This window comes from Acartia tonsa, chromosome 11 (assembly GCF_053477335.1).
Source record: "Acartia tonsa isolate MP-2025a chromosome 11, ASM5347733v1, whole genome shotgun sequence".
NCBI classification, from domain to species: Eukaryota; Metazoa; Arthropoda; class Copepoda; order Calanoida; family Acartiidae; genus Acartia; species Acartia tonsa.
This window is the reverse complement of record NC_137270.1, coordinates 38841185-39051804: the sequence shown is the minus strand read 5'-3', so window position 1 is coordinate 39051804 and position 210620 is coordinate 38841185. Positions and strand designations below refer to the sequence as shown.

Genomic DNA, 210620 nt, shown 5'->3' with positions numbered 1-210620 from the left:
TATGACCTGTATTCCCTAATGAGTAATCCCATTACAGAGTAATGATATATTATTATTATTCATATGTAATACAATATTCAAGATTTAGTAATATTATCATATCATTATTGTCCTATCAGCAGGGAGGGACGGAACATTGGACTTTATATTTCACTGGTACTCAAAGTTATCTTATTCGTTAAGTCAAAACCTTTGGGTACTTGAAATAAGTTTTGATGCGTTGAATCTAAATTAAGTATTTCCAAACTTTTCAACCAATAATTTAGATCTATATATGGGGTAATTTTGTTTATAATCATTGTGTATGTTCATTAATTTATCGTCCATTGCCTTATCCTATAAGCTCACTGCCATTAGCCTGTTCAAAAATGTTAAAACCTTCTCTGAAAAAGAGTCGTCTTGAAGAGTGTGTGTGTGAGGGGGGGGGGGGAGGGAGAGTAGAACCCTCCCAATTACAATTTTATTTTTAGTTTTAAAAATGAACAATAGAAAAAAACTTGGTGAAGATTTCCTTATTTCTAGGGGCAGTTTTTTCTTGGGAGGACAGTGGTACCCTCCTCCCAAAAAATAGTTATTAACCTAGTTTCCAGGAGCTGTGAAAAATTATTTTGTTAAGGAGAACCAAATCGGCCTCGAGATCCTTCGGTACACACAGACAGAAGAAAGACAATCATGCTGTTACTTTGATATGAAGATTAATTCAATAACATATTAGTGTTTACTTATAACTTTCTATGACTACATTTTTTTGTGTGAAACTTTTTGAGCCATGCTATTGTTTATATGATGTTGTCATAACACAGTGATTATTATTAATTTTATAGCACTCAGGGATCTTAATGGATACGTCAATAGAAGATAAATTGATCATACCCCCAGTTATAAATAACAAAAGTTACCCCTTCTGTACATTGAAATTAGTGGTGATACGATTTGACACTGCTAGTATGTACAAACCAATCGAGATTCTTAAAGTCTTTAGGGGCACTCGATTTTCAATTTTAGTTTTAAAAAGAACAAGTTAAAAAATATGCAGGGAGGGGGAGGGTAATTATTTTCTTGGGGTGATATCTCTTTGGAGGATAGATAGACATCCTGTTACTTTTTATATAAGGATAGATACAATACTTCTCGATAAAGGTTTATTATGCATCAATTCCATTACAAACTAGCCAAGACTATAGAGTTGTAGAGCTGCTACGCTTCTTAAATCAGGAAAAAACAATTTATTTTACACTTCATAAAGCTAAGAAAAATTAATTAATATTCCAGTATGGATTCGAAACCGATTAATAACCGCTGGATTAGAACCGGTTCTCATCCATATTAAAAAAATCATGTATAGCATCATATTACAATAATTTTCCACAAATATTCAAATAAAAATCATAATTATACTAGTTTTGTTAGCCCGTGCCTTTGGCCCCTCGGGACTAAGAAAACTGATTTTAATTTTATAATTTTTCATTTCAATATCCGCGGAAAGCTGTTTATAATACGGTGCGATAAATAACTATTCTTATGTTGTCAATAATAAGATATTAATTTATTGACAATATACAAATAAATATTCATTTATTTTTTCAACACGCAATTTTAAGTTCTTTTTCCATTTGGTTCCCTAACTCAATGATTTATTTCTTTACATTCTGTAGGAAAAATCGTCTGCTAATAAATAACTTATATAAAAGTTACAGCATGTCTGTCTGCATGGAAAGATCTCGCTAACTTCTGGAAGATGTCACCCAGTTTTGGTAGCCCCAAGGGCTGAATTCCCGGGCTAATAAAACTGGTTTTAATTAATAAGGGTGGAGATTTAACTCACCTAATCACTATTGTATTATCCCTAAATCGCAGCTTTCATTGAAAAAATATACATTTTCTTCGATTGTGTCTTTTATTGATTCCAAATTCATTTTGACAAAATGACCTTTTTTGGCCTTGTATATATGGTTCACATAACTTAACTATTGTTTTGCTTTAGAACCAATAATTGATATGCAGTTGTATTTATTATGTACAAATAAAACTACTGATATATTATTGAAAACAACGTTGTTAACTTTCTAGGGTTTATTTAGTCTATACAATTTTTTAAAACACTTTAGAAGCGATGAAAAGTGTCATAAAATACGTCGAAAAAGGAGGCATGAGAGGAGAATTGGGATAGGAAACCCACAAAAGAGATGAATTTAGACTTATTTTTATGATGTCACACATGGCACTTTCCAGCGTTTCAAACTTTTGAGTGAGTTTATTTATTTGATTCGTGTTATACATTTTTTTAAAATCACTATTTATTTTAAAACTTTGCTACTGAATATTCCTTATTTGGCTTTAAAATGACCTGTCACTACATAAAAACTGTTAAATTTTTTTTCCTTAGTGGACAGAGGGTTCCTCACCTCTTACCCAATCACACTTCAATTTTTATTGAGTAATTTTGTTGCATCTTTAAAATACGTTTTCTTAAATTTTTATGCAAGGATGACAACCTTAATTGAATGCGAAGCTAAAAAAATCAGAAATAAGGACAAATAGACACTTATATTCTTGATTATTTTGTGCTTCGCTAATAATGAGTTTTGTCATCTTTGTTTTTATCATATTGGCTCATTATACTCGAAGATGCTCGAATGAAATATTGGTAACTGAAGAATCATTGAAAATCGAATCCGTAACTGAAGGGGTAATTTTGCATATCATTACAATTATGTACATCAATTTATCGGCCATTGTCTTATCCCTTTGGATTCCTAGGTGTGATGGAATGGGTGTCAAAATCGTAAAATAAGGAATTTTGACGATTAAACCCTTGAGGACCCAATTTCCTTTTTAATATTCATAAATTTTGGACCAGACTCGAGCTAGTAAAAATGGACACGTTAGTCAAAGACATGGATAGAACATCATAAGAAAAAAACATTAGGTTAATACTTCTATAATGTTTTCCACAAAATTAGTAGTAAGGGATTAGTTTTATCATTGTTCTAAAGGAATAAGATAATTGCCGATAAATTGATGTGCATCCCCAATGATGATACACAAAATTAACTTTTAGTAAGTTAAAATTATTGGTTGAAGCGTTTGGACACTCAACCCTGAACCAAGTTATCAAAATTTTAAAAAGTCTCAAAGTTGATAAGCTAACGAATAAGAAAATTTGGGGACTAGTGTAATAAACATGTCCCATTGCACATTAACTACATTCTGATTTCTTCGCTCCTAAAACAAAATTCATGAGTTAATGTTTTCTTTTTGAGGTAGGGTTAAAGTTTACTTTGAGGAAATAGCCTAAACATTAGTAGCTTTATAAAAATTGCATATTTATTAAGTAAAAAGCATGTAGGAAGCACTACATAAGCACTTTAGCATTCCAAAAGTATCCCGTATTTCTCTAAAAACTAGAAATCTAAAGTGATAAGACAATGGCCATTTAATTGATATTCATCTCCAATGATGATACACAAAATTGCCCCATCTTTAGATTACAATTAGTGGTTGAAAGGTTTGGATACTCAATTTAATGAACTAACTAATCAAAATTTAATAAAATTCCCTAAATATATAAAGACATTGAATAAGAGAACGTTATCTAAAACCTTGGGGACTGGTGTAAAAAACAGCCCAATAGCCCCTCCCTCCCTGCTAAAATCGCATGCATGCCTTGACAGACGGACAAGCACACAAACTAGCAGGGCAGCTTCGCTACACAAGATACTACGCATTTAAAACGCATGTCCTTTTTCTCATGGCCTGTTTATATATTCTTATAAGCACAATAAATCTCTTGGGGAACTTTTACAAAACAGCAACAAATATACAATACTCCAAATAATCTAAAGAATAATGAATCAATATTTTTATATTTTCTCAGCTAATATCTAATATCTAATTATGACTGTTATCGTTAATTTAGGCATTCTATAATTAGATTTCAAATTTGGCATGATGATTTCCGTAATAATAGAGTAAAATTAAGAAAGCAATTCTATAAACATTACCAGAAAGTCAACATTAACATGATTATTTTTGCTTTTTAAAAATATAAGATAGGAATTATCTGAAATGAAAATAATAAGTTAGATTTGCTGTTCATCAAGTTGCCATATGATATGCCTTATCAAAATAACATATGACTTAAAATAGCTTTTAAAATGTTTTGTACATTGACGTCCAAGGGTGGACGTAAGGAAGTTTGCCCCGTCAAACTTAAAAACCACTCATTTTGCCCCCCTAGAAATTTTGATAATAATTTTAAAAACACCCCCTCAAAACGTCTCTAGACGCATAGAAAAGATTTGCTTCTTTTCAAAATATTTTTACTGATAACTTTTTCGTTGTTTCGTATTCACGTAGATCTCATGGTTTTCTAACCTCCGTGTGTTGTCCCCTTTTCTTCTTAGGCGTGATGTTCCCCTTGTATTATCCACTTTTTTTCTCCTGTCTTTTTATCACATTTCTTCCATTTTCCTCCTCAGACATTTTCTCCCCCAACTTTATATTTACCTCAATTGTTCTCCTTTTTCTCTCTCTCTCTATGTCGATTTTCCTTTCCCCCCCCCCCCTTATCCCTTCCATTTTTCTGGGAATTTCTATCTCAATGTTTGTTTTTTCGTCCCACTTCCAGGTTCAAACCTCTGCCATTTTCCCATTGGGTTTAAACATCCCACCTAGAACTTTAAGACTAACTCATGTAAAGAAGGTGAATTTTAAGTCTAAAGGGATAAGACAGTGGCAAATAAATACATGCAGATTATAAATGATGATTTACAATATTATCCCTTTTATAGATTACAATTAGTGGTTTAAATTTTTGGACACCAAAATTCAATATAAGTCTCCAAAGTTGTTAAGCCAACAAATAAGAAAACTTTATTTTCAAACTTTGGGGACCAGTGTAATAAACAACCCATTGTTCTCTCCCACCCTCAATTATATAGCTAATTTACTCTGTCCTTCTGTCAGATTGTTTGAACCGAATTAGGGAAAACATGAATTTCTCGGTTGCTGTTGAAGACACATGGCTGAATTTTTATATTTTGATTTCCTGTACCAATGATCAGTCAGTATATGCAATTCTTGGTCTGTCGGTCATGCTACATGCATTAAATCCTTTTATATTTTATTTTAAAAGGTTTCGTGATGTTTTACTCTCTATGTATAATTCATTTTTTGACACTGTAGCTATCATAGACATCCAAGGAAATAAAAGGAATCAGTACTTTAAAAATAAGATCAATCAGATACTTATATTGCTATCAGCTTATATAGGCCTAACACCCATACTACTTTGACAAATAAAGAGCAACTTGACCAATTTTTTAATTGTTTGTATGAACACTTGGAAACCCTTTCTAAATATTCAATTTCCATTTATTTTTTTACTGATAGCAATATTGATCTTTTAAAATACAATAATGATGAAAATTCTACTTTATTTACAGATTTACTTTCATCTTTTGGATTTCATCAAATTATTAGTAAAGCTACTCGTATTAGTGGAGAATCCCACACATTAATTGATCATATTTTTACCTCAGATAATTGTAATGATATTACAAGCTCTGGAATTTTTATTGATAGTATTTCAGATCATTTTCATCCTTTCAATGACATCAATCTCAAAAAGGGTCCTAAGAAAAAAAATATTCCTCGTCATTATAGAGACTTTTCTTTGGCAAATAAAGAAGTGTTCAAAGCAAAATTGCAAGAACAAACATGGAATAATGTACTTCAATCTAATGATCCCAATATTGCAGCAAATAATTTTCATCACACTTTTAGCGAAATTTTCAATATTTGCTTTCCATTAAAAGTTGAAAAAGTCAATAGTAGATACAAACCAATCAATAAATTTATGACACTGGGATTATTAAAAAGTAGAAGGAGGAAGATTAAGCTTGCTAACAAAGCTAAACTCCGCCCTACTGAGGAAAATAAAAATAAGTATAAAAAATATAGAAATGTTTATATATCTTTGATTAGGATATCAAAACAACTTCTTTATAATAACAAAATTTCGGCAGCAAATGGAGACATGAATAGTGTTTCCAACCAGAACTCTATAGGACCAATTTTAGTAAACGATCAGTTAATCACAGAAAACAAAGAAATGGCAAATCACTTTAATTTACACTTTTCTAATGTAGGCAAAAAAGTCGCTGAAAAAATACCAGAGTCTTCAACTCATTTTTCTAATTACCTCCCCCCTCCCATAAGTAACTCATTTTTTCTTGGACCTATAACTAGTCTTGATGTCATATATTATATTTTTATGTTAAAAAAGAAAAAGTCTCAAGATATGAATGAAATTTCTACCGAATTATTACAATTCATTGCTTGTCCTATAGCTGCTGCATTGAGTCATATTTTTACACTTTCAGCTCAAACTGGTATTTATCCAGAAATATTTAAAATGTCTAAAATTATACCAATCTTTAAGTCTGGTGATATGAAAGATATGTCATGTCACCGTGGCGTAACAATAACGGATAATATTTCAAAAGTCTTTGAGAAAATTGTAAATGACAGATTAACAAATTTTCTTGATAAAAATAATTTTTTCTACTCCCATCAATATGGATTTTTAAAACATAGATCAACAAATCATGCAGTCATTGATTTTATTAACCACATTTCTGATAATTTAAACAAAGGAAATATAGCCTTAGGGCTATTCATGGATGTAGAAAAATGTTTTGATTGTATATCTCATCCTATTTTATTTAAGAAACTAGAAAATGCAGGTGTGCCTGGCATTGCATTATCTTGGTTTAAAAGGTTTTTTTTCTAATCGTACACTAAAAGTAAAAATTGGGGATGAATTTTCTGAAAATACTTGTAATATAGATATTTCTACTTTCCAGGGAAGTGTATTAGGGGTATTAATGTTTATTATATTTGTTAATGATGTAAACAATTGTACAGATGCATTTGCAGATTTGTTTGCAGATGATTTTTCTACCATCACTGTAGCAAAAAATTCAAAGGATCTTATGATCAAAGCAAACAAAGACTTAGATAATCTCTCTAATTGGTATAAAGCAAATAAGCTTTCTATACACCCTAACAAATCTTATTTTATGATCTTCAGTTCAAACAGAAATATTCTTTCCGATCTTCCTGTTCATGATAAATACTAATGCACCAGGAGAATCTAACATAACTAAAATTTCTCGTGTACAAATGGTACCTAATAAAGATACTAAATCAATTAGAATGTTGGGTGTCTATCTTGATGGCAACTTGAATTTATCAGAACATTGTAAACATATCCATGGAAAAATTTCTAGATCCTTGTATAGTCTTAATTTAGTTAAAAACATTTTGAACAAAGATTGCATGAAATTAGTTTTTAATGCTCATGTCCAATCACACCTTGAATATTGCTGTAATATTTTAGGCATGGCACCTGAAAAATATTTAAAACCATTAAAAATTGTTCAAAAAAAAGCCATACGCATTATTAGTGGAGCTTCATACAATGAACACACTCCACCCTTGTTTAAAGAAAATAAAATTCTTCCTCTAGCTGAACTTATTAATTATAATATATTCAAATTTATGCTTGATTTTAAATTAGAAAGACTCCCAATTTCTTTTTCTGGCACATGGATTCAAAACAGTCAACGTGGAGCCTATGCTCTGCGCAATGCAGAAGATTTCTATATCCCCAATGTTCGATGTATTTCATTTTTTAAACACCCTTTGTTTAATTTCCCTTGTGTTTATAACGAGTTACCTAATGATTTTAAGAATCTTGAAACTAATAGAATTCTAAACTTAAAAAAAGTGAAGGATTACCTGTTAAATTCGATATAGATTTTTGTACTTTAGTTAAAGATAGAGAACACCATACTAAATTATTTACCAACAAATATTAATATTTACATCATACGTGACTTCTATAATTTAATACTTCTATACCTGAACCAACCCACCTTGTCCTGCTTGGGCCACCACCGAGCCACCACTCCTGACAACAACATCACCAATTTACTATTAATATTAATTACTCTATTCCGGAACCAGCTTTACAGGCAAGCTTTCCTTGTGACAGTGGATAGCTTACATGCCTTCTTGGAATCTGGATCACATGGATCTTACCTTTTATGAACTCAACCAAAATCATCATGATTTACAATATACAACAATAGTAATAATTAATAAAAATATTTTATTTGTAAACATATTGTCAATTTGATCTCATGTAATAAATATTTTAGCATTTAGCATTTTAGCATTTAGCATATATCTTACAAAAAGTTGTTGTCAAAAAAATTTAAAAATCAGCAGGTTTTAAATGAATGTACTGACTTTCTGGGAACAATTCGATTTTGGAGCAGCTACGCTTTCTAAGTTTTAACTAACTATTATAGAAATCATCATGCAACGTTTTAAATTGATAGGACAATTCAAACATGTCTAAATAAATGAAAACAGCTAACCATTACATACAGACGGATGGACCAACCCTAATTAAAGAAAAGCTTGGCTTTTTAAAATTTTGTCCCCACCAATTTCATTAACTTAATGCAGATTATAGAATCTAAAGCATCTAAAAATAAAATAAAAATCAATTGGATCTTAGAAAGAAGACGAAGTATGTGGATTTGCCGTAATTTCACTTTAGCTCTTCTCTTATTTCTAGCGGGGCAATCATTAACATTTACCTAATCTAAAATAACCTTTCAAAATCTACTGTGAAAATACAAAGAAACACGCTACTTCGTTTTCTTTCCATGATCCAATTAATTTGTTATACTTACATCAAATGCTTTGTTAGAATCAAACTGAACAAAATATAAAGAAACATAATTAAACAAATATCTTACAAATAAAATTGATTATGTCATTTATTACTGTCTTATAGTCGGAATGTATTTTTTAAACTGGTAATTCATAAAAAAATATTTACAGCCATCTAGCTCTATCAGAAGCTGAGATAATAGTAAGGTCAAAACAGGTGTATTAGGTTTTTCATTTGATTATATTAAAAAAAAAATTTAATTTTTGTTAAAGAATAGAGATCTAAAGGGGGTTTTGAGGGTCATGAACATAATCAGGGGAGGAAACTACTATCCCACCCTCCTTCTCCACAGAATTAACCGGCCGCCGCCCCTTTCCCCCCAGCATCTCCCTTCCTATTTTCCACTCCTTATTACACCCCTCTCCTCACCTCCCTGTTTCAAACTTGCGAAGTCATTGTTTAAAATTATATAAGACCAAGTCTGGGCCCATAAAACCAAGGTTTATAAATTGCAAGTTGGGAAAAATTATAACATATTCTTGCACTAGTAATTTTATCAAATAACTAATAAATTTCATGAAAGAATGTTTTCAATGCAAAATTTAAACATCGTTTTTGAAATATTCATAGCACTGAGGTACGTAGTAATTATGAACTTTTGTTTATAATTATTTGGTATGTACTAATATACAATATATGATGACGGCGGCTCCTCTTTTCAATTTTAGATTTAAAAAGAAAAGTGAAAAAAAAGTTCTTGGGTAGATATCTCTCGGGAGGGTGGTATCCTTCCTCAAAATAGTTATTAACCTTCCTAGGATATATGGAAAGCTACATTCTAAAAGAAAACCATATCAGCGGTTAGCTTGATTCTTCAGTACAAACTGTCAGACAGAAAGACATCCTGTTCCTTTTATATAAGGATCACTTTCAAAAAAAAAGCTAAGCTCTGGCGATTACTACTCCAGCAGGTTTTTTTTTACTTGAGAGCAAAAATAAACATGGAAATACGCCTTTTTTCTTGGAAAAGTTCGTTTGTGGTGTATTATAAAATTTAAGCCTGAAATCGCACCTGCAAGAATTTTTTTTTATACATTTTTTTTTATATTTAAGATAGGCCCATAATAATTAAGCCAATTTTTAAGAGAAGGGATACACTTTAATGCAAAATTTAACATTTTTTTCAATGAAATGTTTGAACACCAAATTTCAGCATTTTCTTCAAAGTTTAAGAAGATTATCCTTGCTTACAGATGTACATATACATATTTGTATAACCTTATATAAACTTATCTTGTACTATATAAGTCACATATCTTTATTATGTCCAAAATAAACCAAAATTTTTGTTATAAAATCTAAATATTTTTGGTAGTAATTAATATTCATTTTTATTAAATGCTTTTTTTGATAAAAGAAGTATTTAAATATAATCCTATGACCTCCTTCAAACCTCCCTACCCCTTAATTCACTCCCCCCCCCCCATCTGAACAAATTCTCTATCTCTTTTAGCCGGCTTAGTATTGCCCTTTCCCTTTTTAACTTTTCTTCTATATTTTCTTTTTTTCTTTCTCCGAATAAAGTGTCTAAACAACTAAGCTAAAATAATTCGTAAGATATTTAATCCTACTATCCTTTTATATAAAGTAGTAAGGTATTTTTGTCTGAAGCTTAAGATCTCAATAACTGCTATTCCGATTGGGTTCTCTATTTTTAGGTAAGATTGACATAGGTCCTGTTATGGTTTTATGTTATTTTATTTTCAGATTTAGGTTCTGGGATGGTTTTAAGCTATTTTTTCTAGCCCCTAGATACTAGAAGCGTTATATAATATCCAACAAAAATCATACATAGATTTATTGGAGTTTAGAAAGAATAGCAAAAATTTGATTATTGTCGAATCTTTTTTTTCTTTTCTTTTTTGCAAATAGCTATTTAAAAAATTTGTGACTTTATATTAACATACATCAACTTGTGCGTAGTCTGTGAGAGAGAACAAGAATATCCATGTGCCAATTTTATGGTGTCCATATAGTGCTACACAACTTGTGTATAGTCTGTGAGAGAGAACAAGAATATCCATGTACCAATATTATGGTGTCCATACAGTGTTACACAACTTATGTATAGTATGTGAGAGAGAACAAGAATATCCATGTGCCAATATTATGGTGTCCATACAGTGCTACACAACTTGTGTATGGTATGTGAAAGAGAACAAGAATATCCATGCGCCAATATTATGGTGTCCATATAGTGCTACACAACTTGTGTATTGTCTGTGAGAGAGAACAAGAATATCCATGTGCCAATATTATGGTGTCCATACAGTGCTACAAAACCTGTGCATAGTCTGTAGATAGAGAACAAGAATATCCATGTGCCAATATTATGGTGTTTATACAGTGCTACACAACTTGTGTATAGTATGTGAGAGAGAACAAGAATATCCATGTGCCAATATTATGGTGTCCATACAGTGCTACACAACTTATGTATAGTATGTGAGAGAGAACAAGAATATCCATGTGCCAATATTATGGTGTCCATACAGTGCTACACAACTTGTGTATGGTATGTGAAAGAGAACAAGAATATCCATGCGCCAATATTATGGTGTCCATATAGTGCTACACAACTTGTGTATTGTCTGTGAGAGAGAACAAGAATATCCATGTGCCAATATTATGGTGTCCATACAGTGCTACAAAACCTGTGCATAGTCTGTAGATAGAGAACAAGAATATCCATGTGCCAATATTATGGTGTTTATACAGTGCTACACAACTTGTGTATAGTATGTGAGAGAGAGCAAGAATATCAATGTGCCAATATTACAGTGTCCATACAGTGCTACACAACTTGTGTATAGTATGTGAGAGAGAACAAGAATATCCATGCGCCAATATTATGGTGTCCATACAGTGCTACACAACTTGTGCATAGTCTGTAGATAGAGAACAAGAATATCCATGTGCCAATATTATGGTGTCCATACAGTGCTACATAACCTGTGTATTGTCTGTGAGAGAGAACAAGAATATCCATGTGCCAATATTATGGTGTCCATACAGTGCTACACAACTTGTGTATAGTCTGTGAGAGAGAACAAGAATATCCATGTGCCAATATTATGGTGTCCATACAGTGCTACACAACTTGTGTATGGTATGTGAGTGAGAACAAGAATATCCATGTGCCAATATTATGGTGTCCATACAATGCTACACAACTTGTATACAGTGCTACACAACTTGTGTAAAGTATGTGAGAGAGAACAAGAATATCCATGTGCCAATATTATGGTGTCCATACAGTGCTACACAACTTGTGCATAGTCTATGAGAGAGAACAAGAATATCCATGTGCCAATATTATGGTATCCATACAGTGCTATACAACTTGTGTATAGTCTGTGAGAGAGAACAAGAATATCCATGTGCCAATATTATGGTGTCCATATAGTGCTACACAACTTGTGTATAGTCTATGAGAGAGAACAAGAATATCCATGTGCCAATATTATGGTATCCATACAGTGCTATACAACTTGTGTATAGTCTGTAGAGAGACAAAAATAAAAATTCCAAGTGCCAATATTATGGTGTCCATACAGTGCTACACAACTTCTGTATAGTCTGTGAGAGAGAACCAGAATATCCATGGGCTAATATTATGGTGTCCATTCAGTGCTACACAATTTCTGTAAAATCTGTGAGAGAGAACAAGAATAACCATGTGCAAACATTAAAGGGCGAATATAGGTTTGATATAATATGAGCTTATTTCAAAGGTGCCATTATATAGATTATAAATAACTTAAGGATATTGACATATCTAATTGTATAAGTCTGTTTATAGCTTAAAACCTTTCTAACTCAAGATAATATTATGTAATAAGTGTGGTTCCCTAAGAACTCAATTACCCTAGCATCACACAAGGCTTCGTAGCAAGGTTGAATTAAAAAGTTTCGTTAAAAAGTAGTCGTAATAACGTGGAAACCAATTAATCAGGGGTAAATATACCCATCTTACCTTAATACAAATTATATAAAGTAAAATATTTAAAAGTTTAAAAAAACATCAAATAATGTAAAAAGTAAAAAAAAAATAATTGATAAAATTTTCTTGGAGGAAGAATGATTTCAAATCCCTGTTTTTTTAAGGTTCGTGTGTGTGTGTGTTAAAATTGCGTACATCAGGGTTTTTATATTTTCCAGAATTAACCAATGATCTTTGTACAGAAAATAAACTTTAAGACGTATTATTTACCCTAGTCAAAACTATTGGAGAACTTTTACGCAAATTATTTCTACGCTTTTTAAAAATTGAATTAAAGAGTATATAATCTAAAATAATAAACATTTAAATTATCATTTAAGATGCGTGCCATTGTAATAGTCAATCAAACTTAAGCAAAATAGTCAAAAAAAGTCTTGTAAAGGGCTAAAATAAACCGTTTGTTGTCAATCTCATTTATCATATGTTCAATTGAAACAGAAAATGGCAAAATCTACTTAAGGATTTTTTTGAATTTTTAAATTTGGCATAGATATTCTTAAAGTATGAAATGGCACCTTTCATATAAGCTCATATCATATCGAACCTATATTCGCCCTTTAAATACTAATACGAAGCCACTTGATGTCAGAGGCACAGCTGCTAGTATAAGAAATAAAATTGTTGATTTTGTCCGTCTGTCTGTTGATCATGCTTTAAAAGACATTAAAGTTATTCTTAAAAGGTTTTGTGATTTACTTTGAGTTCTTGCGAGTACTCTCTCTTTTTTTCTTTGTTATGATAATTGAATATCTGCTTACTTTGTCCGTTTGTCCAGTCCAAAATTATTTGTGTGCTTCGCAACTTATGGAGTACTTGTTGTCATCCTTGTTATTTACCTTCTAACTAAAACTCATCATCCATTATGTTGTAACTAGCGGGTACGCCCTTAGAGGCCTCTAGATGCACTTGTGAAGGGAGGATTCGAATTTGATAACCTAATTTCTTATTTTAGATTTTAAAAGAAAAAGTAACACTAATTTTTTTTTTTTTTTGGGGGGGGGGGTTGCCCCCCCCCCCCCTCATTTTTCATTTTAGTTTAAAAAATTTTTGGGGTGGGGGGTATTTTTCATTTTTTTTTTGGGGGGGGGTTGGAGGTGTCCCACCCCCCAAGAAAATAGTTATAAACCTTCCCAGGACCTATGAGAAGCTACCCTGTTAAGGAGAACCCGATCGGTTCAGCGGATAGCGACATCCTTCGGTACAAACACATAGACAAACAAACATCCTGTTACTTTAGTATAAGGATTAGAATGTAAAATTATAGTCAAAATATGAATTTTTTAGGCTGCTATTAAAGATAAAGGTATTTCTGGAAAAAAAGATTATTTCAAATAAGATAGGTCCAAATTTTCTGTTCGTCTCGGTAGTTACTTTTATTTTCTTATTTAAATTTATGTTAAGTAATTTTGAGTTTAAAAAGTTTTTAAATCACCAAAAAGTCATGTTTTTAATATAAATATAAAGCTTTTTTTCTCAGAAAAATGGAAAGGAGGGGGTCTTGGGGAGGTGGAGGGGAAGTATGGGGCTTTTTTTTATCCCGGCATTAATTCAAATTGGGGATGAAAAAGAAATAAAAAGACCAAACAAATGTAGAGGGGGAGGGGGGGAGTTAAGATTATTGGGACAGAGTGTCTGAGCCAGGGAAAGGATATATATTCTGAAGAAAAATTATTAATATTTCAATAATAACTATCTGGTTAAACTTTATTAATTCACATAGGTATGATAACATAATACAAAATAACTGGATGTTTGTCTGTTTATGAAATTTCCTCTAGGGGCGTGGTGGTAGATATATTTAATGTCAAATGAATTCAACTTATAATATTTGACATTTGACACCCCCTTCAACCCAAATCGAGGAATGTGTAGTGGGGGTTGTATGCTCTATGGGGGTAAATAAACCCATCTTGAACAATACACTCTTGCTTTAACTCCTTTTGGACCTTTGTAAAGCTTACCTATAATGGAAATTTTGAGGTCTACAGTAAAAACTACATTTTATAATAGTATATACTAGTTATGACGTAATAAAATTAAACATTCAAAATAAACCATAAGCAATGCTTATAAAAGATATTATCTGCCCTTTTTAACTTTTGATTTTTAAGAGTAAATATCCAAATCTTCTGTTATGAACGAGAGGCTTCAAAGTTTAGTGGTTGTAGATGTAAAGAGAAAGATTGAGAGGGGAAGGGGGGGGGGGGGGCAAAACACCTGAATCCTCCAAGTTAAGAGCGAGGCCTAAAGTTTTCACGGATTTCTTGACATAATAGCTGGAAAAAATCCTCCAAACCTATTGTGAATTGTTAATGATAAGACTCTGGAAATCATATTAGATCGAGACAATTATTTGGGGAGGGAGACTGTAGGGAAGGGGGGGGGGGATGGTTTTGGCCGAAGGGAATGGGTTGTACAGAGAAAACGAAAAAAAAGAAAGAAGGCCTCCTATGTTTGTGTGTGTGTGTGTGTGTGTGTGTGTGTGTGTACTGTGTAAGTGTGATTACAAATGTGTCTGTGTGTGTGTTTTAAGGGATGTTTTTATGTGTTTGTGTGTTTGATATTGTGTTTCAATGTTCAGTAGGACTACACCAGCTGACCTTACTGGTTGCAAACAACAAGCGGACAACCTGCCACCGAGCAGAATATTAAATCCTACAGTTTTTCTATAAAAAAACTTAATATTTCCTACTGACAGTGCTAATAACGTTAATAAAACATAAAATTTTATATAACAAAAATTTTATTGTTAAAAATATCAAGATTTTAAATAACTTTATCGCAAACTGAGCTCTTGAGCCAAAAAGTTTTGAAAGTTATATTGTAACCTACATATGTAAATATACATTTGTGTTTTTTACATATATTATTTAAATACAAATCAAGTTTAAAGCGGAGATAAATTAAAAAGGCGAGTGCAGCGTATTTTCAAGTTTGCTGACAAACCAAAAAGACCATCCTATTATTCAAACAGGTAAATTTCATTTTATTTTTTTAATGTAAAACCACAACGTTTTATGAGTCAGTGATAATTGAATTAAATAAATAATTTGGTTAAAATTCATGAATATTTTAAGTATAAAAACTATGTACTATGGAAGGAATTTGGTGATTTAAAAAATTTTATTCGTCAATTTTTTTTTATTATATAAATATATGTTTTTGTTTGTTTTGTTTTGATTTCTCATATAATGTTAATATTTTGTATTGGCATTTTCTAATCTAATGATATAGCCATCGCTAACATATTATCGGCATGCAGTCATTTTAGTTACATAATTTACGTCGGCAATGTAGCATTATCTTAAAGTACTCTTAATTGACTTATTGTCAACGCAAATTAAACTATATTAGAGTTGTCATAGATCATATATCATCGATGTCGCATATTTGCAATGTAATTATGATATTATGATACTAGCGGCTACGCCCCTAGAAGCCTCTAGGGGCACTTAAGGTAGGGGGGGGGGGAAAGTGGAATCCATCCCATTTTGAATTTGAGTTTCAAAAGAGTAAAAAAATTTTTTTTGGGGGGGGCGAGGTGGTTGAAGACACCCTCTCCAAAAACAGTTTAAAACCTTCCCAGGACTTATAAGAAGCTTCACTGTAAAGGAGAACAATATCGATTCAGCGGTTAGCGAGATCCTTCGGGACGGACAAAAAACGCTTACTACTTTATATAATAGGATAATAATAACAAAGTAATGTTAACTCTGGGTAAAACTAATTTTGAGATGTGACCAAATGGAAGTGGGTATGAAAATGAGAAAGGAAACAATAATATATTAATTAATATCATAAAATTAATACCAGTTTTGTCTAATCTTATAGTTTACATTTTAATATCCACGTAAAGCTGTTTTTAATACGATGCGATAAAATACTGTTATAATGTTTGTGAATTAATAGCAGCTAGACTTTAGAGAAGCATTTGATATAATTATTTAAAGCTAATAATAGGGTCTGTCCGTATGTCCGCAACAGATAGCTCTGATCTTTGATTTAGGTATTTTGTTTTTTTCATTTCGATTATTCATCAGGCCTTCTTTTAAAAACAAGGATGACAACATCCATAAAAGCGAAGCTCTGAAATGGAAGGACAAACGAACATTAACACTTGTAGATTGGCAGAACTGAATTATCAGAATATTAAATGCGTCAGTACAAACAATATTATAAGAAAATTTGTTGAAAACCTGCATAAATAGATAATACTGTTTAAGGACATGCTTAATTTTTTTTTACTTGTTTATAGAGATGCTTCGCTTATAACATTGTACCTTGTTGGAATAGGAATCAGTTTTCAAAAAATCAGAAGAATCGGATGATTTTAACATACAAAAATTTGGAACACAGTAATAGTGTCTGACTGATTATGACGTAACAATTAGCTAATGAGAGGTCGTTATTGACCAATGGTAAAATTTATGGTGGCCTCTCATTGGCTAATTTTTTTTGTTACGTCATAATCAGTCAGACACTATTACTGTGTTCAAAAATTTGTTGTCAAATAAGTTTCAAATGGACGTACGGACATTCTTGATTATAGAGTTGCTACCGTTTCTAAATTGTACCTAACTACTACAGGAATCACCCTGCAAAATTTTAAATCGATAGGACAATTCTAACCTATTTAAATTAACGAAAAGAGCTATCTCTCTGTGACGGACGGACGGGCATACGGACGGATGGATCGAACCTAATTATAGAAAGCTTCGCTTTAAAAAAATAATTATTTGATTATAAAGAAGCTTTTGGCATATTTATGATTCATGAATAAAAGACAAAAAAATATGAAGAGTTTCATGTGGATAACTTTCTCCATTTTCACTTGGGACAAATCAATGACACGGACAATTTTATGAAAAATTTGTTGTATATTCTAATATTTATATAAACAAGGATGACAACATCCATAAAAGCGAAGCTCTAAAACAGTAGGACAAACTAACATTTACAATTGTAGAGTCAGATCTTAATAAGCAGAACATTGTCATAAAAGTCTATTTAAAATTGTATCTATTGCAAAATTAATTAAATACAGGATATTGTTTAAGGGGACATGCTTACATTTTTAGGACTTCATAACAGAGATGCTTCGCTTACAACTTTATACTTTGTTGTCTTAAGGATCTTTATTCCAAAAAACAGATAAATAAATAAAATTATATCATTGTAGTAAAAAATAAATGTTTTAAATGAACATATTGACACTCGGGTAACTAATGTAGAGTTGCTACGCTTTTAAATCGTAACTAATTTTTATAGGAATCATTAACCCCTTACAGTCGGGCCCCTTGCCGCACCTTAATCGGTCGGGGGGTGGGGGGAGCGTTCAACGCCCCCCTCATTATCTCAGTTCCTATTAGAGCTAGAGGGCTAATTTTTTTTGTGCAAGTCCCCTGTTTGATAATGAATTTCCGACCTTTTATAAGTCTAAGTCAATTTTCGCTTCCTTCACCCTTTTATTTAACAACCTTTGTTTTTAGGTATTTTTTACTTAAAAATTTAAACGGCTGTAATTTTCTTATTTTTCAAGCTAGACGAAAATTTTTTTTCCAGAAAATGTTTATCTTTATGTAAATTTTACATTAGAAATATCAAAATATAAATTTCAGCGGCCGCAGCTGTACTTGGCAGCTGCCAGCCGCCGCAGTCAGCGGTCGGCGGGAAAACGGCGGCGGATCTTCATGAAATTTTAATACGCCATGTAGACATGTAAGAAAAGCTTAAGTTAAAATTTAAAGTCTCTAAGTAAAAAATTGCGGCCACAGGAGCCTTTTAAAGATTTCTGGAGACCTGGAGGATCAGGACCTGCAGGATCATACCTGGAACCTGAAAGTGACTTAAACACCTGTATTTCATATAAGGATGTACTACTAGAGGATTTTTTAGTATTTTGGTATGAAAAAATGCTTTGTTTTAGTCAAAAAATATTTTTGCTCTTTACCTGGATGACCCTGCCAGGTTTGCTGGCATCCTGTGCCCGCCAGGATGGAGATATTAAAAAAATTCTAACGCTCAGTTATGTGTCATACCCATACTTAAAAAGTCAAGCAGTTTGGGCTCTTTATCTTTCACACACAGAAAATGAGATAGAAAAAACCGGATGGGGGGGCGTTCAACGCCCCCCCCCCCCCGACCATTAAGGGTTAAGTTTAAAATTAATAGGACAATTCTAAATGCCAAAATTTATGAGAAGCTTCTCTTCAAGAAAATTTAATGTAGACTTTAATTTTCCAAAATCATCCATTACTTATAGAAACCTATATCTACTAATTGCTGATATTTTGATGGTTTCATTATAATATCAGCCCTATGATGATATTATAACGGCCCATTTGCCTTTTTAAAAGCGAAGCTTTTCTATAATTAGGGTCGGTCCGTATGTCCGTCAGTAAGAAACGGATAGCTTTTTTCGTTAATTTAGGCAAGCTAGAATTTTTCTATCGATTCCAAACTTTGAATGATGATTCCTGCAATAGTTAGTTTGATTTAGAAAGCGTAGCAACTCTATAATCGTTACCAGAATGTCCGTACGTCCATTTTAAACATGTTGATTTTTAACTTTTGTTACAACAATTTTTTTGTGTTATGATTATCTGATTGATCTAATTTTTGGAGTACTGATTCCTATTACAATAAGGTACAAGATTACAAGCGAAGCATCTCTATAATCAAGTCCTTAAAATGTTAGCATGTCCTTAAACAGAATTATGTATTTCAAGAAGTTTAGCAACAAATATAATACGCATAATTTTGTCAAAACTTTTATATTTTTATTTTGTAAATTCAGTTCTGACACTCTATAAGAGTTAATGTTTGTCTGTCATACCGTTTCAGAGCTTCGCTTTTTGGATGTTTTCATCCTTGTCATCCTTGAATAGATTATTTGTCCTCTCTCCTCGGGTGGATAGAATTTATTTGGTCTATAATTGAAATTTTATCTCTCTTTACATATATATCATACATTTTCTTTTTTTTCTGTTGCGCAGTTATTATATAACAATGGGTTTGTACATAGTTCGTCTGTTTAAATACTATTGTTGACGAAACCAAAACAAATTAAAAATGTTTAATTACATTTAATATCTGAATTCTTTAACCTAAATCTACATATTTTTTTTACATGTTATATGCTTTAGCAATTATGCTGTTCTATAACTTGCAAATCCGTTGATCAACCCGTAATTTTCCGGTTGCTATAAAATATAGAACACTGAGTGAAATGTCCTTTTAAAAATAAGCAAGTATACATAGACGTCAAAGCTATTTTTTTTGGGAGGGGGGGTAAAATGGCGCGCGAAGCGCGCCGAAATTTTTTTTTACCCCCCCCCAAAATTTTTACCCTGGGGGTAAAATTTGATTGGGGGGGGTAATTACCCCCTCTGAAGTCTGTTGGGGGGGGGGGGGGGAAATTAAGGTAACCCCCCCCAAAAAAATTTACCCCCGGATCTGAGTAATTCTCAACTTTTATATTCATTACTCATACTTAGAATATAATTTAATCTTTTTTAAAAAGCTATGCTATTGTCAAATTTAATTGTTCTTCTTTACTTCTATTCTTTCTGAAATATTCCGAGCTCGGCAGCCGCGTTCTAGCCGCCTGTAAGCCTCAGGGAAATCAACCTTTTACAATTTTAATCACCAGCTGGAAGTCTGGAACCTGATCCAAAAAGGACAATCTCTTTTATATAAAAAAATATTAGAAACTGTTTCAAATTTGAGGCTTGGTTGCGGCTGACGTGCAGCTTCCGAGCCCTGGAAATATTCAATTTATTTCTCTATTTATTTTCTTTTACTGATTTACTTGAATTCAATAGTTTTGACTGTCTTTGCATTTTTTGTTAGTTTCTTTTGTTATCTGTTTGTCTGTTTGTTTGTCTATTTGTTGTCTGTTTGTGATTCTATAACGTAGTCTCTTTGTCTGTCTGTTTTATGCCATTTTAATAAATTAAAAACAAACCATCTTCTCTTTCTTTTTACTAAATTGAAAATAAGGGGGGAGGGGTTAATTTATTTACTATGTCTACCCCTGCTGGGGACTCTAACCTAGCAGGCCCTATACCTACGTCGACCTTACCCTGATGAGCTACCCTGTTCCCATTATAACCTTACACAACCTAACCTGACCTAAAGCAATGAACAAACAAACAAAAAACTGTATTTATTTCAAAATACGGAGGGGGGGGGGGGGTTATCAGTGATAAATAGGGTACGTTGTGTTACATAAAACTAGCGGCCTCTAGGGGCACTGGTAGGAGGGGGAAGAGTTGACCTTTTTGGGGGGGAGGGGAGTGAAGACACCCTCTCCAAAAATAGTTTAAAACCTTACTAGGACCTATAAGAAGCTTCACTGTAAAGGGGAACAATATCAGTTTAGCGGTTAGCGAGATCCTTCGGGACAGACAAAAAACGCTTACTACTTTATATAATAGGATAATATTTAACTATTCTGTTAATAACTAAATCCTATTTTTATTTGTTTGCCTCACAGTGCGCGTTTGACCAGGGATGAAACGTTTGAACACTCAACTTAATGAATCAACCAATCAAAATTCACCAACGTCCCCAAAGTTGTTAAGCCAACGAATAAGAAAACATAATTGAAAACTTTAGGAACTAGTGTAATAAACAGCCAATTGTCCCCTCTCTCTCTGGCGTTTGACGTATTTATAGTACATATTTAATACGTATTTAGTTTAATTATTATCTTTTTTCCAATCAATATTTTTCTTAGAAATAATTTTTTTTTTTATTAATTGGTTGGTCCAAAACTGGCGAAACACCAAAAAGTGACAGGATCTCTGTATGTCTGCCTGTTTGTTTGTCTTTCTGTCTGTACCGAGAGAACTCGCTAACCTCTGAAACGAAATGGTTCTGCTAGCTTCTCATAGGTCCTGGGAGGATTTATACCTATTTTTGGGAAATCGTATAAATCCAAAATAAATATAAAGGTCCTCCTAGCGGAATATTTTGGTAAACAACTGATCTTACATAGTTTAAAAGAAAACATTTTATGTGCACCTAGAGGCCTCTAGTAAAGGATATAGACAAACTATAAAAATGATTTTAAAACTAATAATAATAATTTCTATAAAACATTCAATGTTCATATTTTGATGTAGTAAGTCTTTTTAGATGATCTAATAGATGCAGTAGACTGCTAATAACAGTGAAACGTATGAACTAACAGACGTATTAAAGTATAAGCTTCAAGAGTAGCTGCGCTACAAAAAAAAGTCAAAGAAATTTAGGATTATTGTAATGAAAGATATTATTTGTCACGCGATATCCTTTTTTTCCCCTTCTAATTAATATATAATTTTCGTGCTAATAGTACATTCATTATATCCAATGTCAAGGCTTAATATACATCCTTGGCGGCAAATTTATGATATAAAGTAGTAAAGCTTTTTTTTGTTTTTATCCGTTCAAATCTCGCTAATGACTGAACCGAGTTAGGAATATATATTAGGCTTTACATAATCGTTCCAGGATTGTTTTTAAGCATTTAAAAAATCTAAGTCTTTGGATGTTCTTAGGCTATTCTTGTGTCCTTTTAGGGGCGTATCCGAGATTCAATATAAGAAGTCTTGGGTCTACTGCAGTTCACGGTAAAATATTGCTAGTTACGAATATTGCTAAAAATTTATGAATTTTAAAGGCTGCTAGCTGCCAAACGACTGAACGTACAGATCATGCCCGCACAATGTTTTAAGCGGCATAAGAAGGCCTACAAATAATCTGGAATAGCCATAAATCAATAATGCATAATTATCTCGCAGTGCAGATAAATGCGCGAAAAAGACCTATTTTACGCGGATTTTCTTCAGTGAAGCTTTCCCTGTGCATCATTTGATCTTGGCTATTCCAGATTATTTGTAGGCCTTCTTATGCCGCTTAAAATGGTGTGCGGATATGATCTGTACGTTCAGCCGTTTGGCAGCTAGCAGCCTTTAAAATTCATATTTTTTTAGCAATATTCGTTACCAGCAATATTTTACCGTGAACTGCAGTAGATCCGAAGTCTTTTACTTAAGATAAGACTCTAGGGGGCTAGGTGTTGCTTCGGGTACTAGACCTCTTCTCCACGCACCTTGAAACATACTCCGCTTATGATTGCAGTGTAAAGCGTCCATTCACCCATCAGACAACCAACTCTATGAGATGCACGACCTTTGTCTGAGAAGTCCAAACTGTGCATGGTAACGAGCTGCGCCTGTTTTGGGCTAAGGCATTCCCCCCACTCTAACTATTTACGTCGCGCATCTGACATAGTAGCAGTGGGAACCAATTTTAACGTCTTTAGTTATGACGCGGTGTCGGACCGAGATTCGAACCTATTACCTTCCCGACGACGAGCGGATGCGCTACGTGTTGAGCCACGGTCGCGGGTTAAGTCTTTTACATATGCAGAGAGGGAGCGGACATTGGACACTAAATTATTCTGATACCGAAAGTTTATAAACACGCACTTTTCCGAGCACTGACACTTCTAATTAGTAAAAATGTTTAAGCAGAGCTACTTAAAACCTACTAATCAAGATTTAATTCTCAGCCATTCTCAAAAAATAATGTAAAGCATCGTATTACAGACATTTTCCACGAAAAAAATTAGATTATATATATTGAATTCAGTTTTATTAGCCTTGTCCTTCGGCCCCTCAAGGCTAACAATACTGGTTTTAATCTGATATCCACAGAAAGCAACCTTTCATACGATGCGGTGAATAACTCTTCTTGTATAAAATTGAGTTAGGTATCTAGATTTGGGGCTACAAAAAAATTGTTGTGGACTTATATAGCATTCACATAGAACGTATGCAGATACCCAAAGTATGAAGCAGCTACACACGACACAACAATAAATAGTTAATTTATTGGGAACAATAAATGTTCCCACGTCATCATTTATTGACTCTTTGTACGGGGATAAAGGGATATAAAGCTCCTCTGGAAAGTAATATATAATCTTAGTTTCTAGTCCTTGAGAATCTACACTTTATATTTGAATCTGGTTTATTTTTTGAATCTAAAACCTACTTTAAGGGATCTAAAGGGATACGACAATGGCCAATAAATATATGTACATCCCCATTGATGATAAACAACATCATCCCTTCTCAACTTAATAAACAAACCAAGCAAAATTCAATAAAATTTCATAGTTAAGTTAACTTTATTTTAAAACTTAATGAACAGCCTAATTTCCCCTCCTTCCTATCTTATCTATCAAAACAAATATAGCATACCATTGCACATTGGGGCATATCCGCCAAAAAGGGGATTTAATTATTTAGAGCCCGAATTTCTTGTTCAAAATGTCAAATTATAATGTTTGAGGTCAGGGAATGCATTTCTTAACTTATCAGAGTATTATGGAAATTTTTCAGTAGCGCAGCTACTCTATCACTAGCTTTTTGGGCCCTTTAAAGTGTATCTATGTCAATTGTAGTCCGATTTTAGTGTTCAAAGTGTCAAATTAGGGGTTGTTGGGGCCTGGGAATTTATTTCGGTAGAAGGGGAGGGGATGGTGTAAAGGGGGTGGATGGGAAATCCTTATTTTAGTCAGCTACAAGTTTGTTCAGTGATAATAAATCCATTATAAATGTAGGCATGATTGACATCAATTTTTATAAACTAATATCTATATTTATAATGAAATTATGATTCTTGTTTACTGTTTATCTGTATATTAACCCTTAACAGTTAGGGGGAGGGGATCGTTTCCCCCCCCACCCTCCTCCCCTCCGTTTTTTTCTATCATATTTTCTGTGTGTGAAAGATAGAGGGCTATAAATGAGTGACTTCTTAACTATGGCTATGCCACTTAACTGAGAGTTGGAATTTTTTGAATATCTCCAGCCTGGCGGGCACTGCATGCCAGCAAACCTGACAGGTTCATCCAGATAAAAAGCAAAACATTTTTTCTGACTTAAACAAAGCCTTTTATCTTACTAAAATATCATAAACCCTTATGTAAAATATAGGTATTCAAGTCAATTTTAGATTTTAGGTTCCAGGTATGATCTTGAAGGTCCTGATCCTCCAGGTCTCTAGAAATCTTTAAAAGCCTCCTGTGACCGCAATTTTTTACTTAGAGACTTCAAATTTTAAATTTAAGCTTTTCTTGTATGTCTACATAACGTATTAAAATTTCCTAAAGATCCGCCGCCAATTTCCCGCCACCCGCCAACTGCGGCGGCTGGCAGCTGCCAAGTACAGCTGCAGCCGCCAAAATTTATGTTTTGAGATTTATAATATAAAATTTATATAAAGATAAACATTTTCTGAAAAAATTGTATTTGTAGCTTCAAAAAAAGAAAATAACATCTTTTTGAAATTTTTAAGTAAAAAAGGACCTAAAAACAAAGGTTGTTGAATAAAAGAGCGAAGTAAGCGAAAATTGACTTTGAATCACTTGTAGTCGGAAATTCATTATCAATCAGGGGACCTGCAAAAAGAACCCCCTCCCCCCCGACAGATAAATGTGCGACAAGGGGCCCAACTGTTAAGGGTTAATTAACAAACAGGGATCTAAGGGACAAAACAATGACCGATTAATATATGTATCATTGTATATTGTATATACCTACATAATATTGATACATCAAATTATATTACGAAATTGGTTACTGTAGATGACAATTAGTGATTAAAATATTTCAACACTCTACTTAATGAACCAAGCAATAAAAAATCAATAAAACTTCCTAAAGTTTTTAGGCCAAAAAATATAAAAATTTTATTTTAAAACTTTGGGGACTAGTGTAATAAACAGCCCAATGTCCCCTCCCTTCCTAAATAAAACTGCAGATTTTAAAATGAAGACCAAGTAATTACATAATTTAAAAACAAAGCATTACCAATAGACAGACACATAACACTTGCTAACTCCAATTTCAATTAATTATAAGAACACCACGTTATTTGGATATTAACTTAACCTTTGGGACATTTGGCTGTTTATAACACTAGTCGCAAAAGATTTACAGTTGTGTGTTAAAATGTTTTGAATACTAATTTTTATCTATACAAGAGGTAATTTTGTGTTTTATAATTGGGAATGTACATCAATTATATTGACCTTTGTCTTATCCCTTTAGATCATTGATAATGGTAATAATCCTTAGAAACAATTATTTAGTTACATTAAAACTTCGAACATAAAGAGGTGTTGATTTAGGCTTAGCCCCTCCCCACCATTTAGTGCAATATCTATCATCTATCCATCTATCTAGTGTGGTAAATTGCAAAATCCATCTATCTATCAATCTATCTATCCATCTATCTATTCATTTATATATCCATCTATCTATCCATCTATTTATCCATCTATCAAATCATCTATCTATCTATCCATCTATCCATCATCCAACTATCTATCTATCTCAACCTCTAAGGAAAACAATAAGGATGATACAATTCATAAGTAACGAAGTACAAAAAATCTACTGTGATAAATTGCGAATATGGTCAATTAAAGAGCAAATGCTTAAATTTAATAGTAAATTACATACTGAATAGCTTTTATCTAAACACTCTAAAATAATAGACATAATATACGTGGATATTATAACTGGGTAAATTTTGTTGTCAATTTAGGTTGCTAATTTAGTCCTCATTTATTGGTCAGTTCTTACGTCCAGTATGAGGGGAGGGGATATTGTTATATTAGCATGCTGGAAAGACCGTTTCATTTTAGTTGGAGAAAATATGGTGCAACATGCAAGTAATTGTATATCCCTTATTAAGATTCTAATTTCGGGTTGTTACAATATTGACAGGAAGAATTATCTAATAAATTAGCGCAGCAATATCAAATTTGAAAAAAACCCATATATTTTAGAGGTAAAATAAAGCAGGGATTTAATAAAATAAAACAACTATGTTATTAAACTTTGACTTTAAAATCGCCTTTAAAAGCATTTTCTTACAAAGTTTTTGTGCACCCACCTTCAGAAAACAGGCAAAAAATCCCTACGGGGGCGCGGGGGGGTAAATGAAACCAGTACTGGCGATTATAATATGTCTTTTGGTAATCAAATATCGCTTTTTTAGCCGGTGGCACCCGGTGAAAACATGTTTCCTGATACTGTCTACTTAAATGTTGATTTTAAAACAAACAAAAATAAACTAAAATCTTGACTTCAACTAGAATTATGTAGGACTAATATCTTCAATTTGTGCTTTTTTCTTTTATATTCTCAATATACATGTAATGCATGACTCAACAAAAGTTATTTTGTCTAATTACGTTAATTCTAAGAGATTTTATAATACTTTTAAAATTGTTGGTGAAACACACAAAATATGCCTTTTTCTGTAAGAAATTTTTTGCATTTCTTAACTTCCAGGCATTAGAAAGCTTACTTAAAAAGCGTAATTTTACGATTCCTTTGAAATCTGATGTAATATGGATATAATAATACTCATAGAATGATTAAAACTTGATTTGGGGTTGGTGAATAAAATCCCCTGGTTGCCCGTATGTGCATTGTACATAAAAACATAAAAAATGAAATTTATGTTTTTCACCAGGTGCAATATTCCTGAAGTAACATCTGATGTAGAGTAATACATGGAGGGAGGGGACATTGGGCTGTTTAGTTTTTAGTCCCCAAAGTTTTATAATAATGTTTTCTTATTCGTTTTCTTAACAACTATGTCACTTTTATTGGTTTCTTCATTAAGCAATGTATTTAAATATCAACCACTAATTGTAATCTACAGATGGGGTAATTTTTGTTTCTTATTGGTGATGTATATCAATTTATCAGCCATTGTCTTATCCCTTCAGATCCCTGATCTGATGTAGAGTAATATAATAATTGGATTAACAGAATTTAAGGTTCAGGTTCCAGGGACTTTTCTTCTTCCAAGAATAATATTTATACTTGTTGTTTTAATGATAATATTACATATAAAATATTCATTACAATTTCAAGTGCCATATCGAGAACAGAAACCCCTCTCCCACATATTGAAAAAAAACAAGGATGACAACATCCATAAAAGCGAAGCTCTGAAATTGAAGGACAAACAAACATTAACACTTGTAGAGTGTCACAACCGAATAATCAGAATATAAATGTATAACAGTCGAAACAAAATAGTAAGTCAATTAATTGAAAAACTTAATAAATACAGGATAATGTTTAAGGACATTCTTTTAAATGTTTATTACTTAATTATAGAGATGCTTTTCTTTTAACATTGTACTTTGTTGTCCTAGGAATCAGTGTTCCAAAAATCAGACTAATCGGATAATTATATCACATAAAAGTTTGTTGTTAAAACAGTTAAAAAACAACATGTGTAAAATGTACGTACGGACATTCTGATAACTACTTTAGAGTTGCCATGCTTCCTAAATCGTACCTCCATACTACAGGAATCACCATGCTAAGTTTGAAATCGATAGGACAATTCTAACATGCCTAAATTAACGAAATAAGCTGTCCATCACGGACGGACGGACGTACGGATTGACCTTTATTATAGAAAAGCTTGGCTTTCAAAAATTTATCAAAGTGATAATCGTTGTTAATACTATATACTACTATGTCAGGTGCACCACATTAATAAAAAACTTAGTTTTGATTCCTAAGCCTTTCAATTAAAGTAATCCGCTATTTTTTAACTACATTATTCGATCAAACAACTGTTAAGAATAAAATTCTCTAGAACCCAACCTAAGGTGCTGACTAATCATAAGGTGAATTGTTCACATGAAACCACACAAAAAAACACTTTTGTATTAAACAACGACAAACATGTTTGACATAAATCAGTGATCTAAAGGGATAAGACAGTGGCTGATGAATTGTTTACATACAATCCCAATGATGATACACAAAATTACCCCTTTTATAGATTACAATTAGTGGTTGAAACGTTTGGAAACTCAACTTAATGAACCAACCAATCAAAATTCAATAAAAGTCTCCAAAGTTCTTAGGCTAACGAATAAGAAAACTTTATTATAAAACTTTGGGGACTAGTGTCATAAACATCCCAATCTCCCAGCCCTCTTCTCTGGACATAAATACTTAAAGAATAAAATTAGAAAAAAGAACTTTTCTTCATGCGTCTAACTTAGCAACATGATATCAAAAGTTTTATGATTTTATAATTTGATAAGATATTTGAGCTCTAAACCTCTTTAATTACCAGCGGACATGCGGACATGTTAGAACAATGGATTTATTATTACTTCGATTCTCACCAGATTATCATGTACTCTAATAAAGTGAAACTTGAAAGCTGGCTAAAAGAACTATCCCCTACTGCCTCTCTTTATCCCATTCCCTCCCCTCCGACTGGATGAACAAACTGACCAATAAGAGTTCCATATTCGCAAGTTGTCATAATATCAACGAATATTCTATATCCATTGTTAGAACACCTCCTACAAATTATTTTCACGTGCCAATAAGGGACTTCTAAGGTTTATCAATAAAATAAAATTACAATACAATTTCTCGTCTGCTTTTTACTGTTACTAATTAATTTTAAAGGAATATGCTAATAAACAGAGTTGGTAGGATAGGTATAGAAAAGATAAAAAGACAAGAAGTTTTTCAGCAAAAATGAACAATTGAGCATTATACAGTAAGTTAAAAAAAACTTAATAGATCTAAACTAGATTTTTAAAATCCGTCAATAAAGAGAAAATAAATACAATAAATAGATATAAATCCCCAATTATGATAAACAATCAAGATTAAATAAAGTTCCCAATGTTTTAAGTCAAAGAAAAATTTAGTGTTTTCTTCTTTTGAAGATTCTTTATTCTCTTTTACTGTTTTGAGTCAAGGCATTCCCATATATTTATTTGTTAAGTAACTACTTTATTATACAGAAGTATTGCTTGCTTACAGTTAGAACCAATAATTTGTTATTTATTTACTTTGTGATCTATGATTATTTATCATCCAATGTTCTATCCCTGTATCTCTGGCTTATTATAGGTCACTATACTCTGAATAATTACATGATATAAGATTAATTTATCATCCAATGTTCTATCCCTGTATCTCTGGCTTAGTATAGGTCACTATACTCTGGATAATTACATGATATAAGATTAATTTATCCTCCAATGTTCTATCCCTGTATCTCTGGCTTATTATAGGTCACTATACTCTGGATAATTACATGATATAAGATTAATTTATCATCCAATGTTCTATCCCTGTATCTCTGGCTTATTATAGGTCACTGTACTCTGGATAATTACATGATATAAAATTAATTTATCCTCCAATGTTGTATCCCTGTATCTCTGGCTTATTATAGGTCACTATACTCTGGATAATTATATGATATAAGATTAATTTATCATCCAATGTTTTATCCCTGTATCTCTGGCTTATTATAGGTCACTATAGTCTGGATAATTATATGATATAAGATTAATTTATCATCCAATGTTCTATCCCTGTATCTCTGGCTTATTATAGGTCACTATACTCTGGATAATTATATGATATAAAATTAATTTATCCTCCAATGTTCTATCCCTGTATCTCTGGCTTATTATAGGTCACTATACTCTGAATAATTACATGATATAAGATTAATTTATCCTCCAATGTTCTATCCCTGTATCTCTGGCTTATTATAGGTCACTGTACTCTGGATAATTACATGATATAAGATTAATTTATCCTCCAATGTTCTATCCCTGTATCTCTGGCTTATTATAGGTCACTATACTCTGGATAATTACATGATATAAGATTAATTTATCATCCAATGTTCTATCCCTGTATCTCTGGCTTATTATAGGTCACTATACTCTGTATATTTACATGATATAAGATTAATTTATCATCCAATGTTCTATCCCTGTATCTCTGGCTTATTATAGGTCACTATACTCTGGATAATTACATGATATAAGATTAATTTATCATCTAATGTTCTATCCCTGTATCTCTGGCTTATTATAGGTCACTATACTCTGGATAATTACATGATATAAGATTAATTTATCATCCAATGTTCTATCCCTGTATCTCTGGCTTATTATAGGTCACTATAGTCTGGATAATTACATGATATAAGATTAATTTATTATCCAATGTTCTATCCCTGTATCTCTGGCTTATTATAGGTCACTATACTCTGTATAATTACATGATATAGGATTAATTTATCATTCAATCTTCTATCCCTGTATCTCTGGCTTATTATAGGTCACTATACTCTGTATATTTACATGATATAAGATTAATTTATCATCCAATGTTCTATCCCTGTCTCTCTGGCTTATTATAGGTCACTATACTCTGGATAATTACATGATAAAAAAAACAAAGGTTACAGGTATAAGACAACAATGTATAAATTAATTTTTTGATCTTACACCAGATTTTCATGTTTTCTAATAAAGTGAACCTTGAATCGGGCTAGAATAACTACTGGATAAACTAACGGACTAATTAATGAATTGGAATATAGCATCATAACTTGAAGACAATTTTTTCACTGTCATAATATCCACCTGTATTTTTAATCTTTTAATACAACGAATATTGTTTTTATTCCAAATTATACTATTTATAATAGTCTGTCTTTGTATGCTTTTGAATTTTGCCTTGGAACTGGAATGTAACATACAAACGGATTAGACACCAAGTATGGAATAGGATCCCCCCCCACTTAAAAAAAACTCCTAGGAGGTAGAGACGAAGCCACCAGTTATGTTATCAAGAGCTTAAATGAATACTTAAAAGATTAACTTACCATATTCTTGTATTTGTATTGTTTCCTATTTCAAAATATATAATATAGCATAGCTTCTATACAACCAGGGTATGTCGGTTCTTTATTGTTATTATATGCATCATTATTTCAATCACTCAGTAGACCAAGAATGTACACATGTTCAAAAAGTACAAAGTGAATTATCCACTGAACAAGGATACCAACATCCATAAAAGCAAAGCTCTAAAATTAGACGGTAAAACAAACGAACATTAACACTCTTAGAGTATAGGTTTAAACAAAATTGTATAAACATTTGTCTATCTTAAATACAGGACACTGTTTTGAACGGACTTTCTTTTAATGATTATAGGGTTGTTACGCTCTCTAAATATTATTTGATAATTGTCTGAATTGTTTTTTTTGGCTGCGCTACTTATGGACTAAATTGCCCCCTTCTTTAATAAATTATGTTAATTTTACTTAAATATACAAACATTAAAAAATTTTAAAGTAATATTTAAAATCATTATCTGAAACAAGGGTGACATATAATTGCTAAGCACAGGAATCTAAACGATCAAAATATCAATCAAACATCCTTTTACTATTTGTAGTTATAAAGTTTATTTTAAACTTAAGAATCTTTAAGAGTAATTTACGAAGCCAATCAATCTGTTAAAGACAGCCAGACGGACGATATTATATGTAGAGAAATGCTTATTGCTCATGTAGAAATTAGGAATTACACATTTGTACGGTCCTAGTTGACGACTTTGTGATTCCTTACTTTTGTGCTACAACTGATAATTACTATTTCTATTATATGTATTTAACCATGTTAAAAGAAATGTTTACAAAATATTGTCGAAATGACTGAATTACAGACGGACCGACGATTAAACGATCAAAGCGAGTTAGAGAATAGTTTCTCAAATAAAAAGATATATAGAAAAAAAGTTATCCTCATAAAAGCTATTTTGCCATAAAAATTACCACTCCAAAATGATTTTGATTAAGACGAAACATTGATTTTGTTCTGACGGACGGACAGACAGACAAAGTGAATAATAGAGTAGTTAGCTTTTTAAAACTGACATACTATTATTAACTATAACATATAAATCAAAAACATGATTTCTATTTACATCGTAAATCAAAAAAAAATTTCACCAGGGTTTGCTAACCGCAATCAAACAATTAACCAGCCGTCAAAAAGACTAATAAGGAGGGTGAAAAATACCACCTTCTCTTTCTGCTATTTTTGTCCTTTGTATTATTTTATGACATACTAGAGCTTACTCATAGATATCTCCATTTAAGGATCAATCTTTACAAATTACAAAATGTAAAAATTGCGGCTATCGAACCTTCCTAAAGAATATTCATTTATAAAGTTATTTTTTTCGTATTTTGAATGAATTATAGACATTATAAGTTTTCTTGAATTTACGTATGCAAGTATTGATAGAGAAACATGAATAAGTTTATCCATACGTAGCGCAGCAAAAACAAAACATTAACATTATTAAAGAATAGTATCATTATCTAAAAGAAACAAGATGTTTATCTGTCTGTGTGTCTGTCTGTAGCAAAGGATTTTTTTATCTGCGGGGCCTATATGCTTTTCATAATAGTGAAGCTTTTTGTGGGTCCAGGAAAGTATTTCAATTATTAAAAGCGAAGCTTTTCTATAATTAGTGTCGGTCCGTCCTTAACGGATAGCTTTTTTCGTTAATTTAGGCATGTTAAAATTGTCCTATCGGTTTCAAACTTTGCATGGTGATTCCTGTAGTAGTTAGGTACGATTTATAAAGCGTAGCAACTCTATAATCATTACCAGAATGTCCGTACGTCCATTTTAAACATGATGATTTTTGTACTTTTTTAACAACTAATTTTTATAATCCGATTGATATGATTTTTGATATACCGATTCCTGGGACAACAAAGTACAATATTATAAGCGATGCAACTCTATAATCAAGTCCTAAAAATGTAAGTATGTCCATAAACATTATTCTGTATCAAGCAGTTTTTCAACAAATTTACTTACAATTTTGCTTCGACTCTTCGCTTTTATAGATGTTGTCATCCTTGTTTCAAGATAAATCGCATTTTAAAACCTTTTTCAATTTTAAAGATAGGCGGAGGGTCGATTTACCTCAATCCCATCCTTCTCAACTTTTCCTAGAGGTTTAGAGAGGCGTAGTCAAGTCACAAAACTGGAAAGAATGAAATAATTTTGATTTTAATATCCGCAAAAATTGTCTCTAATACGATGCAAAAAATAACTAATAATGCTCTTTATGATCCTTGAAGTTTATTTTAAACTTAACATTAAAATATTTTAACACCAACGTAAACATTTTTTCTTGGTTTTCAATTAAAAAGTAATTATTGATTTTTAATCAATAATTACTCACCAAAAGATTTTGATTACTTCATTTTTGGTCAACACAGCTAATCTATAACTCAATTTGTACGCCAGTCCACTCGTAATGATGAATAGGAATTGTTGTCTAATAAGTTTTAAAATCTAATAAGTTCTAAATGGACATGCGGACTTTCTGGTAACGATTTTAGAGTTGTTACGCTTTCTAAACCGGGTATCATCAAACCAAGTTTAAAATCAATAGTTCATCAGTTAAAATCAATGATAGATTTTTGGAAGAAACAAATCACGAATTCTTTCTTACTTTTTTTTATAGTTTTTAATATCTATATTTTGTGTGATGACTAACAGACTAACGGTAAAAGTAAATTACATAGGATCTTTGGTATAGGCAATCTGTAAAAAAAATCGGCCTAATATCATGAATAACAACTAAGAAAATTACATTGTCCCCATAGCGATACAGATTGACTGACTGACGGACAGACAAAGTAAATTTATAGAGTAGCTTCGCTACTTTAAAGAGAGCAATTATGCTGAAAAGTGTAGATGTAAATACAGACAACAATCTCCTTTTTTTTTCAAAGACCTCTTGTGCTGCTTCTTAATTATTTTCTGCTACTTGGCTGTGTTAATTTAAGCGGCACCATTGGGTGATTTTCAATGACCCAATAGAAGAGTTGAACAAGGTGGTTGCAATAGGGAGATACAGCTATTTACCCCGTTCTCCCTCTAGTGTTCATAATATGCTGAAGATAAAGTATTAAATGTAAAAAAAATCTATTTTGTTGTACAGAATATTTGTGTATGATTGTCTGATTATGTCAAATGAATGTGAGCTATAATTTTAGATTATCATTTACTTCCTCTCACAAATATCCAGAAATATTCCTTTAAGAATTAATGGAACATTTCACTTCCCCCGCCCTATTCTTAGCCTGAAGATAAAGATGCTTTCTCTCTAATTGCATAGCGAGCACAGAACCCATTCTTTTTTGGAAATAAATTGATAAATCAGGCGGGGGGGGGGAGGGGGGGGTATCCTAACCCTGTTGAACCTATAACCACATTACATTAACCCCATCGGGCTACTCTGTAAAAAAAACATTAGGGGAATGGACACTGTATTCGTATTTTGTGAGAATTTGCCTAATAACCTTTCCTATTTTCATAACATTATTATTTTTATTTTTCATTTGTTGTTCAGTTCATATTATATGATTCCTTGTTTATAAGCGATTTTAAAAACTATAAATAAATTGAATTTCATATTATGAGGAATTGCAGACCCTTTAAATGCTTGACATTGTTTAATTTAAATGCTTCTCAGCAATATTTCCTATCATATTGAGAAATAAGTTTTCTTCTTCTATTTAGCATAAATTCTTATACAATTTAGGTAAGCTTTACATAGGTCCCTATATGGTTTTATGTTATGTTTTTCCCTTTCTTAACTCTTTTAGAATACATCTGAGGTGGATTCTTAAAAAAAATTTGCCCCACTAATCGCTTAGTGGGGCAAAATTGTTTTCGTAAATAAATCCACCAAAATCACATTAAAAATCTACAAAATTTAAACAAAATCATAAAAGGGTTATGTACATTGTACATAAGATTGTATTTAATTTTTTATGTGATTTTGGAGGATTTTTCACGAAAACAATTTTGCCCCACTAAGCGATTAGTGGGGCAAATTTTTTTTAAAGAATCTACCTCTGATATTATATTGCAGTTGTACTATTAAAAAAGCAATAGCACAAGATTCGATCCCATCACCTTATACATTAAACTGATATGCTACAAATTAAGTTAGAGCTGGCGTTCTTAAAATTGTCGGACTGGCGGGGTATGTGAAGTAAAGTGATAGTTACTTAAAGACTTGCATTAAAGACAGCTTTCCGCGAATATTAGAATGGAAACTGGTATTGGTTTTATGATTTTTCAGAGAACCAGTTATAATCCAGCGGATATTATTTGGTTTTGAAGCCATACTGGAAAGTAGATTCGCAACTCTGAAATCAATTTAGATAAACATCCTTTAATAATCGTAAAAATTTTACAATTCTATTATCAAATTTATTGTAATTAAAGAGGAAGAGATTTATGAAAATTTATAGTTATAAAGAAAAATTTATTTAAATCTGCAATAACAAAAAAATGGTTCCTTCCCTAAAAGTGCATAGCTATCACTGAAAACTCCCTGCTTATTTTTAAAGTAATTTCTCGTATTCATTCGAATCCGGTGGATAGGATTCGGTTCTTATCCATACGAAAAAACTATGTCTAGCATCGTATTATCCAGCTTTCTTACGAATATAAAAATGTACAATCATAAGTATAAAACTAGTTTTTTTAGCCAGTGCCTTCGGCACCTCGGGGCTAAAAAACTAGTTTTAATCTTATAATTGTACTTTCTATATCCGCGGAAAGCTTTTATAATACGATGCGAGAAATAACTATAAAAGTTTTTACGGTGCGCTAGCTAATACAGCGTGGCTACTCTGTACCCTATAAAACCTAACCTATTATGGCCTAAAGTAAAAACAAACTCATTAAACCCCATTATTTTCAATTTAATTTGAAATAGGTGGGGGGGGGGGGGGGTAATTGGCTTTTTGAGGAAAACCGCTAAACATTCTTTCAAAAAGCACAGCTAGATCATTTAAATAATTAAAACACTTATTTATCTGATCATCAATAACTCTTAGACGCATAGAGAGAGGGAACAATGGACTGTTTATTACACTAGTTTCCAAGTTTTATGATAACGTTTCTTATTCGTTGGCTTAACAACTTTGGAGACTTAATAAATTTTGATTGGTTGCTTCATTAAGCTGATTGTCCAAACGTTTCAACCACTCATGTTAATCTACAGAAGGGGTAATTTCGTATCTTATCATTGGGGATATATATCAATTTATCGACCATTGTCTTATCCATTTAGATCCCTGTCTTAAACGGCTAAACTGTATACAAACAATCTAATCTAACATCTATTTTTTTTCAGATTGAGATTTGATCAACATGTCAACCACAGAATCTGATTCAGAATCCGAGGTAAATATTTCATTATAGCCACAAAAACTGACAATTAAGCAACTGAGACTGACAAAATACCAATCAGTGTACAGTTGTCTGTTGCTTATTTTCCAGTTTTTTTTTTATTAATGTGTAAAAATGTTTAATTCCATATAGACAATTTGTAAAATTAAAATGACCAAAACTTAAACAATTAAAGCAGTTTTTTAGATACTAAAAACCTTAATGTTCTTTTTGTTATCAAATTTTTCCTCCAAGCAAATATCAAATCATCTATATATATTCTTAACCCTTAACAGTCGGGCCCGCTATATTTCATATTAGAATGAAGTAATACATTTACATCTTAGTAATTTGATAACAAAAAATGCTTTGTTTAAGTAAAAAAATATTTTTGCTATTTACTTGGATATTCATGCCAGGTTTTCTAGCATCCTGTGTCCACCAGGATGGAGATATTCCAAAAAAATTCCAACTCTCAGTTATATGTAATCACCATATCTAAAAAGTCGCCTAGTTATAGTCCTCTTTCGCACACAGAATAAAAATCAACGCCCCCTCCCCCGACCGTTAAGGGTTAACAACAACAGAACATAAAAAGCAACATATTTTATTAATCCTTATTTTATATCATTATTCAAAATTGGCCATGAGTAAAAAAGATAAATGTCCTAAAGCCCCACAGACAGATTGAGTTATTAAAGATTAGTAATATGCTGCATAATATTTATAAAAAAAACATTGTTAAATGGAATAAACAATTTTACAAAATTCATGATTTTATTTTATCTCATTTTCATTATTTCTATTTTTTTCTATGTCACAAAAGTTTTTCGTAAATTAAGCTTAAAAACGCCAAAATAAACATGCTTTTTTGCCAATAAAATAAGCTATAAATTCGCTTTTAAAATGAATAAACTGTTTTAAAATTAAACAATATTTTTATCATAACTAAGCCAGGGTGGGGAGCAATTTAATTGAATTCTTTTTCTTCCCAAAATTTCACATTAAGAATTTAACGCAACGTTTTATTGACAGCTTTCCGCGGATGCTACAAAAAAATTAAAAGATTTAAACCAATTTTGTTAGCGCCGAGGGTCAACAGGCTAACAAAACTGGTATTAATTAAAGGATTTTTACTTTAATATTCATGGAAAATTGTCTGTAATACGATGATATACATGATTTTTCTGAATGGTTGTGAACCGGTTCTAATCCAGCGGATATCAATCGGTTTTAAAGTCATACTGGAATAGTTATTTCTCATATCGTATTATAAACGGCTTTCCGCACCTCGGGGCTAAAAAAACTAGTTTTAATCTTATGATTGTACATTTCTATATTCGTAGAAAACTGGATATAATACGATGCTAGACATAGTTTTTTCGTATGGATGAGAACCGGTTCCTATCCACCGGATTCGAATGAATACGAGAAAGTTTATTATTTCAATTATAATCCATTGCTCTATCCCTGATTTTTACTGACTTGTATAATTATAGTCTTTTAATTCATAAAACATTGTAATAAACAAAATACTTTGAATCCTAATTATTCCCTTTTTTAAATTTTAAAAGAGGATCCTGTAATTAAAAATTGTATTGAAAGAAAACTATAAAAGGTTCTTTATTCTAAATATATCTTATTCCATTTAAAACTAAAAATAATTCCATTTTATGGATAATCGTTATAGAAATCTATAAAAAAAATTAATTCAATTAAAAGGGCAAACTGTTCATTTGAATTAATTCATGTTAACCATTCAAATTTTAAGAACTGATTAATTCAAATTTGATTGCAAACCTATTCTATAATTGTAATAGTTCGTTAGGTCTGTCGTTTTCTAGTCAAACTATAGGCAGCAAAGATTCTCTAAAAATATATACGTTTTTTGTACCCCTTACTTCCTTTTTTGATGTCCTTATTTATCGCATCGTATTATTAACACCTCTAAATGAAAAACGATAAGACTTTAACCAGTTAGTTTTGTTAGCCCCAAAGGGGCCGAATGCCCAAGCTAGCAAAACTGGTGTTAACTTTATTATATTTAATTTATTTATTGAGGAAAATTGTCTGTAATACAATGCTATACATGATTTTTCAATAAAGCTGACATGGTAACTGGTTTAATAATGTAAAGATAAGTCGATATGTCGATTATGTCGATTAGTTGATAAAGACGAGCTATAACATTTTATTTGTTGATAAAATAACTAAGTATTCTACCAAAATTTATATCGACATTCTAAACAGAAATTTAAAGATAAGCTATGTTGCTATGAACATATTCATTCTAGTTATATAAAAATTGAATAATCAGTTTTGAAAATTTAAGTTAACTTAAAGTTAATATAATTTTATTACAGTCATTTATCATCAAAGTTATTATAATGTTTATCATACAAAACCGTAGAAAAAATGTTTTTAAAAATCTTCCAATGAAATAATGAAGAACTTACGAAAAAATATTTTAAAATAGCCTAAAATTGTCCTAATTGAGAATGAAATAACAAACATTTATATCTTTTGTTTAAATTTAGGGATGCTTAAATTGTTTGCTGTATTAGAAAATTGATAGAATTTTTGCTATTTACAAATTTTTACTTTTTTGTATGATCAACATAAAAATGATTTAAAAAGTTATTTTTACACATTTTTTGAACACAATAATGAAAAATGACAATTGATTTTTTTTGTCAAAAGAAAAGGTCTTCATATTAAATAGACTTTATAGGAATTAGAAATAACTTATTAAACATTTGAAGAAATGTAAGCTTTTAAAATTCTCCTTTTTTTATCTACCTTTCTTCTAATTTATAATTTGTATAATATTATCTCATTTTAATATGGTTGATTTATTGAAAATTTTACAATTTATTTTAAGTCAATAATTCAACTATATGTCTTTACTTTCATGGCACAATTTTATAAAAATCTTTCAAAAAGTCAAGTTGGATTTCTTTCACTTTTATTATTTCACGCAATTTTCATATCTTTTTAAAATTTACTTACAGGTGTCCACAAACAAATTGATTTTGAAAGAAGGTGTATCAACTTTTTTTTTATAGCTAGCCGGTTCTTTTAGTAAGTAGTAGATGTAAAATTTTTCATAGAAATCAGATATGCAATCGTTTTTTTTGTAGACCTCTTATTTTTTAAGTAATTTAAGTTTTTAAAAAAAATAATTAAGTCAGTTTTAAGGTACTAAAACGCAACAAAATAAAAGAAGAAAATGGCCAGTAAGAACAAAAATAGTAAGATCTTTAATTTGACACCTTACTTTTAAAATTCAGTTGAGTAATTATTGAAAAAATCTATTTTTTTAACCTCGGTTTAATAAAAACTTTAGACCTAAATATTTTCTCAAACAGACATAAAAAACATGGGTTCATATATACCTTTAGAATCAGAAAAATATTACGAATCCATTGTAAGCAAAATTGAAAAAAAGTAAAAAAATAAAAAAATGGCTAATTGTCTTTTTTGTTCAGCCAACACTATCGTCTTCCCTTTTTTACCCCCTCTTTACCCCCTCTATACCCCCTTCCCATTTTTATACTCAATTCAAAAATTAAGACGTTGCCTGTACAATATAATATGATATTTTCATATAATTCCTTTTATTGTAGTTTATATACTATATTGTAAACTTTTTTTTCAATTTTGCTTACAATGGATTCGTAATATTTTTCTGATTCTAAAGGTATATATGAACCCATATTTTTTTACTTGTGAAATGATAAAATTGAGTTCAAAGTTTTTATTCTCGTGGGTTTAAAAAAATCGATTTTTTCAATAATTACCTGACAGAATTGAAAAAGTAAGGTGTCAAATTAAAGATCTTACTATTTTTGTTCATAATGGCCATTTTCTTTCTTTTTTTTGTTGCATTTTAGTACCTTAAAATCGACTTAATTTTTTTTTAAAACTTAAATTACTTAAAAAATAAGAGGTCTACAAAAAAACCGATTGCATATCTGAATTCTATGAAAAATTTTACATCTACTACTTACTAAAAGAACCGGCTAGCTATAAAAAAAAAAGTTGATACACCTTCTTTAAAAAAATGTAAGAATTTTAAAGTAGTCTTAAACGACAACAAAAAAAATTACATGATTAAAATAAATAAAATAGCTAAATATCTTAGTTTTAGACTTATAATAAAATTAAGACAATTTTTTTGCTGGACACCCTGTAATCGCTCGGCTTGAAACGTTATTCATGACTTGAGATGTTTCGATGTTCAACAGTTATTTATTATTTTGTACAGTATGCAAGTCGATTTTTTGGTATGCTAAAATAAAAATAATTTAAAAATATTAACAAAAATTTAAAATGTTGAAGTCCTGATTTTTACCACGTATACAATTAAACTGAATCTATTGCGCATATTTAAGGGATTTCTTGCTTTCTCATCTTTAGGGGAAAATTTTTTAAAAACTTAGAAATTAAACTTGAGAACTTAAATTTATTAGCGGGCTTTGAATTAAGAGTTAGTTCTATGACAAACTCTTAAAGTGATCTATTGATGCTAAACAAGCTTATAATTTAATTCAATAAATACTGGAACAAAAACAAAAAAATGATGATAACTATTTTAAATATTTTAACTGATCAAAGACTTTTACTAGAACTATCCTCTTAATTTAAAGTTTTATAACATAAAGCAGAATTTTCAGTTTTTACCAATTCCTGATAAAAATCTTACATACTGTCCAATATACATAAATCACTGTTGGTCACCGATATTTTGGTTCTCCAGGCCTAGCAAGGAAAAGCGTACACCCGAGTACAGTACACACACAGTACAGAAAGTACAAGTTTGTACTGCTCGTTGTTACAACCATGATGAATATAACAAAGTTTCTGGTAAGTCTAATTGTCCTGCATGTTCCCTGAGTTGGGGTTTTTAAGACAAAATTTCGTCTGCGTTAAATCAATCAATCAATAATCTAAACTGTTATCGAGTTTTTAATTGATAGATTTTAAAGGCAGACGACCTTTTTGTCTTTAAAAAACCCCAACTCAGTTCAGGAGAGAACTAGCCCGTAACAGGGGCGTCCAAGCTTTTTTTTTGGGGGGGGGGTAAAAAATTTTAGGGGGGGGGGTAAAATGGCGCGCGAAGCGCGCCGAAATTTTTTTTTACCCCCCCCAAAATTTTTACCCCGGGGGTAAAATTTGATTGGGGGGGGTAATTACCCCCCCTAAAGTCTGTTGGGGGGGGGGGTAAATACTCCCCCCAAATCTGTTGGGGGGGGGTAATTACCCCCCCAAACTAATTTACCCCGGGGGTAAAATTTTTGGGGGGGGTAATTTAATTATGTAAAAAAAGCACCTACCTAATCTATTAAGTTAATAAGTACTATCCTATAACATAAAGTAGTAAGTAAGGTTTATTTGACTATAGCTTCAGATTTCATTACTTTTAATACTGAGTTCTCCTTTTTAGGAAAGCTTCACATAGATCCCATGATGGTTCCACACTATTATAGGTCAATCCTTTGAGTGGTTTTAGGCTATTTTTCTCCTCCCTTTTTACCCTTTAGAAAACACGAGTTCTTAGATGCTAAGGGCGCCACTACTATTCAAATATATAGTAGTATCTCATTCTTTAGAACATAAAAATACAATAATTAACTCACTAACCAATGAACCAATATGATTATACTTTAAAGTGAAGCGTCTTATAGGTCCTGGTAAGTTTTATAACTAGTTTTGAGACACCCTGACATCCTCCCAAAAGAAATCGCCTATAGAAATTCTTTTTCATTATTTAATGAAATATTTAAAATATTTAAGGTATCTATTTTATGGAATCTTCAGTGCTTTACAATTACATCATAGATCCCCGGGATGGTTTTAGCCCTTATAAAACCCCAAGCAAATAAAACATGATCAAACTATTAATTTTTTTGTTATCATGGTTAAGAACTGTTTTAACTGGTTGGACTATATTGGGGTATAGTCCCTTTTGTGGCAACGCTCTTCAAGGGGCGTTTCTTCGTTTTTTTACACAAGCTTCTCTCCTATTTCTAGCCCCTGCGGGGGGCCAATTGCTTAACCATGTGGGGCAATCACCTAAACCAATATAACCTATCCTAAAATAAACTATCAGTAAAATTTTTTTTTAAAGAACATTCAATTTGGGGGGGGTAAATACCCCCCCAAAAAAAAATTTTTAAAGAACATTTATTTTGGGGGGGGTAATTACCCCCCCCAAAATGGTTTGGGGGGGGGGTAAATACCCCCCCCCAAATTTTGTGGGTGCCTACGGCACCCCCAAAATCGTTTGGGGGTGCCAAATGGCCCATTACCCCCCCCCTTGGACGCCTATGGCCCGTAATTCATGTAGAAATAACCTCTTTGATAAAATCAAGGGATGGTAAAGGATAAGACAATGAACTCTAAAATGATAATTACTCCCTCTGTAGATCAAATTATTGGTTGAACACTAATTAGTTTGGAACCAAGCAATACAATGTCCCCTACCCCTACCTGAAAAACACCATAACCAAATTTTCATTTAAAAAAAAGTGATTTTTAACCTTGGGACCTTGCTCAAAAATATTTTGTAGATTTTTTATATATCTGTACACTTTAGAAACAATAAGAAAAATATTACCAAGTTAAAAGACAAGTTCAACAAAACTTAATTATCTCCTTAGGGTTTATTTTGACATTATCGAAGAAGTTATTTTTATGAACACCTGGCGTCAAAAAATGACGCCATACAATAAATTTGACCAATGAGAGGCCAGTATACACTGTAATTGACCAATGTTAAAATTTATACTAGCCTCTCATTGGTTATTCTATCGTATGACGTCATTTTTTTGGTGCTATTTTACGCTGTCTCACATCTGGCTATTTCACTCTTGGTTTTGTCTAATTTTCATTTTTCCAGTATATAATTGTTGCTTGTTCGTAGTATGCATGTTCCTTCACATTAGATCACATACATTTACAAATAAAAGGGTATCATGAAATCATTCTCACTTTATCGCCCTATTTTGGGCAGAATTTTCAGTTTTCGATAAATCTTTGTTTTATTTGTAAATATTTCATATAATTTAACTATCTTCATTTTTAAAATAATAACAAAAATATAATAATGTAGTTTTAAGTGTTATAATGTATTTTTGTGTTTTTTTTTATTTATAATATTCGTTAAATGTTTTTAGGTGTAGATAAAAGTATTGACGAAGCATTCATTTTCCCGTTGGCCAATTACAATGTATACTGTCCTATTATTAATCATTTATATTGTATTGCGTCATTTGATATTGGGCACTATAAGCTGCTTCTGTATTGACAAGAACAATTTTGTCCATAATGAACTCTGCAATAAACTGATTTTACACTGTGTAATATAAATTTAAAAACTTAAATTTTTGGAAAATTCATTAATTTTCTTAAAAGCTCAATAGTTATAGAGAAGCTGCAATAAAAAATATGATAAGTTCTTGATTATAACATGATAAGCATGAAATAATTGATAACAAGAATGGGGGGGGGGGGGCAATTATACTGGTACCCAAAGTCATAACACATTATCTACTTTAACTTAAATCTTGATTTTGTAGCATAATTTAGCACAGTCTAAACTTTTCCACTACTAGATTCAATCTATAAAAGTGGTAATCATGTTAATCATGATTGGTCATGTACATTAATCTATCGCTCATTGTTATCTCTACTTCTTGGAGTTTAAATTAGAAATAAAATAAGTTGTTAGAATTTATATATGTCTGTTAAAATTTTACTATATTAACTAGATAATTTATATTGTATATTATATTGTTGCTGATTTTTGTATGTTTTTGTAGTATTAATAGAATTAACAATAAGAAAATTAGATAGAAAAAAAAGTTTAAAGAGTAAATGTGTGTTTTAATGTAGAGTTGTTATATGTACTTGATATTTTAATTATATACATTAGAAAATCATTATTTCTTTTGTTTTACTGGATAGTTGAAATAACTTTGGTATTCTTTTATATTATAACTAGCGGCTTCTCCCCTAGCCTCTAGGGGCTTTGCCCCAAGAGGTGATCAAAAAAAAATTTAGGCGAAATTTGTAAAAGGACCAAGGAAACCTTCTGCATAAAAAAAGGAGCTAGGAAATCTTCTGCAAAAATAAAAGGAGCTAGGAAATCTTCTGCAAAAAAAGGACCAAGGAAATCTTCTGCAAAAAAAAAAAAAAAAAAATTGGGGGGGGAATTTTCATTTTTTGGGGGTTGGGGGTGTCCCACCCCCCAAGAAAATAGCTTAAAACCACCACAGGACCAATTGGTAGATATCCTGAAGAGTAGAATCCGATCGGTTCAGAGGTTACCGAGATCTTAAGGGACGGACAGACAGACGGACAGACATCAAGCTACTTTGTATTATAGATATTTCTTTAAGTATAGAAAATAACTAAATTTTAAAATAACAAATGAATAAATGATATTATGTCTTTGATATACTCAAAGATCTCAGAAAACGCTGAGTAAATAGATTTTTATTCTTTTTACAAATGCTATCTATGAAGTGGAATTAAAGAAAATACTCAAACCTTTCCTACAGGGACGTCCAAGCTTTTTATTTTGAGAGGGGTAAAATAAGGGGTTTCGAGGGTTTGAAGGGGGTAATCTAAAGTATTTTTTTTAAAATTTAATGGGGGTAAACAACACTGTACCCCCCCCCCCACACTTGGACGTCTAAGCTACCCATCAATTTTGATTTTACATGAACACTAACCAAGCAAGTACATATAAGATGGACCTTAATGTGTAAAGTTTAATTTCATGGCTAATCGCTCAGGAAACGGGATAAAATTACAGAAAAAGGAAGTTACAAAACCTGTGTACATGAAAATAAATTAACTAAAGATGTGCTAGGACAAGTATTAAAAAATCAAATCGTTATCTGTCCTGTACAAAATATGTTTATGACAGTGTGTTTTGAAGCAAACTGGTGTTGGCTTTACCTCTTGCCACTAGGGGATTCAACGTAAATGTGGAGGAAAACCCAACCTATGTTTTCGCTTTTAAAGGGGGGTGTCTTACTCCATTCTAAATTGTCTAAACCTTTCCTCGACTAATGGATAACTTTCCTGAAAATTGTAATACTAACGGTTTAAAAGTTTGCAAGATCTTAGTGGACATGCATACCAAACTGTCATCCTGTTACATTTATATAAGTAGGTAAAATTCAGTAAAACAGTGAAAAATTAAGTATACAATTCAATTTTATACTTAAAGAATGTTATATCAAACACTTTGGTAATGTCTAACTGACTAAAATTAATATTTTACAAGTTTTAAGGATGATGACGTTTTTAATAGGAGAAGCACAAACAAACCTTTATTACATTTTTTTTTGTGAAAATACAGTAAAGTGCTACATAGCAAGAATTATAAGACTTACAAAGAAACTTAGTTATTACAGGAAAATAATCTTATGTTTTTTTTCTTTTTTCTCAAAATAAAATATAAAGGCAATAACCTAATAATTATATAATAATAATAAAGGAACTTTTTTTTATAACCAGCTAGCATAAAAAACAAAAGTTTGTTTACCCCTTTCCAGTAACGCAGCAAATCTAATTGTTTCATGTACTTTGAAACACCTTTATATTCTTTGTTTATTGGAGAATTTAAAAAACTAATAAATATGGTTAAAGATATTTAATTTTTTTTAAAGCTATAAAAAAGTTTTTTACCCCTTCTTGCCTTTTTAAAATTTATCCTAGCATTTCGGTTTTGATCTGAAAGTTTCTCTTGTCAAACTTAAAATCATATGTTGTCGTACAATATAAATGACTAGAAGCTTCGCTTTAGATTAATTTAGGGACACCTTCAAGATTAAGTAAAGAGGGGGGGGGGGGCAATTCAAATCAGGGATAAGGGATGGGAAACGTAAGAAAATATTATTCCAAGCCTATTTTCCAACTAGGCCTAAAAAACTAGTTTCGGGATGACGCAGTAAATAGATTTGAAAACTATGAACAATGATGAAATAGCTATTATATGAATGCAAAGAAAAAAAGTATAGAATAGAATTCAGGTAGTTGATTTCACCTATCATAAAATATAATAAAAACTTTTCAAAGAACCAATATGTTAGTGGCTTTAAGTAGAATTCCGTTATTACTTCACCAAACCCCACCCCCCCATTTAAAAAAAAAGTTTTTTTTGAGATGGTTAAATCTGATTTATTTTCAAACATTTTAAGGGGGGATCTACTTCACCCCAAAATTTGTATATAGAAATAAACACCGCTTTAGCTCCCCAGCTTTAATAAATAAATTAAGTAGAATTGAATAAGTACATGGGTAACATTCTATCAACTAATTGTTCCATAGCAAACATATAAATTAAGAATTTAAAAAAAAAAATTTATTTTACGTTAAATATTAACAAAAAAGTTCAATTAAGTGTGCAATAATTTTTACCAAAATTAATGAAATTTTTTTTTTAACAAAACACAGTACACTTTTATTTACATATTGAACTAGTTTTGTATTTGTGATCATTTAGATGGGTTATCAATTCCACATGAAATGTAACTTTTAAATTGTCTAAAGACATGAGTTTTTCACATTGTTCTAAAGTATAAAATGTTGAATCCTACTCAGTCTTCAAAAAACGATCTCTCAATTTATGTTTTGCTATATGGACATTTATTAATGTGTAAATTTAATAATAAGTTGATGTGATTGAACGTCATATATATTGTTGTCATTCTAATAGCAGAAAGTTTCCATTGTTGTCTTTCTAATAGCAGAAATTTATGTTTGGTTGAATTAATTTAGCCAATAATGAACTGGGGGACGCGTTTGTTATTCATTAATTGGTTAATGCTAAAAGCAAGTTTCAGGCTATTGGATATTGGCCTACAGCCAAAGAGGAACTGGGGGAAATGAGTTGATTTTATAGGCAAAAAAGAAAAGTTGCCCCATCACTTTTAAAAGGAGGCTGAGACCTAATTTTCGGTCAGGTTTCCCATCCCTTATCTTTGATTCAAATTTATATTTCAAGTATAGTAAGAAAAAATTGTGGAATTTATTTTTTTCTAGAGGCATACATTCTTGGGAAGTACCCTCCCAAACTGGGACCCTCGGCACCTCCCCTAAAACTAATGGACACTATCAAACAGGGGTTATATATAAAAAATTTAAATAACTTATGATATATAATGTTAATATGACATGGACGAAATAATATTTTACAATAGAAAAAGTAGAAAAGGTTCATTAAATAAATTTTTTCAATCAAATTTACAAGGTAGTCCATTTTCTTTAATTACTAGAAAGGACAGACATAAAGATAGATGTTTGTTATTGTATTTTCTTCTAATATAAATAATATATAAGGTAATACATAATTAAACAATATGCATCTTTAGGGAGAGATTAGAGATAGATTCTTAGATTAATAAGGTAATAGAATATATTGCAGGTTAGATGTTACATCGATTATTAAACTATTAAAATATTATCCTTATATAAGTAACAAGATCTGTATCTGTGTATTGAAGGATCTTGCTACTGAACCGATATGGTTCTCATTTACTGTGTAACTTTTCATAGGTCCTAGGAAGGTTTATAACTATTTTGGGGGAACATACTACCACTCTCCCAAGAGAAATCTCTAAAAAATACCAAAAATTATTTGAAAGGGCCACTAGATAAGAAAAAGTATATCATTATTTACAGAATAAGTGACGTTAATTGGTTTTACTGCTGCTATGTCAGGTACGGGACATTAACAAAAAGGGGAATGCCTCTGCTTATAAAAAAACGTAACTCCTAATGCAAACTATAGAAAATTAGGCCTTCTAGACACAGGTCGTGCAATTGAAGTTTTGTTGTCTTTCGTTCCCTAAGAAAGAAAGGTTTAACTATTTTTAGATAACTTAACCTTTATTCATTTAAAAAGCTTATTTTATTCATTAAAAAGTGCTCGTTTATGTAATATTTACATTTAAGAAAATATATGGCTTTTACTGCGTAGCTGATACATAACTTAAGTAACCGGACGTTTGGCTAAAGATATTTATTAAAATTATGTAATAAGTCATAATTCCATTACAAATGTAATTATTTCCATAAAGATTTTTGGGTGGGGCAGTTGCGGTGTTAAAGATAAAGATTTGCGTGAAAGCACTGATTTACCAGCAAACGAACTAGTTTCTTCAAGTTTTAGTTACTTCCAACTGTTTCTTTGCGTTTTAATATAAGTGTTTTTAAAACTTTATATAAGTAGATCAGAAACCTTATCCTAGAGTATATAGTAATCATAAAAGGTATGATTTTCCACTGAACGATGCTATGATTCTAAGATTTTACTTTAATTTTTTAAAGTTTTTAATTAATAGGATGATGCTATTATGTCAAAACTTTATATTAAAACAGCTGAACGTGCTTTTATCTGCCTTACTGAAGCATTGCTGCAATTTATAGACAAACTGTTTCATATGACAAAATTTGCATTTATTGTTAACTAAAAACTTTAAAATAAATTATCAAAAATATGTTGTTTTTTTTTATTATAAAATCTTCCATTTCATCCTTTAAAAAAAAAAGTTTTAGGATTTTTATAATAGGGATAGAAAACAAATTGTGAAGTTACTGAGTGAAATATGAATAATTGATTGTTGAACTTTTAAGTAAAAACTTTATGTACATTTAGATGATGAATCAAAACTTAAATACATTTCTATATAAATATTTGAAAAATATTACATATACAATAACTATTATTGGCGAAGCTATTTGAAACGACTATACTATAAGAGTAAAACACTAGAGGGAGAAAGGGCAATGAACTTGTGCCAACTCTCAATTGGGTCTTTAAATATCAACCAATTGTAATAGGAATATTAACACAAAAAAGTAGCAGAAAACAATATGCTATCAGACGAAAAGGTCATTAAAATAGGGGGTAAGGTAGTTATTTGTATATACATCTATACTATAGATTATTACTATAATCAATTTAATTCAGATATAACAATTAAACTTGGTGTAAATTTTTTTTAGAATGAAAGGAATGAAATAAAGACAGTAGTTTTGATGAATTATTTGCAAGAGTTTATAGTTTTATAGGTCCTTGTCCTTGCAAACTTACTTGTAGAATAGATTTACTGATATAAATTTTTTTATTAAAAATAGTATTTTTGTCTTTTTCAAAATATATAACTTAAAATGATAGCATACCAAAATTAAGCTTGAAGTACCTTCCTTTCACCTATCCCTCTAGATGTCTGTTTTATTGCTTGTTCTTTTTCCTTATATCATGTAGGGACTAACATTCTTAACAAAAAATAGGTAAGGATACACTTTGTAAGATAGGTATATCTGGCAGAAATACAGTGGATGTTTTTTATCAAAATTGTTTGAATGGATGTAAATTCACTATTCGACAGTAATTTGCTAAATATTGTAGGTTTGCTGACAAATATACATCTAACGCTAGCAATTATACAACCAAATTTCAAGTATGCATCTATTTCTTGCTAAAATTACATCGAAAATTTGTATTGTGTCATAAACACAACCTGTACATTCTAATTAATAATAGAAAGTAGTGAACTGTATAGTAGATATTTATTATCAATACAAGAATATACATATAAAATTATGATTAATTGTTTAAAACCTGTTTTCTATAAAGTTGCAACAATTTGAAATTTGAAAAAATAATCAGATCTTGATAAATTTTACTTTCTTTTTTGGTATGCTAGCCCATTCTGCTGATATTAACAAGCATTCTAAATATTGATGTATAATAGAGGATAAAGGGATAGATAAATGTATTGAAAATTATTCACCCCTTTTTGGATTGATGATTTAAAACCCCTTTAAAGTTACATTGAAAGATATAAACCATTTGCTTGATATAAAAAAGATCTCATTTACCTTGGTAATTATTAGTTATTTCATAATCTGCTGATAATAACATTTAATGTAACTTATTTAGGAAACAGATTTTGGTTTTTTGAAAGATTACTTGATTCTTTACTTTGAAACTAGCAAAGCACAAAAATATCATGGATGAACAAACGTACAAAGTGAGTTAAGTATCCTATGTTAAGTTTTAATAAAAAAAGAAATAGAAAGAAATGCAAAAAAAGAATCATGAACAATTTAAGAATAAGTATTTTTGTCTATATTAAATAACAGACAGTAAAAACAACCAACTAGATGCACAAAGGTCTTATGAATCTCACTAAACATTTCAGCTGTCAATCTTAAATAGCCAATGAAAAAATCTAATTTTCCTCTTAGCATTATAGAGTGACTGGCAGACAGACAAAGTGAATTATAGAGGTTTTTGATACTACAATGCTATTGCAGTGACTATCTTTCACTATAATTTTACTCTTTGCCTATTTCTTTATTGCTGATATATTTGGTAGAGCAATATTATAGGTTTATTGTTATTATGTTGATTTCATTAGATATTTGTATTTACAGGGATATAGGAATTTAAAAATTGTTCAATTTAAACAACAGGGTTAAAAAAAATTTCTTAAGCATGACTAAAAAGTGCATTCAAAATAATTTAAATAATGATACTTCTACCGTACATGGTTCTCTAAGAAATTGTTATGCAAGTTAGTGTTATAAAAAAGATTAAAATCACCAAATTTTTATTGTGCGAGTAAGTTATCTTAAAATTTTATCTTTCTTGCTTACTCTTTTTCCTTATTTGCTTCTAGATTTACAAATATATAAGATATTGTTTTATGTTTGCATATAAGTGTATGCATATGAATTATTAAGTATTGAGTTCTTTACCATGTCTGTTGTTTGTTTACAAATTTTTAGGTACCTAAGCAACATAATTAATAGGTACCTTAAAAAATTTATTAACAATAATAGACACAAATACTTAATTAATTCTTGTTTCTTGTAGTATGAAAATTTTAAGTTAGATTTTATTTAGAGACTGAGACTGTCTTCTAGTAAGACTCATATTCAAATAAAAAAACATGAAGCCATAACTAGTGGAAAATAAGCAAAAATGTGGTATTTAAAATTCTGTATAGCAGACATATTCTCTTTACATAAAAATAATAGTTTGCAGAGGTTGCATGGTATGTAGATATAAAAAAACAAATTCACTCATTTCAGTGTTTAAACTAAATAACAAAATAAAATGAAACTAGAAATTATGAATATTATTTGTTGAAATTGAAAAAAAATGTAGAATAAAGTTTAAAAGTAAAAGTATGTTTATCTGTGTCTGTACCTAAGATCTTGCTTTCTTTTGTATATTGAGTTTTTAATAGGTCCAGGTAATGATTATAACTACTATGGAGGAGAGTAACTTCAGTCTTTGAAAGGAAATCATCCATGGAATAAATAACTTCCCAAATTTTTTTTTTCTTTTTAAAACCTTTAATTAAAAGTGGAGGATTGACTACCCCCCTCCCTTTGTAGTCTGGTGCCTTTGCATAGCTGTTAGTATAACTTTAAACATTGTTTAACAGTTTATTTTGATTACCTAAAGGCCGACAAAAGTTTTATTATCTTTGATATTAAAGTTTATATGAGTGGAAAAGAAAATTATACATGATATATATGAGCAGAGCAAGCCCATTGAATGTTGAACAGGGAAACAAGGAATATGAGTAAAGCAGAGTTTTAAATAGCTAGCCTTGTCTTTTTATAAAAGAAATATTTTTAGTTTTAAGAGTAATCTGTTTTCTTTCTTTTATTAGTTTAGATAGCATAAATGCTTTATTATTTGTCAAGGTGATGAGTTCTGGCTTAATCAGAAATTTAAATCTGTTACTGAGGACAGTAAAAATGGTTTACATAATGCAGCTATATCAGGCTCTAAACAATAGAATTTAGACCCAAAAAGAAGCATAGTTAGTGCTTCCAATAAAGAGTTGCCAAAGCTTTTACTATCATCAAAAGAATTTTTATGCTGATTCTTTGTCGGAAACTGTAAATCTTTAACCTGATTTGTACATCATAATATTACCTAATTTGTAAATATATTAATTTGTACAATAATATTTGATTAGCTATATCCTAACCATCTCTGAAATGTGAGTTGAGGCCATGTAGTAGAGCCTCATGCAATGGTGTCAAAATTAATTGGATTTCAGTTAAATAATGACTTGCCAAATTTATATTCAAGAAAGCACAAACTTTTTTATTTGAATTGATGATTTTTCACATCAAACTTTAATATGCCTGAAGAATTTTAAAATCCAATAATGTTAATAGAAATCTAAGGTAAATACCAAAATAGTTAAAAGAAAACAATTATTCTTACAACTTAAAATTCATGCTATTCTCAATTATACTCAGGAATGTTATCATCCTAGTTACAATCTGAACTATCATGCAGTCAATTTACTTACAGACAACGTATTGTTTAAATAGTTCAATTTTATTACCATTGCTTTGTAGTTTCAACTGAGGATTGGGTAAATGCATATTTATATACTAAGACAATAATTTTGTATGACATCCAATTGTCATGACTTTAATGTATTTTTGACATAAACTTAAACTAAAACACTAACATCCCCTAAAGGCTGTAAGAAATGTTACACAGTAGAAAAATAAAAAAATGTTTAATTATTATTGTCAAGAATGCTTGGTAAGACCAGGACCACTCGACAATAAAGTTTACCATATTTTTCTAGACAAACAATGAATAAATAATTCAAAAGAAGAATAATAACAAAAACTTTTTTTCCTGGAAAACTGATTTTGTGCTGTAAGCAGCCAGCAATGGCAACCAGGGAGAATAGGTTAAATCATTGCAAGTGACATAAGCAAATTAGAAAAGGAAAAGAATATTAAAAAAGTAATTGAGGGGTTAATATGAGTCACACTATTATGAGAAGGAATTAACAAATTGTTACCTGAAGCTAGTGGCATGCACTTGGTTTTTAATTTTGAAGGATGAAAAAGATGTTAGGGCAAGTCCTCCTAATTTCAATTTTAAGGCTGATGTTAACACCCGACTTCCGCATCTGAGGTCTTAGATCTAAACATGTAAAGTATTTGCTTCATTTGATATGTTTTATGATTATTCAAGTATTCCTTTATTCCTGAAGCCACAACTTGTAAAAAAAAGTAAAAGTCATCAAGAAGAAGAGGACTTGATTTTATGCAGAACAAGTTTATGAAGACACTAGTTTGTCTTGATTTACTTCAGAACTTTTCGAATTTAATTTAGTAGATTTTTCTGTAGATTTGAATGGACTGAAATTTGAAAAATATTTAATTATAAAACTATAATGATTTAATTTTTTAAAAATCAGATACTATTAATACTTTGTTTATCTAAAATGACTCAAATCATAGTTTTTATTCGGTACACTTTTTATTTAGTAATTCAAGTAAGATGTATTGTGTATTTAAATAGATGAATATGTAGTTAAAAATATTTTTGTGATAAATTTATATATTAATTGCATGGATAGAATTTGAACTCGTTTTGTAGTAATTTTGCAGCATTGAAAGCATTAAACATATAAAAATATTGCAAATTTTGTGTGTCTGTATCCAGACTTCTATAAACTAAGTATGATTCGATGTTGAAAGTAAATAGAAAAAAAGTAGGACTATTATATCCATAGGTAACAGTTAACAATTTAAGGTAGGAAGGACAAGGTCGTCTTCATTCATTAGTGTTTTGTATCCTACCATCCAAGGACGTCCTAGTCTTTTTTTTTTGAAAATAATTTGGATGAGTTGGGGATGAGGGATTTTAATGACATTATGGATATTTTCTTTCTCTCAAATATATTTTGGGGTGGTAAAAACAATTTTTTAATGGTAAACTGAACTGGTAAATTAAAAGGAACAAAAGATATAAATTAGCTATAGTTAATTATCATTGTTTTAACTTGTATTTTTTTAGGGGCTCTCCTCTGAGAGTGACTGCGAGGGGGGGTTGGGTAGCCCACCCATCCTAACTGAGGCCCCGACACTACCAGCCAATGGAGGGGGAGCCCACAAACAGGACAGGTTAGATCTTTTCCACTTTTTAAATTACTAGCTGCTTCGCCCCTAGCCTCTAGGGGCTTTGCCCCAAGAGGTTTGATCAAACTTATTTAAAAGGAAAAATTTTTAAGGGGGGGGGGTAATTTTTTTTTTTTTTGGGGGGGGGGGGTAATCTACCCCACTATTTTAATTTTAGTTTAAAAAGAAAAAAGAAAGAAAATTGGGAGGGGTGTACCGGGACCTATGAGAAGCTACCCTGTAAAGGAAAACCCGATCGGTTCAGCGGTTAGCAAGATCCTTCGCTACAAACAAACAGACAAACAAACAGACAGACAGACATCGTTCTATATTGTATTATAAATGGTTTAAAATACGTTGGTTACAAAGTTTGAACTCAAGAACCAAAATTCATTAGTACCCAAACTTTTTGAGCAAATATCATAACATTTATATAAAACTTTGGGTACCAGTGTAAACCCACTGGTTTTTACACGAATGTTTCTTGCCCCTGTGGGAAACGCCAACCCTCCGGGGGATCGTTATTCTAGACAGAAGTTTCAATTTATTAAAGTACATGATAATCTTGTGTAAGATCCAAGTAATAATAATATACAGTTAAATAAAATGAAGTTAATTTTCTAACAGTTTTTGACATATCCTAATGAAAGAGTAGCTGCGCTACTATTAAACATGAAACCTTATTCTTTACTCTTTGTATGAAAAGGTGGAATAGAGAATAAAAGAAGGTAGAATACCGCTCAGTGCTTAGTGAACCTACCTCCCCCCCCCCCTTGATTAAAAATAGGATTCCAAAACCTGATTTTTGTGTAGTCCAGATTTGCCTAATCATTCAGACAGTTAACAACAACTAAATTAATTCGCAAAAAACTATGTTTTAATTTTGAAAATAGTTTTCTTTTACTAGGGCTTCGTGATTATTTTTGAATTGTTGGTCATCTTTACATCAAATACGTTTCAGATGTAAATGTAAAGAATTCTAGCCATTTCTAAAAAAATCGTCATATGCTAAAACGTTAAAAACTTTTCTTGGCCAATAAACAGGGCTAGACTAGGCATTGCCATGCACAGTAAGGAGATCCAGATAAAAGTCATGCATTCAAAGGGTTGGTTGTCTGTATGATATTGGATGCAGGTGGGGGGTTGTGTTGTCTACTTATAATTGGAGGGATACTGCCCCTCCACTGGGAGAGATGAGGGTTAATTAGTTATATTCATGTATAATGAATAAGCTCAGCTGAGAAAAATAACATGGATGTAATGGATAATAAAACGACGATGTCATTTATTAACATTTTTATGCCATATGTCGACGATAAATTTTTTAATGGTAAGATAATTACAAATGAACTTTCTAAACTGCATGTCAATGATATGTCAATTTTTACCACCTGAAGGAAACAACAAATTGTCGACATATCAATGAATATATAAGTATAAATATATTAGCCAGATAACTACCTGGATCCAGTATTGGAGATCTTTTTCATCTGCTTGCAAATTGCTTTCTGCTCTTTTGTAGCGACTTTTCTTAACGACGCTATTAGCTAATGTACAAAGACCCATTTGAAAGTCGACCCTTTCGCTCTCTATTGTTTTACTTTAATATAATTGAAGTTGTATAAACTTGTAAGGTCTCTAAAATACGACAACAAATGTTTTTTTTTTAAATGACAATGCTATTGCAAATTTTTTTTGCAGTTGGCATATTACTGATATCTCTGGTATCCCCGGAAAACTTAGAAGATGTAATCAGAAATACAGGGATAGCCCAAAGGAAGATAATTTAAATCCCCCTCCCTCAATTTTTAAAGTCTCTGATTAATTCTTTAGGGGATGCTTGGCAAATATTTAAAGAGCGGTTACGCTCAAATCCAATTAGAATTTAAGGAAACTTATCTGTAAATATGTATTCTTGAAGATTTTTTTTGTCAGGTTAGGTTAAGTTAGAGTTGGAAGATAACCTGAATGGATAGGGCCCAACATACCAGATGTAAGGGACATATTGTATGGGTTTTAGTGGACTATTTAGAGATAAAAGTAAAAGGAACATTTTTAATTATGCATTGCAGACAACCAACACTTTCATGTTAGTACCTTTGACTGGGAGTTCTAATTTGTATGGCAATGAATTGTTAATACTGTTAATATCAATAATAAGAACTGTCGAAATCTTTTTAATTACTTCCTTTTTGTAATTAAAAAAGGGGGTATTTTTTTCGCCTATTTTCCGTAAAGTTGGGTGCAAGCTTCCAATCAAATGCGCTCATTAGGTCAAACTGTCCTTACTATGCGTTTTACGGAAAATAACCCCTTTATAAGAAAATAAATTTTAACTCCAATTGTGCCATACCTGTATTTCTGCAGTGGATAGATAAGAATGGACCAGACATCTTCTAGCAATTTTCTATATTAAATTTGACTATAAAGCAGGCCTCCTTTTCTTATATTATGCCAAGAGTGTGACTTTAGGTCAAAGGACTTAAAATGGAATGGGTTTATTAGGGTATATAAGTCTCTTTTTAATGTGTCATTTTTTACTTAGTCATTAGGTTTTTATTAGCTTAATGTTTAACAGATGCATGTCGAAATAGATATTTATAGCATAGTATTATAGACAGCTTTCCGGAGATATAAAAAATTAAAACCAGATTTCCTAGCACCTAGGGGGCGATGTCCCGGGTTGACCAAACTGGTATAAATTATATGATTTGTATTTTATTATTTGTGTAAAATTGTCTGTAATTAGATGCTATACATTATTTTTGACTATGGCTGAGAACTGTTTTTAAGCCATACTAAATATTTATGTCAACTTAAAGTTAAACTAATGTTTCCTAAAAAGTACTTCTATGTTTGAGGGGGTTGGGGGGAGGGGGGGGGGGCATTATAACCCAAAGGAAACGTTGGCAATTTTCTTTTATCTCTTTATGTCAGATTCAGTTTCATATTTGTATAGAGCTTCATAGGTATGTGTGAGTTTTACACAAATATAATTAGTCCAATAGGACAGACAAATTTAAATGGAGGTCTACTTTTTATAAGAAAGTAACAGGATGTTAGTCTATAACTTAAGACCTCTCAAGCCGCTCGACTTATTTGGTTGTCCTTTACAGTAAATCTTCTTACACTTCCAGAAAAGGTTAATACCTATTTTGGGGAGAGGTTCTGCCATCCTCCAAAGAAAAATCGTCCCTAGAACTCTTAGAGTTTTAGAAATATCCCTATCCATTTGCTGAGCCCCTACAGGCTTGGAGCGAGCCCATAAATTTTGAAAGATAAAAAGTTGATCCTTTTAGTTAGGTTATGTAAGTTAAGATAATGTTGCAAAGTTGAAAAAATGGGTTGGGGGTATTTTTACTTTTTTTGGGAGGAAGACATACCCTCGAAGTGGTATTTAAATCTTATGTTTTAATTTATGCTTTTAAATTTTATTGATTAATATCCAAATCTGTTTAAGAGATTTCAATGGCCTTGAAAAGCTTTCTTGTATATCGTATAATCTACATAAACTAAAACTACGGAATAGGGACTCATTTTCTACAATTTTAATAATTTCATAATTAATATTTAATTGAATTTAAACATTTTCAACTTTTTAAAAATGCATTGCTAAACTTATGATTACAGTAACAGTTAGGTTGGATTTGGAAAGTGTATATAACAACTCTATAATTGTTACCAGAAAGTTCAATCAATCGGTTCAATGGTTAGGGAGATTTTAATGGTGAAACAATAAAACTTACTACTTTATGTAATACTAGCGGCTTCGCCCCTAGCCTCTAGGAGTTTTGCCCCAAGAGCTAATTAAAAAAAAACTAAGTACCTCCACTAAGGTGCCCCCACTATTTTTTTTATTAACAAAATTTAGAGGGATTTTTCTGTTTTTTTAGTGGGGGGGGGGGGGGTTGGGGGTGTCCCACCTTTTAAGAAAATAGCCTAAAACTACAACAGAACCAGTAGTTATATTCCCTAAAGAGTAGAATCCGATCGGTTAAGGGACGGACAGACAGACGGATCATTCTACTTTGTATTATAGATAAAACCTAATTATTCAAGATTAAGATATTTTTTAGATTGTTAGATCCTATCCTTTCTTATGACCTAAGCCATGCTATTAATGCTAACACAAAAACACATTTGCGAACAGAACACACATAAAGACAGACATACAAACACACACACACACACACACACACACACAAACACACACACACACACACACCTTTAACTATGTATATTAGAACACGTTCTTGGCTTGAAACAACAAAATAAATTAATGTTAAAATTAAATTTACCAAACAGAAGAAAGCTTTAGCACAGAATAATTTTGGTATAACGGCGTATCAACTATCACCCAATTTAAGGTAGTTATGGTTTTCTGTCTTAAGCAAAATATCTCGAAAAGTGCATGTCTGATGAGGTTGTGCTTTTCTGGAAAACTTTGTAAATACAAAAGGGTGGTATTAGGCTATCCTTGTCTTCTAAAGTCTAGGGGTTAGTAATGAATATTTTTTTAGCATATTTTGGTAAAACTATAAGTTGAGATGGTGAAAAGTATAATAATTATATTGTTTTTCACGAAAATGCTTAAGGCTTTAATTTGATTATTCTGAGTTTTCTTTCAAAGTTCCTTGTTAAGCACAGGACCCCCTCTCCCCTTATTTTGAAATAAAATTGAAAATAAGAAGTGTTTTGGAGGCAATTTTTTACATTGTTTGTTTATTACTTTAGGTCAGGTTATATTGGGTACTAAGAAGCCCCAAAGGCATAGAAAAAACACTACACCCTTCCGTGTTCGACAAGCACTTTGCGAGAAAGCACCGATTATTCTTTTTTACAATGGCCATTTTATACATCAATAGCAATTTACTGAACGGGTGAGCAGCTATCAAATATATTGTGCCTCTGGTCTAACGAATATTTGTAGGTAAAAAGGTGAAAAAATTTATTGTTGTTCTTATAATTGACTTATAAAATAATGTAGAATTATGTTTACATTGAAGGACAACCTTGAAAAACATGGGTGGGCAGAAAACAAGAAAACTATTTGAGATAGCAACATTTTTAAAAAGTCAGTTGGCCACCCTTGCTTTTTTTAACCACTCTCCCAATTTTGAAAAACGTAGCTTTCTACAATTAGGGCCTATCCGTCCGTTAGTAATAAATAGCTCAAGACGAAAATTTAGGCATCGATTTCAATCTTGCAGATTCCTGATACAACTAAGAAAGCTTAGGAACTATTTATTCTATATCAAAAAGCCCATTGACATTATTTCATGTTGATTTTTCAAGATATTGATCATTACAGAATTTATTACGTTAATTGTCTATGATATTGCCATCATTATTAAGACTAAAAATTAAAGATTTTTAACTGTAAAGGACTTTATAAAACCTTAATAGGCCTAACTTTACCTATAATTATGAATACTTGCATTCTTTGTGCATTATATTTATAACAATCGCTTTAGTATGGCATGTGTTACTCTTAATACAATACTTGCAGATGCGCCCCTAAATTTGAAAGAAATTGAAAGGCAGAAAAAAGCTATGAACCATACCCATTCTTATTATAAAAAATAAAATAGATTAAAACCATCTCAGGACCTGTTGAGGAGAACCACATCAGTTCAACGGTTAGGTAGATCCTTCGCTACAGACAAAAAGCTTTCTACTTTATATAATAGGATAACGAAAGGAAATTGTCTCTTTTTCACAATCTAATTAAGTGGAAGGTCCAATGGAAATTTCCTAGGATATTGCATCACAAACTCTTGTAGAGAGAAACAATTTATTCTAAAACTTACAAATGTACAACATGGCAAATAACAAACACATACACGCACACAGAAATGCACACTTACAACCATAGGACAAACAGTCAGACAGACATACGGACCAACCAGAATGGTAATGGTATCTTTGCTTAATCAACCTATTTAAAAAGTTGTTATTATAATAACATTTTAAAAATCAGTCTGTTTTCTGTGTATAAAACATACCCAGTATGTTAAAGTTAAAAGAAAATTAAACTTGGCATTTTTAGTTAGTCTTACTCCCAAATTTCCCACTAGAACGTGGTCAGCTTTTTTTTTGTCTGTAGCTAACCGCTAACCGATATGGTTCTCTTTTAAAGTGAAGCTTCTTGTAGGCCTAGGGAAGGTTTATAACTATTTGGGGGAGGTTATTTTAACCTTCCTAACAGAAATCACCCAAAGAAAAAATTACCCAGCCAAAAAATAACGTTAGTGTTTGTTTTTAAACTAGAATCGAAAGTGAAAGGTCTATTACTCTACCCAAAATTCCCGAAAGTTTTCTTAGAGGCATCTAGGGGCGTAGCCAATAGCATATGTATAGTCATATCTTGGGTATTAACTGTTTTTACTCTTAAAATAATTTTATAAGGGTCTTAAGCACAGAAAAATTACTAGAGAAAAAAATTCAGTAAAATAAAAAAGTTATCAAATAGAAAATCAACCTTTAAGAAATAGAAGCCAAGATAGTAAAGACTTCCATGACAGACAGTCATCAAAGTACTCTGTATTAATAGAAAATTGTTGTCCCATGTTTGAAGCCTGACTTTACTTTTCAATTACTTTCCTTTGCTGAACTTGACAAAAAATTTGAAAACTTTTCTTGGATGCGAATCTACGCTTCAAGTCCTACAACTCAGAGGCCAATCTGTTTTTTTTGTCCCCTACACATATCATTTTTGGAAAGTAAATACTTTCTTGAAGCCAATCTTAACGAGGAAGGTATTTTTGGAAAGGGGAAAATGTGCAGAAAACACCTATGTAAATTAGAAAATCCGCAGAAATCATTTTCAAAAGTTATTTGCAAACATTTGCAATGTTAATTTGCAAAATTAATTTCATGCCTTAAATGACATATTTTGAAATAAATGTTCTTATGAAAGTTTTTATCTATGAGTTTAGGACATGTTCAAGACATACATTTTATTTTCAGTGTTAGTTTTTCCGCCCCACTATGGGCAAAAAATAGCGATTTTTGTCATTTTTTTCCTGTTATACTTAAGTGGATGAAATATGCACTATTTGTTAGCACATTTCTTCTAGAATGATTCAAACATTTTTAAAAACTTAAAAATATTTTATTTATATAAAAAAAATCAATTTTATTTAATTCTTAAGTTTTGACCATTGACGACGATATTTCAAATTCCATACTTGCCTATGGGTCTGGGGGAAAATTAACAGCTTCAAATATTTCTAGCAGACAAACTTTGTAACAGACAGAATAAGAAACAGGGGATTATATAAGAAAATTTGGGATGGAACTTGACTCGTAAAGTTTCTCAAGTTTGGATTATTTATTCATACTTAAAAGGTGTTAATTCATAAATTGAGCCGCTAATTTCTGAATAATGGGCGGGTTTTATGGGGGGGGGGGGGGTTCTTTAATTAAGATGTGTAATAAAATATTAAAGGCGGCAATTTAAACAGTAATGACAGAAGGGACAAAAGGATGCATTAAACCTATCAGAATTACAGATTAAATTTATTAGGGTATAAGTAATTTTCATTAAACTCAATAGCATATCAATAAAAAAGGTTTTTTTTCAAAGGGCCTTTAATAAATCAACATAAAAATAGACATTACAAAATAGTTATGGCATTGCTAAACTTTCATAATTGTATTTGCTACAGGAATCATCATGCTTAGTTTTAAATGGATAGGACAATTCTAATTTCTAAAGGCCTAAATTAGTTCTAGGAGCTATCCATTACACACGGACGGAGCCTATATGTAGAAAAACTTTAAAATAAAAAAAACATTATTTGTATCCATGAATAAAGATAGTCTATATTAACCTTTTCAACCCTTCCCCTTCCTTAGGACTAATCCTTTAATTGAGGAGTTTTAAACTACAGTTTAGACCTATAATAACCTCTTAAACTACGGTTAACATTATCTAGGAAACTTCGGTGTTCTTGCAAAACAGCATTTTGTAATTTATCATAGATAGGGTAGAAGTCTTGAGTAATCACCAAAAGTAACATAAAAAACAACATTAATCATATGTTTCACAATCAAACTCATTTTACATTTTATATATTCATGTTTTATATATGTTATAGGAAAAGAAAATTGATTATTCACAATATTATGTCATTTAATTTTATTTAAACAATTGCTGTTTTTCAAACTTTGTCACCTTGATTTCAAAATTATCAGTATATGTCAATGTGTAAGCAAAGAAATGGGAATTGAACTTAATAAAGATTAATGATTTTATTTCCTCATCCTTTGTTGTAAAGTGATATAAAGGAATTTATGACCACTCCAGGAGATTAAGAAAGGAAACTAAATAAAGGATGTAGAATTAAGGAAGTAATAATGGCGTTCAATCCAATCTGCAAAAAAATCAATAATACCCAAAGTTTGAAAGCAATAGAATGGTTTATTGGCAATAAAGGTAAAAAACCTTTGCTTTGCTTAAAATTCTGGTCACAATAAGATAACCAGTAAGATTACTTTGTTCCAATAATCATCCCTAAAGTGTACACTTTAAATAATAGTAAAAATACTTAATTCAACAAATACGAGTTTGTATAAGTATTATTATGTATCTACTATATTTATTTGATCTAAAATAATAATTTAACAATACTTACCGAAGTACCTATTCGTGTTGAAAGCAAAAATGTCTATTTTTGGATTTATCATATAATGCAAAAATATTCGTCTTTTTTTAGGAAACATTATAAATGCAATTTTTTTAGTTATATTTTAAGCACATACTCTCAAGTATTTCCCCCCCTTCCCAAATATTATGAGTATTAGTATTCCAAATCCTTATCAAGCTTACATTATATTCCCTCTGAAACAAATGTTGACGGTCATATGAACATATATACATATGCATATATATGTATATATATTTATGTATTACATAGATGTTACGACATACATCGTCTTACTTTTATTTTTCTTACGAAATATATAATTTTAATGAGTATTTTTAGGCACTAATAACTCTGTTAGTCAGCAAAACCGAGAAAAATTCCTTAAGTAAAGTTAATTCCTCATAATCTAAGCTACAAAATGGTGTCAAAATTTTTTTGAGAAAATGTGAGAAAAAAAGTTAATGTTTTTGATTTGCCCATAGTGCGCCCTACGTGTGAAAAAAGGCATTTCTCACATTTTATTATAGAAAATTGCATAAAAACACAAAAATAATTTTTTTCTGCAGTAAACATAATAATTGGTATAAAATCTATCATTTTAAATGCAAAAGTCAGATACTGAATCCTTTTTAGAGCGAATATATTGCAAAAAGTTACCAGGGCATTTTAGCAAAGTATGAATATTTAAAGAAATAAATACTTTTTATTTTTTTTTTTTATTTTTATTATACATATTATATAAATGAATAAAAAGAGAGAGAAAAAAAACTATAAAACAAGGTATATGTTTTTTTCACTCTATCATTGAATAAAATGCACTTTTAGGTTTGATTATAAGCAACGCATCACATAAAAACTCATTTTTTACAGTTATTAAACAAAATCAATGCAATTCTACAATCAAGGTAGTTTTATAAAGCAGTAATCCTTTTTGTAGCTATATTTTTTGCCAAATTTATTCTTTATTTTTATAAATAAACTTAAATAAAACCTAATGATTTGAGATTTCGTAATAAAGAACTTCATATTTTTACTGTTTAGACATATAAATTTCAAAGAAAAAGATTAAATCCTTTAAGTTTGAATAAAACTTTATTCATTTACATAATAAAAACGTTAAAATCATTAAAGAATCTAAAAAAAGAAAAAAATAAGTAATTTTTATAAATGATTTTGTGTCGTCTTTCTAAACTCTTTCCGCTTTTATTATTAGACTGATAGTATTTAAAATTATAAATAACACTTGTTGGGCCTATCCTATTATATAAACTTAGTAAGATATTTTGTCAGTATCTTAAGGTTTGATACTGCTAAACTGATTGAGTTCTCCATTTTAGGGAAACTTTACATTGGTCCCGGTATGGGTTAGAGCTATTTTACGTTCCCTTCTTAACCCTTCAGAAAACAGAGCCCCTAGAGATAAATAAATTTAAATTATTTTAACCTAAACAGTCGGACCCCTTCCAAAGCTTAACCCTTAACAGTTGGGCCTCTTGCCGCACCTTTATCGGCCAGGGGGAGGGGGGGGGGGGGGCGTTCAATGCCTCCCCCCCCCCTATTATCTCACTTCCTATTAGCTAAATTTATGTTTTAAGATTTCCAATACAAAATTTACAAAAGGACATTTTCTGAAAAAATTGTTCTTTTATCTTCAAAAATTAGGAACTTACAGCCGTTTAGTAAAAGGGTCCTTAAACAAAGGTTGTTCATTATTAAACTAACACATAAAATGCTCAAAATATTAACTTATTAACTTTCTATGTTCTAAATCAGAAATGAAATATGTAAATAAAGCTATGCAATTTCCTATAACATAAAGCAGAAGCTTGAAGTCAGCATGAAAGGTATATGCTACCTTGTTTATCTCTGTGAGTTTGAATAAAAGATCAATGTTGAATTAACTCTTTACAATATATCAATGAATCAACATAAACATGTTTAATAGCTATTACCAATTTAAACACATAAAATTCGGCTGCAGAGGGAAAAATATGTAAAATGTAAAAATAAATGTATTATGCAATACCATTTATTTTTATCATATATACAAATACAGGGTGTTTTTTTTAATAGGACAAAAGTATTGCTTACTATAACCCACTTGCCATTGACAGAAAATAATAATCTATATCTTAATTTCTTTATTGGGTTGGGGCAGTTTGTATGAGAAAAAAATATTTAGCGATTTTCTACAAATTATGCTTTAAAAACCGGTTTTTCAAAGTAGCTATTTTTGGAAGATTTTTTGATCATGACCAATTTAAAGTGTGGGCAAAAATGCATGCATTTTTAAAAATCAAATTGCACGGCGTGTGTTAATAGTAAAAAATGTTATGCATACCATTAGAATTGTCATAAACTCTAGTTTTTGGAAATATATGTATCATATTCATGCTATTTGTAGTATAGAAGCTACGTTTGTAAATCTGAGAAAGTTTTGAAAAAGTGGCTGAGGAAAAAGTAACTTTAGAGAAAAATGCTTTTTTAAAATGAAATTGCATGTTTTCTTTTTAATTTCAATACTTTTTATAAATCTTATATAAAGATGTTTCCAAGAAATTTTCTTCATGCTGAAAGCACTTTTTTCACTTGTTCTAAAAGGCATTTTTAGAATAGTGTATAATGCAAAAACACCCTTACACAAAGAAATCCTATAAAACATAGTAGTAGATCAAAAGTTTACATAAACAGAAATCAAACACTTTTTATTTTATTAAAATAGGTTAAAAAATAAAAAAGTTACAGCTAAAAAACTTTTATTAAACATTTAACAATTGGGGAGGGAAATTGGTAATAAGAAAATGCATTCAGTAAAATTTGAAAAGTAGTTTTTTATATGTAAAAGAAATGTTTTTTAATGCAATAAAAAATGCTTTTTTGATGGTCAATCTGTAGAGTTTATGATGATTCTAACAATATGCATAACATTTTTCTGCTATTAACACAAGCCGCGCAATTTGAATTTTAAAAATATATGCATTTTTGCACACTCTTTAAATTGGATCTAAATGATCTAAAAATCTTCCAAAAATAGGTACTTTGGAAAAATTGGTTTTTATGACATAATTTGTTGAAAATCGCCAAGTATTATTTTGTTATACAAATTGCCCTAACCCAATAAAGAAATTAAGATATAGATTATTATTTTCTGTCAATGGCAAGTGGTTTATATTAAACCATTAGTGACGAACCGGGTATTAAAACCCGGTTCCACCTGGTTCTAGAAAATGTTTAAAAAAACGGTTTCCAGTCTTCAAATTGCATCATTCTCAGTATGAATCCCCCCTCTACTACCCTGGTTTTCATTTCCCCCCGGAGCCTGCAGTTTTGCTACTTCCGTTTGCCGGTATAGCTCAACAAAATTTGAAAACCACGAAAATTTTGGTCAATTCAAAATACCCCTTCTAACTTTTTTGTTTTTATAGTAAAGTCGCTAATTTTTTTCGTGAAATCTAATGTTTATTGACAAGTACATCTATTTGTGAATTCGTTTTATTCGAATTATTATTTTTTATATGATTTTTTTATTGTTTTTTTACGCCCTATTATGACCCAGTTTGGCATGGCCATAAATGCCCGACAGTTTTAAAACCCTGCTCGGTTTTGGTTTTATTACCCGGTTTTAACTTTTCAACCATTAAATATTTTTTTATGATTTATTATTCTTGAGCCACCCTAATCAGTATACCCTAGTAATCTCTATATGTGTCCTCCAATATTTTTATGCTTGTTTTCTGATATGTATTACCCAATTTTTATATGTTCTTTTTTTGTAGTGTGTGTGTTTTAAAACTTCAAGAAACGGGTTTTTTAACCGAAAACGGCAGCACCTATAGCCGAAACAATAAATTGGATATAAATCGCTTCGTATATTACTTTTAGCTCTATAGATTACATGAGGTTGTGTAGTTTTCAATTACGGATTGTATCAAAGTTCTAAAAAGTGTTCATCTCACTTTGGGCGTTCAAAAATTACATTTTTCATTTTTTTGCCGTTTTTTTTTGCAACTTTCCTGTGCACGCCACTAGAGCAAAACAAAAAAATATGTTTTCCGTTTTTACCATTATAAAGCTTCCCTGAGATTTTCAGCTCGATCGGCCCATAAAAGTGGCGCTCGGCACTAATGGGTTAAGCAATACTTTTGTCCTATTAAAAAAAACACCCTGTATGATATAAGATAAGATTATTTATCAAAACAGATATTTTCATGGCGCAAGCTAACTGTTTTTCGTTTTTTAAAAATAATTTAGACAATCCTACTTCTTTTTGTCTTAGAATATAATTTGTTTAGAAACACCTAAAAATATTATTTATGTCTTGATACAGGCATTCTTTGGACAAACCCAATGCATTGTTTACTTTAAAGGCCATATGATCCAACAAACTATTACATTGTTTTTATCAGGTGGAACTATATTGTATTCAGAGCCATGATCATGGACATTAAAGCTTTTTTATTTGGGTGGGGGAGATAAAAAGACGAAATTCTTTAAAATCCTATTTTATTTCGGGAAGGGAGGGTAAATACTTCCACCAAAATGGTTGTTGGTAAATTTTTTGGTTGGGGGGGGGGGGGGATGAGTAAAATAACATTTTTTTCTTCTTAAATATACATCGTGCCTATGACATCCCCAAATGCGTTTTGGTTGTGTGTATGTGGGGAGGGGGGTAAACAATAAACACACCCTTGGACATACCTGACAAAACAAAGTATTTTCATTTTTAACCTTTTTAGGGTGTCCAAAAGTGAAAAAAATTATGCATAAATAAGACACAGTTTTAATCAGTAATTAAAGGCCTGTTTTATGTCACTTGGAAACAAAGTAATCAAAAATTAAAAATTCTCAGTACAGAAAAAAAGTTTATCTAACAAGATTTAATACCAAGAAGAAGAATTGGAGAGAGCTAATAAACATACAGACATAGTATACAGTATTGGAGCCATTACAAATAAGCTGCTAAAAAAATTAGAGGCATTTAATTTTCATAACAATGCTTCGCTACTAAATGAATGACTGTCCCACAAAAAAAAACATATTTAATTATTTGGGAATCGTCCCTTTCGTAACATGGCCCCATAAGGGGTGATTCGTCGCATTTTTAAAATGGCTTTTTATAGGTTATTTTAGGTTAGGTTAGGTTATATTTGGTTAGGTGATTTCCCCACAGGGTTAGGTAATTGGCTCCGCAGGGTTAGAGCCCCCCCGCAAGGGCTAGAAATAGGAGATAAGCTACTGTTTTAAATACAAAGAATTGCCCTATAAGGTGCGATGTTACGAAAAGGACTACACCCGATTATTTTTATATTACTATGTCACCTCACTTTTTAATAATTCACTATATTTTTCAAAAACCTTTTTTTCACCCTTATAATTAAAAATTTCTTTTGCCCACAGGGAGAAAATATTCTTTTTTTTCTTTCTAGGTGGTGAACTGAAATTAGTTTCCGAATGTGAACACATTTTCCTAGGTGTTTCCCAATCCTATCTCAATATTTGCTACTAGCTAAAAAACCTTCAAACTTCCAAAAAAAAAAAAAAAATTTGAAAAATTAAAACTTTGAATGTATAATGTATAAATCGTTAATACATTCAAATTTTGATTTTTTTTGAAGTTTGAAGGTTTTTTAGCTAGTAGCAAATATTGAGATAGGATTGGGAAACACCTAGGAAAATGTGTTCACATTCGGAAACTAATTTCAGTTCATCTTCTAGGTATATCAAATGGCTGGATTTTTTAATCATTACGACATGCATGTTTCAATATAAAATAGAGACAATGCGGTTTTTTTTAATGTACAAAAGTAATTTTATTAAAAGAAAAAAAGAGTATCTTTCATTAGAACTAAAAGTAGCTTTTTGTTCATGTTAAAAATCCTTTTTATGTTTCTCAGAAAAGAATATTATAAAATACATGCATGCCTGAAAATTAGTTTTAAATATTCGTATTAAACAGGAAAAAGAAACTAAGTCGTCGTTATATTTATTGTTTGTTCTTTTTGGTGTAAGGTTTTTTTTAATGAAACTTTTTTGGATCTCGTTAATTCGATTTCTGCGGATTTTCTGGTTGCCAGAAATGAAATCTACGCATCTTTTTTAGCTAGATGGCCTTTGTCTGGTTAAGATTGGATAAAAAATTCTTTGGTTGGTTAAATTTAATAAGTGTGCTATGTATTATCAACTAGGGAGGGAGGAGATATTGGGCTGAATATTACACTAGTACCCAAAGTTTTATAATAACATTTTGTTATTCGATGGCTTAACAACTTTAAGGGCTTTTATTGAATTTTGATTGGTTGGTTCCTTAATTTGAGTGTCCCAAATTGTGTATCATCATTATGGATGTACATAAATTTAATGACTACTGTCTTATCACTTTAGATACTTGATTATTAACCATTAAATACCTGATATCTGTATAATTTCTTTGTTGATGACAATTACAACAAATATGTCTTTTACTTTTGTCTATTTTGAAGCTTGTTTGTTTTGAAGGCTTCGCTGCTATAGGACGTAATCTTACTTGGTTCTGTATGTTTTATAATTTCAATTTAAAAACTTGAAAATTGTTTTTGCTTTCAAGTATTGAGTTGTTTATGTGTGAACTTTTCTCAGATAGGTAGATAGATAACGTAATAGATAGATAGATAGATAGATAGATAGATAGATAAAGTGATAAATAGATACATTGACAAATAGATACATATACAGAGCGATGAAGTGATAGATAGATAGATAGATAAAGTATTAGATAGATAGATAGATGGATGGATGGATGGATGGATGGATGGATGGATGGATGGATGGATGGATGGATGGATGGATGGATGGATGGATGGATGGATGGATGGATGGATGGATGGATGGATGGATGGATGGTTGGATGGATGGATGGATGGATGGATGGATGGATGGATGGATGGATGGATGGATGGATGGATGGATGGATGGATAAATGGACAGATAGATAAATAGATAAGAGCGATAGAGAGATAGATATATAATTATCTCTCAGGGGATGGATGGAATTAACATATATAAATAGCTAGCTAGATAGAAAGATTATTGCATAGAGTGCATAGGAACAAAATATAGATATAAACCATTAAAGCCAACAATTATCTTCTTATGCTATTAGAAGATTTATAGCTAGATATCTAGGCAGATAGAAAGATAGAAAGGTTAGAGACAAGATATAGATAGAAACCATTAAGACCTACAATTATCTTCTTATGCTCTCAGTTAAAGCTGTGATGTTTGGGTATTTTTATTAAATCTTTAACAGAAACACTGATCGCCAAAGGTGTTTTTCAGATTTGGGAAAAATTACTTCAGGTTTTTTTATTAATTAGGCTAGTACCATGTATTGGCATGTCAGAAGTATATTAAAAAGCAAAATCCTGACTGTTCCTTCTTGGGAGATAATGCGGGAAAACGTCATTTTTAATGTAATGAAATATAATGTTTTGAAAAAGACCCAAAAATTCCAGCCTGGCCTAGGTTAAAGAAGATAATAGCATAATGAATACTGCTTCAAAATGTAAGACCTTGTATTTTACATTTTGAGACTATTTTACGTTCCTTTATCAGGACATAAAATTACACTTTTATTACTATACACTCCACTACTTCATTCATTCCTAGACATTAAGAAATTAAATACATACTCACATATTGTAGCTGCCTGCTCCTATGTCAGACATATGACACCAATATTAAGATAATGGGGAGCTATAATCATGACAAGTAAGACATATAAGGCCTTCCAGCTAAACCAAGAGTTTATTTCTGGTCTAAAGTGTTTTCAAAGACCACCATATTGTTCTCTTTTTTATGTTATAAATAAAGAAGAAGTAAAACTAAACATTCTTAGAAATAACAACAAAACAAACAACTAGAAGAAATGCAGTTTATACTTGTATTTAATTCTTTAGAGGATTCCAGCACACCAATTCATTTATTACAATTAAGTTACAAAGTTGTACAATATACACAGTATAAATATAGAGAACAAGAAAGCTCATATCTGACAGTAACAAAGCTTTTGGAACATTATTTCAGATTATCCTGAATTTGATTTTTGATCAAATAGCCTCCAAGGAAGCTGAGAAAACAGAAAAAACCTAACTACTTTGTAATAAAGGATAAGACTTCAATATAAATATGTTACAAAAAAGGACTTTATTTTATAAGTATTTATGATATTGAAGTTATGACTTCTATTTAATTTAGCTTTGATAAAATCCTAAGAATTGCTCATCATCAGATTTAATCTGTTGTTTTTTTATTATTGTATATTCTTTCTCAGAATATGCTGTTTAAATTTGTTAGGGCCTCTTGTACATGAAAAATATTCATTAATAATAAATTGATTAAAGACTGATCAACCACCAAAATGACTTGTAGAGTATCTTTGCTTTTCATAAGAAAACATATCTTAAAATAGTCTCTTTTATGTCACAATTATGAATTGTATATCATTTTTATATTCTTTCAGAGATTAAGTGGTTGCTTACAAGAGAAGGCAATCTGTCTCTTTTATTGTGATGGACTACTAAAAGAAAAAATTACAGGGACTCACACAAAAAATCTAAAAATGATTCATGAAAACAATTAAGTATAATCTTTATAACATTTTAAACATGCAAATGTAAAAACATAAAATAAAAAATGTCTAATTTAATAATCTTTTATGATATAACTAGCGGCTACGCCCCTAGAAGCCTCTAGGGGCACTTAAGGTAGGAGGGGGGAAAGTCGACCTCATCCCATTTTAAATTTTAGTTTCAAAAGAGTAAAAAAAATTTTTTTTTTGGGGGGGGGGAGTATGGTGAAGACACCCTCCCAAAAAATAGTTTAAAACCTTCCCAGGACCTATAAGAAGCTTCACTGTAAAGGAGAACAATATCGTTTCAGCGGTTAGCGAGATCCTTCGGGACAGACAAAAAAACGTTTACTACTTTATATAATAGGATAAGACTTTTATAAAATGAAAACAATTATTTACACATTACAAAAACAGGGATTGTAAGCACATAAATTTTTTTTTTGTTAAAATAGATAAGACAATTAAATTCTTAAAAAAGTCAAAAGATATTTTTTGAATTAAAGATTCTATAATAGCTTAACTACAGTAAAGTATAATTCAGAAATAAATAAGAATAAGCCAAAATAGTCTAAAGGGTTAGAAATTAAATACAAGAAAGAATGACACTTTTCTAATGATATACTACAAGCATGAGTAATTGTTTAAGATACTGATAGGTAGAAACACATTTCCATCACCATGGAATGGAAACTTTTGACTTATACTAAATTAGTATTTTAATCAAATTTTCAACTAAATAAATGTCAAAACACTCTGTAATGTATTTGTAAATTGGTGCATAAAGCATAAACATTTTTGTATGTAGACCCTTTAATTTCAATGAAGATAGTAATTATTTTATACTTGACTCCCCTTGACTGCATTAGGGAGTGTATCAGGAAGTTGTTCAACTCCTCTAAATGTTTAGGGAGTGTACCCCTAGGTGGTATATCCACCTCCCTTAACTTTGTCAGCGGAGTGGATACACCCATCCAGCACACTGCTGTTCAAAGTTATATTGGCTTACATACCTTACAAATACAATACAAGTTTTTTTTTGTCAAATAGTAAACAATAACACATAATAACCACTCCTGACTAACTCCAAGGGAAAGAATATTTCTGTAACTTGCATGTGTATGAGCAATTACATGAATGATTAATTGTCAATGTTTCATGAAGGATGGTCTCTGCTTGCATATTCATAATAACATTTCCTATTTGTTTATACCCTTACTTCTTTTTAGAGGTACTAGCGGCTACGCCCCTAGAAGCCTCTAGGTGCACTTAAGGTAGGAGGGGTAAAAGTCGACCTCATCCCATTTTAATTAAGTTTCAAAAGAGTAAAAATAGTTTAAAACCTTCCCAGGGCCTATAAGAAGCATCACTGTAAGGGAGAACAATATAAGTTCAGCGGTTAGCGAGATCCTTCGGGACAGACAAAAAACGCTAACTACTTTATATACTAGGATAGCTTCTCTACAACTAGGGTATATCTAACTATGGGATTGTAGATCATATATTTATTAATTGTCATCATAGATTTGTTTCAGTGTTTCATCTCAAAGCAGGTTATTCTTCAGATTCTCTCATAAATAATCACAAAGTGGTCCTCAAATATTAACAAACATGTTCTTGCAACAGATATAACCTACATTAATGATTAATTCATAATATATAATTGATATAATATTTCAATGCAATTGGTTCTTATTTTCTGTGCCACTTAAGGACAAAATTGTCCTTGTAATAGTAAAACCTCTTCCAATCTTCTTGATTTAGTTGGTTAGTTTGTCAGTTCTTCTGCCAAATCAACAATAATACTCTTGGAACAAATACAATCATATTTACTTCCTCAAATCATTCCCTTCATAACATACTTTTAGTACTTATATTCATGAATACAATGGTCCTTGTTTCCAACTTAGTTTCTTCAGCCCACTCTTTCTTTTTATCCCATTATTGTTCTGAAGTAGAAAATAATGTTTTTGGATAACCTATTGTACCATCTTTTGTATTATTTGATCCCATAAATACAAATGTATATGTATGAACATCTAACCAAATAAAATAATGAGGAAGAATATCTATTCATGTATTTTCTTTCATTCATACATTTTCATATTTTCTCATAGTTCTGTTTAAAGTTTAGAAAATACCTTAATACAGTATGTTCAATTTAAAAAATGTTAATCAAATAATTATATAAGCTAATGTTTGATTAAAACAATTTACAGTGTGATAAATATATGATAAATTAGCTCATGTGCAGCTAAATGAGTACAACAATAGTTTTGCATTATTGGTGTTCCATAATATTCAGTTTATGCAATTCTGTTAATGGTGGCTTATATTGTTTTTGTTATTCACTCTGTTCTTATTCTTGTTTATATATATATTTATCAGGGAACTAAAAGGATAAGACAATGGCCGCTAAATAGATTAACATTCCCACTGATTATACACAATATTACCCCATCTGTAAATTATAATAAGTGGTTTAAACGTTTGGACACTCAACTTAATGAACCAACTGATCAAAAAGTCCTCAAAGGTGTTAAGCCAACGAATAAGAAAACGTTATTATAAAACTTTGAGGACAAATGTACAAAACAGCCCATTGTCCCCTGCCTCCCTGTAAATACATACTATGTATAATGTTGCTAGTTAGTGAGGAAACTAATTGATATTCTCTCTTACAAAGTCATATGCACATTGTACCCAGAGAGAGAGAGGGGAAATGGACTGTGTATTACTCTAGTCCCCAATGTTTTATAATAATGTTTTCTTAATCATTGACTTAACAACTTTGGGGATTTTTATTGAACTTTGATTGGTTGGTTCATCAACTACTAATTGTAATTTACAGAAGTTTAATTTTGTGTATAATCATTGGGAATGTACATCAATTTATTGCCTTTTTGTTATCCCTTTAGCCCCCTGCATTGAACCCCCTTACAGACCATTTAACATAAGTATTTTTTGTCCAAGTTCTTACCCTAATACCTTGTACAAAGATCGTGCAATTAAAGGGTTCATTGTCTGATATGTACTGTAACACGGTTAGGAGGTGAAGGACCAAGCTTTTAGCCTCTGAGTAGACGAAATGACTGTTTAGTCCAGGTACAACTCTCCCATACGACATAATAACTCGTAAAACAATGAAAATTGTTATAATTCACAATATTTCGATGATTGTCTCTAAAAATCCAAGACATATAGATATTTGATATCTATAGGGGTAGATTTAATCTTGTTTGGTTCACCAGGGTAAATGAATGAATCTGTAGGCTTCAGGGCTCTGGGGATAGGTCAATGTAAGATAAATTAATCTTTACTTTAAGTATAAATCTTATAATCTTTACAGCCTTTATTATAAGGGTTTTGGAAGGTTGGGTATAAGATTAATTTATCTCTCATGACATCTCCCTGTATTTCTGTTAGGGATTAAGTATGTGTGTATGATGTTTTCCCAATATTCATTCTTCTTGCAGACGTTGGAAACTTCCTTCCTCCCCCCGCCCCCATTCTTTCAAACAAAAAGGTGTAATATTGGATTTGATACCTTCCTCTTATAGCTCATTGAAAATTTATTTTGTGTCTTTTTAAAACTTTAAAAACTGTCCTAATTTTGGAAAAGAATTTATTATGACATGGATCTTACACCAGATTATCATTTACTCAAATATTGATAAAGTGAAACTTGTAGCGGGCTAAAATAACGACCTCCTCCCACTCTTTTCCTATTTACTCCCCTTTTACATGATTATCGAACTGACCAACAAATGACAGGGGAAATAACAACTTAAATTGATGTCAATTTTCCCTGTCATAATATCCACTTATATTTTACATCCATTCGTCCTTTTTTTTCTCATCCCCTCAAAAATAATTCTTCATATGTCCTTATTCACCACCCCCCACCCCCTCTATTCTATTTCCCTTCATTTATGAATCTGTGTTTTTATGTAGCAAATAACAAATATGCTTATTTACACACACACACACGCACACACACACACACATGCACACATACACACACACACACATGCACACATACACAGATTTGCCAGAGAGAAAAAGATGCGAAAAAAGCAGTTTTGCTAAAAAAGATTTAGAGACAGGTCACAGGCAAAAAAACTGCTCCTTCTTAGTGAAATTCCAAAAGCTAAAAATGGACATACAGACTTTCTGGTAAGGATTATAGAGTTGCTCCGCTGAAATGTCTAAATATATGTAAAGGCTATCCGTTACAGACGGACTGACGGACCTACCCTAACTATAGCGAGAGCATAAGAAGGATAACAAAAAATACAAATGATTTTATTTTAAATTCCAGATTATGTAAAAATATGAAAAGATATATTTCATTCCAGCCCTGAGTACATACAAATACACAGAATTATGCATTTCCGTGGAATGCAGGAATGGTAGAACGAACGATAAATTAGTTTGATAAAAAATGTGAAGTTTTACCTTCGGTGGCACTTAAATTATAGGTTTTCTAAGGACTTTGCTATGGCTTTATAAGTTCAGCCCCTCCACTACCGATTCAAACCGAGTCATAACTAAATATATTTAGAAATTAAACTAATAACTCTTGTATTTTTTATATTATTTTATAGTCCAATGTGATATCCTTGTATTCCTGAGACTAAATACAAATAACATACACAAATATGGTTACCCATCCAAGGACAGGGATGTGGCAACAGAAGAAAAACATTTTTAGCGCCAATTTTAATTAATAAGAATGATAATTATTATAATACAAAGCTCGAAATATATGAGAAAGGATGGTTCGCATGAAAGTGCATAGTCGAGCATAAAACCCCTCCTTATTATATTGATAATTGAATATAAGGGTGTGAAGGCTGGTGTTTAATGTTATATTGGGTAAAGGGTGGCCCCCTTAGGTGTTAGGCATAAATAAAAAAACCCTCACTCATTTTTTACTTTTTAAAAAGAACGATTACATGTAATTTATACTAGTTTTAAATTGTTAGGACGACGATTCTAACATGCCAACTTTTTTTTTTTTACAGGGTACCTTTTTTTTATTTACTATAGCAATGTCTCTGATATACGACTTATATAATCTATACATATTTATATAGAGGTCATATAATATTACATATTTGTAATTAACTTAAGAAATAATAATATTTTCAAATGTGAGGCATCTCTTTATATGTAACAATTGAACTTTAATGATGATTACTTCAATATTTATATTTCTTTTTAGCTTCAAAACTACTCTATAATTTACTTTTTCTGTCTTTCAGTTGGACTATCAATTGGCAACCTTTCTGTCTGTACTGCACTGTAATGCATTAAATTTTCTTCTATCTACCTATTTATCTATCTGTATGTATGTCTGTATATCTATCTATAGATAAAAGTTAGTTGTTTGCTGGCCAGTTTGTAAATAAAGTTTAGCTCCCTTTCTTTTAATCTATCTATCTATATTAATATCATCTATCTATTTTTCTATCTGTCTGTCTGTCTTTATATCTATCAATAGAGAAAAGTTAGTGTTGTTGGCCAGTTTGTAAATAAAACTTAGTTGTATTACTTTCTTTCTATCTATCTATATTTATATTATCTATTTGTCTGTCTGTATATCTATCAATAGAGAAAAGTTAGTGTTGTTGGCCAGTTTGTAATTAAAGTTTAGTTTTATTACTTTCGATCTATCTATCTACTTATATATAGATATACCTATTTATCTATCTGTCTGTCTGTAAATCTATCTATAGAGTAAAGTTGGTGTTGTTGGCCTGTTTGTAGATAAAGTTTAGTTCTCTTTTTCTTAATCTATCTATCTATATTTATGTTAACTATCTATTTTTCTATCTGTCTGTCTGTATATCTATCTATAGAGTAAAGTTAGTTTTGTTGGCCAGTTTGTAAATAAAGTTTAGTTCTCTTTCTCTTAATCTATCCATCTACATATCTATCTACTATTTTATAAATTTGTCTGTCTGTATATCTGTCAATAGAGTAAAGTTAGTTGTTTGTTAACTAAAGTTTAGTTATATTACTTTTGATCTATCTATCTACTTATATATAAATAAACTTACAAAAGTTAGTTTTGTTAGTCAGTTTTTGAAATAAAAACTTATTCTATGTATCAGGTAATGATTTGTCTGACTGAATATTTTTCAATCCAATTCATCTTACTATGTAACTTAAAACTAAAGTTTGTTAAGTTGATCTGTTTGTAAATAAAGTTCTTTTATTATATCTAACTATTTATTTTTCTATCCATCTATCTATCTATCTATCTGTCTGTGTGTATTTATCTATCTAACTTTAGAATAAAGTTAGTTAAGTTGGTCAGTTTGTATAAAAGTTTCTCTTACTTTGTTTTCTAGAATGTGTAAGGAGCAATTAGGCTTTAACACATAAGTATACAAGTTGCTTCACCCCTAGACTATAGGAGAAAGTAGAAGATGTTAGGAAAATAGCGTAAAACCAACCCAAAGAAATTTATAAGGCTTTCCTGAAAGGTATTACTTATTTAGACTTGCATTTTCCGAGATCTTACTTACAAAATAAGCTTACTACATTATATCTTTATAAATTCATAGCTATAAATAAAAAGTAATTTTTGGGGGTGTACAATTACATCAAACACTATGTTAAAGTCAAAGATACATAAATACACAAATACATTTGAATTATACTTATTAAACTTCCTATACTATAAATTAGCAAGGTTTTTGTTTGAAGCTTAAAATCTCTGACATTGATGATCCATATGGGTTATACTATTAAACTGACGGACCAAGTAAATTGATTATCGGTTGCTCTTTATTAAGAAATATATTATTCACAAAAAAATCTGCTTTATATTATTTATATCAGCTAAGAAAATCAACTTTGCCCCAAATCGATTCGGACGGGCTAACGTACAAAATTAATTATAGAGTAGCTTCAACACGAAAAAATATTTAATGAAACTAAAGGTGAAAGGAGAAAGTCGCCCCATCAAAAAAAATCAGACATCATAAAATTGAGGGATGAGTAGAGGAGGAGTGGCAAAGAAAACCCCTAAAAAAAGAGATGGATAAACCCTCATTTTTATGACGTCACATGCTAATTTTTTTGAGCGACTTTCTCCTTTCACCAGCTTAAGTATTCATTTCTTGTAATGTTAAAATTATGTTAATTTAATCTATACCAGGGACGTCCAAGCTTTTGAGAGGGACAAACTGAAGGATTTTCAAAGGTTTGATGGGGGTTATATGGTGTATTTTAAAAAAAACAGGGGGGTTAAACATGCCTTTACCCCAATTTTTGTCTGTCTATGACACTTATTTAATTTCAGTGATGTAATGGGGCCGCCAACAAATGGAGGCGGGCAGATGAAACTAAATCGGCCGAAGCCACCCGCCCTGGCCCACACCATGTCATTACCTGGCAATAATCAAGGTATAAAGATAGATAGATAGATGATTTCGTTGCCTGGCAATAATCAAGGTAAATTTTTAGATAGATAGGTAGATTGCCATATGAAAGAAAGAAACATGGATTTACTAGTTGCTTCGCCCCTTGCTATGGAGAAAGGCTGAATGGATCAGGAAAACAGCCTAAAACTATAGGAAGGAACTTTTGAAGCTTCCCTGAAAAGGTCAACCCTTTCGGACCAACAATTTTCGAGATCTTTATCTTCCCGTTAGGAAGCGGTCTAGTTCCAAAGAAATGGTGCTTCTAAACTTAATATTTCTTAGATGGTGGTTGTCCTGGTAGGAAAGGGTCTGGTTCTATAGACAAGGTGCTTCTAAAATTATTATTTCATAGATGGTGGTTGTCCTGGTAGGAAAGGGTCTGGTTCCATAGTCTAAGTGGTTCTAAACTTATTTATCATTAGATGGTGGTTGTCCTGAAAGGAAGGGGTCTGGTTCCATAGACAAGGTAGAGGATGAGAAACAGCAGAAAAAGGCGGGCTGGACTCCCTTTGGTGCTATAGGTAAAAATTTTAATCAACTAGTTTGAGATAGTCACTTTAAATTTTACTTTTTGGCCCCGTTATTATATTCGTTGGCTCAAAAACTTTGATTTATTTCATAATTATGTTTTCTGACCTTTACCGAGAGATCTTAAGTTGATAATGGACGAAAAAACAGTTTACATCCCCGATTACGACGAACAAAATTCCAACTTCTTTAGATGAAATTATTGATTGAAAACCGTGTTTAAAACCCAAAGTTTTCGAGCTAAAGAATAAGAAAACTTGGTTTTAAATCTTTGGGTGCAACTACAATTTACGGTCCAATGTACCCTCCCTCCCTCTACCATATAAATGTTTCACCCTAATTTTTGGTAGATTTCTAACAGTTTTGTAGAGAAAAATACCAATAGTAGCCAGTTTATAAATCTCACAAAAATCTTTTAATACTTAAAAAACAAATATCCTTTTAAAAATTCTGTTGTGTTTTTAGTAAAACTGATCATTAAAGATGTTATTATAAAGCTGAGATCATAATACCTGATTGTCTGAATGATCATTTTGATGTTTAAGTTTGGAAAAGCTTTAGTATCTACAAATTGTTTAGGGGGGGGGGAGGGGGGGGGGGGGGGGTGAGGGTGAATGAGGGTGAATGAGGGGTCCGATGTTGAATCAAAGCAATTTTACCAAAAGGCCATTTATCATGATATATGCTTTGCACTATAGCACTACAGATTAAAATTGGCCAATCTTAAAAAAAGAATATTGGATCTGGTACAATAATGGATATCTATAATACAAAGTAGAACGATGTCTGTCTGTCTGTCTGTTTGTTTGTAGCGAAGGATCTCGCTAACCACTGAACCGATCGGGTTCTCCTTTACAGGGTAGCTTCTCATAGGTCCCGGGAAGGTTTATAACAATTTTCCTGGGGGGTGGGACACCCCCAACCCCCCCAAAAATTAAAAATGCCCCCCTTAAAAATTTTTAAAACTAAAATTAAAATAATGGGGTCGACACCCCCCCCCCCAAAAAAAAAAATCCCCCCCCCCAATTTTTTTTAAAAATTTTTCTTTTAAATCTAAAATTCGAAAAATTGGTTTTATTTAACCTCTTGGGGCAAAGCCCCTAGAGGCTAGGGGCGAAGCCGCTAGTAATATAGAATACAGGGGAAAATTTGTCAGTTGCTAATATGGACCTCATTTATTAGTCAGTTTGTTCATCTAGTAGGAGGGGTAAAGGGTGATGGGGTAAAGGAGGTAGTATCGTTATTTTATCCAGCTTTAAGTATCACATGAAAATCTGATGCAACATCCAAGACAAGTAATAAAATATCCATTGATATAGTTAAAGGTGAAAATGTTTCTAGTATCGAGCAGTTCTTGAAAATAAGAACTATTAAGGATCATGGCAGCTAAACGGACGAACGCACACGTTATATCCTCACATCGTTAAAGCCATCATTAATAAGCAATAACTTAAAACTTGCACATTGTTATATGTAGAAAAAAATACTTGCCTCGACTTGAACGGGACCTTATTTAAAAATATTAAACCTACCTTATCTTCGTACGTATCATGATCTTAAAATACAATTTTTATTAAGTTTTTTTAACCTATATTAAACCAACTTAAAAAATATTCCTACATTAATTCCATTTTTTTAACGCAAAAAAACGTGTTGCTTTTTTGTTTGTCCTTTAAGACCTCGCTAACCACTGCACAGTATAGATTTAGACTCTTTGGTGCTTAACAAAGATTTGGGTGTTGTTTTAAATTTAAGGTTTGGGATGGTTTTATGCTATTTTTCTGTCCCTTTTACCAAAAATTGACAAAAACGCACCCATTCAATGTAAAAAAAAACAGTGGTTGTAATTTTGGTAGTTGCAAAAATGGCAGAATCCTTGCTTAAACTGACAATAGATTTATTATTACTTGGATCTTAGACAAGCTTATCATGTATTCTAATAAAGTAAAACTTGTAGCTGGCTAAAGTAAGGATCTTCCATCTACCCTCTTTATCCAATACTATCCCCTTCTACAGGATGAACGAACTAACCACTAAAAAATGTTAAAAACTTAGAAGCTTTAATTGACGACAATTTTTTTCCTGTCATAATATCAACGTATATTTTATATCCATTGAACTAAGATATAAAACAATCTGACAAATGGTGATCGCGCTGAAAAAATTTGCAATAATTTGTAAAAACGCAGAAACACCACTTAAAATATGCAGAAAGATAGATAGTGAAGAGAGAAAGAGGGTGTGTTAGATTACTGATATCAACCAGGGATGTAGTGGGGGATAGGGGTACTGCAACTATTCTTTTCATTACGTTTTTTTTGTGGTGAATGTAAAATTAAACTATTTCTTGTAATTTACAGCAAATTTTACTTTTTCTTGTAAAATGCTAGCAAAAGTATAAATATAAATTTGTTTTTAATATCTCTTTTTACATTTAAGTTAATAAAACTTTTCAATATATTTGTAAAACTCATATCATAAAAAGTAAGTGTACAAGATCTGACGCTAAATTGCTTGCCATCAAGTTCAAAACATGATATATAGACAATAACTGCCAAAAAGAACAATATTTGCCCGCGACCGTGACTCAATACGTAGCGCATCCGATCTTTTTCGGGAAGGTTATAGGTTCGAATCTCTGCTTAAAACCGCGTCATAACGTTAAAATGGTGTCTACTGCAGCTATTTCAGTTACGCGACATTAATAGTTAGAGTTGAGGGAATGCCTTGGCCCAAAAAAGTTGCAACTCATTACCAGACACAGCTGGGAATTCCAGACAAAGATCGTGCAATCAAATTGGTGGGTGTTACGTTACTTAACCTAATACCCCGGGTTTTTGGACAGAAAAGGAGAGATTTGTCTTCGCTTAGTTATCGTGGGTTGTTGAAATGTCGCAGCCTCACCCGTAATTGGCAGATAATAATATTTCCCTTTCGCTTCTAAACTGATTAATATCCGCTGGATTAAAACCAGTTGTCAGCCATACTGAAAAATTATGTATAGCATTATATTACAGAAAATTTCCACAAATATTAACATTTAATTTATTAAAATATTATCCCGGGCCTTCGTACCCTCGGGGCTAACTAAACTGGTTGTAATCTTATAATCTTACAATTTAATATCCGCAGAAAGCTGTCTATAATACAAATCGATATATAGCTATTTCTTGTTTCAGGTAAAGCAGTTGGAGGTGGAGTCAACTTTGTCGGCAACGCAACAAAGGAATAGTTTTAACAATTGACAAAGGGTCAGACAGATAATTTAGCAGGGTCATCTAAAAAACGGATGACCTAAAACGCCTACCTCAGATAACGCTTTTTTATAAAGTTTTATAAAATTCCTATAAGCATTCTTTCAAACAGTTTTGTATCTGACATAATGATCCGATTTGATCATTTTTAATTATGATTCATAGGACAACAATATACAATGTTATAATTAAGCATCACTTTCATCATAACCTGAAATTGTTAGTACGTCCTAGAACATGGATTGTCCTTCCACCTGATTTTAGAGCTACTCTTTTGTTTTCATCCTATTTACACTAAAATTAACAAAGTACATCTTTTCTGGGCGTGATATATTTGTTTCTGTGTGTGGATGTGTGTGTGTGCGTGCGTGTGTGTATGTGTGTGTGTGTTTGTAGATATTGTTTAACAGATTCATTTATCATTTCTCCCAGGAAAACAGACAAGAATTAATATATCCACAGGTAAATCTATGCCAGAAAGGTTTTGGGTTCAAGCCCAACCTAAAACAGTTAAAAAGATATATGCTGCAAAAGTTTTAATATTTATATTGAGGGAGGGGACATTGGACTGTAAATTACACTGGTACCCAAAGATTTGGATGCTTTCATTGAATTATGATTTGTTGGTTTAAAACTTATAGTGTGCAAACTTTTCAACCAATAATTTCAATCTACAAAAATGGCAATTTTGTTTATTAACATAGGGGATGTATTTATTGTCCATTTTCATATAATTAGGATATTTCTAAATACGGGGTTTACATACATAGAATAAACCGTGCAGTGGCACCCCTAAAATCGAGAGAAGGGTGGGGGTATTTTTTAAGATAATGTCAATAAACAATTTTTTTCTGTAGGTTTAGACTTTGATAACTACCAAACCATTTAAGTGCTTTATTTCAAGGAAGCTTCGCATATGTCCTGTGATGGTTTTAGGCCATTTTATTTCAGATTTAAGGCTTTTGGTGATTTTAAGCGTATCCGTTAGTATATCAATGAGTAGCTGTCCTCTTAATAAATTTGTTTTTATTCTTATGATAGAAAAAGATGTATGTATACCATTGTGTGGATTTTTCTAATTGATTCAATATTTTTTTTTTAAATGCATACATTTATTACATTCTTTTTTATAATAAAAAGCATATAAGATATGCTTTTTATACAGAATCTGTTCTATTATGTAAAGTAGTAAGGTTTTTGTCTTCATTTTATGGAAGAATCTTAAAAGTTCCTGGATGGTTTTAGGCTTTTTTAATTTTTAAATTTATGTTTGGTTTTAGGCTATTTTCCTACTTTCCTTACTCCATCAAATACAGATATCCTAGATGCTAAGAGCGCAGCCGCTAGTCTATAAATATGGTATTATCCTAATAATAGAATATAAACGTACATTAGAAATACATATTATCATCTGTTAACATGAAATGTTAAAGTACGTAATTTTAATTTTTCATTCGTAAATGTTAAAAACTTAGAAAATATTTCCTCAATTTAAAATTATTTTCACTTTACCCCTTTGAATAAAAATATTACAATTGGTAAAAACAACCATTATAAAGCTGTACTAAAAATAGATAAAAAATCTAATTTCGTTTTTTATGAACTATTAAATAGAGTAAATACGTTTTTTGATCTATTGGGTATTATTTTGTTTATTATAATCGGTATCAATAAGATATTTTATTTTCTATATTAATTATTCGTTTGGTTCTATCTAATTACTGGATCAAATGGGTTCTCATCTCCTAGGAAGCTTCTAAAGTATTCACCTATTAAATTTTTACTAAAAAGATTAAGTCTTGGTTCCCCTTTTCTGCTTAATATGCTTGGGGGGGGGGGGGGAAAGTCTTTAGTTTTAAATATAGCATGTAGTTCTATAAATATTTAAAACATTTATTTCAAAGTATTTTTAGTAGATTAAAATATGAATGAATTTACTATCTTAATGTACAATTTTATTTCTGGAATAAAATGAATTTAATTTAGTAGAAATGCTACTTTTTAAATAATTTGTGGCTGCTCCTAGGGTTGGGCCGGATACTTATTTTGCCGGATAACCAGATATTGAAGCAGCAAAAACAATTTCTTCTTAAAAATCGGCTGTTTAGAAAGGCAATGCTATAATATGGCGTAGTTTTTTTTGCGCTTCTAATGAATTAAATAGTACTTGCATAAAGTATGAATTTATTTTAAGAAAATTTTATAATCAAAAAGTATTTTTAAATAAAATATACCTACGTTTTACTTTTAAATTTAGACATTTAAAGACACACTACTCTGAAAGTAGGATCAACCTCCCCCCCCCCCCCCCCCCACCTCCAATCTTTACTCAATAATGACACACAACGACATTTTTAGCCAACGAATGAGAAAACGTGTGTATAAAACCGGTATGATAAATGTATAAGTATAGATGTTTAATCCAGACAACTACCTGCCCCAAGTACTGGAGACTCTTTTCGTCCACTTGCTTTCCGTACTTTTGTAGGGAATCGTCTCTGTTTATATTTCCGACGCTATTAGACCTATTCCAAAATCGAGACATTGATTCCGCGCTGTGGACTGAGTTACATAAAGCTCATGCCCCCTCTATTCTTTCATTTAATGGATATCTTTTTTTATGGGGGGGGGGGGAGGGGGTGTAACCAAACGCTTCAATCTAAGAATATAGGATAGTACACAAGACACCTCTAAAGTAAAACATTAATCTTGACACTGAAAGACAAAAAGTATTTTCCAAAAATAGGATGCTCAGCTTCCAGGGATGATGGGATAAGGAAAATTAATTGAAACTGGGACATTAGGAAAACTTTTTGGAACAAGAAGAAAAATTGTTCACATAAGAAGCGCAGCAATAACATGCAAGCTAAAACCGGCTTACATAAAATATTTTAATAAATGAATCATTAGATAGCATATTCTTATTAAATCTGAGTTTAGTTTTTAAAACTTGCTTATAAACAAAGAACAAATAATCAACGTTATAAGTTTATTCATACGAAAAGAACAGCAAATAAGTTCGATAAAATATGAAAAAAATGTCTTGGTCTAAAAATGGACTTAATCAATTTTCATATAAACATAGGTCGTGCAATCCAATAGTTGGTTTTCTGTCAAATATTAATTCGTGCAATTCTCCCTTGAGCCATGATGTTTAAAATAGACTCTGCTACGTAGAAAGTAATTTTAAACACAACAGAAATAGAATTTCTTTCATATTGAGTATACATGAACAGAAAACATAAATATTCTTAAAATAAACAGAAAAAAGTGACAGATAAAAATAGCCTTACAATGAAGTAACAGAAGGTCTGTCAGTCTGTTTGTTTGTACCAAAGAATCTCGCTTTCCGCTGAAACGATATGGTTCTCCTTTATAGTGTAGCTTCTCATGGGACAAGGGAAGGTTAATAATTATTTTTTGGGACGGTACCTTCACTTTCCAAAATGAAATTGTCCCTAGAAAAATTTGACTCTCCCAGAATTTAAATAGCATAAAACCATAAGACTTCAATTAAAAAAAAACTAATTGACGGAAACCTTCGATTACATGGTAAGCGGAATCATAACGGACAATCAAAAATCCTTACTACTTTATATAATAGGATACATATCATACCTACTATTCTAGTTTTGTCCAAATTGATGTTATTGGTTATCTTGTTATTGCTTCGCTATTTCTAATATTTTTATTTTATTGTTATGATATGCAAGTACCAAGTTTATTGACATTTAGTTTTATTTTCATTGTAACTGCTATTTTATGAATATAGTAATAATCAGGAATTTAGAAATGGATATAGAATTGACGTGGATAGTATGACAAGGGAAAATTGTCAATTTAGGTTGATAACATGGACATCATTTATTGGTCAGGTTGTTCATCCAGTAGGAAAAGAGGGGATGGGGTAAAGGGGGTAAATGTTGTGGAACGTTATTTTAGCCAGCTCCAAGTTTTACTTTAACATGATAGCCTGGTGTTGGATCCAAGTTTTAGTAAATCCATTATTGTTGGGTTCGAGCCTTTAACACCGTGTTACACTAAAGATGTTAAAATTGTACCTACTATAGCTGTAAGTGGAAATACCTTAGTACATAAACAGGTGCATTTCTTAACATTGCATTGCAAGCCTTTGAATTCCAGCCAAGATTTTTTAATTAAATAGTTAAAACGCAACAAAAATTTAAATAATTATATAAGATTGTTCAAGGCCTGGGATATAAAAATTATGATTTTAATTTTTACATTCGTAGAAAATAGTCTGTAATACGATGCTATACATGATTTTTCATTATGGCTGAAAACCGGTTCTAATTCAGCGGATATTAATCGGCCTTGAAGCCATACCAAAAAATATTTTTCAAATATTCCCTATACCTCTTGAAGAATATTTTATCTAATAGTGGTAAGATAAGAACTTTTTATTATTATTTTATTTATTTTATTATTGTTATTTCATTACATTAAAAGGCAGAATATATGACTATAGTATAACTATCATCTGTAATATAAAGAAGAATGATGTCTGTCCGTCTGTAGCTTAAGATCTCGGAAACAAAATATACATTTCACATAATTATTCAGACATTGCAAATTGTTTTAAGCATGTTTACTATCATCAGATTTCAATGTAAAACTGTAAACATACCGTCTTCAATTAAAAAGATATTTTAGAATACGTATGTGTATGGATTTAGATAATGAAACTTCTCCAAAGTTAAAACGCAGTTAAAAATAGTCCTTATTTGATTGTGTATATTTGGCATGCAAAAAACGAGAATGTTATCTATATATTTCAGGTCTAAAGGGATAAGTCAATCAAGATAAAATATAGTTTTTGCCTATTTCACTGTGTGAAATTATAAGAAGGAAATGTTTTGACAAAGAAAATATGTCTTAGCACAAGTTAGGACATACAAAAAGAACATAAAATCCAACAAATTGAAAATTTACAAATATTCAATGCAAAACTTTAAATTACTGTGATTTTGAATAAAAATAATCTATCTCCCATTTACCTATCTCTGTTTATCTGACTTTTATTGTAGATGCAATCTTTTTCTAAATAAACTATTCCCCATAAATTCTTTACAAACTATCCACATTTTTGTTTGCAGCACAGCCACCTTACAATCATTTTTCTTTGTTTGTCAAACAGATCTATAGTATAGATGTATATACAGACAAATACCTCCTTTCATTTTTCAAAGACCTCTTTCGTCTGGTTCTAAATAATTTTCTTCTACTTAGCTGTGTTAATATAAGCGATACCATTGGTTGATTTTCAATGGCCCAATAGGAAGGTTGCACAAGACGATTGCGATGGGTAGATACAGTTATTTAACCCTTTCCCCTTCTAGTGTTTTACTCTAATGTTTGTCCTGAGTTATGGTGCTTTCCCACAAGTGGCTGATTGAGTACTGATAACTCCCAATTTTAGAAATAAATTGAAAATAAAGAGGGGTAGTTTTTTCCCTTTAAATAACCCCTACGGAGAAGCCTAACCCTGCGTGGCTACCAAGTACCCAGTATAGCCTAACCTAATCTGACCTAAGTAAAAAACCTACAAATAAAAAATAACCTCCCCACCTAATTCTCAATTTAATTAAAAGTATGGTGGCGCGGGGGGGGGGTTATCAGTTCCCAATAGTACACTTTGTGAGAAAAAGAAAGTTGAAACAAACCTAAGGAAAAATCCCTTGACAATTAAAACATTTTTAACTAACTCTCTCTTTGCTAAACATTCAAATTTTCAATTTTTTGATTATTTGTTGGATTTAAATTTCGAAGAAATGGATATATTATTACTTAGTAAAACACTCAGTGTGCTAAAATAGCGATTTCCTCTCCTCTAACCTTTACCCCAACCTCTCCTCTACTACTGAATAACGACCTGACCAATAAATGAATTCCTTGTTAGCAAGATAAATTGTTGTTCATCCTTGTTATACCCATTCTTCCCAATATTGGAGTTTGTCTTACTAAGGAAAAGTTTTGTTTTGTGTCTAATAACAATAAATCTCGTGTCCACATTCTTTCTCCAACCTTTCCACTATAACTTTATCTATACAATGTACACAAATTTGTTAAAAGCAAAGTTTTTCTTTAATTATGGTCGGTCCGTACGTCTGAGACAGATAGCTTTTTTTCGTTAATTTAGGCATATTAGAATTGTCCTATCGATTTCAAACTTTGCAAGGTGATTCCAGTAGTAATTAGGTATGATTTAGAAAGCGTTGCAACTCTATAATCATTACCAGAATGTCCGTACGTCCATTTTAAACATGTTGATTTTTTACTTTTTTAACAACAAAGTTTTATGTGATCTAATTATCCGAATGTTATTATTTTTGGTATACTGATTCATGAGACAACAAAGAACAATATCATAAGCAAAGCAACTCTATAATCAAGTCCTAAAAATGCAAGTATGTTCATAAACATTATACTGTTTATCAAGCAGTTTTTCAACGATTTTACTCACAATTTTGCTTTGACTCTTATTCATTTATATTCTGATTATTCATCTGTCATCCTTGTTTAATAAAATACACACAGTCACAATTTGACATAATAATGGATTTATTATTTCTTGGATCTTAAACCAAATTATCATGTACTATAAGTAAAACTTGAAGCGGGCTAAAATAGTATAAAAAAGATTCAACTTAGATCTATATTAAAACTAGCAGCTACGCCCCTAGAGGCCTTCTTTAGACCAATAAGAAGCTTCACTGTAAGTAAAGCGATAAGTGAGATCTTTTGCTAAACACACACACACACACACTGATAGATATCCTGTTACTTACTTTTACATAAGGATACCATATACTAAAATACAAAAATAATTATTAGTTTTCGAATTTAAAAAAATATCTTTCCTACCAATAAGTCAATAAATAAATGATTTATCAAGTGCAATTCATTCTGTAAAATAGCATTTTATCTCAAAAATGTACAATAATATCTCTAAAATTACTGAAGTATTTAGCAAGTTGTAGAAAATTGCTGCAAAATGCTTTCTTATTTTGAGATAACTTAATAGTTGGGAAAAATTTCCTTTTCTTTATCGAAAAGTAATTTATTTTAAAGATATTTTCATTAAAAACTTACAAATAATATTTCTAAGAAAACAAATTTAATGCGAAATTTATTTATCAATAGAATTATAAATCATACAAATATATCAAGATTCTGGATATATTAATCAACATCGATGGAAATTATTATTACTTGGTTGGAACTAACACCAGATTATCATGTACTCTAATAAAGTGAAACTTGAAGCTGGCTAAAATATCTCCCCCCATCACCTCCCCTCCTACTGGATTAACGAACTGACGAATAAATGATGTCCATGTTAGCAACCTGAATTAACAATAATTTTTCCTCTGTCATAATATCCACACATGTCTTACATCCATTTAAGCACAAGATCTGGTAATTAACAATTAAATATAATTTTAGACTTAAAAAAGTTTTTAGACTTAAAAATTTTTTTTTTCTCAACTAAATTAAAGTAATCATATATTTGGTTTTGGGATTGATCTAATGGATTGAAGGTGGGTAGGGAGGGGACATTGGGCTGTTTATTTAACTAGTCCCCAAAGTTTTAGATAACGATTTCTAATTCATTGGCCTATCATCTTTAGACTCTTTTATTAAATCTTGATAGGTTGGTTCATTAAGTTGAGGGTTTAAACCTAAAAAGGGGTAATCTTGTTTATATTTATTGGGGATGTTTATCAACTTATCGTCCATTGTCTTATCCCTTAAGATCCCTGCTTATTTCTGACAACTCAAGGTAAATACTCCAACAATTCTGTCAAAAAATTATGATACACAATTTGTTAATGTGATAATGTGTACAATATTATGATGCATTTGTGTACAGTACTGTACACAAATCAGGGATCTAAAGGGATAAGACAATGGTCAATAAATGATGTACATCCTTAATGATGATACACAGAATTACCCTTTAAGTAGCGTAAAATTAGTGGTTGAAACGTTTGAAAACTCAACTTAATAAATCAACCTTTATAAATCAAAATTTAAAGTCCTAAATTTATAAGCCAACGAAGAAAATGTTACCATATATCTTTGGGGATTACTGTAATAAACATCCCATTGTCCCCTCTCTCTAATACTCTCCTGAAAAGATTAAAACCTGGTGGATGTAATCTTTATCTAATGTGTAATGCCTATTCAAGATTAATGGGCAACATCCATTATTTGTAAGTAAACCAAAGAGGAACACCCAAATTTCCTCACAATCAGGGAAAAGGGAATGTGATTCTGACAATTAATTTTAAAGGAAAGTTTCCCCGCAACCCCCTTATTACCCACTTCCTTTCAGTTACGTAAATATAACACTCAATCAACCAATAAAAGTCCCCAAGAATTTTTAACCAACGAATAATAAATATTATTATTAGATTTTGGGTACTACTGTAATTAAGAGTCCAATGTCCCCTCCCTCCCTGACTTGTTTGATACCTATCTGTTTCTTCTAGTAGCATTGGACAGTCAGGCTGTCAGATAAATCATCAACAAATTCTTATCACTTCTCAACTTGGTAGCACATCTTTCTTTTCATCTTCTTAACAGGGAAAGAGAAATGTTATGGGTCAAAATACTTGTTATAGAAAAACACCTGTAATGTCTCAAGATGCTTTGTTCATATACCAAAATATGTTTTTCCAGTATGGCTTTGAAACTTATTAATATCTACTGGATCAGAACCGGATTTCAGCCAAAAATTTCTGTAAAAAGCATCGTATTACTGACAATTTTCCATTAATAATAAAATAAAAACATAAAATTGAAATTAGTTTTGTTAGTTCGGGCCATATATTGAAAACTTATACCCAAATAAATCCCATTTTGAACCTGTTTTAAAGAAAATTTCTTTTATGATTATCATTGAAACAAAAAAAGAATGTACCTTTATATCTTGTTCTCATTACCACTTAGAGCAACATAATCAGAATAATCTGGAATCCTGTTGTTTTTAGATGTTTACTTTGGGTAAAATTGTTTTTATAGCAATGAGAAGAATAACATGCCACTATTTATCAGGATCTAACAACATTTAACCCTATATAATTATTCTAAAATATAAAGTATTATGGATTTTTTTGTCTAAAGATAAAAAAACTCTGAATTTGCCTCCCGTTGAGACTAGGAGTCCTGTTACTATATTATAAGGATATTTCATACCAACATATTTTATGATACTCGGGCCAATTACTGCCAACCTTTTCCAGTAATTCATTAATTTATGATTAGTGGTTATGCGCGCGTATAGAAGCCTCTAAAGGCAATTTTATTGGTTTTGGGGGGATTTAACCCCTCCCATATTCAATTTTAGTTTAAAATTTTTTTAATGGGGGTACTTTTTTCTAAGAGCGATTTCTCTAGGGGGGGGGGGGGTTTACCCTACCCAAATATAGTTATTATCCTTGACATGTGTTATTAGAAGCTATATTATTAATGAGAACCATATCGGTCCAATGGTTAACGATATCCATCGGTACAAACAGACACACCCAGATAGACACCTAGACATCATGTTACTTTTAATAAGATTAAGAATAATGAGTTGTGTCTGTTTATAGGCAAAGACATTCTCTACCTACATCATGTTGATAAGCTTGCTTTACTGACCTATTTTAAATTCAACTTATAAAAGTTTTTCCAGAGTTGGATCTTTAAATCATTTTAGTGGTGAGCCAGATCGGGGTGAGCCGAATTTCAGCCAATCACAGCGCGGCATTTCATAAAATGATGTGCTCTCATTGGTGGAAAGTTGGCTCACCCAGATCTGGCTTACCACTAAAATGATTTAAATATCTAGCTCAGTATATCCTCGAAACTGATAAATATCTGCTGGATTTGAGCAGGTTTTTAGCTATACTGAAAAATCTTGTATAGCATTGTATAGTATAAATTTTCTATTGATATTGAAACAAAAATCATAAAATAATACATAAATCATCAGTTTTGTTAGTCTGGGATTTCGGTCCCTTGGGGCTAACAAAACTTTTTAAAAAATTTATTTTAATATTCGCAGAAAGCTGTCTTTACATATCAAGAAGTAATGATTTTTAAAAATAAACAATAAATTTTAGTGCACTTTATAATATTACCAAAAAAGTTTGACAGTATGTAAACATTACTTCCATTAAATTAATAACAGTTTTATCTTTCATAAAATAAGCAGCTAAAATTTAATAAAACAAGGATGACAATATCCATAAAAGCAAAGCTCTGGAACGGTAGGATAATCGAACATTAACACCTATAGAATGTTAGAACTGAATAAGCGGAATATAAATGCATGAGTCTTAACAAAGTTTTATGTAAATTATTATTTTAAATACATGATACTGTTTAAGGACACACCTACCTTTTTAGAACTTTATTATAGAGATGCTTCGCTTACAACATTTTACCTTGTGGTATTAGAAATCAGTATTAAAAAAATCAGATGAATAGGATAATTATAACATACATAAATTTGTTGTCAAAAAAGTTAAAAATCAAGATGTTTAAAATGGACGTATGGACTTTCTGGAATTATAGAAAAGCTTCACTTTATTTTTTTTGTACGCTTTTATGAGGAAAACATTATACAGTTTGTACAATTTATACATATGCTTTTATATGTAAACCATGACACATAAAAGGTTTTCTAAAAATAGAGCTTACTTCCAACATTTTTGGCACCGTGCAGCAGAGTGTGATCCAAAAAGTAACACGATTGGTCTTTCCATGACACTTTTTTTGGGGTAAATTAAACTAGATTGATTTGTTGACATCAAGAAAGTAATATAATACAATTATGGATAATTAATTGATGCCTTATGTTTTGATACAAAGTTTAAAATTCATTTGAGCTGCCTTTAGGGGTCCAAGACAGACCAAAATTGTTTTATTTGTATTAATAACCAACTTAACATGGACATCTGTTTTCATTTTTGTACGGAAGCACATTCTATTATACTAGCAAGTAGCGACTAAACTTTTGGGGGAGGTAGTTTATTAGGGCGGTTTTTCTTTGGAGGGTGGTGGTTTCCTCCCCCAAAAAAGTTTAAACCTGGCCTTGAATTATTAGAAGCTACACGTTGAAGGAGAACCATATTGACACAGACACAGATCCTGTCATTTTTTATATAATTATACTAAATCTTTCTCCTAAAAACTAAGCAAGAAATAGTTATTCCAGAATGTATTCGAAACCGATTAATATCTGCTGGATTATAACTGGTTCTAGGCCATGCTGAAAAAATGATGTATAGCATCATATTACAGGCAATTTTCTACTAATATTAAAACACAAATCATAAAATCAATACCAGTTTTTTCAGATCGGGGCTAACATTGAACAAAACAAGTTTTAATCTTATAATTTGTTATATTAATATCCGCGGAAATAACTATTCTTGTTTATTTATCGGCTACTGTAAGTTAACCTGTATGGTATGGAGTGCTGATGTCAGCAGAAAAAGCTGAGCCAGACTTCCTCAACTCATTTATATATTTATCATCTTCCCTCAGAAGCAGTTTATAGTACCTAATAAAATTGACGTCATAGAATACAAATGACCAAAGATAGGCCAGTATACATTGTAATTGGTATCTAGGAGCTTTATTTTTTAAGGGACAGATATTAGCTAGAAAGTTTATTTATAGGTTATTTTAAAAATACGACGAATCGCCCCTTAAGGGGTGTTGCCACGAAAGAGACTATTCCCCAAACATTTAAAGTCAAGTCAATAAGGAATTTGTAAAATTTTGTATGCTAAAAGTTGAAGGTATCAAAAATATTTTTTTTCTTTTCATTCTTTTATTTTTTTTAAAAACTTTTTTTTGTGCCTTAAATCAATCCGTTTAAATACCTTTTTCCTATACATTTTAATTTTATTCTTTTTCTCTATATCTATTCATTAAAAAGGCTTGATATTTACTTTAATTTCTGTCATAATATAATTACTTTTTATTTTCAAATATCTCTTTCTAACAGATCTATAATATAGATGTATATAAAGACAACTACCTCCCTTCCTTTTTCAAAGAACTCTTTCGTCTGCTTCTAAAGTATTTTCTGCTACTTGGCTGTGTTAATATAAGCGACACTATTGGTTGATTTTCAATGGCCCAATAGAAAGGTTGCACAAGGCAGTTACGATGAGGAGATACAACTTTATTTAACCCTTTCTCCTTCTAGTGTTTTACTCTAATATCCATCTCAATTTCTCTCCCTTTCTTTATCTCTATTTTCTCAGACTTATCTGATTAGCAAGTCAGCATTATTATTGTTTTCATGTTAGGAAGGTCATATTTTCTTGGATAAAAGACAAAAAATCTGCAAAGATTTTGAAAAATATTAGTTTGCATTTATTTACAGAAAAAGTATCAAATAAAAAAATTTTAGGGAGGAGAAGCTAGTAAAAGTGGCTGACTCAGATTATGACGTCAAAAAAAAATAGCCAATGAGAGACCATTATATATACACTGTAATTGACCAATGGTTAAATTTATTGTGGCCTCTCATTGGTTAATTATTTTGACGTCATAATCTGAGTCAGCCACTTTTACTAGCTTCTAGGGAGAACAACATAATAAATAATATGTAAGGTTATCTTGTTAAGGTTATCAACAAAACTGGTTAAGTCATATAATTTTTTATTTTAATACCACAGAAAGCTGTCTTTAATACGATGCAATAAATAATTATTATAACTGTAAAATTTGACGAACCCCAAACTGTCCCACTTTGAGAAAGACGATTCCAGTGACGTCATATACGTTTCGGGAAAGAAAAAGGGAATGGGGGAAGAAAATCTCTTCAAAAGAGATGGGAGAAAAGGTAAGAGATTTTCTTCCCCCCTTCCCTAAACGTATATGACGTCACTGGAATCGTCTTTCTCAAAGTGGGACAGTTTGGGGTTCGTCGTAAAGTTTATATGATTTTAAAGTGATAAAGATATTAGAGCTACTCTAAATTCAATCGTGTCTGTATGCAGGGAGGGATAGGAAATTTGGGACAATTTTTAAATAAACGTTTTCTTAATCGTTGGCTTAAAAACTTTGGGGAATTTTATTCAATTTTGATTGGTAGGTTTATTAAGTTGGTTGTCCGAACGTTTCAACTACTAATTGTAATCTAAATAAGGGATAATTTTGTGTATCAATTTTGGGAATGTACAATGTACATCAATTTATAGGTGATTGTCTTATCCCTTTAGTTCTCTTGTCTGTTGGGAGGTATAATTTCTTTGAGGTATAATTGTTTTTAAGAATATTTATGTTTGTCCTGGTCAATCAATCATTAGGAAATAGAATTTATAATATTCCGGGTATAAAAGTAACTGGTGCTTTCCCATAAACTACCTGTCGAGCACTGAAACCTCTTAACCCTCTTTTTTATTACTAGATTAAAAATAAGATGTTTTTCTTATGCCTAACACATGCGGGGCTAACCAGTAACCAATCCAACCTAAACTGACCTAAAGTAATAAACAATGAAACAACCCCCCCCCCAAAAAAAAAAAAATACATAAGATAAGGGGGGGGGGGGGGGTGGTGATTCTGTACCAAACAAGGCACTTTAAGGTTTAATATACAAGAAACTTTCACTAGTTTGGTGTTATTTTCTAAGTATATTTGCGATAACTTTTATTTAATGAAATCTTCCAATTTTTAACATGTACAAAACGGCCTGCTTAATTGCTTCAAGATCCATGTCAGATCTATATAGGAAATAAATGTCTATAAACAAGCTCAAGTTGTCCAAGGAATATTTGTTCAAAACTCATAGTGCTCCAATAATCCATAATAAACTCTCATTGCCCAGAACGATAAGACCCATTATTTTACTTTATTAAAAATAAATTCCTTTTTTTAATTTCATGTTGCTATTTACCTTATATCAATGTATTTAATTTCTAATCATAAATAAGAAAATTTAGATTTATAATATAATAAATTTAAGAAAACTCTATTTTAAAAGAATTCGATTGTGGCGACACTTTGTGTGTTCAAATATTAAACTAAAATTGTAATCATCATCATTAACCCTTTGGTGATGGTAATGTAAATAAAAAAATATAATTTAAAAAATCTTTTTAAAATCATTTAGATTATTAAATATTTACTTTCTTTTAGATAGTAATGCCGGGTGAGGAAAATAGATTTATTGAGAAATAGATATGCATATAGAAATCTAGCCAATAGGGAGATAATTATATCGAGCCAACTCTAGTCTGCATATACTTGTAATATGTAAGTTTCTAAGTAATCTGAACCTAATAAATTTTAAGGCCTATCATATTAATTAAATACTGCCTCTCTGTCATAACAGGAACCAAATTATTGATTGTTAAAACTAAAATGAATATCTACAGGCTGTTGGATCTAACGTGGTAAAAGGAACACAAGCGGTTGGCTCAGGTAAATATTTCAAAAAGCTTTTCTATAATTATACTCTTATTTTCCTTCATGTACATCTTGTAAACCCGAGTTTACCATTACAAAATATTATAATTTTAGGCAATTTTTAAATTAAAAACGGTGTTAGGTATAATAAATTGCGTTATATCTATGAACCCGTTAAAAAATAATTTATTTTGCGATTTTTGACTTTTTTCTTCTAGTGGAAGAAAAGGGTTAGATAACTGTATTTTCCTTTCTATCTATCTATTTATCTATCTTTCTATATGTAAGTATCTATCTAGGCATAGTAGCAACTGCTAGAAATGTGACCACCGTAATAGTGTCTACCTATCTATCTTTCCCTATCTATGTATCTATCTAGGTATAGTATCAACTGCTGGAACTGTGACAACCGGGATAGTGTCTACCTATCTATCTATCTATATCTAGGCATTGTATCAACTGCTGGAACTGTGACCACCGGAATAGTGTCTACCTATCTATCTATCTATATCTAGGCATTGTATCAACTGCTGGAACTGTGACCACCGGGATAGTGTCTACCGCCGAAACCGTAGGTTCAGGGGTAGTCAGAACCGCCGAAACCGTCGGGACAGGTAGGATAAAATAGGGGAAGTGAAACGTGAAGAAAAAAAAACATTATGATGGAGAGGTTATGGGCGCATATTCCTGTATAATTTTTATTAGAAAAGCTACTCTAAAAATTACTTTGTTCTAAGGATAGAGAGGACATAGGGCTGTTAATTACACTTGTACCCAAAGTTTTATAATCACATAATCTATCTGGAGATTTAGTAGTCTATTTGTTTGTCTGCTAAAATATCGTTAACAACTTGAGAATTTTAAGGGGAGCTTGATAAAAGCCCTGAGAAGGTTTTATCTATACAATGGAGGAGTGGAGATAAACATTCCTATATGAATGTCCCCGTAAAAAAGGAGAGAAGGCGGGTGTGACAGTTTTGGAAACCAAGATCAAAGTCAAAGGATCTAAACTAAAAAAGAGTTACAGGATTGAAATTTGGGATGGCGGTAGATTTTAAGAGGTACAATGAGGAACTGGGATGAAATGGATGTGGAACCGCCGTTTTCGGCTTGTGCGGCGGTTTTGCCGCCGTTTCTTTAAGGTTTAACATTTTACCTCTTAAGAGCTACCACCATGCCAAATTTAATTCAGTTCTGTAAACTCTTTTTTTTTTTGTTGAGTTCCTTTGACTTTTATTTCGGGGTCAAAAAGTGTCACACCCCACAAAGATCTCTCAAAATTATTTTTTTTTCTCGTTTTATTCCTAAATACAAATATTTATATCAATAGAAGATAAAAGATATTTAAAAAAAAAGATATCCAATATTATAAAAACAGTTTGAGTAAAATATGTATAAAGTTTAAAGAAAATTGAAGTTATATAATTTTATTGAATATTTATATGTTTATTGTTCAAATTGTATAAAAAAGAAAATAGCTGGGTATAGGTAAAAAGTCACAAAACATAAAAACAATAATAAATGTAAGTAAGACGTATAACCCAGACAACTACCTGGTTCTAGTAGTGGGTACCTTTTTCGTCTGCTAGCAAATTGCTTTCTGCTCTGTTATCGCTTCTTGGCAGTGTTAATATTTCCTATGATATTGGCTGATATTCAAAGACCCAATTGAAAGTTGACACAGGTTATTTAACCCCTGTATCTCTATTCTTTTACTTTGATTCCGTAAGAAGCAAAGTGCCAAAAAATCTTAAATGGACAAACGGACAAAGTGGGAAAATGGACGATTTTTTATAGTTAAATAGCAGGACCAGATTGAAATAACAAGGATATAATAGAAACATATGGGAGGGGTCAAAGGACTGTAAATTACAATAGTATCCAAGTATTTGTTGGGTCAAAAACTTTGGGTACTTTTTTGAACATTTGATTGGTTGGTTTTACTATTAATGTCCAAATTTTTCAACCAATTAGTATAATCTACAGAAGGGATTTTTTGTTTGTTTTGGGGATGTATATCAATTTATCATCCATTGTCTTATCTCTTAAGTTTCCTGAAAGGTTAACAAGAGTATTTTTGCAAACAGAAAATTAAATAGTTATTTCACTGTACCTTTATTCATGTAGAATATAGCTAGAGTAGACAATATTGATTGCAAAATTGTCACACATTACAATTTAATCAAATTTACATTACATTTTGGCACAATTGTCATCAAGTTCTTCAGGTTTTTGTTCCTTTTTTGGAGTTATATCAATGGATAAGACAATGAAAGATTTATATAACGAAGCAGCTTATAGTGCCTAATCAAAGATGACGACATACAATTTAAATGACCAGTGATAGGCCAATACAAAAACTAAATTACCAATGGCAAGCCAGTATAATTTTAATTAACCTATGTTAGGCCAGTATGACCCCACAGGATTTGTTTGTTTTTGAGTCCATCAAAGCAATGTTCAAGTAAAATTCGATTTCTGCTTTGTAAAATTTTTAAAGTTTTTGCCTGATTTTTAACTCATAGCGTCAATTTGTAGGTATATTTAGTACTATGTCGTATTGTAATAAAGGTATTGCATGTTTTTGAACCCATAGAGTCAATGTAAAAAGTCTGTATTTTTATCGATACTAAATTTTAATGCTTGAATTAATTAGTAAAAAGTGTGTGTGTTTATCAATTGCAAATACAATATTAGATAATCTCTTCTTGCTTCAGAGTTCAAAACAAACATTTCAAAAACTAAACAAGAACAAATTTTCACAAAAAAAGCACAACAACGAATTTGTTATTTTAAGTAAATAACTTGTTTCTACTGTGTTACAGTTTTAAATAAATTGTTTACCCTTGTTATCTTTACTAGCGGCTGCGCCCCCAGCATCTAGGCTCTGTTTTGAAAGGGGCAGATATGGGCTAGAAAATAGCTTAAAACCATCCCATGACTAAAATCTCAAAATAGCCTTAAAACTATCAAGTTCCCTTTGTGAAGCCTTTCTAAAATAGAAAACCCAATAAAAATAGTAGTTACTGCAATCTTAAGCTACAGAGAAACCCTTACTACTTTATATAATAGGATATCTTGCTTTGACAGTGTATTTTTATAACTGTACCGTGTCAGGGATAGGTTAATAGACGATAAATTAATCCTGAATAAAATTGTGACATAAATAGTTTTAAATTTGGAGGCGCGGGGATTGGTTCGGGAGATTTATGTGCGGATTTTTTTCTGCCAGTATCCTTTCCCTCCCAGATGTACTTGTATAAAATTTAAAATGGCCCTTTGTGCAATTTTAAAAAGGGATAAAGACATATGAACATTTGCTTAAAACATGTTAAATACTAGCGGCTACTTTGAAATATTTTTCTGGTATATTTCCTAAAGCGATTTTTCTCGAAGATGGCTATCCCGAAAATAATTATAAATCCTCTAAGGACCTCTTAGAAGCTTCGCTGTAAAGGAGAACCATATTGGTCCAACGTTTTATATTAAATTTTAAGCCAGATATTGGTACGCTACTTATTAACTTTAAATTGTGCAGCCCTGTATCCCTGGCTTTCTTTTAGAATTGTATTTATGGATGTCTTTAGTTTGGCTTCTATATGCATACTCTCTCTAGATCTAAATAGATAGATAGGTAGATAGTTAGTTTTATAGATAGGAGGATGGATGAAAACAAGGATGACAACATCCGTAAAAGCGAAGCACTGAAACGGTAGGCCAAACGGACATTAACACTTGTAAAGTGTCAGAACTAAATGATCAGAATATAAGTGTAAAGAGTCGAAGCAAATTTGTAAGAAAATTTGTTGAAAAACTGCTTGATACAGGATAAAGTTTATGAACATACTTACATTTTTATGACTTGATTATAGAGTTGCTTTGTACTTTGTTGTCCCAGGAATCACTATACCAAAAATCAGATCAATCGGACAAATTAGATCACATAAAAATTTGTTGTTAAAAAAAACAAAATATCAACATGTTTAAAATGGACGTAAGGACATTCTGGTAATTATTTTAGAGTTGCTACGCTTTTTAAATCGTACCTAACAACTAAAGAAATCACCATGCAAAGTTTGAAATCGTTTGGACAATACTAACATGCCTAAATCAACGAAAAAAGCTATCCGTTCCGGACGGACGAACGTACGTACGGATCGACCCTAATTATAGAAAAGCTTCGCTTTTAAAAATTACCTAATTAATGTACAACTATACAGTCAAGCGTTATTTGACTAACTATCAGCTGCGCCCCGAGCATCTAGGGGCTCTATATTTGTAGGAATATGGAAGGACAGAAAATAGCCAAAAATTATATCCTGACTTATTTGTAAAAAATAAAATAACCTAAAACCATCCCGGGACATATAAGAAGCTTCACTGTAAATGATAACCATATAGGTTCAGTGGTTAGCGAGATCCTTCGCTACAAACATAGAAAGATAGATAGATAGAGAGAGAGAGAGAGAGAGAGAGAGAGAGAGAGATGCAGATGGATAGAAAGATAAATAGAGAGAAACTTGAATGAAAAGGGATTATAAATAAAATTTTGCATTTTACATAGAAATTGTGCAAATAAATCTTGCATAAATAATTTCCTAGATATCTTTCTATCTTGTATTATGGATATCTATCTATTTCTTATCCGAATATCCAAAAAATTTTATAACTACGTTATCATATTTGTTGGATCAAATTTTAGATCCTTTTTTAAATTTTGATTTTTTGGTTCCAAAAACATTGTGCCGACTTTCAATTTGATCTTTGAATATCAGTCAATGTCGTCGTAAATATTAATACAGCCAAGTCGCTACAAAAGAACAGAAATCAATTTGCTAGCAGATGAAAAAAGTCCCTAACACTAGATACAGGTAGTTGTATGGGTTATTATACATCTATACTATTAAATTTATTGTCTTATCCCTTAAGATCACTGGGTTGTTCTTTCCTTTTAAAAATATACCTGTTAATCTAGGAGTGGCAGCTGTTGGTTCAGGAGTTGTCAAGACTGGTGAAGCTGTCGGCTCCGCTGCTGTCAGCGGGGTCAATGCAGTCGGTAAGTTTACAAAACCGTTTTTTTTCGCGTTCCAAATTAGTAGTATCAAAACATTTCGACCAATAATTTAAAACTACATAAAGGGTGATTTTGTTTATCATCATTGAGGGTTTAACTCTAAAGACTGGTGAAGCTATTGGCTCAGCTGCTGTCAGCGGGGTCAATGCGGTCGGTAAGTTGGCAAAACCGTCAATTACAATAAATCAATTTTTGGTGTATTGTTGTTGAAAAACTTCAAGGAATTAAGATCAAATTATAAGAAAACTTTCAAAATCCGCCTATTTAAAAATGGAAGATACAGAAAATTTGACAAAATACTGGATGAATAGATGTATGTAATATAAACCCTAATAATACAGAAGCCTCTCTACTTATGTTACATCGAAAATGATAACTTAAAATAATAAAATAAACACTAAAATAAAGAAATGACTACTCATAATACCAACTGTTTATTTATATATTTGCTTAAATAGAATAGAATAAAATTATATATATTTGATTCATATATGTATTATATATAATAAAATGTAAATATAAGATTTAAGGTAAATATGGGAAGAAGGAACAAACATTTTCAAATCTTACATCTTGAATGTTTAGCTGCATTTTTGCTTTTTAATCTTACTCAGGGAGGGAGGGGACATTAGACTGTAAATTATTCTGATATCCCAAGGTTTAATAAACAAACTCTCTTATTTATTGCCTTGAAAGCATAAGGTGCTTTTTTGATTGGTTTGTTAAACTACAGTGTCTTTTGATCCAAACATTTTGTTTTATCTACAATAGGGCTAACTTTATTTATCATAATTGTACCTTGTCTTATCCCTTCAGATTCCTGACCTAGAATTCAGTTCTTTTTACTTTCAAATCCAATTTCCTTAGTTAAAAAACTCTTGTTGTGTGATATTTACTTAAAGTCTCACATAACACAAATGATCACATTCATTATTTTCAAAGGGATAGTTGCATTTAGTGCATTTCAGAAAAATTTATTTCAAGCATAAGTTACAAGTATATCATCAAATATACATAATTTTGTATTACAATAGATAGCAATCAGTCAAAATAGTCATCATACTGTTTATGTGAAAACAGGACAGCCATTAAGTTACATGTACCAAAAAATGATTTTCAAGTCTTGATATTTTTAAAACTACTTGGTTGAAAATTGAAATTCTTTCATATATGTGTCCTATAATTTTACTTTAAATATTTAATAGAAAAAAAATCCAGTTCACTAAATTCAAGTTTAAATGCACTATCCCTTTTATAATTTTATATCTAACGACTGTCTCTCTATCCTAAATTATTTGTGCTTTGCTGCTAATGAATGTTGCCATCCTTGTTTTTTTTTAATTTCGAGGTGGCTGAACCGATATGGTTTTCCTTTACAGTGTAGCTTTTAATAGGTCCTGGGAAGGTTCATAACCTTTTAAAAGGCGGTACCACCACCCTCTCAAGAGAAATTTCCTCTGTTAAAAAGGGATGAATCATTAAAATAGCCTAGAACTTGCCTATTCTGTGAATAAACGTGTTGGACTTGCAATATAATAGGACACTCAAAGCATCTATAAAAAGTTTGAAATGGTAAGCATCACAACATCTTTACTTAGCACACTAGTGGAGGGTTGGTGAAATTTATATGAATCTACAATTAAATAAAAATTTATATTTCCTCTCTACATAATGCAATTATTTATTTTCAAAGTATTTATTAACAAATAAAATCATATTTTTTAACATCATATGTAACAAAATATATCATTTGCATAAAAATACTCTATAATTCTTTTATCAAATTAGAAAGAGACTTCTAGCGGGAAATTTGTTTACATAACTAAATTTTAAACACTTGATAAGAAAATTTGATAACCATGTACTATAGTTAAAATTTCAAGAAAAAGATATTTTTAAAAGCGAAAATTTCTATGATTAGGTTTTGTCATCCGTACGACCGTCCGTCCGTACGTACCGTTAGTTAAATTAGGCATGTTAAAATTGTCCTAAAGATTTGAAACTTTGATTCCTGTAACAATTTATCAGCCATTGTCTTATCCCTTTAGATCCCTGAAATGTATCTATTTAGGCGAGGCGACAAAACGAACAGCGACCACTGTGAGTACAGCCGTGGATGACTCAACCGTGTGGGTCAGAGAAAAGAGACGCAGTGTAATTCTCCATGCTAAACCATATAAACACCATAGGAAAAATAGCTTATCATTGAAATATAAGAATAGAGAAAGCATGAGCCTACAGGGCGGGGACCATGTCCAGATTTTGTATTAGGTCGTTGAAATCAGCTTGTAGCATCGGAAATATAAACACAGACTAGTCCCTAAAATAGAACAGAAAGCAATTTGCTGGCAGACGAAAAGGGCCTCTACAACTTGGGCCTGGTAGTTGTCTGGGTTAAGCATATATACTTATAAGCATATAATCAAAGGTAAAGAAACGTCCTCTTATTGGAAAATTGACGCTTGAAACAATACAAATTTTATATACACCCCCCTTTAATTTAAGAGGGAGGGGGGTTGACCTTTGCTGATTTATGGTGATGTAGAACCTTTTGTGCAGTGTAGATGGGTGTTTTCAATCCTCTAAATTTTGTCACAGGGGTTAGATACACAGTTCTACATCCCCCTTCTGTACGCCTCTATTACTATAAAACGGTGTGCTCTTTTTAAAAAATAAATAAACTTAACTTGTCATTGGAGCGATACTTATTCATATTCCTTTTATTTTATTGAAATTTGATAAGCTTTTTTAAACAGAGTTGCCGAAGGGGAAACTTTAGGTATCATAGCTGCCAAATACAAGACTACCGTCGAAGATATTTTGACTTTAAATAAGGTAGAATGTTTGTTTCTATTAAAGAGTATTCAATAAATTAATTAGCATAACCAAGATTATTGATACGATAGAATCAAATGCTGAATTTTCAAGGTGCACGATTTGATTTAAATGATGACATCCTACAGACTTAATTCACCCAACTTTTGTTTGTCTTAAATGATCACTTTTTACATACTTAAAGTATGAGTTTTGCCGGCCAAGGATGGGCTTAAAGGGAACCCGAAATTTTGACACCTTTCTTATTTATTTTGATACTCTTCTTACACCACAATCCAGGGATGAAATTTAGACAACAACGCTCCTAGAGGCCTCTATGGACACTTGGGGTGTTAGAGTTGAGTCGACCCCTGCCTAATTAAAATTTTAGTTTACCAAAAATAAAGTTCTAAGTGGATGATTTTTCTTGGGGAGAATTCTCTTAACCTCCCCCAAAATAGTGATAAACTTGATGAGAATCTAAATTTTCAAGGAGAACCAATTTGGTTCAGCGGTTAGTGAGATCTTTTAGTACACACAGACAGACAAATAACACACAAAAGACATCCTGTTTTTAAGGATCAAGCAAATATTTGTATTTTATAATTTACTTATTTCAGGAGACCCTAACTGAAGCTGGGGACCTAACTGCTGGAGAATCTATTAAGGTTCCTGTCAGGGAGAGAAGGAAATCTAGCAGGTAGAAAGATAGATAGATAGACAGACAGACAGACAGACAGATCTGACTCCTGGAGAATCTATTAAGGTTCCAGTCAAGGAGAGAAGGAAATCTAGCAGGTAGAAAGATAGATAGATAGATAGATCTGACTCCCGGAGAATCTATTAAGGTTCCAGTCAGGGAGAGAAGGAAATCTAGCAGGTTGAAAGATAGATACATAGATAGATAGATTGATAGACAGACAGATCTGACTCCTGGAGAATCTATTAAGGTTCCAGTCAGGGAGAGAAGGAAATCTAGCAGGTAAATAGATAGATAGATAGACAGACAGACAGACAGACAGATCTGACTCCTGGAGAATCTATTAAGGTTCCTGTCAGGCAGAGAAGGAAATCTAGCAGGTAGAAAGAAAGATAGATAGATAGACAGGCAGACAGACAGATCTGACTATCGGAGAATCTATTAAGGTTCCAGTCAGGGAGAGAAGGAAATCTAGCAGGTACATAGATAGATAGATAAATAGACAGACAGACAGAATCTATCAAAATTCCTGTCAGGGAGAGAAGGAAATCTAGCAGGTAGAAAGAAAGATAGATAGATAAATAGACAGACAGACAGAATCTATTAAGGTTCCAGTCTGGGAGAGAAGGAAATCTAGCAGGTAAATAGATAGATAGATAAATATATAGATAGATAGATAGATAGACAGACAGTTTTACAAACAAGCAGCGACTTACAGGCTGTCTAATAGACAGACATACAGGTTTACGGACAGACAGACAGTCTTACAGAAAAACATAGAAGGAAATCTATCTGATAGATATATATATAATTATATATATAGACAGACAGACAGATATACATGTATAGATGTACAGACAGACAGATCGATAGACATATAGACAGACATACAGACATAGATATAGAAAGAAATGTTGGCATAAATATTTTTCCCAGTATAAAAAAATAACCTAATGACCTAATGTAAAAAACAAACAAACAATAACCTAACCTCCACTAGTTTTGCCCAAGACGGGAGGGGACATTGGACTGTTTAATACACTGGTTCCTAAAGTTTTGTAATAACGTTTTCTTATTCGTTGGCTTGAGAACTTTGGGGACTTTTATCTAATTCGATGGGTAGGTTCATTATGTTGAGGTTTAAACGTTTCAATCACAAAATGTAATATTGTGTATCATCATTGGGTATGTGTACATCAATCAAGCGATCCCTGTGTTTTATTACAATTAGTCATCCTGGTACTTCAAAAAAACAATTTTTTCTTGCAGGAAAGACAATTCTGAGAACTTCTTGTCTAACCTGTCGAAGGCATTCCAGGAGAACCCTGACCAGGAGGGCGACCAGGCAGAGACAAAGTGTCTGGTTCTGGCCAACCATTCTCTGGGACCAGCCAATTTATCCCCAGGTATGATCCGCGGCCGTGGCATAACACGTATAGCGCATCAGCTCGTTGTCGGAAAGGTGAAAGGTTATAATCTCGAAAGAAGGCCACGTTATAACTAAAGATGTTAAAGCGAATCAAGTGGAATGCCTTGAGCTTACAGACAAAGGTCGTGCAATTAAAGGGTTATTGTTATGTCTTGAACGTATGGCCGCGTAATCATTCAATTCATAAATTCTGAGATACACAGGTTATCAAAATAATAAGACACCTCTTGTATAAGATGTTGTCAAGTTATAGAAATTGGTGTCCTTGTTCTCAAATAAATATCCCTAGAAGCCAAGGCTCGGCAGCCGTGACTAAGCTTCAAATTAAAACCTATTTTTTTTTAAAAGAGGGATTGTCTTAAATTTTAGTCAGGTTCAGAAATTAAGTTGATTTTTAAATTGTAGAATGTTCATTTCCCCTGAGGCTTATACGTGGCTGGCGCGCAGCTGCCGTGCCCTGATATAAACTTATTAGTACAAGTCATTACCAAAAATTTCTGTTGGGAAAAAAATAATTAAAACATTTATATTTATTTAATAATCAATGTACAACAAGTATAATTTGTATAACTCTTTAATTTATATTTTAAATATTTAACTATAAATAAAATATCTTTTATCTTATATCTAAAATTAATATATGTAGATGTTTTCAAGAATTAAAAGTTTGGGTTTGAGTTTTCAAGAATCTTACAGGCTATCATAACCATAGATTACCTTATCATACACATTAAAAACTAAAATAAATCAACTTTGAAAATATAGAGAAGGTTTGCTTCTAAATTGATGGATTAATTACCTAACAAAAACAGACCTATTTAATACGTTACCTTTCAATTTATATTAATATTATATTTTTCATTTTAGTACTTTTCAAATATTAGACTATTTTCGAACATTTTTCAATGTTTGGTATGTGTCTTGCTTATTCTCAATTTATAAAAATTTCAATTTCTAATACTACCTTACTAGCCCAAACTAAACCTAATCCAAAATGGAAAAAACCTTCATGGGAATATTTTTTGTACTTTATATACATTATTCCAGTCATGCTACTATAGAATTAGAAATGTCCATCTGATTATCTGTAAAACATTTTATCTATTCAATGACTATTCACTTTTAACTTACCTTTTCAACTAACCTTACAAGGGGAAATGCCTTGACTCAAAACAGGCGCAACTCATTGCCATGCAAAGCTAAAACTTCCAGGCAAAAGTCTTGTTATCAAAGGATTGTTTGTCTAAAGAGCGATTGAACAAATCTATGTCTATATCCTGTCTGCGGGGCGTCCAAGCTTTTTTATTTGGGGGGGGGGGGGTAATCACCCCTTTTACCCCCCCCCCCCCCCTTGGACGTCCTTGCCTGTCTGTCCCCCCACACCATTAAATTTTATTCTTTGCCACTTATATAAATGTTATCATCCTTGTTGTTTTCCAAATATATATGTAATGTATTTTCTATGTTTGAAAAAAAAAAGGGTTTTTAATTGCTCAGGAGATTTGAGTTAATTACCTTTCTATTTAATTAATTCTATCCTCTAGGGTTAGGGGGATAATTAACTCTCATGTTTTTCGTTGAAAAACATTACCACTAGTGCTTTTAAGTAACGCAGTTACTTTAAAATTAATTGGGATAAGTAAGTACGGCCATTTATCCATGAAAAAATGATAACCATCTTAAAATCGCTGAATCTATCTATCTATTTATCTAACTCGCGACCGTGGCTCAACATATAGCGCATCCGCTCGTTGTCAGGGAGGTGATAGGTTTGATTATTGATTCGAAACCGCGTAATAACTAAAGACGTTAAAAATGGTTCCTTCTGTTGCTATGTCAGGTACGCGACATAAATAGTTAAAGTAGGGGAATACCTTTGCCCAAAAACAGGGGCAACTCATTATCATGCATAGTTAGGACTTCTCAGACAAAGGTCGTGCAATCAAAGGGTTGTTTGTCTGTTCGATGTTACCTAACCTTATCTATCTATCTATCTATCTATCTATCTATCTATCTATCTATCTATCTATCTATCTATCTATCTATCTATCTATCTATCTATCTATCTATCTATCTATCTATCTATCTATCTATCTATCTATCTATCTATCTATCTATCTATCTATCTATCTATCTATCTATCTATCTATCTATCTATCTATCTATCTATCTATCTATCTATCTATCTATCTATCTATCTATCTATCTATCTATCTATCTATCTATCTATCTATCTATCTATCTATCTATCTATTTATCTATCTATCTATCTATTTATCTATCTATCTATCTATCTATCTATCTATCTATCTATCTATCTATCTATCTATCTATCTATCTATCTATCTATCTATCTATCTATCTATCTATCTATCTAACTATCCATCTATCTATCTATCTATCTATCTATTTATCTATCTATCTATATATCTATCTAGGATACCTAATAATAGAGAGCTCCACCCTGGTGCTAACCTGGGGTAATTATAACTCTGTACACAGATCTATCTATCTATCTATCTATCTATCTAGGCTACCTAATAATAGAGAGCTCTACCCTGGTGCTAACCTGGGGTAATGATAACCCTGTACAGTGTACACATATCTATCTATCTATCTATCTATCTATCTATCTATCTATCTATCTATCTATCTATCTATCTATCTATCTATCTATCTATCTATCTATCTATCTATCTATCTATCTATCTATCTATCTATCTATCTAGGATACCTAATAATAGAGAGCTCTACCCTGGTGCTGACCTGGGGTAATGATAACCCTGTACACATATCTATCTATCTATCTATCTATCTAGGATACCTAATAATAGAGAGCTCTACCCTGGTTCTGACCTGGGGTAATGATAACCCTGTACACATATCTATCTATCTATCTATATAGGATACCTAATAATAGAGAGCTCTACTCTGGTTCTGACCTGGGGTAATGATAACCCTGTACACATATCTATCTATCTATCTATCTATCTAGGCTACCTAATAATAGAGATCTCTACCCTGGTTCTGACCTGGGGTAATGATAACCCTGTACACATATCTATCTATCTATCTATCTATCTAGGATACCTAATAATAGAGAGCTCTACCCTGGTTCTGACCTGGGGTAATGATAACCCTGTACACATATCTATCTATCTATCTATCTAGGATACCTAATAATAGAGAGCTCTATCCTGGTGCTGACCTGGGGTAATGATAACCCTGTACACATATCTATCTATCTATCTATCTAGGATACCTAATAATAGAGAGCTCTACCCTGGTGCTGACCTGGGGTAATGATAACCCTGTACACATATCTATCTATCTATCTATCTAGGCTACCTAATAATAGAGAGCTCTACCCTGGTGCTGACCTGGGGTAATGATAACCCTGTACACATATCTATCTATCTATCTATCTAGGATACCTAATAATAGAGAGCTCTACCCTGGTGCTGACCTGGGGTAATGATAACCCTGTACACATATCTATCTATCTATCTATCTAGGCTACCTAATAATAGAGAGCTCTACCCTGGTGCTGACCTGGGGTAATGATAACCCTGTACACATATCTATCTATCTATCTATCTATCTAGGCTACCTAATAATAGAGAGCTCTACCCTGGTTCTGACCTGGGGTAATGATAACCCTGTACACATAGAAGAAGAAGCTATTAAGGTAGGTTGTTCATTAAGATACAAGGAACGTCAAAATTATAAGATAAATTTGAATTCTCTTGTATAAAGTAATAAGTTTTTTTTCTGTAGCTTAAAATTTCTGAACCGATTGAGTTCTCCATTTTATGGAAGCTTCACATAGGTCTCGAGATTGTTTTTAGCTATTTGATTTTAATATATAAGCCTTGGAATAATTTATGACATTTTTTCTTTCTTTACCACTCTTGTACAGGGCTCCTACAATACATGCTAGGAGCGCATTCGCTAGTTATATAAGTTACAAGATAATACAATTGATAGTTATTTTTGTTTGAGGATTTTTAAAATATATTTTGGAAGATTTTTACTGTTTAAATTATATAAAAGCTTATGGATACTATTATTCTGGTTTTTAAAAGTTGCATGACATAAAAAATATTAAAGGAAACAAGTATTCTCTTTTCTTTCATACATATTTTTAGAAATGTATATCAAGTTTTAGTTATTGTTTGATTCAGCCAAAAAAAAAAAATTAAAGTAAAATCTGGAAGAATTAGACATTGGACTTCAAATTAGAAAAGTACCCAAAGATGATCTATTATTCTTTGGCCTAAAAATCTTGGGAGCTACTATTAATTCTTAATTGGTTGGTTTAGACTAATAGCACCAAACTGATTAACAAATTAAAATAAAAAAATTTCAATTGTTTGCATCATTTGGGTTTATATCAATCAATTTTCCATTGTCTTTTCCCTTAAGATCTCTGCTGATCATAATAGGAATTAGGAAGCAGCTTAGCGTAACTTATCAAAAATGACGTCATACAATATAATTGACCAATGATAGGCCAGTATGTATTATACCATTGGTCAATTATAATGTATACTGGCCTATCATTGGTCATTTATATTGTATGGCGTCATTTTCGTCCTTTTTTCTTCAGAAATTAGAAAACAATTAGTGAAGATGGGCAAATTAGGAAAAGGGGAAGGGAGAAACGTTAAAGCATAAAGACAAACTTATAAGATTGACTTTAGAAGTATATTTGCTAAAGTATAGGGACACCAAAGAAATCTTAAATGTTATCCTCCTTCGCAGTTTGCCATTTATAAATATTTTATTAAATATAAAAAATTCTCAAAAATCCTTATATATTCGAATGGTCTAAATTGCCAACAAAATTAAAACAGTTTGGGGTAATTTGTACTAAATTTAGAATAGTTATTCATCACATCATAGACAGCTTACTCTGATAATATTAAAATAAATAATTATTAGATTCAAACCATAGGAAGCTATAATAATGTTTAATAGTTTTATCTTAACTTTAGAAGGTTGTACCTTACAATAAAATGGCACAATTAACTGAAAATCTTACACAAAATAAGAAAAAACGAAATTATATGATCCTTATTTTTTGGCGAATTTGAGAAATTTTAATATTCTTATTTTTAGGGAATAAGTCTCGTGTATGGGGAGGAGGAGATACCTGGATTTAAGAATACTGTTGCTACTAACTCTGGAATACAGGTAGATACTTTCTATCTCTCTATCTATCTGACTATCTATCTATCTGTATATCAAAGAGATAACAGAATTTAAGAATATTGTTGCTACCAACTCTAGAATACAGGTAGATACTTTCTATCTATCTAGATACCTTACTATCTATCTATCTGTATATCTAAGGGATACCTGGATTTAAGAATACTGTTGCTACTAACTCTGGAATTCAGGTAGATACTTTCTATCTATCTAGATACCTTATATCTCTATCTGTATATCTAAGAGATTCCAGTATTTATAAATACTGTTGCTACCAACTCTGGAATACAGGTAGATTCTTTCTATCTCTCAAGATATCTAGCTATCTATCTATCTACATATATATCTAAGAGATACCAGGCTTTAAAAATACAGTTGCTACCAACTCTGGAATTCAGGTAGATACTTTCTATCTCTCTATCTAAAAATCTCCAGAAATCTTTAAAAGGCTCCTGTGACCGACTTAGAGACTTTTCGACTAAGAGACTTCAAATTTTAAACTTAAACTTAAGCTTTCTACATAACATAATTAAAATTTCGTAAAGATCAGCCGCCGTTCTCCCGCCGTTTCTGTAAAAACATTGTTCTTCTAGCTTCAAAAATAAGAAAATTACAGCCGTTTGAAATTTTTTAGTATAAAAAGACCTAAAAACAAAGGTTGTTAAATAAAGGGGTGAAGGAAGCGAAAATTGACTTTGACTCACTGAAGGTCGGCAATTCATTATCAAACAGGGGACTTGCACAATTTTTGTTAGCTCTCTAGCTCTAATGGGAACTGAGATAATAGAGGGGGGGGGGCGTTGAACACCCTCCCCCCGACTGATTAAGGTGCGGCAAGAGGCCCGACTGTTAAGGGTTAAGAATATTGTTGCTACCAACTCTGGAATACAGGTAGATACTTTCTATCTCTCTATCTATATAACTATCTATCTATCTGTATATCTAAGGGATACCAGTATTTAAGAATATTGTTGCTACCAACTCTGGAATACAGGTAGATACTTTCTATCTCTCTATCTATATAACTATCTATCTATCTGTATATCTAAGGGATACCTGGATTTAAGAATACTGTAGTTACTAACTCTGGAATTCAGGTAGATACTTTCTATCTCTCTAAGATAGATAACTGTCTATCTATCTGTATAACTAACTTTTACTACTAACTTTTGGGTATATACTTGCTTATTCTCTAGGTATCTAAATATATATCTATTAATCTAACTATTTGTTTTCTATCTGTTTTTTTTTGTACTAGTGGCTACACTTTTTTGAAGGGGAGGAAAATATTCGGTGATTTTTGTTCATTTTCAATCTACCTTTTATATGTCTATTTAACTATTTTCTTTATATACTAAATTCATTTACAACCCTTTCTTTCAACCAAATGTAACCTTCAACTAGAGGCAGTATTTATAAAAATTAATTCATACTCCATTGTCCCATTCCTAGGTCTCTGATACTGCTATAAAGTTGGACCCCCGGGCAAAAACCTATTTCCCGAATTATTCAATTTTTTAGATCTTTGTTCTTTTATCTTCTTATTAGGGTCAGGAATGCAGACATTGATTATATTACTTTTTCCGTCTGCTATAAAATTGTTTTCTGCTACTTGGCTGTGTTTATATTCCCGACACTATTGGTTGATTTTCAAAGACTCTATTGAGAGTCTGCACAAGGTTATTGGAATAGGGAAATACAGTTATTTAACCCCTTCCACCTTCAGTGTTCTACTCTAATTTACAGACAATTAATTTCCCCAAAAAGCAAGGACCCTTTAGCTAGCAGACGAAGTTCACACTTTGCCTGTTGTTCTCCTGAATATACCTGGCAATGTTAGGATTCCAGAAACCTAAAATTTTACTTTACCTGCTATTAGCTGATTTTCAAATACCTAATAAAAAATCGGGACAGGGTCTTTGTCTTATTGGGAAAGTTATATTTAGCTCGGTCCCTATCTATTCTTTTACTAAAATGTTTAACCTTATAATTAAAAATATTTTAATTTGAAATCGATAGGATAGTTCTAACAAACCAAACCAGTGCTATATGCTTAAGATACAATTCAAGATGGTCACACATTAACTGTATAAAAGATCCACAACTTTTTTTCAGAATAATTATTCTTTTTGTTGGGCCGCAAAACCTTTACAACGGATACTCTCTATTTGCCGTAAAAAGATACATTTTATAAATTTTTTACTTTTTAACAAACATATTTTTATACTTAAAATTGTATATAAATATGTTGTAAAATTGCCTAAAACAGGTTCAGGTTTAATAAATACTTATTTACTAAGTATATTTGCGATTACTTTTATTTAATGAAATCTTCCAATTTTTAACATTTACAAAACGGCCTGCTTTATTGCATCAAGATCCATGACAGATCTATATAGGAAATAAACGTCTATAAATGAGCTCGAGTCTTCCAATGGTAAAGTGTTTAAAACTCATAGTGCTCCAATAATCCTCATTAAACTCTCATTGACCAAAGCGATAAGAAATTATTCTATTTGTTTATGGAATGAATTAAGTTTTTCACTTCATGTTGATATTTGAATTACATTGAAGTATTTAATCCTTTTTTCATAAATAACAAATTTACGTTCATAATAGAGTAAATCTAAGAAAACTGTATTTTAAAAGAATTCGATTGTGGGGACACTTCTTTTGTGTTAATTATTAAAACTAAAATTCTAATCATATTAACCCTTTGGTGATGGTAATGTGAAAAATATAATTGAAAAAATCTTTTTAAAATCATTTAAATTAATAAATATTTACTTCTTTCTTTTAGATAGTAATGGCGGGGAGGAAAATTGATTTGTTAAGAAATAGATAAATAGATATGTACTTATAGAAAACTAGCCAATAGCGATATAGTTATATTGAGCCAACTCTAGTATTATATATATTGTTAAGTTTTGATTATAGCATCGCTTAGAATATTGTACCTTGTTGTCCAAGGAATCAATGGCTTTCTGGCGACGACAATATAGAAAGAGTACCGAACTGTTATAGGAATCACCAAGAGAATTTTGAAATCGATACGACAGTTCTAACATGTCTCAATTAACGCTAAAAGCTATCCGTTACGTACGGACGGACGTTTTTACCTGAATTATAAAAAAAGCTTCGCTTAAAAAATTTTTTTGTGTTCAGGTTATAGGAACAAGCGTGCCAGAAAATGAAGTCTTTCCTACCTGGGACGAACAGGTAAAACATAAAAACACTTTTTGATACTTTTAAGACTATAACTTTTTTAGAAGATGAAGAAAGTCCCTCAAAAATCAGCATGCTCAAGTCATAAAAACGTGGGCTTATCTATCTCCTTTTCCCTCCCAATCCTCATCTCCTTATCCCTCATTTTTATGACGTCATTGAGGGACTTTCTTCGTCTTCCTTTTTTAAATCAAATATTATTCTTAAGGTATGCACCCAATGTTTTTGTGAGATTGTTTATATATAACTTAATTAAGAAATCAAGAGAATACTCAAATTTTAATAAAAAAAGGTTGTATAACGTTTTGAAAAATTCTGGTAAACAGAAATCAATCTTTAATTAAAAATTTATAAAAATTATTGTTTAGCCCGAACTGGAAGAGACGTCAATTGGTCGAGATATTTCTGAGTCGAGGTAATAATCTTCAATAATTTACTTTGTTCTACAGTTTGTCGTTGTTGAAACTTAGTAACAGTCCACCATTAACTTGTGCAGTTGCTAGTGATATTTCAAACTTATTTCTTGACCACCTAACCCCCCCTAACTAGATTGGCTGCGCTTTTTATTGATAAAATTGTTCTTGTTCATTTAAATTTTATTGATTCTGAATTTAGGACCAATGGATTTATTATTAGTTGGATTTTAAACCAGATTATCATGTACTCTAATATATTGAAACTTGTATCTGGCTAAAATAACGATTCCCCCTATCCCCCGCTTTCCCCCTTCCCTCCTTCTGGATGCACGAACTGACTAATAAGTGATGTCTATATTAGCAGCCTAAATTGACGACAATTTTTCCTGTGTTATAATATCCATGCATAATATATTCTATATCCATTTTAGGACGAATCTAAAAACTGAGGATTCAGATGAGCTCTCAGCACAGGAGAGCCTGAAAAATTTGAGCTTCGAGGATTCATTCCCAATTGGAGAGGAAGTCAGGTATGGCAATTAAAATCTCCGGAACGGATGTAATGCTTAAACATATTTTTAGTCAAGTTTTGGAATAGTTATATATCGCATGGCATTATAGACAGTTTTTTGCGGATAGTAAAATGAAAAATTTAAATATTAATGCTAGTTTTGTTATTCTTGGTAAATTGTCTATAATTCAATACGATACATGATTTTTTAGTATAGCCCAGAACCGGTTGTAATACAGCAGATATTGATCTGTTTTGATGCCATACTGAAAACAGTATTTTTTTTTTCCTTGGGATGAAATTCTGTTTTGTTGAAATGTACCGAAATTAATTAATTCATCCTAAGCGAGAACTACTTTGCATATCAAATTAAACTGAAATCTTCTAGAACTAGCAAAACATTATTTATGCTAATAAAAAGGTAGAATACATGTCTGTCTGTCAGTATATGCCAACAAACAACTAGGACTTTCTGTTTATTTTTCAAAAATGTCTTTTATGGCCATAGAAAGATTTATTTTCATATATACTACTTCTTCTGAAGAAAAGTGTGTGCTTTCCTACATAGTTTCTATCGAGCACAGAACCCCAATCCTTATTTTCAAAATTGATTGGAAACGAGGCCGGGTTGGAATTGTAGTTTTCTATTATGCATTAACCCTGCCGGGTATTCACCTGCGTTGCCCTAACCCATTGCTGAGTATTCTGACCTATAGTAATAAACAAACAAACGACAAACTACCCTTCTTTCTCCTAATTTTTTCCGTGCTCTTAATTTTTTTTATAGAAAGAGTGATTAATGGTTAAAGTTGTCTTTTGGCTTAAAATTGACGCGCTACCAATAATTATTATTTTACTTGTTGTAAGAAAAAATGTTAAGCTTCTTGAATATTATTTTGTTATTGCTAATCGACTTTATAAATATTACTATTGGGTCCACCCCTGGTCTCTAGGGGTATGTATTCAAAGACAAAAAAAGCTTTAATCCATTCTATGGCGTAACTCTAAAATGAAATAGCCTATAACCATCCCAGTACCAATATGAAGCTTCCCGGAAAAGGAGATTTCAATCAGTTCATTGGTTATTAAGATACTAAGCTACAGACAAAAAAAAGCTTACTGCTTTATATCAAGGATTGTCCTTGTTTAGAAAAATGAGAAGTGCAACATCTGACACGAAACTGAGCAAAAGCTTGGACTCAAACGGGGATGATATTATGGTTATAATAAACATAATTACCCTTGTTTAGAAAAATGAGTAGTGCAACTTCTGACACGAAACTGAGCAAAAGCTTGAACTTCAGCTTGATATTAAAATATTATGATTATAACAAACATAATTACCTTTGTTTAGAAAAATGAGTAGTGCAACATCTGACACGAAACTGAGCAAAAGTTTGGACTCGAACGAGGACGACAAGTTCCAGGAGAGAAAACGATCCAGAAGAAGGTGAAGTAACACCCGTCGGACAACTAGCTAAGGATGATTAACAGCCACCCCCCCCCCCAAAAAAAAACAACTTTTATCATGCTTGAGTCATATTAATTCAGTTTAAAGATAAACTTAATATGAAGCATTTTACTGATAGTACCAGTCAGATTTAAGAAATTAGAAATTGTATATTAATTGAGCCAAATCTTACATATTCTTTTATATCTATGTAAGGCTAAGGAAACCCTAAAACACTACAAAACTTTATAAGAAACTATCTTCTTCGCCCCTAGCTTCTGGGGAGGGTGGGGGAGGTCAGTAAAATAGCCTAAACCACCTCAAGACACAAAATTTTTCGACATTCCTAAGCTTCAGACAAATGAAACTTTATTACTTTATAATATAGGGTAAGATGACCGAATATTTATTTCATTTTAGGACAATGTCAAAGGACAGACGGATGTCCATGTTATATGAAGATTCTATGGCTACATACCTCATTATTAAACTAAACCAGGTATATAATTATATGGCTACATACCTCATTATTAAACTAAACCAGGTAAATAATTCTATGGCTACATACCTCATTATTAAACTAAACCAGGTAAATAATTCTATGGCTACATACCTCATTATTAAACTAAACCAGGTAAATAATTCTATGGCTACATACCTCATTATTAAACTAAACCAGGTAAATAATTCTATGGCTACATACCTCATTATTAAACTAAACCAGGTAAATAATTCTATGGCTACATACCTCATTATTAAACTAAATCAGGTAAATAATTCTATGGCTACATACCTCATTATTAAACTAAATCAGGTAAATAATTCTATGGCTACATACCTCATTATTAAACTAAACCAGGTAAATAATTCTATGGCTACATACCTCATTATTAAACTAAATCAGGTAAATAATTCTATGGCTACATACCTCATTATTAAACTTAACCAGGTAAATAATTCTATGGCTACATACCTCACTATTAAACTAAACCAGGTAAATAATTCTATGGCTACATACCTCATTATTAAACTAAATCAGGTAAATAATTCTATGGCTACATACCTCATTATTAAACTAAATCAGGTAAATAATTCTATGGCTACATACCTCATTATTAAACTAAACCAGGTAAATAATTCTATGGCTACATACCTCATTATTAAACTAAATCAGGTAAATAATTCTATGGCTACATACCTCATTATTAAACTTAACCAGGTAAATAATTCTATGGCTACATACCTCACTATTAAACTAAACCAGGTAAATAATTCTATGGCTACATACCTCATTATTAAACAAAACCAGGTAAATAATTCTATGGCTACATACCTCATTATTAAACAAAACCAGGTAAATAATTCTATGGCTACATACCTCATTATTAAACTAAACCAGGTAAATAATTCTATGGCTACATACCTCATTATTAAACTAAACCAGGTAAATAATTCTATGGCTACATACCTCATTATTAAACAAAACCAGGTTAATAATTCTATGGCTACATACCTCATTATTAAACTAAACCAGGTAAATAAACGGGATCTAGTGCAGTTCACGGGAAAATATTCCTGGCAACGATTATTTTCAAAAAATCAAAGGCCGCTATCTACCAAACAGTTGAATGTCCATGTCATGCCCACAAACCGTTTTAAGCATCATAAGAAGGACTATAAACAATCTGTAATAGCCAAGATCCAGTAAAGCATTTGGACAGTTTCACTGAAGAAAAACACGCAAAAAAAAGTATTTTTTCGCGCATTTAAGTGTACCGTGAGATAAATGTGCATTTTTTAGATGATCGTTACCAGGAACATTTCACCGTGAACTGCAGTAGATCCAAGAAACAACCTATGGGCATATCCAAGCTTTAGAGCTGCTTAGAAAACTAAAATTCGTTTTGAAACTTAAAGATGTTGTTATCCTTGTTTTTTTTTCTATGAAGACTTTCTAGATTCATATTACGTCTAAATATAGCTTTACAATATTAACATGGCTCCCAAACTAAAATTATATATTATATTTTACTATTAAGAATATTATTCTATATGTTTATATATCTTTTATTGAATCCCGTAAATATGCTTATAAAAAATGTGGGGAAACCTTCCATTCTATATGAAGTTTTCGATACTGTATTTTTAACAAGTTATATTTTACATAAATGATTTTAGCTTGGCCAAACACTGCAAAAAGATTGAATTTTTGATCTTGGTTTGCCACCCTTTGAATAATCATGTTTAATGCATAAAAGTCCAATATAATTTGGACACCCTGTATCAAGTTTTAATTTACACAAGCACACCAAACTTGGTGTTTAATAAATGAAACAAATAAAAAATGAGAATTTCCAAAAAATATTTGCAAAATTTCAAGCTTAATTATATTTCGCAACAACACAACCCTGAAATTACAAAATGATTAGTTATGTATAGCCAACAAGCTAAATAAATCTAAAATAAAATAATATTTAAGGGGCAGATTAAAGGTTGTCAATTGTACTATGTTTTGCCATTTTTTCCTGATAATTTTTTCCCGAATTGCTTTCGTTAAATACTGAAAAAAAACATTTCTAAGTTTAAAGTACAGACTAGAAAGAAATCTTATTATTAAGAACTACAACTTTAGAAAATCCGTCAAAATTTGGAAATATGATTTAATAGATAAACAAGGATGACAACTCAATAAAAGCGATGCTTTCAAATTTACAAAACAATTTTGTCAAATAATTAACGCTGATTAAATATTTTTCACTCAAATTTTAAAGCCATAAATAATCTATTTGCCCTTTAATAATTACGAAAAGATATGGCTTCGCAGTCCTTTACTATTTATGTGGAATTGGCATACGGACATTTGCAAAGTTTCAAAACAACCAGAGCTGGATCTTTAAATCATTTTAGTGGTGAGTCAGATCGGGGTGAGCCAAATTTCAGCCATTCACAGCGCGGCATTTCATAAAATGCTTTGCTCTCATTGGTGGAAAGTTGGCTCACCCCGATCTGGCTCACCACTAAAATGAATTAAAGATCCAGCTCAGATGACTAAAAATTTTGTTGGATAGATGGAACACACGACAAACTTTTGTCCCGACTTTTGTCCGCTTTGTAGAACTTAATCTTCTTCTTACACAAAAATTATATATTAGTTAATATCTATTCTCTATTCATGCATATTTATTATTCCCCCTCCCCTAATTCAATTGCCATTAAATCAAATCCTTATATAAAAGTAACAGGATGTCTATGTGTTTGTATGTATCTGTAGCAAAGGATCTAGCAAACTGCTAGACCGATCATTTTTTACAGTGAAGGTTCTGTGAAGGTTTATAATTGTTTAGGGGAGAGTATCTCAACCTTTCAAAGAGAAATCACACACAGCAAAAATCTCCTTCCTTCCCCCCCTCGGAAGATTTTGAACTTTTTCTTTTTACAAATAAAACTGTAGGGGTTGACCTCTACCCTTTTCAGTCAAGTGCACCTAGATGCCTCTAGGGGGCGTGGCCGCTTGTATAGCTTAAAGTATTAATATTATGTTTTTTTCAGGAGAGCAAGGTTGAATCTGAATTGTGCGAGCTGAAGCCAGAAGCGTGGCCGATTCTTAGCCAAGAGGTAAATAACTCCCCCCATCCTCCCTGGCATATGGTGGTATTAGGAATATTTCTTGTGGAATTGCACATCCCCCCCCCCAAATCCAAAAAATATATTAATAAAACGAATGGTTGTGTTTAAAGTTTGTAAAAGTTGTCGCAGATATAGGTATCAACACACAGAACGATATTTCTACATCCTTGATAAATATAACTAATTACCAAGCTCTATATAAGGGAGGGGGACTCCTAAGCATTTCAGACTCTTATAACACCTTAGAAGCTTGGGGAGAAGCAGCTAGTACAATATAAAGATTCACCATCATCCATAAACTCTGAAGGTTTGCAATATGAATTGTCAATTTATGACAGCTGAACTTTAACAAAGCATTTGATATACAATATTATTTCATACAAACATTTAGATTACGCTTTGCTTTGTTAAATAATCATATATGTCATCTTCCCAATAATAACTTGTGGAGCATAATACCCCCCCCCCCCATAATCTTGTAAAAATTAAAATAAAGGTGTCCGTTTTTCTAAATACTTTAGATCAGGTTAGGTTAGGTTATATTGGGTACTGGGTAGCACCGCATAGGAAAAAGTCACTCCTTTTTTAAAAAATTTATAAAAAAATAAGAGGTGGGGTCTGTGGAGTTCTTGAGGGAAAACACCTCGTAAATTGTATAAGTGGCCAACAAAACTGGTTTTCCGTCCACGATTTTACTTTAGTTTTCGTGGAAAACTGTCTGTAATATGATGCTATGCTTGATTTTTCAGTATGGCTGCGTAATAATCGGTTTCGATAATAGATTGATTTTTCTTGTTTTTATTCAGACTGCAGAATATCTGTTGCGAGTCCCAAATGAGAATGTTGTTCGTCTCTTTGGAATTCTCTCAAGAAACTTCTCTGGGGTTAGTAGTTTTTATAAGCGAATCTCGTTGAAATATACATGTCAGTATTGTCCTATCGAATTTAAACGTTTCATGATGATTCCTGAAATGTTAAAATCTTACCAACAGTTATGCTGATTCATATGACGATTATGAATAATGTAAAACGCGATGTATCTCTAGAATCAAGTTTTAAAATATAATTATGTTTTTATTAAGCATCGTGTATTCTAATAATTTTGAGGTAGATTTACATAGATATTTTGGATTATTTGACACTATGTTTATCAACGTTCGTTTGTACGTCTGATTTGTTTAATAGTATGTTTAGTACAGAACAGAAAAATTTAAGATATTTTTTCGAATTATTTTTCCTTCATCTTTTCAACCAGGCAAAATAAAACCTTATCATTATTTGTTGGTTTATATATTGACATCATTTGTTCAATAGAATTGTTCCATAGTTCAATTACTCCAAAGTTTCATAGACACATTATCTTATTCGTTGGCTTAAAAACTTTGAAAGTAAAGGGTCGACTTCCCCACCCTTCCCTCACATACTCTAGTTATAAAAAAAAATATTCTATTTTAAAATGATTCTAAAAATAGGTTCATAATGTGTTCCAGGTAAAAATCAATCTTAACTCTTTTTAGTTTTTGATACGTAGCATCTCTATACCAATATTTTATTCATGTTTGGGGGGGGGGGGGAATAAATCTTATCTAAATTTTTTTACTTAAGAGGAGGGGGGGGGTTATTATCCCCTCCCCTGAAGAAAAATCCCAACAAATTAGTTTTAAAATATATTTGATTCCTCCCCGCCCCCTAATAAAAATAGGCTCCAAAAAGAGTTGAGTTAAGTAATACTCCCCCCCCCCCGCTAAAAAAAAACCTTTGATTAAATCCCATTCATTAGATTGAGATTTTGTACCCAGCCCAAAAAATGTTTTAACGTCCTTTCTTTAGTAGATGTTAAATGATTTACATAACTTTTAGCTACGAAATTATTGAAAATTTTGTACTTGTTCTCCCAACACTTTTATAATTGAAGTGATTGATTAATTGATTGAAAAGTAAGTGAGTGTGTGTGGGTGTGTGAGGAGAAAGAGAGAGAGAGGGGGGGGGGAAGGGAGAGAAAGAGAAACAGAGGGGAAAGGGAGAGAAAGAGAAACAGAGATGATAAAAAGACGGGAAAAAATGTTCCTCTTAATATAACTTAGTGTTAAAATCTTTTTTCCTTAATCGATAGTTATATTCTTTTTACTGTAATGATCGACCCTTGTCTAGTATGACTTTCTAAAAAGAAGATACCTGTTTATTCTAATATGAAATGTTGACAATTACTTGTATTGGTCACTTACGACAGCCCAACGGACCAGGTAAGCTATTAACTGTATTAATATAAGTTTAAGAAATCGTCAAAAAATATGCTGTCTATCTTGAAAAGCACACTAGAAAATAACGTTTTCCCCATACCGTGTCATTCAGAAAGACTGGCGAACTTTTCGGGTAGTATGTATCTCATGCTTAATCATAAAAAAATATAGCCAAGACAACAATTCTCGTGTTTTTCTTTCTATGCCCATAAATTTGTTCCCCAATATAAATTATTGAGAAACTATGAGAGAGTATGAGGGGAGAGAAACTAAAAATAGAAAACAGGGAAACGGCAACACAAAGCCAAAAATTGGATAGATATTCCCACCAAGGTATTATGATTGCTGCCATATGAAGGGGTGTAATGGTCTTTTTTTCTCATTAGATCTTTTGTACTTTAAGTCTTCTGTCTTTTGGCTTTTTGTGCATTATGCCTTTTGTAGCAACGCCGTACGTCAAATGCTTGTTTATAAAGTCAAATATGTTTTTCACTGCTACTAAGTCATATATTCATAGCAAAAAAAATAATAGATATCATGTAAACATCATTACATAATTATCAGAAAGACTTTATATGGTAGTAAAACTAATGTTGGGCATAAAGTTGACATTAATATCAGGTGAATTAGATCTTTAAACACCCTGGAAATTGTTTATTAGCTATTAACGTTTAACCCTATTTCTATAATTCTTTATGTTTGGCATAATGCTGACATTAGCAGTTCAACAAGTTATGATTTCAAAAGCATGTCAATGACATGTCAATCATGACTAATTTCAACAATTTCTCTATTGCTTAGTCTTTATATCGACATTAATAATATCTTCTAATTTAAATGCAGAAAGCTCGTTTTTTAAAGCATCTAAATCTGCATTTTTAGGCCTGGGCTCAAGGTCATCATTAAGCTTCTTTATCTCCTCTTTAAGCTCATTATTCACGTCCTGCAGATCACTCATGGCTTTAGAAAGAGAAACCAATTTATTTTCATTTGCAGTAATACAGGCAGACAGATTCTCAATTACTTCTAATTTAGGTAGTCTATCCCTGATATCCCGTATATCTTCTGTTAGTGTAGTTTCTACACTTAAGTTGTTAAATTTTTGACATTTTGTTAATTAGATCCCTTGTATAGGAAATGAATTACAAATGCATGTGTTTATAGTATGACATCTAAACACTTACTGACATCTAAACAATATTATAATGTATAGATGTATATTTAACTACCTGCCCCAAGGACCCTTTAGCTAGCAGACGAAAATGAATATCGTAAAACTTTCTCAGATAAGGTTCTGTGAGTAATCTTCAGTGCTTTGGTAAGGTCATAGGCTTGTAGGTAACATTACATTATATTCTTTTATTTAATCCACCAAATAATTATGAGGTACATTATCTGTATTCCAGACTGGTACAAGAATAGTTTTGTATGAAATATATCGCTGGCAGTTTGGCCAACCCAGGTTTTATTGGGCATCATCTATCATGCCCTCTCCCCCCCCCCCCCATAAATATCACCCTCATTTCTTCCGCTTAAGAGGACAGTCTTGTACTTTGATTTTCTGCAATCAAGGTGTTTCCGATTTTTTTTAAATATTGATTCATAGAACAACAGATCTTTAGTATAGATGTATACTAGCGGCTTGCCCCTAGAGACATCTAGTGGCACTTTAAATGTTTTTTTTTATATTTAAAATATGTCTATGTTGCGTTTGACGTTTATGTTTGCGTTGAACTCTCTTTCGATTTTTGTGATTTCTCTTGAGAGGGTGGTGATACCCTCCCCCAAAATAGTTTTAAAAAAATACCCAGGACCTTTGAGAATATACCCTGTTAAGAAGAACCCGATCGGTTCAGCGGTTAGCGAAATCCTTAGGTACAGACACACAGACAAACAGACAGACAAACAGAAAAATTTCCTGTTACTTTAGTATAAGAATATAGATAACAAACGCCTCCCTTTTTCCATTGACCTTTTTTGTATGCTAGCAAATTGTTTTCTGCTACTTGGCTGTGTTAATATTCCCGGAATTATTGGTTAATTATCAATGACCCAATTAAGAGTCGGCACAAGGTCCTTGCGATAGGTAAATACAGTTATTTAACTCCTTACACCTCTAGTGTTTTACTCTAATCCTAGAACAAAAGGTACAATAAAATTAGCGAAGCATCGCAATAATCAAATCCTTAAACAGTATCCAGTATTTAAGTAATTTTTCATTTAATTTATATAGAAATTTGTTTTTAAACTTATATTAATGTTCTAATTATAAAGTTCTGGCACTCTACATTGTACGTGTCTATGTTTTATGATTTTTTTATCCTTTCATGGTTAATTGAAGTTTTTTTTAAATTAAGAAAAAAAAAGGTAGCTAAAAAGGATGCTCATCTTAGTTTGCCCTTTTATTAAAGCTTTAATTTTTATTCGAAAAATTGACAATTTAATTAAACAATGGCTAAAAAACAAGTTTTACAAAAAAGAAGATTAATAGTTTACTTTTAGCTTACAACCTCTTCCTCCCCCCTATAAAAATCTGCGTAGTATTCTCAAAATATTTAAGAACAAGTATTCTAATAAACAAAAGGGATAAAATTGATAATACACCCAGCTTAATGATAATAAACAAAATTAGATTAGTAGTTGAAAGGTTTTGGTAATTCTAGTTAAGATTAATTCATTAAAATCAAATTTTTTGAGCTAAGGAATAAGATAACCTGGTTATAAAACTTTAGGTACGATTTTACAGTCCAATGTCGCCCCCCCCCCCCCAATATCACTCTCCTTATAACTTACTACAATAAATGCCTTAGCCCAAAAACAGGCTTTACGCTACCAAAACACTAATATTGGTATTTTTTAAACTGAACGTTTGAACAATAACATGAATCAAAGATCCATAGGAATAAGACAATGGCCAATAAATTGTAGTACATCCCTAATAATGATACACAAAATTACCCCTTCTGTAGATTACAAAGTGGCTGAAACGTATGGAACCCAACAAAATGAACCAACCAATCAAAATAAAACAAAAGTCCCTAAAGTTGTTAAGCCAAATAATCATAAAACTTTGGGGACCTGTGCGACAAACATCCTAAAGTCCCCTCCATAACTGAATATAAATCCTGATCAATTCTTGAAAATATTTGGAAAAATTATTTTCCAAATTATTATCCCTTTCCCTATTTTTGTGTTCTCTGGGCCTACCCAAAAAGTGTGCTACTATATCATCGTGACGTAAATGGGTCTGGGCCTTGGAATAATTATAAAAAGAATTATAAGAAGGTTCAAGGACGTCCAAGCTTCTTTTTGAGGTGGGTAAAATGAGATGTTTTTGAGGCTTGAGGGGGTATTCAAATATATTTTTTCTCTTCTTGAAAAATAAAGGGATTTAAAGCTTGAGAGGGGTTGGGAACCCATTTAACCCCGCCCTCCTTGGACATCTATGGGCAGATTAAATACTTAATTAAAGAAATTTGAGACAAAGCTAATTAAATGATGATATCATTTAATGAATTTAATGGGTATGGGTTCATTTAAAGATAATGATTGTAAATTTTGGAGGGCTAAACGCTAAACTAAATAATAATTTCGATATTAACAATGTTAAATCACAAAGTTTTATACAAATAGTAAATCATGTTTTAAGGGTTTAGGAAGGCTTTTTAATTTAGGCAATTCTAACCATTTTTTTCTATGACAATCTTTTTGTATATACACGTGAAGTGTGTCTGTGTTTTTGTGTAGATTTCTGTGTGTGTGTGTGTGTGTGTGTGTGTGTGAGTGTTTGTGTGTTTCTGCCCAGTTTCTGCAAATTGATATTGGGTTTTTCGCGGGATAATAGACATACATTCTGAGATTTAATTCAATTTGTAACCATGTGATTTTTGTGTTTGAATGCATGAGATTTGAAATTTCATAATTAAAGATGGCAAGACGGATAGACAAACAGACAAAGTAGAACCCAGTAAAAGTGTCGGACAGATTATGACGTAAAAAAATAATTAGCCAATGAGAGGCCACTATAAATTTTACCATTGGTCAATAATGGCCTCTCATTGGCTAATTTTTTTTTTGACGTCATAATCAGTCCGACACTAATACTGGGTTCGACAAAGTAAATAAAAAACTGGTCATCATAAAAGAAAAACAATAAAAATTAAATATCTTTACAAAAAAACGGAGCACTCTATCTTAAATAGCGACCTAGAAAATTACATTTACACACATAACGTTTAAGACAGAAGGACAGACAGACAAAGTAACTTATAGATCAGCTCATCAATTAGAATTGCGGGAAATTTTTCCATGTCCAGTCCATGGGTTTTCGTTTTCTCGAGGTTTGGGTGGTTGGGTCTTGTGAGGATTAATACTTTCACAATTTACACATCTTTACATCATCTGAATAGTTGGGTCTTGTGAAGATTAATACTTTCACAATTTTCACATCTTTACATCATCTGGATAGTTGGGTCTTGTGAGGATTAATACTTTCACAATTTACACATCTTCACATCATCTGGATAGTTGGGTCTTGTGAGGATCAATACATTCACAATTTACACACCTTTACATCATCTGGATAGTTGGGTCTTGTGAGGATTAATACTTTTACAATTTACACATCTTTACATCATCTGGATAGTTGGGTCTTGTGAGGATTAATACTTTCACAATTTACATATTTTTACATCATCTGGATAGTTACAAAGGGATCTGAAGGGATAAGAGAATTGCCGATATAATGATGTAGATCTCCAATGATGATATACCAAATTACCCCCTCTGTAGATTAGAATAAGGGATTGAAACGTTTAAACACTCAACTTAATGAATCATCCAATCAAAATTCCCATAAAAGTATCTGACTCTGATTATTACGTAAAAATATAGCCAATGAGAGGCCAATATAAATTTTACCATTGGTCAATTACAGTGTATACTGGCCTTTCATTGGCTAATTTTTTTTACGTCAAAATCAGAGTCAGACACTTTTACTAGGTTCGTCAAAATTCACCGGATTTGTAAAAATAAGGGATTTGAAAACCACGACGCGAAAAACCAAATCTACATTAGTGTGTTTCACATATATTGGGGGTAAGTTTGTTAGGAAGAAGGGGGTTGGGGGGATTACCCTTTATACTCCCCTTCCATAGTTCAGTTCTTGTACAGGGGTAAACTTATTTAAGCAACTTAATTCACAAAACAGAACAAAATTCTTACCTTACAAGATAAAATAAAAACAAATAAAGTAAAATGAGTTTGTGACCAGAGGAAATATTTGGAAACTGAAAGAGCTTTGTAAAAAAAAGAATGGTTTGGGGGGATGGGGGGGGGGGTTAGATGTGTTATATACAAGCTTTAAGAGATTTTTGAAGTCATTATAATAATACAAAATATATTGTTTACCTGTTCATAAATGACTGAATGATTGATTCAGTGGTTAACAAGAGCATAACTAAGGTTGCTAACATGGCTTGCTAACATGGCCCTAATTTATTGGTCAGTTCGTTCATCAAGTAGGAGGGAAAGTGATGGGGTAAAGAGGGTGAAGTAGATATCGTTATTTTGGCCATCCACAAGTTTCCCTTTATTACTGAACATGATAATCTGGTGTAAGATCCAAGTAATAATAAATCCATTGATCTAACCAAAAGAGCCTGCATACTCTACTTAGGACGCCATTATAAAACTTTTTCAACTTGTTTATTGCTGCGTTTCTTCTGTACTATCTTCTATGATGATATGTTTACTATGATACCAGGTAGATGGTATAACCAACAAGCAAAATAAATCTAAAATAATATTTGGGGGGCAAATGGAGAGGTCGTCAATTATACGATGTGTTGCCCCCCAACGACAGCTTAAAACAATGTATAGATTTCGTGATTTTTTTTCTGAATTAATTTCGTTATTGGTATAAGCTGCTGTGATACTATAGTAATACATGCCTAAAGAAACCACTAGGGAAGTCGTTTGGCAGTTTCTCAGATAAAAATAGCAGCGTCGTATATTCTTGAGTCAAAGACTGATCCTTAAAAATGTTATAGAACAAAGATTATTTATTTATGTGCAATAAAAACTACTTTAGATCTGTTTAATAAGAAAAGTTCTAGGGAACATAATGAAAATAGTCATCTATTTTTTAAACTTTTTATCGTCGGTTTAACGGCAAGCAACGGTTCAACAGCAGTAAACTTTATTTCAATCTTTCTTATTTTTAATCTTCTGCATTTTTATTTTGGTTTTGTTAAGTTCTTAAGGTTTTCGAGATAGCGGAGGTGGGTCATTTATTCCCCTCCCCCTTCCCCAAGGATTAGGATTTTCAAGAGGATTGGGCCAGTATTTGAAATAACAATTTTAAAGAATCAGTCTCGAAAGTTTGGAAAGAGAATTTATGTTTGTATATAAAACTTCAAGGTCAATACGGACTAATAAAAATGTTCAATGTATTATAAATATGCATACAAACTACTTTTTCTGGACTTATAATCTATCCTCTAAATATGACCTCTAAAAGTTCTTAGATTTTTATATTGTAAACATTGTAAACAAGGATGACAACATCTAAAAAAACGAACGGAAAAAATGAGTTATATAGCAGATGTTAAGCTGCCATAAAAAAAAGAAAAAGAATTAAATAGAATATGCATAAGAAAAGAGAATCAAAAAACCTTTTACTTGGGCTTTTGAAACATGAACTATAGACAGACGGTACAATAAATTTCTTTTTTATTTTAGAAGTATGGATCTGCAACTCTATTGGATATGACTGGAATGACGCTAATAACTATGGATTCTCTAATGTCTGGTAAAGGAGAATTAAAGGTAGGTTTTATCCATAAATAACCATTATTGTCAAACAATATTCAATTTGAAGCTTTATAAAGTGTCTAAAAAAATCTGCCAAGTGACGTCATAGAAAGAGAGATAAAAGGAGAAGTGGGAAAGAAAACCCCTAAAAAGAAGGATACCTGCCTCATTTTAATGACGCAACATGGCTGAATTTTTAAGACACTTTGTACAGATTTTTCAATTTTAATGGCAAACTAAAAACACAGTAAAAATTGTAAATGTTAAAAAAATCTTTTTGAAAAAATCATCGAATTTGTTTTGCTAAAATCATTAGGTAGTATCTTTCTAAAGATTGCAAAAGCATGAAACTTTAAGTTAAAGAACAATAAAATTGAAGTAAAAAATGTTGATTTTAGTAGCGAAGCTACTCTATAATTCGAAATGTCCGTCCGTCTATCAGAGACAGAAAGGGAAACGATTTCAAGGATTAATTATGTTAACATTCTTCATATTTTCAACAAGTTTCATCAAGATTCGTTCATTGGTTGGGGTGCAAAATATATCCCCACAAAGATTCATTAAGATTTGCTTATTAGTTGAGGTGCTAGATCGATTCCTAGAATTTTACGTTATAAATCTTACAAAGTTTCGTGATTTTTTAGTTTAATGTTTTTTTTTATGAAACTGCACTAAAGTTTTTTTTCCAGATATCCATCCATAATTTTTGAGCTTCACTACTTATGGATGTTGTCATCCTTGTTACTTTATGAATAAAAAATATAACAATAAGACATAAAAAAAGATTTAATGATAAGATAGACAAACATATAGCACTATTAGACAGACAAACAGATGTAATAATAAGACCGCTATGTTGAATGTTAAAAATATGATTTTCTTCCCTGCTATCTAAAATAGACTGCAGTTTTTATTTTTGAAGATACCCTTTACCAATGACCATCCAGTATATATTTTCATGATTCTTTTTTGTGCTTCGCTACTTATGTATGCTCTTATCCTTGTTTTATTTTCAGGTTGCTACAGTTTTGGCGCAGAAGACAGAAAGTTTTGACGAGGGACTTCCCTCCATGTCTGATCTTAGCCAGGAATATATACTTCAAAATTTCAATATCATATTGATTTTTTTTTATTAAATCAGCTAATGTATTTTCAGATAGCTTGCCCCCTTAGGAAGATTAAGGGGAGTATACACATACACCACCTACATCCCTTTGACAAGAATCTACACCACCGTTGATACACTTTTCTAAAAAGCCAGGGGGGGGGGGGCTTGGTAGATATACCACACTTTTCTGGGATCTTGCTGTGTCAAGTATCAACTGTTGGGAATATCAAAGGATGACTCCATGCAAAATTTGAGCCGGATCCGGCCAAAACCGGCCGTGAATTTTATGAAAAACCGGTTTTTTCCGGTTTTTAGGGGGTATCTGTAAATCGATTCAGCTGGAGCAAAACCGGTTGGAGGTACAAAAAATTTTACTTCACATGAAATTTAGCCAATGCAATTGCCTACAAAAATGTACTTCATCATCAACTTGATTGGACAACTCTTTCCCCTCCTAAATGTCCATTAAAACCTCGGAAACGGCAAACATCGCCAAAAATCACGCCTTCGGCGGCAAATAACGGCTAAACGGTCAGCCGGAGGCGAATGAGACATAAATAAAGAAATGTCTGCCTCAAAAAGTTGTTCAACAACAAAGAGATGCTTGAAGTCTCTAAAACGATTCCTTCCCCTCCTTTAAGGGGAAAAACTGAAAATACGTGATTTTCAAAAGTATGCCCACTTCGTGGGTGTGGGGGGCACTGAACCCGTCACCCCAGGGTCACCAAATATAAAGTCTAGGCGGCCCACAATGCTGAATTTTCACCTAGTGAAAGTCTTGTGTCATTATCTCTTATGAGAAAAAAGTTATTAATTAATTAAAATTTCAAATTGTGATTTTTTGATGGATTTCTTTGATGAAATGACAGGCCGGTCAATTTTTAGGCCATTTTTTTGCGGTTTTTGGGCCGTCACGCCCAAACGGTTTGAGATAATCTCACGGGACCTTTTGCCCAACCTAAGTCTGGTTATTTGTGAGGTCTAGGAAAAAAAACAGACTTACGCAAAAGATTATAATTATAATCTTTACACAGAAAAATGGCACGAGGTGAGGGTTTGAGGGGGCAAAATGAGCCGACCAGCGATTTTTGACGGCGCGCAGCGACGTCGTGCTTCATCCAATCCGGGATTTTTTTTTTCTTAGACCTTACTAATAACCAGACTTAGGTTGGGCAAAAGGTCCCGTGAGATTATCTCAAACCGTTTGTTTATTTATGTCTCATTCGCCTCCGGCTGACCGTTTAGCCGTTATTTGCCGCCGAATGCGTGATTTTTGGCGATGTTTGCCGTTTTCGAGGTTTTAATGGACATTTAGGAGGGGAAAGAGTTGTCCAATCAAGTTGATGATGAAGTACACTTTTGTAGGCAATTGCATTGGCTAAATTTCATGTTAAGTAAAATTTTTTGTACCTCCAACCGGTTTTGCTCCAGCTGAATCGATTTACAGATACCCCCTAAAAACCGGAAAAAACCGGTTTTTCATAAAATTCACGGCCGGTTTTGGCCGGATCCGGCTCAAATTTTGCATGGAGTCATCCTTTGATATTCCCAACAGTTGATACTTGACACAGCAAGATCCCAGAAAAGTGTGGTATATCTAGGGCGGGGTGGTGTCAAGAAAAAAAATTAAAAGCCACTCAATTCAGGGGTGTGAAGAAATTGACAATCACGGGAGGTTTATGTGACTTTTGAGTAAGTTGATCATGTATGATTGAGTGGGGAGAATCCATTCCCATGAAGAAAAAAAAATTACTTGTAAAACCTGAAAAAAAGACAATCGTAGAAAAGAAAACATTGATATAATTTTCAAGTATTTATTTGCCACAGGTGTTAGAAGCTGCAGATATTCAAGCTATTTTACCTCATCTACCCCCTAGGTAAAATTCATTTAAATGGGTTTAAAAACGCCCAAAATACTAGGTGCTGTGCCAGGGGCGTCCAAGCTTTTTATTTTGGTGAGGGTAAAATTTTTTTAATTACCCCCCTGAAATCTGTTGGCAGGGGTAAATTTTTATTACCCCCCCCCCAAAAAAAAAATTTAGGGTAAAATTTTTTTGGGGGGTAATTTAATAATGTTAGGGATATTTTATATTTTATAATGGGGGGAGTGTAAATATCCCCTCCTAAATGGTTGGGGGTTCCTACGGCACCCCGAGGGTATGGGTAAATTTTAAATGGGTATTTACCCTTTTACCCCCTCCCCCCCTTGGACGTCCTTGTGCTGTGCCTCTAGCATCTAAGTTCTCAGTGTTTTTAGGGGCTAGAAAATAGACTTAAATCTGAAACTGAAATAGCCTAAATCCACCACGGACCTATGTGAAGTTTAATTAAAATAGAGAACCTAATCTGTGAAGTAGTTGATTAGATCTTAAGCTTTAGATATAAAATCTTTATAACTTTAAATAACAGGATATGGTCTAACTTCTTTTCAAAAAAAGTATTATAAATAAATGTTTTAGATACCTAAAATTTCTACTTTCTAGATAATACCAATAAATTAAGATTTTTAATTCTGCCTGTTTGCCTAACCTTAAATTTTGTAAACTGATCAAGTTCCCCTTTTAAGGAAAGCTTTTTTTTACTTATGTGGATCTTAAAAAAAGATCCCCCCTCACCAGAAGCTTTTCTCCTATATTGCCACTGCGGGGCAATCATTAACATTTACCAAACGTAACCTAACCTAAAATAACCTATGAAAAAACGACGAAACCTGTTACTTTGTTTTCTCTTCATGATCCAAATACCCCAGGCAATTTTTTATACAAGGAAAAAAGGCTTGATTTTACATTAATTTTGCAAAATTCTTACAAGGTCTACGATGTAAGCCTCTTGTAAAATCGTTGTAAAATTTGACAAACTTCCTGTAAAATTTCGATTTCACTAAACTTGAAAATCCTCAACCATATTTATTATTTCACTAGAAATTAGAGGCGCAGCCTCTAGAGTCTGTATAAAATGAACTAATATGTAATATAAAGCTAGGAATTAGGTTATACAGAAGATAATAATAATAAAAATTTAATCTGAATTCCAGCATTTTGTTAGCTGTAAGCCTCCAAAACCCCATTTTTTTAATAAAATAATTTACTTAAAGGGTTTCACGAACGGAAAAGCTTTAAAAATAGGCAAAAGAGAAGATGATTTGGCATATTTTTTTAGTGCATACGAGAAAAAATAAAAAAGTGCATTAAAAACTATTTAAAAAAGGGTATTAAAGACTTAAGGGAACGGATATAATAATAAAGGGAAGCTTTATGTTGTCTTTTAAAAAAAGAAACGAGGGGGGGGGGGGTTAGATATAGAAAATCACATTCTTTATGGATAGTGTAAAGAAATAAAGTTATAGAACGCAAAAAGATATTTTTTTTCTTGGTGATCAATTTTAGACAATAATATTTTATACAATTTATTTCATTGTAAACTAAAGAAAAAATCATAAGCATGAAATCAAACTGCTCAACCATTGAGACAGAATAACTTAAACTAACTTATGATAAGGATAAAATTGATAATCCAATGACAGACCAATTACCAACAAGAGTCAAGAATTATTTTAATCAACCAATGAGAGACAAGAATTATTTTAATCAACCAATGAGAGACAAGAATTGAAATAATCAACAAATAATAAGGGAATCAAGGTTTTAGATGATCATCCAATCAGTGACAAGAATTCAGTTTTGGCAACCAATGAGAGACACGTATTTATTCGACAGAAGACAGATAAAAGTGTGAATTGTAAAGATGCATTGCTACATGAAAGGATGAAAAAATAATGAGAGGTTGGACAATGGGCTGCTTATTAAACTAGTCCCCAAAGTTTTATACAGTGTTCTTATTCGTTGGCTTTACAACTTTGGGGTGGGGACGGAACTTCAATTTTGATTGGTTGGTTCATTAATTTGAGTGTCCAAACGTTTCAACCACTAATTGTTTTCCATAGAAAGTATAATTTTTTGTATCATCATTGGGTATGTACATAAATTTATTGGCCATTGTCTTATCCCTTTAGATCCATGTGAAAAATGTAAAAAAAATATTAGTTTATTGCATTGTTCTTCGATTTTCTGGCATTGAGATAACAAAATGTCAAACATAGGATTTATTAAGAATTCATATTATATACAGACAAATATTCTGAGGTGCGAAGCTACTCTATAGCATCGCTATGTCTGTATGTACGTTTCATTGTATATTTATACGACAACTGTTTAATATATAATCGTCCTGACAATTTATATTGGGCAAAAGCATTTACCCTTCTTTTGATTGTAATGTCACGAGCTTGACATAACAGCAGAATGACTTATATAACTTTTACTAATATGACTAAGTTTGAGCCAAGAATTGAACCAATTGTTTCTCTAATCAGCGTCAAATTATGAATTTAGCTAAAGTTGCGAGTAATAATTTAATGTTATTCTGACTTTTAAAAAGCATTTGATCGACAATTATATTAGAATTGAAGAAATAAAAAGCAGCTTATAGTGTCTCCAAAAAAGTGGACAAATGTTATAACTCTTGGCTGAATTATCCTGGAACATTTGTTTCCTTTTTTTGTGAGACACTCTGAGCTGCTTCAGATTTAATATCTATACTTTTCTTTTCAATCTATTTTAAAATCAGCTATTTACCAAAGATATTTATTATTTTTGTCGATTTCCCTGGTGAGGGTGGTTGTATTTCCCCCTAAATAGTTATAAACCTACCCGGGACCTATGAAAAGCTATCCTGTTAAGGAGAACCCGATCGGTTTAGCAGTTAGCGAGATCCTTCGGTTCAAACAGATAGACAGACAAACACACATCCTGTTATTTTATTATAAGGATTTAATCTTCTTTTCTTTGTTTAGGGTTGTGAATCAATCTTGGAATTTAGCCTTTTCTACTTCGAGGTATAGTATTTTTTTTTCAAGCTGTGATGTACCTATGATTTAAAAAAAAAATGTGAAATCCTCATATAAAAGTATTTTCAAATTCCCGCTATGCAGCGCCTCTGTATACTTTCTTGACTTCCCTTCCTACAAAACTATTTTGCCGAAACTGTTTCTGTTTAAAACTAAACTGAAAAAAAGGGGGGGGGGCTCCTTTCCCTCTCTAGGGCCCCTAGAGGCCTCTAGGGGCGCTGCCTTTATTAATCTATAATGTCAACATAACGTTTTGATTTTGAAATATCAACATACCGTTTCCAAAAAAAAAAACCATTCTTATTCAAAGTTGTGATTCTAAGGACAATTAGACATGATATTATATGATGATGAAAATCATTTAGTTGACAGTGGGGCGGTTTAAAACGTGAAGGGAGAAAGTCGCTCATAAAAATGAGAGATAAGGAGAGGAGGAGTGGGAAAGAAAACCCCTAAAAAAGAGATAGATAATCCCTACTTTTTATGACGTAACATGCCGATTTTTTTGAGAGACTTTTTCCCCTCACTTTATGCCATCTTAATGAGAATATCTTATAGGCTAGAGGAAGCCGATAGTACAAAAAAATATATCTTGTGTACACATATATACATTTTTGGCTAACTAACTAAGCCATGTACAATGTACATATTTGTCCTTGGCGAGCCAGTGAAGGTTAATTTGTCGAGTATTATGATACCTTGGCACATGGAGTAGCCATTCAGGGATATAAAGGGATAAGACAATGGACGATAAATTGATGTACATCACCATTGATGTTACACAAAATTACCTATTCTGTAGATTACAATTAGTGGTTGAAACTTTTGGACACTCAACTTAAAAAAACAAACTAATCAAATTAAAGAAAAGTCACCCAAAGTTGATTACCTAACGAATAAGAAAACGTTAATATAAAACTTTGGGGAATAAACAGATCAATGTCCCCTCCTTCCCTGTGGACACTGCTAAACTTAGCACTGGTATTATATCGACACAAAACTAAAATCATAATAACCAGGGAGGGAGGGGGCATTGAGCTGTTCATTACACAAGTCCCCAAAGTTTTATAATAACGTTTTCTTATTCGTTGGCTTAACAAATTTGAGGACATTTATTGAATTTTGATAGGTTGGTTCATTAAGTTGAGTGTCCAAAGTTCAAACACTAATTGTATTCTACCGAAGGAGTATTTTTGTGTATCATCATTGGGAATTTACATCAATTTATCGTTCATTGTCTTATCCCTGCATTATCATTATGACATTGTTAAAAACTGTTACATGATAATTATAGATTTTGTAATAATATTTGCAAAAACATTTTGAAATATATCTTATAAAGCCATTATAATTGTATGTCAACCTAATGTTTCCAAGTTGAACAGAGCTGTAGGCTGGCTGGCATGGCAAACAGGATGTCTTTCATCAGTAAATCAAGAGATATCAAATCTTTTAAAAAAATACTTTTTACAAAAAAAAGTTTATAAACTAAATGATGTTTTTATCGCCTCATTTTACACTAATGAACGTAATAGATTTTAAGTAATAAAAATACAAAAAAAAATATTTTTATCAGATCATATACTCCTTTGTTTGTTTGGTTCCTAGAATTTAAAATGATCCTTCTAATGCCCCCCCCCCCCCTTCTCTGTTTTGGGACATTTTTAGGCATAGGGAGAATTTTTCTGCTTTAGAAAGTAGTGATTTGGATTAAAATGTATTTTAAATAGTCATTTCATCTATATGCATAAAGTGGCCCTAGCTGACATACTATTATCGAATACATAACAATTATTTAAGTATAAACCAATATTTACCATCGCTTCTGCTAATAAAGTCCTATGTTTATGTTCAATTACAACTCAATATAGATATGGACATGGTTTAGAAATATCTGATAAATAAAGGTCCTTTAGGCTTTTGAAGTTGTATTTTTGACTTATTCCAGTGCATTATAGCGTTTAAGGGGTTATTTTTTATTTTTTTGTCGGGGGGGGGGGGGGAGTGTTTTTATTTTGTAGGAAATGTCTGATGTTTTTTTTTTCCTGGCACGCTTGCATATGTACAAATTCTTCTTAATATCTATAATACAAAGTAGAACGATGTCTGTCTGTCCGTCTGTCCGTCTGACCGTCTGTCCGTCCGTCTGTCTGTCTGTCCCTTAAGATCTCGGTAACCACTGAACCGATCGGATTCTACTCTTCAGGGTATCTACCTATTGGTCCTGTGGTGGTTTTAAGCTATTTTCTCGGGGGGTGGGACACCCCTAACCCCCCCAAAAACCAAAAAATCCCCCCCCCATTTTTTTTTTTTTTTTTTTTTTTTTTTGAAGGAGTTTCCATGGTCCTTTATGGTCTCTCGCAATAATTTTTTTTTATCACCTCTTGGGCAAAGCCCCTAGAGGCTAGGGGCGAAGCCGCTAGTATTATATAACATAACATAAATAAATCAGATAACTATAACAATCGTATCCAAAAAAATAGTCAGAAATAATACGTATGTTCCAATATGGCTTCGAACCCGATTAATATCCACTGGACTAGAACCGGTTCTCAGCCATACTGTAAAGTCATAATTACAGACAATTTCTTTCGAATTTTCATTTTAATATACGCAGAAAGCTGTATATAATAAGATGCGCTAAATACTTATTATTCTGTCGAATAAATCCATAGCCACATTTTGCGCATTGGGCAAAGACTTCTAGTATGTCCCTTTTACAGCCAAATAACCATAAAGTGAGTTAAAGATTAATTGAATACTTTTAAAAGTTTGATTTTTAAGATTAAGGTAAAACAATAAAGGGGGAAGAAGTCAAATTATTGTATGCCTTCACCCTAGTTAACCCTGTGCCGACTTTTAATTGTGTTTATGAATATCAGCTAATAGCGTCAGAAATATCAACACAGCCAAGTCGCTACAAAAGAGCAGAAAGCCATTTGATAGCAGACGAAATTGGTTTCTAACAATGGATCCAGGTAGTCTGGATTATACATCAATATACATTTAATTCTCTAGGGATGGATTTTCGTTATCTACATTCTACAGAAAGTTGGAGAATATTGAATCACCTGTTTTGCTGGCTATCCAGGTATACATTCATTACTAAGACATTCAAGATTATTTTCTATCTAGCTATCTACGAATCTATCAAATAATTTAAATATAATTTGATAAATATTACAACTTATCTACAATTAATTTTATGAGCGCAATAAACATTAATGTTTTAATAAATCTCAATTTATATATCAATCAAGCAATTCTTGTTTTCAATTGAAATTTCAATAAATTTATTTTTTTTGTTGGTAAAAAAATAGCTTAAAACCTGTCTGATACATAATGCAAGCAACACTAGAAAATGGCAAATAATTAGTCTAGGTCTTTGTAAGGTCAGATCTTTCTTGACACATATATGTACAGTACACATACAATCATCTACTTGATTGGAAAGGGTTACTTAAATATTAATTTCTTTATTTGATTAAGGATATTGACGGAAATGTGTTTGGAAGTCTTTTATCTGAACCACCACAAGTTACAGAAACATTTACAGGTTGGCTTTTGCATTCTTTTGGACGGACATTTCCTATGGTGGGTTCTTAAAAAAAGAAGTAACGTTGAATCAGGTTTTGGTAGCGAGTTCAACAAATTTGATTTAGTAAAAATTTTACAATAATTTAAAAAAAGTGTCCTATTCCCAAGGAATGGCTATTGACAAAAGATTTTATTTATTTTTTTTTTTTTTTATATATAATTCTAGATAATAATTTTGGCGTTTTTCTACCCTTAGAACATTGAGTTTTGCTTGTTTTTTTTTATGAACCCGCCATTGGTTAATTTGATATATCTAATTTATCATTATCATAATTCAAAATATCTTTGAACAGAAACGCTGAACAGATCTGTACGTACAGACGCACGGAGAATAAGCTTTCAACAAAACATTTACAAAAGTAAAATTATGGTCAAAAAGCTTTGTTAGTTCATAACTTGTTTTAATCAATATGTTGTAACTTTACTACTTAGTAATTACAATTACTATTTATTAATTACAATTATTAATAAAAATTACAATTAACTCTACTTTTAAGTCATCTATAACTAGTATCAAATGCTTTGCTAATGTTAAAGTATCACAAATTTACCAATTGATTTTTTTACTACTTGGATCTTACAATAAAATATAATATACTCTAATAAATTGAAACTTGTAGCTGGCTAAAATAACAAATTGAGTAACCTAAATTGACGACAATTTTCCCCAGTAAGAATATCTACGTATATTCTACATCCATTCTTTTTTATACTCTTTAGTCTTCTGTAAGCTTACATTAAACGCTTTGCTAAAGTTAAAGTATCACAAATTATCCATCTAAATATAGGTACTGGAGAGTCGTGGCTATTCAGTATTCCAGAGTGTACTCAAGTATTTTGATATAGGTACTGGAGAGTCATGGCTATTCAGTATTCCAGAGTGTACTCAAGTATTTTGATATAGGTACTGGAGAGTCATGGCTATTCAGTATTCCAGAGTGTACTCAAGTAGAGATTTATAATTATAATACAGGTACTGGAGAGTCGTGGCTATTCAGTATTCCAGAGTGTACTCAAGTATATTTTGATATAGGTACTGGAGAGTCATGGCTATTCAGTATTCCAGAGTGTACTCAAGTATTTTGATATAGGTACTGGAGAGTCGTGGCTATTCAGTATTCCAGAGTGTACTCAAGTAGAGATTTATAATTGGACCAAGAAGAACGAGCTTTTCTGCAAGGTAAGCACCCGCTAGTTGTCGGGTTCGATTCACACTGCGTCATAACCAAAGATGTTAAAAGATTATACCTTAGTTTGTTTTAGACATTTTTTCAATCTTATTCAATCTCTTTTCCTTACACTTTATATCTTTTTTATATAAAAATCTAGTTTTGTTAAAATTCTCTTATTTTTTAATAATTTATAAATAAATATAAAGACGTTTTCATACTAAGTTCCTAGTTGAAAATTAAAAACATAAGAGAAAAAACAAAATTTTTTTGTAAAATAATCGAAGTGGGTTTTAATGCTCAATAGGCATTTAATGGTAAAGCAACCTAATATGTAGTAGTTTTTATTTAAGAATTAAATAAATATCTAAAACAAGGATGACAACAGTCGAGAAAATTGCATTTCCCCTTTAGTGATACAGACAGACTGACGGAAGACAAAGTGAATTATAGAGTAGCTTCGCTACTAATAATGTTATATATTTCAGGGTTGCAGCAACAGCTTAGCAATAGGTAAGAACATTAAATCATTACGAACCCGGTAAGTGTCGGACTGATTATGACGTAACAAAAAAAATTAGCCAATGAGAAGCCACTATGAATTTTACCACTGGTCAATAATGTCCTCTCATTGGCTAATTTTTTTTGTTACGTCATAATCAGTCCGACACTAATACCGGGTTCATCAAACTTACATAAAAAAATTAAAACACGCATGAGAAATTTACTTTTTTGTAATTTTAATCGTAAAAGATCAAACTGGTTCTAACTAAAACCGTGAAGAAAAAACCCATGTTTTAGAATGTATTAAATTGTCTGAAAAGGAAATTGAAATATAACAGCTTTTTATAGTACCTGTAAAAATGACGTCATACAAGCCTTCCATTGGTCAATTAAAATATATTATGAAATGCCATTGGTAATTTAGTCTGTGTATTGGCCTATCATTTGTTATTTGTTTTGTATGACATCATTTGTTATTGGCAATACTAAATCCTACCTGGGCTTAAATCAATACTTGTAAAACGATTACTAAAGCAGTTTACCATATCGTAATATAACATATAGAGGGATTAACTATTACTTTCAAGTCAAGGTGCAAAGATGCGTACAAAAAAGTAAAATGGTTATAATATTTATCCAAAAGTAGATATGAAATATTGAAAATCAAATTACATTTTATAAGAAATGAAATAAATAAATGTAAGATGATTTCAGTTTATCTGTTATACAGAATTTGCTTTCAAATAGTCAAATATTAGAGGAAGATTACAGTCAAGATATAAGTATTAAATTATAAAAGCTTAACATATAGTTATAATTTTTAAAACAATTATTTATCAACCATAAATGCCTAGTAAAGCACAAATTTTTTATAGATGTTAGAAAACAAAATAAAAACAAATTGTTTTAGGTAATCAAAGGAACCAAATAATTTCTAAAGCAAATTTCACACTGCAAAAAAGCTACATCCCCATAATCTACACAACAAACCAAAAACCAAAAACGGCTTAGATATGTAAAAAAGTTACTTTTCTTTTTACCTATTGTTGCAAAATTCCCTTTTTAATTTCATAGTTTTATACTTTTTAAAATCTATATTTTTAAATGTTCAATTACCTAGAAGGCTAGTTTATATGACAAAACAAGATACAGTTTTTTTAAAAGTTTATATTTTGATAAACGGCCCCTTCTATCTTATTGTTATGTACCTTTCCATAACGTCTATCCTTCACAAAGCACTAACCCTTCGGGGCGACACTTAGTCTTAATCAACCTAACCTAACCTAAACGAATACTTCTTTAGGTGCTGGGGATGGTCAATTTGGTATCTGGTTCGATGACAACCTGAATCACGGGAGGTCGCAGCCCTGCCAGACGTTTGACAACCCGCCACTCACTCCAGCACAGGATTTCAGGTAAAAATCGACCACTTGATGAAAGAACCTATGCCTAAAAGTTTTTAGTATTTAATTATACACCTACTCCACGTTGTTATTGAAAAAATGTTAAAATAGTACCTTAAAATTGCAACTTAGGGACAATAATTGGTTTCTTTAGGTAATACAAATTTAAAATTATATTAGTATATAATGTAGAAAAATTTTCATCCAATAGATGATAGATCATGTAATAACACTTAAGCAGGCAGTTAAATGTCCCTTCCCCTCTTTCCTTTCCATTGGGTCAGTATAAAGAATAGCATATGAAAAGAAAAATATTGGATGAATTGTGACATTAGTGTTCTTGTTTGAATTAATATTCCAAGTTGATATAATATTATACATACATATATCACTAACAGAATAACACTCTCAGATTTTTACATTATTTTTTACACAAGGATATATATTCTACAATTTTATTCATGTAAGGTTTGTATTAGAAATTTTTTTTTTATGTATTCATTAAGAGGAGAGGAGCATTGGACTGCAAATTATATTGGTCCCAAAGTTTAACGATCCATAGCTTAAGAACTTTTTGGAATTTTATTAAACTTTGATTGGGTTGTACAAATAAGCAGTGTCCAAACTTTTAAATCTTTAATTCTAACCTACAGAAATTGGTAGTTGCAAATTTATTATTGAGGCTGCAATTTATCGTCCATTGTTTTATTCCATGTTAGATCCCAACGTTCTAGACGCTCAGCGAAAGCTTTAATGCTTATAAGGATAACTATTTCCATATAAATCGCAGCTGAACAAACTTACAAGCTACAACAATTTATTCATTGAAAATAACAAATCATAAAATAATCATGTTTCTTAGCAATTTTACTTTAACGTTGGTTTATGGTCAGCATGATTTTTTTTTGAAAAATCTAGTTAATACACCTACCAAACTATTTCCATCTAATTTTAGTTTAAATATCAGGAAATACATAAATGCACACAAACTGTCATAATTTAAATGAATTAAAACCTGTGAATATCCAGAGAGAGAGAGAGGATAATGTGCTTTTTATTACACTAGTCCCCAAAGTTTTATAAGAATGTATTCAAATTCGTTGCCTTATTAAGTTGAGTGTCTAAACGTTTCAACCGCAAATTGTAAAATGTAATCTACAGAAGGGGTAATGTTGGGGATGTACATCAATTTATAGGTCCATTGTCTTGTTACTTTAGACCCTTGGTGAATATCTATCTGTGTCCATGGTTGGCGAGTTCTGTCCCTGCATACTAAAACAGTTTTTCTTGTTAGTCTCATTTATACTTATTTATAGATGGATATAGTTTTTTTTCTATAGCACATTTGCTCTACAAATAGTGTATGTCAGACTGACCATATAATGTCAAAATGGATATAGGATGTACGTGGATATATTGACAGGGGTAAAATATTTTTAATTTAGGTTACTAATATCGAACTCATTTATTGGTCAGTTCGTTAGACGGGAGGGCTTGGGATAAAAGGGAAGGGTGGGAAATATCTTTATATTAGTCAGCTACAAGCTTCACCTTATCAGAGTAAATGAAAATCTGGTGCAACATCCAAATAATAATATATCGTTATATTCTTGAAAACCTGCACTTTAATTAATGCTTAATTAAAATATTGTCCATCCCAGGGGCGTCCAAGCTTTTTTTTTTGGGGGGGGGTAAATACCCCCTCCTAAATGGTTGGGGGTGCCTACGGCACCCCCAGGGTAGGGGTAAATTTTAAATGGGGGGAGTAAAATGTAAAAAATTTTAGGGGTGCCTACGGCACCCCCAAATTCGTTTGTTGGAGGTAATCGCCCCATTACCCCCCCCCCCCCTTGGACGCCTATGGTCCATCCCTAGTTGTTTGGGAGGTTCTGGGTTCGAAACTCCACATATGCATTTTTAGGACTATACTATATGTAAAACTAGCAGACTCCCTAGAGGCCTCTTTAGAGGGTGGAGGTAACTTTCTCAATGTATTTATTAACCTTTCTTGAACCTAAATATAAGAAGCTTTACTGTAAATGAGAACCATATGAGTTCAGTAATTAGCGAGATTATTCGATACAGACACATAGACAAACATCCTGTTACTTTGAATACATATATGTTTTGTATTTTATTTTAATGTTCTTTTTATATTTTAGGGTTCAAGTAATTGAGTGTTGGTCTTTTCTAACGATTGAATAAACATCAACAAAAAAGGTAATCTTAGCTGAGTTTTTTCTTGAAATAGTTTAAGGCTTTTTTTGCCCATTCTTACTTGACCCTTTCAATAAAGAGCCCTTAAATGCTAGCGAGCAATCACTGGTTATTCAGAAATTACTTAACATTCTTGCTTCAAGTTGAGGAAGTCTTTAAATAGAAAAAATAACGTATCTCTAATCAAACAATTATTAATATATGATATTGTTTTAGTTATGAACTGTATTGAGAGCTTAGTTTTTGAGAGAAGTGCTAAAAGTCTGAATTTAGAAACGAACATTTAAACAACGTATCATCTTCAATAAACAGAGCTATTTGAATCAACATTTGTTATTGCAATAATTATTTCATGTACATTTTACTGCAGGGCAGGGGAGTGAGGAGACATTTATTGATTCTTTAGACAAGATCTATAAGGATTGAATTCTTTGTCTGTAACCTTTGGTCAAATAAGGGTAAAATTTTCTTCAATTCTTATCTACAAAAGTAATTAAACTTAAATTTTTAATTTTTTTTTAGTTTTAAAAGAGCAAAATGTATATGAGCTAATTTACTTTTACATTTACATACATTACCAATGTTACATTGAAAGGATAAAAATTGATTGCACAATAAAAAAAAAGTTGGGCATTTACTCTATAAGACTGTTTAAGATTTGTGTTTTTGCATTTAACCAAAACATTATTTGTGCTGCAAAATTATTCCATCAATTTAATATTGAATCAAACATCTTTTTCATGAAAAGATTTTTACATCTTTGAAATAAATTTTCTAAATTTAGTGATATATATAAATGTTATAAAGCTATAATACAAGAAGGTTGTAGTTTTGAAAAGGCACTTTTTGATTGTAGGTTTAATGTTGTATTTTAATAATAGTTTTTAAAAATGTTTTTTTATTTAGAATTTAATAATATGTTATGAGTGATTAAATTTTAATTAAAAGTTAGAAATTTTGCCAGAAGAAAATTAATGTATAAAAATTAAATAATATTATTTTTAAAAATTAAAAGTAATTTAAAAAAAAGTAATATGAAATAAGTCTTCCTAGAAAATGCCATAAAACATCAGATATTCAGAATTTATTTACAAGTACATACTTGGACCATAGAAACATCCTTGACAGCAAAAATTATATTTTAAAAGACTTATTTTACATGAGTAGTGCCAACATAAAAAATATAGCTGAAAAATAAAATTATATTTACAGAAAGAAATTAAAAATTAATGTATTGATAGAGAGATATAGAATTTAGATTGGTATGAATTTGATAAGTAATTGTAATCTTGTTAATGGTATTATTTTAAATATCTTTTTATCAACAAATTTCTTAAAATGTCATTTTTTAAGTGTAAAGAGCTTTACTACAATTAAATGATATTTTTGACTCTTTGCTGATAAGATAATATTTAAACTTTTTTTCTTTTTTTGAGGTGGAATTATTTGTATGGTTAGAATTTTTTTTGAAAATCCTTCTTTTAATTAGATCATTTTGTAATGCAAATTGATTTTGAGTGTAAAAATGAATTGTAAAGTAGCTGTGCTGCTAGCAAAAAATGCCAAAAATTTACAATTACTTCTACCTCAAATAAAGGTTTGATAAACAAAAAAGATATTTATAATAAATGTATGTATAAAAATATAAATAAAATGTAACACAATATTGTAAATTAAGTGGTGTAGTTAAAAAGTAGAAAAAATGTTAGAAATCACTTTAAATAATATATTATAAAAAAATGCACACTTAAGTGTATAGTAATTTAATTTTAAAATGCTTAAACAATTGTTAACAAATTTCATTTTGAGATATAAAGTTTAAGTAAGGAATTGCCATCTTTACTCAGAAAAATGTGTATTTTTGGCAATTTTATTCTTTTTGGCCTTTAAATCTAAAAATTAAATTTGAAACCTGTATTTTTAAGTAATATAAAATAATACATCCAGTTATTTTATTTTGATAATAAAGACCAAAGCTGAATATTACATTAGAAGCAATTTTTACTTGTGACCAATATTTTTATGTAAAACAAAGTGATTGAATAAGAATTGAGGGTTTTTGAAACTGCCGCTTGTAGAAGTTTTGCTTCAAAATAATATTTTGGCTTTTAAATTGAAGGTTTTTGTTGTATTTATATTTTTACACCTGTTATACATTTAAAATTAAATATGTATATTTATATACTCCCATTTGAGAAAATATTTCTGAAACTTTTATATTTTTCCAATATTATGAAATATTTTACAGAAAATTTTTGACTTGAAACCTTTTCCTTTTACCCCTTTGCATATTGGTGGCTTTTTAATTTAAAAAAAGGTAGAATAAGCCTACTTTTTAAAAATAATAAAAATGACTTGAAAGATTTGATTTATTTTTTAACAGATCATAACTAAAAGATTCCGTGGAAATAGGTAAAATCATTTGGGATGAAAATTGATAAAAAAAAATGTTTTCCTGTGCATCTTAATAAGAGTGCTATTTTGTTTGCTATTTTGGCTGTTGAAAAAAAAAGTTATTTTTATACAAAATTTGAATTGTTTAAGATAGCTCAAATGCTACACTTGTCAGAAGTAAGAAATTAATATTTATGGAACAATAATTTTGTCAATATTAAGTTGATAATTAATATATATTGTTAATTTGTATTAAGTATATAAATGTATTAAATGTTGTAGCCCTTTAAACCAGTTTGAACATAAAGCATTTGAAAAATGTACATTATTTTATAAAAAGAATATGTTTTTTTTGAAATATAACAAGTTAAGTTTCCAAAATTAAAATTTAAATAATAAATTTAATGCATTGCAAAAATATTATGAATTTGAAAATAACTTTTTTCTGGAAATCTAACATATTTTTCACTAAAATATTGTTCATTAAGCACTTATATTGTTTTACATGTTATTTGAAGTATTAATTAAAGAAGTAGTTAAAATAGTTTGTTTAGAGTTAGGTTATTACATTATATGTATTATTGAATAGGATTTTAATGGATAAGGAATCTTATAAATGAATGAGCCTGTACTTCATTTTAACAATTCAAATTCAATTTACATAAATTTAATAGTTTTAATCTTCTAAAGTCAATTGCAGCAAAAAAAAACTTATTTTTGTGGCTCATTATTTAATCATTTTCCATTTAATTATGAATTTAGATTTTCTAGGTTCTAGTTTTTACTGAGATGAATTACCTTTATAAATAAAAGAATTGAATAGAAAAAAAGTAATTTCCAGTATGGCTTTGAAACCGATTATTATCCACTGGATTAGAACCTATTCCAGCCATACTGAAAAATCATGTATAGCATCTTATTACCATGAATATTAAAATAAAAATCATGAAATTAATACAAGTTTCGGACCTTTTAGAGCTACAAAACTTGTTTTATCTTATAATTTTTCATTTTAATATCAACTGAAAGATGTCTATAAAACGATGCTATAAATAACTATTTTCATCTCAATAGTTAAATGTTAAGATAATTTATACAGTAGTTTAAAAAAGCAATAATGATTTTTTTATTTGTAGACTCGAGCTATCTTAGATTAAATTGTATTATTAATTAATAAGTGTGTGGAGATACCAGTTAAACTTGGTGTATAGTTTGTATACAACTATTTATCACATATAATACATGCAAAACAATATTTAATTTTTTTGGCAGGGTTTCTGAAAAATAATGTAGTTTTTGACGAACAATTTTTCATCTAACCAAACTATTTAATTTTTAATTTAAAAGTTTACAAAAATATGGATATTCAAAATGAATAAATTGTGTCTGAAGAAAAATATCTTCGAAACATGCAAAAGGAAATAAAATTTACAGATTCTGTATTATTTCAAATAATAGAAAAGTAAAATACATATTTTAAAAATTCAAAACTTATTTCCATTCCATAAGACATGGGTGGGAAGGTGTGATAACCCCCCCTCCCCCTAATCTTACCCTACTCAGAATTTTAAAAAACCCATTAAATTACCCCCCTCAAACGTTTAAAACCCCTCATTTTACCCCACTCAAAATAAAAGCTTTGACGTCCCTGTTCAATTCTCCTATGACTTGCAATTGGGCTTTTGCTATGCTCTGCTATTTGAATATCAGAGTTTAAATTTTTATTTCTGTTTAGCATGAAGAACAAATACTAAACAAGGACACACCCTGCCATAAAATAGCGCGCCAATCAAAATATATTAGTTGTTGAAATGTGAAATAGATATAATGTTTATAAGAGTTGTGTGTTTTTTTTTTCTTGAAGTAATCTACTCTTTAATTTAACATTTTGTCTGTTTGTCTAATACTAAACTTCCAGATAAATTTTTTAACGTGTCGGTCTACCTGTTTTCGAGATGTTTCTGGACATAAACACATATACATATATGCATGTACAATGTACGTACATGCATATTTAATGGAAGCGACTGTGCCCTTATTAGCTAGGGGCCAGAAAAAAAGCTTCAAACTTTCGAAATACTTAAAACTGAAAATAAAATAGCCGAAAACCATTCCAGGACCTATGTGAAGTAGGGCGGGTTCATATCGGAATTAGACAAAGAGGGGATATGCAACAGATAAAATTAACCTTTAAAACATTTCTGACCGAAAAAGAATTTTAAAAAATTGAGATTTAGAACGCGACCACTAAAAAATATATTTGATTACTTATTAATATGCAAAGACGACATTCAAATTTTTTTTTGAATCAGAACTATGTCTTCATGGTGCTCCCTGGAAAGGCCTTGAGGAGCTGAATCAGGAACTTTTGTCCGTTTCAAAATATCTCGTTCCTAGCCTTAGAAATCACTAAAAAACACATTTTTTAAAGGTTTATTGAGAATTGTCTAATTTGTAGAGGTTTTTTAGATTTTCTCAGGCTAGGAACGAGATTTTTTGAAACGGTCAAAAGTTCCTGATTCTACTCCTCAATGCCTTTCCTTAGAGCACCATGAAGCCATAGTTCTGATTCAATAATTTTTTACTCCCATTTACAAATAGCTATATAATTGAATGTCTGGTCGTCAGCGGTTTTAAGACTTAGGATAAATTTTAAGTCATCCAGAGGTGTATTATACTCATACAAATCATTTGCAGATCCCCGCTTTGGCCTCAGAAAAAAATGTCCAAAATCCACCCACCCTAATGTGAAGCCTATCTAAAGTAGAGAATCAAATCAGATGAGTAGTTATTGAGATCTTTAAAAAACCTTACTACTTTATAGAAAAGGATTTTTAAAGAGGGAAAAGAGTAGAGAGATATTAATTCAATTTGTCCTCTCCTATCTAAGAAATTTGGAAATAACAAAAACTATGAAGGGATATAAGTAGGTCAGGGATGGAATTTCCAAAAAAAAGGCAGACATTACATTCCTAATATTTGACCTAGTATTTGAAATATCAAAATTAGACCCTTATTTGAGTCAAATTTTTTGTAAAGCATGCCAAGACGCTTCTATAGACTACCTAACATAGATTCTAGAGCCCATCTGAGGTCAAATTTGACAGAAAAATATTTTTAAAGCATGGAGAAATAAATATCGCCTTCCTTTGAAAAATTGTTTAGAAAATTTCTTTTGATATATCACATATATTTCAGGACACTTCGCACCATCCATCCCTTAAGAATTCAAAACAATAAATATAAAAGTATAGATGTAAAAACCAGACAACTACCTTACCCAAGTGGTGAAGACCCATTTCGTCTGCTGGCAAATTACTTTCTGTTCGGTTATAGAGACTCGGCTGTGTTTATATTTCCGACGATATTTGCTGATTACAATGATCCAATACAAGATAGGGTCAGTCTGTGGTACAGTACATATAACTCATGTCCCCTCTATACTTTTACTTTATTTTAAAATATGATGTAATATTGTAAGTTTGACAAAGTGTTTAACTCAACGTATGAAAACTTACTAAATTCATTCTGGCTGTAATAGGAAGGTTAGGTTGATAATTAAAGAAATGTCTTTTCAATCAATTCCAATGAAAATAAGGGGTAAGACAAGGCTGAGTTTTTTTTTATCCATAACAAAAAGAATTCTTTAAAACTGCTTATTTTGATTTTTTTGCTGGTATCCAAAGTCTTAAAATTCGCCAAAATAGGAAAAGTAACGTTTGTTCTAGTATTCAAAATAATTAACTTTTGATCAAGTGTCCCAATAAATCAATAAGATTATGCATATGCTGTTTTATATTGTCTAAGAAAAATTATACCTTTATGATGTTATTAATAAAAACAATAATTTTTTCTTATAATATATATTTATTTTTATTTGTTGGGTATGAAAATAACTAAAAAACATTAGAAACGGGTTTTCATTCAATTAATTTTTAACAATAACAACATTTTTTTTATTGTAAACTATTATTTAAGCATTTTTTACATTACTGTTATATGTAATTAGTAATTACTATTAGGATAAATATTACATACTATGAGAATCATTTTTCAATCCTTAAGTTTTAAATTTTTTTGAAAATGTAAATTTTTGTATGGTCATTGGTCCAAAGTAAATAAATTTCTTTTTGATTATCTCTAATGGCAAGTTTTGTCCTTGTTTTTCATTGTTAAACCACATTTTAATTACAGGAAACAGTCAATAAGAGAAGAATTAACTCCTATTGACCTATCTCTGAATATAAAAACTTTAAAGTATTTAAATAAAATATAAAATGCCCTCTTGTAATATAAATTATGATAATGAAGAAAAATGAAATAATTTTGACCTAAAAACAGCCAGCAGTTTTTACTGTCAAGATTGATTTTGAAAACAAGAAAAAAATGTGCATAAAATGAGACTCTTTTTTTCACCAAAAATGGCAGTTTATAAAAAAACAATTCTACAGCAACAGTTTTATATAACATAGAAAAATATACTTTTGTTCTTATTTTGTTTAAAACATGATCTTATTGTATCTTAGAAACATTTAAATTTCATATTTTTTTTTAAATGTACAATTAATGTGCAATTATTTAAAGTCTTTTAAAAATCATTTTAGAAGATTATTAAAATATCATGATTAGATTCTAACAATACATAATACAGTATTTATTATGCTTAAACTATGTGCAAGCAAAAAATAATTAGCTTGATTCCAAATTTAAAATATTGCATCTAAAATTTAGGTTAGGGATATATTTTTGGGGTTGTTTTAGAAACTAAAGTTTAATTTTTGACTTGCACTAAAAAGTAGAAAAGGATCTAGACATATATACAAAATATTTTTCTACATTTTTTTCTATAATCCTACAGATCTGAAGTTTTATTGCATAGATAATTATGCAATTATTTTATAAATTCTTATATTGCTTGTGTCTTTTTATGAGGAGGTCAGAAATATTTAGTTTTGCTTATTATTTATACATTAAAACTACATTTTATATCAATTCAGACTTAATTTTTGAAGATCTTTCCATGTTCAATTGATCAAAAAAGCCAAAATTGTCGTCTTTCTGTTGTATATATTTTCGTGTTACATCAAACAATTGCTGGTTGGTGGATTCCATTGCAATAAACTGGAGGAGGAGCCCCTAGGAGATCTGCTACAGAGGATTTTCTAAATAGAAAAAAATCAAATTAAAAAAATATTTAAAAACTAAAAATAAATCTCTCAAACATCTGAATTAGGTTGTTATTAAATTTCTGCAAAAATCTATTTACTGTTCTGAAAAATCTAAATTGAAAGTATATGTGTATTATTTTTAATTCTCTGCCTTTAATCAAAATGATAAAAATTCTAATAATCTAAAATAAAAACATATTAATGTTCTCTAACCTTAAAAAACTGTTAGAAATGATGTATGTAATGAATATGTTATAATTGTCTGAAGCATTTGATGTAAATAAAAGTTGTTTTCTAAAGATTTATTCAGCTTGATGTTAAATTTGAAGAAAAAATAAAATTTTACTTTTATCAAATGGTTCAAACAAAAAATAGATGGAAAAAGTGAATTTTTAAAACTGTTTCCTGTCGGTTTGACCACCCCATGTTACCGCCCCTATACCTGAAAACGGCCTAGATTAATCAGAAACCTTGACAACACATTTCTCTTGGGTTTGGAGACTTAATCTAATTAAAATAATGAACAAAAATTAATCATATGATCAAAATTAAATGGAATGTACCTAAGGTTTAATTGAATTCAGCATTTCTAAAATAAAAAACAACCATTGCACAGTAATAAAAGAAAATGATCTATAAATTTCTGAATTTTGAACAATTTTAAAATATTTCTTTTATGAAAATAATTTATAATTTGTATTTATCATCATTTTTCTTTATGGAATATTTTATTATTCTTAAAGAAAGAAATTTAACAAAATTATTATTTTAAAGAGCACTTTAAACTGAAAAGTAAATAAAGTGTCACTTTTTGGAATTTTTCTCTTTTGAAAAATATTTTATAAATGAATATTATCATATGAAAAATTTATAGACTAATGAAATTTGTTTATTTAATGTTGATAAATCTGTATTAAAAAGAATATTAAGATGTTACATTTAGAAATTCAAATCAAAATACTCTTTTTTAATGTTAATTAATGTTGTATATGTTCTAAAATATATAGAATGGAATCATATAAAGTTAGGTATACCAATTTAATTTATGAAAAAAGGTGAACCTATAAAGTTTCAAACGATTCCATACAAATTTATTATTTAACTAGGGATATAGGCCAATTGAAGCTCAACTAATCTTATAAAAATTTAAGATTTTATGATACAATCTCCATAAAGAAATAAACTTGTTTTTTTTAGGATAAAGTTTACAATTTTTTTCTTTGGTTTTTTGAAGTAAAACAAATGTCTTCAAATAAGTCCTCAATTGACCTATCTCTAATGAACCAGCTTAAAGACCGTGTTAAAAAAATGACAATACAAATGCTCAATGATAGGCCAGTATACATTTTAATTGACCAATGGTATACTGGTCATTTGTATTGTAAGACGTAATTTTTTTATTAGGCTTTTATAAGCTGCTTTATCTCTGCTCTGATTAATTGAAGATAATGTTTATCACCTATGAACAGCTTCCAAGCGCTCATGAGCTTCCAGGATAGCTTCATTATCATCATCCTAAAAATTGTCAACATTTTATAAAATAAGTCAGGGATCTAGAGGGAGAGGACAATGGCCGACACCTTGATGTGTATCCCTAATGATGATTCACACAAAATTATCCCTTCTGTAGATTAAAATTAGTTTGGACACTCAATTTAATTCTAGTCTTGTATGTAAGATAGAAAAGTCTATACCTTCCTGATATGTTCAGGATATGTTTAATTTTCGCGTATAGTCCCTTTCGCGGCAACACCTCTTAAGGAGCATTTCGTCGTATTTTCACATAGGTTTTTATATGTTATTTCAGGTTAGGTTAGGTTAAGTTGGGTTAGGTGATTGACCCGCTGGGTTAGGCAATTGGCCTCGCAGGGTTAGGCAATTTGTCAGGGAAGCAAAAAATGTCATTTGGGCTGTTTTTAGTCGAAAAAATCAATAGAAAAAAAGGTATTTCACAACAATTTTTAAACGTCCAACTATTACTATAATAAGAGTCGATTAAGTGGAATGGGGGGAGGGGGCGTTTACCCCAACTATAAAGGTACCCAATCTTTTAGGGTAAAGTATGAAATATGTTCTGACCTCATCATCACTGAGTCTGTGACAGAACTTTTTGTTGTTCTTCCACTCATCCCGTAAACTCAGGTTGAACATCGAGAAAGCGGCGTCCCCAGTAACCTGCAACAAAATTTTTATTAAATTAATGTTTTTACTAGAAATAAATTGTATCCTGTTATATAAAATAGTAAGATTTTTTTGTTGCCTATAGCTTAAAATCTCTGAAAAGTAATGATTTATAGGTTCCAGGATAGTTTTTGGCTATTCTTTAGATTTTTTAATGGGATGACTTTAGGCTATTTATCTCCATGAATATAGAGCTCTTCGATGCTATGGGCGCAGAAACAAAATTAATTAGAAATTTATGTTGAAATTAAAAAAAAATAATTTCATTAACATATGGTTTGAAACTGGTTGGACGATTCTAACCAACATGATTTACCTCATTGTCAATGTTGAGGAAGGTTGGCAAGGTTTTGATGAGTTCAGCAGGCTCCAGGGTGGTGTAGGTCTCCAGGAACATGAGACCCTTACATCTGGGGTGGCACGGCTCCTTGTACATGTCCAACTAAAAATTAAACAGCTCATGTTAGATAATGGATATAGAATATAGGTGGAAATTGTGACAGGGGAAAGATTGTCGTCAATTTAGGTTGCTATCATGAAAGTTATTTATTGGTTAGTTTGTTCATACAGAAGGAGGTGAATGGGGTAAAGGGGGAAGGATGGCAGATCGTTTTTTATCTAGCTACACGTTCCACTTTATTAGAGTACAGAGCTCGATCTTTAAATCGTTTATAGGTGATTTAAACCGGGGCGATTCATTTGGCGCACCATCAAATTATTAATATCAATCTTTAAATCGAATTTGCATGGGTGATTTGAATCGGGCAGTGGCGCGGGCCCGGCGCGCCAATGCCACTCACCGAGTGGCATTGGCGGTTTAAATCGGGGTGATTTATTTAATAAATAAATATTTTTTTTTAATTACTTTAATATTTTATTGCAAAACTATCGTGAAAACATTTTTATAGTTATTTTTAAAATAAATTATATATTAATGTTTTATATAAAATACTATACTGACACGGTATTTTATATAAAATACCTTACTGACACTGCTTAAGTAATAAAGTTGTACTGGCGCGGATCGATATTTTAGTGAGTGCGCAAGCGATTTAACAACACCGCACCGAAAATCTTTTAAAAATCAGGTGCGCTGTGGCTTACCACCAGCGCGCCTACGGTTTACCTCTGAATCGCCCCGATTCAGCGCGGCATAAAAACGATTTAAAGATCAAGCTCAGGATAATCTGGAGAAAGATCAAAATAATAATAAATCCATTTCTATATGTAATTCAAAACCAAAATGTTAGAAAAACTGACACACCGGAATATTTAGTTAAAGATTAATAATATTTACCAAACAGTTTTAATGCAATACTTTTCTACTGTGAACTACCAACAGACAAACAGTTTGGAAGTAAAAGCTATAAAAATTCGAACGTCTATATGTGTGTGTAGCCATAGTTTCTTAGTGTTTGGACCTAAGTAGTCATAAACTAGGACGAGACACTTTTGTATGCTAGCACCAGGGCCTTCTCAAGGTCCACGCTCAAGTACAAGTACTCGACCCGCTGTCTCAAGGGACCTACTCTTTATTACCTCACCACCGCCGAGTATGGCAGGTGTCCCAAATTATGTCACCGTAATGAATGACGCTCTCCACAGGGGAGCTTGTGTAAGGGTTGTACTGATTATATGTACTTGACTATTGAGTATCCAAACTACCCAATTATCACCCTTCTTACACAACCAAGTGAGAGATTCTTGTTTTTATACCTGGAAGTATTGGTTGTTATAGAGGAAACATCTCCTGATCTTGTTGACGGTGAAATGTAAAGGATCTTGTTGTTCCAACAGATGCACGTAATCCCTGATAAAAAGGCGTTGTAAGTATATTTCAAAGGAAACAAAGTAACAGGATGTCTCTCTGTCTGTACCAAAGAATCTTGCTAACTGCTGAACCGCTGAACCGATATGGTTCTCCTTTACTTTCTCATGGGTCCAGGAAAGGTTTAAAAGTTTTTTTTACTCATCGTATCACCACCTTCCCAAAAGAAGTCCTCTAGAATAAATACACATCTAAACTAGAAATTGACACAATCCGAATCATAACCCCCCCCCCCCCCCCCATCCTCATTGGCAGGTTATACTTAATAATTGTACGTAGTAAGTTTTCAAAATGTAAATTAAAAAAATTTGCAACTTTTACAAAAAAAAAATTTAAGACAGCTAGAAAATGAATAGATTCGCTGTCAAAAAATATTTTAACTGGCAATCAACTTCTGTAGACAAGTGCTCATTTTTTTCAATCTTCGTGAAAAATATTCTACTTACAGAACATTGATTATGAAGTAACATAAGTTAAAGGTAATACAAAATTTTATTAAAAAAAATATTTACTTTTCTTACAGTGTGGATAATACAATTAGTGCAACTTGTATATGAAAACAAACACTTAATTGACAAATATCTGTTCAAACAAAAATGTTTTTGTTTGAATATATTTAAAATGCAAAAGAATGAAAAGATTGTGTGAAATTTTTCAACTAATGTTTGAGAACTAAAATAGCTTACCCCCTTAAAATAAAACTTTTCAGCCCTTTTCTTCAAACACTTTAAAAAGTTGCAAGTAGCAAAGCTACTCTATAGTATACTTTAAGTCTGTCTTTCCGTAACGCTATGGAGCAAACGCGATTATTTTAGCTACTATTTAAAATATACTGCTGATTATTTGTGAAGATATTCTACAGTAATCCTCACCTAATATGAACTGCGTGGTCCGTTGGTCTATCAAACATGCTTCAAGAAAAATATTAAAACATAAATGCTTGTATAAGATTATATGTGAAAGGTTTCGTGATTTTCTAAATACAATATATTTTTTTATTTTTAACCACTGTATTTTTGCTCTTTCCTTCTTTTCAATACTGAAGTAGCTATGCTACTCTATACTTGTGTCTTACCTGTGAGTCAAGGGAGTTTTCACCTCGATCACTTGACCAGCCACCTAAAATAATCAGAATAAGATATTGCAATTTAGTAAAATAAATAAAAAAAAATTTTCTTTTAACATTAAATTGCAGTTTAAGTAAGGAGAAATGTTCTAAAATTTTTAAAGACAAATCCAAAAACTATTTAAAGCTTTGGCAGATATCCCAATTGAATCAATGGAGTTGATATATTTGCCGGAAGGGAGAGGACATTGCGCGGTTTATTCCACTTGTGTCTTTAGTTTTATAATAACTTTTTGTAAACTGTTGGTCCAACAACTTTAGTTACTTTTATTGTATTGTGATTAAGTTGAGTGCCCCAACGTTTCATCCATTAATGGTAATTTACAGAAGGAATAATTTTGTGTATTATAATTAAAGATGTTTAAAAATTTATCTGCAATTGTCCTATGCCTTTAGATCCTTGTTATTATTACCTGTTTTCTAATGGTATGGATAAAAGACCATTTTCCCATTCGTCCACGTTTTCTCAAACGGCTCTGCATGTTTCTGCTAGTTGTCTGCAGGTAATGATGCACTACCTAGATTAATAGATAGATATAGTCATATAGCTTGATATAGATAGATAGCTCTGCATGTTTCTGCTAGTTGTCTGCAGGTAATGATGCACTACCTAGATTAATAGATAGATATAGTCATATAGCTTGATATAGATGGATAGCTCTGCATGTTTAAGAGATACCTAGATTAATAGATAGATATGTAAATGAATAGCACTGTGCAAAAATTCATAGATAGATACATAGATAGATCTGTATAAAATAGAAAGCTTTACAAATTTGCACGACATAGACAAGTATGAACAGATAGATAGTAGTTAATCAAGGATAACAACATCCCCAAAAGCGAACTCTAAAAGGAAAATGTACTCAAAATAAACATGAAAACTAAATAACAGAATGTTGCTTCATTAATAAGAGATATAAGTTTTCCGGAGATTTGAAATCTGCATCAAATTTTAAGGATTTTTTATAAAATTCGTTTTTTGTATAATTCTTTATCTAAAAGCGGAAATACAAATAAAGTTAATTAATTTTGGCATCCGTGATTGGTGGATTTAAAAAATCAGCGCTCTGATTGGATGTCGTACATCATTCAACCAATTAGAGCGCAGGTAGTTTAAAATCCACCTATCCTATTGGTCAAAATTAATTAACTTAATATGTATTTCCGCTTTTAGATAAAGAATTATACAAAAAACGAATTTTATAAAAAATCCTTAAAATTGTATGCAGATTTCAAATCTCCTCCCTACATTAAAATTCCGGAAAACTTATATCTCTTATTCATTAAGTCGAAACAAAATTTGAAGACTTTATTATATAGATGCTTTGCTTATGATATTGTACCTTGTTCTACTAGGAATCATTATTTTAAAGATCAGAGGAAAAGGATAATCATATTTATCATAAAAAATTGTTGTCAAAAAAGTCAGGTTTAGATTGTAAGACATATAATGATACATTTTATGAAATTGTATATTTTTTAAAATGCTGCAGTTCCTCAGATCTTAATGAACAATAAAGCTAACCTCAAAGTCTCTGAAACTGGGGAACATAGAATCCTTGGGAAGGGGAAGGTTGACAGCAAATTTCACCTTTCTTGAGTTAACCTAAAATATTTTCATAAATTAAATTATTATAAATGATTAATTAAAATAAAAATAACAAGTAATCTGAGAAAAAAATAGTAAAACAAATTTTTTTTCTCTGTATTGTTCTAATATTTTTTTCCTTCAGATTAATTTAAAATTAAATAAAAGAAAATACTACAATTCTAAATAAATATTAGAATATAACAATTTGTGACTATTTGTGCTATACTTATAAAAGAAAAGTTGTGCTTTAGTATTAAAAGGACAATATATAAAATACAGGAGAAGGTTTTCTTCAAGGTTTGTTTGTCAGTCTGTAGTGCACTACGTTTAACTGTGTGACTACGATAAATAGAGACAGAAAAATTTATATTTTGATAGATTTTTGGGAAATTGGGAGATTTTTTAAAGTAAGTCCAATACTTAAAAGTGAAACATTTATATATTTGTTAACATATAGGTTACCAAATACTTTACCTTTAATTGACCATGCTCCCAAATAATCTATACAAAGATTTTTAGGTAACTTAATAGTCTCTTTTAGGGAATTTGATAATTAAAGGCAGAAAAACAGGTCTAAAGTTCTGTATACGGAAAGGGGTTAAAACAACAGAGAGATGGGACAATGGTCTGTCTGGTCACACTCGTCCCCAAAGTTTGAATAACGTTTTCTTATTCGTTGGCTTAACAACTTTGGGGACTAATAAAGAATTTTTATTTGTAGGCTCATTAAGTTGAGTGTACAAACGTTTCAACCACTAATTGTAATATACAGAAGGGGTAATTTTGTGTACTAACTATGGGGATGTACATCAATTTATCGGCCATTGTCTTATCCCTTTAAATCCCTGGGTTAATACCAATCCATGATAATCTATTTTATCCTTTTATGTAGTATTAGCTCATTTAACTTATTATTAAAGTTTTCTTCTATGCACGTTGGTCCTTCTTACTATCTGTTCAAGAATAAGTATTAGTTAAAATTAGCATTTCTTCATTGATTGTTTAAAGATCTTCTAATTCTTAAAATCATTGGACCTTTTTGTAAATTTTCAATGAAATAAATGTTTTTATGTCCTTATTTTAGCCCACTACTTAAATTGCAAGGGCATAAACTACTATTTTCAACATCAAAAAGAATAATCTAGTTTAAAGAAATAATAACTTGAAGGGAAAAAAATGACCTTAAGACGATCACCAATGTTGATGCCCATTTTGGTGGCTACAGCACTTATCAAACGGTTTATCTTTGTCTCAAAATCACTAAAAAATATAATTAATTTAATTAGTTTAAAGGGTCTTTCATTAAAGGGCCTATTGAGCACCGAACCCCTTTTTCCTCACATACTTTTAAAATAAGTTTATAATCTAAGGGAAATTGAAATTAAAGCTGGCACAAAAGTATGTTAATGTGAACGATAAAGGTTACTAGTAGTAATAACACTTACGTGCTGTTGTCAATGACATCCACGTAAGGATGTCCAATCCAGGCCTCGGCAGCCTTGGTATCTCTCTCCTTGGCCTCCTCCAGTCCCTCTTTCCTAAATATTAGGTTAGGTTAGGTTGAGTTTCATAGTTTATGGATATAGAATACCTGGATATATTGACCGGGGAAAATTTGTCGTTAATTTAGCATGCTAATACAGACCTCAAATATTGGTCAGTTTATTCGTTAAGTAAGCGAGGAGGGAATGGTGTAAAGGGGTGGATGGGAGGTAAAGTTATTTTAGCCAGCTGTGGGTATCACTTTATTAGAGTACATGAAAATCTGGTGCAACATCCAAGTAATAATATATAGATTTTTACAGGAGCCCCGATGAAACTATAAACTATTAAATATGTATTTAGATATCATAACAACTATGACAACTTTTAGTTAATACGTTATAGTCGACAGAAACCATTGAAGTTGCAATTCAACAGTTTTGACAAGGTTTAATCCTTTTATATAAAGTAGTATGGTTTTTATTCCCGAAGTTTAAGATTTAAATAACTAATGAACCAATTAAGTTCTCTTTTAAGGTAAGCTACACATAGCTTCTGTAATGTTTTATGCTATTATATTTGCATATTTAAGTCTTAGGGCGGTTATAAGCTATTTTTCTAGCCCCCTTGAATGCATAGGCCCTAGAGGCTGAGGGCTTAGCTGCTAGTAAATTAGATAATAAAAAGTACGATCGGAAATATGCAACATTGGCAGTATTGCAAAAAAAAAACATTTACAAAACATAAGCTTTACATGTTGAAATAAACTTTCGAAATTTAAAACCGTTTCATTAATAGGTTATTTTTGTTATTAAGAAAAAAACTTTATGTCTCCAAATTAGATAAATTATTACTTGGATCTTACTCCAGCTTTATGTAAAGTGCAGCGGGCTAAATAAGATGTTGCCCCTCCAAAACCTCCCAGCCTACTGGATAAACGGCTTGACCAATAAATGAGTTCCATGTCAGCAAGCTGAATTGAGGATAATATCCACGTATATTCTACATCCATTCCAACTTATAAGGAATCAGACAAATACACCCTAAAATACTGTTATTGATATGAACAAAGAAATAAAAACTACTTAAGGACAACATTGTTCTTGTAAATATATAGAAATGTAATTTGATAATGTTATTTATTTATTTTATAGATAAAATGTTAGTTTCACCTTTCATACTCAGAAACTAAGTTCTTTTAATGGATATAGAATACGTGGATATATTGTCAGGGGAAAGTTTGTGATCATTTTAGGTTGCTTATATGGACCTCATTTATTGGTGAATTTGTTAAACTCGTAAAAGGGAAGAGGATAGGGTAAAGGGGGTGGATAAAGAACATTAGTTTTAATCTACAGGAGGCATAATTTTGTTAACTATCATTGGGATGCACATTAATTCATCGTCCATTAAAAATATTATTATAAAATAAAATGTCCCTTGTCAATATAAGTTGTACTTGAATTATTAATCTGTATATGTACATTGTACATATATAGATTTGATAAGGATAGTACTTTGAAACCTCAAGATTTTCCTTTGAATTGCGTTGCTACTGTATATACATAGATCTGTGCGTTCGATCATCTTTTCGTTAATTGTTTTTTTATATGGGCTATATCACTTTCGACGAGGGGGTGAGAGGTTAGATATCACTTCAAACCAAAGCAGCTTTTTGGTGTCAATAAAAAATGACGTAATACAATACAAATGACCAATGATAGGCCAGTATATATTTCACCATTGGTCAATTACAATGTATACTGGCCTATCATTGTATGAGGTCATTTTTATTATGTAATATAAGCTGCTTCTTCAAACCGCACCTACTGCTGTAATGTACGGCGCGTGGCTAATATAAAACTTACCTAGTAGCATGATCCACTATAGAGTAGAACTCATGAGCGCCCTTAGCTGAAGTTACCATATGAACAACCTTTTAAAATAAAGGAGGTCAGTTTTATGCCATTTCCGTAGAGTTACTGTGTTACTGATTAGTCAAATGCGCTTATTAAGTCGAAGTGTTCTTAATTTTTAATATATATATCATAACACAACTTTACGGAAAATACGTGAAAAAAATTACTCTCTTTGTAAACTTTAAATATTCATTAATCGTTATTGATATAATAAAATGTTTTGTGCTAGTCAACAGCTCACAATATAAAATGTTTTATGATCAAAAATCAAAAGTAGGTGTTCAACTTTTGGTTAAGGAAGAAATTAAAATGAAATTAATCATTAAAAGAAAAAAATGCGGAAAAAATAATCACCTGGTGATATCTGTTATCTCGGATGCTAACCTAAAATTAAAAAAATATTTTTGACAAAATACACTGGATAACATGAATTCGACATTAATATGTGAACACTTTTTCCTTTATTAACTAGTGGCTTGCTATTATGGGCCATAATTATTGGTCAGTTCTTTCATTTAAGAGGAGGGGAGGAGATGAGTTAAAGTGGGTAGATGGTGGGTATCGAAGCATGTGTTATGTCATAAAAATACATCTAAAAAGGAGGGATCAGAGGAGAAGTGGGTAGGAAAACTCCTAAAAAAGAGTTAGATTTAGACGTATTTTTATGACGTCACACTTGACACTTTCCAGCGCTTTGTGGGTCTCTTTATTTTAGCCAGCTCCGGGCATCACTTTATCAAAGTACATGAAATTATGGAGCATTATCCAAGTAGTAGTTTACCTCGTCACATCCGTTTCTGACAAGAATTTCATCCCACTGTTCCTTGGACACAAAGGCGGATGCGTCCATGGTACCTCTGAAATAATATCAGTCATAATTAACCTTTACTATCAAGCATAAATTTTTATGCTGGCCAATTGCTTTTTGTTCTTTTGTAGCGGATTGGCTGTACTTATTTTTTCGACGCTAAAAACCAATTGAAAGTGAGCATAAAAGCACTTTTAGAGAGGGGGTAGTAGGTTATTGGGCTGTACATTTTACTGGTACCTAAAATTTAAGTGTCTAAAAATTTCAACCAATGATTTTAATCTACAGAAGGGATAGATTTATTTATGTTTATCAATTTATCATCTATCTTATATCATTTACGATCTGGCTTTTTAAAAACTATTTTTACCTGTCACAAATAACCAGGCAATTTCTGTCACTGGCCTCGGCCAGGGAAAAGAATGTGTTTTCTATTTGGATCATTGTTCTTAGCAGGTTCTCCTAAATGAAAATATATATAGAGCAGCTGCACTTTCAAAATAAACTTTTGAGTCATAGTTTTTGAGGTCCTTAGTGCGATACTAGAAAAAAACGCAGTAATGTCTAAAATATTAGGTTAATTCAGTATTTCTATACAGGTTAGGTTATGTTAAGATGCAAATATACAATTAAGCCGCCCGAAGGGGTTAGGCAATTCAAAAACCTATAAGATGGTTTTAAAAACTAAATGCAGTTTAAAATCAGCTATCAAAACTGATTCAATATCATAGTCGATTGACCTTAACGAAGGAAATTGTACATATGTTATTTTCTACACCAGGTTCTAATTTCTTTAGGGAATATTTCTTTGAGATCATACCTGGAACTCGATAGCTGCATAGTTGGGAAGGTCTCCAAAATTGACTCCGCCCCCCAAAAGAACAGTAGCCGTCTCGGGTACCCTTTAAAAATCAAAATAAAAAATTATAAGATAACAAAACTGGTATTAATCACATGATTTTATTTAAATATTCGTGGAAAATTGTCTGTAATGCGATGATTAATAAATGATTTTACAGTATGGCTGAAAACCGGTTCCAATCCAGCGGATACTAATCGGTTTCGAAGCCATACTGGAGCTTTCTGATTAATTTGAAACTAATTTAATTTTACATAATATGGTGTAATGTCTAATGTATGTATGTTATGAATCAAATCGATAATTTTCATGGATGTATTGTAGAATATACTCTCACCTGTACACCTTCCATCCCAAGTTTTCAAAGAAGGTAGAAAGACGGGCCTGGCCGGTCGTTTTACCGCCACAAGGTCCGCCAGTCAGAACCAGCTTCCAGATTTTACGCTTCTTCTGCTCGGCCTAAAAATTCGAATATTATGTTAAATAACTATTTAGGTTATTTCCCTCAAAGTTTCTGTTAAGCACTAAACACCCTATATTTTTATGAGATGAATTACAAAATGGAGGGGAAGGTGTGGGTAGGGGGGTCCCATGCATATTCATAACCCCCACTAGAGATACTAATCAATGAATTTCAAAATAAGGAGGCATCGGGGGCTTTCTGTTAAAAGAAAAAGGCGCATAGTCTCAATTCTTAAAAGAAGAATCGGATAGTAATTGGCTATAAGAAAAAGCTAAAATACCTAAAATTTTACGAAATTCGATTGTTAAAAATGTAGATTAGTGGTTTACTAAAGACTATACAATGAACATTTGTTTGAGTATATCTAACTATGTACAACACATAGAATCTATGGAGGGGGTTTTTAAAAACTGCTTTATACAAACAATTTTAGATATGAGTTATTTTTCATGCATTTTTGTGCCTTGTTTTCTTAAAAACGTTATTACATATATGACTAGTTACTTCCCTCTAGCCTCTAGGGAAGTGTCGAAACTATAACCATCCTATTACATTTTTTAATCTTCCATGAGAAATACAACTTATACTCCTTTATAATATAAGATAAGGATAATAGGAATAGATTTAAAGGTTACTAAAAAAATACAAATATTTTAACTTATTTTTTATAACTTTTTCAATTAAATAGTTCTTACCAGTATAAAAGTCATTTTGAAACTGCGAAATAATTTTGAATCCTTTCTGTGAAATTGATTTATTTTTTTAAAATCAGCACTAGCAATAACATTAGCAAGATCAGCAGCCAATGTTTTGATTCATAACAAAGCAGTTTTTTTATTTATTTATTTTGTTCAATTCAATTTTGAATATCTTTTTTTATAATTTACTGATTCACAGAATATTAAACATTATTAATTGATCAGTTTTTGTGTGATAATCAAGTTCAACTAATCAAAAAATAAACTGATAATAAATATGTTAAATTTTCATGTTTTGAATATCGTAACAACTATATAATTATAAATATTAATCAGTCTGAAAATTCTGTTCTAAAGGGACAAGACAATGGCCGATAAATTGATGTACATTGTACATCCTAATTGATGATACACAAAATATTACTTCTGTAGATTACAATTAATGGTTGAAACGTTGTGGCACTAAACTTAATGGATCAACCATTCAAAATTCAATGAAAGTTACCAAAGTTAATAAATGTATTTATAAAACTTTGGGGACTAGTGTAATAAACAGCTCAAAGTCCCCTTTCCTCCCTAATTAAAACCAGATTTGATTTTAAAATTGTCTTTAAAAAATAACAGCTATTCTATAAATTGCTTCTATTATTGGTCCGTATGTTTATCTGTAATTATTCATTCATTGGCTTTGCTACTTAAAGATGTTGTCATCCTCGTTTATCATATGATGATTGTTTATTATCATTTAAAAAACTAATTATGTCTGCGATTAGTACATTATCAGAAAGTACAACATTTAGTATTGTTTTTAAACACAAGTTACTTGTTTGCAAAGTTTTTTTGTCCAATAAAATATCAAGAACAGTCATAATATTGATTAAGTTTTATCGCGCTTTAATGGATTTTTATGTTCTAGTTGATTTATGATATAATTTGCAAATTTTATGTTTTTCTTATTCAGCTTTTTTGTTAATTTTAACTTTTATTTCTTTAAACAAGAACGTTCAAGTTCACAAAAGAATAAAAGTTTTAGCATTCTTTGTTGCTAAACTTTTAATCTGTTGAAGTTTAAGTTGATAAATCCACAAATCTACCACGTAACGCTATTCTAGTAATGCAATTTTTTAAATTGTGAGTCTAATATCAGTAACAAAACTTTTCAAGGGAAATAAAGATTTTATAGAGATGGAACTTAGTTAAAAATCTAGTTATTCAATAATTTGACAATTTGTGACATATTCAATAATAAATTATGCAAACAATTAATCATATATAATAAATAATTTTCTTTAACATCGTTCGTCAGTTAGTCCTTAACACTATGAGGAAAATATGATTTTCTCAGCTGCTCTTCAAGATAAACGACTGATTTTTTTGTGTGAAAATTCCCTATAACAATGAGCAGCCAGTAAGTTATCTACTTTGTCTGTCATTCTGACAATCATGCTACAAAATAAATTTATAAATTTTGTGATTTAATTCTCCAATAAATCTATTCTTGATTTTAACAAACAACCTTTTTTATCTTCTTATCCGTATTCCCATACACAACTTTTTGTTCTTCGCTACTTATGGATGTTGTCATCCTTGTATATTTGTCTATTGTCCCCAAATTGGGTTTATATGCCTGATTTCCATTGAACTATGTTAAAACATCCAATGTATGATGATTACCTTTTTCCTATAGGGATCATAATCCGACTTTTTCCGGCTAACAAAATATCTTCTCGAGTATTGGTCGTTTGTTATTGGTTTTGTCTCAGTTTGGCCCATTGTGTGTTTTTTTATAGCAGCGAAGCTACTCTATAAATCACTTATTTTTTTTAGGTATTTGGTAAATCTTAAATTAATAATCATTCGAATAAAATAAATCAATCAATCACAGACTTAAATCTTTACTTAAACTAATCTAAAGCCCTATTCAGATCATTTAAAGAGATTTTCTTCGGATCTAAACATGGAGGGAGGGGACATTAGTATGTAAATTATGGAATCAAAATATTTAAATTCACGCTGTTTATTCTAAGCTCAAAACTTTTATTAAAGATATTTTTAAACTAGTAGGGTTCAAAATTTTGACCCAATAATTTTGATAAATTTTAATTGAACACTGCATTGAGGATGTATATCAATTAATCGTCCCTTAATATTTCTGGAATCTTTGTAAAATTTTCCTAAAACTGCATAAACTTATAAATATTTATACATGTTACGTAATTTGAATAAAACAAACTTTTTCAGTTTTAAAAGCAATGCTACTCTATATATGTAGATTTGTATGTAGCTTCATAGTGTTCTGATAAAATTCGAAGGTATGGGGACAGAGACGTCCAAGCTTTTAATTTTAGGGGGGTTAAATGAGGTGTTTAAGGGATGTTGTCTTATGGAATTTCTAATATTTTGAGGGGGTGTAAATGAGAAGTTTCAAAGTTTGAGTGGGTAAACTATCCTTAATCCCCGCTCTTTGGCGTCAATAAAGGGGGAGAGGCATTATCATTAATGCATTGCACTGTAAATAATTAATAGAACTCTAAATCCTTTATTTTGTCTTATAGTTTGCTAGGTCAATAAATCAAATGGTTTATTACTATTGGATGTAACCTTCCTTGCTTGAAATTAATTCGTAGTTTTAATGTTTAGAAATATTAGAACAGGGTAGACAAAGATTTAAATATGAAAAACGTTGTATATGTTAGATTATAATATACTCAGGCACATTAAGGGATAGGACAATGTGTAATAAATTTATAAAGATCCTCAATATTGAATATCAGAATTATTCCTTTGTAGAATGAAATTATTGATTGAAAAGTTTAGAAACTACAGTCTTCGAACAAACTAATTCAGATTTTAAAAAATAAGTTTTTGAGCCAATAAAATAACAGTTACTATAAAACTTTGTGTACCATTGTAATTTACCAGGGACCCTAAATTGATACACATCCCCAATGATGACATAGAAAATAACCCCTTCTGTACGTGAAATTAGTGATTGAATCGTTGGACACTTAACTTTATGTACCAACCAATCAAAATTCAATAAAAGTCCCCTAAGTATGCTGAGCTATCGAGTAAGACAACTTTACTATAAAAGTTTGGGGACTTGTGTAACAAATAATGTCCCCTCACTCCCTGAATAAACTTAATAGTTTTTTTTCACAATAGTTATTATTAACAGAGGTTAGGTCATGTTCGGTCGGTCGGCTAAGCCCCGCAGGGTTTTAAAAATCAGGCATAATGATAAAAATAGCGAATAAATCACAGTAATAGCACAAAATAATAAGTATAACTGTTTACTAAAATTATTTCAATGTTATCAAATTTATCTTTTACATACCAGGGATGTAGGGCATGGGTAATAAAAAATAAAATAACATTCCCCAAATTGTATTTCCAAATTAAGAGGTATATTATTTTGCGTATGTTAGGGCATTGCTATGGGGAAGGATTGGGTAAAGATTAATTTAACTCCGAATATCCTATCCCTTCCTCCCTGTTTATCAGCTGTTAACTTTATATTAATCCCATCTCGTGATATTAATAGGGAGGGAGGGGGATACATTTTCAAAGATTTTAGTCAATATGAATCTTGTGTTTATGTTCTTCTTGACATATATTAATACTCAAAAAATTCTAAACAGTAGGTCGCAGGGACGTCATAAAAATACCCCCTCGTGAAAATTTTCCCCACGAGTGTGCGTGTGTGGGGGGGGAGGATGAAAATAAATATCCCCCATCCCCTCCACCCCCCAAAAAAACAATCAGAAAATCAAACAGGCTTGGGTATCCCTGGTAAGATGTTTTATTTTTAGTTGTTTTTTTTGTGTACTTTATAGTCCTTTTTAAAAATTCCGTATTAATTATTGAAATGTTAAAATCTAAGTATATTATGGTGGTGTTATAAAATACCCGTCTCCAAATTTAAGACGAAGCCCAATCTGTACCACTTTTGATTCCTGTGACGTAATAAAATCATTTTCTCCATATCCTTTTTAGGGGTTTTCTTTCCAACTTCTCATCTCATTTTATGACGTCACAGGAATCAAAAGTGGTGCATAAGTGTTACAGATTGGGCTTGTCCAAATTCAAGATCGTTTACATAAAATTTGTTGCCAACAAAGAACAAAAAGACAACAAAATCTTACAACATTTTTTGATCGGAGGATTAGTGAGGAGCCATTTTTGAGGATAAAATGTGCTTTTTGTAACACAATAAAATTTTCTTATTTCAGCATTTTATGATAACGTGATTTCATTTTTAAGGGATAAAGGAATAGGTGTTTTAAAGAAGAAATAATCCCCTTCTAAATCAAAATAGATTTTTAAAAAATGATTTCAAGCATAAGTTATAAGTATATCATGAAACATATTTAATTTTATATTACAATAAGCAACAAACAATTAGGCGCCACCAAAATAGTCGTCATGCTGTTTTTGGGAAAATAAGCCAACTATATAAATTGCATATATCACAAAAATACGATTTTCAAGTCTTGACAATTCTAAAACTAAATGGTAGAAAATTGAAATTCTTTCAAATATATGCCCTATATATGTAGTTTAAACCATTGAACAGGAAAAAATATACAGTTCACTAAAATCAAGTTTAAATACATTTCGTGCAACTATCCCTTTGAGTTTTTAGGTTTATCTTTAAATGTTCAAGTAATGAAAAAACAACTTTCCATTTATCAATTCCTTAATCCTATAAATCTACACCCATTTCTTCCTTTCGATTATCATATGTTAATCTTGTAAAATTTTACAAATCTTATTTGCTAATCACTTGTACTTAGATTTATAATTATATCAAAGTCAAGAGCATTCGCATATACATGAACGATGATAAAACTGCATATTTTATACTTTTTGTCCATAGGTTCATATAATCTCTAAGATCACAATTATACAATACGATTTAATTCTCTATAAAAATTGAAGCTCAAATACTGATGTTCTCAGGGATCTAGAGGGATAAGACAATAGACGATAAATTAAAGTCCCCGAAGTTGTTAAGTCAACGAATATGAAAAGGTTACTGTACAACTTGGGGGACTTGTGTATTGTGTAATAAACCGGCCAGTGTCCCCTCCCTCCCTAGCTATATTGTTGTTCAATTTTCATCAAAAAACCAATACTGAAAGGGGAAAATGTACATAAAATTAGGACCTTCTTTTGATCATCAAGCTATTGAGTTTATCAAATGAGAATTAATATGTAGTTCATATAATTAGACTATTTATTGACCTTTTTAAAAATTTTCTAATTTTACTATGAATTAAAAATAAATTTATCATACCCCTGTTATTAATGTGCAAACTTATTACTTTAATAGATTTTAAAAATTGGTTATGGGACAAGAGTTCTTTATTAGCATTTACAATTTGGGAGATAAATTATTTAGTCTTTTCATCTATCTGGCTCATTTTTTAATTATTTATTTTTAGGGAATAACAGTTTACAAGCATGGAAAAGTTCCCACAGCGTAATTGAAACCCTTTTCACTTTATAAGGGTCATAATATCATTATTAAAATAGAGTTAGATATAAATTCTTAGTAATAACAGATTAGTTTTGAAAAAAAACTTACCATTCTTAATCTTATGTTTCTTTCAATCATTTTAAAATTGTCACATTAAAAATTTATTTGTTGTCCTTTAAAGCGAGTGTAAGTGACTATTAGCTAACATTGGGCAAGGCGGTTACCAAGCGGTCAAACTTGACAGATGGTAGGGGGCAAGGGAGAGGTAAGGGGAAGGTAGTTGCAGGAGAAATATGGTGTTTCATTAATTCCGCGAAAATTTCCCACTTTATTTTTACAAGTTTATAAATATCTGAAAGTTTAAAGAGCTGTTTAACTAATATTTACGTCGATATAAGGATTATCTTTGGAAATTGTAACTATGATTTATTTATACAACGCAACGATTTTTAGACTGTGCCATAATGAATAAAATATTGAAAAGCAAAATAATACTATTAGTAGTAAATTGCGTATATGATAGTTTTGGCATTAAGATCATTTCGCTCATACGCATATTAAAATAAAATCTTTTGTGGAAACGATGAAACACTCTATAATAGTGCCTATTTATACGAGTTGCGCTTTATTTAATTTTAAGCTGCTTAAAAAGGGGGATTGGGCCTTTTTTTTTCTTGATGTTAGGAAGGGGAAGGGGATGGGGGTTACTACGTCAAAAGTGGTTGCGTCTTATTAGTAGAGAACCTAAAAATAGGTGGAGAAAAACAATGTGGGGTTAGGTGTAGGGGGAGTTGAGGGGGAAAGGGTCATTTGCGCAATAGTTATTCTAACCTAAATATATCAATTATAAATAAAATTTGGGGCGATTTAAATGCAGAACAAGGATGAAAATGTGCATTAAAGGCATAATTGGTTTGAACAAACTAATAGTTATAAACTTTTCCACCAATAATATTAATCTATAGAGGGGGTAATTATTTTATGACACAATACAATCTGTCCCGATTTTGTATTACTTTTGCGGAACATTTTTCCAGTTACGTCATATTTTTCTTTCCCGAAAAAGGGAAGGAGGAAAGAAAAAAAAGGGAAGGGGGAAAGAAAAAAGAGATGGGAGAAAAGGGGGTTTTCCCCATCTCTTTTGAAGAGATTTTCTTCCCCCCTTCCCTTTTTCGGGAAAGAAAAATATGACGTAACTGGAAAAATGTTACGCAAAAGTAATACAAAATCGGGACAGATTGTATTGTGTCTTATTTTATCATCATTGAGGGTGAACATTAATGCATTATTGTCTTATCCCTTGAGACCCCTGGATATTAGTAATGAAATTATCGGAAGAATTTAGGGAGGGAGGGAGCTGTTTAATACACTGATCCCTAAAGTTTTATATTATCGTTTTATAATTTGTTGGCTTAACAACTTTGAGAACTTTTATTTAATTTGATTAGTTGGCTCAATCGGTTGAGTGTCCAAACGTTTAAATCTTAAATTGTTATCTACAAAAGGAGTAATTTTGTGTGTCATCATTTGCCACGCAAAATAATGTGGAGACTCATGACTGACTATAGTACTATTTTTATTACTCCTTCATTATGAGGCATAAAATGCAGGGATCTAAAGGGATAAGGCAATGGCCAATAAATCAATGTACATCCCCAATGATGATACATAAAATTACCCCTTCAGTAGATTATGACTAGTGGCTGAAACATTTAGACACTTAACTTAACGAACCAATCAATGAAAATTCAATAAAATCCCCAAATTTTTAACTCGCCAAATAAGAAAACGTAGTTATAAAACTTTGGGGACTAGATTAGTTAACATCCCAATGTCCCCTCCCTCCTTGATAAAATGCATCAAAACAACACGTTTCTTAACTTGTGCATGAATAACGCAGGATTATAAGCATAGATCAATGGCATATAAATCAATTTTACCCCATGTTGAAATATCTCTAATATAAGAACATTGACAATAGAAAAAAGCTCTTTGATTGCAATACCTTTGGCAAAATTTATAACCTTGGTTTAATTTTTTTGCTCTTATATTTGTCAACCACATTCTAGAAACATTTAATTTTTATTAGCGGAAAACTTAGAGGCAAGATAGAAAAAAACCTCTCTCCCAATTTTGCATTAATTGATACAATCGTCCATAATGTGACCTATGTTTTTTACAAAGAAAATGATCAAAATTAGCCTATTAATTTTTTTTGCAAACAAATATTTATTTGCAATTTTCCTAGTTCATAATTTGATAAAGGAAACGTGTAATTTATTTTCCTTTTTTTTCTATTTTTTGGTGAGGATTTTAAAATAATTTGGTTTACTTTTAACCTTGTGGTGTAAAAATAGCACAATACCATTACAAAAACATAATGTTAAGTTTCTTGAGATTAAACAATACTTATATGCCTATATTTTAAACAAAAATTATTTGAAAGTGTGTTCTTGAAAATCTGGGACTATAATTCAGCAATTTTGATTAATCTCAATCGTGAAATGTTTTTTTGAGTGCTCTAAGTTTTTAACACCCTTTATGGGTAATATTAAACTTTTCAATCAATTTTAAAGGAATGTTTTGTTTATCATTATTGGGTCATGTACATTAATTTATTTTCCAAAGTCTTACCCCTTAATACCCCTGTTGAAAATTGAGACGAAGTTACATAAGTTTTCAGAAGTAAGTAATATTTGCGTCAATAGTTTGACTGACACACAATTTGAATATTAGTGTGTCATTACATCCGCTAAATATACCACGTAATGAATGTACAAGTATAAATGTATAACCCAGACAACTACCTAGATCCAGTGTCTAAGACCTTTCCGTCTGCTAGCGATTTGGCTGTGTTAAAAATTCTTACCCCTCTTGGCTGATATTTAAAGACACAATTGAAAGTCAGCATAGGATCCACGGGGCGGGGACTTTCATTATCAAATTTTCAGAACTCTAAATTATTACGAAAACACAAATCTTTCACTCTTATTTGGCTGACTCTGATTATCAAACACCCCTTTGGTGCTATTTTCTAATATGTAAATTTAAAACTTGCAGAAATGATCTCACATTATTCTAAGATTATTCATCTTTATGACTAAAGAAAATTTTCAGTTTAGGGAAACTTATATAATAACTTGAGATTACAAGGATGGTTCGATAGGCATTCATGGAGGATATCCATTTAATTACTCATCTTTTATCTTAAAGTCCAGGCATAGTAATGAGTTACACCTGTTCATAGGCTATTGCCTTTACCCTTTTAGATATAAAAGCTTTTTTTTTCTGAGACTAAAACCAATTTTGTTATATTAGAAAAATCAGAGGATGCACCCCTATTCCAAGGGGTTAGGGAGGAAGCCCTTCTTAAACCATCCTGTGACTTAAATTCAAAGCCTAAAACCATCCCAGGACCTAGTTAAAGCTTTCCCAAAATAGAAAAGTTATCCGGTTCTGTAATAATTGAAATCTCAGCTACAGACAAATAGTAACGTTTTTTTCAAATATAGGCGATGAAAGCGGACTATGTTGTAATAGGGTCAAGAATTTATCTGTATAAAAAAGTTTAACTTTTACTTTTTTTGTCTATCTTACATTTAAGGGTCACTATACTTACTAAAGCACAGCTACTGTAAAATTTAAACATTTACCAAGATTTTTTATAAACATTGAATAATCAAAATTTTGATATCTTTTTAATGTCTAATAAAAAGCACATTAAAAGATAATTTTTCAAAATAATGATTAATTTAATGAACCTTTTTTACAGCATACAGGTGCACAATACTGAGATAAGAATAAACTAAATTTCAAATCAATCAATCCCTATACATGTAAAAGTAACGGGATGATGGCTGTTTGTCTGTCTGTACTGAAGAGAAAACGTTCCTAGAGAAACCAACCCCAAATAATATTTTTTACTTTTTCTTCTTTAAACTAAAATTTACATGAGGCCTCTAGGTCCCGAGATGGTTTTAGGTTGTTTTATTTTCAAATTTAAGCATTATGATGGCTTTAGGCTATTTTTGTGTCCCCTCTTTACCCCATTGAATACAGGACATCAATATGCTAGAGACACAGCCATTAGTCTTGAAATAAAGATCTGCCAAATTGACAAGATAATCATTATCTCCTAAATTACTTTTAAATCTAATAATAAATCGTTTTGTTTAACCTAATTTTTAAAGAAATGTAGAAAAAACGTGAAAAATATTTGCATTGCATTGCACTGTTATGTTTTTATAAGACTAAATAAAAATAATTTTCTATTTTATTTCAGGAAATACTTTTTTGGTAAGTATATAATTGAATTAAACGCAATTTTAAAGGTTTTACTTTAATTACGGAAATATCGTTTTTAAATATGACTAATAAAGTGAAACTTGCAGCTGGCTAATATCCCCATATCCATCCAAATTACCTAATCCCCTGGCCTCCTGCTGAATAAACAAACTAACCAATAAATGATGCAATCTATATTGCCAATTTTTCCCCTGTCGTTATATCCACAACGTTCTAATATGCCGCATTGAATATTATCAAAACCTTTGCATATAAGAAGCACCAATGTAACAATCTTTTTGCTGCTAAATGAAATTAGTTGTAATGCAAAAACGGCTGTTGCATGACACAAAAAATGCATCTGAGCGAAAAAATATGGACTTTCCATTTCTCTTACATTTTGGTAGTTAAGATTTATTTTCAATAATTGTACGGTTTGCATGTTGGCTGTTGTCGCCTACCAGTTTTTTTTTTTTTTTTTTTTTTTTTTTTTTTTTTGGGGGGGGGTAAAATGACCCATTACTTATATTAGGGATATTCAAGAATTTATATCCATTGTCTTATCCCTAAAGATAGGATTATCTCAATGTACTCTAAAATCTAAACTATATAATTGACCGTTAAACAAACTGTATAAGTTTAAAAACAAAATGTTGTCGACTAAACTGTTCTATACTTTTCTTTTTCTTTCTTTTGTACTCTGATCAACTTTTTCTATAATTACACTTTAGAAAATACCAATTAGTTTATACTTTATACAGTATAATTCTGATATTATATTAGTAATGTGTCAGCTAAGAACTCTTTTTTTAATACCATATAGTCGATGTAACTATTGAAATTGTATGCTATTATAACAGGTATCTATTTCAAACTTTGCCTGATGATTCCTGTAACAATTATTATGATGTAGAAAGCGAAGTAACTCTATAATCGTTACCAGAAAGTCTGGTCGTCCATTAAACATACTGCTTTTAAACTTTTTGTACAACAATTTTTTTATGATACAATTATCCCATTCATCTCACTTCCTTGTTATTGAATTAATAATTATTTGATATATTATTTGGTCGACACAAACCATTAATATCTAATGTCAACAATGAGCTACTAGAATTAACAGGATATAAATGTCAAGAATCGATATATTATTACTTGGATGTTGCACCAGATTTTTATATACTTGATAAAGTGATGCTCGCAGTTTGGTAAATTAACTACACACCCATCCACATACTTAACTGGATAAACGAACTGACCAATAAATGAAGTTCATATTTGGAGGCCAAACTGACGACAAATTTTCCCCTGTTAATATATCCTTTATGTCAAGTTTATACTATGAAAGTAAAATTATTTGAATTACGCCACATTTTGATGCATATGACTTCTTAGCAGGGATAACAGGATAGTTACTTGAATTTCACGTTTTATTACATGGTTTATTATTTAAAAATAATGCAAGTTGGCTATACTGTATTCTTAAAAAGCAACCAACGCTTACATATTAACATATTATCTTATGCATTGATTAATGTCAACGAGAAAAGTTCTTTTTGGTTACATTTTATTGGCATATTGTTGAAATAACATTATAAAAATATTATCATGCCTGCAAGTCGAGTCTCATAAAATAACAAAAAAAAAGTTCCTCAAACCGATTATCTATGCTTACGAATTTCATCATATTTTAGCCTTTTTCAATAATCTACTAAATTTGTGAAACTTTCTTTCAATGATTCATCAATTTCTTTTTCTAAACTACGCATTTATACTTAAAACAGTTAATTCAAAAACACAGGTTTGCACTCAAAAAATAAAGATTTCGCCCCCTAAAATACCTAATATTTAGAACAAAATTATAAAGACTGACACATATACATTACTTTATATATACAACACTTTTATATTAGAAATATTTAATTTTAAGAACGAACATCCCAATATAAAACACATAATATGACATTTAAAGAAAATAAATTAAAGACTTGTAAAAACAACTTTAATAAAATGTTGCTTTACAGTCTTAGTCAACCAATCCCAAGATTTCTAAATATCATGGATAATTTTCTACTCTTTACTATTAATAAAACACGTTTATAAAAGCAGAATAATATCTAACTTGATCTTACATGGTTAGAGCCAAAACTTCAACCAATCCTGTCAACTAGCGGATTATTTACCATAATAGTATAGTGAAAATGTGTCTATCTATTGCAATGAAAATTGGATTATGTAGTATAATATGTAACAAAATTTCTGGATAAAACACACATGCACTGGTTTCATCAGGGATCTAGAGGGATATGCCAATAGCCGATAAATTCATGTACATCCCCAATGAAAATACACAAAATTACCCATCTGTAGATTTAGATTAGTTTTTAAAATGTTTGAACACTTAACTTAAGGAATCAACCAATCAAAATTCACTAAACTCTCTAATGTTTGGAAGCCATCTAATAAGGAAACATTATCATAAAACTTTGAGGACTAGTTTAATAATCAAACCATTGTCCCCTATCTCTCTGGGTTTCATTCAATTCTGAAGGTCTTCAAATGCACAAAATATATTTTGTACTTATTGTGAGAGAATTTTGGATCAGAAAATGAAATGAATTAACAATATTTTCCTCCCCAAAGTATTTAAACATCTATTGTTTTTAGCACCTCTCTAAATAACAGAAACGGAGGGGACATTGGACTGTAAATTACTTTGGTACCCAAAGTTTATTGAAATATTAACTTATCTATTAGCTCTAAAACGTTGGGAACTGCGAATGGTGATAAACTTTTCAACAAAATTTCAATCTACAGAAGCAGCAATTCTGTTATTAATCATTGAGGATGTGTATCAATTTATTGTCCAATGTCCATTGTCTTGTCCATTTACATTCCTGCTAATGGACTTTCTTATTTTATGAGAATGTATAAAAAGGGAAATCTATGGCAACGGACAAGGCTGATTTTAGAGTTACTATGCTACCATAAAAAGATATTTAAAATCACGAAACTATATACATACGCAAATCTTGAAATAGATTAAGACAATGTTTAGTGAGGCAAAAAAACATCTGCATGTAATGAAAAAGTGCGTTATTTAAATTAAAACTATTTAAGAATTATATCCTCTTTTATGCTTTAATTTAAACCTTGTTTGGTCTTCTAAATATTATCTAGATCAATTTCAAGATAAGCGTGCATAAAATACATGCATACATGGTATTTTCATGTTAACAGAATGCAAAAGCTAAACAATGAAAAATATGAGATGAAAAAGAACAACGGATTCCTTAAATATTAATTCTTTTCAATCAACCTCATTTTTATACCATTTTGCAATCATAGATTTTGAACATGCAAAAATTTTTAATACAAAACCAAATAAGATAACATAAGGATATTAGAACATACATAAGTAGCGCATCAATGAAAGTCTACTTCAAAGAAAGCTTTTTTTTATGTAACTCACATAAGCCATGGATCTTATGGGATAAGACGATGAACGATAAATTAAAGTAGACTACCATTAAGATTTAAATTATCCCTTCTATAGATTTAATTATTGGTTAAAAAGTGTAGACACTACCAACCCAATCAAGATTAGAGGTCCCTAGGGTATTTAAACCAACGAATGAATATAACTTCGGAGGCTAGCAAAATTTACAGTCCCCTCCTTCTCTGTCCTAAATGACAGACATGTACATGTAAAAGATATAGAGTAGTTGCATTTTTAAAACGTTTCAATTCTGGTCTTTTTGGTCAAAAAGAAAATTATATAAGGTTGTATATAATCATGCATTTAGATAATCTGACAGAGCAATTTTATACAAAACAAAAAGGACAAGACATTTTCACTGACAGAAAGTATAAAGGAAATAATCTACTTCTAATTCACATAAAAAACTTTGTACTATTAACTTTCTGCAGAAAAAAATCGAGGAGTTTATTTTTTTAGACAAACCCTACTATAGATTAAATGCGCTTTGGATTAGGATTAGAGTTAGATTAATGTATAATAACATTCAGATTATAAAAAAAAGACAAAACTAATAAAGAAAAAGTACCAAACTTATAGAACTAAGGACAGCTAATATGTTGAAAATATTTCTCTTCTATTAAGATTTTGTCATCTAAGATTAATATATCCTTCATTTAATTATGTTTAAATTTGGTATTATCAACTTAATGTACAATTTTATGAAAGCCAAGCGACCAAAGCCAAATTTATATTCAATTTTTATTGTAAGAAACAATATTAATCTATGTAAGAGAAGAAACATATTTCCAGCCACTCAACTTTAAAGAGAATATTAGGTATATATCGTAGTATTATAGACAGGTTTCCACGGAAAGTAAAATAGAAAATTGAAAAAAACAATATCAGTTCAAATAAAACATCGATTAATATTATGATTCGATTTCATTATTCGCGGAAAAATTTTCTATAATACGATACGATACATGATTTTTGCAGTATGGCTTAAAACCGGTTCGATTCCAGTGAAAATGAATCGGACTCGGAGCCACGCTATTTTGTTAATATACCTTCATCATGTTTTTAAAGCTGCTTATAAAAATAATCAATAATATATTATAATATCATGAAATAAAGACTTATGTAAAGTATCAAATTATGTAAACAGAGAATACTTAAGATATGTTTAAAACCAAAGTTGAATTAACCACTAACGACTAAAATAAAGGATAATACTGACATACTATATAGAAGGAGTAGCTGCGCTTCTTGAATAATATAGAGTTCACATGTATAAGAAACCATACAGTTACTTATTACTTATTAAAATCCTTTCTTATTTAAATAATGTTTTTTATTCTTTTTCAACTTTTTAGTGATTTTTTTACTTTAAAAAAAAAATATTTTGATTCTTCTACATTAAAGGTTTGTGGTTCTATAAATGATTCTTTTACTAATTTAGCTACTTGTTTAACATATGTAAAAATAGAAATCAACCAAAAAAGGTTATGTTTGATAATGTTTACCATATTTTCTTTTTAATTATCAGAGTAGTACTACTTTTAGAAAAACAGACGAACAAACCTAATAGCTTCAGAGTAGTTTTGCTACAAAATAGTCATTTAATGCTTTGTATTATAGACAGCTTTCTTTGGATATTAAAATGAAAAGTTATAAGAGGTTCTGAAATCCCGGGCTAACAAAACTGGTATCCATTTTATGGTTTTTATTTTAATATTCGTAAGAAATTGTCTGTAATTCGAGGCTATACATGATTATTCAGTATGGCTGAGAACCGGTTCTATTCCAGCGGATGTAAATCGGTTTGGAACATACTGGAAAAGATAATCTTACCTCCATCATTCCTTCTAAATCTATTTGAAGTTTCATAATGTTGAGTTTAAAAATGTTGAATCACAGGGTAAAGTTGAGTAGTGTTCAGTTGAGTTTTTCATTCACTAAAAATATTTAAATGATTGTAGCTTCTCTATAACTATGGTCTATAAGTCCGTATGATCGAGTAACCAAACAAAAATAAGACTTTCTTATGGCGTAACTTTACAAAGTGTCTAAAAAATCAGCCATGTGACGTCCTAAAAATGAGGGAGATGAGAGGAGAAGTGGGAAAGAAAACCCCTAGAAAGATATGGATAATCCCTCATTTTTATAACGTCACATGGCTGATTTGTAAAGTTACTGTTATCACAGGTCTTAATTGTTCACCAAGGGGGGGGGGGGGGGGAATGAAATTTCACCCCCCCTGAAGCACGCCACTGATTTTAAAGAATCTTAATTTGGCCAAAAGAAAAGTTTTCGATACAAATCTTCAAAGCAAATATAGAGAATTTTGACGTGCGTCATTTGGAAAGGTATCAATTTAGGGATACAGTAATAGGTCAATATATTTTTTCCAGTATGGCTTCGAAACAGTTTGATATCCTCCGGATTAGAACCAGTTCTTAACCGTACTGAAAAATATTATATAGCAAAGTATTACAGACAATTTTCTACGAATATTAAAATAATGATCATAAAAATTATAATAATTTTGTTAGCCCAGGCCTTCGGCTCCTTGGAGCTAATAAAACAGGTTTAATCTTATAATCTATTATTTTAATATCCGCGGAAATCTGTCTATAATACTATGTGAGAAATAACTATTATTTACCTGAATGTTGATTTTGGAATGAGAGAATGAGGTTCAGAATTGAACGGTAAAATCTGAAAAATAGGAATTTTTAACAAACTTTTTTTTATTATCGCAGTTACGCTGTAAATAGGGTATGTTTGAACGTCCGATTTTTTTTTAATAATTTAATTTTCTGTTTTTAAATCTTTGGAAGGGATATTCTTGTTTTATGCACCCTTCCCTCCTTCCATTAGATAGCCTAAAACCTGACCTGACTTGATATTAAACTTCCATTTAACAACCAGTCTAGACATTTACGAGATTCTAGTGGGCACATAGAATTTATTTACTTTATAGTTACAAGAATACAGAGTGGGAGAATAAAAGTGTTGTAGAACACGTTATGTGTGATTTAAACAAATGGATTGATTATTACTAGGATCTTGAACCAGATTATCTTGTACTCTTATTAAACTTGTAGCGGGCTAAAAGAACGATATCCCCCCAATTCCCTCCCCTTCTACTGGATGAACAACTGACCAATAAATGAAAACAAATTACCTGGTTTTGTTCAGCTAGTTACTGATAAATTAAAGCAGCACCATTTGAGTTGACAAACTCAGTGACTGCTATAGTCCAAACCTAAAATAAAAATAGTAAATCTTTCAGAGAAGCTTTCAATGCTCGGCTGCCGTGACTCAGCCGTTATATAACTTTAAACTGTAAGGGTTAGTGTTTTATATTCGTTGGCGTAACAACTTTGAGGACTTTTAACGAATTTGGATTTGTTGGTTAATAAAGTGTTAAAACTTTTATCTAATAATTTCAATCTATAAAAGGAGTTATTTTGTATCATATAGGGACGAAGTCCATAATACATAACTTTTGCACCACGTCGTCTTCCTGTGACGTCATAAAATGAGGGAGGGGAGAGGAGAAGTGGGAAAGAAAATCCCTAAAAAAGAGATGCAGAATATGACGTCACAGGAAGACGACGTGGTGCAAAAGTTATGTATTTTGGGCTCCGTCTTATATAGGATGCACATTAATTTATCGTCCATTGTCTTATCCCTTAAGAAAACCTTGCTGAATATCAAACAAAAGTTATAATTAGATTTTAAAAGTGGGCGTCATCGGCTTCACATTAAGAAATTTGGAAAATCCTTCAGACAAGCAATTACGAAATAATCAACCCTCCCCCTAAAACATCCCTTTTCATTTAAATCATCCCTCATATAGATTCAAAGTGTTTTTATAAAATCGCATAAAAACCTAGGCGATGTTGTCTAAAAGTTGCGCAGCATCTATATGTGAACATTACTTTTGATTAAGAAAGAACAATAAATTGTAGTACAGTAATTATGTAAAACATCTTTTAAATGAAAGAGACTGCTTAAAATACTGGATTAGATCGTAGTCTTGATGATAAAATTAACAATCCGTTTTATTTACACTAATTAAAGAATAGATGCGATACAAAAAGAGATATATTTGTAATTGCTAATTCTTAAAAATCATAGGGTTTGAAGCATACATAAATTCGGCTAAATTTCAACCCCCAGCTGGGTTTACAGACTTAAATTAAATGATTTAATTGTGGATAGTCTGATCTTGTTATGTTTGTATTGAAATAGTTCTTTGAAATGCACGTTAAGAATGTTTTGTCCAAAAACATTTACACCAATATAAAAAATTGAAAACAAAAGTATTTTTTCGGTATAGCTTAGAAACCGATTAATATCCGCTGGATTAAAGGCGGTTCTATAAAAAATCTTTTATAGCTCCGTATTATCTATGAATATTAAAATAAAAATGAAAACTGTTTTTAAATTTATAATCTTTTTATTTGGCTATCCGCAGAATGCTGTCTATAATACGATGCAATAAATAGATATTGCATGATTAAAAAATGATTTCAATTTATTGAATATCTATCCGAATCTTTTACCCCTTACTTTGATTTTTCATTGAACATGTTATAAAAAGCTAAAGATTTAATACATAATTTACAAAATGCAAGCCTACTCTGTAATTAAAGTATGTACGTCCTCTGTCAGAAAGACGGTTGTTTGTTATTTTCATTGATTTTTGAAATATTAGGCTTATTTATTTTGTTATCATTATGATTTAATTTTGGAAGTATTGTAAATTTTTAAAGTAACTTTTTCTAAAAAAGCTATTTCTTTTGGGAGGGGTTGGTACCCAACCCCCAATGTAGATATGAACGACTATGAGAAGCTTCACTGTAAAGAAGAATATTAACGGTTTAGTGGTTAGCGAGATCCTTTGCATTATACACACATTACTTTTACATATGAATTAGTAGTTCTCACAAAGCTTGCTACTTTTAAACACAACTATCCTTGTTTATTAGTTAACTAAAGAGAAAATTTGAAATGCAAACCTTATAGGTTGAAAACCACAGTAAAACTAAATTAATCTAGGAAGTAATTATCTAACATTACGTGAAAATTTTCAAAAATAAAAATGATTAGACAGTTGCGTGAACAAAGATGATTTATAAAATCCTTTTCTATTACGTAGTAACTTAATAATTTGTGTGTGTCCCTAAATGTCTCGGAAATGGCTAATTCGATCATTTCATAATTTTCTTATAAGTTTATTAATTGTCTAGGGATGGTTTTAGGCTATTTAAATCAACTGCTATGTTCGATAAACTACTAATTTTTACTAAAGATTCTTAAATGACCAATACACATCTACTCTGCAAATTTCTATTATAAGGATAATTTGAAAGATAACTAGCTGAAATATTTTTATCATTGCCAGTAAGATTTCGTGGACTTTATGGATGTTGTCATCCTTGTTTACAACTTAATTAAGAAAAAGTCCAGCTTGCGAATTTGCTATCTTTATATTGAGTAATGACTTTGATAATATTTCATCTAAATAAGTATAAAAGCGTACCTACTCTATATATAGTTGTTGTCTTATTCTAATACTAACATAATTTGGAGAGGATGATTTTTTTTTGTACGGGCGCTTTCTCTTGCCAGGGTTAAGGTGCCCTCCCCCCAAATAGTCATAAATCTCTATGAAACTGTAAGAAGCTTCGATGAAAATGAGAAACATATCGGTTCAGCGGTCATAGAACATTCACTACGCACTGACAGAGACAGACAGACACCCTGGCACTTTCATATAAGGATAAAATTAGATTGGAATTAGGATTGCTTGACTAGGCAAACCGTCTAAAATTGTAAAATTGGTAATTTGTTATTGCTGCGCTACTTATGAATATAATTGTTCTTATTTGAAAGGATTTACGTCAAAGTTAAAACCTACTCAATTGTTTTAATTTAGACATTTTGAAGGTTGGCATTGTATAACTTTACTCAAATAGGACTTAAATAGATCAGATTTTCATATACTCTGATGAAGTGATGCTCGCAGATGGCTAAAATAACGATGCCCCATATCCACCCTCTTTACCCCATACCCTCCCCTCTTACTGGATTAACGAACAGACCAATAAATATGATTCATATTGGCAAGATAAATTGACAAGTTTTCCCCTGTCAATATATCCATCCCATGTATATCATATATCCATTTGTAAGGTAAATGAAGATATTTATTAGGACATAAAGCTTATTAAAGTATTTCTTTATTTAAAAGAGTGGAGGGGGGGGGGGGGGCGTTATCACCTTCGCAAAGTATACAAAAGGAAAGTAAACGTAGATCAACCACACGTTTCATTGAGACAAAAAAAATAAATGCCAATTTTTGTGATAAGCTAATTAAAAATAAAAGGCCGCTAAGAATTGTTTTAAAAATATCTACATCTCATTTTAAAATCATTTAGAATTTTAGGTTTGGGGACTTTTATTGAATTTTGGTTATTGGTCTATTAAGTTGAGTGTCCAAACGTTTCAACTACTAATTGCAATACAGAGAAGTGGGAATTTTGTTTATCATCAATGTGGATGTGTACCTCAATTTATAGACCATTGTCTTAGCCCTTTAGATCCCTAGAAAGTTAGAAAGTTTTAATATTAGAAAAACCAAACTACTAGAAATGAAACTGTACAATGATTGTAAATAATTTTTACATCATTTTAAAATGAAACCAGAATGATTTGTTGATTTAATGAAAAACAAAAAATTATTTTACATAACATTATAGTGTTACGAATTAATGTTGAAAAAGTTTATTTATAAGTGTATTAAAAAGAAGGGGGGGGGGGTGTAGAAGAATATTGAAATTGGAAAAGTTTTTCATCCCCTTTTCTAACCTTAAAAAACACTCTGATGTAAAAACCCGAGAAAAATTTTACTTTTTTGCTGTCATATTAACATAAAATCATAGTTTCATAATAAGAATAATGTTATTTATATGGTACATTTTATACATTTAAGTTTAATTTCATATTGTAAAAATTCGGAAAATAGCTTTAATAATAGCAACTTAAATAATAAATGTAATATATGATTTGATTTGATTAGTATCGTTGATAAAAAGATTAAAGTCAACACAACGCCTCCTCATTCAACAGGAAGGGGTCAACGATCAGAAAATATTACGTCGTTGAATAAATCATTGGTCTATCATGCTCTGACCATGACCTTGTTCTTTTGGATGACCAACACTAACAATAAACTTTTGTATGTTTTAAAAGTTTTTTAATTTCAATTCAAGACATTTTCCCCTAATCAAACAACATAGTTTAATTTGTTTAAATTAATAATTGATTTTACAAAATGGTTAAAATTCTAGTGCCAGAATTTGGTCAGGTGTTTGTCGGTCATTCAAGCGAGAGCAGTTGTCGCGCTATTTTTAACCTAACCCCCTTCTCACCCTTGTAAACCCCCGGAGCTGCACCCCCTAACTTCCTTGGGACTCCCTTTTTTAAAGCACCTCTATTTTTTCAGGGAAATATTAATAGAAGATAAATCATTCGTCTCTGTTATGGTTTATGTACTTTGTAAACCAATATTTTGGTTATAGACTACACATTCTTGCCTGCTTTTCATTCAGATTTAATTTATTTTGAGGCTGACTTAAGCAGAATTTAACAATTAAGAAGAGGGGGGATGTTGATTTATTTCACCGTCCATTGTGTAATCCTATCTATCTCATCTAATTTCCCCTAATTTTGTACTTTCAAAAAATTACCCCGCTCTTCCCTTAAAAAACTAATCCATTGCCTATATAACAAGGATGACAACATCCATAAAAGCGAAGCACTGAAACGGTAGGACAAACGGACATTAACACTTGTATAGTATCTGAACTGAAAAATCGGAACATAAATGTATAAATGTCGAATCAAAATTGTAGGTAAATTTGTTGAAAAACTGCTTAAAAACAGGATAATGTGTATGGACATACTTACATTTTTGGACTTGATTATAGAGTTGCTTCGCTTACAATATTGTTCCTTGTTGTCCCAGGAATCAGTATACCAAAAATCAGATCAAACGGATAATTAAAACACTTGAAAATTTGTTGTTAAAAAAGTAGAAAAATCAACATGTTTAAAATGGACGTACGGACATTGTGGTAATGATTATAGAGTTGCTACGCTTTCTAAATCGTACCCAACTACTACAGGAATCATCATGCAAAGTTTGAAATCGATAGGACAATTCTAACATGCCTAAATTAACGAATAAAAGCTATCTATCTCGGACGGACGGACCGACCCTAATTATAGAAAAGCTTCGCTTCTAAAAACATTAAATCAAAAACATTGTGTTACCAAGTGGATGATTTTAGAGATTGTCATCCTTGTTATATAGCTTAGCTTTTAATTTATTGAAAGGCTTTTCAACTTTTAAATGTATTTTATAGATTTATTGAAGAAAAATCTTCCAAATCTCAAAATTTTTAAGGTTTATAATAATTTAATTGTAATAGTAGCCTTTTTGATTTAAATTTTAAATAAGCGACTGCGCCCCTAGCTGTCAGGGGCTTGGTATTCAAAGTGGAAGGGAGGCGTTAGAAAAATAGCATAAAACCATTTTGGAGACTATGTAAAGCTCCCGTAATATGAAAACCATCATCGTTTCAGTAATTATTGAAATCTTAGGCTATAGACAAAAAAACTTACTTATTTATATAATAGCTTAGTTTATAAGAATGATATCCTGTTAAAATAATCACAATTTTCTTTCCCAAAAATTCATAAACAAAAAAACATCTTAAACAATATATAAAAAAATTAAAATTCTATTTGTATATTTAATATTTATCCCGAGGGTTTCAAAATTAACATATTTCATGAGGAAGAATTTTGTAAGTTAAGTAGAGTAGCTTTTTTTTATTTTGTCTGTCTGTACGTCGATTAATCGCTTTAAGGAATTTGATATACACTTGTCTGCATATCCTATTATATAAAATAGTAAGATTTTTTTGTCTGAAGCTTAAGATCTTAATAACTATCGAACTGATTGGGTTCTCTATCCTAAGTAAGATTCACATAAACTGAAGCTTAGGATATCTATAAATACTGAACTGATTGGCTTTTCTCTTTGGAGCAAGCTTCACATAGGTCCTGTGATGGTTCTAGGCTATGTAATTTTTAGATTTAAGACTTGGATTAAGCTATCTTTCTAGCTCCTTTCTGCCCCTTTAAATACAGAGCCCCTAGATTCTAAGGGCGCAGGGGCTAATATATACACAAGACATTAAACATAGTATCTAATTTGCTGGAAAAAAAAGAGTGTTATTAAAGAATTGCAAGATCTGTCCAACAAGTAGGCTTATTATAAAAATCTTTGTAAAGGCCATAATTAAAGCATTAGTTATATTAAGAGTGTTTCAGGTAATAAAAAACTAATTTTTTTCAAACTCCCTCTTACTTAAGTGTGTAAACGTAACTCTTTTTTGAAGAAACCTTGTTTATTACACAATGGAAAATTTTACAAATCATTTTATCTAGAAAATGCGATGCTTTCGTGTTTTTTTTACATTTCAATCTATGGGGGCTTACAAAACTTTTTATTTTAATATTCGTGGAAAATGTCTATTTACGATGCTAAACATGATTTTTTAGTATGGCTGAGAAACGGTTCTAATCCAGCGGACATAAATCGGTTTCGAAACCATTCTGTAATATTTAATAATTTACACATTGTTATACATATTAAACATTAAAGAAACTGTTCTTAAAAAGTAATTAGCTCTTACAATAATGTCTATTTAAAAAAAAACAAGAAAATACCATTTTTGATTATTAATTTGTAATAATCAAGAAAGTTGCAGTGCATTTTTTAAGTTAACGGACATATATACAGCCTACAAATATTCCCTAATTATATAAGAGCTGCGATGTTAAAAACGCAGAAAAATTCGGTCAGCTTACTTTGACCTTGAAACATTAAAACCAAATAAAAAATTAGAAGCACATTTCTAGGCATTGATTTTATTAAAAATTTCAACAAATCTTACCTTAAAAGGTTTAAAGACTGATTTTTTCTAATAACAATGTTTTTTTATTATTTAAACAAGTAATGAAATGAAATTCTCTCCCTAGCTGCTGTACCGGCAAATGCTAAAAGCACACTAACACATTGTAAAAATGATCATATATATTTTATATATGTGTATTCACTTTCAGCGGGGCATAAAAAAGCTATATTTATAAAATTACATTAGACTAATGAACCTAAAATACTGAATATGTACTGTGTTAAGGTAATTATTACGGCTAGGGAAACCGCCTTTACATTTTCTGTGATCAATTCGTGATGGAAAGCTAAGGAAAGCAATTTCTTTCTACTTTTTATCATAGAGAAAAATACTTAAAGGGAGAGAGAGAGAAAGAAAAAGAAAGGAATTTATTCTGCAAAATATATTTGTGCAACAAGGAGAGAGAGAGAGAGAGAGAGAGAGAGAGAGAGAGATTTAGAAAGAGAGAGGAAGAAAGAAAAGGAGAAAAGAGAGAAAAGTATAATAGAAAATGCAACAACTAAAGAAGAGAGAGAAAATAGTAGAAAAGTACTTTATGACATCAGCATAATAGTATTACTAAATATTTTCTTTAAATAATAAATACCATTTTACATTATATGTTTTCAGTAGATTGGCTTTAAACCAGAATGGTTTAGTTTGTATTGTAAAAGGGACATTCAAATTTATAAGTCGCGTAGCTTTTGCATCTAACAACATAAAGCATTAAATAGAACAGTAAATTAAAACATGTCATAATATTATATCTAGGGACGTCCAATCTTTTTATTTTGTGAGGTGTAGTAAAATGAGGGTTTTTAAAGGTTTGATGGGGATAATATAATGTATTTTAAATATTTTTTTGGGGTAAAATTAAAGGTTTCAAAGTTTGAGGGGGGTAAATACCTCTTTACATCCACCCTTGGACGTCTATGATTATATCATTGAATTTTTATTTTCTTATCGATCCTGATAACATACCTTTTGACAACTTACAGTCTTTTGTAATTAAGCACATGACGTTGATGTTGAACGTATGGCAATGTTTTATTTATAGAGCAGCTTCGTTATTGAAAGCGTAATTACATTGTAGTAGGGGTATTAAAATTATTATTTGTACAAAAGAGCAATTGATATAGATAGATATATATTTGCGTAATTTCACACATCTATTCCAGTTTTGATTTTTGGCGGAAAAATTAACATTTGTAGATACTAACAATCCACATTAATAAAGTAACAGGATGACAAATTACCCCTTCTGTATATTATAATTAGTGGTTAAAACCTTTGTATAATGTACATTTAACTAACCATCCAATCAGAATTCAATAAAGGTCCTTTAAGTTATTGTTAAACTTTGCAATCAACAGCACATTGTATCCTTTCTCCCAGACAACAACCCCCAATTGAGATAAGCCCTAAGATGATATGAGAAAAGTTTTGAAAAATATGTAAAAATAGTTGCTCTTTGATACCCATATTATTTTAAATTCCCAACTATTTACTATTACATGCAATATATGGTAGAAAAGGGATTTAATGTCATTTTAACAGGATTTTTCGAGTATATATAATAAAGTGGTTTATGTCAGTACATTTAAAATATTTTTTTTATCCTTTTACGTAATAAAATTATTGCTTCAAGATATGGCCTAAAACGGTTTAATTATTCCCCGTTATCTTGGGAATACGTAGATATTATGACAGGGAAATTTTCATCAATTTAGGTTGCTACTTTAGTCCTCATTTATTGGCTAATTCTTTCCTCCAGAAGAAGAGGGAGGGATGGGGTAAAAGGGGTGGATTGGGGAGTAATGTTACATTATCAAGCTAGCAGGACAAGGCCGGATATCCGGTCATTTTTAATATCCGGCCGGATACCGGATATTAAAGCTATCCGGTTACATGATATCCGGCCGATTATTGACGCCGGATATCCGGTTATCCGGCCAGATATCCGGTAATTTGCCGGATATAGAACGTTAACCAGATATCCGGCCCAACCCTACAATTTTATTAGATTAGACAAAAATATGGTGAAACATCCAAGTATTATATATCGATTGTTATACATGATCTATTTTCATTTGTTATTTGAATTTTCTAGATTTAAAAAACATAAACAGTTAACTTGCTATTATTGAATTGCTTTAAAAACATGAATTTTATATCTAGATTAGTACTAGTTCACAAAAAAAATACATTATTTAATAATAATATATAAAAGCATATTTAAGTATACATATTTGTAAAAGCAAAGTTTTCTAAAATTAAGGTCGGTGCGTATGTCCGTACGTCCGTCCGTACGTAACAGATAGCTTTTTCATTTATTTAAGGCATGTTAGAATTTTCCTATCAATTTATAACTTTGTAACTTTGCATGATGATTCCTACTTCTATGTCAATATTCTTTGGACACAAAGTTCAATGTTTTAATGCGAAGCATCTCTACAATAAAGTCTTAAAATGCAAGTATGTCCTTAAAAGTATCCTATATTTAATCAATTTTGCAACAAAGGGGGTGGTAAGTAGGTATAAAGAGTAGTAGAACGATAATATTCACTAAATATGTGTATTCCTTATTGAAAAGGACTATAGACATCATTTTTTTTTAAAGTTAACATAAATTTTCTCGTTCTACTACTGTTTTTAAGCCTTAAAACTCAAGCTTTACGGAATTTTAGCACAACTTACGTTCCCCTTTATTGATTCTTAAACATGTATTGGTTCATGCTAGGGGCGAAGTAACTATGTTAAAAAAACTACTCATTCACACCTTGACCCAAATTTATGTTAAGCAAAGATTCAAAATTATTTCTGGTATGAATTCAATGTAGCTAAACATTTTTTACACTTTAAGTAGCCGGATGTGTGTGTGTTTATATATTAACGATAATGAAAAGCAAAGAATACAGCAGTGATATAGATCATAATGCTTTTTTTCTAGTTTGTTAAAGAAATGTTTTGCCTCCAACTTGGCAAAATCAACAGTCTTTCTTTTTGACTGTTGAAAATGTGAAGAATTTTTTTTTCTGCTTTGTAAAAACATATGTATATTTTTTGTTTCTTTCATTAAAGCAATTGAAACAAAGCATTCAATAAGTCTTTAACCTGATCCAACCTATTCCTAATCTACCCCCCTTTTTCCCCCCATACCTTAGCCTCCAGATCGTCTATATTGACCGTTGCCTTAAAAGGCAAAAGTACATGACTTCCTAAAGGAGGTTTAACTTTAATAGCGAGGCTTTTCTACAATGAACACATGTTTGACTGTCCGATTGTCTGTCGGTCGGTATGTCCGTTATTCAAAATTTCTTCCTTTTGTTCGTCTGTCAGCTACGTTTATGAAGAAACGTAATTTTTCTGTTCTACTGTTAAATATATGCAAGTGGTTTCATTGTAAATATTCTCCTGGTCATGCGAATCTTCTCTATAACTTACTTGGATCGTCAGTCTGTCTAGTATAGCATACCTTATTGAACGTCAAATGTTTAAAGAGAAAATATGTTTTTCTGCTATTTGTAATAGTAAGGCTGATTATGTGGTGAATATTTAGCTGACCAATGAACATCTATTTTATAATTTACTTTCGGTACTGCTTTAAACTCCATTAAATAAAAATTTATATAAATAGTAAAAAGACAACTTAGCATCGAATTTTAACTTATTATATTCACTTATCTTTCTATTTAACTCACTATTGCTTCGCTATGATTGGATGTTGTTATTCTTTTCAAACATTGATAACTTTAATCCATAACATCCATAAGAAGTGAAGCTCTAGAAAAACAATGAATGTTCAAACAGACAAGGTGAGTTATGGACCAAATGTTCAGTACTCATAAAAATTATGGAATATGCAAAATAAATATAGCGTTACAGACTGACTGAATGACAGGCGGACACAAAAAAGTGGATTCGCTAAAAAAATATGTTATTGCTATGCTTGCTATATGATTGTCATGTTTATGGAATTCCTATCTTTCAATCTTTAAATGGATATGAACAAGGATGACAACATCCCTAAAAACGAAGCTTTAAAATCCGAGTGTAGGACAAACGGATATCAAACCTTAAGACTATATATTTACACTAGCCTTCAGCTCACGTTGTTCGCTGGTCTGTAATGCTCTTGAGAATATTAAATATCCGTACTGGAAAGGTAGAAGGCTAATGCAATTATTAGGGTATAAAATCCGATCAGTTAAGAATTTGTAGAGAGCCCGATCTTTCAGGGTTATGACAGAAGAATTATTTTATGTTTGCTGACCAATGCACGTTTACTCTAAGTATAATATTGTCTGTCGGTCTATCAGTAATGCTCTTAAATAATTTTCCCAGCTTTTATCAAAGATATTTTTGTGTAAAGATTCACTATGCATCATTACTTTATATGTCAGTCTGTTGTGCACCCTTTTTGCTTTCATTTGCTTTGCCTTTTGTTTTTTTTTTTAATTTAAGAGGTTCTATAGTTATGGATGTTGTCATCCTTATCTACCTGTTAAATGTTAGTAGCGAAATTAAAATTTAAAAAGTTTTATTCCACGCTTAGTCCGTTATTCCATCTAAAGTGCTCTGAAATAAATAGAATTACTGTAGGGGAAATGTTTATTTTCCTTTCTGCTATTTAATATAGAAGATTTTTTTTTTGAGATCAATGTACTTCTGTCCGCCTATCCGTGATCAATCAGTACTGCACATAAACACAATTTTATTTTCTGATATCAAAGACTACTAATATTTTGTGTAAATATTTGTATGACCACTGCACTGATCATCGTTCGTCTGTCTGTCGGTTATGCCGCGTTGTCTTCTTTTGCTTTTGTGTTTTTACTTTTACAATTTGGAACTTTGTTACTTATGGATATTATCATCCTTGTTGATGATTTTTAAACTCAGGGATCTTAGGAAATAATGTTTTATATTTATCTTACATCCCCCATGATGATAAACAAAGGTAAGCCTTCTGAAGTTAAAAGTTTGAACACTTCTTGTTTAGAACTGACGAAACACTGATTAAGTTTTTTAGTCAAAGTGGTTACTAAACTTTGGTTAACAGTGTAATTTACAGTCATATGTTACCTCCTTCTTGAGGAAAAGAAATTTTGTAATTGAAATTATCCTTCTTACTCTATAATTCACTGTAAAATATTTGTTTTCTCAGCTGCTATAAAAATTAGATGGCTTAAATTTTTAATCAAGATTATGATAGACATTTGTTATTAAAATTGCTTATTGCTTATTTATAATTCAAAATGTCCGTCCGTTCGTCTGTTGGCTAGGATTAGAGAAAAAAGTAATTTTCTCATTTGCTATTCAATGGCTGAAAATTGTGATAATATTCCCTACATAGCTTGCCAGTATGGACCTTATTTATTGGTCAGTTCGTTCATCCAGTAAGAGGGAAGGAAATGGGGTAAAAGAGTTGTATAGATAGATTTGATTACTACGTTACGTTAGAATATCTGTTTAATATATATTTAATCAATAATTATTAGTTTTATATTTACACCCAATGTAACAATACGCGATTTAACGTTTTGCTCCATTTTTTTTATCATATTTTATAGATTGAAATCCTTATATTCTTCATTTCAATTTATCATCCTCAAAGGGTTGAAATGTTTAGTTTAATATCTGACCGTATTACAGGGGTGTCGCATGAATCATTTCATTTTAAAACTAAGTTTTCTTAGATTTACTATATTATAAATTTAAGTTTTCTGTTTTATGAATAGAAATCAAATACTTCAATGTTATTTAAATAGCAACATGAATTAAAAAACTGAATTTATGATGCTAAAAGTAGAATAATGGGTCTTAACGTTTTGGTCAATGAGAGTTTAATAGGGATTATTGGAGCACTATGAGTTTTATACACAATATGTTTGGAAGATTCGAGCTCGATTATAGACGTTTATTTCCTATTTAGATCTGTCATGGATCTTGATGCAATAAAGCAGGCCGTTTGTACATGTTAAATATTGGAAGATTTCATTTAGTAAAAGTTGTCGCAAATATACTTAGTAAATGAGTAAACAAATTTGTATTTAAAGATAGATTAAATATAGGATTCCGTTTAAGGATATGCATATATTTTTAGGATTTAATTACTATGATGCTTTGCTTTGTTCACCATGCAAAGTTTGAAATGGATAAGACAATTCTAATATGCCTAAATCGATGATAAGAGATAACCTTTCCAGACGGATTACGAAAGGGCTCTAATTATAGAAAAGCTTTGTTTAAAAAAACGATTAAACCATGAAAATATTTTTATAAAACTTTTCTAAAGCAGGTTAAAAAAAGGCTAAACATATCATTTCCGAGAAAAAAATTCACAAAATTCTTACACTTTAGAAGAAGAGAAAAAATGGTTAGCAACAAAAATGGTTGAAAAAGTACACGGACACTCACACTATAACTAACTAATATAACTTGAGACTGCCTATAAAACGGCCAATTCTAAAGATATATTATGATAGTTGAATGACAGCATGTTAGCAGGCGAGCAAGGGTGGAAATCTACTGTGTTTTACTTTATTTAAGAACCAAGGTAGACACCTAGGGCGCGAAAATGGTTTATAGGTCGGGGATAAGGGAATGTTTTTATTCGGCGAATTCAATCATTATAAATCTTTTAAGTATAAATATATCAAAAATTAAAACTTCTTTATGTTCTTTAAATGTGAAATGTTTACAATGGTTGCCTGAAAAAAATGTTATGAGAAGGAATTTTAAATTAATCTAACCCTGATTTTTTTTTGGAATTTATGTAATTACCCTCTCCCTCCCCCTCCTCGGGAAAATAGAGATGGGGAAAAACAACCAAATTATGTAATAATCGTATTGATTGACAGGGAAATATTCTAGTTGAATGATAGATGCGCTACTAGAAGAAAAAAATGAATTCATTTGTCATGATTGTGTTTTTGAATAGGTCCAATCATGATAGGCATCGTCTCAATAGAGGATCTAAAAATAATGGACAAGTTTTATTAGAACTTATTATTTCGAATGTTTGTTGACATAGATATATGGTAATAATGCTTGAAATTAATGCTTGACTTGATATGTTTATATCAGACTCTTTTTAGATCTTAATTTAACAAACTGCCTCGATATTTCGGCATTCAAAACCATTTATAAATTGCAATTTGTTCCTATTTCATTGCCTGATTAAAAAATGTTTCAAAATTCTACTTAACTTAAAAATCTTTTTATTTTAAATATTGATGCTTTTATTGCCCCCAAAGCACTGATAGCCACACCCTTCCCATAGTTCTAAAACAAATTTAAAATAAGAGGAATGTGAACCCTAACCCTGCAGTGCTTCAACCTCACAGGGCAGTACCCAATAAGTCCTAAACTTAATTAATAAACAAATAAAAAGCTAAAAACTACGCCCTCCCCCCTATATTTAAAATCATTTTTCTAAAAATGGAGGGTAAGGGGGGGGGGGTTAGTGCTCAATTGGCTCTTTTTTTCAGATTCAAAGTAATATATCCACAATATAATATATCTGATGTGTACACTAAAAAAAGGACAATGCCCTATCTTCCTTGACTTTCATACTTGTAAATACGTAAAAAAGTGCCAGTGCCATAGTCTCAAAAGGAATTTAGGGATGTCGTAGATTTTTCTACCCGCAAAGATAGCTTTAAATCTGCTTAGGATCAATCCAATTCTAAAATTTGAAAATGTCATAATTTACTATTTCTTATTATTGAAAGTAATAAGGTTTTTGTCTGATAATTAAGATCTCGCAAACCAATGAACCAGTTAAATTCTCCATTTTAAGGAATCTACACATGGATTCCGAAATGGTTTCTTATTTCTAAAAGGTATTTGGATTGTTTTAGGCTATTTTCTTCTTTGTAAATAGAGTACCTAGTTGCTACGGGCGCAGCTGCTAATAAAACTGCAAAATATACAACCAATACAAAGTTTTATTGCTGCAGTACTTTTTGCAGTTAATATGTAATAAAAAATAATTTTATTCTCAAAAGAGCAACACATTTTACTTAAAAGAAGAATATGCACTTTTAGATGTAATTTACAAAAAATATGATAGTTTTTAAAGTATTTTACTACGCAGAAAAAATCATAACAATAAATAATGAATTCTTTTTGACAAAAATGATAATGGATCGTGATATCTTTTAAAGAAAAATTAAATCAGAGTTGGATAAACATAATCCTAAATAATTGCCATATTCATTGAGATCTCGGATACTTTTTAAAAGCGAAGCTTTTCTATAATTAGGGTCGGTCTGTCCGTCCATCCGTCCGTCCGTCACAGAGAGTTAGCTCTTTTCGTTAATTTAAACAGGTTAGAATTGTCCTATCGATTCCAAACTTTGCATGATGATTCCTATAGTAGTTAGGTACAATTTAGAAAAAGTAGCAACTCTATAAACAATACCAGAATGTCCGTACGTCCATTTCAAACATGTCGATTTTTACCTTTTTTGACAACAATTTTTTGTATGTTAAAATTATCCGATTCTTCTGATTTTTTGAAAACTGATTCCTATTACAACAAGGTTCAATGTTATAAGCGAAGCATCTCTATAAACAATTCCCAAAAATGTAAGTATGTCCTTAAACAGTATCATCTATTTATGCAGTTTTGCAACAAATTTTCTTAAAATATTGTTTGTACTGATGCATTAATATTCTGCTAATTCAGTTATGACAAACTATAAGTGTTAATGTTCGTTTGTCCTTCCATTTCAGAGCTTCGCTTTTATGGATGTTGTCATCCTTGTTAACCTACTTTTAGACAATTTTCAGGGGAAGCTTATCAATGGTATAATAAAATTTTGTTATAATACGTATTATATTTTTATGATACTGTTCTGATAACAACCCAGGAGAAACCAACTTTTTGGGGATTTTATTAAGGTACCATCAAAATTACTCCTTTAGACCCACTCAGGGCAATGCATTCAATTAAGATGCAATGGTTTCAACTTCAACCAACAAGCTATATTTATTTCTGTCCTTTTCTGTTAGCTATTTATCAGAATACATTTCTCTGTTCTTTAATGCCTTTAAGCTAAAAGGTCAAAAAACTCTATACAGCAAAATTTCATCTTATATTACATTTCATGAATTAGTATTAGATTTGAATTGTTAAGAAAACCATGTTTTTATTATTTTGAGTAGCAAGCAAAGCTAGTCTATAACTTGGACATGTTATTGATAATGAGTAACGTATATGGATTACATGTTTTTTGTTGTATACCAGGGGTAGCCAGTCTAACCAACAATTCTACAAAAAAAATCACGAAACCTTATGGGTTATTTGGTTATATAGTTTGTTTTTGTCATGAAAGTGAAGAGGGGTGGGAAAGAAGGGGAGGAAAGCATAATTTTAGTATGCAAATAAAGGAACTTATTTATCATACATTTAGCATCAAATGTCTTATCCCTTAAAATCACTGTAAAACTTTTTTAACATATTGACAATAACTTTTAAATCTATTTTTCTTTAAATATTTTGTCAGCATATTAAACAAGGACGTACAAACTTTATTATTTGGCGGGGGGGGGGGGTAAAAATTGAAAATTAAAATTTTAGGGGGCGGGAGGGTAATCTTTATATCATAGAGGCAGGGACGTCCAAGATTTTCTTATTATTTTTTTTTTGAGGGGGGGGGGGGTAAAAAAAAATTTTGGGGGTGCCCCCGAATTCATATGGGGGGGGGGATTAATTCCTCCTTCCCTCCCCCCTTGGACGTCCCTGATATTAAAGCTTGGCTATTTAGTTATCCTTACTATTTGCTTTTATAATTTATTTGTAAACTACGCTTTTTTTTTCTCTGTACAATTACATGAAGTATTCATATTGAAGTAGTTAAAAAGTGTACAAATTGGTTTTTCCATCCACACACATGGTATGTTCATGCTTTATCATGTATTTTGCATGTAAAAATGTAGGGTAAAATCCCATTTTTCACAAGTGAGCAATTACCATGACCTCCCCCCCATTCAACTAAGTTTTTAAAATAAAAAATATATGGTCTGAAAAGGAGCCTTTCAGGTGAGATTGATAAGGGTCTTAGGGTGGTTTTTGGGCTATTTTCCTGCTCACCTCCTACCGCCCAAGTCTATAGGCTAGTGGCAAATCCATGAATATTTCATAGTTCTGTTAAACTTTGAAAATTATTTTTTATAATTAACTGATATAGTAACAATAAAAAACAACTTAGTCCTAAAAAAATCAATAAAATCTGCCCCCTTCCCCTTTCACCTAAAGGAAATCCGCAGAGGTTAGAAGCGCAGCATTTCTGTAATTAAAAAAAGTAATTCATAATAGTTTGTGATGATTCAAATATTGCAATAAATTAATAGATTCATTTCAAACATAAATATCCATTTAGATACAGTTATTAAATCATTGATTAGTTTTTAGCTACTATGCTTTTCAGTATCTCATAATAATGGATATACTACTATTTGGATCTTAAACCAGATTTGCATGTTCTTTAATGAAGTAAAACATGCAGTGGGCTAAAATAACTATTCTCCCTCCACCACCTTTATCATACCACCTCCCCTTCTACTGGATGAACGATTTAACCAATAAATTGTGTCGTTAGTAGCAAGCTAAATTTACGCCAATTTTTCCCTTGTCATAATATCCACATATATTTTACATCCATTCTAATAAATTTTAATAACAAGTGGCTTCACCCATATTGGGAGGGGGAATCTCCACAAGTAATATTTTCATCTCCTTTTACTAAGTGAGATTGGGGCAGTTTTTCAAATTAATTTCTTTACTAATGTAAAATCTAAATTATCTTTTTAAAAACAAATATTGTCAAAATATTTTTAATTCTTAAATCTAAATCTATGTGTAACCAAAATTTAAAGTTTCTTCAATACACTCTTTAATATGAATTAAACTAGATTAATGTAAAAAGATAATGCAAAAAATTTTTCATAATTTTTTATGTAATTCGTTGCTTAACTTAATTAATACATAATCATAATTTTCTCTTCAAGTGTATAAATCACAAAAAATCACTACATTGGATTTGCTAATTACGCAATTTTTACACATTTGATAAAATAATTAATGTTTGTTGCTAATCTATGTAAAGAAGTATTATTTATAAGGTTGAATCTTATTAAAATCAACACAATTTTATGCCTTAAACTTAGAAATCACCTTAAAATCACTGCATTTGATTTGATAAACTTAGTAAGTTTTTAAATAACTAAAATAATTAACTTTCATTTGTAAACTTTATAAAGAGGTATTATTTTTTAGGCTTAATCTCATCAAAGACTAGACAATTTTATGCCTTAAACTTAGAAATCACCTTAAAATCACTGCATTTGATTTGATAAACTACACAACAATTCACACATGTTTTAAATAAACAAAATGATAAATATACATTTGTAAATTATATAAAAAAGTATTTATTATGATGTTATACCTTTGGAGGCTGGATTGTAAGAGACCTGATATATGTATCTTTACCCTCCACGTGCATATTTACTTTCTTTGCGTATCAACACACATGGTTTCTAATATTATATACTCTACAAATCAATGAATAAGAACTTAATGACAAAAAAACAGCAGGGAGGTAGGAGATATTGTGCTGTTTATTACACTAGTTTCCAAAGTTTTTTAATAGTGTTTTCTTAATTGTTAGCTTATCAACTTTAGGGAATTTTATTGATTTTTATTGGTTGGTTCATGAACTAATTACAGAATGGGTAATTTTGTGTATCATCATTGTGGATGTTCATCGATTTATCATACATTGTCTTATCCTGATAATTGACTAAATGACAAAAAAAATATTTAGAGAGTGTTTTTTTGGAAAAAAGTTGTTTGAATTTGGTTGGTGTATTTAAATTTTTTTATGTTTATTAAAATGAAAAGTAAAATCGAGGTGGTTCAATCTAACCGCTTTTATATATTTTCTAATATTTCAGAATTATAAAAGATAATTTTCTAAGTACGCTCCACGCACCCTGCAAAATAACGGATGAAATAAGAGTACAAGTGTACAGAAAAGTGAAGTCTGCATGGAATGCTTAATTTTCAGGACATATAAACTCTAGTAGATTTCTTGTCCTCGTACTTTTGGAGCTTTTTTCGCTATTTTGGGGGGTAAAAGTTAGCTTTGTATTGTTTTAACTAAATCCAAAGATTGCCAATTTCCAAAAGGTAAATTTCTTTAGATAAATCTTTGAAATTTGTTTTTTAGAAACCATGTTAGATTGAACCATTTTTACTTGAATAAAGTATGGTTTATTTTGAATCAACAGGTTTTCATTTAACAAGGAAATTGAGTTTACTAGCATAAATGCTGAATAAGTTGTAAGGTGGTTATTTTTATTTTCATTACGATCTCTAAAATTGTTGTCAGGTTGAATTAATATTATTTTAGGTTAGATTTGTGTTGGTTCTAGACTAGGTTGGGGCTTTTTTTTCCATGACCAAAAACTTATAAATATGTAAGATATGTATAAAAAGTTGACTTTTTTCTACAAAAAGGAAAGCAGAAAAATAAGAACATACTATATAAGCTTGCCAGAAAAAAATATACACACAAGTCTGTTGATAGAATTTAAACTAAAGGTTAAGAAATAATCAAGTTTCATTTAGCTTTCAATTTATTGTTCAATTCTTTATGCTTTTTAATATAAAAGATCATTTTTTTGAACAGCCTTGAAGAGGATTTTGGCAGACAACAAGATGAGTGTTATTTATTGTCTTAAGTAACAATAAGACAACCGCATATCAAGTACAAGGGAGGGAGGAGATATTGGGCTGTTTATTACACTAGTTCCCATAATTTTATGGTAACTTTTTCTTACTCGTAGGCTATAAACACTTTATTGAAGTTGACTTTATTGAATTTTAATTTGTTGAGTTTCCAAACGTTTCAACCACTAATTCTAATCTACAGAAGGGGTAATTTAGAATATCATGATTGTGGATGTATATCAATTTATCGGCCATTGGCTTATCCCTTTAGATCCCTGCTTCAAAACACTACTACGGTATCTATCCAATTTTTAACCACGCGTACATTTTCCTTGATGCATAATATGATAGAGTGCTGCAACTTTTTTTTAGAAACGCGTACGCTTTTTCTGTACGCTTATAGCCTGCCTGTTTGACCTGCATGTTCACGGGCGGGGATATGATTTCTGAAAATAAATGAGAACATTTTAGTATTATAAGCACAGCTATTATCAGTGCCGTTGGGGACATTGAATTTATAATTTGATGGCTTAAAAACTTTGGAGACTTTTGATAAATCATAATTTGTTGGTTCAAGTGTCCCAGCTTTTCAACCAATAATTATAACATACCGAACGAGTATTTTTGTGTGTTATAATTGGTGATGTTAATCAATTTATCTCATTTTTTTAGAATACTCGCACCTGACTCTATAGAAGCATGCTTATGAAACTTTTCAGGAAGCATATATATTTTAAACAAGGATGCATAGACGTCCAAGGGGGGGTGGTAATGGGGTGATTACCCCCCCCCCCCCCCCCAAACGAATTTTGGGGTGCCGTAGGCACCCTCAAATATTTTTAATTTTACCCCTCCCATTTAAAATTTACCCCCCCCCAAATTAATTTTAGGGGGGATTATACCCCCCCCCCCCCAAAAATAAAAAATCCCGCGCGCCATTCCCCCCCCCCCCCAAAAAAAAAAAAGCAAATTACCCCCAGCCCTTACAAAAATTTTACCCCCCCCCCTCCCCCAAATAAAAAAGCTTGGACGTCTATGCAAGGATGCCAACATACATAAGCAGAATATCCATTTTTAGTCTTAACACAATTGTATATAATATAGGATAGTTTTTAAGGACTTACTTAGAATTTTAGATCTTGGTTATGGTACCTTGTACCTAGATGATTAAGATAAAGATATTATACAAAATAAATAAGATAACCAACAACATATCAAATTGTCTATGATTAATAACTGCTGAATTACAGTTATTTGACCATTTGTATTAGAAATAATTCAAATGAATTGAAAAAGATTATTCTTATCTTACAAAAAAACATAAATAACTAATGTGTGGCAAGTATTGCCTCTAAAACGCAATATTTTACTTTGCAAAGAGAGTAAAATATATCCTAATTAGGAAAGTATAAATGAGTCATTTTAACTATTGCCTAAAATAGATTTATTAAAGCAACACTGGATGCTAATTTTTTTAACAGTTCATATTGCTTTAGATGACCTAGATAGGTTTGTTGACGTCCTTGGCCGCCTAGATTTGATTCCCAGTTGTATAAAAAAATTATTTATAAAACACAAACTTTATTTTTGGCTCCCATAATTACACATACAGAATTTTTCATTTTTATTAGCGAAACTACTCTTTATTTGTATTTTCGTTTGTCGGTTTGTAACGCTTAAGCAAAAATTTTATTTTCTTGGCTGCTTTTTAAGATATTCTGTTTTTTTTGAAGATACCTTCTTTATAGGCTAACCAGTATACAACTTACTTAACCCTTAACAGTTGGGCTCCTTGCCGCACCTTAATCGGTCGGGGGGGGGGGGGGGGGGGCGTAGATATACCACACTTTTCTGGGATCTTGCTGGGTCAAGTATCAACTGTTGGAAATATCAAAGGATGACTCCATACAAAATTTGAGCCGGATCCGGCCAAAACCGGCCGTGAATTTTATGAAAAACCGGGTTTTTCCTGTTATTAGGGGGTATCTGTAAATCGATTCAGCTGGAGCAAAACCGGTTAGAGGCACAAAAATTTTTACTTCACATGAAATTTAGCCAATGCAATTGCCTACAAAATTGTACTTCATCATAAACTTGATTGGACAACTCTTTCCCCTCCTAAATGTCCATTAAAACCTCGGAAACGGCAAAAATCGTCAAAAATCACGCCTTTGGCGGCAAATAACGGCTAAACGGTCAGCCGGAGGCGAATGAAACATAAATAAAGAAATGTCTGCCTCAAAAAGTTGTTCAACATCAAAGAGATGCTTGAAGTCTCTAAAACGACTCCTTCCCCTCCTTTAAGGGGAAAAACTGAAAAAACGTGATTTTCAAAAGTATGCCCACTTCGTGGGTGTGGGGGGCACTGAACCCGTCACCCCAGGGTCACCAAATATAAAGTCTAGGCGGCCCACAATGCTGAATTTTCACCAAGTGAAAGTCTTGTGTCATTATCTTATATGAGAAAAAAGTTATTAATTAATTAAAATTTCAAATTGTGATTTTTTGATGGATTTCTTAGATGAAATGACAGGCTGGTCAATTTTTAGGCCATTTTTTGCTGTTTTCGGCCCGCCACGCCCAAACGGTTTGAGATAATCTCACGGGACCTTTTGCCCGACCTAAGCCTGGTTATTTTTAAGGTCTAAGAAAAAAAAAATCCCGGATTGGATGAAGCACGACGTCGCTGCGTGCCGTCAAAAATCGCTGGTCGGCTCATTTTGCCCCCTCAAACCCTCACCTCGTGCCATTTTTCTGTGTAAAGATTATAATTATAATCTTTTGCATAAGTCTGTTTTTTTTCCTAGACCTCACAAATAACCAGACTTAGGTTGGGCAAAAGGTCCCGTGAGATTATCTCAAACCGTTTGGGTGTGACAGCCCAAAAACCGCAAAAAATGGCCTAAAAATTGACCAGCCTGTCATTTCATCTAAGAAATCCATCAAAAAATCACAATTTGAAATTTTAATTAATTAATAACTTTTTTTCTCATAAGAGATAATGACACAAGACTTTCACTTGGTGAAAATTCAGCATTGTGGGCCGCCTAGACTTTATATTTGGTGACCCTGGGGTGACGGGTTCAGTGCCCCCCACACCCACGAAGTGGGCATACTTTTGAAAATCACGTTTTTTCAGTTTTTCCCCTTAAAGGAGGGGAAGGAGTCGTTTTAGAGACTTCAAGCATCTCTTTAATGTTGAACAACTTTTTAAGGCAGACATTTCTTTATTTATGTTTCATTCGCCTCCGGCTGACCGTTTAGCCGTTATTTGCCGCCGAAGGCGTGATTTTTGGCGATTTTTGCAGTTTCCGAGGTTTTAATGGACATTTAGGAGGGGAAAGAGTTGTCCAATCAAGTTTATGATGAAGTACAATTTTGTAGGCAATTGCATTGGCTAAATTTCATGTGAAGTAAAAATTTTTGTGCCTCTAAAAAAACCGGAGAGAGGGGGCGTATGTCAGGTGGTGAAGTAGACCCTTCAGTGGTGGACAACTACGGGGGTGTAACCATCCTCCATAAATTTTGCCAGGGGGGTTCTAGGACAATTAGATATGAATATATAGTAAGCGATACATCTCTAGAATCAAATCTAAAGAGATAATTACGTTAAACATAATGGTTTTGGGCTGTTATGCAGATTAGTTATATCGGAGCTTTGTGCAGATTTAAATAAAATGCTACCATTTCTTAATATCAAAAGCAATGCCATTATATGTTTGTAAATGTCTGTTTTTGATCATAACGCTAGTTTCTTTACAATGGAAAGCGAATAATTAAGCTTAAAAATTGCTATCTGTTGTTTATTTTACATTTTAAGAACACTTAAAGCACCTAATTATACAACATTTTAATAAAATGTCTAAAAGTCAATAAACTGCAAAGAAAACTTTCAAAAGAAAAGCATACATTAAACTAATATTTCTGTTGCAAATTTAAACAACTATGCGGATTTTTTTGTGCTGTTCTTTTTATGGTAGACATAGTAGGCTAATATTATAGGAAAAAATAAAATAACAGGATGTCTGTCTGTCTGTATCTCTATACCGAAGGATCTCACTAATCTCTTTAACGACATGTCACCTATTGTAAAGCCTGTTATAGTTGTTGGGAAGGTTTATAATTACTTATGGGAAAGAAATCGCCCAGAATCTTCAGAAAAAAATATTACCCCCGGCCCCCCCACAAAAAAAAAATTTGAAAATGGAGGAAGGCCGACTCACACCTCAGCCGCCCCCTATTCTAGATGCTTCTAGTTGGGCAGCCACTAGTTCATATTTTATGCAGCTAAATAGAGATTAACAAATCATTAGTAAAACCTAAGGATAATATTCTAAATTGAAATGTGAATTTCTTTCTTATTGAGTTACTAAGAATAGGACACGACTTTATGAATAGGTAGCGGAATTTAAAGAAAGAGCTCATTGCTTTAAAAACTTATGATTCCGGTTGGGTTGTCTGTAATTTGTAAAATATTTATGAAGACACTTCAGAATAAAGTGATTTTCAAATTTTTATAATTGACAGACGACATTTGCACCAATCTAAATTGTGCTCCAAATATTACATATAAATATATATTAATCAAAAAATAAATTAACAACAAATATGAAAACTAACCAATTACCTTTAAAAAAAACGAAAGGATTTTTTGTGTTTGCAAGGATCGCGAGCGTGTAATGGATAGAAGCTAATGGCATAAAACACCCAATGAAAAATTTACTAAATCCTTCGGTTTGTCGGTCAAGCCTTGAAAATAGATACAAAAATATATAATTTTAAAAAGGCTTCGAGATATATTTTATGAGGACTTATATTCTATCTTTCCTTTTTTTCATGACAACTGAACATCTGATCCATAACTCATATCGTCAGCTTGTCCATCCGAGATTTTTCTGTGCTTGGCTACTTATGAATGTCATACTTGTTTATATTTTTAATATTTAGGTTGAAAAAGAGTCCTATGAAAGAAACAATATGTGAATTTCAACCTAAACAGGTTAGAAAATTGAACAGGACCAGTATATATATTATATATATATATATATTCCATGATAAGCACAATCTTGTCAGTATAGTGGTTACCGAGATCTAAAGCTACTGACAGACAGATGGACGGACAGACGATTTGACATCAACCTGAGGTGGATTCTTAAAAAAAATTGCCCCACTAATCGCTTAGTGGGGCAATTTATTTTAAGAATCCACCTCTGCATGATCTATTATCAAAAGAACATTGAGACCCAAATTTACATAAATACTTTATTGTTTAAAGTCAAACTTTAAAATTGTAGGGCTGAAATAGAAAACATAAATAATAAACACATCAAAAAATATTTTCATTTTAACACAGCAAAATAATAAAGTGAACTTGCAAAGAAAATTATACAATATAAGGACGCTACGTTACATATGTATAAATTAAAAAAGTGCAACGCGTCTCTATAAGTAATCATATTTTTAACATTACACACAAGAGAATAATAATAATATCAGATTACAAATTAAATCACTCTTAGCCTAATTTTATATCAATTAATTAAAAGAATACAAAGGACAAAATAAACTTATTTTTGGGCTTATTGAATTAAGAATAAAATAAACTAAATATTTTTGGCTTGATCAAAGAAAACTTTTAATGTTAAAAATTGATAGATTTTTACCTCATTTTAAAAAGCACTTAGAATCAGATTGATATAGATCATTCTCAGTCAAAGGATCATTATCGAGTGGGGCCAAATTAAAGAATCATTTCTTAGGCGATATGTGGGACGCGCCAAAAATTATGCGCTCAATCTTTACAGGAAATAAAATTGTTTCAGTTGATATTTCAGGAAAAAGCACCAAATATAAGACAAAAGAGAAGGTTATTTAGGGTGAATGGAAAACGTGTTATTTCTAATTAGCAATTAATGAATCTACAGGTGGGATGGTTGCGTGCCTAACTTTGCATGACTCATTCTCTTGGCCTTATTTAGGTGTCTCTACCCAGGGGATATACTGTTTAAAAGTGAATCATTTCAAAGAAGAAAAATTAGCAAGGAAAAATTTCAGAAAACTTTGTAAACGTTTCAAAAATTACATAAAATTGCTTTATAAAAAAGCTTTTCTCCAGTCAGGACATTTGTTCTTCAATGATAACTTGGCCCGATTAACAAATTTTGAAATCGATAGGACAATTCTAACATAACCAATTTAATGATTAGAGTTACCCGTTCCTGAAAAAAGTATAAAAATAAGCTAGGCTTTTCTAGAGATGAATATGTTTAAATAAATTTAAGTCTGTTTTTTAAACACAAGCATTTTGTAAATTCGAAAATAATGCAATAATGTAAATAATACAGAAATATATTAAACTGGTTGAAAAATATATATAAATATTGAAAAGAGAAATAGAAAAACTAAATTATGTTGATAAATTATGAAATTATCAGTAATTTAAACTTTTTAATGCTTCCATTGGAATGCTGTTACACAAGAAATTTGAATTTGGAAAAACGATTATGAAAATTACTCTGCACTACCATTATTAACAAATTTATTGTATTTTGGAAAAATTGACAATAATTATATAAAATTATACCTTGAAAGTAAAATATAGATTGGGGAAATGTAATTTAATTTCACCAATTTATGCATTAGGGCAGGTTCATATCGGAATTAGACAAAGAGGGGATGTGCAACAGATAAAACTAACTTAAATAAAATTTCTGACTGAAAAAGAATTTTAAGAAATTGATATTTAGAATGCGACCACTTAAAAATGTATTCATTAATAAAAAATATGCAAAGACGACATTCAATTTCTCTCCACTTATTATCTCAGTTCATATTAATGCTAGAAGGCTATATATTTTTGTGGATTTCTCCAGTTATATAATGAATTTCCGGCTATAAGTCAGTCAAAGTCATATTTCGCTTCCTTACCCTTTATTTACCAACCCTTTACCAACGACCAGACATACAATTGTATTGCTATTTGTAAATGAGAGTAAAAAATTTATTGAATCAGAACTATGACTTCATGGTGCTTCCAGGAAAGGCCTTGAGGAGTAGAATCAGTAACTTTTGCCTGTTTAAAAATATCTCAATCCTAGCCTTAGTAATTACTAAAAAACCACCAATTTTTAAGGTTTATTGAGAATTGTCCAATTTGTAGAGGTTTTTTGAGATTTTCTCAGGCTAGGAATGAGATTTTTGAAACGGTCAAAAGTTACTGAATCTACTCCTCAAGGCCACTCCTGGGATCACCATGAAGCCATAGTTCTGATTCAATAAATTTTTGACACCCATTGACAAGTAGCTATACATTGAATGTCTGGTAGTCAGCGGTTTTAAGACTTAGGATAAATTTTAATTCATCCAGAGTTGTATTATACTCATAAACATAATTTGCAAATCCCTGCTTTGGTCTCAGAAAAAATGTCCAAAATCGACCCACCCTATTGTGCATATGGCTTAATGTTAATAATTTTCTACTATTCACAACTTTAATTACTGTTAGTGTCCACTACACAGTGTTTCAGTTGAGTCTTTACACTGTAAAGAATTACTGATACCTGGCCAGAAAGAAATATGCACAAGTTAGATATTCTTCGCAAAACCTTGCAAATATTGTCTCTAGTTGTATTTGTGTATCAGACAGTTACATTTCTTCAGAGATATCATGAATCTCCAACCATAATAACCACTTCACTAAAAATGTGGGATGAGAGTTATCGGCCAAGGTTATTAGTTTGTGACAGCAAGCTGTTTAATGTTACTAGAAGTAGACAACTTGGATATAAGTG

At 31.2% G+C, this 210620-nt stretch overlaps 2 protein-coding genes across 24 annotated transcripts; one reads left to right on the top strand and one right to left on the bottom strand.

The window, feature by feature from the left end:
- The first annotated feature begins 15388 nt into the window (after window positions 1–15388).
- On the top strand, window positions 15389–150511 carry LOC145332085 (uncharacterized). 5 transcript variants are annotated; one of them, XM_080177019.1, is made up of 34 exons: window positions 15389–15789; window positions 36935–36984; window positions 54848–54954; window positions 79520–79623; window positions 80063–80161; window positions 83348–83395; window positions 97835–97879; window positions 98380–98478; window positions 102840–102920; window positions 105010–105127; window positions 105695–105773; window positions 106373–106420; window positions 106899–106930; window positions 107722–107858; window positions 111487–111569; window positions 113003–113077; window positions 116258–116311; window positions 116686–116732; window positions 117165–117263; window positions 118599–118694; window positions 119115–119193; window positions 122244–122309; window positions 123128–123205; window positions 131303–131389; window positions 132391–132463; window positions 134311–134359; window positions 137335–137376; window positions 140407–140479; window positions 140878–140944; window positions 142077–142165; window positions 142643–142667; window positions 143962–144073; window positions 146224–146281; window positions 146495–150511. In XM_080177019.1, exons 2-33 carry the CDS (start codon window positions 36952–36954, stop codon window positions 146264–146266), a joined length of 2367 nt encoding a protein of 788 aa, XP_080033145.1. In that variant the 5' UTR covers window positions 15389–15789; window positions 36935–36951; the 3' UTR covers window positions 146267–146281; window positions 146495–150511. The 5 variants fall into 5 exon arrangements, with proteins under 5 accessions (XP_080033145.1, XP_080033146.1, XP_080033147.1 ...); XM_080177020.1 differs by lacking the exon at window positions 106899–106930 and adding an exon at window positions 106703–106734; XM_080177021.1 differs by lacking the exon at window positions 106899–106930 and adding an exon at window positions 41729–41835 and having other exon boundaries at window positions 15390–15789; window positions 106373–106452.
- Window positions 150512–152519: 2008 nt separating this feature from the next.
- Window positions 152520–201567, bottom strand: LOC145332056 (TRPL translocation defect protein 14-like). Of its 19 annotated transcripts, XM_080176983.1 has the most exons (22): window positions 201545–201563; window positions 183233–183313; window positions 182711–182763; window positions 181897–182000; window positions 181113–181131; window positions 165975–166096; window positions 165599–165680; window positions 165149–165240; window positions 164752–164827; window positions 164325–164354; window positions 163920–163987; window positions 162015–162107; window positions 161751–161829; window positions 160504–160584; window positions 159389–159493; window positions 158925–158968; window positions 157738–157831; window positions 156338–156463; window positions 155920–156015; window positions 155300–155355; window positions 154283–154347; window positions 152520–153834 (listed from the first exon to the last, which is right to left on the bottom strand). In XM_080176983.1, exons 5-21 carry the CDS (start codon window positions 181119–181121, stop codon window positions 154299–154301), a joined length of 1302 nt encoding a protein of 433 aa, XP_080033109.1. In that variant the 5' UTR covers window positions 181122–181131; window positions 181897–182000; window positions 182711–182763; window positions 183233–183313; window positions 201545–201563; the 3' UTR covers window positions 152520–153834; window positions 154283–154298. The 19 variants fall into 19 exon arrangements, with proteins under 19 accessions (XP_080033109.1, XP_080033101.1, XP_080033107.1 ...); XM_080176975.1 differs by lacking the exon at window positions 154283–154347 and having other exon boundaries at window positions 201271–201567; XM_080176981.1 differs by lacking the exon at window positions 181113–181131 and having other exon boundaries at window positions 201545–201565.
- Between the last annotated feature and the right edge of the window lie 9053 nt (window positions 201568–210620).

Coding starts and splice junctions, on each gene's coding strand:
- LOC145332085 (XM_080177019.1), top strand. CDS start 36,952: ATGTCAACCACAGAATCTGATTCAGAATCCGAG. Junction 137,377..140,406: donor TTAGCCTTTTCTACTTCGAG/GTATAGTATTTT, acceptor TTAATTCTCTAG/GGATGGATTTTCGTTATCTA. Junction 142,668..143,961: donor CAGCAACAGCTTAGCAATAG/GTAAGAACATTA, acceptor ATACTTCTTTAG/GTGCTGGGGATGGTCAATTT.
- LOC145332056 (XM_080176964.1), bottom strand. CDS start 168,571: ATGGGCCAAACTGAGACAAAACCAATAACAAACGACCAATACTCGAGA. Junction 164,355..164,751: donor TCAGAAACGGATGTGACGAG/GTAAACTACTAC, acceptor TTTTAATTTTAG/GTTAGCATCCGAGATAACAG. Junction 162,108..163,919: donor ATAGTGGATCATGCTACTAG/GTAAGTTTTATA, acceptor CCTAATATTTAG/GAAAGAGGGACTGGAGGAGG.